The sequence below is a fragment of the Piliocolobus tephrosceles genome, chromosome 15 (assembly GCF_002776525.5).
Source record: "Piliocolobus tephrosceles isolate RC106 chromosome 15, ASM277652v3, whole genome shotgun sequence".
In the NCBI taxonomy this organism is placed as follows: domain Eukaryota; kingdom Metazoa; phylum Chordata; class Mammalia; order Primates; family Cercopithecidae; genus Piliocolobus; species Piliocolobus tephrosceles.
The window spans coordinates 70,289,404-70,509,947 of record NC_045448.1 but is presented as its reverse complement, the minus strand read 5'-3'; the positions used below and the strand labels follow the sequence as shown (position 1 = coordinate 70,509,947).

The 220,544-nt window shown below is 41.2% G+C and overlaps 2 protein-coding genes across 4 annotated transcripts; both read right to left on the bottom strand.

Annotated features, from left to right (window-relative positions):
• Positions 1-5,600: 5,600 nt before the first annotated feature.
• Positions 5,601-58,206, bottom strand: GMCL1 (germ cell-less 1, spermatogenesis associated). Its single transcript, XM_023224009.2, has 14 exons — positions 57,660-58,206; positions 49,716-49,839; positions 47,568-47,664; positions 46,373-46,470; positions 44,135-44,247; positions 43,185-43,250; positions 39,723-39,807; positions 37,593-37,683; positions 31,740-31,877; positions 25,769-25,838; positions 21,825-21,900; positions 16,819-16,964; positions 14,402-14,489; positions 5,601-7,070 (listed from the first exon to the last, which is right to left on the bottom strand). The coding sequence occupies exons 1-14, from the start codon at positions 57,917-57,919 to the stop codon at positions 6,975-6,977; spliced, it is 1,548 nt and encodes a 515-aa protein (XP_023079777.2). The 5' UTR covers positions 57,920-58,206; the 3' UTR covers positions 5,601-6,974.
• A 3,133-nt stretch (positions 58,207-61,339) lies between these two features.
• On the bottom strand, positions 61,340-146,681 carry ANXA4 (annexin A4). 3 transcript variants are annotated; one of them, XM_023223953.3, is made up of 14 exons: positions 146,015-146,254; positions 143,216-143,301; positions 107,796-107,850; positions 100,958-101,045; positions 84,181-84,275; positions 82,507-82,620; positions 81,032-81,122; positions 77,992-78,071; positions 75,927-75,983; positions 72,184-72,277; positions 69,391-69,486; positions 68,748-68,806; positions 67,273-67,395; positions 61,340-62,354 (listed from the first exon to the last, which is right to left on the bottom strand). In XM_023223953.3, the coding sequence occupies exons 3-14, from the start codon at positions 107,802-107,804 to the stop codon at positions 62,295-62,297; spliced, it is 966 nt and encodes a 321-aa protein (XP_023079721.1). In that variant the 5' UTR covers positions 107,805-107,850; positions 143,216-143,301; positions 146,015-146,254; the 3' UTR covers positions 61,340-62,294. The 3 variants fall into 3 exon arrangements, with proteins under 3 accessions (XP_023079721.1, XP_023079722.1, XP_023079720.1); XM_023223954.2 differs by lacking the exons at positions 143,216-143,301; positions 146,015-146,254 and adding an exon at positions 146,663-146,681; XM_023223952.3 differs by lacking the exon at positions 143,216-143,301 and having other exon boundaries at positions 146,015-146,253.
• Positions 146,682-220,544: the final 73,863 nt, after the last annotated feature.

Sequence of the window (220,544 nt, the reverse complement as noted above, 5' to 3'; positions counted from 1 at the left end):
TACTATGTATACTTTACATAGTATAGTATACTATGTATACTTTACATCATGTACACTTTAAACATATGCGATTTTTTTTTTTTTTTAAAGGAAAACAGCTCTGGGGTTTGAGTTTACTTTCAGCTCCTCTGCTCCACAGCTTTACCACCTTGGACAATATTCTTAAGCTTTAAGCTTTCAGTTTTTTCTTCTCTAAAGTGGGAATAATAAAGTTTAATACGTTAGACTGTTGTGAAGAATAATAGCACATAGCACTTAGTAAATGTGTGTTTTAAAAATCTGGAATGTTTTAATCAGATATGGTGTCTTAGTCTGTTTCTACTGCTATATCAGAATACCAGACTGGATAATTTACAAAGAAGAGGAGTTTATTTGGCTCGTGGTTCTGCAGACTGGGAAGTCTAAGAGCATGCTGCCAGCATCTGGTGAGGGTCATCCCATGGTGGAAGGCATCGTGTGGTGAGGAAGCATGTGTGACAGAGAGCAAGCGGGGAGGGGGCAAACTCAACATTTTCAGCAGAAACCCCCTCTCACAGTAATGGCATTAATTCATTCATGAATGTGGAGCCCTTGTGACCTAATCACCTCTCCAATGTCCTGCCTCTCAACACGGCTAAAATGGGAATTCAATTTTCATTTTATGAACTTTTGAGGGACACACTCAAACCATAGCATATGGTAAGACACAGAGACACAGACGTGAATGTCACGAAGGAAGATGTTTTTAACTGAGTAAAACATTACAGTCAGTTTCCTAGAAGCAGGAGGCATGGCATTCCACACAGGGAAGCACTAGGGTTGACCAGGAGGTGAAGGGAATGAGGGGAAAGCATGGGTGAGACTTTACTGTGGTCGTCATGGGAAGGAATGGGTGAGGCAGGGTAAGCAACTTCTAAGACTGGCTAGTTTGAATAACTTCAGCAGGCTCTCAGGTGAGAGGCTGGCCCTGGGGTGATTAGGGGATGGGAATATTGGCTTGGCTTATGAGAGTTTGTTAAAGGAGGTAGTTGGGGATATGGGCTTTGGATTGGCTGGGGTGTGTATGTAAGGCATGCTCCAATGGGAGTCTTTTGCAATCTCTAGGAATTAGTCCTAGGAAGATAAGTCTTAGCAAGAACCCAGATGTCAGAAAATAAAAAAGGCATGTTACTACAGTTTGTCATTATTCACACATTTATGGCACACCACATGTATCAGAGGATTTAACAATGCAAAAGACACAAGTCATGAGTAGCTTGCAGTCCAGTGGGGGATACAAACAAGTAAACAGTGTGAAAGTGCATTAATGGGGAAAGAACAGAGTACTAGGAGGGCACATATCATGGGAGGGTTGTCAAGAAAAGTTTCCAGGAGAAAACAACGTCCAAACAAGACCTAAAGTATGAGCAGACACTAGCCAGGTGAAATGGGGTGACATCTGTGGTGGGGAAAGGTGGAAGAGATTGTCCAGGCTGAGGAGACTGCATGTGCAAGGACAGGAAGCGAGGGACAGGATGGGCTCTTTAGAGAACTAAAGAAAAGTATGACAGCCCCTTGGGGGCAGAGTGTGGAGATGTGAAGACAAGGCTGAAACAGACTCGTTAGCTGTTGTACAGCGTTATCCTGAGGGCAAATGGGGGACCTTCAAAGAATTTTAAGGATAGGAGAATAGACAGAGATTTGAGTTTATGCAGATAACTCTTTGGGTAATGTGGAGACTCAATTAGAAGGGGAAAACACAGGAGGTTGGTGCAATAATCCAGGTTGGAAATTATCATGGTCTGTACTAGAATGGTGGCAGTGGGCAAGGTGAGAAGTGGCTGCATTTGAGATACAGTTGGTAAAATAACAACTTTGTGATTTCTAGATGCAGAGCATGAGGGAGTTGGAATATTTGAGAACGACATCTAGGCTTCTGGCTTGCACAATTGAGTAGTGTCATTTGCTGACATGAGGCATACAAGACAAATTCTGGGGAAAGCAGATGCATGCAGATCTGGACACGCTAACTTTAGGTGCTATTTTGAATACTCAAGAGAGGCCAACTAGATGTGTATCTGGAACTTGGAAGAGAGATCTAGGCTGGAACTATAGGAAAAGTAATTATCAAAATACAGATGGTCATTTGAAGCCATGAGTACATGAAATCACTTGGTGCAGGCTCAGGAGAGAAAAGAGCCTGGAGACAGCCAGAGGAAGAAAACAAAATTAGACCAAGGAGTGGCCAGAGAAATAGAAATAGTGTGATGTCAGAAGTTTAAGAGAAGACTCCTTTTTAAGGAGAGCAAAGTGGTCAATTTTAAATGTTAAAGGGAATGCACATCTAACCTACAGGATTGAACAGCAAAGTCGTTGTTGACCCAGGAAATTTTATTTTGAGCCAGGAAGTTAGATTTTCTTTTTAACCTTTGCCAGTCCTAGCTCATATAAAATTACCAGTCATTACAAAAGTATTCTAGTTTATTTTTAAGAGACAAGGTCTTACTCTGTTGCCCATGCTGGAGTATAGTGGGTACAATGATAGCTCACTGCAGCCTTGAACTCAGCTCAAGCAGTCCTCCTGCCTCAGCCTACTGAATAGCGAGGACTACACCCAGCTAATTTTTATTACTTTTATATTCATGTATTTACTTTTTTGAGATGGAGTCTCACTCTGTCACCCAAGCTGGAGTGCAGTGGCGTGATCTTGGCTCACTGCAAACTCTGCCTCCTGGGTTCAAGCAATTCTCCTGCCTCAGCTTCCCGAGTAGCTGGGACGAGAGGCACGCACCACCATGCCCGGCTAATTTTTGTATTTTTAGTAGAGACAGGGTTTCACCATGTTGTCCAGGCTGGTCTCGAACTCCTGACCTCAGGTGATCCACCTTCCTCAGCCTTCCAAAATGTTGGGATTACAGGCGTGAGCCACTGCATCTGGCTTCAGCTATTTTTTAGAAAAATATTTTTTGTAGAGATGGGGTCTTGCTATGCTGCCCAGCCTGGTCTCAAACTCCTGGCCTGAAGAGATCCTCCTGCCTTGGCCCCCCAAAGGGCTGAGATTACAGGCATGAGCCACCATGCCCAGCCTTTTATAATTTACAAATGAATGCATGCTGTTGAGTAATTCTGCTCCATAATTAGATACAGTCTGACCACTAGTTAATAATGATTGATGCCTTTTGAGGATTTTTGCTCTTTGTACCCCTGTACCTTAGACCTTGGCAAGAATTAAAACTCTCTGGTTGAGGAGAGTTTGTGCCATGCCTTTTTAAAAAATTTAATCCAGTCACATGATTGGGTCCATACTGGTTGAACGTATTTCAGGAGATTGACAAGTCATTTATGCTTATCATTTGTACCCCTGGCTCTATTATTTTCTATTCTTTACACAGGTTCATCTTAAACAGCTTAACAATTACCAGTCCAATATTCTACATCAGCTATCAGAACTTACTGCAATAGAAATATTCTATAGCTATACTGTCCAGTATGGTAGCCACCAGGTACATGAGTTACTGAGCACTTACAGTGTGGCTACTGTGACTGAGGGAGTACATGTTAAATTTCTTTAAATTTTAATTAACTTACACTTAAGTGGCTACAGTGATCTTCAGTAACCCTATTTTTTTAATATATTTTTTGAGACAGAGTCTTACTCTGTCATCCAGGCTGGAGTGCAATGGCACGATCTCGGTTCACTGCAACCTCTGCCTCCCAGGTTCAAGCGATTCTCCTGCTTCAGCCTCCCGAGTAGGTGGGATTACAGGCGCCCACCACTATGCCCAGCTAATTTTTGTATTTTTAGTAGAGATGGGGTTTCACCATGTTGGCCAGGCTGGTCTCGAACTCCTGACTGTAGGTGATCTGCCCATCTCGGCCTCTCAAAGTGCTGGGATTACAGATGTGAGCCATTGTGCTCAGCCCCCAGTAACCCTATTTTTGCATTTGATGTTGAAAATTATTCACATATGATGGTAATCCTATTGAAAGACTTGAAATTAGATAAAATGTTAGCTGTGAAACACTTCGTAAAAAAACAAAACAAAACAAAAAACAGGCTGGGCAGTGGCTCATGCCTGAGATCCCAGTACTTTGGGAGGCTGAGGTGGGCAGATCATGAGCTCAAGAGATCGAGACCTTCCTGGCCAACATGGTGAAACCCTGTCTCTACTAAAAATACAAATATTAGCTGGGCGTGGTGGCGCATGCCTGTGGTCCCAGTTACTCAGGAGGCTGAGGCAGGAGAATCGCTTGAACCCTGGAGGCGGAGGTGGCAGTGAGCCAAGATTGCACCACTACACTCCAGCCTGGTGACACAGCGAGACTCCACCTCAAAAACAAAACAAAACAAAACAAAACAAAACAAAACAAAACAAGTGACTACCACTGTTCTCCACACGGTTTTACCTATCTTGCTAAGTTTCATGCCAAACCATTTCTTTTTTTAAAGGAAAGGTATTCATATCCCTTCCTAATAACTTAGTGTGAAACTCTAGGACATATTCTCTTAAAGACCTCTTCCTTACTGACAAACACAAATCATTCTTAAAATATAAATGTTGTTTTCTAGCCCTAGCATAAAAAAAATAGTAGAGGTTATAAGACAAAAGCTGACAAAACACAAAGCTTTCATAAACCATAGGCTATATAATACTTTAGCTTACACTATTAACACTTTATTGAAAATATTTCTATTGAAAAGAACAAACTCTGCAAACGCATAAAAGTATTTGGTAAGAAAACAAAAGCACACCTTTACTACCAATGTGAATTACTAGCTGACAATTATCAATTTCTCAAATAAGAACATTAACCTACTTGTGATTGAAGAATTATCCTGTCTATGGATGACATAAGCAACTTGGCCAGGACAGAACCAATGGATGAAACCACATATAATTCCAATTTGGCCAGTTAACTTATATAAGTGAAATGAAACAGTTAACTTTATTCATTAATATGCTCAAACATTATCTTTACTTCCAAGATTTGCAAAAACTTAATTATCCAAATAATTTAAGTTTGGCATTTATATATATTTCAATACATAAAGGGTAAGGAAACTCTTATACAGTAATGAGATAGAAAGAAAACAACAGCTTCCGGTGAAAGAGACCTAATATAGTCAAATATAAAAATAATTAATGTAACCTCTTTTTTTTTTTTTTTTTTTTGAGATGGAGTCTCACTCTGTTGCCCAGGTTGGCGTGCAATGGTGCAATCTCCACTCACTGCAACCTCTGCCTCCTGGGTTCAAGTGATTTTCCTGCTTCAGCCTCCTGAGTAGCTGAGATTACAGGCGTGTGCCACCATGCCCGGCTAATTTTTATTTTGTGTATTTAATAGAGATGGGGTTTCACCATGTTGGTCATGGCTGGTCTTAAACTCCTGACCTCAAATGATCTGCCTGCCTCAGCCTCCCAAAGTGGCTTACAGGTGTAAGCCACCACACCCGGCTGACGACCAGCTGAAATGTAACCTCTTGATAACAGCCAAATCACTGTATTAGAAACATTTAAATTCCAGCTCTGAGGGGCAAGGGTGAGGCATTTAAAAGGTTCCTTTAAGTTAAACCAAATGGATGAATTTTAAAAGAACAAAAGCAATTTATGAACCTATGGGCATATCATTAAGAAAGAAAAAAATTATTAATAAATTCCAAAAGTTAAAAGGAGTTGGAATAAAAACTTAACTAGAAAGAAAAAAAATTTTGGTTTCAGTTAAGGGGGGTTTTTTGGTCCTTTTTATGTAAGAGCTTACTTACTCTTTTTCCAAATGGGCATTTATTATTTGCACAGATACATAAAAATGATTCCCATTTTAAAAACCATAATAAAAATATACATTAACCACAGAAGCACTTACTCTAACTGGAAAGAAAATGAACATGGCTATTCTCAAAACAGTAATAAACACAAAAGGTCAACATATATAAATCACGACAAGTGTACATCTCATTTTTGACAAAAATAAGTTCCATTTTTACATTAATGCTTCATCATCAGGTTCTATTAGATCCTCTGACCTTATTTACATTTACTATGAAATTTCTATTAGCATGTGTAACTCAAAGGCACTCAATTCAGAGGGTATAAAGTCCTGAGCTTAAGTAGGAAACAAAGTTCCCAACTAAAATTTGAACATAAATAATTCTAAAGATCAGAGAATATTAAAATGTTTAAAACTATAATATCTGGTACATAAATAATTCTAAACCTAATAATAAAGGTGTACAGACTGTCAAAGAAAAGATCATGTAAGGCAAGAAATATCCTTGGAATCAAACTGATTTTTCCCTCATTCAAGATCAGTTGAAGGTGTGAAGCTAACTTTCATTGTTCCTAAAATCCTAAGAAAGCCTAATTTAAAAAAATAGCAATGACAATGCTTAAGTTTAAAAAAAAGTTTCTCAGTTTAGTCTCCAAAACCAGGAAGAAAATATTTAATGATTAAACACAAGTGTGAGCTGGAAAGAGACTGAACTAAAAGGAGGCATCATAATGAGCAGGTGAAAATATTAAAGGAAAGCTTTAAATGCACCAACTGAAAAGAGCATTTCTAATTGGCCATCCGAATTATTCTTTTAGATTATTTTAGCCAAATAAAAAGAAATTTACAGATGGATAACTGAGGTCCACTAACATAAAGCAGAAAGAAAGTTTAAGCTAAAAATTAAATCTATATTTTGTTGCAGATAAATGTGAGATTTACCTACAGCAATTTTCTACTGATGCTAAATTAAACGCATGAGTTGACATCGCTCTAACAGAAATGGTTTGACAGATATTTTCTTGGCTTTAAAATGTTTTTTGTATATGCATAAAAATGCAATGAGGATAAGAATAATCTTCTGTATTGTCCGTACAGTTTGTAAGGCCTTTGTCATTGTTAGTCACCTTAGATGTGAATATCAGTAGGGCCATTAAATTAAAACTGGCCTAAAAAGTTTTCAAAGTGCCACTGTTTCCAACTGATGAGATCTTCAGTTTTCTGTATTTTCTGGGTGACGATTATTTTCAATTCTTTTTTTCTGGTGATATATACAAGAAGTTACAGCAGATATATAAGGGGAAGATCAGAAGCCTGCTGTCCAAGTTCATCACCACTTGTTCCTATAAGACAGATTTGTAGATTTAATGACAATTAGACAGCAATAGCTTAAAAATAAAAACAAAAAACCAAACTGTTGAACTGAGTGAACCAAAGGAGATAGTGTCCTGAGTCTGAGATCCACAACTCCACTCTCCAAACTCCCACCCACTAGCTGTGTGACCTTGTCAAATGCAGCTTCCTCACTGTAAGATGGGGACAATAAGAGTGCCTGACTTACAGGAGGGTTACATGAGACAATGCACAGGGGGTTTCACAAGGCCAGCTATCTATTGTGTACTCAATAATGGTAGTTATTTTCATTATTGCAAAAATTTCTATCAAATACTTACATATTTTGTGAACAGACACAATGTCTACAAATACATAAACTTCTCACTTGACTTCAATGTTTTAAACATTTTATTTCCTTTTAAAAAATAATCATTTAAAAAAAATGAGATAGAGTCTTTCTATATTGCCCAAGCTGGCCTTGAACTCCTGGGCTCAAGAGATCTTCCTGCCTCATCCTCCTGCCTCAGCCTCCTGAGTAGCTGGGATTACAGGGAGGTGCCAATGTGCCCGGCTACTTGGCTTCGATTTCTGATGGCCGTCGGGTACAGCAAATCACTGGGATGAGGGTCGGGAGTCATTATCATCACCAAAAAGCAGGGTTCCTACTATTGTTTAAGATTTCCCACTGTCCCTATGACAAACATGTAATTTGTCTCCTGAAACATAAAATGCATTATCATGGAAAAGCAATTTCAGGTTCAGTTACATCAACACACACAAGAATGCTCAGAACTCCCGGAGACAGGAGTTGACACTACACAAATATAACATCCCTGATGCTACAGATCTCTGTTTGGAACCTCATATATCCTTTACGAGAAGCATTTGCTAAACAGAATCAATCCTCAGAGTAAAAGAGGAAACACTAAAATGAGAATTCCTACATTTTAAATGCCTGGCATACACTCTCTGCCATAGTATGCATTAGTTACACTTTATTTACTTTGGCTAAGATACTATTAAACACTGTTTAAATCCAAAGTTTTAATTTTTTACTGAGGCATGTATTCCTGCATGAAGAGGGACTAAAACTAGAATATTTGAGTGACTGAAGCAGACTCACTGGACACAGCTTCTGTGTTGAGGGAACAAGGAGATAAATTTGAATAAAGAAGGTAGAGAGTACAAATGTCTCACACACACACACACACACACACACACACACACACACACACAATCTCTCTCTATATATATGAGGGAAAGTGGTATTTTAAAAAGACATCAGTGAACAAAATCAGGGGAGGCCATCACCTAGACTGATTGTGCTAACAGTGTCACCAGAGAGGAATGATGCCAAAGCATGGTTGGTCTTCAGATACTTGAGACATCCTGACCTAGTCAAAATTTTTATCAATAATCTGGATGAAGGTACATTTACCCAATTTGTTGTGGACAAATGCTTTGATGATATGTATATCTGATGATAAAAATTAAGATTCTGTACCTAATAACTAAAAGCTTCTGAGGAAGATTAGCCTTCTGGTATTTGAATATAGTTAAGATTGAGGCAGGGAAGGGCAGGTCAAAGGGCCAACTCTGGAGAAAGAAGGAAGCCATGTGGATATCATTTGGCTGAATGGACACACCAATTTTTGAATATTAAATTGTATTAATCCCCACTCTCCATTCCCAAACAGGATAGGTTGATCCTAGCTTCATCAAATGTGTTGCTTCACCTAAAGGTTCAATCTGCATCTGCATTTGCATTGACGTACCTTTACAGCAAAGTTCTATTGTCATTATTCCACTATGGATGGAAGCTGTGGAGCCCACATATCGCAGCAGCAGAGCAGCAGCATCCTCCTAGGTCCCCACTTCTACTTCCAGATAATTAGTTATTCATCTCTATGTAGAGATCCCTGCTTCTTTGAGGTTTTTGCAACTTATTCTATACTATTCCTCTATTACTTCCCCCACATCCTATCTTATATGTCTAAATTCCAAGATCTACAAATACAACCCACTATTGAATAATCTTTACTTAGTTATGAAGTAACTCAAATTCAAACCCTCAACTATTGGCTACTATCTATCCCTTCCTTTCTTTCTGGGCCACCTCCACTTTCACTCTTACAATTCGGCTTAAAAAAATAAATTTCTGGGTATTTGTTGTTGTTGGTAGTGTTTTTTGTTTGTCTGTTTTTATCTGGAGACAGGGCCTGAGTCTGTCACGCAGGCTGGAGTGCAGTGGCATGATTACGGCTTATTGCAGCCTCAGCCTCCCAGGCTCAAGTGATCCTCCTGCCTCAGTTTCTGAGTTGGTGGTACTACAGGCACATGCCACCATGCCTGGCTAATTTTTTAATTTTTTGTATAGACAGGGTTTCGCTATGTTTCCAGGGCTGGTCTTGAACTCCTGGTCTCAAGCAATCCTCTTGCCTTGGTCTCCCAAAGTGCTGGGATTACAGGCATATGCTACCATGCCAAGCCTGCAATTTGGCTTTGATTCCCCATCCCAGCTTTTGAATGTCTCACCAGGTTACCTTTTTTGCCCATCTCTTAAATACCAGTGATCACTAGGGTTCTAAAGTGTCATATTCTCTACACATTTCCTGTATGTTATCTCATCCAACTATTATTTCTAGTTCAGGCATTACTTGTAAACTCCAAATCCATTTATTAACCAGCCTATCAAATTTTCACCTTGATGCTCTCAAATTAAACGTGCCCTAAACGGAATTCATCATCTCTTCACCATCACCAACACTACGTCATGTTCATTTTCCTTCCTGTAATTCAAATCTCAGGTAAAATCACTACTATAAATCAAATTGCCCAAATCAGAAAACCATGAACCATCTGACATTTCCTCATGCACACACACGATTAAGAATCAAATTCTCAATTGCACCACTTTATTTCCAGAACCCATCAGTATTTTCATCTTCACTGCTACATTCTTTAAGGTTCTCATCACTTTTAATCTGAATTATAGCTATATAATCAATAAATTGTTTTATTGCCATTATCATATCTTGAATCCTTCCTACACATTGCCATCTGAGAGAACTTTCTATAGTGAAAATCCATTTAGCATGGTCTTATAAGACAGACAGTTACAAAATAAATATACAAAAATCACTACCTTTCTTACATTATCAAAAACTATTAGAAAAAATGATTCATTTCATATTAGCAGTTGAAATGTAAAATACTGGCTGGGCACAGTGGCTCACGCCTCTAATCCCAGCACTTTGGGAGGCCAAGGAGAGCGGATCACAAGGTCAGGAGATCGAGACCATCTTGGCCAAAATGGTGAAACCTCGTCTCTACTAAAATACAAAAAAGCGGGGTGTGGTGGCATGTGCCTGTAATCCCAGCTACTTGGGAGGCTGAGGCAGGGGAATCGCTTGAACCCAGGAGGTGGAGTTGCAGTGAGCTGAGATCACGCCACTGCACTCCAGCCTGGCGACAGAACATGACTCCGTCTAAAAAAAAAAAAAAAAAAAACTAATCATTATACTTCTGGGAAATAATACAGGAGCAATATGGGAAAAATTACAAATTTTAGAGAAAGACATAAGAGAAGACCTAAATAAATGTAGAAAATACCATATTCCAGAAAGGAAGACATCAACTGTCCACAAACTATTCTACATATTTAATCATATAAATTAAAATCCCCACAGGAATTTTTGAAAGGAAACTTAGCAAAATGATTCTACATCCCATACAGGAGAATAATCATGCAAAAAGAACTGAGAGATTTTTGAAAAAAGAAAAATGAAGGTTTTGCATTACTAAATATTAAAATGCATTTTAAAGTTAGCCTAATTAAAACAATGCCTTGTCTTCATAACAAAGAAATCAATAAAACAGAAAGTCCAGAAATGAAAGCAAGTTTATAAGTATTTCATGTACAATAAGGCATTTCAAACACATTGATACATCCAGTACATTTCAATACATCGTCAAATGCTCCGAAGTAAAAAATTAAGCCATAAAAAGAACAGAAAAATATGTAGATGACTATTTATATAATCCTAATAAGATGGGGGCCTAAGGATCACACTAAAAAAAGAAATCATAAAAGAAAAAGATAGATTGTTTTGAAGGTTGAAAAGACAAATGACAAAAATGTAAAGACTGTCTGGGCATGGTGGCTCATGCCTGTAATCCCAGCATTTTGGGAAGCCGAGGCAGATGGATTGCTTGAGCCCAGGAATTCCAGACCAGCCTGGGCAACGTGGCAAAACCTCGTCTCTATAAAAAAATACAAAAATATTTAGCTGGGCATGGTGGTGCGAGCCTGTAGTCTCAGCTACTTGTGAGGCCCAAGAGGTGGAGGCTGCAGTGAGCCAAGATTGTACCACTGCACTCCAGCCTGAGTGACAGGGTGACAACCTGTCTCAAAAAAAAAAATAAAGAGAAAAAGTAAAAACTACAGACTATCACAAATGTTAGTATTTTTAATACATAAAAGCTGTTAAAAATTAGCAAGAAAAAAATGAACATTTTAATAAAAAATTTAACAGAAACAACATAGGCTGTCAGTTTACATGAGATGATATGTTCAATAAGCATAACAAAACCCAACCATACAGTAACCAAAGAAATGAACACTGAAAATTAAGGGCCAGGCATGGTGGCTCACACCTGTAATCCCAGCACTTCGGGAGGCCAAGGCAGGTGGATCACTTGAGGCCAGAAGTTCAAGACCAGCCTGGCTAACATGGTGAAACCCTGTCTTTACTCTAAATACAAAAATTAGTGCACTCCAGCCTGGGCGACAGAGCAAGACTCTGTCTCAAAACAAACAAATAAACAAAAAGAAATGAAAGTTAAAACAAATATTTGTTTTAACGTTTACTACACTGGGATAGAGATGAAAAAGAATGACAAGACACAATATCGGGTATACTCTCCTGTACCGCGGCCGGGGGGCAGTATGAATTGGACAGTACCTTTGGAGGGCAATTTGTCCATTAGAAAATTGTATGTACAGTGCAACAAGAATTCTACTTGGAATTTATGCTTTCAAAATATCATAAAAACAGACAAAGATATATGTATATTTCCTATAGTATTGAAAAAAAATGAGAAACAACTTTATCCAATAAAGAGGAGTTATCTAAATTATGGTAGAGCCAAAACAACTAATATTATGCAGTTCATAAAAATGATGCTGTGAATATATATTTATTGACAAGAAAAGCTATGTACAACAAAGTGAAAAAAAAAGTAGATTACAATTACTCCCTCACTGTCTGATGCATCTAGGCTCTCCCGGCCTTGGGCTCTGAAAGAGGACTAAGCCTTTCTTCTACTGGGCCCAGGCCAGGTAACCCCACTTTGCCACTCCCCCAGGCCTGACCACCATGCTGCCAACAAGTTCTCCCCAACCACTGAGTTGGCCATGAAGGAGACAGAAGACAACAACACACTTGTGTTCACTGTGGATGTCGAGGCCAAAAAGCGGAAGATCAAACAGGCTGTGGAGGAGCTCTATGACACCGAGGTGGCCAAGATCAACACCGTGATCAGCGCTGATGGAAAGAAGAAAGCGCAAGTTCAACTGGCTCCTGAGCATGCTGCTTTTAGATGTTGCCAAAAAACTGGGATTATCTAAGTTGAATCCAACTGGTGAATTCTAAATATATATATATATATTTCACCATTAAAAAAAGCAGGTTACAAAATAGCTAATCTACTGTGATCTAATTCTGCAAAAAAGATACAGGTGAAGAAAAAACTCAGCAATGTATCTGAGTGGTATATGTATGATTGTTATTTCAGCTGACTTATATTTTCCATTCTTTCTACAACATCCATAACCTATATGAAACACTTACACAACTCCCAAAGTAAATCTTCCAAACTCCATCCACAGCCCTTATGCCCTGGCTCTAGTTATACTGAACTCTTCCAACCATCTTTCAGTTCCTTGAATGACCCGTGTATTCCCTTGCTTCCATCTTACTCACCGTTTGAGGCTTGGTTCAGGTATGCATTGACTTGAACACTTTTCCAGGAGACGATGTTTTCCCTGAACTGTCTTTCTTTCTCCTCCTCCTCCAATAACCACCCCCAACCCCGGCAACTGCTCAGTTACAGGTTAGAGTCTTCTCCCTCAAGGTTGCATACTCTGAGCTCATTCTATCACGCTACTTACACTAGTCTCTATTAACACAAGCCTGTCTTTATTTCTTCTATTCCTGGCTGAGAACCAAGCACATGGTGGGGACACAAATGTTTGCTGAAGGAACATATGGAATACAACTACTATCTTGGCCTGGTGCTTTTTTAGGTCTCTGGCTGGGATTGAGCCATGATGGTATTTTTCATGAAGTTTCAGGTAGAAGATAAAGATAGTCATTATCTATTCAGCTGCAGAGGGTACAAGAAGGACCAACAGAGAATTCTGATGGAGGCAGATTTGAACTTTCTCATTATATATCTGCCTTGAAATGGACATTCCTACCTATTACATTTCATGTAAGATGGGGGTCGGCTAGAGTTTCAACAATGAGTGGATGACCCTCTGTAAGAATGCTATTAAAAGAAGTTCTCATATGGCATGTGAGGTTACAATGATCACTTCCAGGGTTACTTGCAATGCTAAGGATGTTCTACGACAGTCTCTTCAGTCTGAGGAAAACTACTAACTTCTCATAATTTATGTAAACTATAACAAGCTTTGAATCCTTTAATATTATGCCCTTTGGAATGATGATTAGTTTTAATAGAAATAAACTTCCTCAATATTTTAACAGCTTTCAATTTTACTTTTAAAAATGGTCTACTTTCTCATCATGACACTTTGAAACTCCTCTAAGTGTGTGATGTACGAATAAATAAATGGCTTTGGAGATAACAATACAGAGTTTGCCATCTTACGAACCTAATGGGCTAGAGAATAATGCTCTTACGATATTCAGGAGCTTTGGAGACATACAGGATTGTCTTCAAGATGCCTGCTGTGAATGTATAAATAAATGCACTATGTACACAATGGATAAAGCACTTAAGTTCCTAAAATTTTAGGAATGAATTTTAGTGCTGCTGATGATATTCAGGATAAACAATTATAGCCTTATAATCAGTGTTTCCCTGCCCCTCAAATAGTGTTTTCTTTTTTTCTCCCAATTATGCTTCCGTTGGGATGGGGTCAGTTATGCATAAGTGAACGTGGTACTTTCATCTTTACCTTCAAAAGGCTTTCAAACCAACTCTTAGGTCAAAATGCCATCACTTTAATGTTAATTCTACTTAATAATTTTCAAAAGAGGATTCAAAAGACAAATATTATAATGACATACCAGAAGATAATCGAACATACCTGATCCTTTTCAAGTGTGAGTATTTGATAGCCAGTTGTTCTATTACATATTAGTTTTCCACTACTATCAAAAGAAGCCAAACGTAATCTAGGATTTAAAAAAATAAATAAATAAACACAGGATTTTTAAACCACAGATTAAATAAGCCCTTTCTCACTTTCATATTTACTTTTTCCTCTGTTTTTTATTTGATAAAAGACTTTTAGGAAGTCTTTTCAAACTGTAATCCGACTGCATTCAGTGACAAGCCTGTGCTATTACACAAATCTGGCCAAGAGAAATAATTTATAAATGTTTTTACTGTGGTAAAATATACATAACATTTATCATTTTAACCATTTTAAAATATATAGTTCTGTGGCATTAAATATATTTCCACATTGTTCTTTACTCATCTCTAGAACATTTTAATTTTCCCTCGCTGAAGCTCCTTACCCATTAAACACTAACTCCCCACTTTCCCTTCCCTCAGTCCCTGGCAACCACCAGTGTACCCTCTGTACCTATGAATTTGTCTACTCTAGGTACTTCATATGAGTGGAATCTTATAATATTTGTGCTTTTGTGAGTGGCTTATTTCACTTGGCATGTCCTCCAGGTTCATCCATGTTTAGCACGTATCAGAATTTCCTTCCTTTTCAAGGCTAAATAATGTTCTCTTTTATGTATATACCGTATTTTGTTTCTCTAGCATCTGTCAGTGAACATGTGGGTTGCTTCCACCTTTTGGCTATTGTGAATAATGCTGTTATGAACGTAGGTATACAAAAATATCTGTTTAAGTTCCTATTTTCTTATTTTTTTTTTTGAGACAGAGTCTTGCTCTGTTGCCCAGGCTAGAGGGCAGTGGTGCAATCTCGGCTCACTGCAAGCTCTGCCTCCCGGGTTTACGCCATTCTCCTGCCTCAGCCCCCCAAGTAGCTGTGACTATAGGTGCCCGTCACCACGCCCGGCTAAGTTTTTTGTATTTTTAGTAGAGACGGGGTTTCACCGTGTTAACCAGGATGGTCTCGATCTCCTGACCTTGTGATCTGCCCGCCTCAGCCTCCCAAAGTGCTAGGATTATAGGCGTGAGCCACCGCGCCCGGCCTAAGTCCCTATTTTCAGTTCTTCTGGGTCTATACTCAGAAGAGAAATTGCTGGATTGTATGGTAATTCCGTTTAATTTTTTTGAGGAAGCGACATACCATGTTCCATAGTGTCTGTGCCATTTTACGTGGCCACGAGCAGTGCACAAGGATTCTAAATACTCCACATCCTTACCAACACCTGTTACTTCTGTTGTTTTTTTTTCTATTCTGTTTTTATTAATAGCCATCTCAATAGGTGTGAAGTGATAGCTCATTGTGGTTTTGGTTTGTATTTCTCTAATTAGTAATATTGAGCATCTTTTCATGTGTTTTTTAGCCATCTGTATATCTTCTTTGGAGAAATGTTTATGCAAGTCTTTGGACCATTTTTGAGTTGAGTTTTCTTTTTAAATTATAGAGTTGTAGGAATTTTCTGTATATTCTGGGTATTCATGTCTTGTCAAATGTATGGTTACAAATATCTTCTCTCATTCCATGGGTTGCCTTTTCTCTGTCCTCTGATACACAGGTTTGTGATTTTGATGAAGTCCAATTTTATCTATTGCTTCTTTTGTTGCCTGTGCTTGGGTGTATTATGGAAGAAATCACTGCCAAATCAATCATTAGGAAGCTTTCCCCCTATGTTTTCTTCCAAGAGTTTAATAGTTTTAGTTCTTATGCTTAGATCTTTGATCCATTTTGAGTTAATTTCTGTATTGATGTAAAGTAAGTATAAACATATGACTTTTAAATCATATGTTCATTAAGCTATTGTCCAATTTGTCAGCTTCTGGTATCTCAGAAAAAGATTGCTAGCAACTACTGAACAAAGGAGGGATTGCATTGGGAGTTATACCTGATATAAATGATGAATTGATGGGTGCTGACGAGTTGATGGGTGCAACACACCAACATGGCACAAGTATACATATGTAACGAACCTGCACGCTATGCACATGTACCCTAGAACTTAAAGTATAATAAAAAAAATAATAAATTAAAAAAAAAGTTAAGGATAATACATGTTTTCCTGGAAACATACCTTGCTACATATTTCAACAGTCTGGACCTTTTATTTGCTAGGAATAGCAACAAGGCGATAACTTCAAGGCTGATATTCCCTATTGGTATATATTCCAGTCTATTCATTCTCCCTGACATACTAGATCTTATGATTCTGATTACTGATAATACATTTCACACGAATGGAGCCTCATCATTTCCTACCACTTTCACATATACTGTAGCTTACCAAAGTTCCACTAATGTTGGTGTAAATTATCAAGGTTTTATTTCTTACATTTGCTCTGGAGTGAGGAGGAGTGGGGTGGGGAATCTCATCCTACCTAAATGCTATGCTCCTTCGAGGCTGTAAACTGACAGATCCGCTACATGGCTGATTCAGTGTATTGCGTTTGAAAATGATGTATCGATTGGTGTAAGTTACAAGTAGGTCAAAGCCGAAGTTAAAACCTGTCCAACGCCAGCAGTACTAAAAAATACAAGAGAGAAGACTTACTTCAGTTTATCATATTAGCAAGTCAAAAATAAAAAATTCAAAACGTCTTTTGTCTCTAACTCATTACAAGTATTTCCCTCATGAGTGGCTGACTTTTTGTCAGTGACATTTTCTTCAGGCTTATCACCCCAAACTATACATATATCTACACCAGAAAAGCTGCCCTTATGATCATAATTCTCTAAGCTACTTTCCTCTTCATGATCAGTTTCTTTATCTCTTCATACTGCAATTCTACCATAAATAATAATGCTTTTTTTTTTTTTTTTGAGGCGGAGTCTCACTCTGTCACTCAGGCTGGAGTGCAGTAGCATTATCTCGGTTCACTGCAACCTCTACCTCCCAGGTTCAAGTGATTCTCCTGCCTCAGGCTCCCAAGTAGCTGGGACTACAGGTGCCTGCCACCACGCCCGGCTAATTTTTGTTGTTGTTGTTTTTTTTTTTTTTTTGAGATGGAGTCTGGCTCTGTCGCCCAGGCTGGAGTGCAGTGGTCAGATCTCAGCTCACTGCAAGCTCTGCCTCCCGGGTTCACGCCACTCTCCTGCCTCAGCCTCCCAAGTAGCTGGGACTACAGGTGCCTGCCACCACGCCTGGCTAATATTTTGTATTTTTAGTAGAGACGGGGTTTCACCGTGTTGGCCAGGATGGTCTCGATCTCCTGACCTCGTGATCCGCCCGTCTCGGCCTCCCAAAGTGCTGGGATTACAGGCGTGAGCCACCACGCCCGGCCCCTAAGTTGTTGTTTTTTGAGACACAGTTTTGCTCTAGTTGCCCAGGCTGGAGTGCAATGGCATGATTTCGGCTCACCACAACCTGCACCTCCCGGGTTCAAGTGATTCTCCTGCCTCAGCCTCCCGAGTAGCTGGGATTACAGGCATGCAACACCACGCCCGGCTAATTTTGTATTTTTAATAGAGACAGGGTTTCTCCATGTTGGTCAGGCTGGTCTCGAACTCCCGACCTCAGGTGATCTGCCCGCCTCAGCCTCCCAAAGTGCTGGGACTACAGGCGAGAGCCACTGCATCTGGCCTTTTTTTTTTTTTTTTGTATTTTTAGTAGAGACAGGGTTTCACTATGTTGGCCAGGTTGGTCTTGAACTCCTAACCTTGTGATCCGCCCGCCTCAGCCTCCCAAAGTGCTGGGATTACAGGCATGAGCCACTGTGTGAAGCAATAATAAGGCTTTTCGCTGCAACTCTAAGTGACTATATAGCTTAGAGCACTAAGAATCTAGATGGGGGTAGTTAAGAACCCATTAAAATCTCCTTGCTTTAAAAATACTCTAAAATACCTTAAGTGACATATAACTGGGTTATATAAATATCATCATGGGGTTCACAAGTTTGTTTATTCTATCAGCTAATAGTTAATGTGAGAGTATCAGATAAGGTGGTGTGATAGAGAGAAGTAGTTAGGGCTTCAAGTGTTTGGCTGACACCCTGGATTGCAATTCAGTATTAACTGATATTTATTGAGCACATATTATATGCCAGGCACTCCTCTAAGCAATGGAATCATAGCAGTAAATAACATACAGTTTCTGCCCTAGCAGAGGTGAGGTGATAACTGTAAGGGCAAAGCTTTTTTTTTTTTTAGAGACAAGGTCTCTCTATATTGCTCAGGCTGAACTCTAACTCCTGGGTTCAACCAATTTTTCCACCTAAGCCTCCCAAATAGCTGGAACTGCAGGTGCATATCACTGTGCCTGGCTGGAGCAAAGATTCTGAATAGGTGAGCATGGATAGAGTCCAGTACAAAGAGAGGGAATGGACTAAGAAGCAGGCAGTTCATTTTTCTAGTAAGAGGAAAAGCATAGCGCATAGCTACAGATGCAGGTAGACTGGCAGAACTACTGGTAAGAGGATGCACAGATTCTCTTTTCATTGCAGTAGGCAGCAAGGCCATCAGATAAGAGTAAGGGTGAGAGTATTGCCCTTTTGAGGAGAGAAGGTATGAGTTACCTCAGCTAGTGGGAGGATCAGTTCACTAGGGAAATGCAGACAGATCAGGATGCAGCACTAACCTACTTGAAATTCATGGTTACCACATTCAAGTGGAACCTAATGAGGTATGGTGTTTGTCTTTAATCACATTCATCTGTTTGGATGCAAGCATGGAGTGCACCCCTTAACAAGAGTTGGGGTTTAGCCAGGTGAGTTTAACATGTCAAAGAGGAAAAAGAAAAGTTAAAAGAGTATAAGCAAGCGACCAATTTTAAGATGGAACATAAAATATAAGTCAGGCAAAGAAAGAAGTAGAAATGTGGTCAGAAAGGTGATAGGGAAAGGTTGCAAAAATAATGTATTATATAGCCAAATGAGGTTAAAAAATTGTTGGAGTCCAGGTGCTAGAATGAGCTAGAAAGACGAGGTGGGGTCTGAAAACGGAGATTTTGAAGGTGGTGTAGTAATTAAAAACGCAAGGGTATGCTCATGGGAATGGATGCCTGAGGTAGGGCAGAGCACAAGAGCATGAGGGAAGGAAGGTCAAGGAATAGAGATACTGAAATCATCAAGACTGATAATAAGAATAGTGATAAAGAAAGGTAATGAGGGCTGGACCTGGTGGCTCACGCCTGTAATCTCAACAATTTGGGAGGCCAAGGTAGGAGGACCACTTGAGCCCAGGAGTTTGAGACCAGCCTGGGCAACTAGTGAGACCTTGTCTTTACAAAAAATTTTAAAATATTAGCCAGGCGTGGTGGTACATGCTTGTAGTCCCAGCTACTTGGGAGGCTCAGGTGGCAGGATCACTTGAGCCCAGGAAGTCAAGGCTTCAGTGAGTCATGATTGTGCCACTGCACTCCAGCCTGGGCAACAGAGTGAGACTCTGTCTCAAAAAAAAAAAAAAAAAAAAAAAGAAAGAAAAGAAAGGCAGTGAGCTCAGTGAATTATGGCCACAATAAGGGTAGTAGGTGGTATAGTAGAAGCATTTGCTTCAAAGTAACAACAAGATCTGGAAGCAGCAACAAGGAAAAATGTGAACTAAAGAAAACTATTCTTTTACACTCTGAACATCTATCATAATATAAAGGCAAACATAGGCTGGGTATGGTGGCTCATGCCTGTAATCCCAGTACTTTGGGAGGCTAAAGCAGGAGAATCTCTTGAGCCCAGGAATTTGAGACCAGCCTGGGCAGCATAGGGAGACCCCCATCTCTACAAATAATAACAAATAAAATTAGCTGGGTGTGGTGGCATGTGTCTGCAGTCTCAGCTACTCCACAGACTGAGGTAGGAGGATTGCTTTCAGTTCAGAGCACTGAGGCTGCAGTGAGCAATGATTGTGCCACTGCACTCCAGCCTGGGCGACACACTGAGACACTGCCAATCAGTCAACCAATGCAAACAAAAAACAATCAACTTTTAAAAATTAAAAATAAATAAAGTAAAAATGAGGAAAAGTTTGGCACAGCAATAACCAAATGGGTATCTATATAAGGCTGATTTTTTTGAAAAATAAAAATTATGATTATTGGGGGGGGGAATATTTAAAAATGTAGTTCATGTCCCATTAGTAGATTGTAAAATCAATTGAATAGGATACAATCAGCTTTTTTTTTTTTTTTTTTTTTTTTTGAGATGGAGTCTCGCTCTGTCACCAGGCTGGAGTGCAGTGGTGTGATCTCAACTCACTGCAACCTCTGCCTTCCGGGTTCAGGCGATTCTCCTGCCTCAGCCTCTCGAGTAGCTGGGACTACAGGTGTGCACCACCACGCCCAGCTAATTTTTGTGTTTTTAGTAGAGATGGGGTTTCACCATGTTGGCCAGGATGGTCTTGATCTCTTGACCGTGTGATCTGCCTGCCTTGGCCTCCCAAAGTGCTGGGATTATAGGCATGAGCCACCGCGCCCAGCCACAGTCAGTTTTTTTAAAAAAAATATTAAATAGATAGCTGGGCATGGTGGTTCATGCTTGTAATTCCAGCTATTTGGGATGCTGGGATGGGAGGAGTGCTTGAGCCTGGGAGGTAAAGGCTGCAGTGAGCTGTGGTCACGCCACTGCACTCCCGATTGGGTGACAGAGGGACAGCCTGTCTCTAAATAAAAAATAATAATAAAAGTATTAAATAGAAAAAATAATCTCTGGATGCACAAGGGTAAGTATTGTTTTTAAATACTGTTCTTTCACTTATATACATTTATATTGGGTGACAATGAAAAAATATCTTTTTGAGATGGGGTTTCTCCAGCCAGGCTGGAGTGCAGTGGCATGATCTTGGCTCACTGTAACCTCCACCTCCCAAGTTCAGGTGATTCTTGTGCCTCACCCTCCCTGGTAGCTGGGTTTACAGACACGCACCATCATGCCTGGCTAACTTTTGTATTTTCAGTAGAGACAAGGTTTCACCATGTTGGCGAGGCTGGTCTTGAACGCCTGGCCTCAAGCGATCTGCCCACCTCAGCCTTCCAAAGTGCTCGGATTATAGGTGTGAGCCACTGTGCCTGGCCGAGAAAAGGTAATTCCTAATGTGGGTAACAATCAATGGATCTGAATGTCCTTGATTTAGGATAACTGTAACACAGAATCACTTTTAAGAGTATGTAACAGATCCCTCACAATTTCTTCTTTATCTTAATTTCGGATTGCTAAGGGACCCTCTTCTTGTATCTCTTATCTGAACTCAAAATTTAAGTTCGGCATTCTCATACAAGGCCAAGTAATCAATCACTACTGAATGTGGTGGCTGTAACGCCTTTCCCAGAAGATCATGCTACAGAAAGTATATAAGCTCTTCTGAGGTATGCCAAGTATCATGATTATTACTTACAGGTGCAGGATGTGCTGATAATACAATTTGTATGAGAATATTAACAGTCACAACCCATACTTACTTCACCATCTTTGGCAAGCTTTCTACCACACCTCATGCTATTTCCCTCTAGTTCTTCTTTATTGATTTCTTGAGGCCTAAAAATATACATAAAACATGAACTCTCATAGAAAATATGCAACTAATAATTAAAAAAGAACTATGAGTTAAGGACAGAAAATCTTGCTACCAGATTTAAAAATAAATTTTTGTGGTACAGATAAAAATAACAATGTGTGGATTAAATTTAGTCCATTACCTTTGCTAGATAAAAAAGATTTAATATCTTCTATGTTTCACTTATAGCCCTGACTTCTGGACCACTTTTATTAGGGCTCAGTCAAACCAGAGAAGAGGAAAAGAAAAACTGAAAAATTCTATTTGCCAAAAAAAAAAAAGCAAAAATCTGCTAAGTAAAATAAGTTAAAATCTATTATTGCTGTAAATAAGATGTGACCTGATATCACCTACCACTTAACATTACTTGTTTCACATGTAAACCATTTTTCATGTAGTGTAAGTATGCAAAATCAATATTTAATAGAAAATGTATAATTTTATCAGTTAAGTCTTTACTTGGTTCCCCAGTTTAAAAACCTTAATAAATTAAGAGAAACACTGTTATCTCAAGTTGTAATAAATATGGTATTATCATTAGCTTCATAATTCCAAATGATAGCAATACAATACATTCATTCATATACTCATTCACAACATGAAGTGCCTAGAAATTGGGTGCAATAATAGCATATATAATAGATAATAAAATAATGAAACAAATACAATAAATAAATAAATGTAAATAAGACTAATAAAACATGTCCTTGATATCCAAGAGCTCAGTTTAGTAGGGAATTAGACATAAGTAATAATTATAATAGAGTTAATTATAATAACATTAATAATTTGTGGTTTGTGATGTTAAGAGCATGAAGAAGGTACAGATTTATTGCCCATGGTTAGAGGGGGATCATTAGAGAGTAAATATTATTTGTGCCTGAGTGGAAGCTTGTTGGGTGAGGTGGAGGTGAGGGGTGAATTCTAAGGAGGGCTAAGAGTATTCCAGGCAGAAGAAATAGTGGATAAAAAGGAACTGGAGCATAACAGAAAACCAAATGTAAAGGAATTTAATGCAGTTGCAGTATATGAACATAAGAATTTAGTGCACATTTAGTGCAGATGAACATGAAAGGAGATGAAGCTAAATGCATCTGGGATAGAATGCTGACAGTTCCCACAGGTAATGCTAATAAGTTTCAACTGCTCTTGTAGGTAACTAGTTCCCAAGCATTTATTCTGTAACTTTAAAATTTTTTATTATGAAAAACTGCAAACATATGAAAGCAGAGAAAACAGTGTAATGAGCCAAATTTTCTTACCATCTAGCTTCAATAATTTTGAATACCAATACTATAATCCCTTAACTATCATCAAATATCCCTGGACATATTTAAGTAGAGGAGTGACACAGTTTTATTTGTTTTAGAAAGATAACTTTCTTGGCAACGTAAACGAGAGTTTTATGAGGAGAACCCCAGAGGGAGACTTGACATCAGATTATAACCTAGCATCCAGGGAATATAGTGTCTTCCTCACTTTAGCAGTCCTGTAGCAGTGAGCAGATGCTTGGTTTATCTGCTGAACAGAACATTTCCTAAGCGGGAATATAATCATACACAGTTGACCCTTGAACAACAAGTTTGAACTGCTTGGGTTCATTTATACACAGATTTTTCTCAACCAAAATCAGACCAAAAATGCACTATTTGGCCGGGCGCAGTGGCTCATGCCTGTAATCCCAGCACTTTGGGAAGCCGAGGAGGGCGGATCACGAGGTCAGAAGATCAAGACCATCCAGTCTAACACGGTGAAACCCGGTCTCTACTAAAAATACAAAAAAATTAGCCAGGCGTGGTGGTAGGCGCTTGTAGTCCCAGTGGCTGGAGAGGCTGAGGCAGGAGAATGGTGTGAACCCGGCAGGTGGAGCTTGCAGTGAGCTGTGATTGCGCCACTGCACTCTAGCCTGGGCGACAGAGACTCCGTCTCAAAAAAAAAAAGAAAAAAAAAAAATGCAGTATTTGTGGGATGTGAAATCCCACTTGTATATGGAGAGCCAACTTTTTGTATATGTGGGTTTTGCAGGACCAAATAACTGTGGGACTAGAGTATGTGTGGATTTTGGTATATGCAGGGGTCCTGAAACCAATCCCCCCAGAATGACTGTACCTCTTAGGCAAAAAACTAAACACTTATTCTAGTGCAGTATCTTAGACGAAACTCTATATTACCCTCAATAAGGAAATGGGTGAGGAAAATCTTGAAAAGTAAAGAACATCCAAAATTTAAAAATTGAATATACAGAAGATATTGGATGATTTATAAGCTACTTCATACACTACAAAAATGCTTCAGTTCTCAATTCCATTAAACAGTTCATTGTTACTTCATATACTACAAAATGCTTCAGTTCTCAATTTCATTAAATAGCTCATTTTTTGGTTTCAATTTATTATTTGTATTTCAACAACCTTTTTTTTCTCATTTATTTTTGGGATAGAGTTTCGCTTTTGTTGCCCAGGCTGGAGTGCAACGGCGCAATCTTGGCTCACCGCAACCTCCACCTCCCAGGTTCAAGCGATTCTCCTGCCTCAGCCTCTTGAGTAGCTGGGATTACAGGCATGTGCCACCACACCCGGTTAATTTTGTATTTTTAGTAGAGACGGGGTTTCTCCATGTTGGTCAGGCTGGTCTCAAACTCCCGACCTCAGGTGATCCACCCACCTTGGCCCCCCGAAGTGCTGGGATTACAGGCATGAGCCACCGCACCCAGCCTCAACAATCTTACTATTATTTATGCTCGATAAATATACTGGGAATATATTTGAAAAAATATATAATTATAATCAAAGTGGAAACTAGGATCCTGGATAATAAAAATCTGATAAGCATCATGAATTTATGAAATACTTTCATACACTTACTGTTTGGATGAAAACTTATAATTAGGTCATTACTTTAAAAAATTCTTTGGTATATAAAAATGAGTTCAAAGAGATTAGGGGCAAAAAATTAAACTTCAAAGGTCTTTCTGTATACTCAGTCTCTTCATAATACCTATATACTAAGAAGCTAGCAGAAGGATCAAATCACAAATATCAAAGTTCTGTGAACTACAAAACACTATACCTCTTTACTTTAAGATGAAGAAAGAGTATTAATGTTTTGTGGGGGAAGTCATATGTTTTTGGGGAAGGTATCCGTAACCAGATGGTGTTTTTTTTTGGTTTTGTTTATTTTATTTTATTTTATTTTTGAGACAGAGTCTCACTCTATCCCCCAGGCTTGGAAGTGCAGTAGAGCAATCTTGGCTCACTGCCAACTCCACTTCCAGGGTTTGGTAGAGACAGGGTTTCATTATGTTGGCCAGGCTGGTCTCAAACTCTTGACCCCAAGTGATCCTCCCACCTCAGCCTCCCAAAGTGTTGGGATTACAGGCGTAAGCCACTGTGCCTGGCCTGCATGGTTTTTAAATTCGTTTTAGACTTAAAGATCATCAAAAAACCTATTTATTACATTAATTAGAATTTGACAATACTACCATAAATAAGAAAAAACAGATTTACCTAGACATAAATATAATAATTGTGCTTTATGAAAGCATTACCTCAAATAATAGTTCAGTATGTCGAAAGAAAATCATATGATACTAAGTGAAACAAGGTATACATGGATTACATGTTCGATTTTACTAACAAAGCAAATGACATTTCAATAATTGCATTATACTAATTGACCAGAAAGACATTTATAAGACTGATAATGTTGTAAAAATATAATAAAAAGTGATATGATCTTTACTTCAACAGCTTGAGTTTTCAATACTGTTAATGATTTTGCAACATAATTAATGCATTAAAAAATCCATAGCAAATTTTTTAAACAAAAAATACATTATAATATACTCACCCCACCTCACTGTCTTGTTCTGCCCGCAGCATAGCAAACCACTGCTGTTTATACACAGAAGAGAGCCATTCTGAAATGTAAGAATAAATTAATAATAAATAATGACTGAAGAACATAAAGGATTTAAACATTCATAGTTGATAAAATTGTTACCATTTCTAAATACAAGTTTAAAATAGCAATTTAAAAATTAGGTAGCTTAGGCCAGGCATGGCGTTAACCCGGGAGGCGGAGCTTGCAGTGAGCCAAGGTCCGGCCACCGCACTCCAGCCTGGGCGACAGAGCGAGACTCTGTCTCAAAAAAAAAAAAGAAAAAAGAAAAATAATTTAAGAACTTAAAAAAAATAGAAAAACTACCCTAGTTGGGAATAAACAAGAGCAGAGAGATAAATAGTGCTAAGCCAATTCTTTATTTATTTACTTGTTCATTTATTTAAGGCAGGGTCTTGCTCTGTTGCCCAGGTTTTGAGTGCATTGGCATGTCCAGGGCTCGTTGCAGCCTTGACCTCCCAGGCTCAAGAAATCTTCCTGCTTCAGCCTCCTGAGTAGCTGGGACGACAGACACATGCCACTATGTCCACCAAATTTTCGTGATTTTGGAGAGATCAGGTCTCACTATGTTGCCCAGGCTGGTCTAGAACTCCTGAGCTCAAGTGATGCTCCTACCTCAGCCTCCCAAAGTGCTTGGGATTACAGGCATGAGCCATCTCACCCGGCCTACTCTTGTTTTTAATCTGTTTTTATCTAAAATAACTAACATTTCCACTTACACAGGCTTATTTTGTGGGAAAAAAGTGTATTTATTATTAAAGGAATGTCAATAATTGTAATTTTTATTCTATTTAGAATAATTTAAAATATTTTAATTTTATATTATCTAAATCTAATATTCTAGAATTATTTATTGAGTGTGCATGTTTCATCTACTAATTTAGAGATTTCCCAAAAAACAAATTGTTATTTTTTAGATGTTAATAACTGAAGAGTTTATTATTCAATTTTCTGTCAGAACTTCTGTAAAAACTAAAAATATAGTTTCAGGTATGATTTTTACAATTGAAAAATTAATATGAACTATGAAAAGGAAAACATTAAATGCAAGAATATGCTTTCAACTAAGGGTTTACATCCCAATTTAAATGTATGCAATATAAGTACAGTCTATCCTGAGACAAAGCTATATAACCTTTACCACTTTAAAGATCATTAAGCCATTATAGTATGTTTGTAAAATATAAGCTACCTACCAGTTTCGTTTGTTTGCTTGTTTTCTGTCTGTCTGATTGAGATGGAGTCTCACTCTGTCACCCAGGCTGGAGTGCAGTGGCATGATTTTGGCTCCCTGCAACCTCCACCTCCTGGGTTCAAGCGATTCTCCTGCCTCTGCCGCCCAAGTAGTTGGGATTACATGCGCCCACCACCACACCCAGCTAATTTTTGTATTTTTAGTAGAGATGGGGTTTTGCCATGTTAGTCAGGCTGGTCTCGAACTCCTGACCTCGTGATCCGCCCGTCTCGGCCTCCCAAAGTGCTGGGATTACAGGCTTGAGCCACCGCGCCCGGCCTATTTTTCAATCTCTGTCTAAAAGAGGGGTGGAAATTGTAGTGCAACTAAAATCTGGATTGTCACTTCCTAGGTCTCTACTTAATAAAAGTAATCAGGTGACTTCCAATGATTTACTGGTGTCTTTCCTGAAAACATCCTATAAATACAAATACACTTTTTTTTTTTTTTTTAGAGAGAGACACGGTCTCGCTCTGTGGCCCAGGCTGGAGTCCAGTGGCCCTATCTTGGTAAACTGCAGTCTTGAACTCCTGGGCTCAAGCAATTCTCTTCTCAGCCTCCAGAGGAGCTGAGACTATAGGTGTCTGCCACCATGCCTAGCTAATTTTTCCATTTCTTATGGAGAAGGGGTCTCCTGCTTCAGCCACCTAGTGCTGGGATTACAGGTGTGAGCCACCATGTCTGGCCTAAATACACTTTTGAATGTTTCTTTCAGGGTCCTCCAAAATTATATTCTTGATATTATAAGGAATTTAAGTGTCTGGCACAGATAATTTGTCTTCATAGGTAAATACTAGTAGCAACTATTGCATGACTCAGCACATATATACGCGTATATTTTTTTAAATTCTTTTTTTTTTTTTTTTTTTTGAGACAGAGTCTCACTGTGTTGCCCAGGCTGGAGTACAGTGGTGCCACGATCTTGGCTCACTGCAAGCTCTGCCTCCAGGGTTCACACCATTCTCCTGCTTCAGCCTCCTGAGTAGCTGGGACTACAAGCACCCACCACCACGCCTGGCTAATTTTTTGTATTTTTAGTAGAGATGGGGTTTCACCATGTTAGCCAGGATGGTCTCGATCTTCTGACCTCATGATCCGCTGGCCTCAGCCTCCCAAAGTGCTGGGATTACAGGTGTGAGCCACCGTGCCCGGCCAAAAATTATTATATATGTGTATTTAAAGCTGATCACTACCTATTAAAATGCCTGGAGTTTGAAACTCATTGATCTAGAGATAGCATATGGCATTTCATGATTCATTTGTAAAACTGGAATGAGTTACACATACGTGTATATTCTCAAATATCATGTTAGACGTATCCCACAAAATTTTTTTTTTTTTTTTTTTTGGAGATAGAGTCTTGCTCTGTTACCAGGCTGGAGTGTGGTGGCATGATCTAGGTTCACTGCAACTTCCACCTCCCAGGTTTGAGCAATTCCCCTACCTCAGCCTCCCCAGTTGCTGGGATTATAGGCATGTGCCACCACACCTGCTTATTTTTTGTATTTTAGTAGAGACGGAGTTTCACCATGTTGTCCAGGATGGTCTCGATCTCCTTACCTTGTGATCCACCCACCTCTGCCTCCCAAAGTGCTGGGATTACAGGTGTGAGCCACCGCACCCGGCCAAAAATGTTTTAGAATTTAAATTGCAACAATTTTTGTATAACCTCCTTTAAAACCAAAAGCATTTAAACAAGTTAAAAACATGAGTACATATTTTTGTTTCTCTTGTCATGGCTTAATCCAAAAGAGTAAAAAGTCAAACTTCAAATTTTTCTGGTCATTGGTAGCTCAAGGATTCTAGGTCCCATGTCTTAAAAGCAGCATTCCAAAAGTAAGTCAATGTAGCACAAGTTCAAATGCAATGTTAATAGCATTGCAAAAGGAAAAAAAAAAAAGAATCCCTGGTAAAATATGGGATGAAAAGAAGTGAAGCAGGTTCATTTACACAGAGTTTTCAATATGTTTGTATGCAATCATTTCCAAAAAGGAAGAAACACTAGGCAGAGTTTGCCAGAATCCTTTTTGGCAGAGAGCTACTGTTGGCTGGAAAGATTCTGAAAAAGTGCCTTCAAGAAACTTTGACTAAGTAGACTAAACTTTGACTAAATAGTAATATGTTTCAGCACTTATTTTAAACTTTATCAGACCAAGGTCCAAAACAAAAACTCAAAATAGGGGCTAGGTACAGTGACTCATGCCTGTAATTCCAGTATTTTCGGAGACCGAGGTGGCAGGATTGCTTAAGACTAGAAATTTGAGAAGAGCCTGGGTAACATAGCAAGACTCTGCCTCTACCCGCCTGCCCCTCTCCAGGCCACAGGGCGAAAAAAAAATGGGCATGTCAAGGTGGTATTTGACAGTGTCATGGATCCGATCTGCAGCTGAGATCTAGTCTACAGCAGTTTTGAATATAAACACAGTATTTTCCCAATGGAATAAATGAGATATATGAGACTGAATTTATTTAGATTATTTCCCTAGTTTTACACAAAGAATATGGAAATGGGGCCTCTAAAACAATATTATTTGAAAATGTCATGTCTTATGTTTACGCACTTTAAAAAGCAAAAAAGGTACTTCCTAATTTGCCCAGCATTTTTTGTTTAGGTGAAGGGAAAAGTGTATCTTCAGGTATACATACACTCACGCAAACCCACTTAAAACTAATATGGCTTATAGCAAAAAACTAAGCCTACAAGTTGAACTACTTTATGAAACACATAAATCAGATGTAAATAATGAAGATGAGTGACCAAACATTTATTTACATAGTAAAAATTCCTACATGGACAAATAAGAGTATTCTGTATAGAGCATCTAGGTAGAAAATAGTAACACAAAATTATGGAGAAGCCTGGTTCAAAAACACTTATGTAGAATAACATAAAAATCTAGTTCTGAAGCTATTTTCTGAATTTATTACATGGATTTATATACTTTTTCATTTTCAGTAACTTATTTTCACAAAACTGACAATGAGGTAATTGGGTAGAAAGTTGGAACAGAGTGGCAGAAATTGATATAATTGCTGAAGGAAATGAAAAAGAGAAATAACGAACTAAAAGTAGTGTAAGAAGTCCCAAGGTTCAAGCTTAGTGTTGAAATGTGAATTTGCAGTGACACCAATACGAAAGCTGTAGAATGCTCTGCAGCAGTACTCAGCACAAAGTAGAGTGCTTGACACAGTTGAATCCTAAAATAAAGTGCTTCTATACAAAGTCCCAATTCAACTTTTAATCAAACATGTTTCTAAATTTTTTACCTAAAGATGGTAAACAGATGTACTCAAACTCTCCATATTGCCAAATGCCTAACTTTGATTAATGTTAACACGTTTGGCACTATTTCTGAAAAATGATCAAGTTTTAGGTTGATTAATCAAAATAATTTCAACTCATTTCAAATCTAAGATACTTTCCTACTGACAGCATATACCAATCTATCTCAATAATGTGAATTAGGTGGCTTCCTTCTGTCCCTTCACAATGTGATAAATATGTGGTAAATAATTATCTGTAAGATATGGTAACAATGACTGACATCTGCCAAAAAATACAAGATCTAAACTCTTTCTGATTCTATATTGAATAAACTATTTTAGACTAGAAATACTTGTACCCATCTTGCAATCCAAAAATATAAAGCTTATCCACTTGCATCACAGGCATACTTTAAATTAAACCACTTTAGAACAAACTTTTCCCCAATCTCTTTCAAAATTCATTTGCAAAAAGCCTTAAAAAGAAGTACAGTTAGAGTGGCACATGTAATTGGCTTTGGCATCTAATATTACATCATTGCTAGGGCCTGGTATTTAACAGATCCTAAAACTATTATAGAACTGCTATACTATAAGGAATGTAAAATTCAGAGAATTTGTGATTTAAACAGCATCTATAAACTTGCTGAAGTGATTTTATAAAAATGTACCACTTCCAAATATACCAGAAGAGTTAACTCTAAGTTTTCTTTCCCTTCAATTCCTTTCCAAATAAGTATACAGATTTCAGGAACAATTTAAATCTATAAACATACAGCTATGTCACAATTAAGGTGTCAAAAAAATCACAACTTTTTACACAAATCTATAACTCCAATTATTACTACAAACATTACATATAAATCTTCAAACAGAAATTCTATTTTCCATTTCTTATATGTATATATAGTACTAAATGGAATTATTCACAAGTACTAGAGATTTAACTCAGAAAGGTAAATCAGTAGTTATTTCAAAAAATTTAAATTATAATTAGCAAAGACACATTTGCTTCAACATGAAGTTTAAGACTTTAGAATAAGAAAAAACCAGAATAAACAAATTTAAGGAGCACTAATAGAAAAATCAGTTATGATCTTTAAATACTTCAAAAGTCATTTTTAAGAGTCTGATCCAAAATCATGTACTGGTTTATTAAATTAAAGAACATCCATATTACAGAATACTAGATAATCATTTAAATATTCTAGAGAGTATTTAATGAAATATGATATGGGAAAATACTCATGATATATAAGCATGGAAAATTACCTCTATAGTATGATTCCCCTTTGGAATAAACATGTATACCTTTTTAGGATTAATAATAATTTCTACTTCCTTGTTCTATTCTATGATCTATATTACTGTTATAATTAGAAATATATTACTTAAAATTACAAATTCATTATGTTCTCTTACCTGAAGGTACTATAGCATCTTGTTCAATAATTCTTGCAGAGGCCAGATCACTGATAATATATTGTAACCTTAAATGTCTGAATACTGACACAAATGGTTTTCCTTGTTCAGTTTCAAGAAAGGCCATACCTTCAAAATCTATAAAAAACCATGTAAGTTAAACAGTCATTCTTTTAAAACCTATTATTCTTAAATGTTTTTGTGGACGGGGGATATACATGTACACTCACGTCTATTAGAATACAAAATAAGGTAGTTTTAAAGTTCTCAAGAATTTTATAAACCTTAGGTTTACAGATAAAAACATAAGGAGATTTATTTCAAAATCCCAGGAAATTAACTTTGGTCCTAATGAAACCCCTGGGCTGGGAATTCAGCTGTTTCTGGACATTTGGCATTTATAGTGCAAGTTGGGAAAGGAAGGCTTGAGAAAGGTACTTAGGGTTACACACTCTCACCAGAATCCCCCTCCCAGGAACTGAACAGGCCAGTGAAACTCTGGAGCCCAAAAGCCTCACTCAAGGGTAAGGTACACAGGACAAAGACTATCTCTTAATTTCTTTTAACTTATATTTCAGCTACATGTAATGAACACTAGTTAATATATTAATTCTCTATTGAAATACAAAATAAGAAAGACTATGTATGGCTAGGTATGGTGGCTCACGCCTGTGATCCCAGCATTTTGGGAGGCTGAGGCTGGCAGACTGTTTATGCCCAGGAGTTAGAGACCAGCCTGGGCAACATAGTGAGATGCTATCTCTATTTAAAAAAAATAAAACAAAATAAAATAAAAGACAGACATTGTAGCCATAGTTTTGCAACAGTTGGGTAGTATTCAGTTATTATTAAGATAATTCAAGGCTGGGCACGGTGGCTCACACCTGTAATCCTGGCACTTTGGGAGGCTAAGGTGGAAGGATCACTTGAGTCCAGGATGTCTAAGACGAGCCTGACCAACATTGTGAGACTCCCATCTCTACACAAAATAAAAATTAAAAAATTAGCGAGGTGTGGTGGCATGTGTCTGCAGACCCAGCTCCTCAGGAGACTGAGGTGGAAAGATTGCTTGAGCCCAGGAGTTGCAGCTTGCAGTGAGCTATGATTGTGCCGCTGCACTCCAGCCTGTGTGACAGAACAAGACCCTGTCTCTAAAATAAATAATAATAATAATACTGAAAACAGAATAATTCGGCTGGGCGTGGTGGCTCACGCCTGTAATCCCAGCACTTTGGGAGGCAGAGGCGGGTGGATCACGAGGTCAGGAGTTCAAGATCAGCCTGGCCAACATGGTGAAACGCTATCTCTACTAAAAATACAAAAAAGATTAGCCAGTCGTGGTAGTGGGTGCCTGTAATTCCAGCTACTTGGGAGGCTGAGGCAGAGAATTGCTTAAACCTGGGAGGCGGAGGATGCAGTGAGCCGAGATCACACCACTGCACTCCAGCCTGGGTGACAGAGTGAAACTTCGTCTCAAAAAAAGAAAAGAAAATAGAATAATTCAAGTTTATGAAGTATATAATTTTTTTTCTTTTAGGGAGAATTTAAGGTTATTCCTAAAAATTGCCCTCAGTTACATTCCAGTGTGCTTTCATGAGTCAGAAGGAAAGGTTTAGAGTTACTGCTATCAAACAGGGATTTGTGCATGAGCCCTAGTCTATGTTTTCTGTCAAACGACATACACCCAGGAGAGTATGTATACCCAGTCCTGTTGCTATTAAGGATAAGGAGAAAAACAAGACAGTTGCCATTATAGACTATTATGTCTCAAACTATGCTTCACATAGAATACAGGTTTTCTGTAGACCAGAAGGTGTTCCCCACTAAAATATTTTTTTCCTGAAAATTGTAAAAAGACAGCCAAGTTAACGAAAAGAATTTCCACATTATCTCATATATTTTTTGTATTCCCTTGGCACCTGCTTAGAGTCAGCAAAGCAAACAAGAAAGCAGTAAATTCATTAAAAAAATTAATAGTTAACTTTGCTTATTTATACAACAGGTACGTGACAGTGGATTTATATCTCTTGTTTTAAAAATAACAACATTGGTTCTAGTTCACATGTTGAATTAAATGTGCCAATTTCATGGGGTGTGCTGAGAATACCATTTTGTTTTTACAGGTGTTCTGTCACATGAACAAGATATAAAAATCTAATTCTGGATTGTCTCACAGAAATCTGGTGATTATATCTCATGAAGCCTTTTCGTCAAGGGTGTAGAATAGACTGGCTCATTTATTTCTGTAAGAATTTACAGAACCAAGAAAAATGTTTTAAAGTTGCTTGCTGGACAACATGTGGCCATACTTATTCCATTAGCCAAATTCAATAGCAATCCTCAAGTATAATTGTGTAGAAAACTTTCTACATTTCTATTGTTTCTTGTAGTCCTGATCCATATAGATCTGAAAAGTCAAATAATTAAGATAACTTAAAAGAAATATACAAAAATATATGCTGGGTGTGGTGGCTCATGCTTGTAGTCCTAGCACATTGGGAGGCCGAGGCAGGCAGATCACTCGAGGCCAGAAGTTCAAGACCAGCCTGGCCAACATGGCAAAACTCATCTCTACTAAAAATACAAAATATTAGCTGGGTGTGGTGGCATGCACCTGTAGTCCCAGCTACTTGAGAGGCTGAGGCAGGAGAACTGCTTGAATCTGGGAAGCGGGGGCTGCAGTGAGCCAAGATCGCACCACTGCACTTCCAGCCTGGGTGACAGAGCAAGACTCCGTCTCAAAAAAAAAAAAAAAGAAAGACAGACAGACATACACCAAAATATAACAAGAGAGGGATCACAAGTGATTTTTTCTATCCTATTTCCTAAGTATGCATCTTATTTACAATTTTAAAACTATTGAAAATGACTCTATAAAATCTTCACAGAAAAACAAGAGCATTAGACATACATTTTGGTTTGTGCAATCAGTGTCTCCCTGAAAAGTTATGTTGAACTGTATACTTTCACACCTCAGGGGCTGGGAGGGAGAGCCTCAAGTGGGAAACCAGAAGTGGACCACAGCTTGCTTCTCCAGTTTCTGTCACTTAAAGACTACAGGGCAATTTCTCTTTTGATTGATTGCTGTGGTGGAACTATCTGAAGCACAAATGATCATAAGGTTCAATCAACATTTGCCTAACATCTGCTGTTTCCACTGAGTCCCTCTCTCTTTTTAACTTCTTCACTATCCTTGTCTCTTTCCGTTTTTCTTTTTCTCTTTTTTTTTTGAGATGGAGTCTCGCTCTGTCGCCCAGGCTGGAGTACAGTGGAATGATCTCAGCTCACTGCAAGCTCCGCCTCCCGGGTTTATGCCATTCTCCTGCCTCAGCCTCCCCAGTAGCTGGGACTACAGGTGCCTGCCACCTCGCCCGGCTAGTTTTTTGTATTTTTTAGTAGAGACGGGGTTTCACCATGTTAGCCAGGATGGTCTCGATCTCCTGACCTTGTGATCCGCCCGTCTCGGCCTCCCAAAGTGCTGGGATTACAGGCTTGAGCCACCGCGCCCAGCCCTCTTTCAGTTTTTCTCTCTCTTCTGTTTATTTAAATGCTTTCCCCTACTTTTCTCCTCTGTAATTTCCCTAGTCCCTCTTTAATTGCCATAATGTAACACGAAAGTATAATTTAAGATACAAGTTTAGTATTTTTGTTCTTCAAGGAAATCAAGTTATATTTCACTGATATGGTTCTTCACACATTTTTATTTCAAGAGTTTTATAGAAAAATAATTTATCCGGCTCTGAGGTAGGAAATCTGACTACATAAAATAATTCTATAAAATGAATTTAACTAAGCTATAAAGAGCATGAAATTTTAAAATTAAGAACATCTATTCATCAAAAAACATTTTTTTTTTCCTTTTTTTTTGAGACAGGGTCTCATACTCTGCTGTCCAGGCTGGAGTGCAGTGGTGTGTGGCCATGGCTCACCACTGCCCCGACCCCCCCAGGCTCAGGTGATCCTCCCCCCATGTCAGCCTCCCCAGTAGCTGGGAATGCAGACAAGTGTACACCACCATGCCCTGCTAATTCTTTTTTTTTGAGACAGAGTTTTGCTCGCTGCCCAGGCTAAAGTGTGGTGGCACAATCTTGGCTCACTGCAACCTCTGCCTTCTGGTTTGAAGCGATTCTCCTCCCTCAGGCTCCCTAACAGCTGGGATTACAGGCGCCTGCCACCAAGCCCGGCTAATTTTTGTATCTTTAGTAGAGATGGGGTTTCACCATGTTGGCCAGGCTGGTCTCCAACTCCTGACCTTGTGATCCACCCACCTCAGCCTCCCAAAGTGCTGGGAGTACAGGCATGAGCCTTCGTGCCTGGCTGCCCTGCAAATTCTTTATGTTGCTCAGGCTGTCCTTGAACTCTTGGGCTCAAGTGAGCCTCCTGCCTTGACCTCCCAAAGTGCTGGGATTACAGGTGTGAGCCACGGCACCAACCAAAAAGACATCTTTAATAAATTAAAAAGATAACCTACAAACTGGAAGTGCAGAACACATTTATGACAAAGTATTAGTTATCAGGAATATATAAAGAAAGCCTACAAATCAATAAGAAAAGACAAATGTGACATTAAAATAGGAAACATACCTAAACAGATATCTCACAGAAGAGGAAACATGTGGCTAATAACCATATTAAGGGTCGTTCAATCTCTTTAGTTATAAAGGAAATTAAAATTAAGGCCACAACGTGACACAGTTCCATAACAACTAAAATAAAATGATACATTATCCAGTGGCGTGTTGCCACTGGCTCATAGGAGCTGACTATGTACATCTCCTTTTTCACAAAGCGATGTCATGTTGGTAGTTTGCAATCAATCAGCCACGATGGGAAAATTCGTACCATGGGAATTAAAAAATGGTACTAATCAGGGATTGTTTTTTTCAGAGTCAGCTTATTAGCACACCACTATGTAATATATGTTAAGACATATATACTTGGTGCAATAATATATATTTTTAAAGCAAAAGAATAAACATGAAGTTCAAGATAGTGGTTAGGAAAAGTCAGAGGGACACAATAGAAAAGAAGCACACGAGTTAGACTGAAGTTACTGATGTTCTAATTCTCCAAGATTAGGTCATAAAGGCTCAACGTATTAAAAATAAACCAAAAAGGTGGCCACAAGCTAAGAAAATCATGAACTAAGGATTATGATTTATCCAGTTCTTTGCACCTGACAGCCGTAAAAAATACTTTTTCTAGATATGTTTTAGCAAAGTAAAAAATAATATACATACATTTTAATATACACACACATGTATTTTTTACATTGCATGCCCTTCTTTGCGCAGATAAGACCTTATAGCAGTTGATCTTAACCAATTTTAGATCAGTCTCTACTGAGAATCTGATGGAAGGTATGGAAGCTCTCATCCCACAAAGGTATGTGCAGCACACACACATATCAAATTCTGTACCCACTTTTGGGTGTCAGTGACACATGAAAGCCTATCTATGGCCCCCATGTTAAGAATGGTTGCCTGACAGGGTATAGTTTGTTAGAGAAAACTCAGTGTGGTCAAGACAAATGCAGTCAACAAGATCTGTTGGTGATATAATGGGAAAAACAATAGTTTTGGGGGATCAAGAGTATGGTGACAGTTCAAGGAGTAACAATTCAGACAATGATAGATAAGGCATTTTTCTTATCTAGCCTTGATTTTCTCACTGTAAATGAGGGGCTGAAGTAGATAACTGCTAAGGTTTTCTCTAAGCTCTAAAATTAAGTCTATAAACAAGTTAGGGCCTGATTTCATTTGATTAATTAATTAATTTATTTTCTGTTCTCATGGGGCCTGATTTTAATAAATTTCCTTTTAAAAGACAAGTTCTCAAAAATTTCAGGCCTACCTTTCCTTTGTTTAGAAAACCAGACATCTGTCTCTGTCAAAAGCTGTTTTAAAGATCCATTCCAAGAAGGCACAAGTTGAAGGAACATCCACTGGGTTAAAAAAATTAAATAAGAACACAATTATGAAATTTCATCATTTTATGATTTTACATTTTCAGATTGCTTTCACCTTAAAATATAATAGCTAAAAAATTTAACTTCTACTTTACCAGCAATTGCAAAAAAGAAAGTACAACTATTAGATGACATGCTTATAAGCACTCAATTTATCATGGCATTCTCATAGTCAAATGGCTGGGTGCTGTGGCTCACACCTATAATCCCAGCACTTGGGAGGCCAAGGTGGGCAGATCGCTTGAGAGAGGTTTAGACCAGCCTGGGAAACATGGTGAAACCTCACCTCTACAAAAAAAAAAAAAAAAAGGGCATGGTGGCATGCATCTGGAGTCCCAGCTACTCAAGAGGCTGAGGTGGGAGAACCTTTTGAGCCCTGGAGGTCAAGGTTGCAGTGAGTCATGATTGCACCACTGTGTTCTAGTCTAAGTGACAGAGCGAGACCTTGTCTCGAGGAAAAAAAACAAAATAGTCCAGTGATAAAAATTGGATGTGGGTGCTAAGGAGTAAGCCAATCCTTGAGAAGTCTTTATGGTAACTCACTGGAGATTACTGTATTAAAAAGGTAAAGGTCTAATATATATATATGTATATTACATTAGTAATTTTATACTAACTTATTCTACTGACTAACAACTCAGTTTCACTAAATACTATATGAAATTATAAAAGCAAGAAATTAACACAGGAAAAAGGAGCTTCTTTGTCTTATTGCTGCCGAGATAATATGCACAGCAGGTAAGAGCAAAAACTTTTAAATCCTGGACCTGGCACTTAAGAGCTGGGCACATTACCTAATATCTCTGGGCCTTAATCTCTTCATTTGTAAAATGAGCATGATAATATGTTTACCTCATAGGACACTAAAATATTTAATATATATAAATACTTAGAATGGTGTACGGCATGTAAACACCCTGTAAGTATTAGCACTTATCATTACCGGCAAAAAGCAGTTATAACAACAGAAATGAATGCCACTGTGACAACTCACTGCAGGCTGCACCTCCTAGGTTCAGGTGAGCCTCCCACCTCAGCCTCCTGAGTAGCTGGGACTACAGGCACAAACACCACACCCAGCTAAGCTTTCGTATTTTTTGTAGACAGGGGTTTTTGCCATGTTACCCAAGCTGATCTTGAACTCCACACCGTAAGCGATCCGCCAGCCTGGGCCTCCCAAATTGCTGGGATTACAGGCGTGAGTCACTGTGCCTGACCTCTGCACCAATTTTTTAAAAGACTAGATAGCCCAGATAGTAAAGTTCCTTGAAGAAAAATAGTAACAAAATTTCATTTCTACCATAGAAACAAACAAACAAAGAGTCCCTATGAGATAAGCTAGAAAGTGTCTCAGTCTGAAGTTTCACAACTGTGTTAAATACTCACAATACTGTTTTGGGGACAAAAGGGTAAAGGCAGGATTATGCAGTAGGAAGAGGGCAATGGACTGGGACTCCCAAGATCCAGTCTCTGCCTCAAGCCTGCTCTGAGTCTCACTATCTACATGAAAGAATAGTGGCTGATCTGTATCTTCAGAGAGTTGTGAAAATAAAATTAGATTTTTAAAATGTTGAAACTTTTCAAAAGGATGAAGTAAAACATATGCGAGACATGCAAACAGGCCTTTAAAAGAAAAATTTCAACATTGCTTAGAAAAAGTGTGTCTAAAAATGCCATCATTAACTGAAGCTCAACTTTGAAAACGTTCCTAAAAATGATATAAAACATTTCTGATTATGTAAATAAACAAATAACAACAATATATTTTTTGTTAAAGAGAAGTCTGGGAAAAAACAGAAAAGTATTCCTAAAATAGAAAAGTACAAAAAATAAAGTTAAAATCACTAATGATACCAAATCCCTAAATATAAAGACTTTTTAATGTTTTGGCCTATTTCCTTTTCCTACATTTATAACCATCCCTTTATTGCTGGACACTGTCTACAGTTTTTCACCACTATACACAGTGCTGAGGTGACATCCTTGCATAATATGACATCATATTATGTCAGTACCTTTTTTAGAGTGGTGTATATATCCATCTCCACTTGCATCACAAATAAGTTAGATGAACCAATGAGCTGTTTCATGACATTTATACTGAAAAGGATAAACAGAGGGAGTGAGCTTATCTTTAGGCACAGGCTAAAGGATCCTGGTGGAACTAAAAGCTTTGTCTTTCTTTTAAAAAATACGTGGAATTAAAAATGAAAGCAGTCCTTCTGCCCAAGACAAAGAATCTTAGAAAACAATCTATCTGGATACAAGGATACTTTTAATTCAGATAGTGTGCTGTGAAAGGTCCTTTTCACACTGATAGGGAAACAAAGAGCTCTGATCTGCTGATTAATCAAGTTAAAGCAACGTTCCAATAAGATAACTTTCAGTATGCTCTGATAAAATGACAGCCATCCTCTTTTGCCTTCCCCCACTCCACTTCTATGTTTTGTTTTGTTCTTTAAAAAAAGGCCAGGTTGCACGTTATGCACATGTACCCTAGAACTTAAATTATAATAAAAAAAAAAAAAAAAAAAAAAAAAAAAGGCCAGGCATAGTGGCTCACATCTGTAATCCCAGCACTTTGGGAGGCAGGAGAATCATTTGAAGCCAGATGTTTGAGACCACCTGGACAACATGGTGAGACCTTGTGGACAAAAAAATAAAAACAAACAAACAAAAAAAATTAGCCAATCATGTTGGTGTGCACCTGTAGTCCCAGCTACTTGTGAGGTTGAAGGGGTAGAAGGATCACTTGAGCCCAAGAGGTGGAGGTTGCAGTGAGCCGAGACTACCACTGTACTCCAGCCTGGGCAACAGAGCAAGACACTGTCTCCAAAAAAAAAAAAGACACTAGAATAGCTATATCGTCAAAGTAATCTTTAACCTCTAGGCTTAAGAGAATTGCTTAGTCATAAACTATGGTTTTAGTACTATTCAAGAGCATAAGATCAAGAAACATGTGCTATTTAGAGTAAAAATGACATCATCAGTTATTTTGTTTTGCTTTTCCTTTGTTCTTTCTTTCCTTTGAGCCACAAAAAGCCAAGAGAGCATGTGGGTTTTTAAGAGGATCCTGCTCCTTTTTCAAAAAGCTCAACGAGAAATTAGAGTTGTCCCCTTGTATCTGTGGGGGGTTGGTTTCAGAACCCCCTACAAATACCAAAATCCTCTATGCTCAAGGCCCTTATATAAAATGGCACAGTATTTGCATGTAACCTATGCACATCCTCTCGTATACTTTAAATCATTTCTAGGTGTTCTTATAGTACTTAATACAATGTAAATGTTATGCAATAGTTGTCATACAATATTGGGTTTTTTGTTATCATTTTTTAAAGTTTTTCCCCCAAATCTTTTCAATCAGCAGTTGGTTGAATCCACAAACGGAGGATCCACAGATATGGAGGGTTGACTGTATTAAAGTATTTCTAATGATTTTCAAATCAAACATTCTACGGTGATTTATTTATGCCTCAATATCACCAGGTGATGAATGTCTCTCACACTTCTCTACCAAATTACCTCGTAAAGGCAAAAGAAAGGAAAAAACTCAATAATCTAGGTGGTGGTCTAACCATAAAAATAACATTTCTATAAATGGTATCTTGACAGTTCAAGGAAACTTGAATTCCCTCTATTCCATAATGTATTTAAACATAAAAATGTTTACCTGTCCCCCACCTCAACAACAACAACAACAACAAATCAGTACAATCAGTAAAATTCACATCCCGGCAAGCTATGCAATGTTTGACTTTAGTTTTGTACATTTCCATCAGAAAGTCACTTACTCCCGGGCACATTTGTATCCCTGTCTCCGAAGCACTGCTGTCAAGGAAATGCAAGCCAGAAAATGACTGTAATGCCAACCAGCCTTCAAAAGTTCACTGCTAGCCAGATTTTCTCAGACCCATCACAAATACCTTAGTCCCATTACTACAAATAAGTTCCCTGACAGCAAGAGACCATGACAAAATCATCTCCGCATCCTTCACAGCCACTAACAGAATATCTTTATACATAATGAACAGTTAGAAAGTACTTGCTGCAGGAATAAATGGATAATATGCGTACTTAATCCAAAAAGCCAAACTAAGCTGGGTGCAATGGTATGTGCCTATAATCCCTGCTACTTGGAGGCTGAGGTGGGAGGACTGCTTGAGCCCAGGAGTTTGAGTCTAGCCTGGGCAACATAGCAAGGCCCCCATCTCTTTAAAAAAGAAAGACTGCTATGCAGCTTGGGTGGTGGGCATTCCTCATTGTCACAGCCGTATTTCTTGTAGGTTTTTAGAACCCTGGAATCCATTTCTCATGGGTGACTGCGGTCCTATTATTCCAGCTTGGACTACATGGTCCACAGGTGACAAAGAAACCTTGGCCCCCTGGCTCCATCTCCAGGACCTCTGGCTCTGCGCTGTGCTGTGTGCGACCGGGTCCCGCTTGAGGATGAAGGCAGCGCAGTTGACTGTGGGAGCCTCTGCAGCCCCAGCCTGAAGCCTGCATGGGACCCTGTGTGGTGCTAACAGTTTTTTTTAAAGGAAGACTGATATTTTCTCAAAGAGAGGGGACGTCACTATGTTGCCCAGGATGATCTCGAACTCCTAGATTCAAGCAATCCTCCCAACTTGGCCTCCCAAAGTGCTGGGATTACAGGTCTAGGTTTTCCTAAATCTGCTTTTCTGGTAGAGAAACCCTGAGGACTGATTGGCTTTTGCTTGTCTAAAACCATGGCCTGCGAATTTGTAACATTCAGGAACATGGCCATAGACTTCTCTCATCAGGAGTGGGAATACCTTGACCTGGTTCAGAAGACCTTGTACCAGGAGGTGACAGTGAAGAACTATGGTAACTTGGTCTCACTGGGGTCTCACTCTCACTGAGGCTGGAGTGCAGTGTCGCAATCACAGCTCACTGTAACCTTGACCTCCATGGCTCAAGCAATCCTCCTGCCTCAGCCTCCAGAGTAGCTGGGATTACAGATTTGAATTCAAGGAGTGAAATAATCAGAGACGGAAAAATGTACATTTATAGGAGACACACATTTGTTACTCCACATCAGAGAATTCATTCTAGTGAGAAAACCGATCAACATGAAAAGTTTTTGAAGGTTAAAAAAAAAGAAAAGGCCAAAACAGTTTCTTCAAACTTATTTCTCAATAATAAAGATGATTTCTAAAATATACCTTTTAAATTCTCTAAGAGTCTGGCAAAACCTGAATCTTTTCTATAGTCTTATAACAGTAATGCATTTTTCTATTAAAATTGGTTAAAACAGTAGACATAATATCCATTATATTATTCACAACAAAGAAATAAGTTTGTGTAGCATTTCTTCAGCTTATGGATGTAGTCAAGCCCTTTCATTAAATTGTTTGCTTTTTCATATTTTTGTGTTCTACAAAAATGTTACGTACTTTAACAAATGATAAACAATATTTTAGGATGACTAATTATAAAGTTACTTGAAATTCAGATACCTGAGTTCTTTAAAAAGTTCAACATTCTGGTGAGTCATCAAATTGTTTAGAAGCCATTCAAGGCACCTGAAATTAAAATATATAATTATTACATTATATACCATGTATTTACAATTTATTAAGTAGTACTTACAGTTAAAATAAAATCAGAATATTAATCTTGCCAGAACATGCTCAAGACTTTTAACTTAACAATAGGAAATTTAGTATTATTTTTGTCAGTAGATATTATTAAGAGAATATTTCCTTTTTATTAATGAAAGCATTTCTAGTTTTAAAACTTCATTTTGAGTTTGTGTTAAATAGTTTATTAAGGGGTCTGCATACTACTATAACCTTTAAAATCTCAAAACAGGTACTGCAATTTTCAAGAGTTAGAAGGACTGTCAGTCATTGCAATGATATAATGTCTATCAGGCCTACTTCTTAAACAATTTTAATAGAAAATGTACTATAAAGTGCAGTGGCATGATCACAGCTCACTGCAGTCTTGAACCTCCTGGGCTCAAAGAATCCTCTGACCTCAGCCTCCAGAATGGCTGGGACCACAGGTGCATGCCACCATGCCTGGCTAATTTTTTAAATTTTTTGTAGAGATGGGGTCTCCCTGTGTTGCTCAGGCTGGTCATGATCTCCTGGGCTCAAGTGATCCTTCTGCCTTGGCCTCCCAAATCACTGGGATTACAGGTGTTAGCTACCACACCTGACCAAGAGTGACCATGGTTTTTATAAGCATATACATAACCCATCTATGGTCACTGACAAAGACAACACTTTTGAGGAATTTACTAACTAGTCCAAAAGTTAAAATGGGCTTTTTAACAAAATTCCATTCCCCTATCCTAATTTTCCTTAATTCTTTCTTTTTTATAGCTATACATTCTCTTAAGAAACTAAAGCAACCAAATTCCTAAAGTGGGATAGGAAGAAAAATGAGAAAGGTAACTCACTTTTTCTTTACAGAATCTAATCCATAGGTCCCTGCTGATGTGTAATAGCCACATACAGTTTTCACATTAATTGTTTCCTTCATTGTCTCACCACACTGCTGTATTAAACCGTCCTGTAAATATAAATAAGCACTGGAAAGGCCCATTTCACGTGGGAAAAATTAGCTCTGATATGTGCTTTTACATATTAAAAAGGAAAAAAAAAAAGAAAGAAGAAAGAAAAGAAAGAAAACTCATTAAGTGCAGCAAACCTAAGTTTTTTTTTTTTTTTTTTTTTTAACAAGTCCAATAAAAATACTGAAAAAAATTCAGCAAGTATTCAACTAAATACTTGGAATTTGAAAATGGAAGGTGGGGGGAGCAGTCAGGTAGAGATGAATACTGCTATTCTTTTTCTTTTCTATTCTTCCCTCTCTGAGACCTTTGCAAATTTCTTTAGCAGCATTTTGTCTGTTTTGCCATTTCTTTTTAAATTAAGAAGTCTACATAGTCAGTTAACCATGTCATGGGCCTAAACAAATAGTATGCATTAGCAGAAAGTGATTATTAAGTTTAAAATAACTACAATATCTAAGAGACACACCTAAAACAAGTATATTGTTATTTTAAATTATGAACATTAAAGTTTTAACCTAAAATGTTTATATAGGTTTTAAGTGAACTAACTTTAATATATGGAAAGAATACTACTTTTCGTTCAAATTTCTGAAATATATTCATCATGCAGGTATATTAAGTTAAAGAGTTAGTAAATCATAAAAGTAATACAGAAAGTAAATTTAGAACAAAATCAAAAGGACCAGAGTTAGAAAATAAAGTATACTTATTGGAAATAAGTATTGAAAGGATCAAAACATTTTGAAAATCAAATGATCTCAACCAAGGATATTTAGCAAGCTATTAACTAATATTTCAAATGAATCAGTACAAAAATACTACACAAAAGTAAACAATTTTTTAAGATTAAAATAAAACATTGACTCCATTAGGATTTTCAACTTACCTGGAAATCATTCTAGACTCTTCCCCTTTCCTCTTAACACTTAGTCTGTCACCAAGTCCAGCAGATTATCCCTGAATCTCTCTGCTATCTACTTTTTCCTCTTCAAGCTTATTGCTACTACCCTACTTTCCTCCCTTGGACGACTGCAATAGGTTTTTGTCTCTAATGCTGTATTCATCTTTCCTTCAATTCATCTTTCACATTGTTACTGAAGTATTCTTTCTAAAACATAACTTCGTCTTTCCTCTGATTAAAATATTCCAAAGGTGCTGTGTACACTAAACTTAGCAATGTGTAATGGTATTTTCATGATCTGGCTTCTGCCCCCCTCTTCTCCAATCCTTCTTATGTTTACGCAGGAGCCATGTTTCTGTTAGAGTCTTGAATCCTCCACTATTTCACATTGCTAGGTCTTAGTTTACTCTGTTCTGTCTGAAATGCTCTTCCTTCCCCTCTTCCTACTTTGCAATACAAACACACTTTCAACTTTCAAGACTCAATGTGGAAACGTAACTTTCCTCTGTGACACCACCAGGATGAACTGACTACTTCCTTCTTTATGCATTCACTAAATGCTACAGTATGTTTATTATCATATCTATAATATTGAACAGCTCTTACTTTACCTCGGGGTTTGTATATCAACCCTCCCACCGCTCTCCCCACATACATACTATATTGTGAACTTTTTGAAGGTAAGGATTACATCCTAAGTTACCTTTGGATTTCTGTGTCTAGTTTGACACAGTGCTCAATACACTTCTATTAAATGAACAAATCTGTCATTCTGCCGGTAGATTAAAATACATATATGTGATTTATACACAATTCTTTCAAAACTAAGAGAAATTTAAATAGTAGGAATGCATGTTTATTTGAATCCATGAATGAAATTGATTGGTAATCATAAGCCATCTGCTTAATAGTCAAGTCATTAATGAATAGAAATCTGTAAATGACCTTAGACAAGTAAGTTTTTTCCACATTATAGTCATACTAAGATATCTACACAGAAATGGCCTGCATTCATTTTATGCAGACATCAAGACTCCCTCAGTTGTAATAAATTGCTTTTGGTTAGGCATTTTAAATGATTTATAACAAATGGCATATTTATACATTTCATTTTTATTTAAAAACTCTAAAAAGCTAAGCTTTATTTTTGTTTTTGGAGTACACACTTTGAGAAAAAGATTACTATTCTGAACCTTTCTTTGAATCACCTGCATACTTACCAACTGCAGCAAACAAGCTGCTGCCAAAATGGCAACAACTCGACTGGGCTTTATCAAGACATCATCTCGATACAGTGAACCAAATGCAACCTGCAGTGCTGAAAGCAAGGTACACATGTAAGATGAAATAATATTTATATCTATTACAAGTATTATACAAATAACAATGATGACTGTCTTCACACACAAAGACATTTGTCTAAATGTGGCATGTACATAAAAGGATAACAGAAGTATCTTTTTAATTAAAAACGCTAGTAATGGTTACTGGTTGACACTGTTAATTTAATAACAAGGTTATAAATTTCTGCTTATTCTACCAAATCTAGCTGCATTCTTCTAACATATAATCTTGACATCAGTGGTCACAACCAAGATGCCTTGGAAGAAGTTTTATAAGATACTCCTGAGTAGACCAATCGTTAAGTACAAATACGCAGACTCAAAGATAATCTTAACCCTGCTGCTTTCAGCACTTCACCACTGAGAAATGTGGTACAGTTCCTGAGTCCTGTCCATGCCACACTCATGCCCAGCCCCCACAGTGATCTATGCCTGTCCATCCTTCCTTCACCGCCACTGTTATGAATGTCCCACATGGTTTGCTTTGTAAATATTCTTAACTATTTCTTTGCCTTTGTATTGAGCACCAGGTACTTCCATGTGGACCACCAATGAGGGGAGCAGCAAGAGCACTGGAATGGGAATGAGAGCTGTAGTCTGACATAGGCTCACTAAACTGCTCTGAGATCCAAAGTAAGTCCCTTAACTCCTTTGGGCCTCAGCTTCCTCAACTAAGGATTCTTTTAGCTCTAAAACAATATTACATGATTTATGCCTTTATTGTTCCCAGAAAATAGGGAATAATCAATAAGTATTATTTATCAGATTTTCTACATAATTTAAAAAAATGGTCATACTTTTCCTTCCTTCATCCTATGTCTTCCATATCCCAGGTGGGCATATTTACAAAGATAAGTAAACAGACTGATAAGGCCCACATGACAAAACAGATCAGTGATAGGATGGACAGAACTGATAAACTATGGTGTAAATCAACATAAAATTATCACCTTGAGGTGATAAAAGGAGTTTTCTAGACTACAAGGCTAGAAGGAATTATTTATTTTCTACCAAAAGAATAAGATTATGTTTTTATGATTCTTGCATAATAGTTAATTATTATGGTAGTTACCTTCTACATCAATGTTCTGGTCAGGAATCTCCAGTTCAATAATATTCATGCTGGATTCTTTCCAAGAACCACTGAACATACTAGAAAAGTAGCCAGACTTAAAAAAAAAAAAAAAAGTCAACGATTATCAAGTACTTTCTGTGTCTTCCAAATTATTTTCCCATTTCTAATTCTAAGCAACTATTCTATCCATTAACTAAACTCATCCATTCTATTACTTCAACAGAAAAAGAACTGCCAAATATGTCTACAGGAGAAAAGAAATTAAGATAAGGACACTACTAGGTGTATCAAAATATACTTTCAGTTTAGTACTAAAAACTAAAATTCCTATATTACTATCTAAATTGAATTCCTGTATTTCTATTTGAACCTGGTTAGCTTTTTACTCAAACTGTTGAATCCTTACTGTACACCTGAGTGGCTATAAAGTACTAAACCAGTCCCAAGTCAGCACAAACAGGATGATCCCCAAAGACATTAGGGAAAATCCAAAATTTAGTTTAATCTAATGAGAAATTTCCAGAATGGACCTGAATTCTTGGAAAGGTATAGAATGAAGTCTTTAGTTATCTGCCAGATAGCACTCCTCATAATTAGAATTACTTTGAAATTGATCAAATATTAACTAATTTATTTTAAAATGTTACTGAGTACTTAGTATGTAGAAGGCACTATGAATATAGCAATAAACAAAATCAATATTGTTTCTGTCCTCAGGGGGCTTATATTTTAGCATGTGGCTTGAACTATAATCAATACAGCTTCCATGAGAGGTAAACTTTTAACAGAGGTATTCTCAACCTTAAGTTCACAAAACTGCTTTCAGATATTAAAAAGAAATAATATGAATCATATGCTGAAGTTAAAAAGCAATATTCTGATATAGTGTCTGGGCAACATACTTCAAGCCAAAATAAATTTGTTTCAAAAACACATTTTTTTTTTTTTTTTTTTTTTTGAGACGGAGTCTCGCTCTGTCACCCAGGTTGGAGTGCAGTGGTGCGATCTCGGCTCACTGCAAGCTCCGCCTCCCAGGTTCACGCCATTCTCCTGCCTCAGCCTCCCGAGTAGCTGGGACTACAGGCGCCTGGGGTTTCACCGTGTTAGCCAGGATGGTCTCGATCTCCTGACCTTGCTGCCCACCTCCGCCTCCCAAAGTGCTGGGATTACAGGCATGAGCCACTGCGCCCAGTCTCAAAAACACATTTTAAAACATGATTAAAATGTTAGAGAAGGCAATTCCTTTCCAAATACTTTTACTGAAAAAGTTTATACTATACTGTCTTACCAGTAATTATTCTCAAATGGTAAAGAGGAAAAATATAAGTTCCAAAGGATAAAAACTGTTGTTTTATTCCGAGTGCCTAGACCAATATCTGGCTTATAGATTTGATAAAAGAAAATGAATAAAATATTTGGGCCCTTAGAGCAACATTGTATTCTATTTTGAAAACTCTGATTTTTTTTTTTTTTTTAGACAGAGTCTCGCTCTGTTACCCAGGCTGGAGTGCAGTGGCACGATCTCAGCTCACTGCAACCTCCATCTCCCAGGTTGAAGCAATTCTCCTGTCTCAGCCTCCTAAGTAGCTGGGATTACAGGTGCCCATCACCACGCCGGCTATGAAAGTTCTGAATCTTTAAAATGGGGTGGCAAGTAGTAATATTTTCAGTACAGAAATCGACTTAGTCTATATACTTTTTGGTGTTGTCTTTACCTGGATTTTCCAGGAGAGAACTTTCCACTCACACTCAATGTGAACTACAAAGCAACATTTCAGGTGAGTTTATCCAATTTAAATAACCATAAGCAAAATAAACACATTACAATCTTAACTTTAATGTTAAATATTTTTTCCCCAACTTTTCCCCTTTTATCAACAGAAGGCACCGAAAAAAGCACTTTATGAAGTAATGACAAATACGTAGTATTAGGCTCGTATGATACTGAAATATCAAAATCTCTTTCTAGACCAAACTTAGTTTTCACTAACAATGCTTACCATTTTTCTTACAGACTTTTTACCAAATGAGAGGATTTAACCACTATGATGTTAATGCAAAAGATTACTGTGAAGTGCAATGAGAAAGAACATGACTTAAGAGTTTAAGTGATTACCCTGTTACTCAAATAGAAAAAATACTTACTTGACATAAATATATTTTGTGTAAGCTCCATTCTTCTCCTAGAGCACAAATCTTAATGTCACTGTTTTCACCATTCAAAAATAATGTTTGATAAATATATTTAGATGTACTCTTTAATTTTTTCCTGTTAAAAGAAATGAAAGTCACATATTTATATAAATTGAATGTTTTACTGATTTTGCATATATTTCTAAATACTCCTTTTATTCAATTTCTATTAAATAGAGTCAAAATAATATTTGTGTAAAAGGATGGGGGAGAGTATATATTCAAATTTTCTTGTGTCTAGAAGAGTACATAAGAAACTAACAATAGTGGTTATCTCTGGGGTCCTCTATGCATGAGAGAGATAGTGGAGAAATGGGGGCGGCATGGGAGGCAGACTTTTCACTACACACATTTTAGCAATTTTGGACTAATTTAATTACCTATTCAATAGATTAAGAAGTTAGCATGTTGATTTTTTTGCTTATTTCCTTATTTAAAAACCAGCACTATGAAGGAACTCAAATAGTGCAGTAATCTGCAACTAGGAAATGGAGAACAAGAGTAAACATTTCACTTACCCAAGTAATTTTAAATTTTAAATGATTTTTAAATTAAAAAATTTTTAATTTTAAATGATTTTTAAATTAAAAAATTTTTAATTTTAAAATGATTTACATTTAATCTTACTTTGGTACCAACCTATTCTTAAACTACTTAAAATGTTTTCTTCCCGCTGGACAAATGGTTTGCAACCTTAGATCAAAGGTTTTCTTTTCTTATTTGTTTTTTGAAGTTATTTATTTATTTATTTTAGATGAAAGGTTTTTTAAAACTGCTCAAAGGAGAAGTCTTAGGGGCCACCAAGGAGAGCTGAGGAGTGAACTGTGAGTATCCCATCTAACTTCAACCAAAGCAGCATCACCTATTATATCTGTAAACATATTGGATTTCTGCACAGATTTAATTTAAAGGAAGAACTTGACTAAAAAAATAAAGTTTGAAAATAATTGCTCAAAATGGTCCAGTAACCAAGAAAAGGCCCTAGGCAGAGGCTGATCAATATCTCAAATTCCTGACCAATTCTGACAGCTTTCCTAGCACATAAAACTTTCAACCTCTTTTTTTTTTTTTTTTTTTTTTTGAGACGCAGTCTCGCTCTGTCGCCTAGGTTGGGGTGCAGTGGCGCGATCTCGGTTCACTGCTCACTGCAAGCTCCGCCTCCCGGGTTCACGCCATTCTCCTGCCTCAGCCTCCCGAGTAGCTGGGACTACAGGCGCCCGCCACCTCGCCCGGCTAGTTTTTTTTGTATTTTTTAGTAGAGACGGGGTTTCACCGTGTTAGCCAGAATAGACTCCATCTCCTGACCCCGTGATCCGCCCGTCTCAGCCTCCCAAAGTGCTGGGATTACAGGCTTGAGCCACCGCGTCCGGCCCTCAATCTCTTTTTAAAAATGAACTAATTGTTTCAGATGACATCCTGAACTGGTGAATTTAACACCTGTGTACTTAACACCTATTCCTAGCCAACAATAAAAACAGCACATGCCTTAGTGGTAACAGACTTGGGTTTGAGTCCCAGCTGCCCCCCTGTTCAGTTATCACAGCTGTAAAAAGAGGACATTAATAGTACCCACTTCATTGATTATGATGAGAAATCAAGAGACAGTGTAGTTTCCAGTTCCTGATAGCAGAATGTACACATGTTGGCTTGTCATCTCTCCCCAAATTACATTAAAGATTAAGAGTACAAAAAGGAATAAGTCCACACCAGGAAAAGGTAAAGGGTAGACTCATCACTTGATGAGAGATTTACACAGATCTGAAAGTTAGAAAATAAATTCAAATGAAAAAGAACAGTGAAAGCCATAGCCAAAACATACATTATGGAGGGCTAGGATGGAGGCTAAGCTTATCTGCCCGTTAGAACCCTTGGGAGAAAAGTAGGATGAGGTCTCAGGGAAACGAAGGCAGAAGAAAGAAGAGGGGCAGAAAATGGGGAAATTAGTGCCTTCTCCACTCTATGAACACAGATTACAGATAAGGAGAGTACAGATACTGAGGCAAAAATATTCCAAGGCTTTTCTAGAAACTGCACAAAGCTAATGGAAGATCTAAGGCTGTAGGGTAGCTGCTGGTGCCCAGACAAAGCAATCCTCATTCTGAAATTTAAAGAATCTGTGGCCTGTTCACTCCCAATCCATTCACCCTGAGTCATGGTTCCCAAACTGTGTGTGAAATTCACCAGTTCAGGATACCATCTGAACTTAGAGCACCACAGCCAACTCAGAGAGGCATGTGGAATATTTTAAATTTGAAGGAAACACAGTAACATCTTTCAGATACCATGCAATCTGCTATCATTAGGTTGTTTGGCCCTAACTATGAGGTATTTCTTTTGGACCAGGGGTGAAAATTACTAAAACATGAAATGTGCTGTGATCCATGAAAGCTTGGGAACCTCTGCTCTACAAAGCATGCCCCACCTATAACCAGCTTAGTAGTCTTCTTACTCAAAGAAGAGGTACATTGGAAATAGATCTATTTACTCAATTAAAACGCCATACACCAGTTACTCATTCTTCAATGTAAGTGGACAAGCAAGGAAGGATCACCCAACATGAGGAAGAGTAAGAGCATATGACAGACAGAGAGACAGAGAGAGAGAGAGAGAGAGACAGAGAGAGAGAGGCTCCCTCCATCCCTGGAAACATATAATTCAGGGAAAAGAGAGGAACAAAAAACCCTCTCACCAGTATACCTAGAGATCTGAGATTATTATATTCATCCCATAGGATGCTATGATAAAGGATGACTCAGAACAAGAAAGAGCTTTTAGAGACTAAAGACATGATTACTGAAATTTAAAAAAACAAACAAACCATTCTTTGGTTTTTCTTCCTCATGTTGGGTGATCCTTCCTTGCTTGTCCACTTACATTGAAGAATGAGTAACTGGTGTATGGTGTTTTAATTGAGTAAATAGATCTATTTCCAATGTACCTCTTCTTTGAGTAAGAAGACTACTAAGCTGGTTATAGGTGGGGCATGCTTTGTAGAGCAGAGGTTCCCAAGCTTTCATGGATCACAGCACATTTCATGTTTTAGTAATTTTCACCCCTGGTCCAAAAGAAATACCTCATAGTTAGGGCCAAACAACCTAATGATAGCAATGAAAAAGTTAAAGGAAATTTCCCAGAACATAAAGCAAAAAGACAAAGAAAGGAAAAAAGAAGAGACAGATGCATAATCCAAGAAATCCAAAATCCAGTTAAGAGGCATCCCAGAAAGAGAAAATAAAGACAACAAGAGAAAGGAAATTATGGAAGAAATTAATGGAAAAAAATTTCCCAAAACTAAGATAGTATATGAGTCTTCAGAGTATAAGGAACAAGTACCAAGGCCACTAGAAGACCCATACTTAAGCACATTCTAGTTAAATCCTAAAATACCAAAGAAAAAGTTCCACAAGTTCCAGAGAGCAAAAATGGTCACCTGAAAAGAGAATTACACCAGGATCAAATTTTTCATTAAGACTGTAGGCCTGAAGACAATGAAGCAGTGTCATCAAAGATATGAAGAAAGTTATTTTAGATTTCCATACTCAGACAAAGGATGAATAAAGTAAAAGAGACTAAATTTATATTTAGATATGCACAAATTACCCCCTTTTGCACTCTTTCTTAGAAAAATATTTGAGGTGTATTAAATAGTTCCTAAAATGACTGAGAAAGAAATGCAGGCTACACAAAATAGTGGATTCAATCCTAGAGATGGGGTGAAAAGAAGTCCCAGCATAAGAGCAGACAAATCCAGATTGGAACAGGAGGATGGAAGAGGTCTAGGTTTTAGAGAAGGATTCCATGAAAGTGTGTTTCAAAAGACTTTTCTGTGTTTTTTCAGAAAAACCTGAAGCCATGATGAAGGAATATTGTTACTTTGTCAAGAGTGGGGGAAAGGCCATTATACACTCTGGGACAATAAAAAAGCAATACAAAAAAAGGCACTGTCCAAATAAGATACAAACAAAAGCAGGGCCTGACTTTAAGCACTTGATGGAATATAAGAACAGATTCCATATGACTGTGAGGTTGGAAAAATTTCTCCCTTTGAACAGACAAGGGGTTGTGACATTGGACCCATCAAGAATGATTTATAATCCTAGCACACTACTTAACTCTTCAGAAACAATATTTACATAGTTATACCTATGTAATGTTGTTTCAATTTTTTAGAGACAAGCTATGGACAAAACACTCAAGATCTGGTTGTAGAACAGTGTGGGTTTTAACAGTCTTGTAAATGTAAAAGCAAAACATGCAGTTGACAAAGGTATGAGGTGGAAGTTGGGCCTAAAAGCTAAAACTTCTCATAAGGTGGTCTGTTGATGTGGGAGGGCACACCAGACAACCTCAGGAATTATATACTAGGGCCAACACACAAAATTCAACACCTTAATACTTTCTCTTTTAAATTTTTATTTATTTAGTTTTTGAGACAGGGTCTCACTCTGTTGCCCAGGCTGGAGCGCAGTGGCGCAATCTTGGCTCACTACAACCTCTGCCTTCTGAGTTCAGGTAATTCTCCTGCCTCAGCCTCCCAAGTAGCTAGGAATACAGGCGCGCACCACCATGGCTCACTAATTTTTGTATTTTTTGGTAGAGGCGGGGTTTCACTGTGTTGGTCAGGCTGGTCTCAAACTCCTGGCCTAAAGTGATCTGCTTGCCTTGGTTTCCCAAAGTGCTGGGATTACAGGCGTGAGCCACCATGCCTGGCCCATCTTAGTGTTTTCTTATACCCTGCATCTGTACTGGGCTGAATAATCCAAGCATCTTCTAGTAATATATACACACTAGACTCTGATACGCATTTTCTGATAAAGGTTTGCTTTAAAAACTTTCCATTCCAGTCTACTTATGTAGTCTAGGAGTTGGTACACTTTTTCTGTAAAGGTCTAGATAGTTAATATCTTTGGCCTTCTGGGCCAAAAGGCCTCCAAATAATTTTGTTGGCATCCTAGTAGGCAGTGTCCTGCTTGCCAGCCTCAGCCTACCACACCTGAGCAAACTTTTCCACCATCCAGTGGGCTACAGCCACACCTCCTTCAACATCATCTGAATCTTAGCTTGGTAAAGGGTTGGGAGCACCTATTCCAAATTTGTTCCTTCTGTGGCTATTCTGCCTCAGCCTTAGAAGTACTGACTACTCCATGTATTTTCTAGAGATCTCTTTACCTTAGCATTTTGTCCTCAGTAGTTAATTCTCTGTGCCTTGTTAATAATGTTTCTATTAAATTTCCTGTATTCAAATTGCTGTGTGATTTCTCTCCTTCAAATGCACTGTGACGTATATTTCAATAATTACATTAAATTTAAGTGGTCTAACTACTAATTGAAAGGTTAGATTGTCCTGTTGGATAAAAGAAGCAAGACTCAACTATATGCTGTTTACATTATACCTATTTTAAATATGCACAGGTAAAAAGTGAAAGGAGGGAAAATGAGATATTCAGACATTTATCAAAAGAAAGTGGCTGATGGATACACTACAATCCCAGACTTCACTACTACTCGTTATATGCATGTAAGAAACCTGCACCTGTACCCACTAAATATAAATAAATAAATAAATAAATACATGTATGTGATAGTGGCTAAATTACTAGGGATAAAGAAGGATGAACATTTTGTTGTGATAAAGGGGCCAATTCATCAAGGAGACATATTTACTGCATGCTTACATGCTAGACATTGTGCATTTGTTTGTCCTCATATTTGTCAAAGCCTAAAAGGCAGGTATTTATATCTCCAATTTACATATGAGGAAAATAAGGCTATTAAGTGCAGAATACAGACAAGAAGTCAGAATTTTTTTTTTTTTGAGATGGAGTCTCACTTTGTCACCCAGACTGGAGTGCAGTTGTGCCATCTTCGCTCACTGCAACCTCACCTCCCAGGTTCAAGCCATTCTTCTGCCTCAGCGTACCAAGTAGCTGGGATTACAGGCACCCGCCACCACGCCTGGTTAATTTTTATATTTTTAGTAGAGACAGAGTTTTGCCATGTTGGCCAGGCTGGTTTTGAACTCCTGACCTCAGGTGATCTGTCTGCCTCAGTCTCCCAAAGTGCTGGGATTATAGGCATGAGCCACTGCGCCTGGCCAAGAACTCAGAATTTGAACTCTTAAAACTATGCTACAGGTTGGCAATGGTGGCTCACACCTGTAATCCCAACACTTTGGGAGGTAAGGCAAGAGGATCACTTGAACCCAGGAGTTCAAGACCAGCCTGGGTGGGCAACAGAGTGAGACCTTGTTTCTACAAATAAAAAAATTAGCTGGGTGTGGTGGTGGTGCATGCCTGTGGTCTCAGCTACACAGAAGGCTGAGGTGGGAGAATTGCCTGAGTCTGTGAGGTCGAGGTAGAGTGCGCCATGATCCCACCACTGCATTCCAGCCTGGGCGACAGAGTGAGACCCTGTCTCAAAAAAGAAAAAACATTTTCCAAAAAAAACTATGCTACACTGACTCTTCAAAAAGGTTACAGGGTCAGGCATGGTGGCTCACACCTGTAATCTGAGCGCTTTGGGAGGCTGAGGTGGGAGGATCACTTCAGCCCAGGTGTTTGAGACCAGCCTGGGCCATATAGTGAGACCCCTGTCTCTTTAGAAAAAAACTCCAAAAATCAAATAAACAACAAAAAAAGTTACTGAATAGTATTCACAGTAGGGGTTCATTTTTGTAAATAAATAAAAATATTCATAAAAAAGGTAAAAAAGGTTTTATAAACCAAACTATTAAGTTTTTAATCTATGATTCCTTTTTTACAATATGTAACACTAGTATAGCAAAACCTTTTTGAATCTGCTCATGAAGTTTAATTTTATGCCGGGTGCGCAGTGGCTCACGCCTGTAATTCCAGCACTTTGGGAGGATGAGGCCAGCAGATCACCTGAGGTTGGGAGTTTGAGACAAGCTTGGCCAACATGATGAAACCTGTCTCTACTAAAAATAGAAAACATTAGCCAGGCGTGGTGGTGCGTGTCGGTAGTCCCAGTTACCCGGGAGGCTGAGGTACAAGAATCGCTTGAACCAGGAAGTGGAGGTTGCAGTGAGTTGAGATCGCACCACTGCACTCCCGCTTGGGTGACAGAGCAAGGCTCTGTCTGAAAAATAAAAAAAAGAAAAGGAAATGATTAAAAAAATTTCATCTGTGACCCTATCAAATCACCTTGAAAAACAAAAGCAGAAAAACCAAATTGTTTGTGTAAGAACATATTCTACCTATAAACTACATTCCAATTCCAGGTCACAAGTCAATATTCCATCTTTCAACTCATCGAAAAAAAAAAAAAAAAAAAGTTAAGCAAGCTGCAGCAGCACCGCCCTACATACAGTACATCCACGGTCAACGACTTCAACTACTAGAAACTTGCACAGACTCTGTTCCTGGTTAGGAACAAATGTACACTATTGATAAACTTCACCTTTACGATTAACGAGAAATTCTGCGTGCAATTATTTCCCCTCCACTGAGTGGGCGACAGTAAGAGTGCCCATTTCAGAGATTACATTTAGTGTCTGTACTAAGGCAACCGGATGCAAAACAACTTAGTCTGCGGCTACCCACTTGAGATGGCAAAGGTGGACTGGGAAGGCCAGCCAGCCGGGCGTCTCTAAGGTTTAACGAGACGCGAGCTCGGGCTTGGCGTTTCTCATCTTCATCTTGGGGCTGTAACAACACCCTGGAAGCGTCTGTGGTTAAAAATGCAGAACACCAGGCGTCTCCTAAGGCGCTCCCCGTCCGCCCGGCATCGGGCCGGCTTCCACATTCACTTGTCAAGGGCACGACCCCTCTCCATAGGCTGGGGAGCGCTGCACCCCGCAAGCGCAGGGGGCGCCGGCTCGGCCCCAGGCCCAACAGGTGCGGGTCCGAGTCCGCGCGGGTGCATGCCCCCACGTACCTTCGAGGGGTGTTGAGGAGCCGCTGCTGCTCGTCCCCCTCCTCCTCATCCTCGTCCGTCTCCGAGTCAGGATGACAGTAGCAGAAGGCCCCGCTGCTCCGCTTGCGCTTGTGGCTGCCCGGACAGTAACAGAAGCCGTGGCCCGCCGCATCGTCTCCAGTGTCCGGCCTCCGGGCCGAGCCCCCCGCCCTGGCACCCTGCGCCTGCTGGGCAAGGGCTAGTCTTGGCTGGCGCAGCACCCGGCTGCTCAACGATCCCATGGGTCACGGCTCCCCGAGACTTCAGGGAGCCCAGAGAAGGGGGTCTCCCGCCATGGCCCGGCCGCCGCCGCCAGCCTTCCCCGAGCGCAGATGCCTACACCGCCACCTTCTCACGCGCAGCCCCAACCGTTGCAGCGGACGCTACAGCCTGCATCCTCCGCCCCGCCCGCAGCTTCTGGTCTCTCCGCGCGCTAGCACAGCAGGACCTCGCCCCCTCGCTTTTGCAACAAAGCGCGGGCCGGAGGGCGCATGCGTATGGCGAGCCTCCGGAAGGGGCGGGGCAAGGCAGGCGTGCGTGCGTGGCAGGTGGAGCCTGCGCACAACCCGGCGGGGCCGTACGGGCGTGTGTCTGCGGGCCTGCGGTAGGCCTGGCCTCCTATTAACCTGAACTTAGGCGTAGACGCAGTGTTAAGCCGTAGTTCACACACGCCTTTGTAGTGGCAAGACTTGGGACTTCAGTCACGCATTCTTTATACAAAGGTGCCTTGAGCCCCCGGTGCTTATGGGCCTGTGCTAAGCAAGTGGCAAAACCCCGAAGCTATTTGGTCTCCTTGGCGGGAGCTTGGCGCTTGCGGGGGCCACGCTCTGCTTTGTTGGGCGTGGCCTCCTGTGAGAGGGCCCCTAGGCTGAGGCGCTATGCTGGATTCCTGTGCTTCCTTAACAGGAGCCCTACCCTGCTGTAGACGTGAAAGGAACCCGTTAATTACGGGAACGTTCCTGGCACTCCTTTCCTTTCCTCTCAAGTGCCAGTGGGATGTCCGAATAGGGTCTGGCACCATGACTGTCCGTACTCAAAAAAGTGCCTTCAGGAGGCCCTAGCAAAATTGACAAGTGTCTGCCTGGAGGAGCTGCTCTTGTGATGGACTCCGGACAGCGAGCGTTCACTTCCTGACTCCCTTCTGTTACTTTTTAAGTAAAATAATAAAAATATTTCTCCTGTGGACCGACTACTAGCTTGAAATTTTATTATACTTGGTTTCATTCTTTTTTTCCTCTCCGCTTTATTGAGGTGTAATCGATGATTCATTCTTTTCAAATAGAACAATACAGATAGGCAGAAGCCCCTGTGTACTCCATCTCATTCTGTCTTCCTCCCCAGTGGCAATCACTGTGCTGAGAATGTTGTATATCATTATGTCCATGTATGTCCTTATATGCGTACCCATATTTTCTTTTGCATGTTCAGACATATCATGGAACGGAATCACAGCTGTACCTCTCACTGTGCACCTTTCTTCTCTCAAAATTATACTCTCGAGATTTGTCCATTTGGTCAATTGCTAGATAATTTTCACTGCTCACTGAATGACTGAACCATATTTGTTTTTACATTCCTTAGTGAGAGAGGTTATTTAATGAACATCATGTGCAATGGATTCGCCAAGCCGATTCCCAGAAGCGAATTTACTGGGAAATTTGCAACTTTGTTAGCTATTTCTAAATTGCTCTCTGGGTTGATTGCATCAATATACCAATTTAGACTCCCATCGGCAGTATACGTAGTTTGAGGGCCCCAGTGGACTAATGTCTGATTCGTGTATGAGAAATCTGAACTGAGAGAGGCTAGACGAGGCAGCTTGAGGTGGAGGTGGGAGGCGGAGAATGATGGCTGCAGAGGGATCAGCTTGCATACACAGAATTTGCCAGCACAAAGAACGTGCAGGTGTTTCCCATGGAGCAGATGTGGACCACCATGAGAGAGCTGGCATAGGATCATCTTAGGTCCTGCCCAATAGGTCTAGGAGGAAAGCAATGAACTTCAGCACTGAGAACCTCAAAGAGTCACCAAATTCCTAGAGGCTGAAAAAGGAGTACACATTTGCCTTGCCAAAGGAACCGCAGGTGAGTAGCAATGATGAGGTCAACAAAGGAACCCACAAGAATGCCTACAAGAATCGACTTTAGTCTGTCAGAGTCACACAAGGCTGATCCTCTACCACTACAGTAATGACAGTCAGGTAACAACTTTCCTGCTCCCCTTAACTTTCTTCTCTGCTACAGCCCAGACATGGTAGGTTGGGGCAGGGGAAGAACGTGGAAGGAAAGCTAGGTGGAAAAAGAAGAGAAGCCCATAGTCACCCTTTCCCCAGAAACCAGCTTCCTACTGGCAGTAGGCCAGAAGTAAGTGAGGGAAGAAGCCTCAACTATAAATCAAGCTTGGAATTTTGACTGGATATATTACTTACTAAAATGACACTGTTTTATGACCTTAAGGGACTACACAGTAGGACTTCAAAACCTAAGACTGAACAGAAAAATTATGACTCTATTCTCTATCTGAATCTACACCTAAAAGAACTAGGCCCGCTGAATAAATGTAAGTGGACAGTGGGGAGGGAAAAACAAAGTTACTTCATAATTATATCTCAAAGTCATGCTAATTCAATATGACAAACTTTCCTCCAGGGTGATTTTATCCTACCTTCTAGAAATCTTCTGGTGAATAAATGCTATTTGTTTTAAAATTTTGGCCAACCTATGTATCATTTAAACATAAAACTTCTACCAAAAAATTCACCATGCTTCCAAAGACAAAATAAAGCTGATTTCGAGATTCTGTGGTCTTCTGGGAAGACATTGAAATGGCAGTATTATTTCCTGTAAGTAACTGGAGTGACTAAATATTCACATAAGTAGCTTCTACCAGTAGCTGTAGCTTTTATAATAAACAACACAAAACTAAAAAATTACTATTCCACCCACCAAAATACAATGGATGTTATAAAATGAACAAAGAAGGCAAGTATTCTTACTATAAGAATATAAATGTCTTTTATACATTTATGATATTTAATATAAATGGTCTACTTAGAGCAGACAGCATCACTCATTTCCAGAGAATAAATTCATACATTATTTTATGATATTGAGTAGTGTTTGGCATATGTGAACATTAGCCAGTAGGCATACATAACACTAAATATGTGATTTTTTTTCTTATATTTTAATTCCTATAGAAACTGAGCAACACAAAGCCTTCAAAAATAGCTCCTTTCAGGGGTTGGGATGAAAAACCTCAGAAGGTGAAAAGTGGATCACAGAAAGACTATACCTCGTTTTAAAGACACCCTCCTCCCCTCCCCTCCCTATCCCTTTAAAATTTGGTTTCTCACTCTGTCACCCAGGCTGCCGTGATCTCGGCTTACTGCAACCTTCACCTCCTGCCTCCTGGGTTCAAGCAATTCTCCCTGACTCAGCCTCCTGAGTGGCTGGGATTATAGGCACCTGCCACCAGAGCCGGCTAATTTTTGTATTTTTAGTAGAGATGCGGTTTCTCCATGTTGGCCAGGCTGGTCTTGAACTCCTGACCCCAGGTAATCCACCCACCTTGGCCTCCCAAAGTGCTGGGATTACTGGCGTGAACCACTGCCCCCAGCCTAAAGACAACATTTTAAAATTAAAATTATTTTTCCACGTTCATACAAAGTGAACTTTTAATTAAATCCAAGTACATCTTCAGAATGTTTCTAGAGTTGAAAGGCACAGTGCAAACAGAAATTACTACAATCAACAAAATTGAAAAAGATTTTAAAAAGTATTTTTAGCACAAAGAAGTTTTCTTTATATCAAACTAAATTCAGAACATTACATAATTCCCAGAATACCTAGTTTGAAGCTTATTTGTTTTTTCCATTCACTTGCAAGCTGGATTAAGACATTAACTACAATAATATGGAATGTTCGGCATCTACGTTTGGTAACCAGATGTATATGGTTTGTATAACCATACTTTAGAATTTAGTTTGTTCAGATATATTGGTTTTGGTATACGTTGACTACAGAAAGTGATTTCAACATAAGATGTGATGAAGGAAGTCTCCCATGAAAAACTTAGTAAGGATCAACTAATGCTATGGACAAAACCTAAAAAAAGAGATTTGTAGATGCTTTCAAGGCTTTAACTATGAAATATAGAAAACTGGATGGGTGTTCTTACTAACCAGATGCTTACAATTGCAAATGAAGAAAATACTAGCTACTCTAAAAATTAGATTAGGGAAAAAAGTGATTTTAGAACAGGTTTCCATTTAAAAAATTTTTCACTGAAAAGAAAATATGGAATAATTTAATATATTCAATGTCTGTGAAACACAAGGTATAAAGTAATCTTTTAAAAACATGGAATACATTTTTCTTTCTATTTTTAAATCTCCATTTATGTCTTACAAGCTTTGAAATGCAAGTACAGCTTTAAAGCATTATAATGACTAATTATAGGCGAATAATAATACAGACAGTCTATATCCTAGGAGGCAGCTGTAGGCGTTTTAATTGGAAATAAGCATTCTGAGATAATGATAATAGCAGTGTAGAAAAATGAAGTTAAAAAAATTCAAAGTGTGGAGAATCCTCCTGTCCTTCTGGGATTTTTATTTTAATCATCTCCTCCACAGAGAACAAGCAGTACTTTCCTGTAGTCTCCGGATGTGTCACCCTGTTGGATAGGGAAGCAAAGTTAGATAAATAAATTTTGAAACAAAACACACAGTTCAAAGTCATCTAAGCCAACTTTTTCAAGCTTGGCTGGATTTTTCTTAGCTTTAAATTTTTTTTTGTTATTTTTTATTACAAAGGTAATACTTATTCAGTGTAGAAAATAAAGACAAAAAAGAACACAAAAATCAACCATTATTCCATCATCTAGAGACTACTATTCTTATCATTTTGATGTGTGAATGTCCTTCCAGTCTTTTTTCTATGTATTTAGATACCCAATGTGATAGAACAGTAGCAGTCTGTATTCTGCTTTTTCACTTAACAATATAGCCTATTTCCCTATTTTGTGAATTTTTTTTTTTTTTTTTTTTGAGATGGAGTCTCGTTCTGTTGCCCAGGCTGGAGTGCAGTGGCATGATCTCAGCTCACTGCAAGCTCCACCTCCCGGGTTCACACCATTCTCCTACCTCAGTCTCCAGAGTAGCTGAGACTACAGGCGCCCGCCACCATGCCCAGCTTTTATTTTTGTATTTTTAGTAGAGACGGGGTTTCACCATGTTAGCCAGGATGGTCTCAATCTCCTGACCTCGTGATCCACCCACCTCGGCCTCCCAAAGTGCTGGGATTACAGGTGTGAGCCACTGTACCAGACCCCTGTTTTGTTAAATATTATTCTACAACATTATTTAATGGTTACAGAATATCCCATTGTACGCAGGTAAAATAATTTATTTATTCACATCCTCCCTCTCCCTATTGTTGGATATTTATGTTGTTTCAATTTTTCACTATTATAAACACTGCTTCAATAAGCATATTGTAGTTACATTTTTGTATATTTTCTTAATGATTTATTCTGGATAAATTTTCATAAAATAGGAATTACTGGACTAAATGCATTTTCTTAAACCTTTTTTTTTTTTTTTTTTTTTGAGACGGAGTCTCGTTCTGTGGCCCAGGCTAGAGTGCAGTGGTGCAATCTTGGCTCACTGCAACCTCCGCCTCCCAGGTTCAAGCGATTCTCCTGCCTCAAGCTGCCTGTGTAGCTGGCACTACAGGTGCACACCACCATGCCTGGCTAATTTTTATATTTTTAATAGAGACGGGGTTTCACCATGTTGGCCAAGTTGGTCGTGAAGTCCTGACCTCAAGTGATCCACCCACCTCAGCCTCCCAAAGTACTGGGATTACTGGTGTGAGCCACTGCACCCAACCTGTTTTCTTAAACATTTTGATATGGGTTACAAAACAGTCTTCCAGAAAGGTTCTATAATTTCTACATAGAAATTTTAGTGGTCATAATAATTAATTTTTAAATCTTTTATTTATTTATTTATTTATTTATATTATATTTTTAGAGACAGGGTCTTGCTATATCACCCAGGCTGGAGTACAGTGGTGTGGTCATTGCTTGCTGCAGCCTCGAACTCCTGGGCTCAAGTGATCCTTCTACCTCAGCTTCCCAAAATGCTGGGATTACAGGTGTGAGCCACTGCATCTGGCCTACATTAATATATATTAGTCATTCGTGGGGACTAGAAAAGATGGAATCTCTGTATATAGGGTTCAAAGTTTAATAAATATCTGTTAAACTCAATCTTAATATATCCTTGTTTATACTTTGCCTTACTGATCTGCCAAAGCATAGGATGTATTAAAGTCTCTCACTAGCATAGTAATTCCATTATATGTTTTCTTCTGGAGCCTCGAGTTTCTTATTTATACATTTCAATGCAATATGATTTGGTACTTGAAGTTTCATAACAGTTTAATCTTTGCTGTGAATTGTTGCCTTTGTCAGTATAAAGTGATCCACTCTCTCCTATTTAATACTTTTTCTCCGTAAATTCTTCTTTTTACTAATAGCATAATCTCCACTTTCTTTCTTATATGTCCGCTTTCTTTCCCTGGTGTTTTTCTTTAAGCTTTTTATATGTCACTGTTTTTTAGTTGTTTTTTAGAAACAGCATGAAGTTGGATTTCATATTTTTACCTAACCTGAGAGTTTATTTTTATAACTTTTATTTTTATCTTTTGTCATTTTTTTCTATTATTTACATATTTTATGCTTCTATTCTGTGTCTTTTGTTTCTTTTGACAACTATTATTGAATGAGTAATGTATTCTTTATTTTTAATCTTTTCTAGTGTGTGTGTATACACACATATATTTACATATTTATATATACAGACATATATACACTATAGTGTTTTCTTCCCAAGCCAATCAATATATTTGTACTCAATCATTTTAGTGTTGGTATAGTATTATATTGTATGAATTTTCCATAATTTATTTAAGTTATTCCCTATTAATAGTAATAATAATATAAAATTATATACTATAATACCATATTATTGATATAAATATAAAGAACATAAAGCAATGTAAATAATATAAATAATGCTGTGATTAAGTATTATAATAGTCTACTCTTTTCACATTTCATTAAACAATTTTATTTAAATTCTTTCAGAGACTTTTTATTGTGGTAAAAAATATATATATATATAATTTGTCATTTTAATCGTTTTCAATGTTACTTTTACAGTGTTATGTAACCATCATCACTGTCTATTTCTAAAACCCTTTCATCACCCCAAACAGAAACTCTGTACCCACTAACCAATAACTCCCATTCTTTCCTCTCCCTCCAAATTCCTGGTAACCTCTAATCTACTTTCTGTCCCTATGAATCTACCTATTCTACATACTTCATAAAGCAGAATCATACAATATTTGTCCTTTTGTGTCTGATTTATTGCACTTAGTATATTTTCAAGGTTCATTCATGTATCAAAAATGTCATTCCTTTTTTTCATGACAGCCTACCATTGAACGTCATTGCTTTTTATGTATATATATATATTTTGTTTATTTAGTCATCTTTTGATAGATATTTAGGTTGTTTTCACCCTGTGCCTATTGTTAATAATGTTTATGTTGATGTACAACTAGCTGTTTGAGTTCCTGTTTTCATTTAAGTATATAACTGAGAGTGGAATTGCTGGATCATGTGGTCATTCTATGTTAAAATTTTTTCTTTTTCTTTTTTGGGAAGGGTCTTTACTCAGGCTGGAGTCTTGAAGTGGTACAATCATGGCTCACTGCAGCCTCGACCTCCCCAGCCTCAGGTGATCCTCCCACCTCAGCCTCCTGAGTAGCTGGGACTACAGGCGTGCACCACCACACCCAGCTAATTTTTGTATTTTTTGTAGAGACAGGGTCTCACTATGTTGCCTAGGCTGGTCTCGAACTCCTGGGCTCAAGTGATCCACCTGTCTCGGTCTCCCAAAGTGCTGGGATTACAGGCGTGAGCCATGATGCCTGGTCTATATTAAACTTTTTGAAGAAGTTTGGTGCTTAAAGTTTCTTAACAGACTGTTTTTCACAGTGGCTGCACCACTTTACACTCCTACCAATGGTGCACGAGAGTTCTAGTCTCTCCATATCATCCATAAATCATTTGTCATTTCCTGGGGTTTTTTTATTTTGTTTTTTTCTTGTTTGTAGTATATTTTCCCATAACTTCACTTACTGTCATCCTTGAATCTTAAACTAGTTATACAGTTCAGCTCTGCAAAATCAAGTTACCTAATAGCCTAGCCAGACATAGAAACAAGTTCCTGCATGCCTTGCAGACATAGTAACAAAATCCACAGCTTGGTGGGGCATGGTGGCTCATGCCTGTAATCCCAGCACTTTGGGAGACCGCGAGGGGTGGATCACTTGAGGTCAGGAGTTCAAGACCAGCCTGGCCAACATAGTGAAACACCATTTCTATAAAAAATACAAAGCTCATGCCTGTAGTCCCAGCTACTCAGGAGGCTGAGGCAGGAGGATCACTTGAACCAAGGAGGTGAAGGTTGCAGTGAGTGGAGATTGTACCACTGCACTCCAGTCTGGGTGACACAGTGAGACACCATCTCAAAAAAAAAAAAAAGAGAAAAATCTGCAGTTTAAATCACCTAATTGTCACACCTCTCCAAGCTTTGAGTAGGATTCAGAATTTTTTTTTTTTTTTTTTTTTTTGGAGGCGGAGTCTCGCTCTGTCGCCCGGACTGGAGTGCAGTGGCCGGATCTCAGCTCACTGCAAGCTCCGCCTCCCGGGTTCACGTCATTCTCCTGCCTCAGCCTCCCGAGTAGCTGGGACTACAGGTGCCCCCACCTCGCCCGGCTAGTTTTTGTATTTTTAGTAGAGACGGGGTTTCACCGTGTTAGCCAGGATGGTCTCGATCTCCTGACCTCGTGATCCACCCGTCTCGGCCTCCCAAAGTGCTGGGATTACAGGCTTGAGCCACCGTGCCCGGCCAGGATTCAGAATATTTAATTCACAGATCAAACGCTAATTTGAAGCTTGCAGTGCAGGCAACCTTAGCTGCTAGGGAAATCTGTCTCACTTTCATGTCCATGAGACTCTTCTGGCATCCTCAAGAAACAAAATCCCAGGAATGCCCGGTTTTGAGGGAGGTGAATCATTTCTCACCACTACCATGCCCTCTTAGGACTCCTAGAAGTCTGGTGCCTGGTAAAGAACAGTAATTCAGGATAACTAAAATGCTTTTCCATGTTCCCAGCAGACCTCAGCTGGCCCTGCATAGGACTCTGGATTCAGTTGTTTATCTTCTATCATAATTAGGTAGACAAGGAAATTGTGGGCTTAAAACTATTCATTAAAATGTAATCTTTGTCTGGGGTCAACATAAAATAATTACTGTATTTAGAAGGCAAATTTCCAGTTTGTATCCTGGCAAAGGTTTAAATACCTGTGTGAAAGAAGAGAGACTGGAAATATCGGGAGTATCATCTTTAAAGGAAATTATATATACCAAGAGGAGGGGACAAGTGCTAAATGCCAAGGTCAGCGGGGTCCTTTTCTGGATCCTTTCCTCTGGACTGAGGCTGCTGTGACCTACCTTGATGAATGAGTACAGAGACTTTCCATAGAGTCTCTTGAAGTGTGCCCGGATATCCAACATGTCAATTTCTGCTCGAGAAACCATCACTCTGATGAGGGTGTCATCATCAGTGCCCAAGCCCTAAGGAAGAAAACGAAATCCAAACATATACAAAAACCTAGCTGTTTTTCAGTGTCTTCTTTAGTCTGCCAAAGCAAGACTAGAGATGACTGTGCTGATGATGTCCTCTGCTCCACTGCTTGGCAATCCTGAGGAATATCCTCACGCCTCATCATGGTATTCACGGCTCTCCACAACTCACTTTTCCAGTGCTATATGTTCTGACCACAAGATGCTGTTCCCTGCTTTTCTAGAGCCATAACCTGTGCTGTCCAGACATACCCTGCCACCTGGCTCACCTGCGATTCCTTCTCATAGAGTACTATCCTTCTCTCCCCAGCCTTATCACCCCTTCCCCTCGCCATGTGAAATCCTCTGATGTAAAACTTTTACATTTGGAAGGTCCTGCTCAAATGTACCAACTTCTTTATACATTCTTTGCAGACTCCCTACCTCAGCAAACAAATATTGAAGAAAAAAAAAAACCCCTTTCCTCTGTGTTTCTACAATGTTTGGATCCTCAACTACTGTCTTACATTCTATCTTGTTATAATTGGTGTTTTGCACATACTTGTCTGGGCTAGACATTCTTTGAGAGCAAGTTCTACATTTTTCTTTTCTTTCTTTTTTTTTTTTTTGACACAGAGTCTTACTCTGTCCACCCAGGCTGGAGTGCAGTGGTGCGATCTCAGCTCACTGCAACCTCTGCCTCCTGGGTTCCAGTGATTCTCCTGCCTCAGACACCCAAGCAGATGGGATTATAGGCGTGAGCCACCATACCAGACTAAGTTTTGTATTTTTGCAGAAACAGGGATTTCGCCACGATAGCCAGGCTGGTCTTGAACTCCTGACCTCAAGTAATCCACCCGCCTCAGCCTCCCAAAGTGCTGGGATTACAGGAGCCACCGCACCTGGCCAAAGACTACATTTTGACCTTCCCTGCACCTCCTGTGATTCTCAGCACAGGTGCCTGCAGAGTACGATGGAGGGTTAGGAATATGGGCTCTGGAGCTAGAATGCCAGGTAAACACCTGGCATTCTAGCTCCATTACTTCCTCACTGAGAATCTTGGGCAAACTGCATAGCCTTTCTATGCCTCAGTTTCCTCATCTGTAAATTGGGGGTTTGTAATAGTACCAGCCTCATAGAGCTGTTGCGGGGATATAATTAATCTATTAAAAACAGTGATCCACACATCCTAAGTACTCAGTAAATACCACCTAGTATTATTATTAGCAGGCACTCACTGAAGTATTCGATGAATGGAATTGGATCTTTCAGAGCAAAGTTTGGATAGGGGATATAAGTAGGCTTAAGAAGGTAGACACAAGATAACTCAAATTCATTTAGATGCTAAAAGTAAGGCCATTTACCTTCATTGACTTATAGAGCTTTTCAGCAAAATACGCAGATTTGTTCCTCATGCACTTTACTGGCAAAGAAAAAAAAAAGAAGAAATGAAAAGATTACAGATAAAACCCATGAAAAAAGGAGAGTGACAGTTGTTTCCTCTGTTTCTACAAGGTATCAATATTTGCTTTGCCAGGGAAATTTTAACCAAGCAATGTTTCATGAACATAGGCTATGCTCTATGTATTTTCACAGACAGAAAGTACCCTTGATTTATCACCAAGTTCCTCCAGAAGTGATTGATAAAGTCTATCAAAGCAAAGGGTGTTATTTCGTTTCAAAATGAGGATTATTGTATCTGCCATATGAGACAGTTACTAGTTTCTAACCATTCACAGACTTGCAAGCTGCAGCTTGTTTATCTGCACACTATTACCTTTCACATAGGACATACAAAAGCATAGAAGATATAAAACATATAAACCACGTGGCACAATAGCAATCAGGTTGTATATGGTATTTCTTGTTTAAAAACCTGGAATGTATCATGAGTGATTCAAACAACTTTTTTATCTCTGAAAATAATTCTATATCCCCATATTGCAAGCTGATAATGAGAAGGAAAATCTATAGACATTTGTTTCTCTACTCCCCCTACCAGCTTACCTATAGCCAGCAGAGCGTCTTCAAAGCTACCTGATGTTTCAGATTTAATACTCTGTTCAATATCCTTCTGTGATATCCTTTTGTATTCATCAAACACTGCAAACAATAACAAAATAGTATTATTGGGAAGAAAAAAATAGAGGAAACTGAAAGGTATGGAGCAAATGAGCATTTTTAACTAGCCTACACTATTTATTTTTCAGCATACTTGAGGAGGAAACTAATTAGTAATGTGGGTAAGCACACAGGAGGGAGGTGCAGGGTGGACAAGAAGGAAGAAATGCTGTGATGTTTGCAGGATACCAGTCAAGTCCTTTCCCTTATGTGGGACCCTTGTCCATAAAATGGAGATGGCCTCTGGGGACCTTTGCTTTCCTTTCTCATTGTTTCCTTAATAAGTAGAATGTGTCTTTTTGTGTTTTTGTCCTTGGCAATCACCTCCCTGTCATCTCCCTTTTGGCTCATCAAAACTAGAACAATTCAACCTCTTCAAAACTGAGTCACAGTTAATAACAGCTGGTTGCATCTTTTAAAATACTGAAACATAATTACATGTGTTGTTGTTGTTGTTTGCTAAGTATTTTTGAATGTGGTGAATATGTTCCCCTCTCTTGCTGTCTCCTTCTGGAACCTTCTTAGAGCAGGTATCCATTTTATCTTCCCACCATCGCCTTCTTTGGGGTGCTGCCTCACTTCCATCAATGTGATTTTAACAGGGCTGTCAATCAAGGGACACCATACTCAACAACATATACCAAAACCTCTGTCAAACACGTGAGCAGTTCACCCAGTCAGGACCCATTAGATTCTCTCCTGGGAACTTTTTAATTGAGCAGCTCACGAGGATGGCCAAAAGCACTGCGTCATCTTTACCCTCAGAGAAACCTGTTAAACTTCCTGGGTGTCACACTCAGAGGTTCTAATTCAGCCAGTCTCAAGTAGGGGGTCAATAATGAGCATTTTTAATAGAGAACGAACTTCAGAAACTCTGCTTTAGAAATAAAATCCATTATTCCCTTCTGCTGAGACCCCCAGAACTGCCTTGATTGCTGTTCTTCCTGAAGGTGTTCAGCTCTCTGTATAAATCTGTGAGCTACCAGTATTTTCCATTTTCCCTCTTGTGCCATTCTATATTATTTCTTTTTTTTTTTTTTTTTTTGAGGTGGAGTCTCGCTCTGTCACCCGGGCTGGAGCGCAGTGGCCGGATCTCAGCTCACTACAAGCTCCGCCTCCCGGGTTTACGCCATTCTCCTGCCTCAGCCTCCTGAGTAGCTGGGACTACAGGCGCCCACCATCGCGCCCGGCTAATTTTTTGTATTTTTAGTAGAGACGGGATTTCACCGTGGTCTCGATCTCCTGACCTTGTGATCCGCCCGCCTCGGCCTCCCAAAGTGCTGGGATTACAGGCGTGAGCCACCGCGCCCGGCCCATTCTATATTATTTCATATTTTCTTACTTAAATTGAAGTCAGTGTGTGTGGCTTAGAATCAAAGAACTTAATTGACACATTTCTAAGCCTCAGTTTTCTCCACTGTAAAATGGAGAAAATAATTACTGCTCCACTGGGTGTTGCAAGAAACAATGCTTATAAAATGCTTAACAATGCACCTAGAAAACAGAAAATTATTAACAAAAACCATAGTTATTATGAAACCTCACCATTATTGTTGGTTGGTAAGACAATTATGAAGTTTTCCTAATCCAAACAGTGCTTAAAATATTTTCTCCCGGTGGCTTACAAACAGATATTTCATAATTGCCTAACTATTGACTTGCACCCAGAAGTGAAAATGCTTGCAAATGCATTTATGCACTAAATCGGCTTCTGAGGACCTGCAGTTCTTGGAAAATACCACCAGGGGGAGATTCCTATTATTTGTAATCAGGCAAGGGAAGGAAATGAAGAAAGAAGCTGAGTCAGAAGTTTGTGTTTCTGATAGTAGCCTGGGATATTGATTAACAGGAGTAATCACCTGTTTCTTGTCACTGTGAAAAATCTGAAATAATTACAACTTCAGAATGTGTTGTACTTCTCAATTGCTTTATGTTTTCAATTTAACAAACTCATTCTCAAATTTCCCACAGGCTTTGCAAATCAGTGTGTGTGACTAAAAAGGTATGATGGGTGGGTTTATAAAATTATAATGTACTTAAAGATCTAAAGAACTCGTATAAAAGATGAAATATCTTATTAAACCCTTACTGCTGTTTAAAAGAATATAAACCTGACAGCAAATATTCTAAAATTGTCTAGTATCTTTCCCCCAAATAAGTTAAAATCACATTACAAAGTTTCTATTTATCAGAAACAAATCAGAAACATTTCAAATCTGAAATTATCCATTATTCATCTCATACAACATAACCCCTAAAGAAATCACTTGTATTAGCTTTACAGCTTGGATGGTACACAGGAATAAATATCAACCAACATTGCTATTTTATTGCTACCTGATCTACTACAGATTACTTTCATATGTAACTAAATTAGAATGAAAATACTGGGGCTACTTTAGAAAAACGACTGACTATGAAGGTCAGTTTCCTAGAAACAAGAATGCCAAACTTCTATGACTACATGCATTTTTGCTAATTATTCATAATTAATCTTTCAGAAATTAGCTTTCATACACATCATTGGACTAATACATTTCCAGGGTGAGAATCTAAGACACTTGGGTACAATCAGTTCTTTGTACCCACTGAAGGAGAAAGGTTATCAATTACTTATGGGCAATACAGTTTTTGCTATCTTTCACACCCTTTCTTTGGGAAATGAAGTAAGTGCCTTACCATGCAACAGGTGATTTCGGTTCCGGGAACAGAGAACAGTTAGAAATTTTACCTCGTCTGTCCCCCATTTCTTCTCTCCAGCCTCATACAGGTCCTGAAGCCAAACAAAGCACAAGTCTAAAACTCCAAAAAGGACGTGCCAGGACACAGGCAAATATTTCCAGAAGCTCAAAGAGCTGAAGTAGATTAGTTTTATTTTGTTGGTGATGGGGGTGGAAATGGTGGTGGTGAGTGGAAATGACTCAGGACCCTTCCTCAGGCTGCTGGGACTCCGTCACACCTTCCTGAGAGGCAAGGCAAACACTGGCAGTTCCCTAGCTGGAGACTACATGGTTCTAGCTTAAGAGCTAAAAGAAATGTCCTAGATTTGGGCTGTCCCCTACAGTTGCCACTAACCATATGTGGCTGTTTAAATTTTCATTAAAATTAAATACAATTTAAAATTCAGCTCATCAGTCACACTAGCCTCATTTCAAGTACCCAGCGGCTACAGATGGCCAGTAGTCACCCATACAGGACAGCGCAGATGTGGAATGTTCTCATCACTGCGGGGAGTTCTATTGGATAGCCCTGCTCTAGAATGATCTGTGATTTTCCTGAGGCTACAGGTCTCACAGTAGAACCAGGGACCCATTGCCAATTGCTTACATTCCAACCAGGTAGGAATACAAGAAACTGATTCTGCTCAATTTAACTACATTATCGCTAAATTCAGAATTACTGTTCATTTATAATAAGCAGCTGGCCTGTTACATATCTCAAAAAGATCTTAACTCACACATATTGTTGCTCATTGGGCTTACCTCCATATACTCCCCCATTTTTTCACTTCTTTCTCTGATTCCCTCACTGCTTTAGAGTCAATTCACATACTCATAAAAATTTAAAGCTGAAAGCGTTCATCTAATTCACCTAATTCAAAAACGTTCATCTTATTCAGCACTTCTGAAACTTGAATCTCAACAGGCTTGTGACAATTTATTTTATGTCAACTTGACCAGGCCATGGGTTACCCAGATTTTTGCTCAAACATTATTCTGGGTGTTTCTGTGAGGGTTTTTGGATGATCCAATATGGAAGAGGGGCCCTCATACAATCAGCTGAAAGCTTTTGTTTTCAAGACCAAAAGGGCTGACCTTCCCAAGAGTAAGAGGGAGTCCTCCTGCCTGACTGCCTTGAGCTAAGGCATCAGTTTTTTTCCTGCCTTTGAATGTGAACTGAAACATCAGTTCTTCATGGGTTTCCAGCCTGCTGGCCTTCAGATGGGAACTGCTCCTGGTTGTCAGTCCTTTGGACTCAGACTGGAACAAAATCATGGCTGTCCTGCATCCCCAGCTTGCTGACTCCCTCGGAAGATCCTGATACTTGCCCACCTCCATCCTCTCTTTCACCCTCCCCCACCACACACATAGCCCCTCTGTGTGTGTGTGTGTGTGTGCGCACGTGTGTTTGTCTATGTCTGTCTCTCTGTCTCTCTTTCTCTCTCTATTGGTTCTGTTCCTCTGCAGAATTCTAATACATTGCTTTAATTAATAAAGCATAGTAGTTGGCTGGGCATGGTGGCTCATGCCTGTAATCATAGCACGTTGGGAGGCCAAGGCTGGTAGATTGCTTGAGCCCAGGAGTTTGAGACCAGCCTGGGCAATATGGCAAAACACCACCTCTACCAAAAAAAAATTTAAAAATTAGCCAGGCATGCTGGCATGCGCCTGTAGTCCAGCTACTCAGGAGGCTGAGATGGGAGGATCACTTGAACCTGGGAGGTGAAGGTTGCAGCGGGCCAAGATTATGCCACTGCATACCAGCCTGGGAGACAGAGCAAGAACCTATCTCAAAAAAAAAAAAAAAAAAAGTAAGATACAGGTTAGTGGAAGTGACACTGTGATTTCTGAGGCTAGATCATAAACAATCATGCAACCGCCATTGGTTCCATTGGAATGCTTGCTTTCTGGGTGCTCCCTTTTGAAACCCAGCTGCTATGCTCCAAGAAGCCCAAGCCACACACAGACCTCTATCCCCTCTAATGAAAACAAGTTCTCTTTTGCATAAAACTAAGTTGTTCATACCTCACACACTGAATGGGACCCATCCCTCATTATGGTTATGTACTGGTTAAGAATACTGGGTCTGCGCGGGCGCGGTGGCTCACGCGGCTGTAATCCCAGCACTTTGGGAGGCCGAGGCGGGCGGATCACAAGGTCAGGAGATCGAGACCACGGTGAAACCCCGTCTCTACTAAAAATACAAAAAAATGTTAGCCGGGCGCCATGGCGGGCTCCTGTAGTCCCAGCTACTCGGGAGGCTGAGGCAGGAGAATGGCGGGAACCCGGGAGGCGGAGCTTGCAGTGAGCCGAGATAGCGCCACCGCACTCCAGCCTGGTGGACAGAGCGAGACTCCGTCTCAAAAAAAAAAAGAATACTGGGTCTATGGCCAGGCGCGGTGGCTCATGCCTATAATCGCTGCACTTTGGGAGGCCATGGCAGGTGGATCATTTGAGGTCGGAGTTCAAGACGAGCCTGGCCAACATGTTGAAACCCTATCTCTACTAAAAATACAAAAACTAGCTGGGTGGTGGTGGTGCATCCTGTGATCCCAGCTATTCGGGAGGCTGAGGTGGGAGAATTGCTTGAACCTGGGAGGGGGAGGTTATGGTGAGCTGAGATCATGCCACCATACTCCAGTCTGGGTGACAGTGAGACCCTGTCTCAAAAAAAAAAAAGAGAGAGAGAATACTGGGTCTAGATGCCAATTGGTTCAAATCCTAGCTCTGTCCTTTATTATCTGTCTGAGCTTGAGCAAGGTACTTGACCTCTTTAAGCCTCAGTTTCCCTGCTTGTAAAATGGGGATAGCAATACTTACCTTATGAAGTTATCGCAAAGATTCAATGACATACTTAATATAGAATTTAGAACAGTGGGCAGGGTGCGATGGATCATGCCTGTAATCCCAGCACTTTGGGAGGCCGAGGCAAGTGGATCACCTGAGGTCAGGAGTTCAAGACCAGTCTGGCCAACATGGTGAAAACCTGTCTCTACTAAAAATACAAAAAATTTGCCGGGTATGGTGGCAGGCACCTGTAATCCCAGCTATTTGGAAGGCTGAGGCAGGAAAATTGCTTGAACCCAGGAGGTGGACGTTGCAGTGAGCCAAGATCATGCCATTGCACTCCAGCCTGGGCAACAAGAGTGACACTCCATCTCAAAAAAAAATTTAGAACAGTGTTTGGTATCTGGTAATGACCCACTTTTTATTACCTATTAGTGTTATCTGGCCACAGCTGATTAGACCATGGGTTGGTTCCAGGACAACCATCACTGGGCTGGGAAACAGGCAAATGCCTCTTGGGGTTTCCTATTAATTTTACCCAGCAGGGTATACACTGTGCCAGGCTATTTTATATAGGCTCTATCAAATGTCCTCTTTGATGAAGAAAAATGCACAGTGAACAGTCCCTTTCACCTCCAAGGCATTCAGAAGACACTCAGTGGTTCTCCGGGATTGCCACACAATGGTCCTAAGGTTGAGAAACCTGGAATCCAGGAGTGCTTATATAATGATGTCCAGCCCCAGGTACCTCCGTGAGAAACCTGTTATTAAAGGCCATCTGTGGGAATGTTTTTAAAGCACATATCCAAGCCTGGCTAATATACACTGTAATATAAGATGTTGTCCACCCACTAAGGCCTGTCTTATTGGCAAAAGAGAAGAAAACTGGAAGAAAGAAGCTGCAGTTCTACCAACCTGGGCATCCTGTCTCACGAGAGCATCGTCCAGATAATTTCCTCCATCCCTCCCACCCTGAGGATGAGAAAAACAAACAAAAAGTAATTTGAGAATATACATGAAGATCTGGGGACACCATTAAGATAGCAGGTCTAGAGTAATGAAACAAAATACCATGAGGAGTGGGGCTTCAGACCCAGGGACGAAGGACAGACATCCTATCCTCTAAACGTGCTCACATTATTACCATGGCTCTGATGTGTGCCTAGAGGGCTGAGGCTCAGCGTGGCCCCTAACGTTGCATGGGTGCCTTTGCCAATAGAAGGAGAAGGAGAAGAAATGCTTCCCAGGGACAGCTCCCTCCACTATCTCCTGGCCTCACCCACCACCCCACTCTCCTGTGTCTTCCCAGCTGCCTCATGCCTTCCTAACTGGCAAATCTACATTGATCAACCTCTGCCAAAAGGGGGTCGGGGTGTGCTTGTAGTTCCAGCTACTCAAGAGGCTAAGGTGGGAGGATGGCTTGAGGCCAGGGGTTCAAGGCATTGAGCTAAGATGGCACCTGCGAATAGCTGGCCTGGGAAACACAGCAAGACCTTGTATCTTTGAAAAAAAAAAAAAAAAGCTGGGGAGGCTGGGAACAGAGGAGAGTCAAGAGAATATGGGACCTATGGTGGGACTTGAGGATCCCATAAAAATGTCCCCCTACCCCTCACCAACACCAGCTCACAAGAAGGCAGGGTGGAAGCCTCTGAAGAATGCTAACAAGTGACAAAATGGGCTACTTTCCTCTAGTTTTTAGGCTATTTTTATTGTTACATTGTCTCGATGTTCTATGGTCTAGGCATGGCTCATCAGAGTGGTAAGTATGGGAGGAAAAGAAAAAGTGGGAAAGAAATATGAGACACAGGCAGGTGTTACTAAGTAAATATTGGAGACAAGAACAATGTGAAAATTGGAGATGATTTCCATGGTTCTGCTTCTTTAAGTGTAGGAGGAATAGCAGCAACATTAACAGAAACAGACAAGTCAGGAAGAAGAGCTGGTTTGAAGGGAAAATGAGTTCCAGTTCAGTTCATGAGGACTGGTTTAAGGGGATAGTAGAATATCCATAAGGAAACATCTAAAAAGCAATGTGAAATGAGAGTCTCACGCTCAGGAAGGAGGCCAGGGATAAAGATGCAGTTGGGAAGTGAGGTGAAATGTCTCGAGTCTCTAGCTTCCCTTTTCAGGCACCCCTGCCCCACCTAGCTCAGTCCTGCTTAATTTTCCAGCTGGAATTTTCCAGGTAGCTTCCTACCTGGTCGTCCAGCCTCCAGTTCTCACCACTGTTCATCCTACACGTCACTATTACATTACTCTTCTGAAAGTGCAGCTCCAGTCACATCACTCCTATCATCGTTGTCATCATCACGTCATCTACTGCTCCCAAATCAGTAAGTGTAAACTCCTCCCAGCATAGAATTCCAGTTTATCCTCCCACCCTGTTTCCAGAATCACCAGCCCAACTGTTCAGTCAGTTGTTCCCTGAACCCCATGTTCCCTGCCTTGTTCTTGCTGTTCTTCCTGTCTGGAATACACCCACCCACATCTCTGCCTCTTGAAATTCTAGTAATCCTCCAAGTCCTCTCTGAACCAGCATCTCTGTCATGAAGGCTTTTCTTTGTTTCTACAACCAAAATTTCTCCTTGAATCTTCTTTTTCCTATGCGCCTCTCCTTTGGCATGTAATCTTTTCATGCCTTCTAGCAACTTGTGTACCTGATGTATTCCCTTATGACAATATATACTCTTAAGGCCCAGGAACTGCCTCTGAATCATCTTCATAACTCTCAATGCACTGAGTGACAGGGGGATCTGGCAGGTATTAGGTACTTGTAAATACCAAATTAAAGTAGAACAAATGGGCATGAAGGATTAGCCAGAGTCTCTGAAGGAGAAATAAGATAAAGGAACAGAGGGGTCCAAGAACAGCACCTGGGGAATATCCACATGTTAGGGACTGAAAGGATGAGAAAGGCTGGCAAAGGGGATAGAGTGGACATTTCAACAAAACCCACCCCCCATCAGAGGCAGTCACTCACAGCTGACAGAGACACCAGCACTCGCTGGAACATGAACGATGTGTCAGAGCGAATGTCATCTTCAAGGCTCCGTCCATATTCTAGCAAGAGAGTGAAATTAGCTACATCAGAATAAAGAGTGTTGCCCAATGCCCTGTCACACTCCAGAGCACTCTGTCCCCTCAAGACCAGCCTGCTTATGGAAGCAGCTTATCATGAGGTTTTTTTCACCCCACACACAGTTTTTCAAAAACTAAACTCTGGTAAAATGGTCAAGATAAGCTTATCCTGTCACAAGATATTCCTATTTTTGTTTTGTTTCTTTCTAGATGGAATCTCATTCTGTTGCCCAGGTTAAGAGTCTGGAGTGCAGTGGCACCATCTCAGCTCACTGCAACCTCTGCTCCTGGATTCAAGCAATTCTCCTGCCTCAGCCACCGGAGTAGCTGGAATTACAGGTGCGCCCCACCATGCCCGGCTAGTTTTTGTATTTTTAGTAGAGATGGGGTTCTGTCATTTTGGCCAGGCTGGTCTTGAACTCCTGACCTCAGGTGATCCACCTGCCTTAGCCTCCCAAAGTTCTGGGATTACAGGCGTGAGCCACCGTACCCAGCCGAGATATTCCCGATTCTTAAAATGTGGGGTTGAAAAAGCTGGAGCTAAAATCCTCCCTCTGTGCTTCCTGCCACCCAGGGGTCTGATCTGAATGTGGTTCTCAGTGATGCAGAGAGAACCACAGCTGTGGAGCAGCCCCTGCTGCTTCATGGATGGACGGCAACCACACAGGAGCTTCTGAACCCAGCTTTGGAGCGGGGCTGGGGTCGGAGCACTGTCAAGGGCAAATCCTAGCATATGCCTTTCTGCCATGTCTCTCACTTGGGAGGTTCTGACAGGTTATCCACGAGAAGTTCCATGGCCAAGCACAGTGGCTCATGCCTGTAATCCTAACACTTTGGGAGCTGAGGAGGGCAGATTGCTTGAGTCCAGGAGTTTGAGACCAACCTGGGCAACATGGTGAACCCCCATCTCTACAAAAAGTACAAAAATTAGCTGGGTATGTTGGTACATGCTTGTAGTCCCAGCTACAGGGGAGGCTGAGGTGGGAGGATCACCTCAACCTGGGGAGGTCAAGGCTTCAGTGAGCCATGATCATGCCACTGCACTCCAGCCTGGGCCAGAGAGTGAGACCCTGTGTCACAAAAAAGGGAGGGGGAGCTTCAGCAAGAAATTAAAAATCACTTTTTCATTATTAATTTTTAAAAAGCAAAAACAAAAGGAGAACCTCCAGCCCTTCATAGCCCTCAGGGAAGAAAACCCTCATTGGGCAGATGTGGGGACTGGGTTGCTAAATCCAGACTCCTAAGGTTTAGAATCTCCTGCTCTGAACACTTCCCACAAAGCTCTTATTGTGGTTGTCCTTCCTTCCTTCCTTCCTTCCTTCCTTCCTTCCTTCCTTCCTTCCTTCCTTCCTTCCGTCCTTTTCTTTCAGAGGGAGTCTCGCTCTGTCACCCAGGCTGGAGTGCAGTGGCACGATCTCGGCTCACTGCAAGCTCCGCCTCCCGGGTTTACGCCATTCTCCTGCCTCAGCCTCCTGAGTAGCTGAGACTACAGGCGCCCACCACCTTGCCCGACTAGTTTTTTTTTTTTTTTTTGGTATTTTTTAGTAGAGACGGGGTTTCACCGGGTTAGCCAGGATGGTCTCGATCTCCTGACCTCGTGATCCGCCCATCTCGGCCTCCCAAAGTGCTGGGATTACAGGCTTGAGCCACCGCGCCCGGCCTTGTTTTTCTTTCTATAAAGGTAATACATGCTGACCACAGAAGACTTAGGAAAAAACAAATAAGTAAAATGAAGGGACAAGGCGAGGAACTCCACTGCAATCTAATCACCCAGAAATAATAATCATTGATAACATTTCTGTAAATATTCTTCCTCATTTTCCCCCATATGCACACATTATCTTCATTTATTTAAAAAATAATGTTATTAACTGTGTTAATTTTTTAAAAATGGGATCATAGCATACTATTTTATGGCTTGTCTTTTTCACTTACACATACTACACCATTTAATAAATGTTTTAATAATATTGTTGGCCAGGTGCAGTGGCTCACACCTGTAATCCCAGCACTTTGGGAGGTTGAGGTGGGCAGATTGCTTGGGCGCAGGAGTTTGAGACCAGCCTGGGCAGCATGGCGAAACCCCATCTTCACAAAAAATACAAAAAGTAGCTGGGTGTGGTGGCGCACGCCTGTGGTCCCAGCTACTCAGAAAGCTGCAGTGGGTGGATTGCTGAAGCCCAGGAGGTCGAGGCTGCAGTGAGCTATGATGGGGCCACTGCACTCCAGCCTGGGCAACAGAGTGAGACCCAGACCCTGTCTCAAAAAAAAAGGTTAAATAAAAGAAAAAAAAATACTCTTTAAGTTTTAATGACTACATAACAGTTCATTGTGTAAGTGTATCGTATTTTGTTTAGACACTCGGCTACTGTTGGACATTTTTAGCTAATGTAGACAACACTGAATAAACACTGTGAGATCTAAACCTTCATTCATTTTTAGTTATATTCTCAGGGCAAAAAGTCAGGCATTTTTTAAAGGCACTTCGTATGTATCACCCTCTGGCGGTCTCTAAGGGGGAGTGAATGGCTGTCATTCTGATTTGGCTGGAGGCCATACAGTCCAGTCTGAGGGGAAGCATATGGGCCAGACAGCCCCTCCAGGCCATTCCTTGGAATGCTAAGATCTGCTGGTGCCACCACTTTTGAACAAGTAACTTAGATTCTTTGTCTGATAATAAGGAACAACTTTCCAACTTTTAGGGTAATAAAATACTGCACTGGGTAGGCAAAATAGTGTGTCATCTTCACCTGAGAAATCTTAAGAAGCCAACAGACCACCATTTGCCTAAACAGGGATCTCTCTCGAAGCAGAGCTTGGCACTGAGGATCCCTCATGCTCAGCAATCTATGAAAAGTCTAATCAGTAGACAACCACCCGCTGCTACGCTCATCCTCTCATCCAGCGAAACCTCAGCCAGGGCCACTGCGGATGTCACGTACGCTGCTGGTAGGTTTGGCTTATGCGCCGGATCTCCTCAGGGGTCCGGGAGGCCAGGATCTCAATTAGGCAGCCCTCATCTGTGCCAGCTCCCTAAACAAGAAACCAGAGGACAGGGCTATATGAGCCAGTTTACAAAGCTGAGGCCCAGACACAGAAGGAATACAGCCATGAATCTGCAGAGAATAAAGACAATCCACTGTGTTCTAGCAACAGCATTTGTTCACTTTTAGTGTCCCGCCTGAAACCCAAAGTGTTTGCCATAATAATTATGAGTAATAACAAACATTTCTAGGCTGTTTACTCTGTGTTGGTTACTCCAGGATAGGTACAGTTTCTGCCCTCTGGGAACTTAATTTGTCCTTGACCTCTTCTACTCTCTTCCTCTGAAGGGCAGAATTTTCTGGCAAAGACTTTGTCACCTCTTTGCTTTCCCAGAGCCTGGCCCAGAACCTTCCACAGGTCTGAGTATTGATTGACCTGGTTGAGGAGGATAACTGTACTCCTCGACTTATGATGAGGAGTACAATATGCTGAAAATTTTTAAGTAGAACCATCCTAAGTTGGGGACCATTTGTATTTGCATTATATACTTGGTCATTAAAATTCGGCAGACCCAGGCTAGGGCACAATGGGTAGGTCATCTAGGGAAGCCAAGAACTCTTTTGCCAGTTCTAAGCCTATCGTAGACCTGGAGGCCCCCATGGTATCAGTCATAAAGTTACATATCTCAAAAGTAGTTAACATGACCACAAAGTCTCTAGAGCTGTACTAAAAGCGAAAATTATAATCACTCCCCATTGAGCTACAGGAAGGGGCAAGTGATGCCCTTTTTGGAAAAGAATTTTTAAATTATCATTGGTATAATGTAATGTTGTTTTCAACTTGTCATAAATGAAGGAAAATCTCCTATACTTTACACCTGCCACTCTCAGAAGGCCTTGGTCATAGTTTCTTTCTTTTTTAAAAAAATTTAACTTTTACTTTAAGTTCAGGGATACATGTGCAGTTTTGTTATATAGATAAACTTGTGTCATGGGGGTTGTTGTACAGATTATTTCATTACCCAGGTATTAAGCCTAGTACCCATTAGTTATTTTTCCCCATCCTCTCCCTCCTCCCACCCTCCATCCTCCAACAGGCCCCAGTGTGTGTTGTTCCCCTCTATGTGTCCATGTGTTTTCCTCATTTAGCTCCCACTTGTGAGTGAAAACATACAGTATTTGATTTTCTGTTCCTGCCTTAGTTTGCTAAGGATAATGACCCCCAGTTCCATCCATGTTCCTCCAAAGGACATGATCTTGTTCCTTTTTACAGCTATTCCACGGTGTACATGTACCACATTTTCTTTATCCAGTCTACTATTGATGGGCATTTAGGTTGCTTCCATGTCTTTGTTATTGGGTGACAGTCTCTTAAGAAAGCACATCAGCGTTTGCATCAACAGCACCAAGAGCACAAGAGGAAGAGCACAGACCTTCATGGCCCTTCGCAGCTCTTGCACGTCATACAGCACCGTGGGCGTCATCATCCCCACAATCACCTGCTCGAAATTGCCACTCAGTTCTGACTTCAGGTCGTCTATCAAGTCCTGCAACGCAAGAAAGTAGCTCCACTTAACTGCGACAGCAAATGAGACCAGCCACTCTCCAGTGTGGCCCAGGGATGTCTGGGGTCTCCAAGACCCTTTCAAGGAGCCTGCAAGTCAAACCTATCCTCGGAATAATACTCAGATGTTATTTGCCTTTTCACTGTCATTCTTCCATAAGCATACAGTGGGCTATTTGACATTGTCTGTGCATCAACAACTGTTCAAATACTCCCCCCATTTTCAAGTACATATCTGTACAAGACCAGATTTTCTTCATATACCTCAACCCAAACAACATATCATAACAAATTGAAGTAGAAATAGATATGAGAAGCCATCTGTCTTCCATTAAGCCAGACATTAAAGAGATCTGCAAAATGTAAAATGATGCCAGTCTTCTCACTAAATTTTTTTGTTTTGGGATATATAGCTATTTTTTCATTAAAATGTTATTTATAGTAACATACAATACACTTATTGTTTTTACTAAGTTAACAAATATCTATTTTTAAATGCCCTCAGTTTTAGTTTCTAATAAGGCAAATATCAAAAGATAGAACCCACAAAACCAAAAGTCCTAAATTAAGAGGTAAAGGAGCCTTAAGGTTAATATGCTTGTAGACACCGATGTAAATGTACTTGCCTACTTAACAATATGTCTTGAATATATTTCCAAGTCAGTATTCACCGATAACCTTTTTAGCAGCTGTGGAGATTTCTATGGATAGGTGCAATATAATTTCTTTTTCTTTTTTTTTTTTTTGAGACGGAGTCTCGCTCTGTCGCCCAGGCTGGAGTGCAGTGGCACAATCTCGACCTCACTTGCCTTGGCCTCCTAAAGTGCTAGGATTACAGGTGTGAGCACCACACCTGGCCTAATTTCTTTAACTAGTCGTCTGGTTCTATTTTTCTATTGTTATATATATAAGGCATTTAGTTGTATCTTTGTGATCATTCATGATTATTTCGTAAGGCTCAATTCCTAAGATATAATTTACAAATATAATTATTTGGAAAATGGACCAAATTCTAAAGATGTTTATTCACATTTCCTCCTGGAATGGGTCAGAGAGTTTAAGAACCTGTTTAAGATCAATTGACTAAGAAGGATCTTAATCGTTCTTCTTCTTTTTTTTTTCTTCAGATGGAGTCTTGCTCTGTTGCCCAGGCTGGAGTGCAGTGACATGATCTTGGCTCACTGCAACCTCCACCTCCTGGGTTCAAGCAATTCTCCTGCCTCAGCCTACAAAGTAGCTAGGATTACAGGTGCCTGGCACTATGACCAGCTAATTTTTGTATTTTTAAGTAGAGATGGGGTTTTACCATATTGTCCAGGTTGGTCTCAAACTCCTGGCCTCAAGTGATCAGCCTGCCTTGGCCTCCCAAAGTGCTGGGATTACAGGTGTGAACCACCACACCTGGCCTCGAGAACATCTTTAAACAAGACAAAGGATCGATCTTTTAAAACACAGGGTCACTTCAGGATCCTAGATCAGGAAGAGGCCCTGCTTCCTGTTGCTGCCAAGCCAGCCAGACAGAGCAGGAAAGACTGTGGCCTACCCTGCCGATGGTGCTCTTGTAGGCCGTCCTGATCTCCTGGCGCTGGGCGGTGTTGCGGTAGGCAAGGACGCTAATAATGGCATCTTCATCGGTGCCTGGGGACAGAACAGAGACAGCGGGTGAGTGTTATTGGAGAGAGGAATGAGAAAGCGGGTTCCTCTATGGACACTGGAGTTACCCAAACACACGCAGAGGGCTTTCTAAGAAAAGAGGCCCTTATTCAGAGGGTTTTCTACTTTTTGGGAAAGAGATGCTAGGTTTGGGACTTAGCCTGTCCTTTAATTGGCTGTTTACTACTGAACAAAATGGTTAACTTTCTAAACATTAGTCAGTTTCCTTATCTGCAAATGTGAATGATGACAATGATTTCCTTCAATAGGCTGCTGCAAGTGTTAAACAATATAATTAAATGCCTAGCACTTACTAAACATTTAATAAATGTTGGCTGGAGTAATTATTCTTCCTCTCCTCTAGAATTGTTTTTTTTTTTTGAGAGGATGTCTTGCTCTGTCGCCCAGGCTGGAGCGCAATGGCGCGATCTCAGCTCACTGCAACCTCCGCCTCCTGGCTTCAAGTGATTCTCCTGCCTCAGCCTCCTGAGTAGCTGGGATTACAGAGCTGTGCCACCACCCCCAGCTAATTTTTGTATTTTTAGTAGGGACAGGGTTTCACTATGTTGACCAGGCTGGTCTTGAACTCCTGACCTCAAATGATCTGCCCGCCTCGGCCTCCCAAAGTGCTGGGGTTACAGGTGTGAGACACCATGCCCAGTCATCTCCTCTAGAATTCTTTTCATGTCTTTTGAATCTCCTATCTCTCTCTTCCATATTCTTGCCTTTTCTTTGTTTTTATCTCTTTATCATCTCTGAGTTTTGAAACAATTCAAACTTGTCTTTTAACTCACCAATTTGGCATTTTGCAGAGTTTAAATTGGCTGTAACTACGTTCACTGTGTTTTAAAATCTGGAACTATGTTTTTCACTTCTAAGCTATCTTTCCTGAACACAAATGGTTCCCTTTTAGAACTGCTGACAAATTACCATGATACAACATCTTACCAAAACTTTAAACAAAAATTACAAATTAAAAATGTTCTAAGTTTTGCTTGCCTGTTTCTTGCAGCCGCTTTGACAAAGAGACTTTATTCTGATTTTTCAAATTGGTCCCTTATCTTTATAACAGCTGGATGTTCATAAATGTTTGGTGAATCTTCTGTTTCCTCGTTGTTTATGCTGTATGGGGGTTGGGATAGGTTTCAGAAGTGATTCTACTGAAAATATTTCAGGGAGAAGTGAAAAAATACAGCCTCACCTTAGTTATCCTTGGCAAGATTAGAGATAAGATGTGAGTTGTGGGGAGGAAGCTACAGAATTTAAGTTTACATACCTTGGGGACCTACTTTCTGTTCCTTTTTTTTTTTGTTTTGAGATGGAGTTTCGCTCTGTCACCCAGGCTGGAGTGCAGTGGCACAATCTTGGCTCACTCCCTCCGCCTCCCAGGTTCAAGCAATTCTCCTGCCTCAGCCGCCCTAGTAGCTGGGATTACAGGCGCCTACCACCACGCCTGGCTAATTTTATTTTTTTGTATTTTTTAGTAGAGATGGGGTTTCACCATGTTGGCCAGGCTGGTCTCGAATTCCTGACCTCAGGTGATCCACCTGCCTCAACCTCCCAAAGTGCTGAGATTACAGGCATGAGCCACTATGTCCAGCCGTGTTCCTATTTTTAAAAAGGAGAGGACAATCCATACAACAATCAGTTTCTCCCTTGGCACTCTCAGCTAGGAGGGGGTGTGGAGGGGGCAGAGAGGGTTCATTACCTTTTGTTCTCTCCCTGTTTCTTTGAAAGGGATCACTCTTCTCCCCAGTCAAGCCAAGCTGAAATTCTCAAAATAGACTTGATTTTTTTTTTTTTTTTTTTTTTTTTGAAACGGAGTCTTGCTCTGTGGCCAGGCTGGAGTGCAGTGGCGCCATCTCAGTTCACTGCAACCTCCGCCTCCCGGGTTCAAGCGATTCTCCTGCCTCAGCCTCCCTAGTGCCACCACGCCTAGCTAAATTTTGTGTTTTTAGTAGAGATGGGATTTCACCTCGTTGGCCAGGATGGTCTCGATCTCTTGACCTCGTGATCTGCCCACCTAGGCCTCCCAAAGTGCTGGGATTACAGGTGTGAGCCACTGCACCTGGCCAATAGCTTTGATTTTTTCCACCCTCTCCTTTCCTCTACATTCAAGTCCACTGTCATGAAAAATGTTGCTTTACAGCTTCTTTTGCATTCTTTCCCTCTTTTTATTTCCTACCATAACCACTCCAATTCAAGATTTCAGGGTTTCTTCTTAGACAAGTGCAGATGTCTACTAACGAGCATTCTTAACTCCTGATTGGTCTTCCCAGAGTCTTGCCAGATTCATTTGTGTAAAAAGAAAAACTCACAATGTCCCTCCCCTGCTCAGAAATACACAATGGCTCCCCATCATCTACTGGATTTACTTTAGGCGCTGCAGCCTGACATTTGAGACTCTCTACAATATCCCATTCACTATTGTAAACAGCCACATAAAAGGACACTAGGCAGCCAAATTCACGGACTCAGCTCTTGAAATATTGTGCTTTATCCAACTGTGCTGCACTCCACGCTCCTGACCTCTTTCATTACCAGTCTATTGGTTTATATGTCTCCTTAACCCCCTCCATTTAGCATCATGATTCTGGCATATGTTGTTTCCTGACCAGTGCCTGTGGGACATCCCCCCTGTCTGTGATTCTTATGGGTGGCTTTCTCAGTAGCACCCCTAGAACCTCCTTCTGGTACCTGCTTTCTCAGAAAGCTCCTGCTTTGCAAGTACCTCCTGCTGATACAGGAGATAGAAAGAAATTGTTTAGGCAGATAGTGAGGGCAGGCCAGGTGTGGGGGCTCATGCCTGTAATCCCAGCACTTTGGGAGGCTGAGGTGGATGGATCACTTGAGGTCAGGAGTTCAAGACCAGCCTGGCCAACATGGTAAAACCCTGTCTCTTATTTAAAATATAAAAGTTAGCCGGGTATGGTGGTGGGGGCCTGTAATTCCAGCTACTCGGGAGGCAGAGGCATGAGAATCACTTGAACCCGCGAGGTGGAGGTTGCAGTGAGCCGAGATCATGCCAGTGCATTCCACAGCCTGGGTGGCAGAGCGAGGCTCCATCTCAAAAGCGAAAAAAAAAAAAAAAAAAAAAAACAGATAGTGAGGGCAAAAGAGTCCTTGGCAGAACTTCCCTTCTAACAAAAAGCAGCCCCCAAAATCTTTTTTTTTTTTTTTTCTAACAAAGAGAAGCCTGAAAGATCAAGCTACAAACGTAGATGAGGAAACTGAAAGCTTGCACAAGGGAATGCTGGCCACTGTGCCAACAGAAAAGGGCTACCTGGGGGCCAGGCATGTCCACCATGGAAACTTCATCTTCCCTTTTTTGTTAGCATGTGTACAGTAAGAAAGAAATGTAAGAAAGTACAGCTCAGGCTGAAAACCCACCTGCATAATAAAAGACTGGGGTACCGGCTGCCAGAGATTCGTGCCCTATGCAGATAGCCCACCTGTTTCTAACTGGTTTTTGGTGCCCTGTGTAGATCAGACATCAGCCCTCCCCATCCCCGGCCCCTGCCACAGCTCATCTATAAACCCCTTTGCATTTCACTGTGAATTGGCAACCCATTTTTCTGGAATCCCTTTCTGTAGCAGACAGCTAGTCTCTTTCTTTTCCCTATTAAACTTCCACTCTTAACCTCACTCTTTGTGTGTCCACATCCTTGACATCTGTGGTCATGAGACAACAAACCTTGGGTGTCATCCCAGACGAGGCCACTTTCACTGCTACAAGACACTTTTCTGTGTATTTACCATGACTCCCCTAGACCTCAGCACATGCCATTCCATTCATCTGAAACACCTTGTCTCTTAACTCTGTTTACGGAAACTCAATCATCTCCCAAGGTCCATTTTAACTTCTACATCCTCCAAGAAGCTTTGCCCATTGCCCCCAAGTGAAACGTGATCTCTTCTCTCTGAACCCCAGTGGGATCTTATTTGTGCCCCTCCTGTTACTGTTTTATTATGAATTAATCATAGTTATTTCTGTGCATGCCTTAGCTGTGCTAGCATTCATAGACTATTTGAACACAAGAACTAGGGATTATAATCCTTGTCTCCTCCAACAGTCTGCTTTGCATTGGCCCACACATAACAGGCACTAAAAGGGTGGTTGTGCCAAATGTCTCCTCACCCTTTATGTTGCTAATTTTGAATGTGACCTGGGCTACATTTTGAATTATGGTGTCCTTGTAATACACCAAAGAATTAGGATAAACTGAAAAAAAAGATGGGTCCTGTACTTTTCTCTTTTTATGAAAAAGGGAAAAGAAGAAGATACATAGATTCAGGACAATGTTCTCTTCAGAGATGGGCAGCAGCATAGAACAGTGGCTTAAACTCCAGCTCGGGAATTAGACATGAGGCAGCTGATCATGCAAAGATGAAAGGAAAGTGTTCTAGGAATTACCTAGAATCCTGAATATACCACTTAGTAGTTCTGGGACCATGGGCAAGTTAACCAACTTCAGTCACTATACTTTACCTTCTCAACAGTAAAACAAGCTGCTGTCAGGATTAAAACAGATAACCCATGGAAAGCATCTATCTCTATGTCTGACGCATAGTAGAGCTTAATAAGCATTTGCTATTATTGCTACTGTTGTTACTGTTAGCAACCTTGAGGCTGAGTAAAATGAACTCTTTTTGGATAGAAAGATGGTCTCATGGTCATGTGTTTTTACCCTAATCTCAAGGAGATTCTAAATAGCAGCTAAGAACCTGGGGATACTTCTCTGGCCAAAAGTCCACTGAGACAAGGTCTTGGGGGCAGAGGCTAGGCCAGGTAGCTTGTGGTGCACATAGAATCACTGTACCTACCCAGCATGAAGGTGGTGGCCCCCAAGGAGCTAACTGGAGGGTAGCATGCTGGAAGACACTACTATACTAGACGCTACTACTAGTATAGAAGACACTACTACTAGTGTTATAGGAGGCAAAAATAAATTATTTAGGTAGACATTTAGGGTAAAGTGAGTCCCCAGCAGAAAACTTTCCTTTTAACAAAAAGCAGCTCAAAAATAGCTCCCTTTCTAACCACACACAGTTAAAAAAAAAATCACTTCTAACAATAAGCAACCTGAAAGTTCAGGCTGTAAAACACAGATAAGACAGCTCAAGCACAGAAGGAGGGGTGGAAGTCTCCTGGGTAATCGTCAAACTTCACACTTATACAGTGGGCCCCAGTAAAACAGTGGGTCTTAATAAGCACATTCCTTTCCCTTTAGGTGCACTAAGATAGAGAAACTAAAAGCAGACTGGGGGGATGCCTGCAGCTGCAAGAAGATGTATGGGAACAGACACAGAAACTCTCCCTCCCAGATAAGCAAGACAAAGAAACACAGACTAAGAGTCAGCCTATGTGGTCAGGGAATGGGATAAGAGCCGATAAAAACAATTCTGTTCTATACAGACAGCACACTTGGTCCCAACTAAACTGTCAGGCCCTAAGAGGATAAGACATCCCCTCCTCATGAGGCCCCTCCTCCCTAGACCATTTATAAAAACCCCGACATTTTTACTACTGCTTAGCAACCTGCTCTAGACCCCTCTCTGTGACTGTTCTGTTCTTTTGCCTATTAAAGTCCTGCTCCAAACTCACTCTATGTGTGTGTGCATGTCCTCGACCTCAATCTCCTTGGCCATGAGACCAAGAACCTCAGTATTTACCCCAGACAACAAGGCTGCTTCATTTTGAGGGCTCATCCAGGATTTGAAGGTGACTTCATCAGAATGGTGAGTAAAGGAGCGGACTCTACTTTCACTTCCGAGGTTTCTTGTCCTCCGTTTTTATTCTCTCAAATAACTATCAAAAACACCAGGCATCTGACAGCTGATTAAGGAGCCACAAGGGCTGGCCACCAGTCTTGAAGACTCAGATGTGAGGCTTGCCGGGGAGGACCTAGTCAATCCCCCAGTGACCTCAGGGTGCTGGGAATGCTGGCTCTGTCCAAACTAGTTTCTTTTCACAGAAAGCCTGGCTGTTGCATGGGGCCGGAATAGGTCCTCGAGCAACTGAGAATTTCTGGCCAGGACCACACCCTGGTGTTATTCAAAAGGCTCCTGGACTGACCCCAGCCTCTGACTGCCTGACTGGGTGCCAGCCACAGGATCCCCAAGTTTTCCTATTGCAAATCTTATTTTCCTCCTTTCCTTTCTGCAGTCACCATGTCTCCCATCCCCTCTCTGTATGAAATGCTGCAGGAATTTTTACAGCCCAGGAGATAATTCAATTAGGCAGGCTTAGCAACCACCTTAGTAACCAGGAATACAGTTCAAGGGATTGCTGTTTTTGTGACTTTTTACAGATAGGGGGATTCCATGATCCAGATCTCAAAGACTATTTAACTCCTAATGATAACACTTCCTGGGCTTGGGTGGGAGGTTACTCTCCCCCTAGTAAATGCCCCTCTGTCTACTTAGACTGTTTCTTTTCCCATGTGAGGAGCCAGCACTGTCCAGTCAGACTGGACAGCCCCTCTATGAGGCGAATTAACTTTCTCCTGTTAAGAAGTATGCTGTGGGGACAGCTTGCCACAGGTCAGACTTCTCTCTCCGTCCTTTGTTTAAACAGCATATGGAGGCAAAGTTACTGCCTGGTATTCCACTAGCACACCCAGTAAAACGGGAATCCTCTCCATGAGGAATCTTGTCTGCCCTTTGCTAAAAGTCTCTGGCTTTTCAGTTCTTCTCCCTTTTACATCCCTCTAATAGATACCAAACCTTATGCCCTCTCTGCAAGTGGGAGAACTCTGCTTTCAGCAGTGAGGAGGAATATGTCCTCCAAAACCAAATTTCAGTCTCAGTACTCTCTCTGTTAGCAGGAAGGCCACCATTTGACCCTTATGTTCTCTGGAGACACCCATTCTGCCTACAACTAGAATGGCATCGAAATAGAAAGGGGATTTTATGTCTGGAAGTTTATCAGAACCACCACCTAAGAATAAATTCTCTAGTCCGGTCCATAATAGCAGAGTATAAAGCTCAATCCAGTATACTCCCTCCATTAATGGGCCTTGCTCAAATGTAAGAGTTACATAATCTCTCCTGAGACCCATTTATCAAGAAGCCACGTGGGTCACACAGGTCTAGGAGGTCAGAGGGTAATTATCCAATTATTAGGCAGATGACTAAGGTCATACAGGTAAACATGACTAGCCCATTGATTAGGGCCTCTGGTATTATGCTTGGGGGTCACACCTGCAACCACTGGGCTGCAATTATGGTGCTGGGACCTGGGGACCACAGAGGGAGAACAGCTGGGGGGACGCTCCTACCGTGTCCCCTCCTCCCTGAGTCACATTGAAAAGAACCTGAAGACCGAGGAACACCTCTACTCTTGTCTCTTTTTCAGATGGGTGACAAGCCATCTTCGGCCGGCACTCCTCTGGAGTGCATTCTGAAGCACTGGGACTCCTTTGACCCTAACACTTTGAAGAAAAAGCAGCTCATTTTCTTTTGCACAAGGACGTGGCCTTCTTACTGTCTCTGGAATGAACAGACATAGACAGCTGAAGGGAGCCTTGATTTTAATCTTATCCAACAATTAGATCTTTTCTGTAGACAGGAGAGCAAATGGTCCAAGGTGCCCTATGCACAGGCTTTCTTTTGCCCTGCGAGACAACCCAGACCTTAGCAAGCACTGCACAATTGACTCAGCTCTCTTAGCAATCATACCAGGCAGGTCTGTGGAGAGTAATTCCCCTAAGTCAGAAGAGCAAGTTTTGGAGGAGCCATTGGGGGCAGCTTCTAAGTGCCCCAGTCCTAGTTTTCCTAATCTGGGGCCCCCTCCAACTGCACCATCAGCTCCTCCAGCTCCACCATCTCCAAAGCTCCCCACTGCCCCAGCTTCACTCCTACCCCTACAAGAAATGCCAGATGGAAGGGGCACCTCTAGGGTACATGTTCCCTTCTCATTACAGGACCGTAGACAAATAAAGGAAGACTTGGGCGGATTTTCTGATGACTGTGATAGGTAGATAGAGACCTTCCAAAATCTAACTCAAGTGTTTGACTTCACATAGAGGGCTGATATGCTGCTTCTAAGCCAAACCCTCACTGCAGCTGAAAAGCAGGCCGCTCCTGATATCAGAAGGAAGCCACAGAAACAGGTTATAGGACCAGATAGTACATTGGAAGATCTCCTGAAGGTGGCCACCTCAGTCTTTCACCATAGGGACTGGGAGGAGGCCCAGGAGAAAAAGAGAAAGTGACTAAGGCTTGAGTGGTTGCTTTGCAGGCTTGCAGAGTCCAGGATCCTCAGGAAGCAGCCACTAATTGCTACTGGTGTGGCAAGCCAGGGCACTTTGAGAAGAATTGCCCAGGCAACAAGAAAAAGCCACCTTGACCCTGTCCAGCCTGTGGTGGAGACCAATGGATATTAAACTGCCCCTGAAGATGGAGGTCACTAGGTCCAGAACTGGTCTGACGGATGGTCTGGCAGGACTGACAGGTCCCAGGGCTCAAACCCCTGGCTCCAGTGGCTCAGACTGCCATCACTGCTCAGGAGCCCCGGGTGATTCTGGAAATTGAAGAGAGGAGGGTGGGCTTCCTCCTGGATACTGGAGCCAGTCTCTCTGTTCTCTTGTACAATCCAGGCCTTCCCTCTTCCCATAGCACAACCATGGTGGGTGTCTCAGAAAAGACTCTAACCCAATATTTCTCTCAATCCCTTAGCTGTAGTTGGGGGGACTTATTATTTACACATGCCTTCTTAATTATGCCTGAAAGTTCCACTCCTTTATTAGGTAGAGACATTTTAGCCCGCATGGGCCCAGAGTACTCATGGCCCCAGGACAAACTCTTTGTCTTCCCTTAGTGAAAGCCAATATTAATCCAGAAGTGTGGGCAACTCGAGGAAGAATAGGTCAAGGTAAAACTGCTAGGCCAGTTCAGATCCACCTTAAAAATCCCACTTCTTTCCCTAACCAGAGACAATGTCCTCTAAAGCCAGAGGCCAGAAAAGGGCTAGAAGCTATTATTAATAACCTAAAAATGCAGGGCCTCCTCAGACCCTGTAACAGTCCTTGCAACACCCCTATACTAGGAGCGCAAAAACCCAAGGGGGCAGGGAGACTAGTTCAGGACCTCTGCCTCGTTAATAGGCCATAGTCCCAATTCAGCCAGTAGTCCCTAAAGCCCACACCTTGCTGACTCAAATACCTAAAGGAACTAAATGGTTTATAGTCCTAGATTTAAAGGATGCCTTTTTCTGCATACTGTTACATCCTGACTCTCAATACCTGTTTGCCTGTAAGGATCTCTCTGGCCAGACCACACAGTTAACATGGATGGTGCTGCCTCAGGGATTTCAAAACAGCCCTCATTTGTTTGGACAAGCACTGTCAAAGGACCCTTCTAAGTTCTCCTGTCCTCAGCTCAGGGTCTTGCAGTGTGTAGATGACACTTTCCTCTGTGCCCCAACCAAGGAAGGCTCAGGAAGACGCTAAGACTCAACTCCATTTCTTAGCTGAAAGGGAGTATAGAGTCTCAAAATCTAAAGCTGAGCTCTGTCAGACTTCAGTAAAGTACCTAGTTCTAGTCTTATCAGAAGGGACCAGAGCACCAGGTGAGGAAAGGATTAGGCCCATTTCCTTTGATAGTTAGGAAAATTCTTGGGCATTAAATGGATTTTGTAAACCGTGAGTACCTGGGCACAGGGAAATGGCTCACCCTTTATACTGCCTCATAAAAGAAACTCAGGCCGGGCGCGGTGGCTCAAGCTTGTAATCCCAGCACTTTGGAAGGCTGAGACGGGCGGATCACGAGGTCAGGAGATCAAGACCATCCTGGCTAACACGGTGAAACCCCGCCTTTACTAAAAAAACACAAAAAACTAGCCGGGCGAGGTGGCGGGCGCCTGTAGTCCCAGCTACTCGGGAGGCTGAGGCAGGAGAATGGCGTAAACCCGGGAGGCGGAGCTTGCAGTGAGCTGAGATCCGGCCACTGCACTCCAGCCTGCGCCACAGAGCAAGACTCCATCTCAAAAAAACAACAACAAAAAAGAAACTCAAACAGTTAAAACTCACCGCTCTCTTTTTTGGGAACCTAAGGCTCAAAAAGCCTTTAACCAGCTAAACCAAGCCTTCCTGGCTAATACGGTGAAACCCCGACTCTACTAAAAAGACAATAAAATTAACCGGGCGTGGTGGTGGGCGCCTGTAGTCCCACCTACTCGGGAGGCTGAGGCAGGAGAATGGCGTGAACCCAGGAGGCAGAGCTTACAGTGAGCCGAGATCGCGCCACTGCACTCCAGCCTGGGAGACAGAGCGAGACTCCGTCTCAAAAAATAACATGACATGACATGACATAATATACCAGCCCTCAGTCTTTCCATGGAGAAAGCATTCAGTCTCTATGCAACAAAAAGGAAGAAAATGGCCCTGGAAGTTTTTAACTAAGGCTTGAGGTCCAGCTCAACAGCCTGTTACTTAAGCAAGGAACTTAAAACTTGGTGGCCAAAGGTTGGTCAGCCTGCCTCCAAGCAGTTACAGTAGAGGCTTTGCTGGGTGCAGAGGCCACTGGGTTAACCATAGGAAATAACTGTTTAACCCCACACAATGTAACAGGACTGTTGTCCTCTAAGGAAAGTCACTGGCTAACAAACAATTGCCTCCTCAAATACCAAGGTTTGCTGCTAAAGGGATCTGCAGTCCAGTTGAAAACCTACCTTTGCCTGAGCCCAGACACTTTCTCCCAAAGAAAATTGGAGAACCTAAACATGATTGTGAACAGGTAAGTGCAGCAAACTGGGTAAAAGAAATAATAAGAATTACTGTTTGCATCCTCTGTAAAGTTTTCATTAATGAAAAAGGATTTTCTTAAAGAACATTCAGCTCAATTAAAAGTGGATATCCAAGCTATGGTTATATTTAAAAGGCCTTTATCTTTTTCTCTTCATAAATCTTCTTTTCCTGGAAAAGATTTTTTTCTCAGTTGCCTGAATTGCTTTTTTTTTTTTCCTGTGTCTTGCCACTCTTGGTCTACCTAGAATGACTTCTGGTGGCCTGGGACTCCTTGGGGAAACAGAAAAGGTGCCACAAATCCCATTTTAGGAAAAAATCTGTTTTCCTCATGGAGCCTCTAGAATTAAAGGTGGATAAATACCTCTCAAAATCTGTCTTTGTCTTCCGGCTATGCTTGCTTATTAGGCCCTGGAAACTGTATTCCTAGTTCTGTTCTTAAAGAATCTCACTCGGAGGCCAATAATCCAACTGGGACATTGGCACATGCAAAATCTTATAACTACTGGATCTTCTTCCTTTTGTCTGTGTGGTTATATATGTGCTACTTGTGAATGTCTCTTTAAAAAAGGAACTCTACGTAATTGGCCTAAGAAAAATAAGTGCTTAAATCAAATATTTTTAAGGGAAAAATAAAAGCTGTGGTACCTTTCAGTTCATGTGACTTCAATCTTTAAAAATAAAGAGTCTTAGGAATTATTGGTAAAATAAAAATGTCTTCAAGGTATAAAAATGTGGTCTAAATTATGCAGCTCAAATACTAGGTTTGCTAAATATTTTAAGGTTGTAAACTGCTTTTTTTTTTTTTTTTTTTTTTTTTTTTTGAGATGCAGTCTTGCTCTATCGCCATGACTGGAGTGCAGTGGCGCAATCTTGGCTCACTGCAACCTTTGACTCCCTGGTTCAAGCGATTCTCCTGCCTCAGCCTCCTGAGTAGCTGCAATTACAGGCACTTGCCACCACACCCAGCTAATTTTTGTATTTTTTGTAGAGACGGGGTTTCACCATGCTGGCCAGGATGGTCTCGATCTCCTGACCTCAGGTGATCCACCTGCTTCAGCCTCCCACAGTGCTGGGATTACAGGCACGAGTCACTGAGCCCAGCCATAAACTGCTTCTTTAGCCTTTAAAAACTGTCAACTTGCCTGCTTCACAATTGGTAGGGCCTGGGAACATATTGAAGTAACCATGCCCCTAACTATACTGAAAGGAGTCAAACTTTATCTACATCTTGTACATAATTAAAATAACCTAACAGGTTTTACATTAAAGTTAAAAATTACTAAAATTTACCATTATAACATGTGATTGAAACTACTGAACATGGAATTGCATGCAAAGTGTGTAAAAACAGTAAAAGATGTTTTTATTTAAAGATTATAAGAAGGCATGGAAATGTATATTTTGCTTAGAAATAAAGAATTGTCTTAAAGTAGAAGGTTTAAGCAAATTGTAAAAAAAGTTGTAAAAATTAATCTTGCAAAGAAAACTCTGTGTGTGAACATATTAACTAAATCAAAAGGGCATTGTATGTTTTGTTCCTGTAAATTAATCACTGAAATAAAAGCACAGCAAGGTTTTCTTAAAATGCTAATCCACTCTTTAGCAAAACTTGTCAAGGGCTATAACAGGTATGTGAAAATCTCACTTCACGGTCAAACTGGTTAAAATTAAATAGGATTGTCTATAATGTTTCATTTAAAATTAAGGTTAACATTAATAGTAAACTAATGCAAAGGTAAAATTTAACTTTCTCTCTTAACACAGGAGTTTCATGGAATAGAAAAGAATGAATGGTTTTTGCTTTTTTAAATTTCTGGCTCATCATTTTGGCAAAAACAAAAAACTTACGGTAATCTAAAAGTCTATTTCATAATATCAAGTGTTTTAAATTTTAAATATACTTAACAGGCTTCCCAAAGTCAAACTTTAGTCTCAAGGTTGTCTTTCCTAACCCCTGGCTTTTGGGTGCTGCAGAGGACCCCTGAAGCATCTAGAGGAGAGGTAAACAGAATTATTTAACATGTTGAGGTACATAAAATTACCAAAATGATGTCTAATACTCTTCAGGTTATATTTTAGGGGATAATATTAACATGTGTTCCAAAACTGTATGGGATGTCTGTGGTTCTAGTGTCTGAATGTGTGCTATTACAATTAAGCTTGTTATGCTGGGTTTTTGAAAACCACAAAAATAACCAAATTTCTTTGTTAATTGTATTTCTGACTATCCAAACTGGACATTTTGTCATTTACAGACAATTGTTGTTTTGTTTTAATTCTCTTCAAAAGATGGTTTATAATCAAGCCGTGGGACTTTAACAAGTTCTCTCCAATGCAGGTTTGTCATGACCAAAAAATGTACAGGATTCATAAATATCAAACAAAACAAAAGTTAATGGAATGAACTAAACTAATAGAAAACTAAAGCAATATTCCTCATTTATGCTTAGAACATGGCTAATCCTTATTTTATTTTTTACAGTCAAAAAAATTTGTCTTTAGCTATAGCCTTTGATAACTAAGCAAAGTGTACTACTATAGGCAAAGTTTGGAGGATGTTTATTTCTCTCTGCCTGATTCCTCTAGAATTTGGAAACTAGTTATAAATATTCTTAAATTACAACAGTATAGTTGTTTGAATCAGTGCAGCAAGAATCCATTTTCTCTTGCAACAAAACACAATTGGAAAAACTGGTTGTTTTACCAAGGCTTTGACTGGAAGGGTACGTTTCCCTTTAAGGAATCAAGCTTAACTTGCTGAGCCAATAAAAAGCCCTGGGGAAAACTGTCCTCATACCTGTCTACACAGTCTCCATACCGGGTTCCCGACCTGCCGTGAGTAAAGAATGTCACTTTCTAACAGGCCTAGGAACCCCATGCTTCTGGAACCTCAAGAAGGTAAAGAATTTATCCAACTCACGGGTATTTAAAAGTACAAACCCATGGCTGGGCTTGGCTTTAAAAAGTCCCATCTAAAATTCCTCATGGAACAAGGTTCCATCAAAGCCAATCTAAAAGGCCTGTGTAAGGATGATTATTCTTGCTGTACTTTATGCAAATAATTAGGCCAATTATAGGAGTGAAGTCTGGTTTACAAACAGCCCAGTCCTATCATAGATTGTTTTTAACAAAAATGAAGACAAGAGAAAGAGAAATTATGTTTTAAAACTTATCATACCTCTGTTATTAACTTCTAGTCTCATTAGTTGTTTTTAAGTTCTTGCCGACATTTTAAACTATCCCTGCTTATTCCTGTCAACCAACCAGCAATCTCTGGCTGCAGCTCAGAGAAAACAGAAAGGCATGGGTGATAGAAAAATCTGGAAACATGTTCTAGTTCTGGGCAATTATCCTACAAATCCTGCCAGGTAAACTATAACCCCAAGGTTTCCCTCTTTTTTGGGAAAGTAAGACCAAGGAAGCTAAACAAAGCCAAGCCCCATATACCCACTTACAACAGCACAACCCATCTGAATGGCTCACGGGTATCAAATAAACTCTGTTGTCATGGTTACGGCCTATCGTGCCCCCATTAATAATAGTCGTCTTAATACTCATATTTGGAACCTATATTCTAAACCTCCTTGTAAAGTTTATCTCTTCTCGTCTAGAAACCATCAAGCTTCAGATGGTGCTGCAAATGGAGCTGAAAATGAAACTGCCCTCCTACGAAGGACCCTTAAATCAGCCCCGGAGGAAGCCCCAGCTGCTGTTCCCCACACCACACCACTCTCCAGCAGGAAGGAGCCAGAAGAAACGTCACCCGTTTTCCCCTAGCAGCAGTTAGGGATTCCATTTCTGAGGGGGGAAATATGGTATAGGAGTCAGAAATTATTTAGGTAGACAGTCTACCTAAAAAACTGAGTCCCTGGCAGAAAACTTTCCTTTTAACAAAAAGCAGCTGAAAAATAGCTCTCTTTCTAATCTCATGCAGTTCAAAAAAAGCGCTTCTCTTCTAGCAACAGGCAGCCTGAAAGTTGAGGCTGTAAAACACAGAGAAGATGGCTTGAGCACAGAAAGACAGGGGGAAGTCTCCTGGGTAATCACCAAACTTCACACTTATACAATGGGCCCCAGTAAAACAGTGGGTCTTAATAAGCATATTCCTTTCCCTTTAGGCGCACTAAGATAGAGAAACTAAAAACAGACTGGGGGGATGCCTGCAGCTGCAAGAAGATGTGTGGGAGCAGACACAGAAACTCTCCCTCCCAAGTAAGCAAGACAAAGAAACACAGACTAACAGTCCATCTATGTGGTCGGAGAATGGGATAAGAGCTGATAGAAAAAACTCTGCGCTATAGACATAGCACACCTGGTCCCAACTAACCATTGGGCCCTAGGAGGATAAGACATTCCCTCCTCAGAGCCCCCTCCTCAGTAGCCCGTTTATAAAAACCCTGACAATTGTACTACCACTTGGCAACCTGCTCGGGACCCCTCTCCGTGATGGAGAGCTATTCTTTTCTTTTGCCTATTAAACTCCTGCTCCAAACTCATTGTGTGTGTGTGTGTGTGTCTGCAACCTCAATCTCCTTGGCCATGACACCAAAAACCTTGGTATTTACCCCAGACAACAAGGCTGCTTCACCAGTCTTCTCACATTAAATTCCACACATTGCATGTCAGTGCTGTCACAGCTGTGTCTATCACCACAGCAACAAGCAGAGGGACTCAAGGCAAGACTGTGGACTTAGCGCTGATGACCCGGAGCTTGAGATGGGATCTGTCTAGTGTGAGCCATGGCTCAGTTTCACTCACTATGTGACTTGGTGAGTTACTTGGCCTCTCTGGGTCTCAGTTTCACATGTGTAAAATGGGGCTAAAATGACAATAGGAATAGTTGCTTCCACTAAATCACAGGTTGTTGCATGTATCCAATGAGATAATGTTTGTGAAAGTGCTTTGTAAATCTATGGCACTATATACATACCAGCACTAATTGGAAAACAAATGCATTTCTAAAATTTAATATGCAGATTCATGATGTTGTAATTCTTTTTTTTTTTTTTTTTTTTTTTTTGAGATGGAGTCTCGCTCTGTCGCCCAGGCTGGAGTACAGTGGCGCGATCTCGGCTCACTGTAAGCTCCGCCTCCTGGATTCACGCCATTCTCCTGCCTCAGCCTCCTGAGTAGCTGGGACTACAGGTGCCCGCCACCTCGCCCGGCTAATTTTTTTGTATTTTTAGTAGAGACGGGGTTTCATCGTGTTAGCCAGCATGGTCTCGATCTCCTGACCTTGTGATCCACCCGCCAAGGCCTCCCAAAGTGCTGGGATTACAGGCTTGAGCCACCACTCCCGGCCGATGTTGTAATTCAAAGCGGTTTAAACAATAGGGGAAATCCATAACGAGTATATTAAATGTATCATTCTTTATTAAAGTGAAGAACTAATGCCCCTCCCCATCCAATTTGTCCCAACTTTTCTCAACTTATCCCATGTGTTTTCTTTCCCTCCCTCCCTCCTTCTCTTCCTTCTTTCCTTCCTTCTTCCCTTCTTTCCCTGTTTCTTTCTTTCTTTTTTGAGATGGAGTCTCACTCTGTCTACCAGGCTGGAGTGCCATGGTGAGATCTCAGCTCACTGCAACCTTGCCTCCTGGATTCAAGTGATTCTCCTCCCTCAGCCTCCCAAGTAGGTGGGATTACAGGTGTGTGCCACCATGCTTGGCTAATTTTTTAATTTTTAGTCTAGATGGGATCTTGCTATGTTGGCCAGGCTTGTCTCAAACGTTTGGCCTCAAGTGATCCACCCACCTCAGCCTCCCAAAGTGCTGAGATTACACGCGTGAGCCACCACACCCAGCCTCCCTTGTGTTTTATTAAAGGAAGACCCACGTGATGGCCAGCAGAAATGGCACCCTCCTGTGTGACCCTGTGATGTGCAATGCACGCAGGAGAATTCACTTCCGGCAGGACACTTACCAAGCCCTTTCATGGCCTTCCTGAGGGTCTGGGCATCTTCCACGGCGTTGAATCCTGAAGCAGCTTTGACAGTACCTCCTTTGGTTGCCTGAGCACAAAAGACAGTGATGTTACTGAGAGGCAGCCTCTTACCAACACGGAGTCAACTCATTCGGCAAACATTTGCTGAGCACTGACCATAGCCTAGACAGTATTCTAGGTTCTAGGGATATGGCAGTGACCGTGAAGAATGGAGCTCTTGCTCCCCGGGACTGATGCTCTAGCTCATGGGAGGCTAGACAGTGAACAAGCCAACAATTCTCAATTCCATAAACTGCCTGGGGGTGAGCAGTGCTGTGAAGCAGATAGAGAAGTCTTGCAGGCCCATTCTGAGGAGTGACATTGAGGTTAAGAGCTGAATGAGATGAAGCAGTTGCCCATGCAAACATGGAGGCAAGGGTTACGGGCAGAGGAAACAGCTCCTGCAAAGGCCCTGAGGCCGGAACTAGTTTGTAGGGAGAGCAGGATAGAGGCCAGTGTGGCTCAAGTTGGTGGGCAAGGAGGGGAGGGGAAGATGAACTGTATCACCATGGAATCCTGTTCCCCCTAAAAGGGGAAAATATCAAACCTGAATCCAATCAAGCCTCTAGAGCCAAAAACAAATTTACAGTAAATAGGAGAAAGGAGAATGTTAAACCACACCAAAGGGTTGCAGTCAGCAAAATCCAGACTCTGAGACACAGCACTTAACAAACGACCTAGTTTCTTTGACAAATAAATGGCAAGGAGAATTTAAAGAGAGAGATGGAAGGGAACTGCAGTTTAAAAGACATTGAAAAGGAACATCAATGATCATAATGTGAACCTGTAGTACCATAATTTGGATCCTAAATTAAACAGTAAAAAACAAAAGAGACATTTATGAGACAATGAAAATTTGAACATTGACTTGACGTTTGATGACACTAAGGACTTGGTTTTAACATTTTTAGGTATAAGAATGGCATTATGGTGATATTTCACTTTGAAAAGAGGTTTAATCTACTGAAATAGTTTACAGATGAAATGATAAGATGTCTTGGGTTCGCTTCCAAATCACACAGGTGGAGAGAAAGCGGAGGAAGTGGAGATAAAGAAGAAACAGGCCGGACATGGTGACTCACCCCAGCAATCCCAGCACTTTGGGAGGCTGAGGCGGGCAGATCTCTTGAGCCCAGGACTTTGAGACCAGACGGGGCAACATGGTGAAACCTCATCCTACAAAAACATACCAAAAAATTAGCTATGCATGGTGGCACAGGCCTGTAGTCCCAGTTACTCAGGATGCTGAGGTGGGAGGATCTCTTGAGCCCAGGAGGTGGAGACTGCAGTGAGCCGAGAGCGCACCACTGTGCTCCAATTTGGGCGACAGAGTGAGACCCTGTCTCAAAAAAAGACAAAAAACAAGAGTGACGATGAGTTAATAATTATTGACAGGTACACAAAGGGGTTCCTTATAGTATTCTGTTTACTTTCATATATGTTTAAAGTTTTCCATAATAAAAATATTTAAATAAATGAACTAAAAATAAAAAAGAAGGAAATCAGAGAGGTGGGCTGGGACCAGAGCAAGGCAGCCCGTCAGGCCAGGTAAGGAGTTTGTATTTTATTCTAAGTGCAGTAGAAAGCCACCGACAGGTTTTGAGCAAGGAGATGGGGACACATGATCTGACTTATTGATTTAAAAGACCCCCTGGGCTGCTGTAGGGAGATGCAGAGACTATCTGAGAGCCTGGGCCGAGATCCGGGGGTGGGATATGAGCTAGACTAGGGTGAAATAGTTAAGATGGAAATAAACAGGAGAACAGACAGCTCAGCACATGTTTTGGAGCAAAGGCGACAAAACTTGCTGATGGACTGACGTGGGAGGTGAGGAAAAAAAAGAATCAAGTATAACTCTAAATCTTTTCCCCTGAGCAGCTGGGTATCATTTACCCAGACGGGGAAAACCGGAGGAAGACTACTAGATTTAGGGTGGCAGTGTGGGGTGGGATTTAGAGGTTCTATGTTGGAAATGTTAAGTTTGGGATGTCCATTAAATATCCCAGTGGAATTGTCAAAAAGACAATTGGTTACACAATACAAGTCTAGAGGTCACATCCAGCATAATAAAGTTAGGACGCATCAGCATTTGGGTGGTACTTGATGAGATGACCTGGAAAGAAAGTGAAAATAGGGACAGGAACTTAGGATAAGCCTGGGTCTCTCCAACAGTACAGGTCCAAGACGGGAGAGCCCAGAAAGGATGAAGGGGCGGTCCTTGAGCTCATAGGAAATCCAGGATCGAGCACTGTCCAGAGGCTGAGGAATTAGGGAGTAGCTGGCGCTTGGTCTAAGAAGCTTAGTGGGAAGGAGCATAAGCACTGGAGTGGGGTATGAATCTTATCTTTACCTCTTTCTAGCTGTGTGGCCTGGGGACATTTCATTTTTCTCACTTGTATATTGGGAATAATGATAACTCACAGAAACAGGATAATATGGGAATGTACTTAGCACAAAACCCAGAAAAAAGTAAACACTAAAACAAAAACTCAGAATCATCATCATCATCATCATCATCATCAAAGAGGACTTCAGCTGTGCTTCCATAATAAATAAAATAATGAGATTCTTTCATCTATTTCTTGTATTACACCTCCACACAAGCCTATGGGGTAATGCCAAAGCAGAATCTAGGATGGAGCATTTGTGCAAGGTGGCAAAAACGGTGTGGAATAGAGTTAAAGTTTTCTGATAATCTAATTGGATCCAAGAATGTAATATGGGCCATCTAAAGGAATGGAGGATTTTTATACCCTTAGTGCAGTTCTCTAGTGAGCCTGACTTGAGCTTACTGCACTAGACCACCCTGGCCTGGACCTCTCAGGCCCATAGTGGCCCACATCAAGCCCGTCCAAGTCCTCAGGTACCCAGGGCATAGGCCTTCTCTGCTGCAAGACCAGGCTTTCATGTCCTGGATATGGTAAACATTTAGCACTTGGTCATCACCCTTTTACGTCTGACAGAGGAACGTAGAAATGTATGACATCAATTTCCTTGGGCACTGTTATTGGATGAATTGTATCTCCCCCACAAAAAAGACACATTGAAGTCCTAACCTCCAGCACCTCAGAATGTGACCTTATTTGGAAATGGGGCCGCTGCAGATTAATCAGTTAAGATGAGGTGATACTGGAGTAGGGTGGGCCCCTGATCCAATATGACTGGTGTCATTATAAGAAGATGTGGATATGAGAAGACAGAGATAAAAGGGGCAAGCACCGTATGACAAAGGGAGAGACGGAAGTTATGCAGCAGCAAGCCAAGGAATAGCTAGGATTGCCAGCAAACCCCCAGAAGCTAGGAAGAGGCCCAGAAGGCTTCTGCACAGGTGTGAAAGGGAGCACAGCCCTGCTGACACCTTGCTTTGGGTTTCTGGCCTCCAGAACTGTAAGGCAACACATTTCTATTATTCTAAGCCACCCACTTTGTTTTGGCAGCTTCAAGAAACTAACAGAGGTACTTTACTTCTTTTCTTCTATTATATATCAGTAGTAATACGCAAATTGGTGACTTGCTGTCAGAATTCCAACATGGCCTTTGGCCCTAGCATGAGACAGCTTTCTGAGTTGAATGTTTCACAAGGTTCTTTTGGAACTCCCGTATTGAAAAATTTTGGATGGCACTCAAACACTGCATTCAACTATTAAGCAAACTACATTGCTGAGGGACACTACTGTGGGATTAGGATTAATATACAACAAGGTGAATCGATAGAGGAATTGGCAAGGGTGGTTCTGTTTACCAGTTAGCATTCTTAGTGACTCTTTTTCTCCAGGAAAAAGATCAAGAAATGTGTTCCCTGTTAGCATGATAAATACCCATACTGATTAAATTTCAGAGTATAATATACCATTATCCATTCTGGGAAGATACAGAATTCTGTCCCAGGAGGGCCCATTGTGATAGCAGGCAAAGGAAACAGAGAGGATACAAGAAGGAATGATGAAACTGAATAGATAAAAATAGGTGCCATATCACAATCGATGAAATGTTGTTATTACATTAATAATGAAGAAGATATATGCCAAAAAGAACGGAATACAATACAATGGAATACTAATGAGCAAAAAAAGGAATGGAGGAACAAACTACTGATGCAACAACACGGATGAATTGCAAAAGAATATAATGCCTAGAAAAAGAAGTCAGACACAAAATAGTACCAACTCTATGATTCCATTTATAGGATGTTCTAGAACAGGCAAAATTAACTTATGATAACACTCAGAACAGCAGTTGCATTGCCTGTGTGGAGTGGAGGGTGGGAAGGGGAGTTGATACGAAAGGGGCATGGAGGAGCTTCTGGGAACAATAAAATGTCCTACCTCGATACACGAGTAGGTTATGTGGGTATATACATTTGTCAAAACTCATCGACCAGTAACCTTAAAGGATGTGCATTTCACTATATGCAAATTATACCTCCATAAAACATGTTTTAAAATCTTGAATACAATGATTTAAAAACATATTGTAGAGAATTCGGCAAATTTTTTAAACATTAAGAAGAAAGCAGGGCGCGGTGGCTCACGCCCGTAATCCCAGCACTTTGGGAGGCCGAGGTGGGTGGATCATGAGGTCAGGAGTTCGAGACCAGCCTGGCCAACACGGTGGAATCCTGTCTCTACTAAAAATACAAAAAATTAGTTGGGTGTGGTGGTGGGCACCTGTAATCCCAGCTACTTGGGAGGCTGAAGCAGGGGAATCGCTTGAACCCAGGGCGGAGGTGGTAGTGAGCCGAGATCACGCCACTGCACTCCAGCCTGGGCAACAGATTGAGATTCTGTGTCAAAAAAAAATAAAAATAAAAAAATTAAGAAGAAAATTAAAACATAACCACTAGAGTAAATAATTTTAATGATATGAAATGTAATATAAATATTACATTATCTCATTAGCATAGAGAAGAGGTAAAGCATAAGATCAGAGTGAATACATAACTTGTTTCCTATACTAAGTAGAGGAAAAGAAAGGCTATAAAACTGTTGTTTATCCTCTTATTACTCTTATTGAAAAATCATTATACATATGAGTAAAGTCTAAAATAAAATAATGGCAAATAGTTGGTGTTTCCAATGTCGTGACTGGATAGTGTGGTTTTCTTTTTAAAATGTCCTTTATCTGTCTAATAAATAATAGTCATGACAGAAAAACAGGTTTTAGGAGGAAAGATGAGAGCAACTGAGGTAATTTCCTAGAGTGGAAAGCACACAAAGGGCCACTTGATTACAGTCTTCATTTGTAGGAAAGCTGTGAGCCTACTGAAGACAGGAAAAGCATCTCATTAATTCTGAGTCCTAGTACCACATCTGGCACAAAGTAGGGGCACCATAAGCATTTCTGAATAAATATTCTCCATGTTGGCCAGGCACAGTGGCTCACGCCTGTAATCCCAGCACTTTGGGAGGCCAAGGTGGGAGGATTGCTTGAAGCCAGGAGTTTGAGAACAGCTTGGGCAACACAGCGAGCCCCTCATCCCTATAAAAAATAAAAATAGGCCAGGCTCGGTGGCTCACGCCTGTAATCCCAGCACTTTGGGAGGCCAAGGTGGGTGGATCACGAGGTCAGGAGATCAAGACCATCCTGGCTAACAAGGTGAAACCGCATCTCTATTAAAAGATACAAAAAATTAGCCGGGCCTGGTGGTGGTTGCCTGTAGTCCCAGCTACTGGGGAGGCTGAGGCAGGAGAATGGCGTGAACCGGGAGGCGGAGCTTGCAGTGAGCGGAGATAGCACTACTGCACTCCAGCCTGAGCAACAGAGGGAGACTCTGTCTCAAAAATAAATAAATAAATAAAAATAAATAAATAAAATAAAAAATAAAAATAAATAAATATTTTTAAAAAATTCTCCATGGCCAGGGAGAATCAATCAGCAAGAAATTGATTTTAAACTAAAGCATGAGAGATTTGGGGCACACATGAATAAGCCTTTGACTGTCAGAGATCATGAAGAAATTTCTGGAACATCTAATGCAAAAAAGAAAAAAATTAAGAGTATATTACTCTTTGTTCAGGATAATTCACTTTACACATCCATCTTCCTAAAGGAAGGCATCTCAAGCTGGCAGGCTCTCCAGTTCCTCTCTAGGTGTAAGATTTCCACTTCTATTATTGCTTCCTCCAGAAGACCATGGATCAGAATTACTTGTCTATTCAGAAACATATTTGGGTGAGAGAAGGAGAGCAGATGGCCAGCCTTAGGTAGAGCCATGTTTTCAGCTAAGAGGCTCAGCTTCCACCTCAGAGCTGAACTTTACAGAACTCTCAAAGGGATTCAATTCGATGCTTGTTCCAAAGATCAGATAACCAAGGTCCAAGGAGTCTGATTACTGTGTAAAGCAAGAGGCGGCCAACACACCCATATTGTTAGGAAATACCCCTCTTGAAGAGCCTGAAATGATGTGGCTACCTCAGAATATGGATAGCAGTCCTCTTCTGGTGGTAGAACCTGCAGAATTTTTAGTTTTTCCTTTTTAAATGTTCTAAAATAAACATGTAGTGCTTCCGTAGACAGAAAACTACAACTTGTTTCTATATTCTCAGGATGTTAAAAGAATTCAAATAATTCTCTCTTTGAATCAGTTTTCAAGGTCAAGTTGCTTACCACCCCTAAAAGAAATTTAAATGATGTTTAGAAATAGATCTGCTTTTTCATGTCCTCCTCCCTCCCCTCTGTTGAGTAAACAAGGCTTTGTTTAAGCTAACAGTCGCCGCGCCCACATTCTGTACCTGTTGGCAGCTGGCACCAGATAAGGTTGAGGTAGTTCACAACTTACCATGGCCATGACTCTAGGTCAAGATCAGAGTTCAGTCACCCAAGCAGAAGTTCTTCTGTGATAAAAGCAGAGGGGAAATGATTGTGATGAAGGAAATGGCATTAAAATCATTTATCAGGATAACTTGCAGTTTGCATGAAGCTAAGCCATGAGGAAATGACATCCAACTTAATCAAAAGGCCAGTTACTGATTAGCCAAAGATATAAGGAGTGGGCTAGTAATTAGAGAAACTGTTAAAAAAGTCAAGTTTATCATACTGGTAAAATATTTTCCTACCTGTTCTTCTGTTTGGAGATACACACGACAGAAAGGATTCCTATTGTTTTGTTAGGGTAAGGTACCATTACTTGTACTCAAGCTGGACACAGATTCTGAACTGAATGTTATAGCAGACCAGAAGAGGTTCCCCCTTTGAGAAAGGAGATAATCCAACTGCATCAGAGGAAAGTACAGCATACCAGCCTCCCCTCTGTGTGTGCATCTGTGTGAGTGTGTTTGGGTGTGTGTGTACGTGTGTGTGTGTGATGACAGGCCGGCAGCCCAACCAACATGAGGATCTTTTCATTTCCCAATGGTGATTTTTACTGCCACTATTCTAGGACTAAAGGTGTTTCTTCCCTTTAAGCTGCAGGCTTATACACTTAACTGTGTCCTCGGTTTTCAGCACCCCCTCTTTCATCATCATCACACATTTCTTTCAGTTGTTTAGAATGCAAGAAATGTCTTCATTGTAGTCTAGGACTCTTGTGGAGTTCTCGTGATATATAAACAGTTCCCTAACGGCAGCCCACCACCTCCTGTTCCCATATCTAAGTCATATGAACAAGGCACCTGCTCTTTTCTTGTTTTTTTTTTCAGTCAGGGTCTCCCTCCATGTCCAGGCTGGAGTGTAGTGGTGCAATCATAGCCCACTGCAGCCTCAAACTCCTGGACTCGAGCAATCCTCCTGCCTCAGCCTCCCGAGTCACTGGGACTACAGGCGCAAACCACCTGGATAAGGCTCCTTTTCTCAGAATTTAGTTAGATCTTTGATACTCAAAGAGTCATCCGAGAACCAGGAGTACGTGCATTCCCGGGAGCTTGTTAAAAATGCAGAATCTGGCTGGGCACGGTGGCTCATGCCTGTAATCCCAGCACTTTGGGAGGCTGAGGCAGGTGTATCATTTGAGGTCAGGAGTTTGAGACCAGCCTGGCCTACATGGTGAAACCCCATCTCTACTAAAAATATAAAAATTAGCTGGGGGGTAGTGGCACACGCCTGTAATTCCAGCTACTTGGGAGGCTGAGGCAGGAGAATCACTTGAACCTGGGAGGCAGAGGTTGCAGCGAGCCAAGATCATGCCATTGCACTCCAGTATGGGTAACAGAGTGAGACCCTGTCTCAAAAGAAAGAAAGAAAGAAAAAGCAGAATCTCAGATCCCTACCCCAGACCTACTCCCAGAATCTGCATTTTTACAAGATTCCCCAAATATTTGCCTGTACAGTAGTTTGAAAAACACTGGTCTAGATAATCTGACCAAGCAGCAGCGTGCCTTTTGATGATAACTAAGTCCTTCTTAACCCACCTGATTACCACTTAGGCCTTGTTTGATCACATTTGCTTTTTACCTTCCAGTTTCATTCTCCCTGTTTCCCATCATTCATTGCCCACTGACCCCTATTACCTGCGGGTTCAACTAAGGGGAGAACCAACTAGTCCTGGGGCACAGCCTGAGCAAAGGTGCAGAGTGGGAATGAGCTGCAGTTTCAGGGATAATGAGGAAATGCGGGCATGACAGCAGAGGGCTCATTCCAGGGAAGGCTCAGAAACAAGGTTGGAAAAGCCAAAGTAAACTGAATGGTATGGGCCTTGCATGCCTGGCTGAGGAGTCTGGCTTTACAGCATACCACAGGTCATGGGAATACTGTGGAAAGCTTTTTGTTATTTGCAGAGAAATGCCATAATAAAAGAAAAACTTTAGCAAGGTACTGTACTTTACTATAGGGTAAACTGGAAAGAGAGACTGGAGTGAGGGAGAAGGAGTTAAGAAGGCTTGAGAGATGACTACAGGAACAGATGGGTAGAGGCAAAGGCCTGGGCAGGGTGTGGCACTGGAATATGATATACGGGGGATGTTTGGAAGGCTTTATCAGATGTAGTGACTCATGGACTGTATAGATTTACTCATTCAATCACCAAATGTTCCTAAATGACCTCTCACAACATCTCTCCAGGCACACTTGTTCTGTTGAAAGAGATAATGCAGTGGATAAGACAATGAACCTGCTGTCAAGGCATTTATAGTCTACCAGGAGAGATAAACAACACATTTATTTTTTAATTTTATTTTTTACATAACTAGACATCTTTATCTTTTGACAAATAGCTTTAACAAACATAATTTTCAAGCTTTTTCCACAACAGAAATCATTACTTGAGCCCCCTTATTTCATTAGGAAAAAAAAAAAAAAAGGATTCATTCTGACTTCTCTTTCCTTTTTTTTGGAGGCAGAGTGTTGCTCTGTTGCCCAGGCTGGAGTGCAGCGGCACAATCTTGGCTCAGTGCGACCTCTGCCTCCCAGGTTCAAGTGAGTCTTCTGTCTCAGCCTCCCTGGTAGATGGGATTACAGGCATGCATTACCATGCCCAGCTAATTTTTGTATTTTTAGTAGAGACCAAGTTAGGATTTCAAGAATCCAAGACAGGATTTCACCATATTGGCCAGGCTGGTCTTGAACTTCTGACCTCAAGTGATCTGCCCACCTCAGCCTCCCAAAGTGTTGGGATTACAGGCGTGAGCCACCGCACCTGGCCCTCTGACTTCTCTTTCTTTCTTCCTTTTTTTTTTTTTTTTTTTTTTTGAGACAGTTTCGCTCTTGTTGCCCAGGCTGGAGTGCAGTTACGTTTAACAAACGTAATTTTCAAGCTCTTTCCACAATAGAAATCATTGCTTGAGCCCCTTATTTCATTAAAAAAAAAAAAAAAAAGGATTCATTCTGACTTCTCTTTCCTTTTCTTTGGAGGCAGAGTGTTGCTCTGTTGCCCAGGCTGGAGTGCAATGGCACCATCTTGGCTCACTGCAACCTCTGCCTCCCGGGTTCAAGTGATTCTCCTGCCTCAGCCTCCTGAGTACCTGGGATTACAGGCATGTGCCGCCACGCCTGGCTAATTTTGTATTTTTAGTTGAGATGGGGTTTCTCCATGTTGGTCAGGCTGATCTCAAACTCCCAACCTCAGATGATCCACCCGCCTTGGCCTCCCAAAGTGCTGGGATTACAGGCGTGAGCCACTGCGCCCAGCCCAATTTCTCTTTCTAAATGCCAGATATACATCAACCAGGCCTTTTCTGACCCCAGAGACAGTAGACTTGGTGACAGTGCTGATATCTGCTGTAGAGATGCATTGTAATTTGGCTAACTCTAATTAGTTCTGATATTAACAGGCCCAGCATAGGCTGCTAAAACACTTTGACAATTTTAAAATATATTTTTAACTCTTACTTCTAACTTCTACTCAACTTTTTTGCCACCAACAACAAATTTTAGAAGGAATAAATGAGATAATTTCTGATTTTGGTGAGATGATGAAAATATAACAGGATGATAGCACAGAACAAGGATCGGCAAACCACAATAGCTCACGAGTGAAATCCTGCTTTTGCATGACCTACAAGCCAAGAATGTCGTTATATTTTTTTATAATTGACTAAAAAATAAAAAAAATGATATTTTATGACGTGAAAATTATACAAAATTCAAATTTCAAAGACTTATTGGAACAGTCACTTGTTTATATTTTATCTGTGGCTACTTTCAAGCTACAACAGCAGAAATGAGTAGTTGTGACAGAGACCATGCGGCCCAGGGAGCTAAGAATATTCACTGTCTGGCCCTTCACAGAAAACATTTGCTGACCCCTGACATGGAGGATAACAGGATCAGGTTACCAGGAAGAAGCTGGCCTAGGCAGGGCGATCCAGGAGGCATCTCTGAGTTGACATCTGAACTAAGACCTGAATGAAGGGAAGGGGCTAGCCATTCAAAGTTCTGAAGGAGAACTCTCAGGCAGCTGGAACAGTCAGTGCAAAGGCCCTGAAGCAGAAATGCACTTACTGTGTTTGAGGGATGGACAAAAGCATTGTGAACAAGGGCAAGAGTGTCATGAGATGAAGATGCAGTCAGGCCATATAATATTGTGACCTAGAATAAGGAATATACACCTCTTCATCCTCCTGTTCCTGGTACAGAACTCCTAAATCCCTTGGAATTTTCTAAGTGATAAGAACAATAAGGGTGAAAGGAGCATATTTTGTTATTCATAACAAGCCCCATTAACCACACCTGAGTTCATGGTAATGAGGGGCTGTCTGGAAAGCCACCAGATAACTATAGGAAGGGGGACTGGTTGCTCCAGTAAAAAAACTCTGTAATTAGAGAGTTGGAATTTTCAGTCCAACCTCTCATCTCATAAGAGGGGAGAAGGGTTGGAGACTGATTTCATTACCAATGGCCAATGATTTGATCAATCATGCCTATGTGACGAAGACTCCATAAAAACCCAAAGGACAGTGGGAAATAGGGAGTAAAGGGTTTGAAGAGCTTCCAGGTTAGTGAACACATGGAGGTGCTGGGAAGACGGTGCATCTGGAGAGGCCGTGGAAGCTGTGAGCCCCTCCCCACATGCCCTACTCTATGCATTCTTCCATGTGGCTGTTCCCAGACTGTATCCCTTTATTATAAACCGATAATCCAGTAAATAAACTGTTTTCCTGAGTCCTGTGAGCCATTCTAGCAAATGATGAAAGTCAACAGGGGGTCATGGGAACCTCTGATTTCTAGCCATTCCATCAGAAGCACAGGTGACAAGCTGGACTTGCCACTGGCATCTGAAGTGGGGAGGCTTGTGAGACTGACCCCTTAACCCAAGCTTGTCCAACCTGTGGCCCATGGGCCACATGCAGCCCAGGACAGCTTTGAATCTGGCTCAAGACAAATTCATAAACTTTCTTAAAACATACGAGATTTTTTCAATTTTTTTTTTTTTTAAGCTCAGGAGCTATTGTTAGTGTTAGTGTATTTCATGTGTGGTCCAAGACAATTCTTCTTCTTCCAGTGTGTCCCAGGGAAGTCAAAAGATTGGACACCCCTGCCTTAACCAGTGGGGTCTGTGCTAACTTGATAGTGTCAGAACTGAGTTAAATTGTGGCACACCCAGTTGGTGTCCAAAGAGAACTGAAGAACTGCTTGATGTGGGAACCCCCACCCCGCCTCCTCACCCACCCAAATCTGGTGCTAGGAGTGAAAAAGTGTTAAAGTATAAGGAAAAAATTGTTTTCCTATACAATCGGTGTCAGAAGTGAGGTTTGCTAGTATGGCCCTGGCTTGCAGAAATATGTGGTTTGGAAAGAGAAAGAACAAAAGGGTTAGGGATGAGGAACTTTGATTCCTAGGTGGCCACATGGTCATGAGACAGGCAGGCTGGTGGGCTCCCTATTTTTAAACGGTCTGGGTCAGGCATGGTGGCTCATGCCTGTAATCCCAGCACTTTGGGAGGCTGAGGTGGGTAGATTGCCTGAGGTCAGGAGTTCGAGATCAGCCTGGCCAACATGATGAAACCCCATCTCTAATAAAAATATAAAAATTAAGCTGAGCATGGTGGTGGGTGCCTGTAATCCCAGCTACTCAGGAGGCTGAGGCAGGAGAATCATGTGAACCCCCAGAGGTGGAAGTTGCAGTGAGCCAAGATTGCACCACTGCACTCCAGCCTGGGCAACAGAGTGAGACTCTGTCTCAATAAATAAATAAATAAACAAAATAAAAATAAATAAAATGGCCTGGAAGAAAATGATAGAAGCCCTTCACTCAAGCTCTAACTTATCTAACTCTCAGTCAATTAATAACAAAAGACCCAAGAAGCTTATTAACCACAAGCTCTTATTTCAGGGGGCTGGGGACTTCCCTGGAGCCCTGCATACATAGCTAGACTTAAAAAGTCCAACCTATAGTTACCCTTCCTCATTTTTAGGCTCAAAATGAGTGGGGTGGAGATTTAAAATGCTAATGTTGCATATGATGCATGAAGAAGCATGCTGAGCTACTGTGTGAGTGCTAGAAAAGCCTCTCCTATACATGCTCTGATGTAACCCTTTCCCATGGAAAGACCCTATAAAACTAACCCACACACTATCCTCTGGGAGCAGTCTGTTTCTTTTCCTTTCTCAGCATTGGCTCCCTTGTGCACAAGCCAAAACAAACTTTTTCTTTGCTGCTATGTATGGTGATTGCTCTTGATTTCTATCCTGGGTAATTACAAGAACCCAGGACATTGGTAACAGCCACCCATGGTACAGAGTAGCATACCATGCTGAGATCTGTTAGTAAAGGTAAAAGCTACCCCAAGGACTTGGCTTATTGGATGCATAGGGAAATGCAAACTAATAAGAAAAGGCGACATATTCAATCCCTTGCTTATTGTTATCTGTAATAGCTCAAATAAAATTAAAAGAGATTGCTGGGTCAGACCAAGCTCAGATTTCAGTGAGTCTATGCTTTGGCCACTAACTGCAAAGCCACCCACCAATGGCAAAATTATGCTGAGATTACAGACAATATCACTAAGAACTCTGGTAACCAAGAAGGCAGTTCATGTGGGGTGGAAGGCAAACCATGAAACGATTGAAAACACAGGGTATAGTGTGAAGAAATTATTTCTTTTCTTTTCTTTTTTTTTTTTTTTTTGTGACAGAGTCTCACTCTGTCGCCCAGGCTGGAGTGCAGTGACGCAATCTCAGTTGCCCAGGCTGGAGTGCAGTGACATGATCTCGGCTCACTGCAAACTCTGCCTCCCGGGTTCACACCATTCTCCTGCCTCAGCCTCCAGAGTAACTGGGACTACAGGCGCCCACCACCACACCCAGCTAATTTTTTGTATTTTTATTAGAGATGGGATTTCACCGTGTTAGCCAGGATGGTCTCAATCTCCTGACCTCATGATCCGCCCGCCTCCCAAAGTGCTGGGATTACAGGCGTGAGCTGCCGCGCCCAGCCAAAAATTATTTCATTTTGTAGATCAGTATCATAAACTTCCTGAAGAACCTTTATTCAAATGTGTTGTGTGAGTAACTAAGTGAGTGACAGTGTCTTAGGTTTTGAACACTGCAAAGTATTCAAAGCGCTAGCATTCGTGTTTGGGTTGATGCAGGACCCACAGCTCTCCGTGGAGCAATTGCAGATGTTTCCGGTAGTCCAGAGGCACAGGAGGTTATTCCTGAGAGAACATCCAGCCTGGTGGACTGGAGAAAAGCCACGCTAAGGTCTGTTTACCCTGAGAAGGGGGACTGTTCCTCTCCCCTTGTAAAAGTAGAACACCCCGATGAAGCAGCTGATATGCTTCACATGCAAACCACACAGGACTGGCTTGATGATCATTGGGCTATTTGTCTGATGAATATGCCAGTTACCCAGGTCATGGTAAATGCTGTGGTCAAGGGGGCTCCTTTTGGCCGGATGCGGTGGCTCACGCCTGTAATTCCTGCATTTTGGGAGGCCGAGGCAGGTGGATCACCTGAGGTCAGGAGTTTGAAACCAGCCTGGCCAACCTGATGAAACCCCGTCTCTACTAAAAATACACAAAATTAGTCAGGCGTGGTGGCAGGCGCCTGTAATCCCAGCTACTCAGGAGGCTGAGGTGGAAGAATCACTTGAACCTGGGAGGTGGAGGTTGCAGTGAGCTGAAATTGCACCACTGCTCTCCAACCTGGGCAACAAGAGCGAAACTCCATCTCAAAAGGAAAAAAAAAAAAAGGGCGGGGGGGCTCCTTTTACATAAACACCTCATATAACCTTACCGCTGCAAAACCAAGGGAGTCTTACTGAATTTGCTCTCTCAGTTTCCCCTTATGGGTCTTACAGATGCTAATAAAAACATGAGGTTAGTTAACAGAAGAATGGAGAAAGGCACAGAGAGTCAGAGACTCGTCTTAGCAGGGTGGAAATTTTTTAAACAGTTATTAACACACAGGGCAGGGCGAGATGGCTCACGCCTGTAACCTCAGCACTTTGGGAGGCAGGGGCGGGCAGATCACTTGAGGTCAGGAGTTCAAGACCAGCCTGGCCAACACAGTGAAATCCTGCCTCTACTAAAAATACCAAAATTAGCAAGGCATGACGGTGCATGCCTGTAATCCCAGCTACTAGGGAGGCTGAGGTACAAGAATCGCTTGAACCTGGGAGGTAGAAGTTGCAGTGAGTTGAGATTGTGCCACAGCACTCCAGCCTGGGTGACAGAGTGAGACTCTGTCTCAAAAAAAAAAAAAAAAAAAAAAAAAGAAGAAAGAAAGGAAAATAAAACAAATATTGATAAACAAACAAACAAATAAAAGTCATGGGCAGAGCTTAAGACCTTCATAGATCCCAGCCAGTCCTTGGTCTGGAGGCCCTGTTTCATGTCATGTGAATGATCCACATGTACCCATATCCCTTGGTAAGTATGATTCATATGCTAATTGGCTGACAACCCTGGCAGATACAGCTTTTCAGAGCAAGGGCCTTCCCTTTGCTTTCATGTAGTTTTGGAATAAATGACAAGTGAGGAGGCAGGGATAGGGGACACCTCTCCAAAAAAGGCAACCTTCAATATGAACATTCCACTCCTTTTTACCACATCAAGAAGTGGAAAGATACCTTGATCAAAGCCTTCTGGAAATACTGAGAGTCATTACGCAAGGAGCTAGAAATATTTCACTTAAGGAAAAAGAAGGTATCATACTTGAACACTGGATACTTTTAGTCAATTTATTTTGAAACTCGGACAGCACACAGTGTAATATACACATTTATATACAGACAGCTGTTGTTTATTTATTAAAGTTTTACTAGTATGAAACAAATTTCTTTTTTTTTTTGAAACAGAGTCTCGCTCTGTTGCCAGGCTGGAGTGCAGTGGCGTGATCTCTGCTCACTGCAACCTCCGCCTCCCGGGTTCAAGTGATTCTCCTGCCTCAGCCTCCCCAGTAGCTGGGATCACAGGCGCCTGCCACCGTGCCCAACTAATCTTTGAATTTTTTTTTTTTTTTTTTTTTTTTTTTTTTGGGGTCTCGCGCTGTCGCCCAGGCTGGAGTGCAGTGGCCGGATCTCGGCTCACTGCAAGCTCCGCCTCCCAGGTTCACGCCATTCTCCTGCCTCAGTCTCCCGAGTAGCTGGGACTACAGGCGCCCGGTAGATTTTTTGTATTTTTTAGTAGAGACGGGGTTTCACAGTGTTAACCAGGATGGCCTCGATCTTCTGACCTCGTGATCCGCCCGTCTCGGCCTCCCAAAGTGCTGGGATTACAGGCTTGAGCCACCGCGCCCGGCCTAATCTTTGAATTTTTAGTAGAGATAGGGTTTCACCATGTTTGCCAGGATGGTCTCTATCTGACCTCATGATCTGCCCACCTCGGCCTCCCAAAGTGCTGGGATTACAGGTGTGAGCCACTGTGCCCGGCCACCAAACAAATTTCTAAATAGAGTATAGAAATAAATGCAGAAAATGGTACTCCTCGATTCATTGTTATATCAGATAATATGTATAAAGTCAGTCTACACAAATGCTTATTAGCCTAGAGCCTGGCACCTGGTAAGGCCTCAATAACTCTTGGCACAAGGATGGGGGGAGCAGAAAGAGGAAAGAAATGCACCCCCCAAAACACAATTGCTGTAGGCCTCTCTTAGCTGCACACAATGATAACTCCCAAGGACTGAAAAGCCTTTCTTCTGGAAGCTCCACCTATAACCTTCCCACCTCATTTTCCACCTGCCTCACAGTGCCATACTCTTAGCAGAGCCTCTGCCCAACATTCTTTGCTGCCTCAGCTTCCTTGATTCCTTTGTTCTTTCTCTCTGAAGGCCTTTCTACAATCCATAAGCTGCACATTATGACCAATTCCACAATGACTCAGACTGTGTTGGGGGTTTAAAAGCTCCTTTGCTGCTCATAGATGGGGCGAAATAATTAGCAACTATACCTCAGTTTTTACATCTGTAAAATGCAAACATGCCCCCATTTTAGGGGTGACTCAAATAACTCTAAAAGCATCAGGACTGTTCCAGATGGAAGGATGAAGCCTGAAGGTGACGCACTTTTTAGTGATGTCTTTAAAAACCTAGGGTTATGAAGAACATGGGTAGGTGAGCACAGCTTCTTAACAGTGTCTGAACTCTACAACTAGGGCTTAGGATAGGGATCTGAAGTTTTAAGACATAGTTTTAGAGCAACTGAAAGATCGTTGGGAATTAAACATATGAGACCTATCTCAATAGCAGTTACCAAAGGGAAAAATAAGTTGTAAATAACTTCAACTTATTTCAACTAAGATTAAATAAATTCATGGAAATAATTTACAATGAATTCATAAAGAAAAAGTAGGTATGTTGAGAATACATCTATCCTGGTTTCCAGGATGTTCAGAAGGATAATAATACACTACAACACAAACTGCCCGCTTGCATCTGCCAGAAATGGGCAAGCCAGGTGCTGACTCAAGTAGAAAGTTTCTTCTGTCCTTATGGCAGACTGCAGGGATGTGGAATAAGGACTTCTGATTTCAAGTCCTATTTAGTAGGCTATATGTGGAGGCAATGGTGTGGTGCATTCTCCTCTCTCACCCAGAATTTGGAAAGCAGGCAAAGTAGATACTTCCCTAAGCATTAGACTAGTAAAATCAGCAAACATCCATCAAAACAAAGATATGCAAACGCATTTTAATGAGAAAGAACAGCTCCTGGGTTGAAGCAGGCTTGCTGGAAGGTATTAGCATGTTTAAAGAAAACTTGTGTCTATCAGCAAAGCAAGCTCCATGCAAAACTGGCACAGATGCTTACTTTGAAACATTCATCTAAGCCCTGTCCTACGGAAAGGGTGAAGCCAGTGGTCAGGGGTCAGGTATTTCCCCACTGTGAAGATGAATTCTAATACTTCCTTGTTCCATGTTTGCCAAGCACCTTTTAGACTAGAGTTTGGCTTCCCAAATCAACCTGTCTACAAATATTGGAGCATGAGGATTTTTGCCTAAATTATATATATATATATATTTTTTTTTTCTTTTTTTTGAGACAGGGTCTCACCCTGTTGCCCAGGCTGCAGTGCAGTGGTACAGTCACAGCTCACTGCAGCCTCGAACTCCTTAGCTCAAGAGATCCTGCCGCCTCAGCCTCCTGAGTAGCTGAAACTACAGGCACATGCTACCATGCCCAGCTAATTTTTTTTTTTTTTAACTTTCTAGAGACAAGGCCTTGCTGCATTGCCCAGGCTGGCCTTGAACTCCTAGGCTCAAGCGATTGCCCGCCTCACCCTCCCAAAGTGCTAGGATTACAGGGGTGAACCACCATGCCTGGCTCCATATTTCTTAATATAGATAAATAAATTAGCAACATGTGTGTGTCTGCATGTGTGTGTGTTTGCACATGTGTATGTGCGTACAGGTTTAATGAGCCTGGTGAATAGGAACCCCCCCTTTCTTGCTGTGCTGCGAGAGAGTTTCTCTGGGTCTGCTGGATGTTGCATTGTGGTGAATTCACCCCAGTAACTGATGCTCTCCTTCAGACCCCATCACAACTTGGCGGCCTCCATTCAGGTTCCTAACATTGACCCACATCCCAGAACAGGCGCCCTGAGCCTACATTATGAAGGGACCTGCCAGCCTTGTGGCACATTCCTACTGAATCCTTCTCTTCGCTGGAAGATCACATGTGAGTGAGTCATTCACTATTTTTCTTTGGTACATGGTTTCACTTTACAGCCCACAAAGATGACAAATTTAAACCACTGGTCTGCGGATTGCGAAGGGTGTGACTGGGCCCCACCCAAACACTAAAGGCTTTCAAAACCGTCTATGAAATAGGAAAATGACAGTAACTCTCTTTTTCTCCTTCTTTTTTTCTTGGAACTTAGATCCTTCTAAAAGTAAAGGAAGTTTTACTGCAGTGACGGGGTTTGAGTCAAGAGAAATAACATTTTAAACATATATTCAAAGGCAAGATGTAGAAGCTGAAGGAATGAAAACAAATTCGGAGGCCTGCCTGCTCGGCCATCTGAAGTAAGAATCGATTCCACCCTAGCACCCAGCTAGTCACTTACAGAGGGTCTTTTGTCCATATTTTGGCCAGTTATTCACAGCATTGTTGAAGGCAATAATAATCCTTTCAATCCACAAGTAATTAAAAAATACGTATCTTAGGCCTGGTGCAGTGGCTCAGATCTGTAATCCCAGCACTTTGGGAGGCTGAGGCGGGCAGATCACCTGAGGTCAGGAGTTTGAGACCAGCCTGACCAACATGAGGAAACTGTCTCTACTAAAATTACAAAAATTAGCTGGGCATGGTGGCACGTGCCTGTAATCCCAGCTACCTGGGAGTCTGAGGCAGGAGAATCTCTGGAACCTGGGGGCAGAGGCTGCAGTGAGCTGAGATCACCCCACTGTACTCCAGCCTGGGTGACAGAGGAAGACTCCATCTCCAAAAAAAAAAAAAAATGTATTTTACATATAATTTAAAACATCCCACGCCTTCTCCGCCCTTCCCACATCATACCAAAACCAGTTTTGCCTAAAAGGCAGGGGAAGGAGGGAAGGAACACTTATTAAATACTCCTCCATGTTATCTTCATCTACTCAATAACCTCTGGGACAATGACTATTATTTCTACTTAACAAGTTAAAAACTGAGACTTAGAAAAGTTGTGTAATTTGCCTGAAAGTCACACAGTTAGCATGCGGCCCGACTGGGATGAAACACCTAGTTTGCCTGATTTGAAAGCCACTAGATACTACAGTAGTGAAAATTGGTTGTGGTGAGTTCTACCTTGTCTTAAGAGGTAGGGCTAATCTACATTTTACAACACTAAGGAAAGTCACAGTGGCCTCAATGGTTGCTGGGAAAGCTGGTTGGGTCCCACATGCTGATAGTTTAATCCTTGCTTTGTTGTATGGTCTTAGTTCCCAGGCTCAAGCTTCGAATACTGCATAAATCAAAGCATATTCTAATAAGCTTTATAAATGTGCAGCTTCCCTACCTTGTTTCTCTGGGTACCATATTCAACTTGCTTCAGATATAATGAAGCACCAAATATAGTGCTTTAGATTTTCCTAAGTAATTTTTTGTTTTATTTTTATTTTCTGAGTGACCCCTAGTGCCACCTGTGGACTAGAGCCTTTGGAATCTTGGTTGGCTGTTTTTTTTGTTGGTGGCGGGTTTTTTGGTTTTTTGTGTTTTAACTTTTCTTTTGAGATGGGGGTCTCACTATGTTGCTCAGGCTGGGCCTGAACTCTTGGGCTCAAGTGGTCAGCCTGCCTCCACCTCCCAAAGTGCTGGGATTACAGGCGTAAGCCACTGCACCTGGCCTTCTGCCTTTTAATTGCAGACAAACTAGTTGGATTTCTCTCCCCCCAGGCCAGTGAGCTCAGAAACAAGAAGCTGATGTGGTGGTAAGGCTGCTGATTGCTATCATGGGACTGACAGGACAGTTGTACTGATGTTTCATATTCATTCACCGACTCATTCAACACACATTATCTGAATGCCTGCCCCATGTCAGGTACCATTTGAGGTACTATATGGCACGCTTTCCTTTCTGCCTGTATACCTTTCATGACAGTATATGATCCCCTATGCCTTGTAAGTGTAAGAGTAACCTGCCATTTAAAAAAATCCTGGAGGCTATGGAGATGATTTCGTTGAACTTCCTGCTGTGAGGACTCTACAATTTTTCGCAGTGGTCCTCTCTCAGCTTCCAGTCACCCTGTCTCTGGTCCTGGGGTTCACGCCTCCACAGGTAGGCTTTCCAGTGCTAAGCAGCGGTAACCATCAGGAGAGCTGGCCTTATATTCCTTGTTCTGTCCTCTAGAGCCAGAGGGACTTTATTTTAAAATAAGTATTTATTGAGCTAGTTGTACTGAATGCTTATGTGTTTTGTCACTATTATATCATTTTGCCCTATTATTGTCCAGTGGACTGGAAATGATAATTTAAGTTTTAGAGAAGTTAAGCATAGTACCCCAGGTCACTCAGTAATAGGTGATAAGAGCTATGTTTTCATAGGTCTGCCTGTCTTTAGAGACCTTTATATATGCTGAATACATGCTATAATATATACTTGCATATACTATATAAAGTATGTGTATACTAATGTGTATAATTATATAAATATTATATATGTATATACACATACTTTCAATATGTGTATATATGTATATATTTACATAATATGCATAATATATGCAAAGTATATATATAAAGAGTGTGTATATATGTGTATAATTAGGTGAAAAGGCAGATGACAATTCTAGAAGCTTTTAGAATAATGACAGAATAAAAACTAAATTGTTACATTTCTTGCTGAGCTAAAACTTTCTCATTCTTCATATCTTTTAACAAGCTGGATGCAAAAAACAAAACAACAACAAAAACCTTCCTCTTCCAGACTTATCTGATGGAAACTGGACCACACTTTGACGGGCAGACAGATGGCCCCAGTCAAACGTATTTAGTACAAGGCTGGTGGCCATTTCAAGAAAGCGGCGCATTTCTAACCCCTACACGCTCTAATTCAGCCATACAGCCTTTCTGGTGGGAGAACAATGCGGCATGGCTCTGTACCATGTCTCTTTGGGCAGACATATGGTCAGAGTTGTGCCATCTCCAGCTAAAAGGGACATAAAGATTCCACCCAATCACATTCTGTGGCCCCCACCCCTTAAAACAGGGCCCAGCATCCTGTGTTTAGTGATTAGTGCAGGTAGGGAGGTCATGGCTGATCCAACCACAATAGCAAAGTTCCCAAAGTACAGCCTGCTTCAGAGACTACTGATGCATCATGCCTTTGGGGTATCTGAATCCAGTGTCAAAACAGGTTAGATATAATGACCCCATTTGGTTATGTTTATTTTAGCACCAGCAATATTAAGACTATCCAGTATAGACCAGTAGGGAGAGAAAGGAATGCCAAAAATAGCTCTTTTAGCTCTTGCTACAAACTGAAAATATTATGGGCTTTCATTCAAAGCCTCAGATGGAGTTGGCACAGCTGCAACATGTGCTTTCCAGCCCTGGATGGCAGTTGCTTATGCTTTTGGAGGCAGCGCCCCTCCAGGCTTAAAGGCACAACTCTTCTTTTGATCACTCAGGGTTGATTTTCCCTGTTTCAGATCAAAATGTGAAGTAAACCATACATGAGAGAGTAATTCTAAGGCTAAAATGTAAGTATGCAAAGAAAATGGGAGTAGAAATAGAGGGGAAATTCTTGCCCCCCAGAAAGAGTGCATTTCTGCCAGACTGGATTGCTAGGGTAGAAAAGACTTTAGAGAGCGTCCGACCCACCCCTCCACTTCTAGCTAGGAAACAGGCCTATCTACAGGTGAGTGATGGGTTTGCGTTCTGGGCAGTGTGCTTGGTAATAACACGTTAAGTTCTGTCAGCTGACACAAGGTCTGGAAGGTGCTGGCACTGGGGGCAACACAAGTTCACCCTGGGATGGGCGATCTATGCCACCCTTCTGATGAGAAAAGAAGGAAAAGTGCAGGTCTAACTATGGTGCAGCCAACTTCCTGGCCTAGTTGCTAATTTTGCATCATGGGCCATTCAGATAAACAGAAACTTCTCCTTCAATGACTACCCCATCCTTCCTCCATAACAAAGTGGTTGGAGCCCTGGAGCACAACCACCTGGGTTTATAATCCTCCTAAAGATACCTTCTGACTGGGTGATTTGGGCCAAGGTATAGTCTCTTGTGCCTCAGTTTCCTCATGGGTAACATAGAGTTAATAACAATAGTTCCTTTATAAGACGACTGCAAAAATTAATCAAGTTATTACATCATGTAAGTACTTAGAATGGTGCAGACACTGTGTACTCAACAAATGTTAACTATTCTTCTATTGCTGTTCTCTTCCAAGTAATCTCTATCACATCTACAGTATTCTAGCATTACCTGTTTAGTGAGCTGTTTAAGGTGGGGTTACCAAATCTACCCACATGAAAAGCATCTGTGGCGTACAGAGTTCAGGTATTCACATTTACCAACAAGTCAAACTAGATTCCTTTGCAGTTCTTCTGGTCACCAAGTCCATAAGGTCCTCAGTGTGTGTCTGTCCTCTGACAAAAGCATTATCCAGTTGTATGAATTCTAAGGCAGCATCTTCCCTCACCAAATTCTCATCCTAGGCCTCTAGTTTCCTGTTTCTAAATTTTAGCAGTGCCTTGCACATAGCAGGTCTGCAAGAAATGCTTGCTGATTAATTGAATTGGCTGCCCCTGAAGCCATAGGACTGACATTAATTGCTGTGGCTCCTTGGGCTTCCTGAAGGCCTCATTGCTAGGAAGGACCCTCTGCAGCCTTCCTCAGCCCTCCCCAGGATCTCCTCAGGGCTGGACCAAAGTGAGAGGTCACTTTGTTTCTGAGACCCATCGTATTCTCTAACCAACCATTAGCACAGTATCAAACTCCAGTCACACTGGGGTTTATTTTCCATCCACATTTAATTTTAGACTAGGGGTTTGGATAAGCCTCAAAAGCACTACTCTGGCTAAATGAAACCAAACAAAGTATTTATATGAAATGCTAGAACAAAGCAAGCTAATATACAGTGCTAGAAAGTGCAAAAGTGGTTGTCTGGGGCCAGTGATTAGGAGCACTGGTGAGGCAGAAGGGATACTAACTGTAGAGGAGCATGAGGCAATATCAAGGGGTGATGAAATGTTCTTTACCTTGATTGGGGTAGTGTACATAGATACGCACATCTGCCAACACTCACTGAACTCCACTCACACCCATTAGAATGGCCATTAGAATGGCTATTACTCAAAACAGAACAACAGAAAATAACAAATGTTGGTGAAGATGTGGAGAAACTTGAACCCTTGTACACTGCTGGTAAGAAAGTAAAATGGTGCAGCCACCATAAAAACGTACGGCGGTTCCTCAACAAATTAAAAATAGAATTACTATATAGTCCAACAATTCCTCTTCTAGGTATACATATACCCAAAAGTACAGGAAGCAGGAACTCGAAGAAATGTTTGCACATCCATGTTCACAGCAGCATTATTCACAATTGCCAAAAGTGGAAGCAACATAAGTGTCCCTCAACAGATAAATGGATAAACACAATGTGGTGTGGTGTGTGTGTGTGTGTGTACACATACGTACGTTGGAATATATACAGTAATATTATTCAACCTTACAGAGGAAGGAAATTCTACCACATGCTGTAACAGCGATGAACCTAAGGACACTATGCTAAGTGAAATAAGCCAGTCACAAAAGGATGAATACTACATGAATCCACTTATATGAGGTACTCAAAGTAGTCAGATTCATAGAGATAGAAAGCAGAATGATAATGCTGGGGGAAAGGGAAGAGCGAGTTACAGTTTAATAGCACAGAGTTTCAGTTTTACAAGATGAAAAGAGTTCTGTGAATGGATGGTGGTGATGGTTGCAAAACAATGTGAATATACTTAATGTCACTGAACTGTTACATTTAAGAATGTTTAAATGTATTTCATGTGTATTTCACTACAATTTTTAAAAGCTGATTTTAAATGTTAACTCCTTAAAAGAAACAACGACTCATCAAACTAACCACTTAAGATGGGTGCATTTTATGGTGGCATAAAACCTAAGTAAGAGGTCAAGTTCTCAACCTAAGTACGAGGCTCACAGTGGCCTCTCGGGGAAGCACGCCGCTGTTGTCCATCACTCAGCAATGCCCACTCTAAGGCAAAATCCAAACCAGTGTAATCCATGTAGCTTTTGCACAGCATCATGAGTAAAATCATCTCCTCAAGTATAACTGTTATTTAAAGAGAAAATGTGTCAAGCATGGTTGGAGTTACATCATGTTTCCTGATGTGTTCTCAGAGTTATTTTAGAATCAAAGTCCCTCGAGGAAACATGAAAGGTCACTTAATTTCATGTTCATCTTTCAGAAACACCATCGGTAAACTATTACAGGTGAGTGTGAAACTAATACAGAAATCCCAACTGGCTGATCACATAGGAACCCCAACGCATTCGTCACAAACTACTGGCATTGATCTCCAGTTCTTGTCCATTCTATCACCAGGGGTTTTCATCTGTCCGTCTGCGCTTAGGCCCCTTCAGTTTCTCTTTATGGGTCACAAACTACAGGCCTCCATTTCCCAAGGTCCAAATTCCAAGGTTGGCCAGTAATGTTGGTATCTTTTGTTGTCTTAGCAATCATAAGTCTTAGGGATAAAAGAAGAGGACCTTGTCAGAAAAAAACTAAGACCAGGTGCGGTGGCTCACATCTGTAATCCCAGCACTTTGGGAAGCCGAGGCGGGTGGATCACGAGGTCAGGAGTTCAAGACCAGCCTGACCAACGTGGTGAAACCCCATCTCTACTAAAAATATAAAAATTAGCTGGGCATGGTGGTGCACGCCTGTAATCCCAGCTCCTCAGGAGGCTGAGGCAGGAGAATCGCTCGAACCCGGGAGGTGGAGGTTGCAGTGAGCTGAGATCATGCCACTGCACTCCAGCCTGGGCAACAGAGCGAGACTCCATCTCAAAAAAAAAAAAAAGTACAGGAGGGAAGGGATTTGCAGTGAGTCAGTGATAAAGCCAGACTGTCGTCCTTGTTGGGTTCTATTTGCCTGGAATACAGGCATTATGCAGTCCAGAACTTTCTTTCTGGCTCTAAACACACAACATCAACTACCTTTATTTGCCCATGTGGGGAAAAAACAAAAAGCCCTCTCTTTCCAGATGAACTGGAAAAGCAGCTTCGTTTCCTACACAGATTTCAACTGGCTCCACCTCGGAGATCTGGAAGTGAGCAGAGAGTAAGTACTGCTCTCTTCAAAGTCTCACTTTGTTCTGAGGCCTCCCGCGCCCGAAGTCATCAAGTTCCAGCTCTCTGGGCAACTCCTCCTCCCCTTGGATCAGTCACTCCCTCTCTGGGCCAGGGCAGGGTTCTGTCCCCACATCTTTCCAAAATTCAAGCTGACTCTGGCAGAAGAGCACAGAAACAGAACTGTAAAATTCTTGCACAGTGGATTTCTGATTCACGTGAGGAACTCACGTGATCCTCCCACCTCAGACTCCCAAAGTTCTGGGATTTCAGGGGTGAGCCACTGCACTCAGCTATGTTTTAAGATTGATAAAGATTCTTTATCTTTTGATGAATTGATTTCAGTTGATAAGATTGAAAAACAAAGGCATGTTACTGATGTACAATTGAGGAGAGTGGCAGAAGCATCACAGCTAGCACAGTAAAGAACAAGAGATGGAACTGACAAGAGAGTTCGTGAATTTACTTAACTTGGAAAGATGCAGTGGTTTTTTTTGTTTTGTTTGTTTTTTTGGTTTTTTTTTTTTTTTTGAGACGGAGTCTCGCTCTGTCCCCCAGGCTGGAGTGCAGTGGCCAGATCTCAGCTCACTGCAAGCTCTGCCTCCCGGGTTCACACCATTCTCCTGCCTCAGCCTCCTGAGTATCTGGGACTACAGGTGCCCACCACCACGCCCGGCTAGTTTTTTGTATTTTTTAGTAGAGACGGGGTTTCACCGTGTTAGCCAGGATGGTCTCGATCTCCTGACCTCATGATCCGCCCGTCTCAGCCTCCCAAAGTGCTGGGATTACAGGCGGAAAGATACAGTTTTAAAAGTGAGAGGCTTTTCACTTCAAAGTCAAATTCTTCTAAAAAACATGAATCAGTTTTTTCAATGTGCATGCAAATATTAAAGGAAAATTATTATCAAGAGTACTTGATCTAGTTATTGGAAAAATTTTGCAGTACGTTTGAAATTATTTGAGCACGTAAATTGATGTGAAACTGAACATTTCATGAAATCTAAATACAGACAAAATATTTGATGAAAAACTTGCATTTAAATTTGGATGTGCTATCAGTTTAAAATACACATCAGACTGCTACAACACAGCATGAAAAGAAGCCTATAAAATATCTCCTTAATAATGTTTATATTGATTACATGTTGAAATGATAATGCTTTAGGTATACTGGGTAAAATAATCTATACGATTAAAGTTAATTGTGCCTGTCTCCTTACTTTTTTGAATGTAATTATTAGATAATTCAAACTTGCATTTGTGGCTTACTTTATATTTATTTTTAAATTAATTAATTAATTAAATAAAGATGAGGTGTCACTATGTTGCCCAGGCTGGCCTTGAACTCCTGAGCTCAAGCTATCCGCCTACCTTGGCCTCCCAAAGTGGCTCACCAGTGTAAGCCACCACACTCAGCCTCACTTTGTATTTCTACTGCATAGCACTACTCTACACATATTTCATCTTATTTGTTAACAATTGTTATAGCTAATGCTGACTGAACATTTATTATGGTCAGATACTGTTCTGAACACTTTACATGAACAGTCAGACTAGCTCTTTAAATCATGCACACAAAAACGTGTTTATTTATTTTCTCAGTGCCTTCATTTCCCCATTTGCTAAAAAAGAAAAAGAAAAACATAATATGCACCTACATCAAAATGCTAGAAAACAAGGGAAAAAAACAAAGCCCCATAATATTTAAAAGAAGAGTCTATCTCTGAAAATAATCCACTGAATTATTCAGAAGAAACACTTAGGAAACTATTAGGCATCCTCAGTGTTTGGTAGAATAACACAGCATTCCAAACAGAGAAGACTGGCTGGCACCAACATATCACTAAATCCTTTCAGACTACAGATTTTGGCTTAAATATTCCATACTCATCACATCAAGGGCAAGATTCATTTTCTATGACCATCCTTCTTCTCCCTCTATTTAATCAAGCAACAAGATATTTTAGATTTTTAAACCATATGTGCATTCAAAAATGACTTGCCAACTCATATCTAAATATCACCCTTTTCACTACTGTTTGGTTTCCATGAAATTGTTTTTTCATAAAAATGGAATCCCCCCTAAAAGAAATGAAGACTAACTGCAGAGGTCATAGAAAATGTAATACTAATACCTCAAAAAATCAAAAAAGATAAAACAGGCCAGGCGCAGTGGCTTACGTCTGTAATCTCAGCACTTTGGGAGGCCGAGGCAGGCGGATCACAAGGTCAGAAGATCGAGGCCATCCTGGCTAACATGGTGAACCCCATCTGTACTAACAATACAAAAAATTAGCCAGGCGCAGTGGCCGACACCTGTAGTCCCTGCTACTCGGGAGCCTGAGGCAGGAGAATGGCGTGAACCCAGGAGGCGGAGCTTGCAGTGAGCCGAGCTTGCGCCACTGCACTCCAGCCTGGGTAACAGAGCAAGACTCCGTCTCAAAAAAAAAAAAAATTAATTGTCTTTTTAATATTAATCTTTATTTAATTTTGAATTTTAAAGATAATATGTGTATACGGCAAAAAAAAAAATTATTGTTTGGTTTTGTTTTAGCAGCCTCAGGATCTTATGGTAGTAACAATGAAGTACGCATCCTGGACAGTCAGTGCTGGTTTTATTCGTCACTATTAACCTCTCCTTCCCTCTAGCTGTTATTATTATTGTTATTATTAAAGAAACCTGTGTGATCTGATAAATTTGTTTTCCAAACCCTGCAGAATCTAGGTAGAGGTAGAATTTTTCACTGCAGTGTTGAAAATAATGAATCTTCCCACACTTACAAATACAAATGATTAACTTTCATAGAATTTTAGAGACTGGAAAGCCGTCAGCAATCATCTATTTCCCCCTTTCATTTTATTTTGTAGATTATTAAATCAACTTTAAACACTGTAAAGGACATTTTTTTAAGTAATGTAAACTTACCATCTACTTTCTGTTTATTCCAGTCTTTCAGCATAGTTGTAATCACAATATGTATATAATTTTGTGTTCTACTCTTCTTAATTTTCTATATTTTATACAATCACCATATTTATTATTTTACTATTTTACTATAGTCTTCCATCAAACTGATATAATTTACTCAATGTCCCTACTATTGGTTGTTCAGATTTTCTATCTCAGAATTATAGTCTTTTTTTTTTTTTTGACAGAGTCTTTCTCTGTCACTGGAGTGCAGTGGTGCTATCTTGGCTCCGCTTCCTGTGTTCAAGCGATTCTCCTGCCTCAGACTCCTGAGGAGCTGGGATTACAGGCGTGCACCACCACACCTGACTAATTTTTAGAATACTTTTAGTAGAGACGGGGTTTCACCATGTTGGCAAGACTGGTCTTGAACTACTGACTTCAGGTGATCTGCCCACCTCAGCCTCCCAAAGTGCTGGGATTACAGGCATGAGCCACTGTGCTTGGCCTATAATCTTTACAATTAGCTTTGTAGATATTTTCTTCTGTTGGCTTATTCCTTGTGATATCTGATAATTAGGAACATTCTAATTGTCCTCCAAATTTATAAGGCTATCCAAAGCCCAACTACCCATAAGTTAGCTTGCTTGCTCAATTTATTTATTCTTAATTTAATATTTAGGCATAAAATTGAACCTTATTAACTTGCCTGATATTTTTTATTTTTTTAAGAAACAGAGTCTCACTCTGTTGCCCAAGCTGGAGTGCAGTAGCACAATCATACATAGCTCACTGCAGCCTGGAACTTCTGGGCTCAAACAATCCTCCCATCTCAGCCTCTTAAGTAGCTGGGACTACAGGCATGTGCCATCACTTCCAGCTAATTTTTAAAATTTTTTTGCAGAGATAGAGTCTCCCTATGTTGCCCAGCAGGCTGGTCTCAAGCTTCTGCCTCAACTGATCCTCCTGCCTCAGCCTTCCGAAGTGCTGCGCTTATAGGCGTAAGCCTCTGTGCTTGGTCTCCTTTTAACCTTAGTAGTAGGGGTCGGGTACGGTAGCTCACGTCTGTAATCCCAGCACTTTGGGAGTCCAAGACGGGCAGATCACTTGAGGCCAGGAGTGCAAGATCAGCCTGGCCAACATGGTGAAACCCTGTCTCTACAAAAAACACAAAAATTACCCAGGCATGGGGGTGCACGCCTGTAATCCCAGCTATGCTGGACGCTGAGGCACAAGAATTGCTTGAACCCAGGAGGCAGAGGTTGCAAATATTTGTTTTCATATTTACTACACTGGGACAGAGATGAAAAAGAATAGGACATAATATTGGGTACACTCTACTGTACTGCAGGTAGGAAGTATAAATTGGACAGTACTTTTTTTTTTTTTTTTGAGACAAAGTCTCGCTCAGCCACCTAGACTGGAGTGCAGTGGCATGATCTTGGCTCACTGCAACCTCCTTCCCCTGGGTTCAAGTGATTCTCCTGCCTCAGCCTCCTGAGTAGCTGGGACTACAGGTGTGCGCCACCACGTTCAGCTAATTTTTGCATTTTTTTTTAGTAGAGACCAGATTTCACCATGTTAGCCAGGATGGTCTCAATCTCTCGATCTCGTGATCCACCCACCTTGGCCTCCCAAAGTTCTGGGATTACAGGCATGAGCCACTGTGCCCAGCCCTGGACAGTACTTTTGGAGGGTAATTTGGCCATTAGAAAATTGTATGCACAAGAATTCTACTTCTTGGGATTTATCTTTCAAAATATAACAGAAAAGGCTGGGCGTAGTGGCTCACGCCTGTAATCCCAGCACTTTGGGAGGATGAAGTGGGCAGATCACAAGGTCAGGAGATCGAGACCATCTTGGCTAACACGGTGAAACCCCATCTCTACTAAAAAAAATAAAATAAAATAATACAAAAAATTAGCCGGGCGTGGTGGCAGGTGTCTGCAATCCCAGCTACCAGGGAGGCTGAGGCAGGAGAATGGGGTCAACCTGGGAAGCAGAGCTTGCATTGAGTCAGGATCACACCGCTGCATTCCAGCCTGGACAACAGAGCGAGACTCCACCTCAAAAAAAAAAAAAAAAAATACACACACACACACACACACACACACACGAGTTCAAGGCCAACCTGGACAACAATATATACATACACATACAGAAAAATGGCTGGGTGTGGTGGCTCACACCTGTAATCCCAGCATTTTGGGAGGCTGAGGCGGGCGGATCACCTGAGGTTAGGAGTTCAAGACTAGCCTAACATGGTGAAATCCTGTCTCTACTGAAAATACAAAAAAATTAGCCAGGCATGGTGGCGCATGCCTGTAGTCCCAGCTATTCGGGAAGCTGAGGCAGAAGAATTGCTTGAACTTGGGAGGCGGAGGTTGTAGTGAGCCGAGATGGTCCACTGCACTCCAGCCTGGGGAACAGAGCGAGACTCTGTCTCAAAAAAAAAATTAAATAATTAATGTAATTTAGTAAGTAGTAGGAACACTGACTCTTCCTTTTTTTAAAACTTGTATTCTTCTTTGTGAATTATTGGTGCATATGTTTTGTCCATTTTTAGGATCTTGGTGCTTTACGAACATATACATTATGCATATATTATAAATTTTAATATTTTATATCAAAAATTAATTCTAAGTATGTTTCCAATTTAATATTCTTCTTTTAGTTTTGCATAGTCAAAATTTGGGAGAAAAAATTCAAATTATACCTGTCCATCTTTTCCTCTGTATTCCTCCTTATTACATTTCAATAGTTAGAAAAGTCTCTTTTTCATGGAAATGTTGGTATCTGTTGAGGTGGGTGATGAATAGTTACATGGCGGTTCATTTTGCTATTCTCTCACTTGGGTGTATATTGGCAAACGTTCATAATAAAAGCTTTTTTTTTTTCAGATGGAGTCTCGCTCTGTCGCCACCGCGCCCGGCTAATTTTTTGTATTTTTAGTAGAGACAGGGTTTCACTGTGTTAGCCAGGATGGTCTTGATCTCCAAAAGCTTTTTTTTTTAATGCTAGTCCAGGGAAACAGTAGAAGTGGAGAAGAAACAAAGAAATCTCTGTAACTGGCTGTGATCAGTAATAAAAACGTTTTTTAAAAACCATCTCTTCCTCATTGCTAGAAAAATCATCCTATTTTACTTCTACTAGTTTTTCTCCCATCCCTTTCATCTTCCAGTTGAGGAAGGGCACCCATGAGGTTAAAAAGTAACTAGCTGACTATGACTCATCTTCCCCCCTACAAAACTTGGCCACCACCCTTTCTTTTTTAGGCACAGCAAAAACACCCCAAGGCAGGGCTATCTGGAAAGGGCTAGGATTCAATTAAAGAAAGCTGGGCTGGTAGCTTCCAAGCGACTGTTGTTTTATTCCTACAAACTTACACCAACCCTAACCCACACGGTAAGGCCAAGGATGTGCTGATAAACCTAACAGCCAGCTCTCCAAGGAAAGGACACCTTGATGTGTAGCCACTTCTTTGGTGTAAATCTTTGCACCCTGACCAATTTCAAGTTACTATTGTGATGTCACTGAACTGGGAGTTGGGGGTAGATGGGCAGCAGCACCCCATTACACATTAATACCAGTTTCACCACACAGATATAATAGACACAAATACCCTCAGGAGCATAGATAATGGCAAAAGGTAACTTAAGAATTACGAAATGATGAATTGTTTTAAATACAAATTACTTACTAATATTCATATTTCAATATAACTTATTTACTCATTAGTTCATATAATTTAATTTTAAATCACAGCTGGCTATATTTAACAATCATCTTGCAAAACCTCTAAAAATTTAACAGTCAGCTCTCAGGGCCTGATACAAGGACAATTTAGCACATCACTGGGAGATAGAAGAATAACAAAAGAAAGACTTTTTTTTTCAATCATGGTAACATATATATAGCAAAATTTACCATTTTAACCATTAAAACATTTTTTTTGAGATAGGGTTGCCCAGGCTGGAGTGCAGTGGTGTGCTCTCAGCTCACTTGAGTCTTGACCTCCCTGGCTCAAGCGATCCTCCTATTTCAGCCTCCCAAGTAGCTGGGACTACAGGTGCAGGCCACCATGCCTGGCTAATTTTTGTAGAGACAGGGTTTTGCCATGTTGTGCAGGCTACTCTTCAACTCCTGAGCTCAAGTGATCCTCCAGTCTCAGTCTCCCAAAGTGTTGGGATTACAGGTGTGAGCCACTGTGCCTGGCCTATTTTAACCATTTTAAAGTGTACAATTCAGTGGCATTAAGTACATTCGCAATGTCTTGCAACAATCATCATCACCCATTCCTAGAACTCTTCCATCATTCCAAACAGAAACTCTGAACACGTGAAACAGTAACCCCCTCACCTCGGCCCTTGGTAATAACCTCTATTCATCACTATCTGTCTCTATGAGTTTGACTATGGTAGGTACCTCATATAAGTGGAATCATATAACATTATCCTTCTGTGTCTGGATTATTTCACTTAGCATAATGTTTTCAAGGTTTGTCCATGTTGTACTATGTATTAGAATTTCATTCCTTTTAAAGTGAAACCAAAATTTCAAGACCAACATTTAGAGCCACCATCAGTATACAGACAATTAACCAGGCCTGGAGGGAAGATGCATTGACCTCACTCCACCTTCTCACTTCTTTTGGAACAAGCCCAGCCTAGAGTTACCAAAATACAGAAGGCAAGGTGAATCCCTCTATGCAAAACACAGCCAGAGGGGAAGGCCCCGGGACAGCCTTAGGAGGGAGCACAAAAGAAGGTGGAAAGGATAGGATGTGTGTGGCAGGCATGATAAAATCCTATTATGTCATCTTTTCAATGAACCCAGATCAGTATCATTTGTTCTAAAAGTGTGGTTTCCAGACCAACAGCATCACCATCACCTGGGACCTTGTTCAAAGTGCAATTCTTAGGCCCAACCCTAGATCTACAGAATCCTAAACTCTGGGGATGGGATCCAGCAGTTTAGGTTTTAAGAAGCCTCCAGGCCATGCATGATAGCTTGTGCCTGTAATCTCAGCTACTGGGAGGCTGAGGTGGGAGAATCCCTGAGCCCAGGAGTTTGAGGCCAGTCTGGGTAACACACCAAGACCATCATCTCTAAAAACTAAAAATAAATAAATAATCTTTGTCAAGTGCAAGAATCCCGCCAAGTGATTCTGATACATTCTGAGGTTTGAGAACCCTGGTTCTATAGTAATAATTCTAGACTCAAACTATTGATGTCTAAAAGGTCCCCAAACCACCCCATGAGCATTTCATAAATATAGATTGCCAGTCATGACTTTACATCAAGTATGAGGAAATGGGAACGGGGACAAGTTATATTAATGGGGGAAGTTATAATACCTTTTTTTTTTTTTTTTTTTTTTGAGATAGAGTCTTGCTTTGTTGCCCAGGCTGGAGTGCAGTGGCACGATCTTGGCTTCACCGCAAGCTCCGCCTCCCAGGTTCACGCCATTCTCCCGCCTCAGCCTCCAGAGTAGCTGGGACTACAGGCGCCCGCCACCTTGCCCGGCTAATTTTTTTTTGTATTTTTTAGTAGCGACGGGGTTTCACTGTGTTAGCCAGGATGGTCTCGATCTGCTGACCTCGTGATCCACCTGTCTCGGCCTCCCAAAGTGCTGGGATTACAGGTGTGAGTCACCGCGCCCAGCCATTATAATACTTTTAAAACACGTGCATAAACATGACTTAGGAAATATTGTGTTTGCCAAAGATTATTTAAACAGCAGAGTTCTCAAAACCATCCACTGCAAACATGCATTACTCCTGGTAGGCCAGATCTGGTATTCTATGATATCTGTGAAACTCCAAATTAAATTCTCTTCCCACAGATGGGTGCTGGCATAGGCTGTCATGAAGAGCATTCAGGCTTAGAATCCAGAACAAGAACCAAGTTCCAGTCCCCGTTCTGCCCTCCAGATTTAACCCACCTATGAGAGCTGGTTTATTTTGGCATAAAATTGGGACAGTAGCAGTTCCTGCAATACACAGACTTTTTTGCAAAAATCAGCAATAATGTCAACCTCCATTACACTTTCCTTCTTCCTTAGGAGCACCTTCTTTCTGTTTAGAGAGTGGGTTTGGTAAACCAGGAAGGTGGCGCTAGCCCCAGAAGGAGATAATAAGTGGTCCAAGGCAACCCCATTTGAACAGCCATGAATGGGTTAGGAGTGGCCACGTGACCCACTTCTGACCAAAAAGAAATAAGGACAAACCTGCTAAGACGCTTTGAAGTTCCTCCAGGCTAAAAAGACAGAGTCAGCCAGCCAAATTCCCCCTTTCTGCTGGCCCTGGATGTTGTCAGGACATGATGTCTGGAGCTAGGGCTTCAAAAGGATTCTACTTAATATCGATTGTATAGCGTCTGTCTAGCTTGTTATATGAGGAAAGTTCTCAAATTCAAAAGTACACAAAAGTCATGTGGGGAGCAGTTAAAATACAGATTTTCGGTGAGGACCCTGGAGATCTTGGGTAGGCCCCAGAAACTTCATTTAATCCAGTTTAAATAAGCAACCCTGGCATTCTCCTCATAAGAACCAGTCCAGGCCCTGTTTCTTACGCAAGTGGTTTTCAGACCCCAGTTCCAAAACTGCCACTCGCTATGTGTGCAGCCACTCACAGTCCTTACTTAAAATTTATTTTGCCCCATCATGTGCGAGGTGTGGCAGGAGAAAGATGGAGGGGACATGATCTTGCTCTCAAGGAGCACGTAATCTCCTAAGAGAAATAGAACAGGTATGTAAGTAGTCTAAGGACAAAGTGGCATGTGAGAACTATTATGAATTGCAGGGTAGAGGAAGATGGACAATGTACCCCTAAGAAATTCAAAGAGCTCTCATGTGACTTAGGCTTTGAACAATAATGGGATTTCAATAGGGAAAGAACTTTCCAGGCAGAGAAAACAGTAAAAACAAAGCTCCCACTATGATTATGAACATTGAGACTTATTTGGAAAAGCGTAGTTAGTTTGGAGTTGAGTGGGAGTTTAAGGACACCATGAAGGAAACAAGAGCTACAAAAGTAATTTTCAAAACTGGATCATTTTTGTGGCAGGCCAGGACTAGAGGGTGGACTAGATTTTCTAGGCCATGGGAAACTGTCCATTCATACTGCACACTTGTAGCAAGGGCCAAGTATGTGCTCAGCAGCACTGTGCTAGCCGGAGGGGGATGCATGGTCCCTGCCCTCAGTGGAGCTCAAAGCTGAAGAGAGGAGGCAGGTATGTGATCAGACATAGTAAGGTGTGAACATTCCCATGCTGGGGAAATCACAGAGTCAGGAGTGTGTAGGAGAGGCCCCTGACCCAGATTGTATCAGGGAAGGAGACCCTATCTAAGATGAACATTGGAGGTCTGGACAGGCTAAGCAGGGAAGCAAGGAGCCATGTTTCTCCAAGGCTAAATCTCTGCCTCGACTTCCTTCCTGTTACCCAGCACTTTCATTTTATCTGAAAACATTTATTACATAACTTTGCCAGGCACTGGGGCGGATGCAAAGGGAAGTAGGGATTTATATTCCAGGCCAGCAGTTCTTTACATGGGATCCTCGGACCCTCTAGGACCTATCCCTCGATACTCATCTGGCCTGTCTCCCATACACCTAAACAGAATGGATTTAGTTTCTAAGGGACCTCCATCTCCACCTCTGGGACTTGCCTGCCGTAACAGACATGCCATTCCTTCAGTGTGCTTTGGTCTAGCTTTCTCATCTCCATGACTGTGCATAAGCCCTTCTTCTCTAGCCCTGGCTCAATATAAAGCTTCCTCCTCCAGGAAGCCTTCTCTGACCACTAATGATACAGTTAGGTGCACCTCTTCTGTTACTCCATGGCAGTCTGCACATATCTGTCAAATTATTATACTAATCATACAGTCCTATGATTTTTGAATCATTGATTTACTGATCTGAGTCAGTGTGTTTCATTCTTGAATCTCTAGTGCCCGTCACTTATATATAAAATAAAGAAATGCACCTTTGCCCATTTGGCAGAGGCCACTGACCTCCTCCCTAGCTCTCGAAGACCCTACCCCAAGGTTCTGAGCTGTCTCCCCTCCCTTTAGATGCTGCCCTAAGTCTTGCTCCCACAAGGATGGGCCATGATGCAGCACATCATCCTGCTTCAGCCTCTGCTGTCCACTCCTCACCTGGACCCCCTGGATACTCAGAATGACCTAGAGCAATATTAAGTTCATCTTAGACAAGTGGTTTGGACTTAGACTCTCCTTCCCCTCTGAAAGAATTCAGCCCCATGGCTTAATCTCCCAGCCCTGTCTTTTTCAGCTGATTTCCCTTTATATTTATTTATTTATTTATTTTCATTTTTATTTTTTTTGAGACAGGGTCTCATTCTGTCATCCAGGTTGGAGTTCAGTGGCATAATCTTGGCTCACTGCAACCTCTGCCTCCAAGGTCCAAGTAACCTCCTATCTCAGTCTCCCCAGTAGCTGGGACTATTGGCACATGCCACCATGCTTGGCCAATTGTTTTATATTTTTGGTAGAGAAATGGTTTCGCCCAGGCTGGTCTCGAACCCCTGAGCTCAGGCGATCCACCTATTTTACCTTGGGATTACAAGCATGAGCCACTGTGCCTGGCCTGATTCCCTGACTTTTAACCCATTATACAGAGTGGTAAAGCATAGGATATAGTCATACTGACAAGTTCAAATCCAGGCTGTGCTGCTCGTCAGTGTGCAACTTTGAGCAAATTACTCAACCCCTTTGTGCCTCTGTTTCCTCATCTTACATTGGCAATGATGATACTAGTACCCACCTACTATGGGTGAAAATTTAATGAAATATCATACCAGATGTCTGGCACAGGGTCAGGATCATAGAAGACACTTGGTGAACATTAGCTATCAATGTCTCCAGCAGAGAGAGGCAGGTCTCTCACAGACTGAGACACAGTCTGGCTGAAGATAGGGGTCCAGGCTCCAAAGTCAAGGTCAGGCCCCTCAGTGCCCATGGCCATTGATATCACCAGAAGAAATTTCTCTGACAAAGGCCCCTGCCCCAGAAAGTCTACCTAGTCTACGGGTCCTGATTTATTCTATCTACCTCCTGTCTCTGCTTCTGCAGCAAAAGACACCCTGGAATCAATCAGACCATTTAAAAACAGAGCTAGGCCAGGTGCCATGGCTCATGCTTGTCATCCCAGTACTTTGGGAGGCTGAAGCAGACAGATGGCTTGACTCCAGGAGTTTGAAACCAGCCTGGGAAATGTGGTAAAACTCTGTCTCTACAAAAAATACAAAACATTAGCTGGGCGTGGCAGTGCATGCCTATAGTTCCAGCCACCTGGGAGGCTACAGTGGAAGGGTCGCTTGCATGTAGGAGTTTGAGGCTGCAGTGAGTCATGGTTGTGCCACTGCACTCCAGTCAGGGTGACAGAGTGAGATCCTGTCTTAGAAAAACAAAAAGAAAAACGAAACAAAACCAAAAGCAGAGCCTTCTCCACCATCCAACCAGAGGCACCTTTACATTCTTTTAGGAACCAGCTACCCAAGTGAAACACACGGCAAGAATGAGCGGTAGCTGCTTCATCTCATTGGAAACTGAAGGATACTTGCATGTTAGTTCTTTGTACACATATAAGGAAGTATATGATCAAATGTTAATTTTACGGTTGGAAAATGTGAGAATTATACATTCCTCATTTCTATTTAATTGTCTCCCTTCACAAACAATGTTAAATGGGCAGGTGATATCTGAAATGCTCTATTTTTTTTAATTAATAGGTAATATATAAACATAATAAAAAATTCAAATAGTACAAATAAGTACATAATGACAAGTCTGTAAGAGTTTCCTTTCCCCTCCCCAGGCAACCACTCTTATAATTTTCCTGTGTATCCTTCTAGAAGTATTTAATGCACTAATAAGCATATGAGAATATAGATAGCCTCCATCTTTTTTTTTTGAGATATTTTTTAAAAAGTAAAGTACAGCTTTGTGTGGTATGTTACCATATTGGTGTATAAAAATGATGGAGGCTCTCACGCCTGTAATCCCAGCACTTTGGGAGGCTGAGGCAGGTGGATCACTTGAGGTCAGGAGTTTGAGACCAGCCTGGCCAAAATGGTGAAACCCCATCTCTACTAAAAATAAGAAAAAAATAGCTGGGCATGGTAGTGCACGCCTGTAATCCCAGCTTCTACGGAGGCTGAGACAGAAGAATTGCTTGAACCCAGGGCAGAGGTTGCAGTGAGCTGAGATCAAGCCACTGCACTCCAGCCTGGGTGACAGAGTGAGACCGTTTTTAAAAAAAAAAAAAAAAAAAAAAAAAAGAAGTAGGGTATATAAGCATCTGTACCCCACTGTAATGTCAAGTAAAATCACTAATACAAAATTAATGTGAAATATAATGTAAGATTAATAAAGTAAATTAACATAATTTATGTAATATAATGTAAAATTAATATAATTTATAAAAATTAGTTATAATTTTATAATACATTAATATAACGTAAAATTAATGGAAAATAATGTAAAATTAATATTCCCCCATAATATATGTATTTTCCCCCATCTACGCCTTTTCTCTAATTATCCTCTTTTGTGAGTTGATTTTTCAGTAAGCCTTCAGAGGGCAAAGGGGATCCTTTCTCTTGTCCCCTACAGTAATTTTATACAATATTTTAAAATAATTTTGGGCCAGTGGTTCACGCCTGTAATCCCAGCACTTCGGAAGACCAAAGCAGGAGGATCACCCAGGAGTTTGAGACCAGCCTGGGCAACATAGCGAGACCCTATCTGTACAAAAATTTTTAATAATAATAATAATAAGCTGGGCATGCCTATAGTCCCAGCTACTCTAAAGGCTGAGGTGGAAGGATTGCTTAAGCTCAGGAGTTTGTGGGTATGGTGAGCTATGATTACACCAGTGCATTCCAGGCTGGACTACAGAGCAAGATCCCCTTTCTAAAAATTAAAAAAAGTAACAATTTTGTGTATGAAACAAAGTTTTGACTGCAACTCATTATGCGAAGTCAGGTGTGACATTTCCACTTGCAGTGTCATGTGGGCACGCAAAGAGTTTCTAATTTTGGATTTTCAGATTGGGGATACTCAAGCTGTATCCATGACTGAGTTTAGAAGTGTGTCTATAAACTCCTTGAAATTGTATGAAAAATGTTAAGTATATATTTATTTTTATCAAGAAAGGATCCATGGCTTCATTCAGATTCTTATAGGGGTCTGTGATTCTAAGGATGAGAACCACTGAGTCAGCAGGTGCTTGCACAGCATCAAAAAGTAGCAGTAGCAGAAGCTGAAGTTGGGTAAGACTCACAAAATGTTTTCCTGAGTCCCCTGTAGAGGAGGAGTAAGAGAGAAGATGCTGGGGGCTGATCATGGCACAGGCTTATAGCTCTAAAGGACCTTCTCCAGGGAAGATGGTTCAATCGCATATAAATCAGGAGAACTTGTTCCCAGTAATCACAGGACCCCTCTATATTAGATTCTGTTAATGATTTAATATGCCACCTCTCTAGCAGGGGTGAGTGCCTAAACCCAGAGGAATGAATCCACAGTGACTGGGCAGGAAGGTCTCTTGATGACTTGACAAAATGAAGTAGAGGTGGGCATGGGGGGGCTTCCTGCTCTGTTACATGTCAGGCTGCTTGTTCTGTGTGTTGCTTCTAGGCCTAAAGGGTTAATTATTTCATTAGGGAGGAGGAGGAAAATGGAAGGATTTTTTTTTTTTTTTGAGATAGAATCTTGCTGTCACTCAGGCTGGAATGTAGTAGTACAATCTTGGCTCACTGCAACCTTTGACTCCTGGGCTCGTGATTCTCCCACTTCAGCCTCCCATATAGCTGGGACTACAGGAGCGCACCACCACACCTGGCTAATTTTTATAGTTTTTTTCATGTGTTTGTTTGTTTTTGGTAGAGACAGAATTCACCATGTTGCCCAGGCTGTAGAAGGTCTTTTCCATAGTAATTTACAGTCTGACACTTAGCTGCAATTTATTTCTGGTGCTGATTGTGGATATAATATTCACTCTATTTTTTCATGTCAAGCAGTATTGACCAAGAAGCAGTATGGCAATTTACTGACATCAAACAACCTGAATCTTTAAAAAGAATTCTTTAAAGGTGGCGGTTCAGGTTCCCATAGCAAAAGCTCTCAGTCCACTTCAAACAAAACCAAACACTAATAAATTACTCCCAATGAAACCAACAACAGGCCTTAGATAGAAATCCTAAATTCCTCAGGGAATTAATGTAGTACTCCATCTCAGTTTCAACTAAGTTAATCAACAAACAAACAAAAAAACATTCAGTTGGAGCTCCACATTGTTCTAGAGTTGTTAGTGCTGTAAGACTATGTGGTGAGTTTACAGAGGAAAAAAAAAACTGCTAATCAAATCACAAGGGAGATGTGATTGGTATAATAAAGAACTATCCTTGGCCGGGCGCAGTAGCTCACGCCTGTAATCCCAGCACTTTGGGAGGCTGAGGCAGGCGGATCACGAGGTCAGGGGTTTCCACCCTGACAAACATAGTGAAACCCCGTCTCCACTAAAAATACAAAAATTAGCCTGGCATGGTGGCGTGTGCCTATATTCCCAGCTACTTGGGAGGCTGAGGCAGGAGAATCACTTGAACCTGTGAGGCAGAGGTTGCAGTGAGCAGTGGGTGACAGAGCAAGACTCTGCCTCAAAACAAACAAACAAACAAACAAACAAAAGAACTATCCTTGAGAAGGAAGGTTTTAGCATTTACCATATTACCTAGAGTTTATACATAATGACCAAAATCTAAGTTTCCTTGGAAAGGTGATATGTTTTTATTAATGCTTTTATTCAATTTATGAAGTATGCACATATTCATATAAGTGTTTCTAAAACATAGTTTCTCAGTCGGGCATGGTGGCTTACACCTGCAATCCCAGAACTTTGGGAGGCTGAGGCGAGAGGATCGTCTGAAGTCAGGAGTTCGAGACCAGCCTTGGCAACATGGTGAAACCCCACCTCTACTAAAAACACAAAAATTAGCTGGGTGTGGTCCCAGGTACTCAGGAGGCTGAGGCAAGAGAATCGCTTGAACCTGGGAGGCAAAGTTTGCAGTGAGCTGAGATGGCACCACTGCACTCCTGGGTGACAGAGAAAGACGCTGTCTCAAAACATAAAAAGAAAAAAAAAAAAAAAGCATAGTTTCTCAAAGTGAGGCCCGAATCACAGTCATCCAGGGAGCTGCTTAAATAAGCAGAATCTGCATGTTGTATAAGCTTCCTGGGTGATTTTGATGTACCCTGAAGTTTGGGAACTACAGCTTTAGAAGTTACTTGAGCTTAACCTGCTAACCCTTCCCAGCTCCATCAGAAAAGGGCTGTGAACCTCTGCCTGAACACCTCTAGTGAGAGAGCTCTCGCCAACATCAAGGCTGCCCAGTCTGTGGGTTTTAAAAGCCTCTTCCTCAAATTCAACCAGAGCCTACCACCCAGCTCTGCCAAACACCTCAAAGAGCGAGTTTATTCCCTCGTCCACATGTCAAACACCTCTGGCATTTAGGGCTGCTGGCTAGCATGCACCCCCCACACTCACCGCAAACTTCTCTCTTCTTTTTCTTTAGAGACAAGATCTCACTCTGTTACCTAGGCTGGAGTGCAGTGGCACAATCATAGCTCACTGCAGTCTCAAACTCCTGGGCTCAAGGGATCCTCCTACCTCAGGCTCCCAAGTAGCTGGGACAACAGGTGTGCTCCCTTTCCAGTTGAAACAGTTCTAGTTCATCCAACCCCATTTCACATCAGCTTGACAAGAAGAAAATAAGAAAAAGAAAAACATTTGTTCAAATTTAGTTAACAATCTACGAAGCCACAAATCCAAATTACTATGAACCAAGCACTGATGGAGTTATGGTAGGGCGGAGAGGACAAGAGAACAGGCTTTTGTATCCTGGCAGCTGGATTTAAGCTTTAGTTCACAAATGGTCTGAACTTGACCAAGGACGATGATATGGAACCTTGGGATCCTCAGCTGTAAACCAATGTTAATAACCCCATTGCAGGTTGAAGTGAAGATTAGATAAGACAGTCTAAGATGAGTGTTATTAAAAGTTGCTCCAGGGAGGACACTGCAGTGTCTATCAAACTGCCTCCATACGTAGCCCTAATTGCAGTGAAAACAAACCCTCAAGGGCTAGGTTTGGACCAAATCACAGCCCAAATCCCAAGCAAAATGTTTTTGAGGTTTCTTGTTTTAGATTTAAAAGGTATATAATTTTTGGATTCTACTTCAAAATATATCTGTGATTGTTTTAGTATAAAAAGTGTTTTTAATCTGAAATATTTGTGTAAAAATGACACTCAAAGAAAATCTCCTCCTCTTGTTTTTGTTTGTTTGCTTGCTTGTTTGTTTATCACCCAGGCTGGAGTGCAGTGGTGTGATCATAATTCATTGTGGCCTTGAACTCCTGGGCTTAAGCGATCCTCCCTCTCCAGCCTCCCAAGTAGATGGGACTACAGGTGGGCGTTACCATGCCCAGCTAATTTTTAAACTTTTTGTACAGATGGGGTCTTGCTATGTTGCCCAGGCTTCCCCACCCCTTGTTTATTCTGGAACTTCAGGTACTCCCTGGCACACTGCCCACCATCCCCAGTGCCTGCCACTCATCTTGATCTCCCTCGGAGAAAAGCAGGCTTAGTCTACAAGCAGATAATAAGTGAGCTCAGGAAAACAAAAGAGTGGCTGGACATAAACAAAGAAACATGCCACTGGACATGAGCCTGGCGATGACCAGGAGACTCACCCTTTAAACACTAAGGCCTGGAGTGGTACATGGCTTGACTGTGCGGGTTACTCTCTAAATTGCTTGCAGAGAAAAATGATCCCTAACCAAATGCAAGAACATCTAGGAGGGAAATTCACAGAAGCCTTTGATCCAGTAGCTGTGTGTCTGTGCCTGTCTACATGTGGGTGGGGGCAGGGGTGTACTTGCATCCATATCCTCAATCAACAGAAATCTGACATGAGCTGAATGAAGATGGCCTTGGCCTGATAGGCTCTGGGGAGTCAGCAGTTCTTGGGTCGCTGGGGTTATCCATTTTCTTATTCCTGTCCACTTCCTCTCCTACTTGCTCTTCCATCTGTGTCTGAGAATTCCCTGGCAACAAAAAACCTAGGGTTTGGGCACTGGGCATGGTGGCTCATGCCTGTAATCCCAGCACTTTGGGAGGCTGAGGCAGGTGGATCACCTGAGGTCAGGAGTTCAAGACCAGCCTGACCAACATGGCAAAACCCCATCTCTACTAAAAATACAAAAAAATAGCCGGGCACAGTGTCAGGTGCCTGTAGTCCCAGCTACTCGGGAAGCTGAGGCAGGAGAATGGTGTGAACCTGGAAGGCAGAACTTGCAGTGAGCCAAGATCGAGCCACTGCGCTCCATCTCAAAAAAAAAAAAAAAAAAAAAAAAAAATTCTAGGGTTTGGTTATCAATAGTTACCAGTTACCTCCTGAGTAGCTGGGACTATAGGCACGTGGTGGCATGCACCTGTAGTCTCAGCTACTCAGGAGGTTGAGGTGGGTGAAACACCTGAGCCTGGGAGGCAGCGTGAGCTGTATCCAGGCACTGCACTCCAGCCTGGGCTACAGGAGTGATACTGCGTCTCAAAACACAACAAAAAATTAAAGGGCAAACAGTAGGGAATGGAAAAGGGTGCTGGGGTGTCATGGACTGGTGGGCAGGAGAATGGATAACTTGGAGAGGACCACCCTATCTATCCTTCCCACTGTCAGCAGGAGAGAGCAGATACCGAGTTGCATGAAAAGCACGAGTTATGCAGGACCCACTCTGCTATCAGCTCAGAAGACTTGCTTTGAGCCGGGGGGCACTTCTGCCGGCAAATTACTGAGAAGCAATCCTCCTTGGCCCCAAAGTCTCCAGCTGGTCAAAGCCATGACAAACTGGTGAGACTGCGCCACCGGCCGGCCAACTCAAGTCATGGCTCCTATAATGATCAGACTCCGATGTGCCGGGCACTGTGCCGAGGGCATTAGACACACGAGAAGGTAAGAAAATGGTAAGGATCTAGGAGAAAGGAGTAAGTTTCTTAAATGGAGTAAAGAAAGAATCAAAAAGTAAACTGTAAGAGGTGTTAGGCGCAGTTAGCTACAGTCAAGATTATCTCGGTCCTTTCTTTTTGATGCCCGAGCCCAGCACACGGACTGAATAAATAACTGCCGTGGTCTCTGACCCGCGTCCTGAGCTGTGTAAGCGGCCCTGGATGTCTGGATGGAGCCAGTAGTTAGGCGCCGCACTCGCCTCCCTCTCGCCCACCCGGAGCGCGTCCCGGGCCCGCTGGCCCCCTCCACCCTGTGGCCGCCCGGGCTTGCCCGCAAGCCGGCGGCGAGCACCCACTCTAGGGCGCAGCGCGGAGCCGGGCATCCCCGCGAGAGGCTCTCGGGCTATGTTTCCCGTTCCCCGAGCCCAGGACCCCCGGCCCGGAGCCCCTTTACCCCTCGTACCGAGGCCGGGCTGCGCTCCTCCTCTGCGGCTGCGGAGGTCACACCCTGCTCAGGGCCAGACGGCGGGTCTTATCCCGGACGGCGGATCCGCCCCGCTTTGGGGTGGAGACTGAGCCCGAGTTCCTGGTTTTTCCTCTGCCCACGAGACCGGAACATCCCTGGCTAGGCGAAGCGCACCTGGGGCCCCGGGCCTGGACGGCGGCGCCAGGAGCTCTCTGAGGGGCGGGCCTCGACCCTCGGCGGGTCCGCCCTCCACGCGTGCCCGCGCCCCGGGCCGGCCCGGTCCCCCGGCCTCGCCCCCTGCCCGGATTGGATAGTGCCGCCAGTACCGCCAGCCCCGCTCCTGGTCCCGCAGGGTGGGAGCAGTTGGATTCTCAGGGTCCCAGTTTCCCGGGCGCTCCACACCCTCGGAGGGCCGAGCCCGGGCCACCTCGCCAGATCCCCCCTGCGCCTGCCGCGCCCAGCTCCGCGCGGAGCCGGAGTCCCGCCGCGAATCCACGCTTCCCCCAACCCTGGAAAACCGTTTCTCTCCTAACGGCAGGCTAGTGCCGAACCCGTGGCCGGAAAAGTAGAAAGTGAAATCTGAAGGGTACATTTCATTTCCCTCTTTCATATGAAAACACATTCCCAAAAGTTTCCAGCACTTCCCTCTTCCCTGTGCGCCCAGCAGGCCGGGAAAGCTTTGGAGTAGGAGTTAGGAGCAGCTCCGGATCTTTAGGTTTAGACACTGTTCGTAGCTCCCAGGTTCGACTTGGCGCGGCGCTCATCCCTTGTAATAGTGTTGTGTTTTCATATCTGCTTCCCCTGCTGGACACAGCCTCTTGAAGCCACCAACTAGGGCCAGGTCGTCTTAGCACCCATGCCCAGCACCGATTCCGCCACGTAGTGAATGCTTGCAGAATGAATCCGTTGAGTCTATAGGCAAATTCGATTTTTTAAAAAAACAGAGAACAGCCCGTTTGGGGAGTGTTTTCTATCCGACACATCAAAATCTAAGTGGTTAATGGCACCCTTAAAGCTGGAGAGGTAACATTAAATTATTTCATTAAGATGTAATTTTAAAAGGTGGTTTAATATGGTTTAGAGCATGGGTTTTAGGATCAGTCTGATTTGGATACTAAAACTGGTTCTGCCTCTTTTGTCTGCATGTGATAACTTAAAAAATTAAGGCTGGGAACGGTGACTCATGCCTGTAATCCCAGCACTTTGGGAGGCCAGGGCAAGTGGATCGCTTGAGCCCAGGAGTTTGAGACCAGCCTGGCTGACGTGGTGAAATCCCATCTCAAAAAAAAAAAAAAAAAAAAAAAAAATGCACACACACACACACACACACACACACCCATTAGCCAGGTGTGGTGGCATGCGCCTGTAGTCCCAGCTATTCAGTAGGATGAGGTGGAAGAAACACCCGAGCCTGGAAGGTGGAGGCTGCAGTGAGCTGAGACTGCACCACCGCACACTAGCCTGGGCAACAGAGCGAGACACTGTCACAAAAAAAAAAAAAAAAAGAAAAGAAAAGAAAAAATAAGTAAAATAACTAGCCGGGTGCGTAGCCACGCCTGTAGTCCCAGCTACTGGCCAGGCTGAAGCAGGAGGATCACTCTAAGCCCAGGAGGTCAATGTTGCAGTGAGCTATGACTGCACCACTGCACTCCAGCCTGGGCGACAGAGTGAGACCTTGTCTCAAAACAAAAACAAAAACAAAACAAAACAAAAAATTAAAGGGCAAACAGTAGGAAGAAATGAAATACAGATAATTCATTTCCTCAGCAAGATGAGAGAGACACTCACTGCATCCCTTACAACCAACAGTTAGTCTGCGTGAGGTGGCTCAGACTGTAATCCCAACACTTTGGGAGGCCCAGGTGGTTGCTTGAGGCCAGGAGTTCGGGAGACTAGCCTAGGCTACATGGTGAAAACCTGTCTCAAAAAAGAGAGAGAGAAAAAGAAAAAATTAGGCTACACGAAAAGAATAAAGGTTAGGAATGAAGCAGACGCTGTTGGCACCCCGCTCAAATAATCTTTACTAGGTGGGTGCATCCAGCCCCAGCTCACTGCCCCCTCACTGCCCACTTCTGCCAACATTTGCGCTCAGACCAGACTGGGGAAGCCACAGCTAGAGGCTGACTTTTTTAGGGTATAAAAGGCCAGGAATAAATCTGCGGTACCCTTCATATGCCAGAGCTCCCATGGGATCAGACTGAGGCTAAACTTCATCAGAAATTAGCCCAGTTTCTCCCTCTGGCCTATCCTATTTCCCTCACTTACCTAGAGGCTTCCCTCGAGAATACGCTCACTACAGCACTTGCACTAGAATCCTAGGATCAGGCTCTGTTTCTAGGAAAACTGATCTAAGAATATTTTAAAAATTAATATAATTATAGAAATTTGACTCCAAGAAGCCTTTAAATTAAAGACAGGGCTGGGTGCTGTGGCTCACGCCTGTAAACCAGCACGTTGGAATGCCACAGTGGGAGGATGGTTTGAGGTCAGGAGTTCGAGACCAGTCTGGGCAATATAATGAGACTCTCTCCCCCACTCACCATGTCTCTTAAAAAAAAAAAAATAGCCAAGCCTAGTGACGCACACCTCTAGTCCCAGCTACTGGGGAGGCTGAGGCAGGAAGATCACTTGAGCCCAGGGGTTTGAAGCTGCAGTGAGCTATGCCTCTGCACTCCAGCCTGGGTGACAGAGTGAAACTCTGTCCACCATGCGCCCCCCCCACCGCAAAAAAACAAAACAAAACACTTTTTTAAATTAAAATAAAATTTAAAATCTCACAAGGACAAGGGAATAAAAGAGGAAAAATAATAAGAGTTTGGAACCTGGAAAGCACGTGGACAGGCAACAACTGACTTAACAGACCTGAGAAAGCCGACTTCCAAACCAGGAGTAGGGAAAACCAAGAAACAACATGACAGTGGGATTTCTCGGGAGAGTTTGCTGCACTGGATGCATTTGAAAGTGAGTGTGCAAGTGAGACTAAACCCAGGACGATTTCTTGTAAGTCTGTACAAGAAGCAGTCAGCCTCCCCAACAATGCACAGTGGCCACTGCTCCTCTTCCGCCAGGGCGGATGATTGGACGCGTGTTCTCTGAAGAATCATGCAGGGCTCTCTGGAATGGGGACACCAGATGTAGTCGAGGTGTTCTGGTTGTCTAAGGTTGCCTAAAAACCACCCCAACACTTGAAGATGACTTAAAACAATGACCATTATATCTCATGATTTTCTGGGTCTGAATTTGAACTGAGCAATTCTTCTGTTCCATCTGGCATCAAGCAAGATCACTTGGTGTTACCTGTTTGGACGAACGGAGGCAAGATGGTGCACTTCCGGGTTCTTCTTCACCACCAACTCTTCCCGCGCGCGCGAAAATGCAGCCGGCGCCCAGGGAGGGTGCAGACCAACTGGGCATGTGCCAGGTGACGTCAATCTGAAGAGACCAAGATTTACCTGGTCGCACCTGCGGAACGCCCCTGACACGCCCATGCCCCACCTATTGCCCTCCCACTCCTAGAAAAGCCGCTCTCCGCCATTGAGCCACGCGGCCTTCTTGCAGCCCCACTCCTGTCGGGATGTCGGGACTGTGGGAAGTCTGTCCCAGAGCCCCACTGCAGGGAGACTCTGCCGGCCTCCTTTGCCGGAGGCCGACAGACTTCTCCCGCACACCTTAGGTTACCAAAATAAACGTGCAGTTTTGCGCCTGACCTTTGCCTACTTGCTGGTTCTTTTGTGCTCGCTCTGGTGGTCTTAGAAAAACAAGACATTATCCAGCTGGCAGATGGACCAGTCTGGAGAACTCACATATTGGGTACCATGATCAGAAGAGCTGGAAGGTTGGTCTCGACTGGCACTGTCAACTAGAGCATCTACACATGCCCTCTTTACATGGCAGGCTCAGGGTCAGGTTTCCTTCATGGAGGCTCAGGGTTTCCAGAAAGGACACTCCAAGACATCCAGGCAGAAGTTACAAGGCTTCTTATTATGCAGGCTTGGAAGCTGTTGAACGTTATTTCTGTTGCATTCAATAAGTCATGCCTGTCACTAGGGCCAGCCTAGATTCGAGGGAAGGGGATTAGGCTCCATCCCTGAGTGGGGAGGGGTGGGAGGGTGCAAAGAACTTGCAGCCGTCTTTCATCAAGGCCAAGAGATGAACACAAGACTAGGGCTACTGTACTGAAATTGAAGAGCCACATGAAACTTAAGATGATGTCTACTGAGCTGCTTGGTATTCTTCCCACTTGGCTCCTAGAACTCTGGCAGCCAGGATCAAACTCACTAAGATGGAGAGTTTGGAATACTCTTCTCTGGGGAATCTAAGAGGAAAGACCTGAAAAAAATGTAATCATTTGTGCAATTAAACTGGAGGAACCTGTTGGTCAACTCATCCTTGTCAAGCCCCACCCACTTACACACGCAGTCAGGGCTTCCAGGCAGCTTTGCAGATCTCACTCTTAGGTTTGCGAGATAAAATACAGGACACTTAGTTAAATTTGATTCTCAGTTAAACACCAAGTAATGTTTTACTAAAATATAAAATACTCATGTACTATAAGTATGTCCAAAATATTGCATGAGACATACTTGTACTAAAAATTATTCATTGTTTATCTAGAATTCAAATTTAACCAGACATCCTGTCTTTTTTTTTTCTTTCTTTTTGTTGCTAAATCTGGCACACTTAAGAGCAGACAGCTGAAGGTCATCACAATGTAAGGGAAGGATCTGACATTAAAGACAGAACTCAAAACATGCTAACAGGAAAAAAGAGACAAGGAAGGAAAAGAGTATATAGGGAGAAGAAAACTGAGAAATCTATTATTGATCTTCTCTGAGAAAGTCAGAGAACACTGCACTCAGAGTGGTTCTCTGAGAAAATCAAACAAAACAGAAAAACTGGGCGCAATGACATGAGCCTGTAGTCCCTGCTACTTGGTAGGCTGAGGCAGGAGGACCACTTGAGCCCAGGAGTTTGAGGCTATAGTGTGCTATGACCACACCTGTGAACAGCCACTGCACTCTAGCCTGGGTGACATAGCGAGACACTAGCTCAATAAGTAAATAAATAAATACTCTAAAAAAGGAACACTCATAGAACCAAACACAGCTCTTTTAAATTAAAAATACAATAGCAGAAATGAAAAACTCAGTAGAATGTTAAGAAGATAAAGTTAGAAAATATCCTAGAATGCATAGACAAAAGGCAAAGAGAAGGGGAAGAAATATTAAAAAAATAAGAAGATTAGAAAGCCAGCCCTGGACATCTGGGAAACGGGAAGAAATGAATTATTCAATTATGTATTTTGAGAAATAAAGAGCATGCATTTCCACATTGAAAGTGCTCACTGAGCACAGTGCAATGGACAAAACCAGAACCACACCAAGGCACATTGTGATGAAACTTCAGAAGACTGAGGACATAGAGAAGATCTTACAAGTACCCAGGAGGAAATAAGGTTTCACATAAAGGATCCAGAATCAAAATGGCATCTGATTTCTCAGTAGCAACACATGAAACTGAAAGACAATGGAATAATGTCTTTAAAATGCTGAGAGTAGGCCGGGTGCAGTGGCTCACACCTGTAATCCCAGCACTCTGAGAGGCCAAAGTGAGTGTATCACTTGAGGACAGGAGTTCAAGACCACCCTGGCCAACATGATGAAACCCCATCTCTACTAAAAAATACAAAAATTAGCCAGGCGTGGTGGTCGCCTGTAATCCCAGATACTCAGGAGGCTGAAGCATGAGAATCACTTGAACCTGTGAAGTTTCAGTGAGTCAAGATGGCACAACTGCACTCCAGCCTAAGTGATGGAGCGAGACTCTGTATCTAAATAAATTAAATAAATAAGTAAATAAAATGCTGAGAGAAAATTATTTCTAACATAGATTCTCATACCCACACAAATTAGCAGTCAAATGTGGGGGTAAATATATTTCAGACATGTACAATTTCAAAATATTTATCTCCCATGTATCTTTTCTTAAGAAGTTTTCAGATGATGAAAGCTTTTCCACCTAAACAAGGACATAAACCAATAAACTTTTTTCTTAAAAAAAGGCAATAGCAGAATGAACAACTGAGAATTGAATGATGGGGAAGGGTAATTAGTTAATACTATAGTTATGAACTTCTAATTTTTCTTAACTCTAGAGTACAGCTAACATTTACTTACTGTATGCACTTACTATGTGCCAGTCAGTATTCTAGGTGCTTTAAATATACGGTATTAATGAGTTAATCCTCACATGGCTCTATGAGTTAGGTACTCTCATAGAGTAGGTGTCAAGAAGTATTACTATTAATGGTATACAATCATTTATTAATTCAACAAGTTGCATTAAACTTCCTACTGCAGATTGTATTTTTCAGAATTGCTGCAACAATATGTTCAGTCCCATGTGCTCTTCCAAAAACCCTGCCTCCCATCTTAATCAAGAGGTGGCATCTAAGTCCTTTCCCCTTGAACCCAGGTAGGCTTCATAGATGGATTTCTGTGACTGCACAACTAAAGTAATGCTATGTGACTTTCAAAACTGGGTCTTAAAAGGAGACCTGGTCGTCTAGCTCTAGGCATCAGTTAGCTCTCTTGCTCGGAACATGTGCCTTTGGAGTGTGTAAGTACAGCAGCCCTGAAACCACCACGTTGCAGAGATCATGTAAATAGACTCCATGAAAATAAAGAAAGAGTCAAGGAACTTTGACTGTTTCATCCCCCAGCAGTTTGAATTTTCCCAGTCCCAGTGCCAGGCATGTGAATAAGGAAGACTTCAAGGCCATTCCAGTACAATCTCTGTCTCATGGTAGCCAGGTGACACATTCTAAGTGGGAACCAACTAGCTGAGCCCAATCACCAGAATCATGAGAGACAATAATAAATGACTGTGGTTGTTTCACATCCCTGAATTTTGAGTGTTATTTTTTGGAGCGATAGACAAGAAGAACACTTCCAGGGAAAATTGGGTTTTAGCCTAGACTTCTGAATCTCCTCTCGAAATACTCACTGAAATGGCCCAACACATGTAACTAGGGGATTTTTTTCCCAGAGTGGCAAGTCTTTCCTCTGATACTGCAGTTGAGTCCAAAGCTCATACCGTTTATTGCACAACAGCCAATAAGTTGAGAGACAAGGTGTTGAGGCAAGGAAGATGACTTTGTTTCAGGGAGCCAGTAAAAAAGATGACGGTGGACTAGTGTCCTAAAGCACCCTAAGTTGATAGATTTTTAGGCTCTTTTATGTTGGGGGAAAGGGGAACAGGGAAGAAGTTAAAGTCCAGAGGTGACTGGTGACCACAGACATCTGGGCATCAACAGGGGTCCAAGGAGGTTGCAAATCTTCTTTGTTCATAGTTAACTGCTTGTCAGATCCACCCTTTTCCTATAAATCTTTAAGACAGCATTGTTACTTGTGTACATACTTCCTTACCTCCTCAGAGATCTGTTTCAAAAGACAGATAGTCATTAGTTCTACAGTTAAACTATAAAATAAATTATTTCCATGATTAACTTGGCCTACATGTAGGAATAAGCAAAAGCAGTTAGCTTGTGAGGTTAGAAGCAAGATGAAGTTAGCTATGTTAGATTTTTCTCACTGTTACAATTCCCCAGTATTAAAGGTTCCTTCCATAATCTTGTGGAGTTGGGGACAACAGAATGTTTTCTCTCATTTGGCTACTTTCCACTGGGCAGGGTTGACAAGGGGTGACTGTGGAATGAAACTATTTGACCTGGCTAAGGAAATATTCCTTAATGCTCCTTTTAGGAGCAATGATTATAGGCATCTCCCTTCTTGTTTCTCCAGTTTTTGAGCTAAGAGGGGCCCTCTAGTAGTGTCAACTTGAGTATAGTGTACCTACAGCTTTATTCCAGCAAACTTCACTGATGAGTGGGTATTCAGCAACATCTCAAACAGTCCCATTCACTTGTTCCTTCCAGGTTTTTAGGAGGACCTGATCTCCCAGTTGAAAAGGATTTAGGGCTACGTCTGTGGGATGAGTAGTTCTGCATGTAATATTTCACTGGGCTCAATTTCAGCCCACTTTGGGGAGCCACTCTAATCCACAACAGGGCAACTAGCAATGCCTTATCCCAAGTCAAATTAGTTTCTTGACATATTTTAGCAATGTTTCTTTTTAGGTATGGTTCATCTTTTCAGTTTTTCCCATCAATCAGGATCTCCAAGATGACAATCTAAAAGTTGCAGGAAGGGGCAAATCACAGTTTCCCTTGGCACTCCTATAACCATTATTGTCCTGTTTGAACCGGGATACATGGGTGTTGACTACAGAATATATGGCTTCTGCATCAGTAAGAATGTAAATAAGTTTGTTCCCTACTGTCAATTGTACCTGGACACCTGAGGGGATATGACAACAGATTGACTAAACGTATATATTTAGCATGTTACAGGAGGGGCTATAAATATCCATGAAGGAAACACATATATTGAACATGTATTGAACATGTATGTAACATATGATCCATGTTTACCTTGGGGTAGAGGCTTAACATTTAAATTTAACCAAACCTGTCTAGAAATAGGCCAGTCCCATTAAACAGCTGTGTCTCATTTTGGGTGATGGCATTGCAGGTGGGAAAATAATAAATACTCAAAAACAATGGACAAGGCTAGAATCTAATACCAGGTATACTATAGTTTTCTTCTGAAATATAATTTTTCTCTTCAGTCCTGTATTTCTATCAAAGACAAGTCAAAGTAGAATCAATTTATTTGCAAAATAAGTTTTAGTTTTATAATACTTGGCCTGATTATTTGCCTAAAGTGCAGCAAGAATAATTATTTGCTGCACTTTAGGCCCTTTTTAAAAAATTGGCTTTGCTGGGACTTGTTTTTTCACAAGGAATTTCAAATTAGACTTGTTAAAAGCCTCCAGCCCAGCCAAGGATTTAATTGTGCCTGCAGATACCTGTATGAATTGGGTGAATTCCTCTCTTCTCAAGATTCCAAAATAACTTGGGGTTCTTAAGCCTGTCAGAAAGTGACATTTTTTTACTTAGTACAGGTCAGGAACTTTGTAAAGAAATCACACAGCCATGGTATAAGGCCAGTCTTTCCAAGGAGCTTTTTATCAGCTCTGTAAACTCAATATCAATTCTTCAAACCAGTCTGAGCATATCTTTAAAAATGTCATTCTAGTCAAACTCTTGGTAAAATAACCAGTGTCTCCATCTGTGTCCTTTTGTAAAAGAAAACAGACTTAGTCAAATAACTATATTGCCGTAAATTAAGAATACTCACAAATAGTTTCCAAATTCTGAATAAATCAGGTGGAGAGAAAGAAATATGCTGCAAATTTTGGTCACAAGAGTAAACTTTACTCAATTATTAAACACTGTATATAGTTTAAAAGAAAAAAGTTTTCTTGACGCTGAAAAACAAAGCAAAAAGAATCATCAATGTTTCAAACAAGAAAGTTAAAAAATCATTTTAGTCCTCTATTAATTCAGTCCCATGTAATTAATTCTTATTTTGCTTGATGCCAAGCTAGAAATCCTCATTAATGCATCAACTTTTCAATTAGAGTCTGGGAATTTTTTTCTCTAGTCCGAATGGCACAATCTCCAAAGTTATCAGAAATCTGCATTCGAGAGTACCTGTCAGGGTCCTTTTCATGAACTCCCCTAAAGAAGCAAGTTTTGGATTATAGCTTTTTTAGAAGAATCAGTGTAAAACAATTAATTGTAAATGACAAAAGTCTTAGAATAGCTGTAAAGGCAATTGACATGGAAATTTGGCTATTTCTGTGGTATACAACAATTTTACATAAAAATCATAATTATTACTGATAACATACACTAAGACACTTAAGAATTTTAGGAATCTCATATAATTTTGGAACTCATATTAATAACACATTTTTATATTAATAAATATAACCCAAAGAAAGTTAAACATCATTTTATATTTGACAATGCTTCCTATATAATTTTAACATACTAATTAAGTCTAATATGTCTCTCTTAGACCTTCAGAGGACTTAATAGCTAAAAAATTAGTTGAGGGTTAAAAGGCTAAGTTAAGAATTTCAAATTTAATTTTGGAAAGTTTATTAAATATTGAAGCTTTAAAACACTTGAGGTCAGCTTGGGCAACATGGCAAGACCCCATCTCTAAAAAGTAAAATAAAAAATTAGCTGGGCATGAGGGTACATGACTATGATCCCAGCTACTTGGCTGAGGTAAAAGGATTGCTTGAACTGAGAAGGTCAAGGCTGCAGTGAGCCATGTTCATGTCACTGCACTGCAGCCTGGGTGTCAGAGTGAAACCATGTCTAAAAAAATAAATTAATAAAATAAAACACTTGGGATCACAGGTCACAGGTCACTGTGAAAGAGCTGTCATTCATTTAGCCAAAGTGATCATTTAAAGATTTCAAAAAGCAAAGACCTTTACCCTTTGACAGAGAGGAGACTCAGTTCCCAATCATGATTGGGATAGCATGAGGCCAACTAAATAAAGATAGCATGAGGCCAACTAAATCAGTCTCCCTGTCTCTCTCTCGCTTCTTTTTCCTGCAGTTTACTCAAATGGTAAACAAAAATCTTTTATTATCTTATTAGTATTACACAAAATTTTTGCTCAAAAGAGAAAACCAAATTTTACCTTTGTATAGTGCATTATTCATATTAAAGATACTTTAAATAAACCTTATAAACAAATCTATCTAATTTCAATCAGTTTGACCATAAGGTAAGATTTCCATAAACCTTTTATAACCTTTTACAATTTTCCATTAAAAAGCAGATCAGTGCCCTAAGGAAACCTTGTTATTCCTACACAGTGCTCAGACAATGGCCTTGCATCAGTGTGCTTTTGATATTAACGTTTAATTGATAGAGAAACTTTGAACTAATTTTATCCCTCAAAATCAGCCCCTATAATCTCATACACCCACCTCTTCCATGTTAGTGCCTGGGCCTAGAGGGATTAACAAGTTTTAATTTCTGGATATGTGCCTCAGAAGTGCAATCCATTTCGATTGTCACCTTCTGCCTAGTCTGAAGACAAGGCTTTGATTCGTGTCAATGTTTAAGATTTATCAGGAGTCAGTGACTTTTTCAGATCTGGGAGTCAAAGCCCTATAACATAACACCACAAAGACTTTAAAAGCAATACAGAAAGTTACATGGATGTAAAAACTTTAATTCTTTTATGTCTCAGTTTCCTAAGGAATCAAAAACTTAGTAAAGATAACAAGGAATTGTCTTGATAAAACATAAAATGTGTTTTACAGGTCAGTTATAAAAAGGTAAAGAAAGACCATCTGTAGTGTGATTGCTTCTCCATATGGGAAACCCATTTAGATAACCTGGAAGTCAAACCTGATGAAAAGGTACTTGACTTAATCAGACACAGGAAGAGTGTGTCCTGGGTCATGAGTAAAATTTCTTGGTTACATGAAACGATTTAGACATATCAAGAAAAGCCAAGGGTACAGAAACAAGTTTATACTGGAGGAAAACGTTCCTTTTTTTAGATCTTTAAGGTAAGATATTTTAGCATCAGACCACAACCTAGTTAGAAGTGCAGGAAAAAATTTACAGGAGCTGCTGAAAAAGTTTAAGGAGAGAGTTAACATTTCAGGCCTTCTCAAGGGGAGAAAAAGCTAAAAGCAGCAAGATACAACAAAAGTTGAACTTCTGATATATGAACTGATAAGTTTTCAAAAAGAAACAAGTTACAGAGCTAAAAATCAATATCTCTTACAATTTTATTTAGAGAAAATTAATACCTTAAAGAAATCTTGTTCAAAAATAGGAGACAAAATTTAGAAAGATTATTATGTTTCCTTTAATTATAACCAATTTAATCACATACAAAATCCCTTTTATAAATTCTCTTTTCTTTATAACCTTCCTTACCAAAAATACATCTTCATATCCATAACTTGCTTCACAGTTCTCTTTCCTATTTACTGCTTTCTTTCTGCTTCTTTCATAAATAACTTTGAAATAATCTTCAAATTATGTAAAATTATTCTTTTTCTCAATAAGAACACAACTTTAGATCTTTCTTATATTCTCTCATCAAAAAAACATCTTACTTTGATACACTTTCTATAGAGAATTATATATTAACTAGAATTATTATTTTTAGTAACCTTAAATTTTGGTAAAAACCTAAGAAACAAGAAATCTTGAACTATCAGATATTAGTATTTTCTAGGTGAAACCACTCCACAATTTTTAGAAACTTATGCTACCATATCCTAACCCTTTCTTAATTGAAAATGACCCAGGTAGCTAATGAGCATCCAAAATAATTTTAAGATTTTAAATTACAAAAAATTTACCTACAAGTATTTATTCTATTCATATTCACTGAATTCATTCATTTTTAGCAGTTTATCTAGATTACTTCTGAAAACTGAGAAGTTAGACAGAGCTAGTCATCATTTCATGTTATTTTTTGTTTGTTTGTTTGAGATGGAGTCTCATTCTGCTGCCCAGGCTGGAGTGCAGTGGTGCAATCTCAGTTCACTGCAACCTCCGCCTCCCAGGTTCAAGCAATTTTCCTGCCTCAGCCTCCTGAGTAGCTGGAACTACAGGCACGTGCCACCACATCTGGCTAATTTTTGTATTTGTAGTAGAGACAGGGTTTTGCCACATTGGCCAGGCTGATCTCGAACTCCCGATCTCAGGTGATCTGCCTGCCTTGGCCTCCCAAAGTGCTGGGATTACAGGAGTGAGCCACCGCGCCTGGCTCTGTTATTTTCTCGTTAACCATTTCTTACAGCCTGTGAATATCAGATGTTCATCTAAGTAATAACCTTAAAGTTAAACATATGGGGCTGGGCGCAGTGGTGCACACCTGTGAATTCCAGCACTTTGGGAGGCTGAGGCGGACAAATTGGTTGAGCTCAGGAGTTTGAGACCAGCCTGGGCAACATGGTGAAAACCCCATCTTCACACACACACACACACACACACACGCGCGCGCGCAAATACAAAAATTAGCCAGGAGTTGTAGTGTGCACCTGTAGTCCAGCTACTCAGGATGCTAAGGTGGGAGGATTGCCTGAGGCCAGGAGGTCAAGAGTTAGCTAAGATCATGCCACTGCACTCCAGCTTGGGCAACAGAGTGAGACTATGTCTCAAAAAAACAATGAAAAAGTTAAATGCATGGGTATTTTTGCCAATAACCCAGAAGGCATAGCTGTTTTCATTATACCAACAATATTAAATGAGTCTTACTTGTCAAAAAAATCACATAATCATTCTATTTTTGTTGGGGTTTATAGGTTTATCACCTTTGTGCCAAACCCTAGCACCTTAAAATACCTAGCAAAGCAAACATAAAGTAATCAGTAAATTCAGACAAAAATGTATGATGATAATTCTGAAGACATTTCTATTTTTATTTTACTGATAACTTTAAGACTAGTTTATTAAAGATTTACTTAAGTCATGTGAACTTGAAAGTATTTGAACTTATTTATTTAATTTATGAGGACTCATTTACTTATAAGCCAATTCGGTACCATGCTAGACCATCAACGGTGAGTTTTATCTCAATACCAGCAGGTTAATAACAACCGATTCAAAGCAGGCAGAAAAGCAAAGAAAGAGATAGAGAGCTTTAGAAGTCCCTGCTTAACTCGATGGTCGCTGGTTAACCATTTGAGCTTTGACTTTTTCTTACTGTAATTTGCCCATTAGTTTTTAAATGTGCACAAAAATGGTCGTAATATATAACCAGCTGAACTTCCAGAAAACCTGGTATGCCTTGGAACTTCTCCATGTTTTAAAATATATAAGCCAGGGGCCCATGGATTTTTTGGCTCCTTTTATGTTAGGGGAAGGGAGAACAGAGAGGGGTTAAAGTCTAGAGGTGATTGGTGACCACAGACATCTGGGCATCAGCAGGGGTCCGAAGAGGTTGCAAAACTTCTTTGTTCATGGTCAAATGCTTGTCAGGTCCACCTTATTGCTATAAATCGTTAAGACAGCATTGTTTAAATGTTGTGTGCATACTTCCTTATCTCCTCAGGGGTCTATTTCAAAACAGAGGTAATCATTAGTTCTACAGTTAAACTATAATCTAAATTCTTTCCATGATTAGCTTAGCCTACATGTAGGAACACACGAAGGCTGTTAGCTTGTGAGGTTAGAAGCAAGATGGAGTCAGCTATGTTCGATTCCTCTCACTGTTACAATATTGGCAATGGTAGTCTCAGGAGGATGGCCAGGCCACATCCAGTCTGGCTGTAGTCTCAGCTACTCGGGAGGCTAAGGCAGGAGAATGGCTTGAACCCAGGAGACGGAGCTAGCAGTGAGCCGAGATCATCCCACTGCACTCCAGCCTGGGTGACAGAGCGAGACTCCATCTCAAAAAAAAAAAAAAAGTCACAGATCAAGGTCTCCGAGGAAAAGGTGACACCCACAGCTTGCTCCACATCCAACCTAGGCCTCTAAATAATGTAAGGCATAGCAAGGCAACTGATAAGCAACATGCCTTCGATCAGCACAACTTCTTGACTGGGTCCGCTTTTGTCACTGTAATAATGGTTTTTCTTTTTTCTTTTTTAGAGATGGATTTTTGCTCTTATTGCCCAGGCTGGAGTGCAATGGTGTGATCTCGACTCACTGCAACTTCCGTCTCCTGGGTTCAAGTGATTCTCTTACCTCAGCCTCCCGAGTAGCTGGGATTACAGGCATGTGCCACCACGCCTGGCTAATTTTGTATTTTTAGTAGAGATGGGGTTTCTACCTGTTGGTCAGGCTGGCCTCGAACCCCCAACCTCAGGTGATCTGCCCACCTCGGCCTCCCAAAGTGCTGGGATTACAGGCATGAGCCACTGCACCTGGCCGGCACTATGACAGTCTTTACTCGATGAATTCTACTGCTGTTTGGGAAGAAGCATTGCCCGGTTTATGTCACTTCTAGATATCAGATATTAGATATTCTCAGAACTTCTTGTTTACCTGATCTACAGACACAGTGAACAACACCCCCAAACCCACTCCCATCAAGGGTAAAACCTAATATTCTACAGAACATGTAACTAAGAAATAGCATTAGCATTTGGTATTTCTGTTTTTTCCTGCCCCAAAAGAGTGGCACCTTTTCTTTCCTTCCCCAAAACCTGTTTTGCTTACCATGCACTGCTGCAGCTCAGCAAAAAGAGGAACCTTATTTGACTACAGGGAGGTTAATCATTTGCATTATATCAGTATAAAGTTCAGCATAGTTTGACAGTCAAATATGCATTTGCAGACCATTGCTTCCGAGGAAGTGTCCTACCCTCCCCTTTACTCAGATGCATGACAGCTGACCAGGAAGGCAGTTTTTATTCAATTATTGGTTTTTTAAAAAACACCTGCTCTTTGAGGTTGTGCCCTTCTGCTGCTGAGCTGCAGCTCATATTCAAGCGTCATCAAACCAAGCCAGCATTATGAAAATAACTCTGATTACAGGGGTCAACATGGTCTCATTTGTTTTCACAAATACTCTAGGTGGATGTGGATCGCCCTGAAGTGACTGCAGTTAAGTTGGCTATTTTCAAAAACAAAGCAGCTGCAAATAGTCCAGGGTGAAAGTCAGCATCACCACTTAGTTCTTTCATACAGGTTTTTGTAGTAGAGCTTTCAGCTTGAGCTAAGTTTGTGGCCACTGCTAAGTTGGAGCAAGTCTGGGTTGGTCTGGCAGATGGATGGAAAAAGTCCACCAGAGGTCGGAGAAGCCTTATGCACGAAGGGAAGGGAGCCAGTTGCGCTGAAGTTAATTGCAGGAAATTGCAGTCATTGCAGGAAACTCCACATCCCAAGAATAAAACTAGGACCCAGCCTCTAGGAAATAAGTCTCAAACACTGAGTGGGATGGAACCAGGCCCTATGTTGTTACCTTCTGCATCCTGGTAGACACAGGGAGGCCTACTGGTGGCTACAACAGACTCATGAATTTTAATATAAATAGTGACATTGTGGCTTTTGGCTTCTCAGGGCCAGCAATCCTCAGGGCCAGCACTTCAAACCCATCGACCTAAAAGGCAGCTTTGGGGAACTGTTGATGGAGACGTAATTTTGCCTTACCCAGCAGCACTTCCCTGTCATCACTAATGGATGGAGAAAGTGAATATATGACATTAGTAGTGCCTCGTCCCCTTCCTACGTTGGCAGTGGGCCTTGCTAATGGGCCATGATTAAGCGATCCCTAAGCAGCAGAGATGACTGCAGCTGTTAGATCAGTTTACCAGTCTTCCATTCAGTAAGGAGACAACACACCCAGACAGACAGTTTCTCACAGTGCAGCTGGCAGCATCAGCATTATGTTTATGTAGGTTCTCGTTTACCTCCAAGTCACATAGGGGCCATGCGGAGGCAGGCCCAGGTGGATACTGAGCAGACAGTGGATCTATGTCACAGCTGAAGAACATTGAACCTTAGAAACCCGCATCTTAGAAGGAGACTGCTCACAAATCTGCTTGTCCTTCTGGGTTTTTTTGTTTTGTTTTGTTTTGTTTTTTGGTGTTCTTTTTGTTGTCGTTGTTGTTGTTGAGATGGAATTTCATTCTTGTCGCCCAGGCTGGAGTGCAATGGTGCAATCTCGGCTCACTGCAACCTTTGCCTCCCGGGTTCAAGCAATTCTCCTGCCTCAACCTTCCAAATAGCTGGTATTATAGGCATGCACCACTATGCCCAGCTAATTTTTGTATTTTTAGTAGAGATGGGGCTTCCTCATGTTGGCCAGGCTGGTCTTGAACTCCTGACTTCAGGTGATCCACCTGCCTTGACCTCCCAAAGTGCTGGGATTACAGGTGTGAGCCAACGTGCCCAGCCCTCCTGGGTTTAAAAAACAGATATTTTTTAAAATAAAAGTAGAGGTGGGGTCTCACTATGTTGTCCAGGGTGGTCTCAAACTCCTGGCCTCAAGCGATCCTCCCACCTTGGCCTCCCAAAGTGCTGGGATTACAGGTGTGAGCAATCGTGCCTGGCCCCTCCCTGGAGAATGTAAGCAAATCTCCAGGGAATAAAGGGCACAGTCTCTAGCTCTGTTACCCTGGAATATCTCAGAAAGACGCATCTCCAAATCTCTTTGCGGAGTCACTATCTTTATCTTTCCAAGACTGTCTGTTATACAAGTATCTGTGAACAAAACTGTCAGTGCCTTTTGCTCAGAAGGTTTCCAGAAACACAAAAGCCATGGAGAATTATCTCCCAACAATTATAACATCTTTTTATAAACTGAACACAGTATGTTTTATTCACACCCCAGTAATAAAAACTAACTTTAATATGATGAAAATGTCACTGTATATAACTTCGTGTGAAATATAAAAATCCATGAACAGCGTATAAAAATAATGACTATGAAGTGATATCTTTCTGGTAGTTCTTAACTCTACCCTGGGATTTCTTGAGAATAGCATTGTTGACATTTTGGGCTGGATGTTTATTTGCTGTGAGGTGGCTGTCCTGGCATTGCAGGATGTTAGGCAGCACTCCTGCTTATCCACTAGACACCTATAGCACTATCCCTAAGTCGTGCCAAAAATGTCTCCAGACATTGCCAAACATGTCCTGGGAGGCAAAATCACTTCCCATTGAGAACCACTGCTCTATGCTATTCTCTTCTCATATAGTCATGCTTTAAGAATAAATTGTCAAACATCAAATGCCTAGGAATAAATCAGTGGAAGTTGTATAAGACTACTACGCTGAAAATTACAAGACATTATTGAGGGCTATGCACGGTGGCTCACACCTGTAATCCCAGCACTTTGGGAGGCTGATTCACTTGAGGTGAGAAGATAGAGACCAGCCTGGCCAACTAAAAATGCAAAAATTAGCTCTGCATGGTGGCTTGCAACTGTAGTCACAGCTACTCGGGAAGCTGAGGCACGAGAATCGCTTGAACCCGGGCGGTGGAGGTTGCAGTGAGCTGAGATCATGCCACTGCACTCCAGCCTGGGCGACACAGCAGACTCCATCTCAAAAAAGAAAAATATTATTGAGGAAAAATACAGAAGATCTAATGGAAGAAGGTACTTATGATTTCATATTGTAAATATGTAATGCTCCCAAATTGATCCATAAATTCAAATGATCCAAATCATCTCATCAAGGGTTTGAGTTACATATGTAGAAACTGACAAACTGATCCTAAAATTTAGACCCAAAATGCAAACGGCCAAAAATAGCAAAGTCTATCTTGAAGAAAAAGATTAATGCCAGAGATGTAAAACTATCAAGACTCAATAATATAACACTTAAAGTCGGTGTGGTGTTCATACAAAGATAAACAAATAGACAAATGGAATGGAAGACAGTGGGCAGAAACAGACCCTCACCTCTATGGTCACCTGATTTATGACAAAGGTGGCAGTGTAGTGAGAAAAAGACAGACTTTTCTATAAATGATGCTAGATCAATTGGATATCTCATGAAAAAATAATGAATCTTGATACCTATTTAAATAAGAATGAATTACAGATAGATTGGCAATTCAAACAGGAAAAGAAAAACAAATTTTTAGAAGAATGCATAGGTTAATATCTTCATGACCTTGTGGTAGGTAAAGGTTTGATTTCTTAAACAGGACATAAAAAAGACTAACCATAAAGAAAAATACATAAATTTATTTATATTAAACTTAAGAATTTCTCCTCATCAAGACATTAAGAGAGTAAGTAAGACTTAGAGTAGGATAAGATATTTACAATATATGTATCAAAAAAGGGCTCATAGCAAGATCATATCGAGGAGCAATGAAGTAAAAGCACGGTGGAGCAAAAGCATGAGAGGAAGAGGATATTGCCTTATTATATATTTATTAACTACAAAAGAAATAATACAGTAACTGTACAGTGGAGACACAAGACAGATACCACCTTCACCAACTGATCCAAGCTAACTTTACCAGTGATAAAGTATATCGACATTATGCTCTTCCTGATATCATGAACTGAGAAGGATACGTTATTTCTTGCAAAGATGCATAACCTGAGGGTTTCCTTTAGACAAATACAAATTGAGGGCGTTTTACAAACTAACTGACCAGTACTCTTCAAAAACGTTAAGGTCATGAAGAACAGACTGAAGAGCTTCAGGTTAATGGAGACTTAAAGAGACATGACAAGTAAATACAATGTATAATCCTGGCTTGATTCCTGGTCCAGAAAAAGATATTAGCAAGCCAACCGATAAAATTTTAATAAGCTCTGAAGATAGATACAAATGTTAATTTCTTGATTTTGAGATTAACTACAGTTATGTAAGGTATCAAGATATCAAGCCAGATGAAGGAAACATAAGACTTTTTGTACGCTTTTTGCTAAGGTCTAAAATTATCTCAAAATGAAAAGCTAAAAATAAAGAAAAAATTAAAATTTTGCAAAGTGCCTATTCAAATATTTTGCAGTAAATTGGTAAAAGACTTAAACAGCACTTTACAAAAGAGAATATCTAGGCCGGGCGTGGTGGCTCAAGCCTGTAATCCCAGCACTTTGGGAGGCCGAGACGGGCGGATCACAAGGTCAGGAGATCGAGACCATCTTGGCTAACACGGTGAAACCCCGTCTTTACTAAAAAATACAAAAAACTAGCCAGGCGAGGTGGCAGGCGCCTGTAGTCCCAGCTACACGGGAGACTGAGGCAGGAGAATGGCAGGAACCCGGGAGGCGGAGCTTGCAGTGAGCTGAGATCCGGCCACTGCACTCCAGCCTGGGTTACAGAGCGAGACTCTGTCTCAAAAAAACAAAACAAAACAAAACAAAACAAAATCTCAACTTGATTAGTCTTCAGGGCAATGCAAATCAAAACCTGGTGAGATACTACTGCACACACCAGAATGTCCAAAATGAAAAAGACTAGTTATACCAAATTTTATCATATTGGAGCAACTGCTACTCTATACACTGCTGGTGGGGATGTAAATTGGTAGAACCACACTGAGAAACAGTTCGGCAGCATCAATTTCAGCTGAACAAATGTGTATCCTATGACCCAGCAATGTGTAACAGTGTTCATGAAAAGACATTTTCAAAGAATTTTATAGCAGCATTATTTGTAATAACCAATAACTGAAATAATTTACATATCCATCAATAGTGAAACAAGGCTAGGTGCAGTGGCTCATGTCTGCAATCCCAGAACTTTTGGAGGCCAAGGTGGGAGGATTGCTTTAGCCCAGGAGTTCAAGGCCGGCCTGGGCAACATAGGGAGAGCCAGTGTCTAAAAAAATTAGCTGTGTGTGGTGGTGCACACCTGTAGTCCCACCTACTTGGGAAACTGAGGTGGGAGGATCACTTGAGCCCAGAAGTTCTAGGCTGCAGTGAGCCAGGATCGTGCCACTGTACTCCAGCCTGGATGACAGAGCAAGACCCTGTATATATATATATGTATATACACACACACATACATATATATACACACACACACACATATATATATATTTGCATGTGTGTGTGTGCAATGAATAGATTGTGGCATAGTCACATAATGGAATACAATATAGCAAGAGAAATATCAAACTACAAGTACACACCACAACATGATGCTTTTCTCAAAATATTGTGTGATGAAAGCCAGGCACATAACAGTACTTCTTGTTTTATTTTATTGCTGGAAAATTCAAAAGCAGGTGCAATTCATCTATAGTTTTAAAAGTCAGGATAATGGTTACCCTTGGAGTGACTAGAAGGGTTTCTGGGGTTCTGATAATATTCCGTTTCTTGATCTAAGCACTGATTACATGGTTGTGTTCACTTTTTGCAAATTCACTGAGCTGTGTGTTTGTATGTATGTTATGCTTCCATTAAAAGTTTATATTAAAGAAGTCAATCTTTTAGGATAAATCATTGCATTTTTCTAGCATAGTAATAAAGACACAGCTAGTATAAGCTAACAAATGAGTTAAGCTCCTGAGCTGAAGAATGCTTGGATTGGCCCTGTATTAGTCTGTTTTCACACACTATAAAGAACACCCAAGACTGGGTAATTTATAAAGAAAAGAGGTTTAATTGACTCACAGTTCTGAATGGCTGGGGAGGCCTTAGGAAACTTACAATTATGGCAGAGGGTGAAATGGAAGCAAGGTGTGTCTTACCTGTTGGCAGGAGAGAGTGAGGGGGGATGTGCCACATCAGATCATATGAACTCACATCTCAGGGGAAACCGCCCGAATGATCCAATTACCTCCAGGTCCCTCCCTCCACACCTGGGGATTACAATTCGAGATGAGATTTGGATGGGGATACCCAAGAGCACCCAGAGCAAAACCATATCAGTCTCTTCAGGAAAAATTATTTTCAAAATACACAATTTATCTCACTGAATAGCTTTGATAATTTTCTCAGCTGCATCCTAACAACTGCATAGTGAAAAAAATGTCACAAGAACCAAATCATGAAGCAAGGACTAAACATATTTTACAGAATTCTGTGCATTTATATATGTGAAAGAAAAATTGATAAAATGCCAGGTAAAATGAGCTGGTTCTTAAAATGCCATTGTTTTCCTTAAAAATAAATGATTGCTTGATTTTTCTAGGAAAATACAAAACAGAGGCTGTGAGTGATCAAGAGTTGCATTTAGCCTCTTACTGTGCACATTAGCCTGAAGGCCACACACTCCGTTCACCCACTGTTTGCTCTTCTCTGAGCCTTGAGCCTCTTCAGCTCATAGGAATTGACTTTGAAGGTGGACAAGACCATGTACCAGCATGATGGAGGTGTTCTGTGTCCTAACTGGGGCGGCGGCTACACTGGTACATGTATTTATTAAACTCACTGAACCGTACACTAAAGGCACACATTTAAATACACTTAAAGGCACACATTTGAAGTGTATGGTATATTTATTTGGGGCACCATTCATATATTTGAATATATATTTATAGTTAAATAAATATACAATAAATATATAAATAATAAATATACCATATATTTATATATAAATTATTTTATATATTTATATATTTAAATATGATATATTTATTTGGGGCATCATTTATATATAGTTAAATGTATAAATAATGCCTCAAAAAGATGCTAAAATGATTAACGCTAAATGATAGATGTTAATATATGTTAATACGTTATATCTTTGTAAATACCTATATGTCACCTTGAGTCAGAATTTATTAAATTGACATTCATTATATTATCAGTAAGACCTCCTGGCATTTCTCAGGTGGATGTCAGGAAGCTGAGCTCCGTGTGGGCTTGACCTGTGTCTCCCAGGTTTAAACATCAGCTGACTGCAGGAGTCAAAGGGAGAAGAAAAGGAGACAGGCTGTGCATGAACTTGACGAGTGCCGTGAAACTGTTATTCCACTCAATAAAATTTCTTGACGGGATGAGCACGTATTTTCAAATCGCATAATGATGAAGCTGGGATCCGCTAAACGTTCCACACGGACAGCCCCTGCAGCCCAGCTTCCTCTCTCAAATTCCATCATCAGGAAAGGGTTTCCAGAACCTAGGCAAGGACGCCATCTAGTGGCAAAAGAAGCAACCACAGGACGAGAGCAGGGTGGCCGAATGAGCTTCTTTCTTTCCTGCTCCAGCTTGTCTTTCTTTCTTTGCCTTTTTACAGAACTAAGGTCTGTCGGCGAAAGGTAATTCTCCACCAGTGGACTGCCGGTGGCGGGTTAGTCACCCACCAGAGGGCTTGAAAGGATCTTCTGAAAAGATGCTTTGACACTGAAGAGAATTGAGAGGGCTCTTTAGAAGGGACAGAGTCAAACATGAACTCTCCCCTAGCCAGGACAGTCATGGTGACAGCTGGGGACACAGGGCTGCAATTAGCCCAAACTGCCTGACGAATTTGTACTAATTAGAAAAAGTCTTCTTTTAGATGGGTGGATGAAGCGCCAGGGTGCACGGCTTGGTAAATGGAATACTGGCTGCATCTCAGCGGACCTCCCTGCTTCTGCCAGGAACAGTGGACAACCTGCACGACCATGTGCTGCAGCCCTTAGGCAGCAATAGTACCTTCTCCTGGCACCTCATTTGCCCACAGCAAACACCAATTTCTAGGAGATGGGGCACAAGATGGGTACAGCCACCCTCAAATGGATCCTTAAGGTATTTGGATAGCCGTTGTTGCATATGGATATCCATTTCTTTTCTTTTCTTTTCTTTTTTTTTTTTTTTGAGATAGAGTTTCGTTCTTGTTGTCTGGGCTGGAGTGCAATGGTACGATCTCTGCTCACTGCATCCTCCGCCTCCTGGGTTCAAGTGATTCTCCTGCCTCAGCTCCCCAAGGAGCTGGGATTACAGGCGTGCACCGCTGCGCCTGGCTAATTTTTGTATTTTTAGTAGAGATGGGGTTTCACCATGTTGGCCAGGCTGGTCTTGAACTACTGACCTCAGGTGATCCGCCCGCTTCGGCCTCCCAAATTTCTGGGATTACAGGTGTGAGCCACCGTGCCCGGCCCCATTTCAACAGTTCAGAAGTTTTTAGCTTTCAGGCCTAGGTTTTGAAAGCCTCTTTCAGCTGAAACGGAGAAAGAGTAGGAGCTTCTCATGTAGTGTCTTTAGGAAAATAGCATCACAGGCTGGGTGCAGTGAGTGGTGTATGCCTGTAATCCCAGCACTTTGGGAGGCCAAGGTGAGAGGATGACTTGAGCCCAGGAGTTTGAGATCAGCCTGGGGAATATAGCAAGACCCTGTCTCTATTGGAAGAAAGAAAACAAAATAAAATAGCATCACACAGCTGTGTCATAAAAGACTGTAGTGTGGAATTGGACATCCAAAGTTATAGATAAAGAGCATAAGAAATTTTATATCATAAAATTTATAGATAGACAAAAGACCCATTGTAGAACTAAAGGAAAATATTTGTTCATTTAGCAAATATTTCATGAGTACCCTGGTTGGAGACATTGGGCTAGGAAGAGGGAACAATAGTGACTAGAACAAGAGTCCCTCTGCTTGCAGGGCAGAATCCCTGGTCGTCACCACATCCTGTGCCCTAGAAAACTCCTGCTCTCCTCCCCTAGTCCACAGTTCAAAAAGCTTGTCTTTTTTTGAAGCCTTCTGGAGTTGAGGAGTTTCTTCATATCACTTAGGAAAGCATCTTTTAGCACATCTTTTTTTATAATTACTACATATTTATTTAGTAGCTTTTACCTCCTCCCGAATCAGCTTTTGGTTTGTTGAATTTCTCTATTTTTTTTTTTTGTTTTGTTTTCTATTTCACTGGTATTTTCTTTATTTTTTCCTTCATTATACTTTTTTTTTTTTTTTTTTTTTTTTTTGAGGCAGAGTCTTGCTCTGTCACCCAGGCAGGAGTGCAGTGGCACAATTTTGGCTCACTGTAACCTCCGCCTCCCAGGTTCAAGCAATTCTCCTGCCTCAGCCTCCCTAGTGGTTGGGACTACAGGAGCGTGCCACCACATCTGGCTAATTTTTTTTTTTTTTTTGTATTTTTAGTAGAGATGGAGTTTCACCGTGTTAGCCACGATAGTCTTGATCTTCTGACCTTGTGATCCGCCCACCTTGGCTCCCAAAGTGCTGGGATTACAGGCATGAGCCACCATACCCGCCTATTTCCTTCATTATACTTTCTTTAGGTTTACTCTGCATTTTTTTTTCTAGTGTCTTTAGCTGAACTTTGACCCATTTATTTATGTTTGCTATTTTTTATTGTAGTTAAATACATATAACATAAAATTTGCCATTTTAAACATTTTGATGTGTATAAATTCAGTGACATGAATTAAATTCACAATGTTGTGCAACTATCATCACTATTTCTAAAATTTTTCATCACCTCCAACAGAAAGTCTGTATCCATTAAGCAGTAAATCCCCATTCCTACCTCCCCTGAGACCCAGGTAACCTCTAATCTCCTTTCTGTCTCGATGAATCTGCCAGTTCCCGATATTTTATACAAGTAGAATCATATAATATTTGTCCTTTTGTGTCTGCCTTATTTCACTTAATGTAATGTTTTGTTTTCTTTTCTTTTCTTTTGTTTTGTTTTTTGAGACGGAGTCTCGCTCTGTCGCCCAGGCTGGAGTGCAGTGGCCGGATCTCAGCTCACTGCAAGCTCCGCCTCCCGGGTTTACGCCATTCTCCTGCCTCAGCCTCCTGAGTAGCTGGGACTACAGGCGCCTGCCACCTCGCCTGGCTAGTTTTTTGTATTTTTTAGTAGAGACAGGGTTTCACCGTGTTAGCCAGGATGGTCTCGATCTTCTGACCTCGTGATCTGCCCGTCTCGGCCTCCCTTAATGTAATGTTTTTAAGACTCATCCATGTTGCAGCATGTGTCAGGGCTTTACTGCTTTATATGGCTGAATAATATTCCGTCGAATATACATACCATATTCTTATCCATTCATCTGTTGATGGACACTAAGGCTGTTTCCACTTTTTGGCTATGGTGAATAATGCTGCCATGAACACTGGCATGCAAGCATGAGTTTGAGTCTCTGTTTTAAATTCTTTTGAGTATATACCTATAATTATGTCTTTATATCACTGCTACTTCCAATAGATCGCAGACCTTTAAGGTTGGTCTTGTTTATTTTTACATCCCCAGGCTTAGCACAGGCCAAGTACACAGTAGGAATGGGTGTGAGTTTGGTAAATAAATGAATAATGATAACAATATTTTACATCCACGAATCACTTTGAAGTTTATAAAACGCTGATCATATTTTTTTTTCTGATCTTCCCAATGACCTTGTGAGGTACTTAGGAGAGTCTGATATTATTATTTCCATTTTATAGAAGAGGATAGCCAAGGTAAAAGCATCAGTGTGGAAGTCACTTGGGATTCAGATCCAAATCTTTCACCTTCTCGTTCAATTCCATTTTCATCCTAACTTGCTGTTTCTCCTGTTATTTCTGACAAAAATTATTGGTGAAAATATCCATTCTTACTGAAAATTAATTGCAGGAATATAATAAAGATTTTTCTATAAAAGAGCCAGAGGAGACTGGGGAGGTCTTGATTCGTCCTTACTGTCTCGTCAAATATCTGCTATACCTGGAGTTTAAACAATCCAGAGTAACTTTTTTTTTTTTTTTTTTTTTTTTTTTGAGACAGGATCTCACTGTGTTGCCCAGGCTGGAATGCAGTGGCACAATCACAGCTCACTGCAGCCTCTACCTCCCAGGCTCAAGCCATCCTCACCTCAGCCTCCCGAGTATCTGGGACTACAGGTGTGTGCCACCGTGCCTGGTTAACTTTTCAATTTTTTTTTTGTTGAGACAGGGTCTTGCCAGCCTTGTCTCCAACTCCTGGGCTCAAACAATCCTCCTCCTGCCTCAGTCTCCCAAAGTGCTGGGATTGCAGGCATGAGCCACCAAGGCCAGCCAGAGCGATCTTTTAACATCACAGATTTGCTCATGTTATTGCTGCTCTACCTGAAACCTTCCAATGCCTTTGCAGTGCTTCCAGGGTAAATAACAAAATCCTTAACAGGCCTGCCCACCCTGTAGAGTCTAGCTCTTGAGATCTAGACTCCAATCCCAACAGGAACTAGACAATTAGCTTAAATGAGCAAACCGGCTGGGGAAGAGATGAAAAACAGCAGCTGGCTCCTGGCTGCAGTGGTGGGAACTGACAGAGTGGCTGGGCTGTGGCAGCTCGGAGAGTCCATGCCACATCTGAAGCAGCAGCCAGGGCTTGATTTATTGCCATGAGGGGCGTGCAGGCCTGGGGTGGCCAGACCTCCCAACTTTCTTAGAGGAGCAGAAATCTGTATATTTTGTGTCACATCTATATATTTTTAATAATGGCAATGAATTCAAATTTAAAAATCAGTTGGGCCAACACTTTGGTGAGAATCAGAGGAAACAGAACAGGCCGGTCGTTGCCCACAGAAGATGAAGACCTCAACCCTTTCCTCTGCATGTCTCTCCTGGCTTACCCCCAGTCCCTCTGTACTCTGGCCATACCAGTTATCTTCTAGGACCTCTTATGCAGTAGTTCTCAACCCTGGGTGCACACAGGAATCACTGGGCACCAGGAAGAAAAAGAAAAGTGACATTTGGACCCCTCCCCTGGGTACGTCTTTAATGATGTTCACATGTAGGCAGATTGAGAATGTCTAATTACCAACTGGGCTTCTGCCTCCAGCTGTGCCCTCCTCTGGTCAATTTCCCATCTGCAGCAAGAGGAATCTTTTAAAAACATAAATCTGATCAAGTCACTTCCCTACTCAAAATCTTCCACGGCTGCTCCTTGCCATCGGGATACATAACTTTGCACTCTTGGAAGGTCCTTCGTGCTGCATCCCCTGCAGAGCCCTCCATCCTCACCTCTTCCCCTCACCGCCTCTGCTCCTCCCCACTCTGAATGCCCTTTGCTTCAGCTCCCCTGAATTTCTTGAAGTTCCAAGGATGCACCGTGCTCCTTCACCCATGAACTTTTGAACATGCGCAGTTGGCAAAGCCTGTGTGAAAGTGATCACCAAGGCACTGATGGAGTGAGAGGAGGGACTGGGGGATTTGAAGCGGTGCAGAGAGGTGGCCAACACTAGTACTATCTTCAAAAAGAGGAAAATTGAAGGCAGAGATTACAATTAGTATTGCTTGTTTCCCTCTCCCCAGCCCTCCAAGGGCCAAGTCCTGAGCATATGAAGCAAATTCTGAATCGAATCGGAATTACGTTCTCAGGAAATAGTCTCTAGTCTGCTGCTTATTTGGAGGGGGAGCTCATTCCTAATCTGAATGAGAGTCAAAGCATAACAGTAGCACTAATAACCTATATATGCACCCAAAATGCCAGTATTCATTGATCATTTACTGGTTGCCTGGCACGTTGGAACTATAATGACAACCAGAGAACTTATTGCCCATTGGTAAAGACTTGGCCAGGCACAGTGGCTGATGTCAGTAATCCTAGCACTTTGGGTGGCCAAGGTGGGATGATCACTTAAGATCGTTTGAGACCAGCCTGGGCAACACAGTGAGACCCCATCTCTACTAAAATTACAAAATTTAATACTTTTTAATTAATAATGTTTGTGTAATTAATAGTACAAAAAATAATTTTAGGCAGGGCACGGTTACTCATGCCTGTAATCCCAGCATTTTGGGAGGCCGAGATGGGTGGATCACTTGAGGTCAGGAGTTTGAGACCAGCCTGGCCAACATGGTAAAACCCCGTCTCTACTAAAAATACAAAAACTAGCCAGGCGTGGTGGTGCGCACCTGTAATCCCAGCTACTCAGTAGGCTGAGGCACAAGAATCACTTGAACCCAGGAGGTGGAGGTTGCAATGAGCTGAGATTGCGCCACTGCACTTTAGCCTGGGCAACAGAGCAAGACTCCATCTCAAAAAAATAAAATAAAATAATTTTAAAAAATTACCTTGATGTTGTGGTACATTCTGGTAGTCCCAGCTACTCAGGAGGCTGAAAGCAGGAGGCTCTCTTGAGCCCAGGAGGCTGCAATATGCTATGGTTGCACTATCACACTCCAGCCTGGGTGCAGAGTGAGACCCTGCCTCAAAAAAAAAAAAAAAAAAAAGACTGGAAAATAGTCAATGGTTAGAAAACTGTAAAAATGGGGGTGTGGCAAGGTCAGGAGTTCAAGACCAGCCTGGCCAACACAGTGAAACCCTGTCTCTACTAAAAATACAAAAACTAAGCTGGGTGTGGTGGCGGGCACCTGTAATCCCAGCTACTTGGGAGAATGAGGCAGCAGAATCGCTTGAACCTAGGAGGCGGAGGTTGCAGTGAGCTGAGATTGCACCACTGCGCTCCAGCGTGGGTGACAGTGCAAGACTCCATCTCAAAAAAAAAAATGGGGGTATGGGAGGGTAGCTAGCTTGAGACTTGGAATATCAGGAAAAGCTTTACAAGAGACTCTGGAAGGACAAGCAGAAGCCGTGCTGTGTATGCATGTGTGTGTATGCATCTGTGTATGCACGTATGTGTATGCATGTATGTGTGTGCATGTGCATGTGTGTGCATGTATGTGTGTATGCATGTGTGTGAGTGCGTGTGCATGCATGTGTGTGTGCATGTATATATGTGCATGTGTGTATGCATGTGTGTGTATGCATGTGTGCGTATGTGTATGTGTGTATGCATGCATATGTATATGCGTGTGCATGTTTGTGCATGCATGTGTGTGCCGTGGATAGGGTTGGTGGGAGACAAGGAAACCCCAAGCCACAAGAAGCAGCAGGTATAAAGCCCTGGAGCCAAAGAAGGCATGACAGTTTCTGGAAAGTGTAAGTAATTCCACAAGTCTGAACCCGAGTGATTCTATGACCTCTTCCAGTGACCTCAAAATTCTGGCTAAGCATTTCCCAAACGTAGCTGAAATAGTATCTACTTGAGAAAGTTGAATATAATTTAGTTCCTGGCTGGTGTATTACATCCCCCAAGAATCTCTTAGGAGACGGTCAAGTAAAGAAAGAATAGTGAAATGACAAACATCCAGAAGATGGAGGTGCCATTTATACTGCAATCCATCTCCCAGTGGTAGCCTTCTTTGGGAACTCTGGCCAGCTGGTGGTACCTTTCCGCACCAGCTCAAGCTTTTATCTAGCAAATCTGGGGTCCTCACTTCTGTTATGCAGACGGGAAGCAAGGTTCTCCTGGGGTTACACAGCAGGAACTTGACATTTGGATAATGTGATTGATGAGTTCTGTCCTCCCACAGAGAAGTCCCATGGTGAGAGAGGGCTCTAGAAGCCAAGTAGCCAGGGTCTTTCCAAACCAAACATCTGCTATGTAATGTAGAACGCACTGAGCTATGCCTGACCTAGCTAGACACACAGCCTTGGGGCATCAAGCATCTCCCTAGCCAGAGTTTCACCATTAAAACTATTCCTTCTAATTCCAGCTTTCTTACTTAGAGGACCCCTGCTGAAACATTCTAGAGGAAAGGGAGTGCATAAGTTGTGTACATCTCTTAGTTTGCCTGTCGTCTGGTAGAAGGCCAAGACCCATAGGGATCCAGGCACATTCTAGTTTAGTCAGTGCCTGAGACAAGCAAACTGAATGAGGTACAGTCCCAGGCATCAGGAGGGCTCAGGGCACCTGCTGCGGAGGCAAGGCTTTGTGGGGAGGGGTCACAGGGAATAACATATTACAAAGAAGATGAAACGAAGAAAAACAAAGTTTCCAGTTAGATACGTGGTGTTAAAGAGGAAATGGCGGTAACAGAAAGATGTAGCGACGGGCAATTCCAGAAATGAAAAGGACGGGACATCAGGCCTTTCTGCTTCAACTCAAAGTCAGATCCCTTGAACTCACGAAATAATATTGGCTGATACCCTGGAGAGAGAGGCCTTTGTTACCCTCATTTATGATGCAGGAATAATGATCAAATGCCACCTGCTTGTGTCGATGAGCCAGGCCTAACAATTAAAGGGTGGGCGCCAGGATGGGCTTTGGGAGCGTGGGATGAAAGGCACTGGATGAGAACAAAGGGGCCATGGTGGGAGTTTTCCAGCACCAGCCTCAGTTTTCTGCACAGAAGCCTCCTGCCACCTCAATGCCAGTTTTGAAGGCATAGCCAAGCAAAGAAAACCAAGACGCCCAACAAAATGCATATGGATGCTTTTAAATGGGCATGTTCCTATTCAGTGGGCATGAATTGGAGAGTATTCATCTTTAGCCACCTCCTGCATCCTCAGGGCGTCAGCTCCTCCTTCCAGGACCACTGAAGGGATGGAGCCCACACCCCGGCCCCTCTGCCACATGATGCTGCTTTACTGTCTCCCCTGCACCTCCCTTGTTTCTTGATTGGTTTCTCTGGTTATCATGTTTTGTCTTGACACAGTGTGATGCTGGGGAGCAGAGGTTGGACGGTGTTCTCCTCCACACACTGCTTGGCCAGTAGTAAGCAGGCAACAAACGGTTGAATTGATGACTCAGAAAAACTTAAAAATCTCCAACTCTGTCATCTCTTTTAGTAAACCTACTGGACAATTCCATTTAAATGTATGATACTTACTTCAAACTGCACATGAACAAAACACAACTCTTTTGGTTCTTGCCCTCCCCTCTGGCCAATGACCAAGTCAAAAAAGTCGAGTCATTTTCCATGCTGAGCTCTTCACCTGGATTCCTGGAGCAGCCTCGTAACTATTCTGCTGCCCTCCTGTTGTGCCGTCTCTCAGACCCGTTCTCCCTAGTGACCTTCTCAAAACGAGCTTGAGAATGTCACACCACTGCTTGAAACCTTTTGGGGGCTCCCTGTTGCCCTCACATAAAGACTAAACATTTTAACCTGACAAATAAGGCCTTCCCTGATGTGGCTCTCACCCATCTCTCTAGCCCCCTCCACACATCTCGGCTCAAGTCATCCTGAGCTGCTTGCAGTTCCTCGAGTGTAGCTGCTGCTACATTCACCCTCTGCCTCTCTTCTTATCTTTCTGGTGAATCCCTTTTTTCCTGCTTCACCTGTTCTACGAATACTTTTTTTGACCAATATTGTATTTCTCAGGACTCTTGACTTTAAGGGACAGAAACCCAACACAAACAAGCTTCAGTTAAAAGGGGATGTATTAACTCATATAAGTAAGGACTAGATGGAGCCGCCACAGGAATGGCTAGATCCAGACACTCAAACAATGCTGTCAGCTCTCTCTCTCTGTCTCTCTGTCTCTCTCTCTCTCTCTCACACACACACACACACACACACTCATATGTACACGTATTTTGGCTTCTTATTATGAGTTGGTCTCATCCTTTCGTGCGAGGGGAGACTGTCCTCACAGGGAACTCTAGACTTACATACAGTTTGGTAACCCCAGGAGAGAGTGAGGCTTCTTTCTCCCAGGCTCAGGTTATTAAAATTATGGAAAAGGCTAAGAGTAACCTGATTTGTGACACGTGCCCGGCACTTGGCCCACGACTGGAGGGACAGCATTGTTATTGACCATGCCTTGGACCCTCTTTCTTGACCTAGGAAGAAAGAAAGGGTATTCCTCTTGTCAGAGAGCGGCTGTCAGATAAAAGAGGGAGTCTGTTATCACATAAAGAGGGTAGACCACTGATATCTCCTTCTTACCCCTCCCTCCACCTCCATTCACGTTCCCACTGCCCTCTGCGCATAGGCACAGAAGGGGACAAAACAGATTTTGGAGTCAGATAGACATAGAGCCAGTTACTGTCTTTGTAGTAACTATGTGACTTTGGAGATGTTTTAAGCCTCTTTGTGCCTCTGCGTTTGCATCTGTACAATGTTTTAGGGATGTGTTGTGAGGGTTAAAAACCTAGGCAAAGTATCTAGCACATAGTAGGTACTATGGCAGTCATAACAATCATATTTGACCATCTCCCTTTTCTAAACCATGATTTGGCCAGGCGTGATGGCTCACGCCTATAATCCCAGCACTTTGGGAGGCCAAGGAGTTCAAGACTAGCCTGACCAACATGGTGAAACCCTGTCTCTACTAAAAACACAAGAATTAGCCAAGCATGGTGGTATATGCCTGTGATCCCAGCTACTTGGGAGGCTGAGGTGAGAATCGCTTGAACCCAGGAGGTGGAGGTTGCGGTGAGAGGAGATGGTGCCACTACACTCCAGCCTGGGTGACAGAGTGAAACTCCATCTCAAATAAAATAAAATAAAATAAAAAATGAACCATGATCTGCTTGAGGCAGGGCCTTATTTTAGGCAAAATTTAACTGATTATAAGAACAGGGCTCAAATATATGATGGGTTGATTTCTGTCCACTGAAACAGGATGATACTGAAAGATAAGGTAAGTTTTGCAGATGAGGGAGGCATTCAGTCCTGTCTTCTTCAGTCTTGGCTTTATGATACTACTGGCCCATTGCCATTATGTAGTCTTCTGTTTCAAGCTCTCCAAAGCATCTCCACATCTGTTACTTGACTTCACTGTGTCACCCTGGAGGGAGGACCTTGCATTAGGTAGGCTTCATGAACAGATCTGATGAGGGACACAAGGTTAACCAAGAATGGGCAGCAGGGAGCGCTGTGGACAAGCCCCAGGAAAGCCAAGGGAAAAACTGCGGAGGTTCTGAACCTACACCTGCCCAACGTCCTGCTGACGGACCCAGACACCTCCGGACCTGGGTGTCTGGCTATTGATCGGTTACACGCTGAAGCACGCTTGCCTCCCAGGGCATCCCATCACAAATTAGGTCCCAGCTCTGGGATCTGGCGCAACGCAGGCCCTCTCCCACGTATAGGAGCTGTGGGGAAAACACAGGAGGTTAGTGGGAGCCCGGCCAGGACCCCAGGAAATAAAGCGCTGAGGTTTGATATACTGATGGGCACACTGTGGACAGCAGGCTGGCTGGTCTGGGGCAGGTGGAGTGTTATGTGAGGTTTCGGTCACGTGCCTTCGCCAAAGCCTCAGTCTCTTATACTCTTATGCTTCCTCCGGCGTCGGTTGCCGGGAGTGGGTGCGTGTACTCTACAGAGTCGTTTATATCTGAAATCCTGCATGGATGCATTTGGTCCTCACTGCATTCTTCCTCCCTTCCGGAAACTGTAGGCTCCAATCCTTTGGAGCAGGTCACTTCTCCACTCCATGGGGTTCTAGTGCGGCTGCCAATCACTATGCGCTCCCATCTCCACCCTGACCCCACCCCTCGGCCCACCCAGGCACCGGAGGTGGGAAAGAGCTAGGGCTTGTCACAAGGTAGACCTTGAAGGAGAAGAGCCTCCCGGTAGGGAGATCAGGAATGTTCCAGGCTCAGATGTCTCCAAAAGCCTGGAGAGATGTCACCCACCAGGCACTGCGGTCTTTGGCAACTCATGTGGGACAGAGGTATAGACTAAAGAATGTTCTGCCCCACTCTTTTGTGAAGGACAGAGTAGGGGAGAGTAGAGCTCCTTTCATATTCGAATTTCCCTTTCTCCTCTTCACAGCACAGAGTCTGATGTTCCTCCATCAGGTGGAATTTGTGCTACAGGGTAGACAGCAAAAGCTGCTGAGACACAACCTTTCCCCCCCTTTCTTTCTTTCTTTTTGTGAAAGGCAAAACTCCTCAAAGTCCTAAACTGTTAAGAGAGTTAGGCGCCCCAGGAGGAGAGGGGAGAGCGGTGATGCCTTCAGGGCAGCAGCAGAAGCAATGGAAGGATGGATGAGGAACCCTGCAAAGGGGAGAGAACGCTGGAGTCTGTGAAGAGTGGAGAGCTGAGACCCAGCTCACCATGTTACAGGTTGTGTGTTGCTGGATCCAGCAGGTAACAGCTTGCTGGAATGAATGTTAAAGTCTCAAGAGTTTTACAAACTGGTTGACTTTACTTTTTAAATTGGCTTTATTGAGGTGTACAATTTACATACTTGGAAGCAGCTGTGGTAGAAGTGTTTTCACACCATGGAGATTGACACATGCTACAATTCAGGGCTTTCTCTTCGCCCCAAAGCCAGCTGCTAAACATTTACCAACACACCACTGAACGTTAAGAGTGGTTTCTTCCAATCTTATCATCCACATATCGCGTCTTCCTTGCGGAGAATGAGCGATAGGAATGGGAGAGACAGGGCCAGAAAGTGTGTTACACCAATAGCACTCCCCTGAAAATGGAGTGGAAGTTCTTCATGGAAACAAATAGTGGAGATAGAAGGGCTCCCTCTACCTTCCTTCCTTCCTTTACATTTTCTTTTTTCACTTCATAATAATGACTATACTGAAGATTTCAGGAAAGAATAGGAGGCAGCAGAGTGGTGGTTGAGAGTAAGGCTTTGGAGTCAGACAGCATTTGGGTTCCCACGGCAGCTCTGCCACTCTCTGACTGTGTGGTGTTGGATAAAGTGGAGCAAGGTCAGAGTGGAAAATCTCCTGATGTGTATTTAAGGTAGAAGCCAGTCCACTCTGGTCAGCTGAGCTCTGTCAGGGATCTTCATTGGCCACGAAGAGTCCTCTTTTCATCCTCTCTGAGCCATTCCAATGAATGAAAGGTGGTAGGCGCCCACAAACCTGGTGCACAAAATGTGAAAAGGATTTAGGTGATATCTTGACAACTCAAGCAGAACCCAGGCTTCAACACTCCAAGCAGATGTTGTCTCCTTCTTCTAGGCACATCTGAAAATCAAATGCCAAACGGGAGGTCCTGTCGCTAACATTGGTCGTCCGGTTCTTTATGAGGGAGTGGGTAGATCCCATGGTCTGTCTGAATGTCACTTTTCTTATCCATAGGGTAGAAATGACAGGATAGCCTCATTATCTTTTGTGAATCCATATTAAAAGGCCCAGAACCATTGCAAATTTGCTACTGAGACTTTCTGGAGTTTCCCAGTTGGATCCAATTAGCATCATTACTGAGATGGCTGCCTCCCCTAGGCTGAAAGAAAAATGCCACTGTTAACCTTTAATCATTCACAACAACCCAAAGGAAAAGTCCTTGGCCCAGGTCCTAATAGGGCTATTAAAGCTATTTTCCTATTCAGCTGCTTAGACTTGGGGCGAATAACCCAGTAATTTTCTACTGCTCCCCATGGAATGTAAAGGACCAAGAGTGAACCCTCCCAACCAATGCACTTTAGGGCAGGGGCCAGATTTTACCTTCTTGTCTCTTGGTTTGCTTCCGCCCCCCATTTTTCTCCTTTGGTTGTTTTATTTTAGTGTGAGGGGTGTGTGTTTGTGTGTATGTGGTGGGGGCATTGGGGAAGATTGAGTTGTGTGTGGTGTGTCTGTAGGTATGTGTGTGGTCTGTTTAGTGGAAGACTTTGGAAGCACACAATAGTTACACATGGTGTCTAAAACCCCCCAGGAAAAGGAGCAACCAAGGGAATGAAGATAAGAAATAAAAATAAATTGAGACAAAATAGGCAGCACATACAAAAATCCTATGTATAAAAACTAAGTGTTTTCTCAATTTCTTGCTCTCCTTTTTCCTTTTTGCTGCAGTAGAGATCCCCCCATGCCCCACATTTCTCTATGTCTCTTTTCTCTCTCTGTGCCCTCATTAACTCAACCTCCTTAACACTTTCAAAACCAGAAATCATTGTCCTGACACCATCCCCCACACCCTTCAAGTCCTATTTCTCTTTCTGAATTCCCCAACCTGTTTTCAGGTTCTACTTTAGGTCAGCTGCCCATACAAACAAACACAACCCAAAAAACTATATAGCAGAACCTTTTCTTATTTTCTTAATTGGCTTTATTGAGGTACAGTTTACATACTACAAACTCACTCATTTTAAGTGTTCAGTTTAATTCATTTTGACAAATGTACGTAGTCATATAACCACCACCATAAGCAGGGTGTAGAACATTTCCTTCATTCCAAAAAGTTCTTACCTCCACTCCCCAAGCCCAGGAAACTACAAATATCACTATAGTTTTGCCTTTTCTAAAATGCCATATAAATGGATTTATACAGTAGGTAGTCTTTGATGCCTGGCTTCTTAGCACACTGCTTTTGAGATTTATCTATGCAGTTACATGTATCAGTAGCGTATTCATTTTTACTGCTGAGAAATATTGCATTAAATAGACACATCACAATTGTTTGTTTATCCTTTCACCAGTCGATGGATATTTCGGTTGTTTCTTGGCTCACTGCAACCTCTGCCTCCTGGGTTCAAGTGGTTCTCCCGCCTCAGCCTCCCAAGTAGCTGGGATTACAGGCGTGTGTCACTATGCCTGACTAATTTTTGTATTTTCAATAGAGACGGAGTTTCACCATGTTGACCAGGCTGGTCTCAAACTCCTGATCTCAAGTGATCTGCCCGCCCTGGCTTCCCAAAGTGCTGAGATTACAGGTGTGAGCAACTGTGCCTGGCCAGTTTGGGCTATTATTAGTTAAGTGCTCTGAATATTCACATATGGGTTTTCGTGTGGATGTATTTTCACTTCTCTGTGGAGTAGAATTTTATTTTATTTCTAGAAGGAGAGTTGCCGGGTTTTATAGTAAGTGTAGTTTAACTTTATAAAACACTGGAAAAACTTTTTTCCAAAGGGGTTGTATCATTTTCATTTCCACCAGCAATGTATGAGAATTCCAGTTGCTCCATATCATTGCCAACACTTTGTATTGTCAGTTAAAAAATGTTAGTCTGTAGTATTTGTATCATTACCTCATTGTCCTTTTACTTTGTATTTCTCAGGTGACTAATGTGGAGTATATTTTCACGGGGTTATTTGCCTTAAGTATATCTTCTTTGGTAAATTATCTGTTCGCTTTTTTTTTTACCCATTGAAAAATTGACTCATTTGTCTTCTTATAATTGATTTGTAAGAGTTATTTATATATTCTGGATGCAAGACCTTTATCTGATACATATTTTGCCTATGGAAATAATATGAAATACAGACAAAGAATCATGCATAAGGATTACCATATCAGTGTTACTTATAATTGTGATGAAATTGGAAACAAGTTACAATAAAAGGAAAACTTCATTTCTTTATGATTCAAAGGGATATTTTACAGCCATTTAATGATACAAAAAAAATTACAGACATGGAAATCTACTTTTAATATAATTTTAAGCAGAAAGTAAAATTACATATAATATCAGCAATGCATTTAAAAAGCCTGGAAGTGGGCTGGGCATGGTGGCTCATGCCTGTAATCCCAGCACTTTGGGAAGCCAAGGTGGGCAGATCATGAGGTCAGGAGTTCAAGACCAGCCTGGCCAATATGGTGAAACCCCATCTCTACTAAAAATACAAAATTAGCCAGGCGTGGTAGCACATGCCTGTAATCTCAGCTACTCAGGAGGCCGAGGCAGGAGAATTGCTTGAACCTGGGAGGCAGAGGTTCCGGTGAGCCAAGTTCACGCCATTGCACTCTAGCCTGGGCAACAAGAGAAAAACTCTGTCTCAAAAAAAGAAAAAAAAAGCCTGGAAGTGAATGTCACCATAATAACTGATACCATCTATGTGGTAAGATTATGGCTGGTGTTTAAATTATCTATTGTTTGTCTAAATTTATACAGCAAGCATGCTTTAGTTAAAAAGGGGGAAAATGTCAAAAATAATTAAATGGTTGAAGCAGTGCTTGGTGCTTCCCTTACAAGCACACCTGGCTTGCAGCATGATTCATGATACTATTAATAACAAAGTGAATTGGTTAATTGCATAACAGACCACCCCAAAGCTTTGAACTATAATTCCAGCTCTTCCCTTGAACTCCAGGCAGTTTTTCTGAAATGGGTTTCAGAGTTATGAGTTACCCAGCAAGGTTGCCATGTGGATTCCTGGGACGCGGCTTCCCGTGTATGTACTCTAAAATGTGCAAAAGTTCTTGATGTTACATTCAGTGACTTGTGAAGATCGTCTTAAGAAGACAGGCATGCCTTGAATACTTAGAAGACGGAGTCTCTGTGCTTCTGCTGATAGAAAACAATGACCAAAGAGAACACAGACTCAGAGGGCTGGAGGCAAAGCAATGCCGGCAGTTAATGAGAAAAGCCTTTGTTTGAGGAAAATACTGGCACTAAGAAGAAAGGTGGGAATGGAAAAAGGAAATGGAGGAAGAATAGAGAGGCTAAGCAAACAGGTCAGACTTCCAGGAAGTAAACTTGATAGATGCATTTTGCACATAAAGTCTTACCCTGTAAATAATTTGTATCCTTTACTCATTTTAATTTCTAACTCTAAAGTCATTTCTGTTGCCCTCTGAAGACTGTCAGGAGGATACAATTACTATTGGGTTTATTGAGAGGAAACAACTTAAGGAACTTAAGATGCTCCTATAGGGATTTCTCTCATACAAAGGCAATTTCTTAAAGCAACATATTTTGTGAGGGTCAGTGATTTGGTTCATATCAAAGCATCTTTGAACCTGGTCAGTTACTTTACCTAAAGCAGACACACTATGTATTTTTGCTGATGAGTGACCTAAGAGACAAAGAAATAATATTCAAATTATTATTCGGAAGATATAGTAGAGGTTTTTTTTTTTTTTAAGTTGGGTAGCCAATTAAAATCTAACCAAATTTTTTCTTTGAAACTTGATAAGATGGAAGTGCAAAGGGCCAAGAATAATCAACACAATCTTGAAGAACAAGATGGGAGGTTTCTTTACTATGTATTTGGTTGTATTGTAAATAATTTTGACATGAGGACAGACAAATTGACCAATGAAATAGAACAGAAATGTCAGAAAGAGATTCATGCTTATAAGGATATTTTGTTTATGACAAAGGAGGCACTGTGAAGTGCTAAAGAAGGTCTTTTCAATAGATGGTTCTGGAACAACTGGATATCTATGAGGAAGAGAAAACCTGACCCCTACCTCATACCATGCATGAATATTCACTATAGATGTATCATAGACTTAAATGTGAAAGGCAACACAATAAAGCTTCTAGAAGACAATATAGGAGAAGAGCTTCAGGACTTCAAGGGAGGAAAGACTAATTAATAAACACTAATCATAAAAGATCAATATGTTTAAGTATATTAAAATTGAAATGTCATTAAAGGTAAGGAGAGACTTCTTAAATAGGGTACAAAAAGAACTAATCATAAAAAGATTGATAAATCTGAAATTAACTTGACATTTAAATTTAACACTAATATTAAGAACTTCTATTCATTAAAAGATACAGAAAATGGAAAAGATATTTGCAATATCTGCAGCCTACAAAGAGTCCACACATGAAATACATAAAGAAATTCTACAAACCAGTAAGAAAAGACAAACAACCAAAGGAAAAATGGGGGGAAAAGGATATATAATAGACCATAGACAAATGAAAAAATTCCTAATATCAGGATATTAATAATGAAGAAATTGAAAATAAAACCAAAACCCCAGACAGAATTACATGCCCAACATAGTGAGTAAAATTAAAAAGACCAATACTACCACATGCTGGTGAGGAAATGCACAACAGATACTCTTACATGCTGCTAGAGGAGTGTGGATTGGTACAACACTTTTTGTTTTACAATTTTTAAAAATTTATTGTTTTATTTCAATAGGTTTTTAGGGAACAAGTGGTGTTTGGTTACATACATAAGTTCTTTAGTGGTGATTTCTAAGATTTTGGTGCACCCATTGCCTGAGCAGTGTGTACTGTACACTGTACCCAATGTGTAGCCTTTTATCCCTCGCCCTCCTCCCAACCTTTCCCCCAAATCCCCAAAGTCCATTGTATCATTCTTATGTCTTTGCATCCTCATAGCTTAGCTCTCACTTGTGAGTGAGAACATGTGATGTTTGGTTTTCCATTTCTGAGTTACTTCACTTAGAGTAACAGTTTCCAATTCCATCCAGGTTGCTGCAAATGCTATTATTTTGTTCCTTTTTATGGCTGAGTAGTATTCCATGGGATATATATATGTGTGTGTGTGTGTGTGTGTGTGTGTGTATGTGTGTGTGTGTGTATATATATATCACATTTTCTTTATCCACTTGTTGATTGATGGGCATTTGGGCTGGTTCCATAATTTTGCAAATTGCATATTGTGCTGCTATAAACATGCATGTGCAAGTATCTTTTTTTGTATAATGACTTCTTTTCCTCTGGGTAGATACCTAGTAGTGGGACTGCTGAATCAAACGGTAGATCTATTTTTAGTTCTTTAAGGAATCTACACACCGTTTTCCACAGTGGTTGCACTAGTTTATATTCCCACCAGCAGTGTGAAAGTGTTCCCTTTTCACCACATCCACATCAACATCTATTATTTTTTAATTTCTGATTACGGCCATTCTTGCAGGAGTAAGGTGGTATCGCATTGTGGTTTGGATTTGCATTGCCCTGATCATTAGTGATGTTGAGCATTTTTCCATATGCATGTTGGCCGTGTGTGTATCTTCTTTTGAGAATTGTCTATTCATGTCCTTAGCCCATTTTTTGTTGGAATTGCTTATTTTGTTCTTGCTAATTTGTTTGAGTTCACTGTAGATTCTGGATATTAGTCCTTTGTTGGATGTATAGATTATGAAGATTTTTTCCCACTCTGTGAGTTGTCTGTTTACTCTGCTGATTATTTCTTTTGCTGTACAGAAGCTTTTTAGTTTAATTAAGTCCCATCTATTTATCTTTGTTTTTATTGCATTTGCTTTTGGGTTCTTGGTCATGAAGTCTTTTCCTAAGCCAATGTCTAGAAGGGTTTCTCCGACGTTATCTTCTAGAATGTTTACGCTTTCAGGTCTTAGATTTAAGTCTCTGATCCATCTTGAGTTGATTTTTGTATGAGGTGAGAGATGAGGATCCAGTTTCATTCTTCTGCATGTGGCTTGCCAATTATCCCAGCACCCTTTGTTGAATAGGGTGTCCTTTCCCCACTTTAAGTTTTTGTTTGCTCTGTCGATGATCTGTTGGCTGTAGTGTTTGGCTTTATTTCTGGGCTATTGATTCTGTTCCACTGGTCTATCTGCCTATTTTTATACCAGTGGTAAACACTTTGGAAAAAATTTGTATCATATTTACCAAAGTTGAAGTTACATATAACTTACAATTCAACAACCCCATTCATAGGAATATACCCAACAGAAATAGGTACACATGTTCTCTAAGAGACATATACATGAATGTTCAGAGCAGCTCTATTTTTAATGATCGCAAACTAGAAACTGGCTTAAAGTCTGTCAACTTAAGAATGAATAAACAAAGAGTGGCATGCTCCAAAAATAAAAAAAATATACTGAGCAAAGAGTAACAACAGTGACACATAACACTCTATTTTTTTTTTTTTTTTTTTTTTTTTTGAGATGGAGTCTTGCTTTATCACCCAGGCTGGAATGCAGTGGTGCTATCTCAGCTCACTGCAACCTCCATCCGGGGTGCAGGCGACTCTCCTGTCTCAACCTCCTGAGTAGCTGGGATTATAGGCACATGTGACCATTCCTGGCTGATTTTTGTATTTTCAGTAGAGACAGGGTTTCACCATGTTGACCAGGCTGGTTTTGAACTCCTGGCCTCAAATGATCTGCCTGCCTAGGTGGATGGGATGCAGATGCAGTCCAGGCACAAAGAAGCTGACTTCCAGTACACAGGCACCCTCAATTGTTGGAGGACCATCTTCAGAGAGGAAAGGGGCAAAGCTTTCTTCAGGGGCATGTGGTCCTCAGAAACAGAGACCTACTGGTCCTGCAGGATGAGCTGAAGAAAATCACCTAAATGCATCTGTCTCCCCAGTAAAAGAACCAAGAGATTAATGAAGAATACTTTCTCTCTCTTTCTTTCTCTCTTTCTTTCTTCTCCCAGGCTCAAATGATCCTCCCACCCCAGCCTCCCGAGTAGCCAGGATTACAGGCAGGTGCCACCAGCCTGGCTAATTTTTGTGTTTTTTGTAGAGACAGGTTTTCGCCATGGACAGGCTTAAAATACTTAACTGTTACAGACCACTGACCGAAAAATTCTGATCGTCTTTATCCTCGCCAGTTCGTTCTGTAGAGGGTTGTGGAAGGCTCTAGAAAAGGAGCCCATTGTGATCACGTTTCACCATTGGCACTCGATGCCATGTATTGATCACTGAGAAGAAGGGGGGAATCATGACATCACTGTGGGCCCAAGCGGGAGTCAGCTCCACTACTCAGACCTGGAGTACTGATGCTTGTAGGTCCTGAGTCGTGTTTAAGTATTTATTTAAAGCAAAAGAATCGTGTCTCCCATTTGTGCCTAGGTGCTAGCACCTCTTTTGCACAGTGGACTATTTGTAATTATGTTCTATGTTGGGCACTCTGCTGCAAAATACTGAAAACAGGACATGGGGGCAAGAAAACCATGTTGTGAGTCCATAAGAATAAATACTGTGTAACTTCATTTATATGAAGTGAGGTTCCAGAAATGCAGGCATGGTCCAATATTAGGAATTGTACCGGCTGGGCATGATGGCTCAGGCCTGTAATCCCAGCACTTTGGGAGCCCATGGCGGGTGGATCACCTGAGGTCAGGAGTTTGAGACCAGCCTGGCCAACCTGGTGAAACCCCATCACTACTGAAAATATAAAAATTAGCCAGGCATGGTGGCAGGCACCTGTGATCCCAGCTACTTGGGAGGCTGAGGCAGGAGAATTGTTTGAACCTGGGAGGCAGAGGTTGTAGTGAGCCGAGATCAAACCACTGCACCCCAACCTGGGTGACGGAGTGAGACTCCCCGCCAAGAAAAAAAAGGAATTGTACCAATGTGCTACTATATTAACAGATCAAAGGAAAAAGTATAATAATCACACTAGATACTGAAATGCCATTTAGCAAAATTGAACATTCTTTCCTGATTTAACAAACAAACCAAAATCAAAACAAAAACCAGAGTCTTAGTATCTTAGAAATAGCTAGATTATTTTTGCCATTATAAAAATTCAGCATCATACTTTAATCTCCATTAAAGAAAGAAAATATTATGCTTTTTCCTTTTTTGTTCTCACACTACACAGATGTATATATTTTTTAATAAAAAATTTTAATTAAAAAATTTAACATGTACCATACAGCACTTTGAGGAAGTATGTGTTTTGTTTTGTTTTGTTTTTTGAGACAAAGTCTTGTTCTGTTACCTGGGCTGGAGTCCAATGGCATGATCTCGGCTCACTGTAACCTCCACCTCCTGGGTTCAAGCGATTGTCCCGTCTCAGCCTCCCAAGCAGCTGGGATTACAGGTGCCCGGCACCATGCCTGGCTAATATTTGTATTTTTAATAGAGACAGGGTCTCACCCTGTTGGCCAGGCTGGTCTCGAACTCCTGACCTCAACTGATCCACCTGCCTTGGCCTCCCAAAGTGCTGGGATTACAGGCATGAGCCACCAGTCCTGGCCAGAAGTGTGTGCTTAAAAGACATGTAAGAATATATCATAAAATCAAAAGTGTTAATATGTTAACAACTACAAAATCTTTAGAGTATAAGGACACTCCAATTACAAATTGTAGAACAGAGATTCTGGTTACAAGCAGGATGGTTACTGTGGCTTACACTTTGGGGTGAACTGGGACTCTCTGAGCCATCCCAAAGTGATGGTGTGCCAACAAACGAACGATTTTATTATATAAGCAACACATATTCATTGTAGAAAAAGTAGAGACTAGCAGGAAGTGAAACAATAAAAAGGAAGCCCTATAATCCCACGACCTATTAGGTAACCATCAGTCACTTTTTCTTTCTTTCTTTTTTTAAGACAGCATCTCACTCTGTCACCCAGGCTGGAGTGCAGAGGCATGATCTTGGCTCACTGCAGCCCCGACCTCTCGGGCTTGAGTGATCCTCCCACCTCAGCCTCTCAAGTTGCTGCGACCACAGTCGCACACCACCACGCTCAGCTAATTTTTTAAATTTTTTTGTAGAAATAGTGGGTAGTCTCTCTATGTTGCCCAGGCTGGTCTCAAATTCCTGGCCTCCAGTGATCCTCCTCCCTCAGCCTCCAAAGTCCTGGAATTACAGGCCCGTCAGTAACCTTTTAAAGTAAGATATTATACTTTCATAATGTTTTGGAAATCCTAACCAGTACGATTAAATAAGAAAATAATTTAAGAGTTAAAATTATCTCTTAAGGTAAGGAGGATTTATTAATTTAAATGGTATCAAATAATAACTAGAAACCTGACGAAAATAGGCCAAAAAGAAATGTTAGGAATCTAGGGGAGATTGCAAAAACAGCTACAATCTTTTGCAGCTCTTCTCCGAAGTGAAGTATATTTCTTCACACTATGAGCTCAACCATATGACTTTCTTTAGAACAATGAGACATTAGCAAACATGATGCAAGCAGAAACTTGAAAAATGTTTGTGTGTTGGAACTTGCCCTCTTTTAGCATTTTAAGAGACTGAGACCACTGCTCTGTGAATGAGCCTAGGTAAGCCCATGGCATGATGAGAAGCACATAGCCTCTTCATCCCTGTTGCTCCAGCTGACACAGAACCAACTACCAGACATCTGAGTGAAGCCACTCTCATCTATCCAGGCCAATGAAAGTGCCAGTTTTCTGCAGAAATAAACCGAGTAGGCCCAAACCAGAAGAACTGCCAGTTGACCCACAGAGTTGAGAAATAACGTTTCTTATTTTAAGACACTAAGTATTAGGTGGTTTATTTTGCCAGAAAAGCTAACAGAAATTATAAGAGAATTTCAGTTAAGTAGTTAGTTACTTTTTGTATAATTACTGTACAAAATGGCTAGTTAGAAAATACAATGACAGAAAAGATCCCATTTAAATAGCAACACTATCATCAATTTATCTGAAAATAAACGACAAGAAATAGGCAGGACCATGTAAAGAAAATATAAAATCTCTATTAAGGGGTATTAATTCTTGCGGAATTTAATCTATCAACTCAATGTGGTCCCAATAAAAATTTTTAAAAATTTATTTTCAACATTTTACAAGAAAATATTGGGTTCATCTGTAGAAATAAATAAGAAAGAGTAGCCAGGAAGAAAATCTCAACAGAAAGATATTAGGGGAGGGGAAGCAGTTAGATTAAATATTTAAATACATTTTGAAGTTACAAGAATTAAAACATTTAAGCGGGGTGGGGTGGCACACACCTGTAGTCCTAGCTACTTGGGAGGCTGAGGCAGGAGAATGGCTTAAATCCAGCCTGAGCAATATAGTAAGACTCCATCACTAAAATAAGTAAATAAGTTTAAAAAAACCTAGTTTGATTCTAGCAAAGATTTAGATAGATAACAGAATAAAATAAGAAATCCAGAAATAAACTAAAATGAGAATTTAGTAGATGGTAATGGTGACATTTCTAATCCATGAGAGGAAAGATGAATTATTCAGAAACCAGTGTTGAGACTATGGCAGGACTATGTGGGAGAAAAAAGAGTCAAGCTGTATAACTCCTCTTCCTTCATTAAAGTAAATTCCAGCAAGGGTATGATGTAAAATATTAAAATGAAACTCTAAAAGTACTAGCAATAAAAAAGTCAGACACAAAAGGCCACAGATTGTGATTCTATTTCTATGAATGTCTTGGGAATCCATAGAGACAAAGTAGATTAGTGGTTGCCAGGGACTGGGAGGACATGAAAATGGGGAGTGATCACTTAATGGGTAGAAGATTTCTTTTGTGGGTGATGAAAAAAATGTAAAATTAGGTAATGGCAAAGATTGCACAACTGTGAATATACTGAAATCACTGAATTGCATACTTTAAAAGGGTACATTTTATACGTGAATTATATTTTAATAACACTCTTATTAAAAAAAAAAAAAAAAGGAAGCCAGAGGCGAAAGAGTCCATAGGAGGCTCTGACCCACATAGCGAGGTCAGGAAGGTTGTCTACAGAGGGAACAGGAGGACAGGGTCTGAAAAGGTGTTTCATGGCAGTAGATGTTTTACAGGTGAGAAAGGGGGCAGAGAAATTAACTCTCTTGGCTCTGATTACCCTGTGTCTCTGTCTCTCTCCAGGGCTTAATAACTTTGCATGCACTGGACAATAATTTTGAATTTAATGAAAGGTTTTTGAGTAAAATAAATGCTAGAAGAAAACATGGGTGAATTTATTTATAATATTGTTATGAAGACTTTGTAAACATGGCACAAAACCCAGAAACCATATAGAAAATGATTGGTAAGTTTGCTTAGAAATGAAGTTTTATATTTAAAAACAATATACATATGATTATAGTTTTATAGTTATGTTTTAAAAGAATTTTGTCTTTAGAGATACGTGCTGAAAATACTTGTGGATGAAATGATGATGTCTAGGCTCTGCTTCAAAATAATTTTTTATTAAGAGACAGAGTCTCACTCTGTCACCCTGGCTGGAGTACAGTGGTACAATCATAGCTCACTTAACCTCCAACTCTTGGGCTCAAGTGATCCTCCCTCTTCAGCCTCCCAAGTAGCTGAGACTACAGGTGCACACCACCACACTTGGCTAATTTTTTAGAGATGGAGTATCACTATATTGCCTAGGCTGGTCTCCAACTCCTGGCTTTAAGTGACCCACCCACTCTGCCTCCCAAGTGCTGGGATTACAAGTGTGAGCCACCATGCCTGGACCTCAAAATAATTTGAGGTGTGGTGGAGATTAAACTTGGTAAACACAGAGTACTCTTTTCTCTACTTTTTAAATATATTTGATTTATGTATTTTTATATTTTGGATTTTTTCCATAACAAAAAGTAAAAAATAGGCCAGGCGCAGTGGCTCACACCTGTAATCCCAGCAGTCTGGGAAGCCGAGGCAGGTGGATCATTTGAAGTCAGGAGTTCAATACCAGCCTGGCCAACATGGCAAAACCCTGTCTCTACTAAAAACACAAAAAAATGAGCCTTGAGTGGTGGCGCACACCTGTAATCCCAGCTACTCAGGAGGCTGAGGCAGAGAATTGCTTGAACCCAGGAGGTGGAGGCTGTAGTGAGCTGAGATCGTGCCACTGCACTCCAGCCTGGGTGACAGAGTGAGACCCTATCTCAAAAAAATGCATAAATAAAATAAAAAGTAAACAGCAAGAAGAAAGACCTATGTACAAAGTAAAAAGATAAATAAACTGGGAACAGATATTTGCAACATAAAATATTAAAAGAGCTAATTTCTTAATTTATTAAGAATGCATACAAATTGCTAAGAAAAAGACAGTCCAAGAGAAAACAGTGGGTAAAGATATCAACAGGTGGAACAATAAAAAAGAAAAAGTCGCCAATACCTCTGTGAAACAGTGACCAGCCTTACTCATACATGGAAAGGAAAACAATAACCAGACTCCTCTTCCGTGGAGTAAACTGGCAACATGAAGAGGCTGGATAGTAAGCAGGATTGGTGAGGGTGGGGGAAGTGTGGTTGGACCTACTTGCTGTGGTGGGAGTGAAGGTATCACCTTTTAGAAGGACGATTTCAGAATATCTGTCTGCAAATTTAAAATACATACCTCCATACAGTGAATATAATATTATTCAACCTTAAAAGGAAGGAATTTCTGATACATGCTTTAATATGAATGAAACTTGACAACACAATGCTAAGTGAAATAAGCCAGTCACAAAAAGACAAATTACTCCACTTTTACAAGGTATCCAGAGTAGTCAAAAATCATACAGATAGAAGATAGAATGGTGTTTGCTAGCAGGAGGGACAGGGAGGGCAGTGGGGAAAATGGGGAGTTCATGTTGACTGGGTATAGAGTTTCAGTCCAAGATGAGAAAAAGAGTTCTGGAGATGGCTGGTGGTGAGGGTTGCGCAACAATATGAATGTACTTAAAACCACTCACCTGTACACTGAAAAAATGATTAAGGCAGTAATTTTTAGGTGTGTTTTGCCACAATTAAAAAAAAAATTAAGCCAGTCACAGTGGCTCACTCCTGTAATCCCAGCACTTTGGGAGGCTGAGGCAGGAGGATCACTTGAGGTCAGGAGTTCGAGACCAACCTGGCCAACATGGTGAAACCTATCTCTACTAAAAGTACAAAAAAATTAGCTGGATGTGGTGGCAGGCACCTGTAATCCCAGCTACTCTGGAGGCTGAGGCAGGAGAATCGCTTGAACCTGGGAGGCAGAGGTTGCAGTGAGCTGAGATCATACCACTGCACTCCAGTCTGGGTGAAAGTGGGACTCTGTCTCAAAAAAAGGAAAGAAAGGGAAAGGGAGAGAGAGAGAGAAGGAAGGAAGGAAGGAAGGAAGGAAGGAAGGAAGGAAGGAAGGAAGGAAGGAAGACACCTTGACTAAGTGATTCCACTGCCAAACATTTACCTTAGGTTACCCAAGAAAAAATATGCCAAGTATGTTCATTTCTTTCACTGTAACAACAAAATCTTCAAGCAACTTAAGTGTCCAATAATGGTGAATTCACTAAATAACTATGTAATACCATATATATAGCACACTACTCCGTAGAGATTTTGAAAATGTGGTTTGAGCTCTGAGATATATGACTATGTAATCAAGGCCATAGCATGCCACAGAATGCGTACTGTACGACCCATGTGTATGCATTTCTAAAAGTGTGCGTGTGTTGTGTATGTATGTGATAAATTATGAGTAATTTCTATATGATTGTAACATATTTTTCTGCAGTCACGAAGTGTTAATAGTGGGAAGAGTATGGATGGTAGCAGTGATAGTAAGACTTTTTAAACCTTTTTGTAGTGCTTGGACTTTTTACTTTATTTGAATGTAATTATTTTTATTTATTTATTTAGAGACAGCCTTGCTCTGTCACCCAAGCTAGAGTGCAGTGGTGCCATAGCTCACTGTAGCCTCCAACTCCTGGGCTCAAGAGATCCTCCCATCTCAGCCTCCTGGGCAGCTGGGACTATAAGCATGCTTCACCACATCCAGCATTTTTAATTTTTTAAGTCTAAAATAAAAATATGACATTTTGTATTCAAAGGCTGTGAGCTTTGTCATGGTTTACAAGATGTATTTCCATTTGGATGTTTTATCTAACCATTTTCTTTAAAAAAAATTACATTTCCTCCTGCCGCCTTGTCTAAAATCATAATGTTAAATCTTCTTTTTGTCTTTCTACACATTTCTTCAGTTTTCCCTCTCTCCTTCCATTCTCTCTGGGTGCTCACTTTGCTAATTGAACTAACTGCCTGTGGCTGTTATACACTGCATTGGGACGTCTTTGGAATGGCTGCCTTCCTGCTGGGGTGACTAAATTCCCTGGAGGTCGCCATCTTCAGGCTTTTTATAGCATTCCTTGCTCTGGTACCTGCACAGCATGTGCTGAAAATTTTTTGTTGGTCTTGATGGACCCTCTTCCTTTGAAAGCCTCAAAGCTGCAATCTTGGATTCTTTGTTCCTGGCACCTCAACCTGCACCTCTTTTTTAACCCTCAGTTTTTAGGAGTATCAAGTCCACCTCAAGTGGTAAGCCTAAATTTGTTTTGTTGTTGTTGTTTGTTTGTTTGTTTTTTGAGACAGGGTCTCACTGTCATCTAGGCTGGAATACAGTGGCATGATCATAGCTCACTGCAGCCTGGGTTCAAGCAATCCTCCCTCCTCAGTCTCCTGAGTAGCCGAGGTTACAGGTTCACACCACCATGCCTGGCTTGTTTATTTCTCATTTTTTGTAGAATGAGGTCTCACTGTATTGCCAGGGCTGGTCTTGAACTCCTGGGCTCAAGTGATCCTCCCTGTAATCCCAGTCTCCAAAGTGCTGGGATTACAGATGTAAGCCGCTGCATCTGGCCCTAAGTTTCTTACTATGTGGATGTCCTCTAACTTTTCACATGTGCTTTGCACATCTTTGATCTTTTAACTCCCTTTTCCGAGTGCACAAAATAGAGAAAAGAGCCCTGGAAGGTGGGGCAAGGAGACCAAAGTTTAACCCGGCTCTGCCACCAGTTTACTGAGTGGCTCTAGGCCCAGGTCCTCCTCTGTGTTGTGAACACGAGTGCCAGACCCTGCCCCACACACTCCCACTGCCAGTGCTGGCGTTTGGTAAAGACCATCACACCCTCCTGTTTACCCATGATTATAGCTTCAGTTGTCCCCCTCACCCGAATCTTTCCTTCAATCCGTCAGCCTTTTAAGATATTGGTATAGTCTATTTTCCAGGCTTTGTTGTTTAGCTCTTGTTCCACCTTTCCTGCCTCATTCTCTTATTTCCTTTTGATTCTTTCAAACAATATTCCAAAGCATAAAAATAAACCTTGTAAGCCGGGCACAGTGGCTCACGCCTGTAATCCCAGCACTTTGGGAGGCCGAGGCGGGCGGATCACGAGGTCAGGAGATCGAGACCATCCTGGCTAACACGGTGAAACCCCGTCTCTACTAAATATACAAAAAAACTAGCCGGGCGTGATGGCAGGTGCCTGTAGTCCCAGCTACTCCGGAGGCTGAGGCAGGAGAATGGCGTGAACCCGGGAGGCGGAGCTTGCAGTGAAGCTAAGATGGCGCCACTGCACTCCAGCCTGGGCGACAGAGCGAGACTCCGTCTCAAAAAATAAAAATAAATATAAAAATAAACCTTGTTTCTTTCTACTCCTTCCTCCCCCTCTTCATTGAAATTACTACTCAAAACCACCACCCTCTCACAGAGCTTTATGAATGAGTAGTTGTATCACCATCTTGAGAAGCAGAGACAAAGCTTGGTAGTGCAGGAAGGACACAAGCCTCAGAGTGACAAGGGCCAGAATTGAATCCTAGCAGTCCCCCTCATGACTGAGTCTCAGTTCCTTCATCTGTATAATGGAGACAATAACAGTTTACACTTCTCCATCCCACAGTCCCGCCCTGCCCCACCTAGTCAGAGCCGACAACGCAGCTTGTCACCAGGATCCATTCGCTCCATAGATGACACTCCTGCCCCCCAGGCCCTCTGGTCATCCTTCTCTGCCCCCCTAGGCTCCCACTCTCTGCACCTCATGGCTCTCCCTACTCTGTTCCAGCCTTCTCAATGAGTCAAAGCTCCCTGCGGAGAAACACAGGGGGAAGAGGCCAGCCAAGGAAATGGTGTGAGTTGAAGGGCAGTTTTTTAGCTCCATAAATTTCTGCGTGTGGGGACTTCCTACAAAGCTGGTCTTCATCTTCCATCTGCTATACACTGAATGTTTGTGCCCCGCAAAATTCCATAGGTTAAAATCCCAATCCTCAAGGTGATGGTATTAGGAGGCGGAGCCTTTGGGACGGAATTCATGAATGAGCAGAGCCCTTGTCAATGAGATTAGTGCTCATCTTAGAGAGACTCAGAAGAGCTTCCTCAGCCCTTCAGTCATGTGAGGACAGAGCAAGGTGATGACATCTATGAACCAGAAAGAAGGCCACATCAGACTCTGAATCTGCCAGTGCCTTGATCCTGGACTTCTCAGCCTCCAGATCTGTGAGAAATAAATTTCTGTTGTTTTTAAACCACCCAATCTATAGTATTCTTGTTTTCTTTTTTTTGAAATGGGGTCTCACTGTGTTGTCCAGGCTAGCCTCAAACTCCTGGGCTTAAGAGATCCTCCCATCTCAGCCTTTCAAAGTGCTCAGGTTATACAAATGAACCACCTTGCCCGGCCCCTGAGCCACCACACCTGGCCCCAGCCATCTTTGATGTTACCATTGTTAATGTTTAGGGCACCATAAACTGTGCCCATATAGAATAGCAAGGTTAATTAATAAATATTATATACTGACTGCTCCACTGCTCAGACTCAACAATATTGACATTAGGCCAATTAACAACCCTACGATGGCCTCTCAGTGTTCAAGTGAAAGGAAGAGTCATGCGCATCTCTCATTTTTGAATCCGAAGCTAGAGATGATTAAGCTTAGTAAGGAAGGTGTGTCAAAAGCCAAGACAGGCCAAAAGCTAGGCTTCTTGTGCCAAACAGAGAGCCAAGTTGTGAATGCAAAGGAAAAATTCTTGAAGGAAATTAAAAGTGCTACTCCATTGAACACAAGTATGATAAGAAAGCGAAACAGCCTCGGTATGGAGAAAGTTTCAGTGGGCTGGATAGAAGATCAAACCAGCAACAACATTCCCTTCATCCAAAGCCTGGCCTAGAGTAAAGCACTAACTCTTTTCAATCCTGTGAAGGCTGGGAGAGGTGAGGAAGCTGTAGAACAAAAGTCTGAGGCTAGCAGAGGTTGCTGCATGAGATTTAAGGCAAGAAGTCATCTCTGTAACATAAAAGTGCAAGGTGAAGCAGCAAGTGCTGATGGAGAAGCTGCAGCAAGTTATCCAGAAGATCTATCTAAGATCATAGATGAAGGTGGCTACACTGAACAATAGCTTTTCAATGGAGATGCAACAGCCTTCTACTGGAAGAAGATGCCATCTAGGACTTTTGTAGCTAGAGAGAAGTCAATGTCTAGCTTCAAAGCTTCAAAGGACAGGTGACTCTCTTGTTAGTGACTAATGCAACTGGTGACTTTAAGTTGAACATGGTGCTCATTTACCATTCTGGAAATCCTAGGGCCCTTAAGAATTATGCTAAATCTACTCTGCCTGTGCTGTATAAATGGAGCAACAAAGTCTGGATGACAGCACATCTGTTTATAGCATGGATTACTGAATAATGTAAGCCCACTGTTGAGACTGCTCAAAAAACAAACAAAAAAAATATTACTGCTTCTTGACAATGAGGGAGTCACCCAAGAACTCTGAGGGAGATGTACAAGGAGCTGAATGTTGTTTTCCTACCTGCTAACACAACATCCATTCTGTTGCCCGTGGATCAAGGAGTGATTTTTGACTTCCCAGGCTTGTTATTTAAGAAATACATTTGTAAGGCTACAGCTGCCATAGATAGTGATTCCTCTGATGGATCTGGGCAAAGTAAATTGAAAACCCTCTGGAAAGGAATCACCATTCTAGATGTTATTATAAAACCATCAACATTAACAGAGTTTGGAGGAAGCTGAGTTTAACCCTTGTGGATGACTGCAGCGTTTGAGACTTCAATGGAGGAAGTCACTGCAGATGTGGTGAAAATAGCAAGAGAACTGGAATTCGAAGTGGTACCTGAAGATATGACTGAATTGCTGCAATCTCATGATCAAACTTGAACAGATGAGGAATTGCTTTCTATGGATGAGCAAAGAAAGTGATTTCTTGAGATGGAAGCTACTTCTGGTGAAGGTGCTGTGAACAGTGTTGAAATGACAAGAAACAATTGAGAATGTTCCATAAACTTAGTTGATAAAGCATCAGCAGGGTTTGAGAGGATTGAATCCAAATTTGAAAGGAGTTTTACTGTGGGCAAAATGCTATCAAACAACATCTCACAATACAGAGAAATCTTTTGTGAGAGGAAGAGTCAATAAATGTGGCAAACTTCATTGTATTATTTTAAGAAATTGCCACAGCCACCCAATCTTCCGCAGCCACCACCCTGGTCAGTCAGCACTCACCAGTGTTGAGATAAGATCCTCCCCTAGCAAAAAGATTTCAACTCACTAAAGGCTCAGATGACAGTTAACTTTTTTTTTTTTTTTTTAGCAATAGAGTATTTTCAAATTAAGGTATGTACTTTTTTTTAGACATAATGCTATTGCACACTTCGTAGACTGCACTATAGTGTAAACATAACCTTTCTATGCACTGGGAAACCAAAAAATCTGTGTAACTTGCTTATTCCAAATATTTGTTTTATTGCAGTGGTCTGGATCAAAACCCACATAACCTCTGAGGCATGCCTTTTTCTCAGAGGTAGGATTGCTGTTTGATTGGAGATTAATCTTACAGGATAAGGTAACTCATGCTTTCAGTCCATTGTCGGAAAGTCCTCTCCCAAGGGGATGCCAGCTCTCCCCAGCCTGGTTTCTCCTCCACTTCGTTGCTTCCATTCAATCACTGTCAAGCAGAGCATACGGGTGTTGCTGTATTTCACACTCATGGGTTGCCGTTCTATGTTGCTTATTACAACACTTTGCACAACTTCTTTTTGCTCCCTCATCTCCAAAAATAGCAAACGACACTGCTTGCCCAGATTTTCCACCTGAGTTTGTTTTTCATTTTTGAGGGAAATCAGCACGGGTGCTGAGTGCTGCCTCAGCACCAAATAAATACTGGTATGAACCCCAGGACAAAGTCAAAGGTTATGCTTGTCTGAAATGCAGCTGCAAATCTGCCTTGATTCTCAGCGTGAGAAGAACGGATGCTGTTTATAGTGTGAGTACTATATATGGAAATAGCTTGAATGTGCCTGGATTTCTGCATTAAATATGTTCCTGGAATTTAATGTGTACTTTTTTTTTTCTTTTTTGAGACAGAGTCTCGCTCTGTCACCCAAGCTGGAGTGCAGTGGTGCAATCATGGCTTTCTGCAACTTCGCCTCCTGGGCTCAAGTGATACTCCCACCTCTCAGCCTCCTTAGTAGCTGGGGCTGCAGGCGTGCACCACTATGCCGGCTAATTTTTGTACTTTTTGTAGAGTTGAGGTTTCGCCTTGTTGCCCAAGCTGGTTAAATTTGTCTTATAACAGGCTGGGCATGGTGGCTCATGCTTTTAATCCCAGCACTTTGGGAGGCTGAGGGCAGGTGGATCACTTGAACCCAGGAGTTTGAGACTAGCCTGGGCAACATAGCAAGACCCCATCTCTGAAATAATTTAAAATTTAATAATAAATAAATAAATTTATCTTATAACAAAGTCAAGCTTACCCAGAACGACTGGTGTCTTAGTCCATCTGGGCTGCCATAGACTGGGTATTTTATAAACAATAGAAATCTACAGTTTATAGTTCTGGATCAAAGTCAAGGCACCAGCAGATGTGGTATCTGATGAGGGCTCATTTTCTGCTTCACAGGGTATCTTCCTGCTGTGTTCTTACATCGCGGAAGGGGCAAACAAGCGCCCTTGGTTCTCTCTCACAGGGCAGTCATCCCATTCACCCCATTCACTTTAGGGCCTCATTACCTCCTCAGACCCCACTTCTTAATACTATTGCATTGGGAATTAAATATGAATGTTGCAGGGGTTGAGGGGAGACACAAACATTCAGACCATAGCAATTGGTAAACAGTGTTTCCATGGAATCAGATACGTTGGAATAGGGAGACCTACTTTTTAAATAAACCATGTGTAACCTGGTTTCTCCAGGCCACAGTAGCCAGGAGATTCAAGTGGAGTTTAGGACTGCTGAGAACTCTTTGGCAGCTTCACGGGTGTGTGACCTGTACAGGTGTCCAGAGGTCTGCATTCAGAAGGGCCTGGTGCTTGGTTTAATGCTCAGCTGTCACAATCATGAAATTCTTAACTCTAAAACAAGGAGCCTGTGTTGTCATTTTGCACTGGGCCCTGCAAATATTGTTCCCCATAGCTACTTCCCCTTGTTAAACCTAACCCCAAATATGTCCAGGAACCCCCTAGGGGTGGGTGTCACAGATGTCGATGACACCACTCAGTAACCTACTTTGTGCCTGCTTCATTTCCTTCCTCTCCTGCCCCCACAGACACTGTGGCCCTGACATGTGGCAGTCCTTGGGGACCTGCAGGCAAGGTGCCATGTCCTCTGGAATCCCCAGAGGCCTGAAGACATGCTGCATGTTCCTGCAGAAGTGCTCCCGGCTCTCCTTGTTAAACATCTTATCTCTTAACCCCAAAGCCCATCTGCTTGCGCCCCAGCATCTCACGAGCTTAGCATGGAAACGTGCTCCTCATTGCCTGCTTATGGCCCCGTCCCTCTCTCAGACCCTAGACAGTGACCTGCTACCTCCGCTGTCTTCCTGGCCAGCTGCTCCTTCTTGGGCCTTCCCTTCTACTCTTCCAGCCACTTTCCTCCCCAGGGAGCTTAGAGTTTCCCTTTGAAGTCCTCACTAAACACAGATGAGGACTCTTCAAAGAACTGCACCGACCAATTCTATGTTCTTCAGAACTGCATTGCAGGCATCTATTAATAGGAGCAACAAAAAAGGGAAGGTTCACTAGGCAAATAAATTTGGGAAACAGTGTATATTAGATGCTCTTCTTGGAGATTTAACTAGTCACTATCAAGTATGTTGAAAGTTCAGGGAAGAATCTATTTAACCTAATATAACCCAGTGTTTCCTAAATTGGGCATTAAATTGGGCATTGAACACTCTGACTGTCCCTCCCCACACCTCACACACACATTAGCAGTATGCAGATCGTATTCTTGGGTGAAACACGCTTAGAGTATAATAAAATGAATTGATACAAACCAATTCTGAACATAATTCAATATTGCTTTGAGGATTCATGAGACGCTGGCATTTATCTTTTGATCTCTGGACAAATGGAAATTAAGCATACTCCAGATGATATTTAAAATATACTAAAGACATTTAGCCTTACCTAGAGCTAGGCACATTGTAAATACTCAATATATACTTGTGGAATTACTGAATTTATGGAAATCCTTTGGGTCTCAGTTTCGTATACTTAGAGGAACTGGATTAGTTGGTCTCTGACATCACTTAATAAACATCAAGTGTCTTTTAAGTTAGTCACTGGGGTGTGAAGACTAGGTTCCTCTCCCAAAAGATAGCCTAGTAGAAAACAGCCAATACACAAGCAATTGTAATACAACATAATATTGTTACAGGAAACATATATACTGTTATGGAACTGTAGAGGACGTAATAGCATTGAGTCTTAAAAAATAAGTAGGCGTTCATTAGGATGAAATGATACAGGGAAAAGGAATTCCAAGCCAAGTGCACAGCACAAACCAGTAAATGAAGACCTAAGGCATTGAATCTTTCAGGGACACTTCTAGGCCTAAATCCCTTGACTCTATAAATGTCATGGTAAATTGCATAATGCAAATCACCATGCCCAAATTCATATTTTATAACGCCGTATGTTAGATCTCCTGACTGTGGTTTCACCTGAGGCAATCTTCTGAAATTTTCTTTAACAAACTGAAGAGTTGTCTGGGCACGGTGGCTCATGCCTGTAATCCCAGCACTTTGGGAGGCTGAAGTGGGCGGATCACCTGAGGTCAGGAGTTTAAGACCAGCCTGGCCCACATGGGGAAATCCTGTCTCTACAAAAACACAAAAATTAGCTGGGCATGATGGCAAGTGCCTGTAATCCCAGCTACTTGGGAGGCTGAGGCGGGAAAATCTCTTGAACCCGGGAGGCGGAGGTTGTAGTGAGCCAACATCACGCCACTGCACTCCAGCTTGGGTGACAGAGCAAGACTCCATCTCAGAACAAACAAACAAACAAAAAACAAAAAACCTGAAGTTACTGAATAGTAACCAATCCCCCTTCACTTCAAGACAGATGCCAGGAAGCCCAACCACAATTGCCAGGCAGCTCTAGTCCTGCCAGCTGCTCCTATGCTGCTAACTTCTGTCCTGCTAGTGTGAGGTCTGGGCTGCTCAGAAGGCTCACTCCAGTCCTCCTGTCCAAGGCCTTTTCTAACTGTGTTCCACAGCTCTCTGGGTTTCAGTGGGTTCTGTGGCTAGTTCTAAAGAAATAACCTATAGGCGTGCATATGTGCATACGCGTGTGTGTGTGCGCGCGTGCATGTGTGTGTGTGTGAAATCAGAGGGTTCTCATATTTTAACTTTGAGCCTATCATTTTGGTGCAGTTCATTCCTGTCTTCTCTCTCCAAAGTAAACTCCCATCTTTATACTGTGGTAGTGCATCTGTTTTTCCGTGTAAAGACTGTACCAGGGGCTAGATGCAGTGGCTCATCCCTGTAATCCCAGCACTTTGGGAGGCTGAGGCGGGTGGATTACTTGAGGTCAGGAGTTTGAGACCAACCTGTCCAACATGGTGAAACCCCATCTCTACTAAAAATACAAAAATTAGCTGGGCATGGAGGTGGGCGCCTGTAATCCCAGCTACTTGAGAGGCTGAGGCAGGAGAATCACTTGAACCCGGGAGGAAGAGATTGCAGTGAGCTGAGATAACGCCACTGCACTCCAGCCTGGATGACAAAGAGGCTCTGTTTAAAAAAAAAAAAAAAAAAAAAAAGATTGTACCAGGAAGAGAAAGGTACACATGGTGATTCTCCAAGGCAGAATATCTGTAAACTTGATATTATTGCTGCCCACATAAGGAATATTAAAAGGGAAGAAAGACTGTTGCCACAGCCTTCATCTCCAGAATTCACTTATACATACGATTTACCATTATTGTTATTTCTTGGTTATTTCAGGATGTTTCTTCCCAATAAGAACCCAGGATAAATTCTGAGTATTAGTTGCTTTGTTTTACAAACAGTACTAAAGCAGTAAAACACGGTGCTTAATAAAGCAACTGGTGATGCCCTGGCATAGGTGGAGTTTGTGATCAAGGCCTCTTGTTACTCAGGAGAGGTGACATGCGATGGGTAAATGTTTTGCAGAAATTACCTTTAAATGAACTCCTCAGCATGCATTGTCACCTAAAAAAGAATAAGGTTTTAAGGGGATGGACCAATAAAGGGCTAATCTTAGGTGTCTGAAAATTATTTGAAAAATGTAGAATATTTGCTTAGGCTGGAGAGGGTATCCCAGGGGTAAGTGTGTAGGAATTGCACAAACAGGGTGGAGCCACTAAATAGATGAAAAGACTGGGCTGGGCGCAGTGGCTTATGCCTGTAATCCCAGCACTTTGGGAGGCCGAGGCGGGTGGATTACTTGAGGTCAAGAGTTCGAGACCAGCCTGGTCAATATGGTGAAGCCCCGTCTCGGCTAAAAATATAAAAATTAGCCAGGCATGGTGGTGCATGCCTGTACCCAGCTACTTGGGAGGCTGAGGCAGGAGAATCACTTGATCCCAGGAGGTGGAGGCTTCAGTGAGCCGAGATAGCACTACTGCACTCCAGCCTAGGCAACAGAGTGAGACTGTCTCAAATAAATAAATAAATAAATAAATGAAAAGCAAATAGAAAGGTGGAAGGACAAATTTTGAGAGACACCTGAATTCTGTTTCACCTGAACATGCTGAAAGTTCCTTAAATTTTAATTTTGATTAAATGTGTTTAACATCCAAATGATACTAGGTACAGTTCACATGGCAGAGTACTACACAGCTGTAAAAAAGAATGAGGAATATATGGAGTGATCCTTAGACTTTATGGCTAGTGAAAACAAAGCAAGGTAGAAAAAAATGTCTATAGTATGCTACTGTTTATCTAAAAAGAGAGAATTTGCTATATGAAAATGTTGGCTTATTTTTTTAATGAAAGAATATGCCATATAACTTTATTTCTTAAAAAAGATTTCACTGGGAAGTAGACAGGTTAGAGGGCCTGGGATAGAAGTCACACTCCTCTGAATGTGCCTGGTGTTGTAGATTTGACTTCGGAAACTTGTAATCATTTTACATAATTATAAAATATATTTAATTGAAAAGCAATCCCTATGAAACAAAATCAAAATGAAACAAATGAACTGAAATGTACACTCTGAGTTGATGGAATAACCACACAGGAAGGAACTACTTCAAGTGACTTTAATTTGATTTTCATTATTATGATATGCCCTAAAACCAAAAAGAACTACATAACAACCTTAAATGTATTTCAATAGTCATATTGTTGGTGATGGGTGTTAGAACAGTTTTGTAAGACAGTTGCATTTTTTTGTGAAATAAAGCAAATAAGTAATTTTATTGATGTCTTTGAGAATTGGGATTTTCAATAAAGGAGAAAAAATATAAATGTGAGATTGATGAGGTTGAAAAAACATCTCGTAGTCTTGTTTGAAATGTCATATGGGCTGAGCATGGTGGCTCATGTCTGCAATCCCAGCACTTTGGGAGGCCAAGGCAGGAGGATCACTTGAAGCCAGAAATTTGAGACCAGCCTGGGCAACATAGTAAGACCCTGTCTCCACAAAAATAAAAAAATTAGTCAGATATGGTGGTGTGTGCCTATAATCCCAGCTACTCATGAGGCTGAGGCAGGAGGATCACTTGAATCCAGGAGTTCAAGGCTGCAGTGGACTATGGTCATGACACTGCACTCCAACCTGAGTGATAAAGTAAGACTCTGTCTCCAAAAGAAAAAAAAAGAAAAGAAAAATAAAAAAGAAAATGTCATATGAACTCACAATATATTTTAAAAGAAGAAGAAGAGAAAGAAGAGGAGGAGGAAGAAGAAAGGAAGAAGAACTTCCTAATTCTTTCTACTAAAAAGCCTTAGAAACTATGATCAACCTAACAGGCTGACAACCCTGCACCCCAGAGTTTGGTCTCTAAAAATTTCATTTCCCATTGAAAGGAACCAGGACTCTTTGGAGAAATGGCCAATTCCTGATCTGGGGCAGAAAATACATGAGTTGAATATGGAATGTAAGAGATCTTGTCATATTAGAAATCAAGCAAATAAATCAGATCATGTCAAAAAGACTTGGAAGCCAAGTTGAATATTAATAAAAATAATAACAATGGCGATTGATTGAACACATCAAATATTTTTAAATCCATTAGTGCATCATAATACTTAAAACGAAACAGAACAGCTCATTAGTCTTCCTCGGCAGATGTTTGTGAACCAACTCACTGTTTTGAATTTCATAAGTAATGTAGCATTTATCTTACATTTTCTGTACTTCAGCATAACCAAATCATTGATAAGGGGATATTTCTCTTTATAAAAGTATTTTAGCTAATAATTAAAGGAGCAATGAGAGAATTAAAAGATCACCATTTAGAATTGCAAATGAATTAACAGATCTAGACGCTTATCATCAGTGGCTGCTGATGTCACAATTTTTCACTATTTGTATTTCTCACTATTCTCCTAGTGAGAAATACAGAACACCACTCACAAAGCATTCCTTCCCAAAGAATCAAACATAAGCATTATCACAGGAAATATAGGGGAAAGAGGAACTTGTTAAATATACCATAATGCAATTTTTAAAAATTCAGACTGGGAAATTCTATACGACAAATAACACAGCACCTTCAACAAATAAATAATGAAAGGGAAACTTACAGCCTAAAAGAGATTTAAGAAACACATCTCACCATGGCAATGTGTGGACCCCACATCCTGACTTGAGCAAGCTCAAATTACAAATTTATGACACAAATGGGAAAATTTAAATAATGACTGCGTATTAGATGATATTAGAGAATCAATATTAATTTCTTAAGTGTGATAAAAAGTATTGTGGGTATATTTTCAAAATGCTCTTATGTTTTAGAGACACACACTTACATGTTTATGGACTCAATGGTATGATGTCAGGCATTTGCATTTGTTCCGCAAGAATCTGGAAGAATGGGTGGTAGGAAGATGGGAGGATAGATGATATAAGATTAGATATAAAATTGATAGTTGTCGGCTGGGCGCTGCGGCTCACACCTGTAATCCCAGCACTTTGGGAGGCTGAGGCAACTAGAAAGCACAATGGATCAAATATCAGGCAGAGACTTGGGGACATCTTCAAGATTATCCAGCCCCATTCCCTCTTTTGATGCATGAGCCATCTCTACACCATCCCTAAAGGTCATTGCCCATATTCCGTAGGACTGCCTTCAGTCCATTCCTCTTTTGATAGCTTTGCCCGTAAGAAATTTCTTTCTTTTTTCTCCCCTCCCCCCAAAATCTTTTTTTTCTTTCTTTCTTTCTTTCTTTTTTTTTGAGACAGGGTCTTGCTCTGTCACCTAGGTTGGAGTGCAGTGGAGCGATCTCAGTTCACTTCAACTTCTGCCTCCTGGGTTCAAGCGATTCTCTTGTCTCAGCCTCCTGACTAGCTGGGACCACAGATGTGTGCCACTATTCCCAGCTAATTATTTTTATTTATTTTTAGTAGAGACTGGTCTCACCATGTTGCCCAGGCTGGTCTCGAACTCCTGAGCTCAAGCAATCTGCCCATCTCGGCCTCCCAAAGTGCTGGGATTACAGGCATGAGCCACCACACCTAGCCAGAAATGTCTTTCTTATATTGAACAGAAAATCTATCTCCTTGTATCCTTTTCTACACACCAATTAGAGCCCTAATCCTTCCTTATACAACAGCCTCTCAAATATTTGAAAACAAGCTCTCCCTTGTCCCTCTCACCCTCACCGCTCACGCAAGTGTCTTAAGCTCCAGCCTACACAGCGCTGCTCCTCTCCGTTGTTTCACACACTCGTGACTTTGGTTCTCTGCCATCCTCTGCTCTAATCTCAGGAAAATGTGACTTTAAGTTATGTGCTCTGGAATAAAGGGATCTGGGTGTGTCCTGACAAATGCAGAGAACAGCAGGGTTATCACCTCCCTTCTACCAGTGACCGCATTTCTGGTTACCATGGTCCAGAGCCCATGTGCACAAACTTGCAAGAGCTGATAGTTAAATGTTCAAGAATTTTCTGAGCTAGTTGTCAAATGCAGTTCTAATTAAAAGTTAAATTATGCTGGGCATGGTGGCTAATGTATCCCAGCCCTCTGGGAGGCCAAGTCCAGAGGATTGCTTGAGCCCAGGAATTCACACCAGTCTGGGCAATATAGTGAGACCCCGTCTCTACAGAAAAATTTTAAAAGTATTAGCCAAGCATGGTGGGGCGCATCTGTGGTGTCAGCTATCCAAGAGGCTGAGGTGGGAGGAGCGCTTGAGCCTGGGAGATTGAGGCTGCAGTGAGCTGAGATCACGCCACTGTACTCCAGCCTGGGTAACAGAGCAAGACCCTGTCTCAAAAAATAATAATAATAATTTTAAAAATTAAAGTTAAATTACATAAGCCTACAATTAGATATCTTAAAAACAAAGGAAATAAGTAATTAAAATATTACTTCCTAATAATTTTACTGCTTTTTATTATTATCTCTCCTCTTGAGGTTAATCACATCCACTGCATCCGTGTGGTGAAAATACCACATAATGGCATGCTATCGCACGTCTCTTCCAAACTCTGAGCTCAGTGCCACAAAGTCAATACCTTGAAACTGGCCAAGGTGAGAGTATTTACATTACAGAGATTGGTCAGAGCTATAAATCCGAGTCCCTCCTTCTCTCCGCCCCCAACCCAGGGCCGGTTGTTAAATATTTACCACACCACTGGATACAGCCTAAAATCTTAGTTTTTTTGGCAAACACATTACACTTCTGACTCACACTGAGTTAAGGCTCTTAGTTACCACTAAAGCAGGTATTACTTATTCTCACTAATAGATTTAATTCCTCAGACCTCATATTAATCGCTCTTAAATTTCATTCTTTTAGATTCAGTCTATGGATTTTCGTTCTGCCATTCAAGTATTCATATACCCCCTAACTTCAGGTTGCCAATAAATCTGATGAGCACGCCTTCTGTATATTTATTCTGAAAGCATTTATGAGGAGACAGTGAAGGACACAGCCTGAGACTCACCACTGCATTCTTCTTTACAGCTTGTTACCTAGCACCTGTGTGTGCAATTGACTGGTTTCTAATTCATTCAGCGTGCCAGAAATCAGTTTATATTTCTCTGACTTGTCCAAAAGAATATCATGAAAAAAAAACTTTATTAAATGTCTAACTGATAACGAAATATTCTATATGTATGGGCATTCTCTGAGGTCCTGGGCTGGTAACTCTGTCAAATAGAAGAGATAAATTAGCCCTGACTTGTTCTTAGTGAATTCATCTGGATCTTAATCATTCCTTTTTTATCTAGTACCTGAAACTGTTCCTCTAATAACCCCCTCTTCTAGACTGTGGCCTAAGATTGAGATTACAGACCATTATCTACATTTTTTCTGGCTCTGCTTTCTCTTTCTGAAAATCGGAATACTCCACTGTTGCCAGTGTTCTGGGGCATTCAAATATTGTCAGGGATATTTGGGGCGTCGTATTCTCTATGATGCCCCAAATATCCCTGACAATTGTTTGGTGATCCCACAACAATGTCTTCTCAGGACCGTAAGACATCGTTCTTCAAAACTGGGGACTCGAAATAGCTTGGAGCAGCTTTGGACTCTTTCTCACTCTATTATTCCATCTTGGGCTTCTATCTTCGCTTACCAAAGTTTATGCTCTTTCTCTATTTCTCCTCACCTTACTCATTCTATGTGGAGAAAAAAATGTCCTTGTCCCAAAAGTTAGAAACAGAAGAGAATTGAAGATTTCTGTTTTCACTATGTCCCCCACTGACACTGGCCCTACATTCTACTTGATGGGTTTTTGTTTATTTTTTATTTATTTTTGTTTTTTTGAGACAGAGTCTTGCTCTTTTGCCCAGCCTGGAGTACAGTGGCACAAACATGGCTCACTACAGTCTCAACCTCCTGATTTCTAGTAATCCTCCCACTGGAGCCTTCTGAGTAGATGGGACTACAGGTGCACCCCACTCCACCACGCCTGGCTAATTTTTGTATTTTTTGTAGAGATGGGATCTCACTGTATTGCCCAGGCTGGTCTTATAGGCATGAACCACTGCGCTCAGCCATACCTGGCATTATTCCTTGAACTTTACTACAGAGATTGCAACACCCAGATTACATCCATCACATAATCTGATAGTTTCAGAATAACGTGAACTTATTTGGAGTTTTAGCCTTTCTGACGTAACTGTGTCCCATGTGCATTCAGGCAGATGTAATGGCAATTTGATGGTAGGATAGATATTTGATAAGAGATTCCTTTCATGAGTTGTGACACCACATCCTTGTTTGAATTTGCAACAAACTCCCTACTTTCTAAAGTGAAGCATGGTATAGAGTAGTCTTCTTTTCAATTAATTGGACTTGAGAGTTTTCATCTTAAAATTTTTGAGAAAAACTGTAAATACTTCTGAGCTCGCAAATCACAATCAAGGAGATCCACAAAAATGAAAGAATTCACTATATTTAGGAGCTTTTCTCTTTAATTTTACATAGCTGATCTTTAACATAAAACAACTTCTCAAAACAACCAACTCTTGTTATGCGGCATTCTCTTACCTGGAACTCTCTAAATTGCCCTTACGCATAGTTCCAAAAAAAATGTGAACAATGTTTATGGGTTTTAATCCAGAGGCCCTGAGCTAAGAGATAATGAAATCTAGGTTCGCCACCACTTTGTTCTGCCATAACCAGTTGTGCATTCTGGGACAAATCCTCTTGCCTTTTTTGTTCACATCTAAGTGTTGTCGTAAGTTCCATCCAAATCCAAGAAAACAGAGTAGTACATTACCCAGTTATCTTTCTAAGGGCTCTTGCCTGTCTCCATATACTCTCTAGTAGACGTGTGAGTGTGCAGGTATGTATGGAGGGACAGACTGAAAAACAGTCTGAGCTGGGAGTCTTGGTAGGAAGAGGAAAAGGAGGAGGAGGAGGAAGAAGAAGACAGCGCATATCATTCCTCTTTGGTTTCTCAGAAGAGGTAATTTCAAAATAAAACTAAGCCAACCTATCAAAACAAGATAATGACAAGGGAGAAAGTAAAGGTTTTTGGCCAAATTCATCTCACAATCATTCTTCCTGTCCCCACAAAGCTATCTGAACTGAGATCTTATTAGCAGACTCCATTTCCAGTAAACATCACTCAATTAGAACAAAAACGGGAAGCTCCCACATGTAGCGGCTGGAAGGAGTCCCAGATGCAGGAAGAGGTTTGTATGACATCATCCAGAGTTATGCAGTAGGAGGGTCTGCAGATTAGAAAAATATAGTTCACCTAAGAGTTCTTTTCACTAGGAACTTTTAGCCAGCATTTAGCAGGCCTAAGTTTGTTAGAACATATGTTTATTGATATATGTGTGTTTATTTAACCCACATGTAGAAAAGTATATATCTCTTGGAAATTATTTAAATGCTAAGGAAAACTTTATTCCAGTCTCTGTGTGTATAAACACTTAAAAGACCAGAAAAAAATATAGACAAATACTATTATCCTTCTGTATGTAGAAAAATTTTGTTCCTGTTTTAAACAATAACGTGGTTGTTTTAGTAAAAATGATACATGCTTATTGTAAAATATTAAACAAATTAGAAAAGCACAAAAAAGATCATAAAAATTATCTGACTTCTCAAGACTGAGAAATAAACACTGACAGAATTTTGGTTAGAACTCTCCAGAACTTTCTCATGCCTGGAGATAGATGTTCACTCTTACATGAGTGGCATGTTCTTGATTTGCTGGGTTGTATTTCTCCTTACTTCTCAATAATGTCGTTCATCTCTGTAAATGTCACCAAATACAGGTATGTAACGTGACTTAAGGATCTCATGGTTTTCCTTTTTTTTTTCAAGTTTTTTTTTTATATACTTTAAGTTCTAGGGTACATGTGTGCAACATGCAGATTTGTTACATATGTATACTTGTGCCATGTTGGTGTGCTGCACCCATCAACTTGTCAGCACCCATGAACTTGTCATTTACATCAGGTATAACTCCCAATGCAATCCCTCCCCCCTCCCCCCTTCCCATAATAGGCCCCGATGTATATTTTGACATACTTAGTCAATTCCACATGAAAAAAAAATACAGTTGTTGAGAAAGAACTTGTTAAGCTTCAAAAGAACCATTATGTAAAGAATGTAAAGTTATTTAAAGAAGCTCATTTACACAAGAATCTGGTTTAAGTGTCTCTACTCCAAAAGCTTGAAATAGTGTATGTAAACAGTGAGATACTGTAAACATGTAAAAGGGTATCTTTATTATTACTGAACCATTAAATAAAATTAAATGTTTTAAAGAGCAAGGATGAATCATAAAGTAAAACTCAATAGATTCCACAACATAGAAGAAATGTAAAATATCATAAAGAAATTTTTAAAAATTTATTGAAACAAATGGAAATTGACATACAACATATGAAAACCTATGGGATACAGCAAAAGCAGTGCTAAGAGGGGAGTTTATATCAATAAACACCTACATCAAAAAAGTAGGAAGGTTTCAAATAAATGATCTAAAGATGCCCTCAAGGAACTAGAAAAGAGAGAACAGGCCAAGCATGGTGGCTCACTCCTGTAATACCAGCACTTTGGGAGGCTGAGGCAGGAGGATTGCTTGAGCCCAGGAGTTTGAGACCAGCCTGGGCAACACAGGGAGACCCTGTCTCTACAAAACATTAAAAAAAATTAGCCAGATGCAATGGTGCACACTTGTGGTTCCAGCTACTTAGGAGGCTGAAGTGGGAGGATCACTTGAGCCCAGAAGGTCAAGGCTGCAATAAGCCATCACAGAGCCATTGTACTCCAGACTGGGCAACAGCACAAGACCCTGACTCAAAGGAAAAAAAAAAAAAAAAAAAAGCAAGAACAATCCAAACCTCAAATTAGTAGAAGAAAATAAATAATAAAAAATTAAATGAAATACAGACTTAAAAAACAATACAAAAGATCAATGAAATGAAAAGTCATCTTTTTGAAAAAGTAAGCAAAATTGATAAATTGCTAGCTAGACTAACCATGAAAAAGGAGAGAAGACACAGATAAAATCAGAAATGGGCTGGGCACAGTGGCTCACACTTGTAATCCCAGCACTTTGGGAGGCCGAGGTGGGTGGGTCATGAGGTCAGGAGTTTGAGACCAGCCTAACCAACATGGTGAAACCCCATCTCTACTAAAAATGCAAAAATTAGCCAGGCATGGTGGTGCGCACCTGTAATCCCAGCTACTCAGGAGACTAAGGCAGGAGAATTGCTTGAATCCGGGAAGCAGAGGTTGCAGTGAGCCGAGATTGCACCACAGCACTTCAGCCTGGGTGACAGAGCGAGACTCTGTCTCAAAAAAAAAAAAAAAAAAAAAAAGGTCAGAAATGAAAAAGGAGACATTATAACTGATACCACAGAAATACAAAAGATCATCAGAAACTATTATGAACAGCTATATACTAACAAACTAGAAAACCTAGAGGAAATGGACAAATTCTTGGGCACATATAGCCACCAAGATTGAATCAGAAAAATATTGAAAACCTGAACAGACCAATAATGAGTAGTGAGATTAAATCAGTAATAAAATGTCTCTCAACAAAGAAAAGTCCAGGACCAGATGGCTTCACTGCTGAATTCTACCAAACTTACAAAGATCTAACACCAATTCTTCTCAAAAGAGAAGACTTCTATTCCAAAAAAGTGAAGAGGAGAGAATTCTTCCTAACTCATCCAATGAGACCAGCATTACCCTTATGCCAAACTAAGACAAGGACAAAACAACAAAAAAAGAAAACTAAGGTCATTATCCCTGATGAACACAGATGCAAAAATCCTCAATGAAATACTAGCAAACGGAATCCAACAGCACATCAAAAAGATAATACACCATAATCAAGAGAGATTTATCTCAGGGATGTAAGGATGGTTCAACATATGCAAATCAATAAATGTGATACATTACATCAACAGAATGAAGGACAAAAACTATATGATCATCTCAATTGACACAGAAAAAGCATTTGATAAAATTCAACATACCTTCCTGATAAGAATTCCCAACAAACTAGGCATAGAAGGAACATACCTCAACATAATAAAGGCCATATAGGACAAAGCCACAGCTAACATCATACTGAATGGGGAAAAGATGAAAGTCTTTCCCCTAAGAACTGGAACAAGACAAGAATGCCCACTTGTACCACTCCTATGCAACATAGGATTGGAAGTCCTAGCCAGAGCAATCAGGCAAGAGGAAGAAATAAAAGGCACCCAAATTGGAAAAGAGGAAGTCAAATTGTTCCCCTTTGCAGATGACATGATCTTATATCTAGAAAAACCTAAAGGATGCACCCAAAAACTTTTAGAACTGATAAATGAATTCATTAAATTTGCAGGACACAAAATCAATGTATAAAAATCAGCAGCATTTCTATACACCAATAATGAACTAGCTGAGAGAGAAATCAAGAAGGTAATCCCATTTACAATAGCTACAAAAAAGAAATGCCTAAGAATAAATTTAACTAAGAAAGTGAAAGACTTCTATAAGGAAAACTACAAAACACTAATGAAAGAAATTGAAGAGGACACAAACAAATGAAAAGACATCTTTTGTTCATAGATCAGAAGAATTAACATCCTTAAAATGACCAAACTACCCAAAGCAATAATCAGATTCAATGCAACTGCTATCAAAAGACCAATGTCATTTTTTACAGAAATGGGGCAAAAATCCTAATATTTATGTAAAACCAAAAAAAGAGCTTGAGGAGCCAAAGCAATCCTGAGCAAAAAGAACAAAGCAAGAGGCATCACACTGCCTGACTTCAGAATATATTACAAGGTCATAGCATAGCAACCAAAATAGCATGGTATTGGTATAAAAACAGACACATAGACCACGGAACACAGCATCTGGAAGTAAATCCATTTATTTCTAGCCAACTGATTGTCTACAAAGGGGCCAAGAACAGATATTGAGGAAAGGTCATACTCTTCAATAATTGGTGCTTAGAAAATTGGATATGCTTCTACAGAAAAAATGAAATTGGAACCCTAGCCATCATCATATGCAAAAATAAACTCAAGATGGAGTAAGACATAACATAAGACCTACAACCAAAATCTACTGGAAGAAAACATAGGGAAAACACTTTAGGACATGGGTGTAGGGCAAGAGTTTATGGCTAAGACCTCAAAAGCACAGAAAAAACCCCACAAAAATAAGCAAATAGGACTATACTAAACTAAAAAACTTTTACACAGCAAAGGAAACAATGAACAGAGTGAAGAGACAACCTGTTTAATAAGAGAAAATGTTTGCAAACTATTCATCCCACAAGGGAATTATATCTAGAATATATAAGGAACTCAAACAACTCAAGTAATCCCATTGAAAAGTGGGCAAAGGAGATGAATAGACACTTCTCAAAAGAAGTCATACAAATGGCCAGGCACGGTGGCTCACGCCTAAAATCCCAATACTTCTGGAGGCTTAGGTGGGAGAATTGCTTGAGCCCAGGAGCTCAAGACCAGTCTGGGTAACATAGGGAGACCCCATCTCTACAAAAAGTAAAAACAAATTAGCCAGGCATGGTGGCATATGCCTGTGGTCCCAGCTACTTGGGAGGTTGAGGTGGGAGGATCACTTGAGCCCAGGAGGTTGAGGCTGCGATGAAGAGTGATCATGCCACTATACCACACTCTGGCCAACAGAGTGAGAGCTCGTCTCAAAACAAAACATTTTTTAACAAAATAAAATTTTAAAAACCACAAAATATTACATATACTTAATAAATATGTAATGTGTATTAATATAAAACCAAAACACTAAAAACAACTCAAAAAATAGCTAAAGCAGACCTGACAGAAGGTTAATATAGCAATATATAAAGAGATCATGTAAACCAATAAGGACGGTAATTCATAGTAGAAAAATAGCTTACAACTTACAAATACTTACAAATAACTTAAAATTTAAATATAGCTAAATATCACTATTAATAAATAAAATTAAAATAACAGACTACTTTTTCACCAACAGTATACAAGATTTTAAAGATGAGCTATTACGTATATAGTAATTAGTACTCAGTTAAAAACTAAGTGCCTCATGAATATTAGGTCTTATTATTCTTACTCAGTGGTGTAATATATTTCTGTTGAAAGTATAAATTTGTGGGCTGGGCGCGGGGGCTCATGCCTGTAGTCCCAGCACTTTGGGGGGCAGGATAATTGCTTGGGCCTGGGAGTTGGAGACCAACCTGGGCAACATGGCAAAATCCAGTCTCTACAAAAAAAATACAAAAATTAGCCCAGCATGGTGCTGTGCACCTGTGGTTCCAGCTACTCGGGAGGCTGAGGTGGGAGAATCTCCCGAGCCCAGAGGTCAAGGCGACAGTGAGTCATGATGGCACCACTACACTCCAGCCTGGGTGACAGAGTGAGAGACCCCATCTCAAAAAAAAAAAAGAAAAAAGAAAAAGAAAAGAAAGTGTGGATTTGTAATGCCCTTCTGAAAAAAAAAAAAAAAAAAAGCAATTTAGCAACATAAACCAAGAGTTGTAAAAATATTTGTAATCTTTACTTGGTAATTCTACTTCTAGAACTCTCATTAAATAATAATTTGAAAGGTAGACAGAGCCTTTGTACACAAAGAAGCAGATCACCACATTATTTATAACAGAAATTGTAAATGGCCTAAATGTCATAGTGGCAAAACGTGTACAGACAAACCTTGCAGACACTGCAGGTTCAGTTCCAGACCATGAAATAAAGCAAATTATCATGATAAGGTGAGTCACATACATTTTTTTGGTTTCTCGGTGCATATAAAAGTTATGTTCCCTTCACAGTAGAGGAGGGGGAGAAAGTTGTGTTTGCACCATACTGTAGTCTATCAAGGGTGCAATAGCATTATGTCTAAAATTACGAAAGTAGCACTATTTTCTCCAGGTATAGGGCAGGATACCTGTCACATGAGGGTCTTCAGGGGAGAAGGGAGATACTCAGAGAGTTAATTCCTAGGTTTTATGGCTTGGTTTAGGGATGAGAAGTTCTGGTTTCTATGACCTTCCTTAAGGACAAAGAATTCCATTTTCTATAACGTGCTTCTGGGGAGAAATGGGAGAAAGAGAAAGGATGGAGGGAGAAGATCAGAGGGAGTTTGCTGTTTCTGAGGCTCTACCAGTCTCCTTCAGCTCAGAACACTCAGCATGCCAAAGTGCCATCCATTAGGGTATCATGGTCTGAGCCCCTACAATACCCAATAATAAAGAGATGGATATTAAGCAAATTATGATGTAGCTATAAGAGAGAATACTCTGAAGGCATTTAAAATTATATTTATGAGGCCAGGCATGGTGGCTCACGCCTGTAATCCCAGCACTTTGGGAGCCTGAGGCTGATGGATCACCTGAGGTCAAGAGTTCAAGACTATCCAGGCCAACCTGGTGAAACCTTGTCCCTACTAAAAATACAAAACTTAGCCGGGTGTGGTGGCACACACCTGTCATCTCAGCTACTTAGGATGCTGAGGTAGGAGAATGGCTCAAACCCAGGAGGCAGAGGTTGCAGTGAGCCAAGATCGTGCAATTGCACTCCAGCTTGGGCAACAGAGTGAGGCTCTGTCTCAAAAAAAATTATGTATTTATGAAGAACCTTTAATAACTTAAAGAGATATGATACAATATAACATTAAGTGAAGAAAAGAAGACACAAAATTTTATGCATAATAATTTTAATTATGTGCATAAGAAATAGGCTTGGCAGGGTGTGGTGGCTCATGCCTATAATCCCAACACTTTGGGAAGCTGAGGTGGAAGGATTGCTTGAGGCTAAGGAATTTGAGACCAGCCTGGGTGATATAGTGAGAACCTATCTCTACAAAAAATAAAAGCAAAAATAAAAAAAGAAATAGCCTTAGAAGGAGATACACCAAATATTAACAAATTTTATCTATTAGGAATGGGAATGGGGTGAATTTTTTTTTTTGTTTTGAGACTGAGTCTCGCTCTGTCACCCAGGCTTGAGTGCTATCTTGGCTCACTGCAACCTCTGCCTCCCAGGTTCAAGTGATTCTCCTGCCTCAGCCTCCCTAGTAGCTGGGACTACAGGCACACGTCACCACGCCCAACTAATCTTTGTATTTTTAGTAGAGACCGGGTTTCACCATGTTGGCCAGAATGGTCTTGATCTCTTGACCTCATGATCTGCCCGCCTTGGCCTCCCAATGTGCTGGGATTATAGGTGTGCGCCACTGTGCCCAGCCAGAGGTGATTTTTAATTTATACTTTATTTTTAAATTGTCTACAAAGGACATATGTACTTTTATAACCAGAAAAACTATTTTTAAAAAATTGAAGACAATACGTATTTATTCAAATACAATATAACATTTAAAAATTCAAATTCTCAAGAGGTTGAAAACCTAAATCATTTTATACTGTCTAGTAGACATTGCCTAGGTTTTCACAAGTCTCTGTCATTCACTAGGCATGAGACTTCGAACTAGATAACTAATTACCAATTCTGGGCCTCCCAGAATTTCAAAGACTTCTTCATTTCCCGTAGGTCTATGAACCACATCTGTTTAGTTTAGTTTTTAATTACTTTTAAGCTGAAATTCCTTTATTCACTTGTTTCTGAATCTACTATTCTGAAACTCAAGAAGTTTTTAACATTAATATATTTCTTATTCACATTTCAAAATGACTTTGAAGAAGCAAACATTATTTTCTAATGAACTTTGTTTAGTTTTTTTAAAACCTCTTTTTATTGTGGCAAAATATAGATAACATAAAGTTTGCCATTTTAACTATTTAAAAAAAAATTTGTTTTTGAGATGGAGTCTCGCTCTGTCACCCAGGCTGGAGTGCAGTGGCGCAATCTCGGCTCACTGCAAGCTCTGCCTCCTGGGTTCACACCATTCTCCTGCCTCAGCCTCCCAAGCAGCTGGAACTACAGGTGCCCGCCACCACGCCCGGCTAATTTTTTGTATTTTTAGTAGAGACAGGGTTTCACCGTGTTAGCCAGGATGGTCTCGATCTCCTGACCTCGTGATCCGCCCTCCTCAGCCTCCCAAAGTGCTGGGATTCTTTTTAACCATTTTTAAGCATACAGATCAGTGGCACTAGATACGTTCACGTTGCTGTGAATCATCATCTATCCCCACAGCTCTCCTGTTAAACAACAACTCTGCATTCCCGCCTCCCCGCAGCCCCTGGAAACTGTTATTCTGCTTTCGGCCCCTATGACTGACTTTTCCAGGTGTCTCACCTTTGCTCAGCTTTAGGCTCTAAACAAATCTTTTCTCTATCTTGGTTGAGAAGCCTGCCAGTGTGAAAGAGACAACTTTTAAAAGTCTGAATGGTTTTCAAACACTGCATGTTCTCACTCACAGGTGGGAATTGAACAGTGAGAACACTTGGACACAGGGCAGGGAACATCACACACTGGGGCCTGTCGTGGGGTGGGGAGCGGGGAGGGATAGCATTAGGAGATATACCTAATGTAAATGATGAGTTAATGGGTGCAGCAAACCAACATGGCACATGTATACGTATGTAACAAATCTGCACATTGTGCACATGTACCCTAGAACTTAAAGTATAAAAAAAAAATTCTGAATGGTTTTAACATTGAGATGGCATTTACGTACAATAAAAATGCACACAGATACTTTTAAAGTAAACAAAATTTTAATCTATATTTATATAAATAAATATGTGATAGAGTATTGTCAACATGACTATAAGGTCATGAGACTCACATGCCACTTTATTTTGAAGTCATATCATATACGAAAGTGAAATAACAGAACATAAAACTATACGCTGTGGGGCCGGGCGCGGTGGCTCAAGCCTGTAATCCCAGCACTTTGGGAGGCCGAGACGGGCGGATCACAAGGTCAGGAGATCGAGACCATCCTGGCTAACACGGTGAAACCCCGTCTCTACTAAAATACAAAAAAATTAGCCGGGCGTGTTAGCGGGTGCCTGTAGTCCCAGCTACTCGGGAGGCTGAGGCAGGAGAATGGCGTGAACCCAGGAGGCGGAGCTTGCAGTGAGCTGAGATCCGGCCACTGCACTCCAGCCTGGGCGACAGAGTGAGACTCCGTCTCAAAAAAAAAAAAAAAAAAAA

Coding starts and splice junctions, on each gene's coding strand:
- GMCL1 (XM_023224009.2), bottom strand. CDS start 57,919: ATGGGATCGTTGAGCAGCCGGGTGCTGCGCCAGCCAAGACTAGCCCTT. Junction 39,808..43,184: donor GAACTTTTTAAAGAACTCAG/GTATCTGAATTT, acceptor TATCCTTTTCAG/TATAAATGTCATGAAACAGC. Junction 25,839..31,739: donor AGATGCTATAGTACCTTCAG/GTAAGAGAACAT, acceptor CTTACATTTCAG/AATGGCTCTCTTCTGTGTAT.
- ANXA4 (XM_023223954.2), bottom strand. Junction 81,123..82,506: donor AGCTGCGAAGGGCCATGAAG/GTCTGTGCTCTT, acceptor TTTCTTGTTTAG/GGAGCTGGCACAGATGAGGG. Junction 72,278..75,926: donor TCGTGAGACAGGATGCCCAG/GTTGGTAGAACT, acceptor GTTTGGCTTCAG/GACCTGTATGAGGCTGGAGA.